The 288358-nt window shown below is 43.1% G+C and overlaps 4 protein-coding genes and 1 long non-coding RNA gene across 10 annotated transcripts in view; 3 read left to right on the top strand and 2 right to left on the bottom strand.

Moving 5' to 3' along the window:
• Nucleotides 1-30172, top strand: part of MFGE8 (milk fat globule EGF and factor V/VIII domain containing) — a 48622-nt gene extending 18450 nt beyond the window's left edge. For 2 of the 4 annotated variants that reach the window (XM_058156015.1, XM_058156018.1), the window contains 9 exons: nucleotides 472-600; nucleotides 1949-2074; nucleotides 5830-5943; nucleotides 8048-8229; nucleotides 11493-11648; nucleotides 18741-18885; nucleotides 20584-20786; nucleotides 25232-25387; nucleotides 28304-29657. In XM_058156015.1, the coding sequence (XP_058011998.1) occupies nucleotides 472-600; nucleotides 1949-2074; nucleotides 5830-5943; nucleotides 8048-8229; nucleotides 11493-11648; nucleotides 18741-18885; nucleotides 20584-20786; nucleotides 25232-25387; nucleotides 28304-28447 (1355 nt within the window). In that variant the 3' untranslated portion in view covers nucleotides 28448-29657. Of the gene's footprint in view, nucleotides 1-471; nucleotides 601-1948; nucleotides 2075-5829; nucleotides 5944-8047; nucleotides 8230-11492; nucleotides 11649-18740; nucleotides 18886-20583; nucleotides 20787-25231; nucleotides 25388-28303; nucleotides 29658-29793 lie in introns of those variants that run through there. The other 2 variants (XM_058156017.1, XM_058156016.1) reach the window with 2 other exon arrangements.
• Nucleotides 30173-55563: 25391 nt separating this feature from the next.
• Nucleotides 55564-84258, top strand: HAPLN3 (hyaluronan and proteoglycan link protein 3). 3 transcript variants are annotated; one of them, XM_058156023.1, is made up of 6 exons: nucleotides 55564-55781; nucleotides 57459-57569; nucleotides 75126-75262; nucleotides 77486-77854; nucleotides 80243-80545; nucleotides 82362-84258. In XM_058156023.1, the coding sequence occupies exons 2-6, from the start codon at nucleotides 57544-57546 to the stop codon at nucleotides 82640-82642; spliced, it is 1116 nt and encodes a 371-aa protein (XP_058012006.1). In that variant the 5' UTR covers nucleotides 55564-55781; nucleotides 57459-57543; the 3' UTR covers nucleotides 82643-84258. The 3 variants fall into 3 exon arrangements, with proteins under 3 accessions (XP_058012006.1, XP_058012004.1, XP_058012005.1); XM_058156021.1 differs by having other exon boundaries at nucleotides 75126-75274; XM_058156022.1 differs by having other exon boundaries at nucleotides 57456-57569; nucleotides 75126-75274.
• A 3692-nt stretch (nucleotides 84259-87950) lies between these two features.
• Nucleotides 87951-177721, bottom strand: ACAN (aggrecan). Its single transcript, XM_058156009.1, has 18 exons — nucleotides 177526-177721; nucleotides 153461-153537; nucleotides 146705-147091; nucleotides 143919-144093; nucleotides 140886-141013; nucleotides 137553-137846; nucleotides 135816-136301; nucleotides 134220-134394; nucleotides 129401-129528; nucleotides 127113-127406; nucleotides 124276-124455; nucleotides 118863-121127; nucleotides 116259-116372; nucleotides 100907-101065; nucleotides 97371-97453; nucleotides 95844-95988; nucleotides 91566-91748; nucleotides 87951-89748 (listed from the first exon to the last, which is right to left on the bottom strand). The coding sequence occupies exons 2-18, from the start codon at nucleotides 153528-153530 to the stop codon at nucleotides 89672-89674; spliced, it is 5343 nt and encodes a 1780-aa protein (XP_058011992.1). The 5' UTR covers nucleotides 153531-153537; nucleotides 177526-177721; the 3' UTR covers nucleotides 87951-89671.
• On the top strand, nucleotides 92519-104406 carry LOC131184570 (uncharacterized). The gene is made up of 3 exons (XR_009152000.1): nucleotides 92519-95403; nucleotides 100931-100992; nucleotides 104130-104406. It is a non-coding gene; the product is annotated as an uncharacterized LOC131184570 (long non-coding RNA).
• Nucleotides 177722-261406: 83685 nt separating the features above from the next.
• Nucleotides 261407-278685, bottom strand: AEN (apoptosis enhancing nuclease). The gene is made up of 4 exons (XM_058156019.1): nucleotides 278326-278685; nucleotides 274485-275217; nucleotides 272792-272992; nucleotides 261407-265273 (listed from the first exon to the last, which is right to left on the bottom strand). Exons 1-4 carry the CDS (start codon nucleotides 278601-278603, stop codon nucleotides 265070-265072), a joined length of 1416 nt encoding a protein of 471 aa, XP_058012002.1. The 5' UTR covers nucleotides 278604-278685; the 3' UTR covers nucleotides 261407-265069.
• Nucleotides 278686-288358: the final 9673 nt, after the last annotated feature.

The following is a 288358-nucleotide window of genomic DNA, read 5'->3' as shown; positions in this document are numbered from 1 at the left end:
GGGACTCAAGCCTGCAGTAATTGCAAGCAGCTGTGTTTAATAACAGGCTGTCTTACAGCCTGAGCCACCCACGGAGTGGGGTGGGAATGGAGGTTTTGCAGTATCCTTCCCCTGGAGTGGAAGGAAATGGAGGTTTTGCAGTATCTTTCCCCTGGAGTGGTGTGGGAATGGAGATTTTGCAGTATCCTTCCCCTGGAGTGGGAGGAAATGGAGGTTTTGCAGTATTCTTCCCCTGGAGTGGGAGGGAATGGAGGTTTTGCAGTATCCTTCCCCTGCCACGCCCACCAAGCCACACCATGCCCACCACGCCACACCCACAGAACCGGTAGTAAAAAAAAATTGAATTCCACCACTGGAGAGAAGGTTAGATAAACGCTCAAAAGGGCAGATAGGAAGAGAGCAACCCCTTTCTTCTCTGTTGTGCTGATAGGTTAAATTGTGTGTGTGTGTGCGTGTTTTTTTTTTAAATAGGTGATTTCTGTGAGGTAAATCAATGCCAGAATGGAGGAACGTGCTTGAAGAGTCTAGAAGATCAGTCTCCTTTCTTCTGCGTCTGTGAAGATGGCTTCACTGGCCCAACCTGCAATGAAACTGAGAAAGGTAAGTACGACAGTCTTAGTCCAGATGTTCTCTCTTCTAAAGGTTCCAGATGTGGTGTGTCCGGTTCCAAACAGTTTTGGCGACAGTGCTGCTGAACTTCAGGGGCCAGAGCAGAGAGGACTCCTAGGGCCATGAAGGAGAGGTCCAGAAGCCACAGATTGTCCTCTATTACAGAACAGGACATATTTGAATGTTGTTTTAAATGCAATAGCAAAAGCACTTAGACTTATATGCTGCTTCACAGTGCTTTTACAGCCCTCTCTAAGCGGTTTACAGACTCAGTCTATGGCCTCCAACAATCTAGGTACTCATTTTACCCACCTCGGAAGGATGGAAGGCTGAGTCAACCTGGAGAATAGAATAGAATAGAATAGAATTTTATTGGCCAAGTGTGATTGGACACACAAGGAATTTGTCTTGGTGCATATGCTCTCAGTGTACATAAAAGAAAAGATATGTTCATCAAGGTACAACATTTACAACACAATTGATGATCAATATATCAATATAAATCATAAGGATTGCCAGCAACAAGTTATAGTCATACAGTCATAAGTGGAAAGAGATTGGTGATGGGAACTATGAAACGATTAATAGTAGTGCAGATTCAGTAAATAGTCTGACAGTGTTGAGGGAATTATTTGTTTAGCAGAGTGATGGCCTTCGGGAAAAAACTGTTCTTGTGTCTAGTTGTTCTGGTGTGCAGTGCTCTATAGCGTCGTTTTGAGGGTAGGAGTTGAAACAGTTTATGTCCAGGATGCGAGGGATCTGCAAATATTTTCATGGCCCTCTTCTTGATTTGTGCAGTATACAGGTCCTCAATGGAAGGCAAGTTGGTAGCAATTATTTTTTCTGCAGTTCTAATTATCCTCTGAAGTCTGCAGGTCAGGAGCAGGTCAGGAATCAAACTCCTGGCAATGTGAGCAGAGTTAGCATGCAATACTGCATTGTAACCACCGAGAAAGAAGGAAGGAAGGAAGAAAAGAAGGAAGGAAGGAAGGAAGGAAGGAAGGAAGGAAGGAAGGAAGGAATAGCACTTATATACCGCTTCATAGTGCTTTTACAGCCCTCTTTAAGAGGCTTACAGAGTCAGACTATTGCCCCTAACAATTTGGGTCCTCATTTTACCCACCTCGGAAGGATGGAAGGCTGAGTCAACCTTGAGCCTGGTGAGAATTGAACTGCCAAACTGCAGCTAGAAGTCAGCAGTCGTAGCCTGCGGTACCGCACTCTTAACCACTGCGCCACCAAGGCTCAATACTACTCTTAAGAGAGATGGATCTTGCAGAGGCTGATTGTGTTCCTTTTCTTCCCAATTTCTTCCTCCTTCTGCCTCTCACGCTTTTAGGTCCCTGCCATCCAAATCCATGCAAGAACGAGGGGGAATGCAGGTTACTTCCCAATCGGGGTGATGCCTTCAGTGAATACATGTGCATATGTCGTCCCGGGTATAACGGCAAACACTGCCAGCACAGTGAGTATGATTTTCTTCTCGAAAGGTATCACACAGGTTACAGAAGATCTGCTCATGCTAGTTTCGAACCAGTCTTCAAGAAGCTCACAAGTGGAGCTTAAAACTACAGGCGTTCCTACCCGAGTCTCTCAGGTCCACTCAGAAAATATCACCATTTGCGCCATTTTTGTCACCTACAAGACTCACTGAGAGCAGGGCTGGGCTGCTGGGGGTTCGCAGGGGTTCGGGAGAACCTCCAGCTAAGATTCTGTGCAGTTCGGAGAACCCCCCCCAAATCCCACTCCTGGTTGGCCCTGCCCAGCCCACCCCTCCCAAGAGTCCTCACATGGCCCGTTTTGGATGCAGGTAAGTGCAGGGCGTGCGCAGAGGCTTGGGGAGGGCAAAAAATGGGCCTACCGGAAGTTCAGGAAGCCGTTTCCAGCCTCCAGAGCCTGGGGAGGCCATTTTCGCCCTCCCGGAGCCCCCCCTCCATGGTGCAGGAGGCCGACTAGGCCACGCCCACCCAGCAACGGAGCAGAGAACCCCTTGCTAAAATTTTTGAAGCCCACCCCTGACTAAGAGCCTCTTCTCTCCTCATGGCATCGGTGAGATGCAAAACCTGACAATGAGCCAGTATTTTGGATTCCCCCATCCTTCATCTTATCTCCCGGGTGTTTCTTTTTGCAGTGATAAAAAGGACGTGTTGCGATAGGAGGTCACTCCTTGGAGACAGGCTAAGTTAAGGAACAGGCACCACAGGAATTGCAGGAATATCTTTTATTGTGGTAGAGTAGATGACAGAATCTTGAAAGCATGTCCAGGTCTCTTTTCTGTTCATCTTCTACCAAACAAAATAAAGGGTAGCATTCATTTTGATGCAAACAACCATACTAATCTCAATAATGTTTCTTATATAAATTAAGCTTATATACTCCTAGTATTAATATGTCTATTTGTATTAAGATTCACACTGCTCATATATTGATGTGGCTGTATGTATAAAAATAAAATAAAAAACAATCCCTAGTTAAATTAGGATATAATAATAATAAAAATAAATAAATAAAGGCCATAATAATAATAATAATAATAATAATAATAATAATAATAATAATAATAATAATAATAATAATAATAATAATAATAATAATTTAATTTCTATACCGCCCTTCTCCCGAAGGACTCAGGGCTGTTTACAGCCAAGTAAAAACAATAAGAAATACAATATACAATTAAAACCAATTTTAAAAAACCTATTCAATTTGGCCCATTAATTAAAATACACAATAAAACCATAAAAAATCCCATTAAAATTAATAATAGATTTCTATTTTATGCCAGTCCTGCACGGAAGAATAAGTACGTCTTCAGCTCGCAGCGAAAGGTCCGGAGGTCAGGAAGTTGTCGAAGTCCTGGGGGAAGCTCATTCCAGAGGGTAGGTGCCCCCACAGAGAAGGCTCTCCCCCTGGGGGTCGCCAGCCGACATTGTTTGGCTGACGGCACCCTGAGGTGGCCCTCCCTATGGGAGCGCACAGGTCGATGGGAGGCAAACGGTGGCAGCAGGCAGTCCCGTAAATACCCCGGTCCTAAGCCATATTATTTTGAGTTCCTTTCTCATGCGGGGTCCTTGCTGTTCTCTGAGCTTGGTTATTTTCTTGCAGATGTTTCATTACCCAAACTAGGTAACTATCATCAGTTCCATTCTTTTCTCATGCTTTCTTCTTTTGAGGACTGAGTAATCTTTTCTGAAGAGGGATGCGGTGGCTCAGGGGCTAAGACGCTGAGCTTGTCGATTGAAAGGTTGGCAGTTCAGTGGTTCGAATCCCTAGGGCCGCGTAACGGGGGTGAGCTCCCACTACTTGTCCCAGCTTCTGCCAACCTAGCAGTTTGAAAGCACGTAAAAAATGCAAGTAGAAAAATAGGGACCACCTTTGGTGGGAAGGTAACAGCGTTCCGTGCGCCTTTGGTGTTGAGTCATGCCGGCCACATGACCCCGGAGACGTCTTCGGACAGTGCTGGCTCTTCGGCTTTGAAACGGAGATGAGCACCGCCCTCTAGAGTCCGGAACGACTAGCACATATGTGCCGCGGGAACCTTTACCTTTACTTAATCTTTTCTGAAAGTCACCTCACTCTTCGTGATTTCTTTAATTCTTTTCCATTCTCAAGGTGAGGTCCATACCTGTTCATTTAGGGGCAGGACTGACAAACGTGTCCCTCAGCCTGATAAACATTCATTGATGAAACGGTGGCGGAAACCATGTTCAGTGAAACATGGTTAACAAAGCCGTAGTGTATTGCAATGCAATGTCTGTTCCCTTGAGAGAGGGAAAGGGAGCGAGAGAGATTGTTGTGTGTGGCAGACCTGAACTTTGCCCTCTTAATAGCTAGTTATACAACTAACAAACAATGGGCATCCTTCCAACCTTGAAGGACCCATTATTATTTATTTTTTTTGCAATCATAAAAACATGCCATTTCAGTTGTCCTTTTGTTATGTTTTTTTTTCTTCTGAACCATCACTTTGGAGAAAGAGCTACGAACGTCATGTTTGTCTTAACCTTTTCTGGGTTTTTCCAGAAAACGACGAAGACACAACACGATGTCTTTCTAAATGAATATCGCATATCGTATGAACCAGTGCTGTGTTTTGAGCCACGGACCGTTAGCGATTTTTCAAACAATGGAAAGCATTGGACTGTAGTCCAGGGCAGGGGTGAAATGTAAAATTTGTTACTACCGGTTCTGTGGGGGTAGCTTGCTGGGGGTGGGTAATGTGACGGTGGGCATGGCCAAGTTTTTTTTTTTTTACTTTTAAAAGCATTTTTTCTACAACCTTTGGCTGAAGAGGTTGTTAAAAAAATATATTTTAAAAGGCTCCTCTGACGATCCCAGCTGAGTTGCCTGATCGTCGGAGGCTTTTCTTTTCTTTTAAAAGCATTTTTTTTCCTTAGGAAAAAAAAAGCCTCTGACGATCAGGCAACTCAGCTGGGATTACCAGAGGAACCTTTTAAAAGTTTTTTTTCTACAACATCTTCCGCCAAAGAGCTTTTAAAAGCCTTTGACGACCCCAGCTGATCCGCGTGATCATCAGAGGCTTTTTTTTTAACTTTTAAAAGCATTTTTTCAGCCGAAGAAAAGATGCTTTTAAAAGTAAAAAAACCCCAAAAACCTCTGATGATCCTGTGGCTCAGCTGGGCATGGGGGTAGCCAGGGATTTTTGCTACCAGTTCTCCGAACCACCCGCTGCCATTGCTACCGGATTGGGCAATCCAGTCCGAACCGGAAGCATTTCACCCCTGGGCCACGGATGTCAAACTGAAGGCCTGGAGGCCAGATCTGGCGCACGGGGTACTTAGATCTGGCCCATGGGGCTGCCCTGGAAAGAGCGAAGGGGTGGCCTGTGGTGCTTTTTCCAGCAAAAACAGGTTCCTGAGCTCTGTTTTCGGCTGCCTCCTGCAACCTTCTGCCGGTGAAAATGGAGCTCGTGAAGGCCACAATGGTTGCAGGAGGCTGCAGCGGTTGAAAATGGAGTTCAGGAGCCCGTTTTCACTGGCAGAAAGCTCGGGCCCCCACAGGCGCCCCCCACATGAGTGGGTGAGTTGCCCCCCCCCCGCTCAGGTCAGACACAACCCTGATGCGGCTCTCAATGACATCGAGTTTGATACCCCTGCTGTAGTCCTATTGTTACTTGGCATGGCTCTGACTTTCTTGGAACGTAGATCTGGTGGAACCTGGGAGTAATCGTGTTGCATCTGTTGTTTCCTTTTGCCGTAGACATGAATGAATGCGTTTCCCAGCCTTGCAAGAATGGAGGGACCTGCCTGGATCTGAAGGGCAACTTCGACTGTAAATGCCCCTCACCCTTCGTGGGGAAGACCTGCCAGATGCGTAAGTCTTTAGTCCTGATAGTGAGTTGGAAGAGAGTTAAGAAACGAAGAAGACTCAGAGCACCATTGCTGGATCTGCCTGCGCTGGGAAGACAGGGGTGTTTTTTCCCCCCCAGACAAAGGTCACCTGCGTTGGCCTGAGAAGGGTAGTTCCTTCAGTTCAAGGAATGCTGAGCCGTGGTTCACAAAACATTAAACCCATAAGTTAAGCTTTCCTTGGATCTCAACGCCTGGTGGATTTTGTGGAGATCTCCAGGCAATTTTCATGGTTGCCGCTGATGCTTCTTCTAGGACTGTGATGGCGAACCTATAAACTCTATACTCTTGATAGCGATCATATTCTAGGTTTGTTCCTGATGGACCTCAAAGCATCCTGGAGATACCAGCAGGCCTGGGGAAATCTTAAGATTTGTGAAAGGAGAACAAAAACGTTACAGTGGAAAGCTACAAATGGACAGATGTTACAGCTAGGGACTGAATAGGATTCCTTCCTTCCTTCTTTCCTTCCTTCCCTTTCCTCCTTCCTTCCTTCCTTCCTTCCTTCCTTCCTTCCTTCCTTCCTTCCCTATTCCTTCCTTCCTTCCTTCTCCTTCCCTTTCCTCCTTCCTTCCTTCTCCTTCCCTTCCCTTCTTCCTTGCTTCTTTCCTTCCTCTTCCCTTTCCTTCTTCCTTCCTTCCTTCCTTCCTTCCTTCCTTCCTTCCTTCCTTCCTTCCTTCCTTTCCCTTCCCTTCCCTTCCCTTCCCTTCCCTTCCTTCCTTCCCTCCTTTCCCCAGCCATTCAAGGTTGCTTGTTTACTTGCTTGCCATTAACAGAGATCTTGAGACAAATCTGTCTGTCCTCGCCAACCCTCCCTATTTCTCAACTTGTTTCTGACCTTGGGAAATCAAAAGTCTGCAAGCATTTGGGGTGGGGGAATCTTGTAGCCTCCTTTCCCTGCAACAAACATTCCCGCTCAAGAACCCTGCGATGGAGGAAATGGAAACGTTTGGGAATTTGTTTGAGCTAGAAAGTAATTCCAGGGGCATTTGGGTATATGCCCCAGCTAGCAATTTTCAGGGCAAAACAATTATCTTCCCAATCAGCGTAGCTCTTCATAGATATCCTCATAATGAGGTTTTTTGTTTTTTTATAATGGATTAGGTAGGTCTTTGGTTAAGACCTGCTTGTTCCTTTTAGTGAGTCCTTGTAGGCAAAAGTGGACTGATTTCACACACACACACACACACACACACACACACACACAGCCCCACTTGAACCTACGGCTCAGTCATAAGGCAGGAGAAGCAGGGACGTTTTCTGCTTTTCTGAACAAATGCAAAAGCTTTCATTGGCAGTGCAGCCGCAGCCCAGCGCAAAACAAAACAAGCCACACAAAAGGGCATTGTGCTTTTTGGTTTTTTTGAAATGCGGTTTTTTTTTTAAAAAAAAGCATAAAAAGAGCTTTCTCTTTTTGTTTGTTTAATCCTACAACTGCCCAGTTAGGTAGGCTTTATTGCAATGGCTAATGGCTTACTCAAGGCTGTCCAGCATATGTGAAATCTCTGTTAAAAGTTTGAATGACGTTTTTCTAACCACCTTGTTCTTTGCTGATTTATTATTGCTTTTAAATCAGGAGGTCACTGGAATTCTCTGCTCGGCACTTTTCTTTCCTTCCTTCCTCCCTCCCTTCCTCCCAGCCTCCCTCCCCTCCCTCCCTCCTTCCTTCTTTCCCTCCTTCCTTCTCTACTTCTTTCCTTCCTTCCTTCCTAATTTGTATGCCATCTACCTCATTAAAGGCCACCTTACAGATATCCCCTCCAAAAAAATTTTTTTTAACACTTCTACTGAGTTCAGGTTCCCTTTGAGTCACTTCTTGAACTACTTGATATGTGAGTGATGTTCCTTTTATTGAAGCTAGATCCGTGTTTGGAGCCCGAGTTCCCTAGGAGTACGTTGGATAATTGGGTCCTAATTTTATAAGAAAGTCTCCTGGTTTGGTTTTTTTTCTTTTTTCTTTTGTATTTTAAAATTCTGATTCTTATGTTCCTCCTCCGCCCTTGTATTCCAGCTTTGTTCCAATGCTCTTGTTTTCTTCTTTCTCCCTCTCCAAAATTCACCCGCTCCAGGCTGCAGAGATGAGCTGGGCATGCAGACAAGAGCTATTGCAGACACCCAGCTTACAGCATCATCAATGTATTACGGCTTCCTGGGCGTGCAACGCTGGAGCCCTGAACTCGCTCGCCTCCACAACGGAGGAGTTGTGAACGCCTGGACAGCCAGCAGCTATGACAAAAAGCCTTGGATTCAGGTATAGATGCCAAAGGAAGCCTCTGTTCCAGGTGGCAAAAGGGTGTCAGGGCGGAAAACGGCTCCAAGACTGACAAAGGGGAATGGAAACGTGTGGCTATTATCCGTCGCGGCGCAGAACATAGCATTGCAGGCTAATTCTGCCCACGGCCTGGAGTTCAATTCTGATTGGCTCAGGTTGACTCAGTCTTCCATTTTTCTGAGGTTGGTAAAATGAGGACCCAGATTGTTAGGGGCAATATCAATGGTGAATTGTAAAATTTGTTACTACCAGTTCTGTGGGCGTGGCTTGGTGGGTGGGTAATGTGACTGAGTAGCCGTGGGCAATTTTTTTTTTACTTCTAAAAGCATTTTTTCTACAACCTTCAGCTGAAGAGGTTGTAGGAAAAATGCTTTTAAACGGTTCTGACGATCCTAGCTGAGTTGCCTGATCACCAGAACCTTTTAAAAGCATTTTTTACAACCTCTTTGGCCGAAAAGGTTGTAGAAAAAGTGCTTTTAAAAGGCTCTGACAATCCCAGCTGAGCTGAGCGATCATCAGAGGCTTTTTTTTTTGCTTTTAAAAGCATTTTTTCAGCTGAAGAAAAATGCTTTTAAAAGTAAAAAAAAAAAAACCTCTGATGATTGCGTGGCTCAGCTGGGAAGCGGGGGTGGGCAGGGATTTTTGCTACCGGTTCTCCGAACCACCTGCCGCCATCACTACCGGATCAGGCGATCTGGTCCGAACCAGGAGCATTTCACCCCTGGGCAATATGATACTCTGTAAACTGCTTAGAGAGGGCTGTCATGCACTGTGAAGCAGTATATAAGTCTAAGTGCTATTGGTGTTGCTGTTACCACTGCAGGAATTGGCTTCAGAGCTGAGTGGCTATTGATTATGAGATGACACAGTGGGTTCTTCACCCAACCTGCAGCTGAGACATGCAACCTCCACGCGGAGACATGCAACAATTTAGCAGAGAGTGTCTATGGAGATTTCCAGTCATCTAGGTTAGGGCTCTCCAACCTTGGCAACTTTAAGACTTGTGGACTTCAACTCCCAGAGTTCCTCAGCCAGCTTTGAAGTCCACAAGTCTTAAAGTTGGCAAGGTTGGACAGCCCTGATCTAGGTCATGGTTGTTCCAAAGGTGCTTTCCCTCCCCGCCCCCTTTCAAGAGGCAACTGGACTTTCTTGTTTTTCTTTGAGGATGTTTCGCTTCTCATCCAAGAAGCTCTGACTGGATTGGTGGGGAATGGAAGGTAGTCACTTGCGTTCTTTTAGTGAGTCCTCGAGGGAAGTTACCTGGAGGTTTATCTGTGACCTCAGGGTCACCTGAGTGATGCAAATGGGTGAGGAGCCTTCTTGGAACTGTTGAAAGGAGCTGTGTTGTAGACTGGAGATACATGACAGATCTCTCCCCCTCTGTTGAGAGAGGGCTGTTCAATTTTGACATAGATGGCCCAGGAGTGAAATCCAGCAGGTTCTGACAGGTTCTGGAGAACCGATAGCAGAAATTTTGAGTAGTTCAGAGAACTGGCAAATACCACCTCTGGCTGGCTCCAGAGTGGAGTGGGAATGGGGATTTTGCAGTATCTTTCCCCTGGAGTGGGGAGGGAATGGGGATTTTGCAGTATCCTTCCCTTGGAGTGGGGACGGAATGGGGATTTTGCAGTATCCTTCCCCTGCCACACCTATCAAGCCATGCCCACTAAGCCACATCATGCCCACCAAGCCACACCCACAGAACCGGTAGTAAAAAAATCTGGACTTCCCCACTGAGATGGCCTCTTTGAACCCCTCTTTCAAACCAGCAGTCTTCTCTGTCCAAAATGTGGCCTTTGTTGCCTTCAGAAGAGTGGCCTTTGTCTTTTAAATGGAGCTGGATTGCTGAATCTTGTCCTGATAGGTTTGTTCTCCTCTGTTTTTCCACATATTTATGAAGTCAACTAGGTGTTGTTAGATGGCAACTCCTTTATCATATTAGTTGGACAAGCCTGCTAAGGCTGATGGAATTAAAGAACATCTGGAGAAGTTACACGCGCCTGCTAAGCTTAAAACTTCTTTTTAATGCTTCCTTTGATATCACAAAAGCTCTCTTTAAAACATAAACACACACCGTCAGGATTTGCTGGTGGTGATGTGGTAGATCTGAGGAAGGAAAGGTAAACTTCTTCTCTCTTGTTAAGCTTTCCTTATAATCCCGCCTCTTTTTATGTTAGCCAATTTTATTAGTTTCAGAAAGAGATAAAACACAAAATGACTGGAAAAGCAGGAAGGGAATCAAAGGGGAATAAGAAGTTAGAAAGGGCAAGGAAAAAAAATGGAAAAAAGAAATACAAAAAGAGTGACTTCCAACATTCTTCAGTACAGATCAGAGGTGGGTTTCAGCAGGTTCTGATCTGTTCTGGAGAACCAGCAGCAGAATTTTTGAGAAGTTCGGAGAACTGGCAAATACCACCTCTGGCTGGCCCCAGAGTGGGGAGGGAATGGGGATTTTACAGTATCCTTCCCCTGGATTGGGGAGGGAATGGAGATTTTGCAGTATCCTTCCCCTGGAGTGAGGTGGGAATGGAGATTTTACGGTATCCTTCCCCTGGAGTGGGGTGGGAATGGAGATTTTACAGTATCATTCCCATGCTACGCCTACCAATCCATGCCCAACAAGCCACCCCCACAGAACCGGCAGTAAAAAAATTTGAAACCCACCACTGGTACAGATCCAAATATATGGTAAAATAACCTCTTAACCTACGTTGAAACAGAAACCCAAAATGATAATATAAAAAGTATACCAATTTAACAAGCCTATCTCTTGTTCACAGTGAGATGGGAAACAAAACTCTGTTACATTTTTAAATATCAACAAAAAGGCTTGCGTTGATCCTTCATTAGATTGAGCTTGGCATGGGAATTCTTCCAGAATTTTTCATTTTCTGGTGATAATAAGTTCGTTCTGTGAGTGTTAGTTTTAATTTCTTGACTTTCTTTAAAAACAAACAAACAAACAAACAGATCCATGCCCTGGGGAGATTACAATTTAACCTTTTCTTATGAAAATTACTGCGTTGAGCGAATTGACTTGAAACCGAATTCACTTATGCAGAACAGACTTCAAGAATAATGTAACTTCAGTGCAGTCTGACTTTTGACACAGGATTAAATACTCGGGTTCGGCTGTTTTCATTTGCTTTTTGATTTGCTGTTTTTATTTAAGTAACCAGTCCATTTGATTCATTCTGCCTCTTTTAAAGCTCCCCCCCACCTTTTTTTTTAATTCCATGCAGGTCAATCTGTTGAAAACAATGTTCCTCTCTGGGATTGTTACTCAAGGGGCAGGCCGTGGAGGATTCTCAGAGTACGTCCAGACTTACAAAGTTTCCTACAGTCTAGATGGACGAGTATTTCAATTCTACAAAGATGAGAACCAGAACCAGGAAAAGGTGGGTAAGAGAGAGAGAACGGCTGAAGGCGGAAGAAGGAAAGAAAAACAAAGGAATTGTTTTAAACCATGCTTATGATACATAGAAGGGATGCGGTGGCTCAGTGGCTAAGACGCTGAGCTTGTCGATCAAAAAGTCGGCAGTTCAATGGTTCGAATCCCTAGTGTCACATCCCTAGCTGGGACAAGTAACGGTGAGCTCCTGTTACTTGTCCCAGCTTCTGCCAACCTAGCAGTTCGAAAGCAGGTAAAAAATGCAAGTAGAAAAATAGGGACCACCTTTGGTGGGATGGTAACAGCGTTCCGTGCGCCTTTGATGTTTAGTCATGCCGGCCAGATGACCATGGAGATGTCTTCGGACAGCGCTGGCTCTTCAGCTTTAAACGGAGATGAGCACTGCCCCCTAGAGTCGGGAATGACTAGCACATATGTGCGAGAGGAAACTTTACTGACGATACATAAGCATTTTGGAATGACCAGATTTGCTTTATTTACATCGCAATGTTATCTTTTCAAGAGCATAAAAGTGGACAACAAAAGCATTTTCAAGTATTCTGCAGAAGGGAGATTTTGGCTTCCTTTAACTCTTCATTCATTCTTCCCTTAATTCTTCTTTCTATTAAAGCAAAAGCCTAAAGCTTTCACATAAAGAGGGATATTTCTTCACTCCTCTCCTCTCCTCTCCTCCCCTCCTTTCCTCTTCTCTTCCTGTTTCCTTCCTTTCTCCCTCCCTCTGTCTCTCCTCCTCTTCTGTTCCCCTCCCTCCCTTCCTTCCTTCCTTCCTTCCTTCCTTCCTTCCTTCCCTCCCTCCCTCCCTCCCTCCCTCCCTCCTTCCTTCTTTCCTCCCTCCCTCCTTCCTTCCTTCTTTCTTCCCTCCCTCCCTCCCTTCCCTTTCTGTCTCTCACACATACGAAAAAGTTTCCCATCAGGAAAATGTATGAGTTACATGTGTAAAGTAGTATGATTTGCATTTAAAAGAAGGGAAAGGCATTGGCAATTTATCTGAGAGATGGTGTAAATTGTTGTAAGATGTATAGAAATTCTTTCTATCTTATGAAATATCATAAACATATATGGGGGCAAAATGTCCTGTGATTTTTTTTTCAAAGCCCCAGAGGGTCAGTTTTTTGGGGAGTGAGCGAGTTAGTGTTAGTTCCTGGCAACAGGCCGGATTACAATAATAGCACGTGCAGTTTTCTCAGCAAGATTTTGGAAGTTGTTCGCCATTGCTTGCTCGCTTCCCGGGCTGAGAGGGAAGGAGTGGCCCAAGGTCACCCCACTGTCTTTGGGTCTAAGGTGGGCCTAGAACTCACGGTCTCCCAGTTTCTAGCCTGGCATCTTAACCACTGCACCAAACTGGCTCTTGTACAGAAAATTATATGTTATGTGATGTTGTAAACATAGAGAACAAAATTTTCCATAATTTTTTTTTACAAAGCCTTGAGGATATGAGGTGTGTGGGGGAATGACTTAGTATCTGCATTATTAGAATTCCATTCCTATAGATTGACGTTTTAGCACCTTGCCCTCCCCTATACTTAACACTAATTATATTTAATTTTCACCCTGCTCCAGATGGGTCGGTAGCACTCAGTTTATAGCTTGAGGGTATTTGAAGAGCTTCAGTTGGTGTTAAATATTTGGAAATCCAGCACCTCTGATTTTTTTTTTTTTTTGCAAGCCCTGGCTAGCAAGATAATCAGAAGCACATTTGTCTTCAAGCATCATTGACTTTGTCAGTTCGTCTTGGGCTTCTTTTCTCTTTCTTGCTGCTCCCTCCCTCCCTCCTCTGCCCCATTGAAGTTCTTCTTACCTTGTGTGTGTGTGTGGGAGGGGGGGAAGACACAAAGCACTTTTGAGTGAGTTAGTTCCAGTATTAACTTGGGGCATGTGGGGTGTAGCCTCTAAAAGCTGAATGCTGACTTGACCTCATTCTAAAAAAAATAAAAAAATAAAAATGGCATTGTCAGCATCATGTTTACTCAGGACCAGAGGTGGGCTGCTGGGGGTTCGCAGAGGTTCAGGAGAATCTCTAGCTAAGATTCTGGGCAGTTCAGAGAACCTCCAAATCCTGCCTGGCCCTGCCCACCCCTCCCCTCCCCTCCCCTCCCAGGAGTCACCATGCAGCCTGTTTTGGATGCAGGTTAAGTGCAGGGCACACGCAGGCTCAGGGAGTGTGAAAAATGGGCCTACTGGAAGTTCGGGAAGTCTCCAGAGGGCCTCGGGAGCCTGGGAAGGCCACTTTCGCCCTCCCGGAGGCTCAAGGAAAGACTCTGGAGCCCGGGGAGGGTAACCCCCCCCTCCCGCTGTGGTGCAGGAGGCTGACTAGGCCACACCCACCATGGCCACGCCCACCCAGCAACCGGGCAGAGAACCCCTTGCTAAAATTTTTGAAGCCCCACCCCTGATCAGGACTAAATTTTACTAAATCAACCAAAGTTCGTTGATCTAGTTAAATTAACCAGGCTGTTGCATCCTTGCTCTCTTTGTTCAAGATTACAAAGAAAAGTCTTTTTTTTCTTGAGCTCAAGGCTAAATACTAAAATCCCACATGCTGTAACTGGGTTTAACTGGTTTTTAATTTTATTTATTAAATTTATATGCCGCCCATCTCACTATCCCACTGGACAGCTTGCCGTGCAATAAAAAACATAAATACAAAAACAATTAAAATCACAAGAGTTTAAATAAGGACTAAAAACCAAGAGCATGAACGATTTTGCTTAGCTTCGTATAAGTTGCTTTTCACCAACATTTCACAAAATATATTAATTTTGACAAAAAGGACAAAAGTAGGATGGGTGCAGAAGCTTCTGTTATTAATGGGTTGAATATATATAAAATGGTGTATTATATCTTTTAATGTGGACTATAACAAATGAATATTGTTTTACCTTGATTCATCTGCCAGTTACAGGAGAAGCACAGTGGCCTAGAGGTGGAGCTCTTGCCTCACAATCAAGAGACTGTGAGTTCAATCCTAGGTAGGAGCAGATATTTTTCTCTTTCTGGGCAGAAAGAGAAAATATATGTTGCAAACTCTGCATAGGCGTCAGGAAGGGCATCCAGCCAGTAAACACTCAGCTCCATTCAGTCACCCCTATTCTACCCTGATGCAAGGGATTACAGGGTCATTAAAATCTGACAGTTACAGGCTTTTATTTCTCTACATTAACCAGTTGCAAATCTTAATGTTCTTTAGTTCATCAATTATAGGGATTATTTTTACTTATTTTTAAACAGTAATATATAATAGTATCACTGTTGAGTTATCCTACGCATGCAGCTTACCTTAGTACAATGCAATCTTTATTTTGCTCAGTGATCCATGCACAATAAGATAGAAAAGCTTATGAGAACAAATAGAGCGATTGGGGATATTAGTATGTGAGGTGTCTTAAATTCTGCCACAGGAAATTTGCCTATGGTGTTGTCATTAGGATCAGAAGGTAAATACTTTGTATACCAAAGATTTGCCCATCCAGAATATTGCTGTAAGATATGCAAAATGAGGGAGTGCTTTGTATTCCTATAAACATTACACAGTATATGAATGACGGTTTGATTTCTCTTGAATTGCATGGATAAGTTTAAGTAAAGGTGGTATCGAGTATCTGTTCTGCAAGAAAAGTAGATAGCAAGATGTTATGCTTTGTCCGAAGGAAATCCTGTTCAATTTAGGGTAAGTGGGAGATGTTAGATATTTGGTTACTATACAGTAGTGGCCAAAATTGTGGAAACCCTTTGGGAAAAGTGTATTTTCTATAACTAGCTAATAACACCACTTTTTTTTTGGAGTAATACCATAAAATTATATATCTATGGAAAGATAATTTAATGAAGAATGTAATGCAATAACTTTTATGAAGGATTTGCTATTAGAAAAGCAGTTACAGTATAAGGAAGAAGAGTGAAACACATAGAAAAGATGAGTATACAAAAATTATCCCATAGAAAAAAGGAGATATACAAAAATTATCACCATAGAAAAAATGAGATATACAAAAATTATCACCATGTCGGTTAATACTTAGTTGGGTAACCTTTAGCATGAATTACAGCCTTACAACGTCTTCCCATGGAGTGAACCAAGTCTTTGAGTTCTGCAGCTGTTCTAATGTGAAACCAAGATTGAAGGACGGCTTCTATTAACTGGGTTTTATTGCTGGGTTGCTTCTGACTAGCAAGTTTCTTTAGTCTGCTGCATAGATGTTCAATTGGGTTAAGGTCTGGGCTATTCCCAGGCCATTCTAGCAGTGGAATAGGATTATCTTGAAACTCCCCCCCCCAAAAAAAAGGTTATTAGCCACCAAACCTCAAAAATACACTTTTCCCAAAAGGTTTCCACAATTTTTGCCATTACTGTACATAGGTTTCCTTGGAGTCCAAGTTTTGTCTTTCTATGGGATCCAATTTATCTGCAATTTATATCCTTCATGCTCTGAAAGAATAGATGTCTGATATTGTAATCCAAAGTAAAGAGCTAAAAGAACATAGGAAGCTAGCTTGGATTCCATAAGATTACTCCAACTTGATTTAACTTTTCTCTGTCAGTACGTAATCATCAGGCAGCAAACCAATATCTCATTTTGGGGCATCCTATCTCAAGACTGAAGATGGTAATGGATACCATACACATCTTTGGAGTGGCCAAAATTTCGCTCCGAAGAACTTTAATTGCAGCACTTGTGTTTTTATGGCATACAGTAGTGGCCAGAATTGTGGAAACCTTTTGGGAAAAGAGTATTTTTGAGGTTTGATGGCTAATAACACCACTTGTTTTTTAGAGTTTCAAGATAATCCTATTTCACTGCTAGAATGGCCTGGGAATAGCCCAGACCTTAACTTGAAATTGAACATCTATGGAGAAGACTAAAGAAACTTGCCAGTCAGAAGCAACCCAGCAATAAAACCCAATTAATAAAAGCAATCCTTCAATTTTGGTTTCACATTAGAACAGCTGCAGAACTAAAAGGCTTGGTTCACTCCATGGGAAGACATTGTAAGCCCATCATTCATGCTAAAAGTTACCCAACTAAGTATTAACTGACATGGTGATAATTTTTGTATATCTCATTTTTTTCTATGTGTTTCACTCTTCTTCTTTATAGTGTAACTGCTATTCTAATAGCAAATCCTTCATAAAAGTTATTGTATTACATTCTTGATTAAATTATCTTTCCATTGATATTTAATTTTATCGTACTACTCCAAAAACAAATAATAATGGTGTTATTAGCTAGTTTTAGAAAATACACTTTTCCCAAAAGGTTTCCACAATTTTGGCCACTATTATAGATGCCAACTTCTGTTGTATACAAAAATCTGAGTTGGTTTTAGCTTTGAAAAGCTAGGTGGGGTAGGAGGAACTAGCTCCCCCTTTTGGTGAAAAAAAGAAGCTTGATGCCAGAAGTGCTACCTAGAAAAGTGTTATTATGATGCCCTTCCAAGAATCCTGGTTATCCAAAAGCACTCCTAGATGTTTCAAAATATGGATCTGCTCAATCTTGTTAGCCTGTATGATCCAGGTTCTTGGTTTAGCTCTTTTTTCAACCCACTCCCTATTTTTTGATATATTATAATTAAATGTTGGTTTTGCTTGCCGTAGAGCAGGGATGTCAGACTTGATTTCATTGAAAGCCGCATCAGGATTATGTTTGATGTCAGGGGCCTGGTGGGCGTGGCCATGGTGGGTGTGGCCAGCTCAACGTCACTCATGTCAGGGGCGCCTGTGGTGGCCTGAGCGCTCAGCCAGTGAAAACGGGCTCCAGAGCTCCGTTTTCACTGGCAGAGGGTTGCAGGAGGCCGTCGTAGCTGAAAACGGCGGCCCTCCCGAGCTCCGTTTTCACTGGCAGAGGCACAGCGGTCTGGTCCTTTGCATACTTCCACCTCTCACAATACTTGACAACACAGTATCAACAGTAGAAACCTTCAAATTTCTGGGTTCTATCATATCGCAAGATCTCAAATGGACAGCTAACATCAAAAACATCATTAAAAAAGGACAACAAAGACTGTTCTTTCTGCGCCAACTCAGTAAGCTCAAACTGCCCAAGGAGCTGCTGATCCAATTCTACAGAGGAATTATTGAGTCTGTCATTTGCACCTCTATAACTGTCTGGTTCGGTTCTGCAACCCAACAAGAAAAACACAGACTTCAGAGGATAATTAGAACTGCAGAAAAAATAATTGCTACCAACCTGCCTTCCATTGAGGACCTGTATACTGCACGAATCAAGAAGAGGGCCGTGAAAATATTTGCAGATCCCTCGCATCCTGGACATAAACTGTTTCAACTCCTACCCTCAAAACGACGCTATAGAGCACTGCACACCAGAACAACTAGACACAAGAACAGTTTTTTCCCGAAGGCCATCACTCTGCTAAACAAATAATTCCCTCAACACTGTCAGACTATTTACTGAATCTGCACTACTATTAATCGTTTCATAGTTCCCATCACCAATCTCTTTCCACTTATGACTGTATGACTATAACTTGTTGCTGGCAATCCTTATGATTTATATTGATATATTGATCATCAATTGTGTTGTAAAGGTTGTACCTTGAGGAACGTATCTTTTCTTTTATGTACACTGAGAGCATATGCACCAAGACAAATTCCTTGTGTGTCCAATCACACTTGGCCAATAAAAATTCTATTCTTTCTATTCTTTCCAGGGCAACCCTGGGGGCCAGATCTAAGCAGCTCATGGGCCGAATCTGGCCCATGGGTCTTTAGTTTGACACCCCTGCTATAGAGGATACTAGCTTCTATGGGGTTTTTTTGAGTCCAATTGGGCTTTAGGAACTTAAATTAGTCTGCATCTACGTAGGTCAACTCACGTTCCTATCAAATGTATTCTTCAGAGTTGACTTAAAATTATAAGTGGTTCGAGACAAATCATCCGTGCAGCCAAAGAGGGATGCACATTCTTGTATCCCTAACCAAAGCTCCGTAACCCAGCCTTTATGCTATTATTATACAAGTATATATGGCAAAGCAGTGTCTCCAGGGCTATGTAGCCCTTGGAAAGGGATTCACATTCCTACTCTTAAGATACTCTTCGTTTTGTATTTTTCCTTCCTGCAGATTTTCTCGGGCAATCAAGACAAACATACCCCAGTGACCAACATGTTTCATTCTCCAATCATCGCCCAGTATTTCCGAATCCATCCAGGGACGTGCTATCGTGGCTGCACGATGCGGTTTGAACTGATTGGCTGTGAAATGAATGGTAAATGCTTCCCATTGGTCTAATGAATTTGGGTGGAGGCACACAATCTTGCATGGATATTTATTTATTTATTTATTTATTTATTTATTTATTTATTTATTTATTTATTTATTTATTTATCAACAAGTATAAGGAAACAAGTAACAGTACAGACATAGAAATGGACACATGAAAAAAAATTGGCACAAAAAAAAAGGATATAAATAGGCAAAACATAGCCATAAACACATAGAATGATTACATATAAATGGGGACAGTAGGACAGGGACGGTAGGCACGCTGATGCACTTATGCACGTCCCCCTTACAGACCTCTTAAGAAACATGAAAAGTCCACAGTAGACAGTTTAAGGTAATGTTGTACCTTGATGAACATATCTTTTCTTTTATGTACACTGAGAGCATATGCACCGACATTCCTTGTGTGTCCAATCACACAGCCAATAAAAAATTCTATTCTATTCTATTCTATTCTATTCTATTCTATTCTATTCTATTCTATTCTATTCTATTCTATTCTATTCTATTCTATTCTAAAAGGTATTTGGGATTAACAACAGGATCAGGTAGAGTGTTCCAGACATTTACTTCTCTATTACAGAAGTCATATTTCCTAGAATAGTAGAATAGAATAGAATAGAATAGAATAGAATAGAATAGAATAGAATAGAATAGAATAGAATAGAATAGAATTCTTTATTGGCCAAGTGTGATTGGACAGGAAAATACAGAAGAATGACAAATGGAAGGCAAAACCGTATGTTCTACAAATGGCAGAGAGTTGTAAATCTGTCAAGTTGATTTCATTAAAAAAAATTGCACCAAAATGCAGTCATCTTTGGTGCGCATTTCCCCAAATCTATGCACTGTTATTGGCAGTTTTACCTAATAACTATTTTTGTAAATACTTTGCATTTCTATGTATTCATGGAAGTATGTCCTTTTGTACAAGCGTTTTCCCAGTTCCCGTCTTTTTAAACAGATGAGGTCCATTGTCACATTCAGAGGACTGGGCCTTTCAAAGGCTAAATAATCTTACAGTTTGGAAATGGGTTTGAAAATGCAAAAAATTAAATACTTTCCCATTCCAGTGTCAGTGACTGTCGATACAAAACTAGTTAAATGCACATCACATCCTTAATCTGGAGGGTAGGATTCTGGCAGGTTGTTGCTGCATATATCTCCCCAATGTCTCAAGGGGTGCCACAAAGAAGAGGGAGTCAAGCTATTCTCCAAAGCACCTGAGGGTAGAACAAGAAGCAACGGGTGGAAACTAATCAAGGAGAGAAGCAAATTAGAACCAAGGAAAAATTTCCTGACAGTTAGAACAATTAATCACTGGAACAACTTGCCTCCAGAAGTTGTGAATGTTCCAACACTGGAACTTTTTAAGAAGAGGTTGTATAACCGTTTGTTTGAAGTGGTGTAGGGTTTCCTGCCTAGGCAGGGGGTTGGACTAGAAGACCTCCAATGTCCCTTCGAACTCTGTTATTCTAAATGCTAACCTGAAAGTATCCTTTATCTGCAATCAGCGATCATCGAGACACATTCTGGTGGCGGTTTCTATCTAAATGTCTGTTGTTGCTTTTAAAATTTTTTTGTGTGTGTGGGTGTTTCTCCGTAAAGGCACATCCTTGGGAGAGTTTTTTTCCTTCCAAACTCTTGCCTTTCACTATGTCTATAAATCGTTGTGTTACAGTGTATTTCAACACGGCAGGTTGCTTGGATCCACTGGGCATGAAGTCCCGTCTCATCTCTGACCGGCAGATCACAGCCTCCAGCGTGTACAAGACCTGGGGCATAAGTAAGATGGCTTGGCACCCTTACTACGCTCGCCTTGATAACACTGGGAAATCCAATGCCTGGACTGCCCTCACTAACAAGGCAGGCGAGTGGCTTCAGGTATGTCTTTGCCAGAGGGGATCAAAGCTGGCATAAAAAGAAACGGTTTTAAGTGGGATCTGCGGGGTAGGGCTGATAAACGTGGTCCTTATTGTAACCATCCAGCTTCCTTGCACTTTTTGTGACCTGTTGGTCTCCATCCCCTCCAGCAGCTGAATCAGAGAAGGAGGAGGTGTGGGAGTCAGGATCTGCATCAAGGCAACTTGAGATTTCCAAGGGGGAAGAGGGAATGGAGCTGTCAGAGAGAGAGAGAGAGAGGCAGAGGCGGAGCTTGGGCCATCCATCAGCCTCAGACGGAGAGTCAACAGCCCTCAGGTCTGGAGGTGGCTGATGAGGAAGACGAGAAACAGCTGGGTCCAGTGCCTGATGCGCAGATGTGCAGAAGGCAGAGGAGAGGAGAGCAGTGGAAATCTGTGGGCTGGTCCTTGATACGGAAGAGCCACCACCCTAGCTTTGGGGATAAAAGACAGGGGGCGGAGATGAATAGATGTGGCAGACAACTACTCATCTCCCTGCCAGGCAGACTTGTTAGCCTGCAGTGAGAGAGAAATTTTTTTGCCAGGGCTGCCGGCACTCCTAATAAAGGAATCATTGGTTTAACTTCAGAGGGTTTGACGTGTTTGGGGAGCTGGGTCAGAAGAACAGCATGATTTATAATAGAAGAACTTATTACAGGCCATCCTCAACTTAGAACCTTGCGTTTAGTTACTATTCAGTTACAACAGCACTGAAAAGAAGTGACTTATGACCATTTTTCACATGACCGTGTAACAGCTCGATGGTCACGTAATCAAAATTTGGCCACTTGGCCAACCGGCTCGTAGTTATGATGGTTGCAGTGCCCTGGGATCAGAGGTGGGTTTCAGCAGGTTTCTATCCATTATTTGACCCTCCTCAAATATTGGAACACTACTATCATGTCTCTCCTAGTCCTTGTTTTCATTAGACTAGCATCCCCATCTTCTCCCTCCACCCAAAATATTTATTTATTTATTTATTTATTTATTTAATTAAACTTTTATACCGCCCTTCTCCCGAAGGACTCAGGGCGGTATACAGCCTGCATTAAAACAATTTATATACACACTAAAATAACAGTTAAAAAACTTATTCCATAAAGGCCGAAATTAAAACCGTCCAAATTGACCATATAAAATACCCAGTAAAATACAATTAAAATTTAAAATTTAAGAATTTAAAAATTTAGCAATTAAAAAATCAGGCCAGTCCCACTTGAATGAATAAATAAGTTTTCAGTTCCCGGCGAAAGGTCCGAAGGTCAGGTAATTGGCGTAAACTGGGGGGAAGTTCGTTCCAGAAAGTAGGTACTCCTACAGAGAAGGCCCTTCCCCTGGGGGCCGCCAGCCGACACTGCCTGGCGGACGGCACCCTGAGAAGACCCTCTCTGTGAGAGCGCACAGGTCGGTGGGAGGCATGTGGTAACAGCAGGCGGTCCCGTAAGTACCCGGGCCCTAAGCCATGGAGCGCTTTGAAGGTGGTAACCAAAACCTTGAAGCGCACCCGGAAGACCACAGGTAGCCAGTGCAGACTGCGCAGGAGTGGTGTTACCCGGGAGCAACGTGGTGCTCCCTCAATCACCCGCGCAGCTGCATTCTGGACTAGCTGAAGTCTCCGAGTGCACTTCAGGGGTAGCCCCATGTAGAGAGCATTGCAATAATCCAGGCGAGAAGTGACGAGAGCATGAGTGACCGTGCATAAGGCATCCCGGTCTAGAAAGGGGCGCAACTGGCGGACCAGGCGAACCTGGTAAAAAGCTCTCCTGGAGACGGCCACCAAATGATCTTTGAACGACAGCCGTCCATCCAGGAGAACGCCCAAGTTGCGCACCCTTTCCATTGGGGCCAGTGACTCGCCCCCAACAGTCAGCTGCGGTTGCAGCTGACTGTACCAAGATGCCGGCATCCACAGCCACTCTGTCTTGCATGGATTGAGTCTGAGTCTGTTTCTCCCCATCCAGACCCGTACGGCCTCCAGACAATAGGACAGCACTTCGACAGCTTCGCTGGGGTGGCCTGGGGTGGAAAAGTACAGCTGAGTATATTAAGTCTCACTTAAGATTAAAATATTAATATTAAATATTTAGTATTACAATATTAACTCTCACAAGAGGATTGCCAGTGTTGTAGTAAGAAAACCACCTTAAAGATATGCCAGTTTGCTTGAACGGGTATATTTTAACTGACCGTCAGTATTTAAGTTGAGTCTTAAAATAAAGATTTGATCTTGGGGGTGAGGACGAATAAGGTCTTTTACATTTGGCAGTTTCTTGATAGATTTAAAATACCTTCCTCATCTTTCCAGCCTCAAATCTTGGTCCAAACCTATTCTATTCATTCAGAGAGTCGGTGAATCAAAGTGGATCCTTCTCAGCAGGTTTCCAATTGTTATTTTGAAGTTTTTCAGGGCCCCTTTTCATTTTGAAGAATATTGAGTTTGCAAAGCCTTTATACCTCAGCACAAAAGGAAAGAGAGATGGGAGAGAAGCGAAGGATGCAAGCTTAGTCTGTTTGCCCCTAGTCTTTAAAGGGCAATATTCCTTCCGATCCTAACAACCACAACAAAAACAACAAAAACAAAACACAACCCACCCCTCTTGAATGCAGTTTAGGGTGCTGAAGATTTCCTGTTGAGAATAGTTTGTTTGAAATTCTGTAGCTCTTATTCCCTTCTAGCACTAGCAATAGCACTTAGACTTATATACCACTTTACAATGCTTTTACAGCCCTCTCTAAGTGGTTTACAAAGTCAGCCTATATTGCCCCCAACAATTTGGCTCCTCATTTTACCCACCTCGGAAGGATGGAAGGCTGAGTCAACCTTGAGATGGTCAGGATCGAAATTCCTGGCTGTGGGCAGAGTTAGCCTGCAATACAGCATTCTAACCACTGGACCAACATTCCTTCCTTCCTTCCTTCCTTCCTTCCTTCCTTCCTTCCTTCCTTCCTTCCTTCCTTCCTTCCTTCCTTCCTTCCTTCCTTCCTTCCTTCCTTCCCAATAGCACTTAGACTTATATACCACTTCACAGTGCTTTACAGCCCTCTCTAAGCGGTTTACAGTCAGCCTATGGCCCCCAACAATCTGACTCCTTGTTTTACCCACCTCGGAAGGATGGAAGACTGAGTCAACCTTGAGCCTGGTGAGATTCGAACTGCCAAAGTGCAGGCAGCTGGCAGAAGTAACCTGCAGTACTGCATTCTAACGACTGCGCCACTGCAGCTCTTATACTCTTCTGTTGCTCCCATCTCACTTTTTATATTTTTGATATGTTATAATCATCCTCTTTATGATTAATAAATTTAATGTATATAGTGCCCAACTGCCAATGATTCTAGGCATATACTTTTTTTAGTTAAAAAGTAACTCCTAGTTAGCTTTTTACTTTTTACACTCTGTATGGATCTAATATAAAAGGTAAAGCTAAAGGTTCCCCTCGCACATATGTGCTAGTCGTTCCTGACTCTAGGGGGCGATGCTCATCTCCGTTTCAAAGCCGAAGAGCCAGCGCTGTCCGAAGACATCTCCGTGGTCATGTGACCGGCATGACTCAATGCCAAAGGCGCACGGAATGCTGTTACCTTCCCACCACGGTGGTCCCTATTTTTCTACTTGCATTTCTTACATGCTTTCGAACTGTTAGGTTATATATATTATATATGGATCTACTATAGAATTCCTTCAAATTATCCCTTTTTATATATTTTATGGTTCACATATAAACGTGTGCACAGATCTCGACTTAGAGCCACAAATTGGGGGGCAAAATTTTTATGGCTAAGTGAGACATTTGTTAAGTGAGTTTTGACCCATTTTGGCACGGTTGTTAAGTGAAACACTGAAGTTAAGTTAGTAAGATGGTTGTTAAGTGAATCTGGCTTCCCCATGGACTTTGCTTGTCAGAAGGCTGCAAAAAGGGATCACGTGATCTCTGGGACACTGCAACGGTCATAAATATGAGTCAGTTGCCAAGTATCTGAATTTTAATCACGTGACCATAGGTATGCCGCAATGGTCGTAAGTTTGAAAAATGGTCATAAGTCGCTTTTCTCAGAGCTGTTGTAACATGATAGCAATATCCCAGTATTTGAGGGCCACAAAGAAAAGGAGGCCAACTTATTTTCCAAAGCACCAGAAGGCAGGACAAGAAACGATGGAAACTAATCAAGGACAGAAGCAACCTAGAATTAAGGATAAACTTCCTAACAGTGAGGACAATTAACCAGTGGAACGGCTTGCTACCAGAAATTGTAGAGGCTCCATCACTGGAGGTTTTTAAGAAGAGACTAGACAGTCACTTGTCTGAGACAGTATAGGGTCTCCTGCTTGAGCAGAGGGTTGGACTAGAAGGCCTCCAAGGTCCCTTCCAGCTCGATTCTGATCGATTGATTTACTTCTACCGATGGAACTGTTTTGCTTGTTTTCTGCAGATTGATCTTCAGAAATTGAAAAAAGTGACTGGGATCGTAACACAGGGAGCACGAGATTTTGGACACATCCAATACGTAGCAGCCTACAAAGTGGCCTACAGCAATGATGGGAAAACCTGGACTTTGTACCATGACAGCAGGACAAACAGCATCAAGGTAGAATTGGGCAAAATCGTTTTGTAGGATTGGGAGTCAGTGCAGGGTCTATCATTCATTCATTCATTCATTCATTCATCATTCATTCATTCATTCATTCATTCATTCATTCATCATTTATTCATTCACCATTCATTCATTCATTCATTCATTCATTCATTGATCATTCATTCATTCAACACAGGTTCAGTTTGCAAAGCAGTTGACAAAACAGTCAGCAAAAACTTCGGTTAAAGTTATAATGTTCCCAACAGATATAAAGAAATGAAAACAACTGATACCTTAAAATGCTACAACACCAGGATATTGTTTATTCATTCATAATCCAGCTGTTCTCCACAGCACTTTTTCTATATGTCATGGAGTAGTTCTTAGACAGTTCCATTAACGCTTGTCCTGAAATGTTTCTTCTAGTTTCTCCAAAATTTTATTTGTCTGTGAAAAAGAGGAATGGAGGGCTGGAGGGACAGAGGGAAGGAGAGAGTGGAGGAAGGAGGGAAGGTAGGGAGAGGAGGAAGGAAACAAAAGTTATGAAATATGACTTCCAGCTTTTTTTTTTCAAGAAATAATTGCAATGTATTAATCCCCACTCAGATACGATACTGAGTCCTCTCCTAAATCCTTAGCATTTTCTCCCCCGTCCCCCGTTGTCTGGTGAACAAGTTTTTATGACTTCTCTCTTACAGCGTATTATGAAATTTTGGAATTTTTCTTCTGCCCTGGCTTGGTTAGTTTGTAAGTTTTTCTTTCGGAAAAAAATAAAATGACGAAATATAATTCTCCAAGGATGTCCCAAAGGTGCTTTTTCAAAAGGCAACTGGCCTTGCTTTGTTTTTCCTTGAAGACGTTTCACTTCTCGTCCAAGAAGCTTCTTTAATCCTGAACTGACAGAACCGAAGAAGCTTCTTGGATTAAAAGCAAAATGTCTTCAAGGAAAAACAAAGTCCAGTGGCCTTTTGAAAAAGCATCTTTGGGACAACCATGACCTGAATGATTGAGAATCTCCACAGACGCCTCCAAGGCTGTGCTCTTGCCCTTTAGCATCAAAATGCCAGTGTTTTTATTGTCACACCAGGTGGCAGCACTTAATCTAAAAAAATAGCTAAACAGGGTCAGATCTACTTAGTATTATTAAGGAAAGTAGACTATCAGGAAATCCAAGGGTGGTAAACTAGATGGGGGGAGTTTTAAAAACATCCCGAAAGAAGCCAGTAACAAATTATTTCTACAGTGTTCCCAAGAAAGCAACAGAGTCACTTGGAGTTAAATATAATTTGAAGAGACTCGCCTTTTATTAACATTCTCAACCCCCCCCCCCTTTTTTTTTTTTACTGGTGTCGCTCGCCTAATTGCCTGTGGTTTCCCTTGCCAAAAATATCTGGAGTTAGTCAATGAATATAAGGCATTATAAGAACAAGGAAGATGTCTCTCTCAGGTAGCAGAAATGTGTTTCTAGCTTGGATTCTGCCCCCCCTCCACTTTCCCAGACGAATTTAAATTGGTTATAGAATAGAATAGAAAAGAACAGAATTTTTTATTGGCCAAGTGTGATTGGACACACAAGGAATTTGTCTGGGTGCATATGCTCTCAGTGTACATAAAAGAAAAGATACGTTCATCAAGGTACAACATTTACAACACAGTTGATGGTCAATATATCAATATAAAATTATCTTAATCTGCATATTCCGGTAGCCCTTGACTTACTACCACAATGATTACTTTATAGAATTCTTTATTGGCCAAGTGTGATTGGACACACAATGAATTTGTCTTTGGTGCATATGCTCTCAGTGTACATACAAAGACAAGATACATTTGTTAAGAATCATAAGGTATAACACTTAATGATAGTCATAGGGTACAAATAAACAATCAAATCATACTAGGAAACAATATAAATCGTAAGGATACAAGCAACAAGGTTACAGTCATACAGTCATAAATGGAAGGAGATGGGTGATAGGAATGATGAGAAGATTAATAGTAATGCAGATTAGTCAATAGTTTGACAGTGTTGAGGGAATTATTTGTTTAGCAGAGTGATGGTGTTCGGGAAGAAACTCTTCTTTTGTCTAGTTGTTCTGGTGTGCAGTGCTCTGTGGCGTCGTTTTGAGGGTAGGAGTTGAAACAGTTTATGTCTAGGATGTGAGGGGTCTGTAAATATTTTCACAGCCCTCTTTTTGACTCATGCAGTATACAGGTCCTCAATGGAAGGCAGGTTGGTAGTAATTGTTTTTTTCTGCAGTTCCAATTATGTGTCTGTGTCTATCTTGTTGAGTTGCAGAACCAAACCAGACAGTTATGGAGGTGCAGATGATAGACTCAATTGTTCCTCTGTAGAACTGGATCAGCAGTTCCTTGGCCAGTTTGAGCTTCCTGAGTTGGCACAGAAAGAACATTCTTTGTTGTGCTTTTTTGATGACATTTCTGATGTTAGTTGTCCATTTTAGGTCTTGAGATATGATAGAACCTAGAAATTGGAAGATCTCTATTTCTTACTTTATTTATTAAATTGGTTTGCCACCCATCTCTCTGCAAGGTAAGCCCAACATTTCTGATGCTAAGCAAGAGAGACAGTGGGTAAGTAAGTTTTGTCTCTTTCTTGCCAAAGTTGTTTAGTGAAGGGTGGTGAGAATTTCACATCTTTGCTAAACGTCTATGGAGATTCTTGGTCATCCAGGTCATGGCTGTCCCAAAGTGCTTTTTTTCAAGAGGCAACTGGACTTTCTCATCCAAGAAGCTTGAGCTGAAGAAGCTTCTTGGATGAGAAGCGAAACGTCTTCAAAGAGACAGCCGAAAGTCCAATTGCCTCTTGAAACAAAAAACAAAAACAAAAAAAGCACCTTTGGGAAACCTTTGCTAACATCTTAAAAATCAACCTCTTCTTTACTCCCCCTTCCCCTCCCCGCATAGATATTCCAAGGCAACCATGACAACAATTCTCACAAGAAGAACGTGTTTGATGCGCCCTTCTACGCCCGCTTTGTCCGCATCTTCCCCGAGGCTTGGCACAACCGCATCACTTTGCGAATGGAACTCCTGGGATGCGACGAGTAGATGGTTGACCATAGGAGAGATGAGGGGGTCAAGAATCGGACTGCTCCACATCTCCCCATGGATGCTCTTTCCCTTTTTTCCCCCCTCAGAGATCCCGTGGGGCTTTCAATCTTTATCATCATCTCCTCCATCTTTTATTTTTTGCACCGTTCGTAAGAATGTCTCGTCTTTCACGGGTTGGGCGTTGCCAAGCTTTTAAAGATGGTATCAGGAGCTGGTGAAAGAAGGAATTTTAGTATGTCCTACCTGGCGCTTTTCTGCCCCTTCTTGCTTTCTCAAATTATGCGGCTGGCTCTTTGAGGCAGGGTTGCCCGGTCTGTATGATTGCGGTACGGCCTTCTCAATGGGTTCCCAACACTGCACTTTAAGGACCCTTTTTCTGTGGCAGGACTCTCTATTTTTAAAGTCCTGCCAAGTTTCGGGTTCTCCTGGAGCATGACCAAACACTGTAGATTTCAGTCAGTTTTTCGCAGTCATTCTTTCTCTCCAAGGCACCCTCAAAACTATAATTTGGGGAAACTTTGAGCTCTCTAGCAGAGGTCCTCCCTTCCTCTAGCAATTACAGTCCCCAGGATTCTGTTTTTAGACAGCTGATGTGCATTTTATGGAACATCCCGGTTTTGAAAATTAAATAGATGCGCCCAGTTTTGTGTGTCAGTCCAGTTGCTGAGGGAGAATAAGTCATCTTCGCTAATCCTTCTCCCGCCTGAGAAACATACGTCACAATGCTCTCAGCTCCAGCCAATTCCCACCTGTTCCCACCTATTTAACTTTGCCACCATGAGGGCTAGAAACTTTATTTCCTTTTTTAGCCATGAGAACTAGATTTTTCACTTGCAGGAATTCTGCTTTTAGACAGCTGGTGTGCATTTTATGGACAAAGGAACAGGTAGTTTTGCCATCTCGGTTTTGGGAATTAAATAGATGCGCCGAGTTGTTGTGTGTGTGTGTGTGTGTGTGTGTGTGTGTGTGTGTGTGTATGTGTGTGTGTGTATTGTTCCACTCCAGCTGCTGAGGGAGAATAAGTCATCTTCGCTAATCCTTCTCCTGCCTGAGGAACCTACATCACAATTCTCTCAGCTCCAGCCAATTCCTACCTGCGCTTCTATTTAACTTTGCTACCATGAGGGCTAGAAAGTTTATTTTCTTTTTTTTTGTTAAGCCACGAGAATGAGATTTTTCACTTGCACGGATCTTGCTGTTTTGTCTTTTTTTTTTTTTTTGCCTCCCACCCAGGCTCTTTTGAAGCCACTCAGTCTCTTTCTCTCCCCAAATACGTACTATGCATTTTGCCGACTGAAATAACCGAAGTGTTTTCTTCTCCCTCCCCTCCGCCCTTGTCGCAGCTGCTACCACGGATTCTACACCGTCATGTCAACTTCGTGCTTGGCAGAGACATTAAGAAGAAACAGAATTTTCTGGAGAGGAAGAAAAACATTTTTTTAAAAAAAGAAAAACGCAATTAGATGGGGACCGTTCGTTTGGCAGGGCTGAGAATGGGGAGGGTTGGGTTGGGTTGGGTTGGGTTGGGTTGGGACATATGTCTTTCTGTAGTCGGTGGCTGGCTTTGGGGTGGAGTGGGGAGAAATGAGGATGTGGGTTCTGGAAGTAATTAACCCCAGAGCAAAAGAATCCAAAGTTGTAAGCAATTCTGATGACGGCTGTGACTTCGCGATGGGATGCCGTGTTAAAGAAGGACGGGCAATATTAAAAACAAGAACTCTGCTTTCTGATGTCTCTTTCCCTGCATGGAACTCAGAATTTTTTTTAGAAAAAGCTTTTTTAAAAAAAGAAAAGAAAGAACCAACAGGTGGGAGGGTGAGGGAGCTGGGGTGATAACAAATGAAAACGCATCTTCCTAGACTGGTTACTTTCGGGAGAAACTCGGAGAAAGCCTTTGAAACTTTTTGTCCAAGTTTTGTATCTCTGGAAATTTAAGCTACGTAAGCGATGCTCAGCGCCATCCCTGTTTAGTATCCTGTCAGGATAAGCTTGGAGAAAACTGCCCAATTTCTCCCCATAATGAGGCAAGAAGCAGATGGAAATGGCTACTTCACCAGTATGGCATATCCAACATTTTGAAAGCAATAGGACTAGCGATAGCACTTAGATTTATATACAGCTTCACAGTGCTTTTACAGCCCTCTCTAAGCGGTTTACAGAGTCAGCCTATTGCTCCCAACAATTTTGGGTCTTCATTTTACCCACCTTGGAAGGATGGAAGGCTGAATCAACCTTGAGACAGTCAGGAATCAAACTCTTGGCAATGTGAACAGAGTTAGCCTGCAATACTGGATTGTAACCACTGAGAAGGAAGGAAGGAAGGAAGGAAGGAGGGAGAAGGGAATAACACTTATATACTGCTTCACAGTGCTTTACAGCCCTCTCTAAATGGTTTACAGAGTCAGCCTCTTGCCCCCAACAATCTGGCTCCTCGTTTTACCCACCTTGGAAAGGATGGAAGGCTGAGTCAACCTTGATTTGAGCTGCCAAATTGCAGGCAGCCGACAGTCAGCAGAAATAGCCTGCAGTACTGCACTCTAACCACTGCGCCACGACGGCTCAAAGCCCAGGATTGTTGAAAGTTGGGTGGCATACATTGGTGGCGGTGGTGATGATGGTGATATCCATTCAGTCACATCTGACTCTTGGTGATTCTATGGGCCAGGTCTTGCCATGTCCTCTGACCTTGCACTATTTCTTTGAGTTTTTCTATGCTCTTGTCAGCTTCAGTGGTGTGGCCCTGCAATATAATCCTGCAATCATGCCTTCAGCAGCATCAAACAACATCTGGCTATCCAGATCCTTGGGAAGGACCCGATAGGTGGATAATAATGCCAAATCCAATCTAAACATCTGGCGGACTGGGCAACCAACCACCACCATAAAAACATGTGCAAACAACAATAAAACTCAAGTTTTCCCCTAATTCAGCCCTGTCCATATATATGGTGCAGCCTCTCTTGATGGCTTTTGACTTTTCCAAAAAATGAGGTGTGTGTTTCTTGGTCATCGGAAAGTTCCCTGTCATTGGTGTAAGTGGTTGTCAGGGAGCCTTATAAAGCAAAGGTTCTCCTGAAACTTGACATTGGAAAATAAGAGAGCTAAAACATTTTTTGATTTGCCCTACGGAGCTGATTCTGAAGCCTGAAACTTCTTTGCTGAACTCTTGCTAGTCAGAGAACAAGGAATTGTGAGTTTTCATTAGGCTCTTAAACGAGTAATGAGGTGGCCTTGAGGTAGAGCTCTCGCCTCGCAATCAGGAGGCTGTGAGTTTGATCCTAGGTAGAGGCAGATATTCCTCTCTCTGGGCACAGAGAGGCTATATCTGCTGAACAGAACTCCGCATTGGCGACAGGAAAAGCATCCGGACAGTAAACCTTCATCTTCATTCAGTTGCCTAGATTCCATCCTGCAAGGGGTTATGGGAGAAGAAGAAGAAGGAGGGCTCTCAAACGTGGATCTTAGGATACCAGGATCAGTCTGCAGGTCCCAAATTTGAAGGGCTGTTGGATGAAGTTGCTATTTAGAGTTTAGGGCTATACTGTTTCTCCAAGAACCTGAACTCTTATTTTCGGAGGGCTGTTTCAATTTATTGGAAGGAAGAAACTTCGGGGAAATGAGATAGAGGAAGGATGAAGCTGCAGACCATTGGACTCTTGGCATGTATTTATGATGTCCTGCTGTCGTGTGATAGCCATTTCTGAGCTTTCTAGCCAATTTCTGACAAGCAAACCCAATGGGAGAAGTTGGGTTTGTTGAACAACCATGTAATTCACTTAACAACTGCAATTAATTTGCTTAACGATCATGGCTTTAAAAAAAAGGTTGTTAAATTGGAGGACAAGCTGAATCCTTGGGCATCCTTCCTGTTGTTGGGGTGCAGTTGTGTCACATGTCTACACGTTCTGATCCGATTGCTTTCCGAGCCCACCTTGACCCTCCACCCCCCCAATGCTTTTGAACTGCTTCCGTTGTGCACTTTCAAGCAGTATACAACATCATTGAATTGTTTCATGAAAACCAAATCAATAAAACCACACCAGCAAACGCTATCTGTAAAGAATGTTATAACATTTGAATAACCCAGCCATGATCACCTCCCACCTTTATACTAAAGGTGTAGGACTTCTCACTCATCTATCCTGGTAAGGATTAAGCTATCAAATGAATAGCAATAGCACTTAGACTTATATGCCTTATATTCACAGGGCTTTACAGCCCTCTCTAAGCCGTTGACAGAGTCAGCCTCTTGCCCTCAACAATCTGGGTCCTCATTTTACCCACTTCGGAAAGATGGAAGGCTGAGTCAACCTGAGTCAACCCCAAGATCGAACCGGTGGTACTTGGCAGAATTTGCCTGCAATATTGCATTCTAACCATTGTGCCACCAGGGATCTATTACCATATTTTTCAGAGTATAAGACACACTTTTTTCCTCCTAAAAGAGGCTGAAAATTTGGGTATGAATGTAGTTTTTTTGAAGCTTTTTTTCAGCCCTAACGAGGTGCTAGCAGTGAAGTGCTTTGCCTGTTCCCTCCAACTCTCAGCTGTGAAGTTTTTTTTCAGCCCTAACGAGGCGCTAGCGAGTGAAGCGATCTCCATGGTTTGCCTGCTTTTCTCATTGCTTCTCTCTCCAAAGATCAGCTGTGCTTTAGAAGCTGTTTTTTATCCCCAAGAAGGGGATAAAAACCAGCAAAATAATGTACTGAAGCTGACCAGACTAAGGACGCTAGCCAGATGAATACCTGGTAGGCAGGTTTTTTTTCCTATTTTCCTCCCCAAAAACTAAGCTGCTCTGACGCACTCTGGTGTGTCTTATACTCCGAAAAATACAATAAAGTAAACCACAATATGGTCGATACATTGGGGTGCAACGTTATGAGAACAAAGCATCAAGAGGTAATGGTCTTCCCATTAGGGCAGACATTTAAGCAGGACATGACCAGCCATTGGTCACTGATCCCCTATAGCTAAGATTCTCCTGTTGAGCAGGTGTGAGATTCAATGCTCCACATTCAATAATTCCCTTGAGTACTGCAGCAAAGGGCAGCACACCTTGTGCCCTTCTCCACACAATGAAGTCACAAAGGTACACCAGGAAATTCTGACAATTCACTGTAGGGCAATTTGCTTTCTTTTTTCCATATTCATTTTTTTAAAAAAATTGGACAATTGAACCCTTGAGGCTTCAAAGCAGCGAAGCAGAGAGTGACAGCACAGGGAACAAATCCAATGTACAAGAAGTAGCAAATAGGGGGCAGATGTAGTTCAGGAGTAAGAAGTGAGTGATTGAATTGTCCTTGGGTGGGGAATGCATAAGGCTAGAGTAGAAGCATCTTCTCCAAATTATCTGCAGGGACTTTTTGGGGTGGTGCAGAGTGGAAGTGAGGCAGTCTTGCTGTGCTGGAAGATGCTGAGGATAGATATTTATGCAATGGAGAAACCTTGTAGCAAGGTAAGCACCGATAGGTACTCGGAGTTAATAACAAACTGCTTATTTGAAGAACAATCCAAACAAATTCACGGATGAGAGACTTTGGAAGAATGCCATGGGAACCAAGAAGCTCCACCCAGCCATCTCTTGCTAATCCCTTTTTACTTTTCCAGTGGTCAAAATATTGAATTTCCCCAACTCCCCCTTCTGTTTATCTTTAGTATGCTTTTTCCTAAGCAAAGGGCACGTCTTCTTTCCAAATGTAACTGAATAGCATCCCCGAAAAATCCTTTTCTTAATATCTCTGCCAGATGCACTGCAGGATTAAACCCTTTGCTGGAGACCATTAAGGGCTTAAGAAAATCGCAGAGTGCTTTGATCTGGACCTCAAAATCTGTAGAAACCAAAGCAACTACTAGCTGAAGTCTACACTTTGCCCTTCAGCCAAGGGACCCTAATGTAACTCAACGTGTTGTCTAAATCCAGCCTTTGTGATGTTGGTAAACCATGGCTAATAGTTGACTAAGGCGTGTGAATCCCCAGCGAACCATGGTTTGGGCGATGTGTGAACTAGACACGGATTCTTGCATTGACTGGTACCTAAACTCTTAAACTAGGTGAAACTTAACAACCTTGACTCTACAAGGAATTGCTGTGATACTGAGCTGTGCTCCTTCCCCATTTCAGTTGTTTGGAACTATGAAGAGAGAAACATTTCGATGGCCGAACGAAATGATATTTCCGATTCTCAGGATGGCTCTTGAGATTCTCCATCGCTTCGTGGGGAATTTTCGCAGGGCCGCAAAGCAACTGCTAAAAGTGTGTGGTTGCAAACGCCGCCAACTACCCTTGGCAATCTAGCATAACCCAAGTTGCGAAATCAGTTTGTGAGTCCAGTGGGTTGGGCAAAATTGGCTCAAAAAGGGCACCCGGTAGATCAGGGGCTAAGACAGCTGAACTTGTCGATCGAAAGGTCGGCAGTTCGAATCCCTAGTGCTGCCGTGTAACTGGGTGAGTTCCTGTTACTAGTCCCAGCTTCTGCCAACCTAGCAGTTTCGAAAGCACGTAAAAATGCAAGTAGAAAAAATAGGGACCACCTTTGGTGGGAAGGGAACAGCATTCCATGTGCCTTTGGTGTTGAGTCATGCCGGCCACATGACCACGGAGACGTCTTCGGACAGTACTGGCTCTTTGGCTTTGAAACGGAGATGAGCACCGCCCCCTAGAGTCGGCAATGACTAGTACGTATGTATGAGAGGAACCTTTACCTTTTTAAGCTGCGAAATCAGTTTGTGAGTCCAGTGGGTTGGGCAAAATTGGCTCGAGAAACCACGATCAACGACATGTAAGCGTGCCGTGCGAATAGACTCACCGAGCTGGAAGAAGCGGGGTGCCTTTCCAAGTTGGCCAAATAAAAACCCGTCTGGTTCTCACGGTTTGCGAGCCATTAGAAAAGGGGCATCTTTCGGCGTATTATTATTATTTTGAATCGTACTTTACTTCAAGGTTTTGTCATCCAGCCATGTTTCGTGGGTGCTCTCATTTAGGTATGGCTCATAGCCCATCCGGGAAGGAGCTGTTTCTCTCCCTGGGAAATTGGGAGGACCTCAAGATCCAGAGAAACTATTCAATTGCAGCTCTTCCAGAATCAAAGGTTTTGAGGTGCTGGTCTCGGAGGGAGGAGGTTCTTAATTGCTCAGCAGCTACTTATAAATACTGGGGCCCTGGATGCCATCCGAGACAGGCACAGCTATCATAAAAATTGGTGCCAAGGTGGGAGAATGGCTCTAGCAGCTGGTTTCGCTCTCCCTGCTCCTTCCATTCTCCCTACCCATTCAGCCGGTCCCTCCCTCGCACCTCTGCTTCACAGTTGTAAATACAACTGTCAGCTCGTTAAACAAAACCCAGGAGCTGGCATTTGGCAGATCAGTTAACTGATTAAAGTTTCATACGCTTGCACATCTAACTCGATGCTTTGGGGAAGTCTGTCGGTCTTTCTTTCCCTCTACCTTCTTCTCACCCAATGATCCAAAATGATACTGGGAGCATGTCTTTCTTTCTGCTACTTTACAAATAATAATACTTTTTAACAGTTTGGTTTTCAACAGAGGCGTTCTTTGATCAAGTTGGGTGCACTGGGGTGAGCTTAGAGCTACTTTTCAAGATCTTTAATCCTCTGTATAAAACAGGCAAGACCTCATGACCGATGGTTGGTTGGAAAACGGAACTGTGAAGTCTACGCTTCAGATCTCCCCCTTACCTTGAATTTACTGGATACAATTTGGTTTTGTCTATTGCAGTTTTGTCTATTGTCGTTTCCAGGTTTCTTGCAAATGTCGCAGATATTTGAGAAGAGTGTCTGTGTGTGAATATGTGTGCGGTGTATGTGTGTCCATCCCACTGCACTAAGCCACAATGCAGTTCATTTGCTTTTGGCTCAGCGTGAGTGCGAACCAAGCTACTTTGAAATATTGGATGAAGCAAATTTAAAGCAAATCATGGCTTAATGTGACTGTGAATCCAGCCAACATAGAATAAAATAGAATTCCTTATTGGCCAAGTGTAATTGGACACACAAGGAATTTGTCTTTGGTGCATACGTTCTCAGTGTACATAAAAAGAAAAGACACATTCGTCAAGAATCATAAGGTACAACACTTAATGATAGTCATCAGGTACAAATAAGCAATCAAATCATACTAGGAAACAATATAAATCATAAGGATACCAGCAATAAGTTACAGTCATGCAGTCATGAGTGGGAGGAGATGGGTGATAGGAACAATGAGAAGACTAATAGTAATAATAATGCAGCCTTAGTGAATAGTTTGACAGTGTTGAGGGAATTATTTCTTTAGCAGAGTTTGTGGGGAGGGGAACTGTCCTTGTGTCTAATTGTTCTGGTGTGCAGTGCTCTGTAGCATCATTTTGAGAGTCGGAATTGAAACAATTTATGTCCAGGATGCGAGGGAATGCAGCATTCTCTGAATAGATAGACAAGGTGCTAAATAAATTCCTGATCCCCTCTTTTTTATTTATTTTATCTATACATTCATTTTTTTTAATAACATCCATCTCCCTTATAAAGTGACTCTGGGGTACTCTTAAGTTTTCTTTGTGCATTGAACCAGAAAGATTTACATTTTTTGTTTTATTCATTCTGAAAGGACTTCGACTTTAGTTTAAAGTCTCCCTCCCTCCCTCCCTGTCTCCCTCCCTCTCTCTCCCTCCCTCTCTCTCTCTCTTTCTCACAATACACTGACACTTTGATGTTTTCCAGACCATGGACCTAACAGGGAATGGCCTGTAACAAACTTTTCCCGGTAACCTCTGTCTTTGGCCACCAGGAACCTCCCAACATTTATTTTTTCCCCCTGTGGAGCAGAAACTGATAAAGTCTCCAGAATATCAAGGCAGGAAATAGATGGGAATCCTGTCTCTCTGTAGATCGTGCCGCAGAGACAGGCATTGTCTCTCACTCTTGCATATCAATCTGCTGGTTCTGCCAGGTGTCTGGAAGACAGCTGCACCGGAAACACAAGGCTCTGGCCATCCTCCCTTGAAACAAGGGAATTCCTGGCCAGAGATATGGTGCTGAGCCAGAGACCGATGCCCTGGAAAGATTCGGTCTGAAGTCCAGCACGAAAGCCGCTTCCTGAAAAGAGTGGAAAAAAGAAACAACCCACCATTTCCAATTTATCCCCACAAAAAAACTTGGCAGGAGGAGAAGAGGTCATGTAACTGTGCCCAGTAAACAAAGTAAGAATGTTCATAAAGAATCAGGAACCAAAGTGCCTTGATCTTGTGGAATTATTGTTGGACATGAATAAAGAAAGTCCTTGCAGATTTCGAGGATGTTGTTGTTATTGTTGTTAGTTGGGAAGTTGTGTCCGACCCATCATGACCCCATGGACAATGTTCCTCCAGGCCTTCCTGTCCTTTACCATCTTCTGGAGTCCATTTAAGCTCACATCTATTGCTTAGTGACTGCATCCAGACACCTCGTTCTCCGCTGTCCCCTTCTTCTTTTGCCCTCAATTTTTCCCAGCATTAGGCTCTTCTCCAGGGAGTAGGTGATCAAAGTATTTGAGTTTCATCTTCCGGATCTGGCCTTCTAAAGAGCAGTCAGGGTTGATCTCCTCTAGGACTGACCGGTTTGATCGCCTTGCAGTCCAAGGGACTCGCAGGAGTCTTCTCCAGCACCAGAGTTCAAAGGTCTCAATTCTTTGACGCTCAGCCTTCCTTATGGTCCAACTTTCACAGCCATACATTGCAACTGGGAAAACCATAGCCTTGACTATATGCACTTTTGTTGGCAGGGTGATGTCTCTGCTTTGGACAATGGGTGCCTCCAAAGAAGACTAAGCTCTACTTTTCCTTCTGTAGGGATCTACCTCCAGCTTTAAATATGATGTATGGGGTCATGGTGACCCAGAAGCTTTTGCCAAACTGTGACAGTTGAATGATTTCCCTGGAATTATTACCAGGAACAATAACCATCCAGGGGTGCACCCCTTCTGAAGGAGTTCTAAATGGTTGCAGGAACTGGCCATGACTGACCAGGGGAGACAGGATAGCAGTCTTCCAATATTTGAGGGGCTGCCACAGAGAGGAGGGGGGGTCAAGCTGTGGCTCAGGCTGCTAGTGCAGTCTGTTATTAACAGCAGCTGCCTGCAACTACTGCAGGTTCTAGTCCCACCAGGCCCAAGGTTGACTCAGCCTTCCATCCTTTATAAGGTAGGTAAAATGAGGACCCAGATTGTTGGGGGCAATAGGTTGACTTTGTATATAAATATACAAATAGAATGAAGACTATTGCTAACATAGTGTAAGCCGCCCTGAAGAGCGGGATATAAATGAAAATAAATAAATAAATAAATAAATAAATAAATAAATAAATAAATAAATAAATAAATAAATAAATAAATAAAAAAGCTATTTTCCAAAGCACCTGAAGGCCAGACAAAGAATAATAATGGATGGAAACTGATCAAGGAGAGATTCAACCTGGAAATAAGGAGGAATTTTCTGACAGTGAGAACAATCAATCCATGGAACAGAAATGGACTTCGGAAGTTGTGGGAACTTCATCACCAGAGGCTTTCAAGAAGAGATTGGACTGCCATTCATTGGAAATGGTGTAGGGTCTCCTGCTTGGGTGGGGGGTTGGACTAGATCATGGGTCTCCAATCTTGGCAACTTTAAGACTTGTGGACTTCAACTCCCAGAGTCCACAAGTCAGAACTCTGGGAGTTGAAGTCCACAAGTCTTAAAGTTGCCAAGGTTGGAGACCCCTGGACTAGATGACCTACAAGGTCCTTTCCAAGTCTGATAATCTGTTAAAGAGTAAGCGATGCTGTACCTACACACACCTGTCTGCTCATGGGTTACCTCGGCTGGCATTTCCAGTCTCTCAGAACTGACTTAATTTTCTAACATGTGCTTTTAAAAGAAAAAAAAAAGGAATGGGAACTGGGTTATTAAACAATGTGTTTTGTCTTTTATTTTTACTTGCTGGAATGCCTCTGAATTCCATAGGCAGCTACAGAGAATATTCAGTGAGACACTATGACTTAGAACAGACAGGTTTATGGTGGGTGTTTACAAGCTTGGTTAACTCAACCCCCCACAACATGGTGACTGATTTTTATTGTCCAAAATAGTCCCTACTAGTTCCTACTAGTAGTATCTGCAGAAGGGGCAAAGGGAGAGGGATAGAGTGTTGAAAGTAGAAAGTTGAAAGTAGTCTCACAATGTAACTCCTGACCTTCTTATACAGTATATGCCTTGTAGTGTCGACATATTCAAATGGACAGAGGTCACACTGCAATGCTACAGCATGATTTTGGTCATTCTGATGAAAGCAGAAAAAGCCTGTGAATGCTTTTTTGTTCACCTAACATGCTAAGTCATCAAAAACCCTAATTAAGAGTCAAACCAAGCTTAGTGATTTCTGCACAACACGGGTGTTTAATTTGTTTGGTGTTTGGTGTAGCACAGAGTATCGCAATGTTTGCAGCATTATAATCAGAAGTCAAAAATTTTAGCAAGGGGTTCTCTGCCCGGTTGCTTGATGGGCATGGCCTAGTCAGCCTCCTGCACCATGACCGGGGTGTGTGTGTGCCTTCCCCGGGCTCTGGAGGCTTTCCTCGAGCCTCCAGGAAGGCGAAAATAGCCTCCCCAGGCTCTGGAGGCCCTCTGCTCCCCGAACTTCCGGTAGGCCCATTTTTCACTCTCCCCAAGCCTCCGTGCATGCCCAGCACTTACCTGCATCCAAAATGGGCTGTGTGGGGACTCCTGGGAGGGGCGGGGTGGGGTGGCCAGGGCCAGCCAAGAGTGGGATTTGGGGGTTCTCCAAACTGCACAGAATCCTAGCTAGAGGTTCTCCCGAACCCTGTGAACCCCCAGCAGCCCACCCCCCTGATCATAATGCATGGACTTTTAAATGCATGCACCCATGTTATGCACCACTGGAGTAGTTTTAATGCCATAAAGAGCCGCGGTGGTGCAGTGGTTAGAGTGCAGTACTGCAGGCTACTTCTACTGATCACTGGCTGCCAGCAATTTGGCAGATCGAATCTCACCAGGCTCAAGATTGACTCATCTTTCCATCCATCCGAGGTGGGTAAAATGAGGACCCAGACTGTTGGGGGCCAATAGGCTGGCTCTGTACACCTCTTAGAGAGGGCTGTAAAAGCATTGTGAAGTGGTATATAAGTCTAAGTGCTATTGCTATTGCTATATTCTAAGATGCCACATGCCTCCAGTGAATATCTTTTAAAGGAAACCCAAAGGAAAATTTGGAAACACAATCCTTCCCCATTTTTGGTTGCCATTTGAAATTATTCCTCTCCAATATCCCTCCCAATATATTTTTTCATATCTTCCTCTTTTCAAAGTTTTCCTCTGTTCAATATCTTCCAAGGTAGCTTTTCAATATTTTCCAATAGACCTTTCCTACCCAAGATCATTAGACTTTGCCTTATCACCCCACTCTCTTGGCTAATAATAATAGTCCACGGCTTGTTTCCACAGAAACTGGATCATGGGTGAAGTGGGCAAGTGTGCACACATGTGTGTGAAACCTACACCATGCAAACAGCCCAAAGGTATTGCTCACATGAGTGGAGCTGCGTGTGTGAGTTTAAAAACCCTCCACTCCAGAGGTGAATTTCAGCAGGTTCTGACCAGTTCTGGAGAACCGGTAGCGGAAATTTTGAGTAGTTTGGAGAACCGGTAAATACCACCTCTGACTGGCCCAGACCCCTGTCTATTCTCTGCCTCTCGAGTCCCAGCTGATCGGGAGGAAATGGGGATTTTACAGTCTCCTTCCTCTGTCACGCCCACCAAGCCATGCCACACCCACCAAGCCATGCCACACCCACCAAGCCATGCTTACAGAAATGATAGTAAAAAAATGTAAATTCCATCACTGTTCCACTCATGTTCAAAGATCAATTTGCACGAGCAGAGAGCGCATGTGCACCCTGTTCACACAAATAGTGAATCTTAGTTCATAATTTACCAAAACATTCTACCTGTAAATGAGTACTTTAATTTCAACCATAATAACACAAGGGCCATCAATAGATTTAAACACAATGTAATTCACTCTAACTTTAATTGTAGGAAATATGACTTCTGCAATAGAGTAGTAAATGTCCGGAACACTCTACCTGATCCTGTTGTTAAGTCTCTCTAATCCCAAATACCTTTTACCTTAAACTGTCTACCGTGGACCTTTCATGTTTCTTAAGAGGACCCTAAGGGGGCGTGCATAAGCGCACCAGCGTGCCTACCGTCCCTGTCCTACTGTCCCCAATTATATGAAATCATTCTCTGTGTTTATGGCTATGGTTTTTTTTGTTGTTTACATTTATACCCCACCCTTCTCCGAAGACTCAGGGCGGCTTACAATGTATAAGGCAATAGTCTCATTCTATTTGTATATTTTTTTTACAAAGTCAACAATCTGGGTCCTCATTTTACCTACCTTATAAAGGGTGGAAGGCTGAGTCAACCTTGGGCCGGGCTCGAACCTGCAGTAATTGCAGGCTCTGTGTTCTAATAACAGGCTTCTCTACTGCCTGAGCTATCCCGGCCCCTATTTTATTTTATTTGCCTATTTATATCCTTTTTTTTTTTGTGCCAAAAAAATTTCATGTGTTCATCTCTGTGTCTGCTCTGTTACTTGTTTTCTTGTATTTGTTGACAAATAAAATAAAATAAATAAATGGAACTGTGAACCTTTGCCTGCCACTCTCTTTCTCACACACACCTGGGGTGGTTCTACTTATTTTATTTATTTATTTATTTATTTATTTATTTATTTATTTATTTATTTATTTATTTATTTATTTATTTTATTTGCATTTATATCCCGCCCTTCTCCAAAGACTCAGGGCGGCTTACACTATGTCAGGCAATAGTTTTCATCCATTTTGTATACTATATACAAAGTCAACTTATTGCCCCCCAACAATCTGGGTCCTCATTTTACCTACCTTATAAAGGATGGAAGGCTGAGTCAACCTTGGGCCTGGTGGGGCTTGAACCTGCAATATTGCAAGCAGTTGCTGTTAATAACAGGTTGCATTAGCCTGTTAAGCCACCAGAGGCCCTTTTACTTACCTTTACTACCTGTTCGCATCGTGCCTGTGCGTGCGCAGATCACTTTTGATGACGTTTGGGTCAGTGGGCGGAGCCTCATCCCGGTTTTACTATCGGTTCTATAGAACCGGTCCTAACCGGGGGCAACCCCACCATTGACACACACACATTTGCCTGAGCTGGGCCGAGCTATTTGGGAATCCCTGATTCAGGTGGTAGCAGCCAATGGCCATTTCCCCCTTCTGTGACGTAAGGAGAGGCCAGCCAATCGCGGCGGCAGAGCGTCGAGCTATCTTGACCCTTTTGAGTCACACCAATTCAGTCGACAGAAGCCGAAGGTTATTTTCTGTAATATTGAAGAAATTCATCCTTGTACCGGTGCGGAGATTTGTGATGCTTGGCAAGGAACTGCTATCAAGACCATGAATCTTCAATTGGTTCTGTTTCCAGGAAGAAAAGGAACAGGCTGTGCACACCTCGGTACATTCCTGAAGCCTCCTGGGAGCCATTTGTGCTCCGTTGCCACACGCGAGACAGCAGGCAGCGTTTTCCTTTACCTGAAACAATGGAGGAGGTGACTCAGCATCTTTGGCTTTGGGAAACCATGTATCCCATGATTGTGGAAGGCAACACTTCCAAAAACAGCAGAGGAACAAGAGCAAACACTAAAAAAAAAAAAAAAAGACCCCCCAATGTTTTTTAGATTTTTAATGCAATGTTTATGCCAACTGTGCCTAAGAGATCTTTTTATGTTTGAGTTTGGTGCTTGCAAACGGGCAACGAGCAGTTGCTGGTGCTGCTCACCCATTTTTTTTGGTTAACAGAACCAGTGGTGAAATCTGAACTGGTTTACTACCGGTTCGCTGGTTCTGACAGGTTCTGGAGAACCAGTAGCGGAAATTTTGAGTAGTTCGGAGAACCAGCAAACACCACCTCTGGTTGGCCCCAGAGTGGGGTGGGAATGGAGATTTTGCAATATCCTTCCCCTGGAGTGGGGTGGGAATGGGGATTTTGCAATATCCTTCCCCCAGGAGTGGGGAGGGAATGGAGATTTTGCAGTATCCTTCCCCTGGAGTGGGAAGGGAATGGAGATTTTGCAGTATCCTTCCCCTGGAGTGGGGAGGGAATGGAGATTTTGCAGTATCCTTCCCCTGCCATGCCCACCAAGCCACGCCCACCCAGCCACACCCACAGAACCGATAGTAAAATAATTTGGATTTCATCACTGCATCATTGGTATTAAATGAGGGAATTCATTCCAAGAAACTGCAAAAAAAAAAAAAAAATAGCTTCATGGAAATTGGGGGTAAACTGCTCAATTGGGGTTCCCCCTGAAGCAATGTTTTTTTCCCGGCACCATCTAGACGCCCAGATTCTGGCACCTCATTAGACAATTCTAATCCAAAATCAACAGTCCTGTGTGACACACGAAACCTTCAATCTCCTTTTTCCTTTTCTGTATCCAGGTTCCCCCTCTCGTACTTCAATCAGATTTTAACCTCTATTAAATGTTTCAGCATTTCTCGTACTCAAATCTCTTGCCAAGCTATTTTTATGAAGCCATATGGGAACAAGAAAGAGAGGAAAGAGAGGTCTATGGAACGGCTCTTGTATGTACAAAATATTTTGCCGTATACCGAGAAGTCTTGTGCTAGGAAATGCCTAGGTTTTTTAGATCTTTCCATTTTATTTTAAGAACAACATATTTTTTTATTATGCTTCTAATAGCGTACCGCTGTCCTCAGCAGATTTAAGTATGAAAAGGTTTACAGATGCAACACAATAACCAAAATTGATAATATTGATGTATGACAGAGAATAATCATCAAGGACTCCAGAGCAGGGGTGAAATGCTCCCGGTTCGGACTAGATCACCTGATTCGGTAGCGATGGTTGCGGGTGGTTCAGAGAACCAGTAGCAAAAATCCCTCCCCCCACCGGCCATGCCCAGCTGAGCTGTGCGATCATCAGAGATATTTTTTTTTTTACTTTTAAAAGCATTTTTTCTTTGGCTGAAAAAATGCTTTTAAAAGTTAAAAAAAAAAGCCTCTGATGATCATGTGGCTCAGCTGGGATCGTCAGAGCCTTTTAAAAGCATTTTTTCTACAACCTCTTCGAGAGGTTGTAGAAAAAATGCTTTTAAAAGTAAAAAAAATAGTTGGCAACGCCCACCCAGTCGCATTAACCCCCCCCCCAATCAAGCCACGCCCACAGAACCGGTAATAACAAATTTTACATTTCACCCCTGGTCCAGAATATATGAAAATAATGACAGACATAGTTGTTTTGAGATTAAAAAAGAAACAACCTAATCCGAACCTGAAGCAAATAAATGTGTTTTTTCCCAGAGCCTCAATAGATGGTAGTGAATCACCTCAACTCCTAAGTTAAGCAGGGTTGGAAAAATGCTCAGATGAGAGACTCCAGTGTCAGATTTCCAGAGTAGTTGGCTGGACTAGAACACTGATAAACATCACCAAATGCAACACAAGGAAATCACATCTGTATTATTACATTTGATTAAAAAGAGATCCTATTTCCACCCCCAGTCCCTCCCCATAGTGTGTAGAAATGGGATTTGCCGGACTTGAGGTAAATTTGTGTCAGGGGTCTGGGAGGGAGCTAATAGCAGTAACGCTTAGTCTTACATACTGCTTCACAGTGCTTTACAGCCCTCTCTAAGCGGTTTACAGAGTCAGCCTCTTGCCCCCAACAATCTGGGTCCTCATTTTACCCACCTCGAAAGGATGGAAGGTTGAGTCAACCTTGAGCCAGTCAGGAATCAAACTCCTGGCAATGTGAACAGAGTTAGCCTGCAATACTGCATTGTAACCACTGGGAAGGAAGGAAGAAAGGAAGGAAGGAAGGAAGGAAGGAAGGAAGGAAGGAAGGAAGGAAGGAAGGATTAACACTTAGACTTATATACTGCTTCATAGTACTTTTACAGCCTTCTCTAAGTGGTTTACAGAGTCAGCCTATTGCCCCCAACAATCTGGGTCCTCATTTTAGCAACCTCGGAAGGATAGAAAGCTGAATCAACCTTGAGCCGGTCAGGATCGAACTGCTGGCAGTCTGCAGAATTAGCCTGCAATATTGCATTCTAACCACTGTGCCACCAGGGCTCTATGAAATAAAACCACAATATGGTCGATACATTGGGGTGTATCATATTATGGGAACCTTGAGCTAGTCAGGAATCAAACTCCTGGCAATGTGAGCAGAGTTAGCCTGCAATACTGCATTGTAACCATGAAAAGGAAGGAAGGGAGGGAGGGAGGGAGGGAGGGATAGCACTTAGACTTATATACCACTTTACAGTGCTTGACAGCCCTCTCTAAGCAGTTTACAGAGTCAGCTTCTTGCCCCCAACAATCTGGGTTCTCATTTTACCAACCTGGGAAGGATGGAAGGGCTGAGTCAACCTTGAGCCTGGTGAGATTCAAACTGCAGCGGGCAATCAGCAGAAGTAGCCTGCAGTATTGCATTTTAACTACTGTGCCACCACGGTAATGCACACAAGGCATTATTCCTTGCATTTAACCATCAAAGAACAGTGGTAAGTCAACATGCATACAAGTATCGCCACGGTGGTCCTTCTATTGGTGTCAGTCTCAAGCAAAGTTTTCCAAACGTTTGGACTACATTGAGTGAAGAGGAATTGTCTCACGCTGCATATAAAATAGTTAATGTATATCAGAAACAAACCCTACCCGTAAGGCGAACCCAAACCCTTATGAAGGGAAGCCCCCAAGGGGTAGTTTAAACCAAATGTGTGCAATTTTTTTCCAGGTCAAAGTTTGACCTTTGACTTGGCGAGCCAAGCCTGCATTCCAAAAAGTAACTTCTGGGGGTGGATAAAAATTGAAAACCCCTTTGAGTTGGGCTTAGCTCACGGGAATTAGATGTGTTAAGCAGGCAAACTCAGGAAATAAGAAACCCCTGAATTTCTGGAAAAGTCTTCCCTGCTAGAAATGTAGTACAACGATGTCTTGAAAGCAATTCTCTAGCTCAATTTATGCCAAGCCTACTTAAGGTGGAGTTAATCAGAGTCTTTTTCTTAAGTTTTCCCCTCTCCTTTGGACTCAGGAATGTTTATTGTAACATCTCCTATAATGACCTTTCTCCCATCTCTACATTCTCAGGATCTGTTGATAACTGTTGATAGATCTCTTGTTGATGGATGACTGTTGGTAGATATGCTCATGTTCTTCCTTTGGCAAAGATATGGAAGTTGTTTGCCATTGACTTTTTCTGGATTTCTTTGCCGAATAAAGGCAGATCCTTGTAGAAGCTACTGAGAATCCTAGAAGAAAGGCAGGAGAAGATATTTAGTAGGATAACAAAGTTGGAAGGGACATTGGAGGTCTTCTAGTCCAATCCCCTGCTCAAGCATGAGTCTGTTTCCCATTTCAGATAAATAGCTGTCCTATCCCTTCTTAAAAATCTCCAGTTCTGCTGGTTAATGACCACAATTAAGTTACTAGATTTGAAAAATCTCCAGTGATGGAGCATTTACAACTTCTGGAAGCAAGCTGTTCCATTGGTTAATTGTACTCACTGTCATCGAATTTCTCTTTAGCTCTAGGTTAGTTCTCTCCTTGATTAGTTTCCACCCATTGTTTCTTGCAACAGGGTTGCAAGAAAGGTCGGCAGTTCAGTGGTTCGAATCCCTAGTGCCATGTGACGGGGTGAGCTCCCGTTACTTGTCCCAGCTTCTGCCAACTTAGCAGTTCGAAAGCACGTAAAAAATGCAAGTAGAAAAATAGGGACCACATTTGGTGGGAAGGGAACAGCGTTCTGTGCGCCTTTGGCATTGAGTCATGCTGGCCACGCGACCACGGAGACATCTTCGGACAGCGCTGGCTCTTCGGTTTTGAAACAGAGATGAGCACTGCCCACTAGAGTCAGGGACGACTAGCACGTATGTGCAAGGGGAACCTTTACCTTTACTTCATTGTTTCTTGCTTTTACTTTTTAATAATTCCGGATTCCCCATGTGCTCAGTCTGTAAATATGAATACAAACAAACATTTACAAACAATGGCAGCTGCTTCTTCTTGAACATAACCCTGTTAAGTGGGACTGCAAACACCAAGGAACAACAGGTCTCGGGTGCAAGAGAGAAGCCTGCCAAAATAAGAAGCATTCGGACATCAAAGTTTGCCTATCCAGTACAGGGTACCTTCTGAAGGTAACCCCAGAAGTGAAGAAATTTTACCCTCATCCTTTCTAGACAAGGCTTCCTTGTTTGGGACCAGGAGACAGGCTGGTTTTGTCTGATAAAGCCACTCGCATGTTTATCAGAGAAGCAGAAAGAGAATAGCGTCACTCCAGCCTTTAGCCAGGATACTTGGGCCCCCAAGATCAAAGGAGGAGTCTGGGAAGGAGCAGCATCTGGGTGAGAGATAGCTAGTTGGCTAGGGCTGCCCCCGTACAGAGCAAGTGAGCTGGGAAGGGAGGTCTGGGGAAGCCACCAGAGACTTGCTAACATGCCCATGTTAATTAAGTAAGCAGAAACAGCTGTCTGGGGGAAGAGAAATACTCCATAGCTGAACACCAGAGCACAGATATTGCTTGCAAAAAATTCCCAGATTTAGGGTGCCATCCACATGCGATGCTCCAAGCTGGGCAGATGTTTTTTTAAAAAATTATTATTATCATTTTTTTAAAAAAATCAAAGGTTGTTTTTATTCTACGTTGAGCAGTTCCTGATTCCAGAGTTTTGCCTGGATCTAAACCCCATTTCCTCATCCCTAGAATAACAAAGATGCCCTTGCTAAGCCGCAGCCCAAAGGGCCGAGAGGTCACAGTGCACACAATTTTCCAATTCCTTTTGGTACAACAGTCCGGCAGCTAGCAGTGACAGGCAGAAGCCAGGAATTCGTGCCCGGAAGGCAGAAGAAACCCCAGCCATCTCCCCCAATCAGGCTCCTTGCAGATGTGTTCCGGCTAAAATTCACACCATCCAAGCTTAACTCATCTTAACTAGCTTGAGATTGGATATTGGTTATCTTCTCATTTTAATTTAAGAGACTAAATTGAACTCTTCTTTCCTTTTTTTTTGGCAGCTTTATCCCGATAAAATCAGCCCTCTAACCAATACATGTGAAATGACAAAGAATTGCCCTTGATCATATCAGGGCCCATGGAATCTAATTGCAACATTTTGCTGCAGATTTGAACATCTGTCTCTTCAATCCGTTTTTATTTATTTATTTATTTATTTATTTATTTATTTATTTATTTATTTATTTATTTATTTATTTAGTCATTGAGTACATATTAGATAATATATTTATGTATAAGCATGAATTGAATACATAAAATGAACACAATTAAATGGAACATTAGGACAGGGATGGTAGGCACGCTGGTGCTCTTATGCACGCTCCCTTACAGACCTCTTAGGAATGGGGTGAGGTCAACAGTAGACAGTCTTAGATTAAAGTTTTGTGGGTTTTGGGATGAGACCACAGAGTCTGGTAGTGCATTCCAGGCATTAACAACTCTATTGCTGAAGTCGTATTTTCTGCAATCGAGTTTGGAGCAGTTCACTTTAAGTTTGTATCTATTGTGTGCTCATGTACTGTTGTGGTTGAAGCTGAAGTAGTCATTGACAGGTAGGACATTGTAACAGATGATTTTATGAGCTATGCTCAGGTCATACTGAAGGCGGCGCAGTTCTAAATTTTCTAAACTCAGAATTTCAAGTCTGGTGGTATAAGGTATTTTGTTGCAAGCAGAGGAGTGGAGGACTCTTCTTGTGAAATATCTCTGGACTCTCTCAATTGCATTAATGTCCGATATGCAGTGTGGGTTCCAGACAGATGAGCTGTATTCGAGAATATCTTCTCGTACTGGCTGGTCAGGATGGCAAATAACATTACCAAAAAATGTCCCAAAGGTGTTTTGTCAAGAGGCAACTGGACTTTCTGGTTTTTCTTTGAAGATGTCTCGCTTCCCTGTCCAAGAAGCTTCTTCAGCTCTGACTTTCCGCACCATCTAGTCAGAGCTGAAGAAGCTTCTTGGATGAGAAGCGGAACTTCTTCAAAGAAAAAACCAGAATGTCCAATTGCCTCTTGAAAAAGCACCTTTGGGTGCTAAATGTGTGCAGAATCAGATAAGTTAACGATGGAACTCAAAGACAGAGAGGAAATGATTTATGACAAAAGATGGAACAGATGGTATAATTGGCTGGAAAAGAAATCTAAAACCAAGGTATAGAAACTGTTAAAAGTTACTGTTATAGTGACTGTTAAAAGAAGATATTATAGTGAAAATGTATTATTTAATGTGTAGTTGGTATGTATATAATGTAGTGATTATATGAATAAGTATGTAACAAACAAAATGTATATGTATATAATTGGCCGAAGGATAAAATGGATATTACTAAAGATGCCAGTATTGGAAAGCAGTAAAAGTGTAACTAAGATTTTAAAGACGTAAATGTTGAATAAAAATAAAGAAAAAAGAAAAAAAGAAAAAGGCACCTTTGGGACAACCATGACCTGGATGACTGAGAATCTCCATAGACAATTACCAAAAATTGTATCAGAGCAGAGTTCGTCAAACTTGGCAACTTTAAAATGTGCGTCTATGAAGATTCTCAGTCATCCAGATCAGGGGTCTCCAACTTGGCAAGTTTAAGCCTGGAGGACTTCAACTCCCAAAGCTGGCTGGGGGATTCTGGGAGTTGAAGTCCTCCAGGCTTAAAGTTGTCAAGGTTAGAGACCCCTAATCCAGGTCATAGCTATATCAGTAGTGGTTTTTTTTATTTTTGAAAAGGCAACTGGACTGATTTTTTTGAGGAGGAAGAAGACAAAGACCTTTCGCTTTCTATCCTTGTATTGGATGGCGTGGGAGATGGAAAGACAGTTATTGGCAGTTGAGATTAGTTGGTGGGAGGGGTGACAGGGTGTGTGTTTATGTGAGCGTGTGTGTGTGTGTGTGTGTGTGTGTGTGTGTGTGTGTGTATGTGTGTGTGTGTGTGCAGTGGAAAGACTGACTTCAATTCCCAAAATTCCCCAGCCAGCATACTGGAGGAGTTGAAGTCCACATATCTTAAAGTTGCCAAGGTTAAAGAAAGAACACGGTATTCAAGTTAATTTAGATCATGTGGGTGATTTGGACTGTGGATGAATTAAACTGACATGTTCTTTGATCAGTTGATGGCCTTATTGACGTGAGGAAAGAATAGGTTACATTCAGTAGTGGAATTCAATTTTTTTTTACTACCAGTTCTGTGGGCGTGGCTTGTTGGGCATTGTGTGGCTTGGTGGGTGTGGCAGGGGAAGAATACTGCAAAATCTCTATTCCCACTCCACTCCAGGGGAAGGATACTGCAAAATCTCCATTTCCACCCTACTCTGGGGCCAGCCAGAGGTGGTATTTGCCGGTCCTCTGAACTACTCAAAATTTCCGCTACTGGTTCTCCAGAACCTGTCAGAATCTGCTGAATAGCACCCCTGATTACATTCAAATTCCATGCTAGATATGGTAAAATGGAAAGCACAGCACTGATGTGAAATAAATGTGCAGAGCCAGACCAAATGACAATGGAATTATGGCTGAGTGATGTGATCACAAGACCTGGAAAAAAACTCATACGCCCTGGAGCACATGAATGGAAAGCTACTGGGGCCACCATCAGATCAGGCATCTAAAGAGATGATTGATGAGGCAGAAGACAACTCCAACATCAAGAGGTCATCTCTCCCAAATGCTTCATTTCAAGAAGCTTTTTTCTCATGCTGTTAACCTAAGATTAACATTCAAAATTTAAGCAGGAAACCCCTTTCGAAAATGAAGGGGTGAAATGAGCAAACTCTTGGTTCCTTATTTTTCTACTTGCTACCTACCAATGGTCTCAAAAGTTGAAGAACATCTAAAGAAAAAACAATGGCTACCAACCTGCCTTCCATTGAGGACCTGTATGCTGCATGAGTCAAAAAGAGGGCTGTGAAAATATTTACAGACCCCTCGCATCCTGGACATAAACTGTTTCAACTCCTACCCTCAAAACGACATTATAGAGCACTGCACAACAGAACAACTAGACACAAGGGCAGTTTTTTCCCCATACGCCATCACTCTGCTAAACATATACCATATTTTTCGGAGTATAAGATGCACCTTTCCCCCCCAAAAAAGAGAGTGAAAATCTGGGTGCTTCTTGTACTCGGAATGTAGCCCCGCCCAGCTTCTCAAAGGGAGGTTTCAGAGGCTGAAAAAAAGTATCAGAAAAGAAGCTTCAGAAAAGAAGCCCCCAAACAGAGCTTCAGAAAAAAGGCCCCCAAACAGAGCTTAGGAGGCTTTTTTTCTGAAGCTCTGTTTCGGAGGCTTTCAGAGGCAGAAAAAAGTTTTTTTCTGAAACAGAGTTTCAGAAGTTTCAGAGACAGGAAAAAAAGCAAAAAAAAGAAGGCACAGAGCTCACAACCAAGGAACCTGTTGCTAAAATTCACCTCTGGGAACAGCTGATTGGGGGTATTCCAGGAGGCCAATCCACCTGCCAATCAGCTTTTTTCTTATTTTCCTCCCCAAAAACTAAGGCGCTTATAGTTGAAAAATACGGTAATTCCCTCCACACTGTCAAACTATTTACTAAATCTGCACTACTATTAATCTTCTCATCGTTCCTATCACCCATCTCCTCCCATTTATGACTGTATGACTGTAACCTTGTTGCTGTATCCTTACAATTTATATTGATTGTTTCCTAGTATGATTTGCTTGCTTATTTGCGCCCCATGACTATCATTAAATGTTGTACCTTATGATTCTTGATGAATGTATCTTGTCTTTTTATGTACACTTGAGAGTGTATGCACCAAAGACAAATTCCTTGTGTGTCCAATCACACTTGGCCAATAAAGAATTCTATTCTATTCTAAAAAGAAAAGAAAAGAAAAGAAAAGAAAAGAAAAAAGAAAGAAAGAAAAAAAGAAAAGAAAAGAAAAGAAAGAAAGAAAGGAAAGAAAGAAAGAAAGAAAGAAAGAAAGGGGGTTTATGCAGTGTAAGCTTCATTCTATCTGCCTAGAATCACTCAAAGGAATTTGCTCTCCCAGAGTTTTTTATCCATCATCCATTCCCCGAGGTCTTAAAGAGTCATAACTCAACAAAACATCCTTCTTGGAAGATGTGCCTTGTATGTGGCCTTCAGACAGCACCTGCAGCTAAGGCCATCATTCTTATTGCTTATTTACATCTCACCTTTTCTTTTTCCTTTTGCTCAAGGGATCAATGCATGATTATCCATCTAGTCATCTTCACTATTCAGGTAAGAAAGGCTGCCTAAGAGAGAATGAGTAATGCCAACACACACCAGAGAAACTTCCTGGGGAAAAAAAGGAGAGTTTGGATCTGGAACTTCCCAATCTTTGCGCAATCCTAAACCCTCCATGATAATTAAGATCAGAATTCCACTGAAAAGGAAGATGTCATGCCTTAAAAAACTGCCTCTTCTGATACTATAAAGGTAGTCCTCAACTTACAACAATTCATTTAGTGACCTTTCAAAGTTACAAGAATGCTGAAAAAGCGACTTTGCAGGATTCAGACCCTTGGCAACAGACTCGTATTTATGACAGTTGCACTGTCCCGGAATCAGTAACAGTAACAGAGTTGGAAGGGACCTTGGAGGTCATCTAGCCCAACCCCATGCTCACGCAAGAGACCTATACTAGGGATTCGAACCAGAGGTGGGTTACAGCAGGTTCTGACCAGTTCTGGAGAACTGGTAGTGGAAATTTTCAGTAGTTCAGAGAACCGATAAATACCACCTCTGACTGGCTCTGCCCCCATCTATTCTCTGCCTCCCGAGTCCCAGCTGATTGGGATGAAATGGGGATTTTGCAGTAACCTTCCCCTGCCACACCCACCAAGCCACACCCACAGAACCAGTAGTAAAAAAAATGTGAAACCCACCACTGATTCGAACCAGAGGTGGGTTACAGCAGGTTCTGACCAGTTCTGGAGAACTGGTAGTGGAAATTTTCAGTAGTTCAGAGAACCGATAAATACCACCTCTGACTGGCTCTGCCCCCATCTATTCTCTGCCTCCCGAGTCCCAGCTGATTGGGAGGAAATGGGGATTTTGCAGTAACCTTCCCCTGCCACACCCACCAAGCCACACCCACAGAACCAGTAGTAAAAAAAATGTGAAACCCACCACTGATTCGAACCGCCAAACTGCCAACCTTTCTGATCGACAAGCTCAGCGTCTTAGGCACTGAGCCACCTAGCCGGGCCGATCAAGGGATCAACTTTTGTGACCTTCTGACAGCAAAGTTTGACCGGGAAGCCAGATTCACTTAATAACCACGTGTTACTAATTTCGCAACCGCAACGAATCACTTAACAACTGTGGCAGGGAAAAGTCCTAAAAACGGGGTCTAAAAACTCATTTAACAAATGTTTCCCTTAGCAACATAAAATTTTGGGCTCAGTTGTGGTCGGAACTCGAGGATTACCTGCACACAAACGTAGAATAAGAATATTGTGGGAAATGGCTTTAAGATAACCTTAGGCAACCCCGATCTAGCAGACTGCAATTTTTATTATCCCGGGTTGGCTGGGGTAACAGGGACTGCGGTCCAACACATGTGGCTTTTAACCGTGGCTAGAACCCAAGAAGCAATTCAATGCAAAACCCAAGCCATCTTTCTTGGCCGTTGCCCAATAATACATTTTTGGTGAAAACTGATTGAGAAAAAAAAAAAAAGGATGGTTTTCCCTGGTAGAAAATTGGATGCCATCTATCCGTTTTTTGGAACGTACATTTCAAGCTTAATGACGAGAACATTAAGTCTCGGAGCAAAGTGATATTTGGGGAAGACGGTCCTTTTTTTATATATATATATAGAATAAGCCTTTGCTCACTTATTTTTCCCCTTTAATTCAGCATGATTCCCTTATGATTATGGAGATGAACAGAATAGAAATAGAATAACAGAGTGGGAAGGGACCTTGGAGGTCTTCTAGTCCAACCCTCTGCTTAGGCAGGAAACCCTACACCACTTCAGACAAATGGTTATCCAGTCTCTTCTTAAAAACAGATTATGTAACAGTAACAGAGTTGGAAGGGACCTTGGAGGTCATCTAGTCCACCCCCCTGCTCACGCCTGTACTAGGGATTCCAGTGTTGGGAACCAGTTTTTACTACTGGTTCTGTGGGTGTGGCTTGGTGGTTGTGGCTTGGTGGGCTTGGCAGGGGAAGGATACTGTAAAGTCTCCATTCCCTCCCCACACCACAGGAAGGTTAGTGCAAAATCCCCATTCCCTCCCGATCGGCTGGGACTTGGGAGGCAGAGAATAGATGGGGGCAGGGCCAGTCAGAATTTTTACTACCGGTTCTCCGAACTACTCAAAATTTCCACTACCGGTTCTCCAGAATTGGTCAGAACCTGCTGAAACCCACCTCTGGCTGGAGCATTTACAATTTCTGGAGGTTCAGATCAGTTCAGATCAGATCTTGTTATGGATCAGGGTTACATAATAACCTCACACACACACACACATGCTTAAAAGATCAAAATATTGTGCCTTTCTTTTTCATCCAAGATTCTCTCCTCCTCCTCCTCCTCCTCCTTTAAACACATTGATTAGATAGATAGGTAGAGAGAGAGAGAGAGATAGCGAAAGGACAACTCCGGCCACAAAGACCAGTTATATTTTGCAGTAACCCTTGCAAAAATTCTTGCAGTAACTGTAACAAAATAATAATACTATAATAAAATAAAACAAATTATTTGGCATGTTTCTAACGGGAAGCAGGCGACAAATATTTGAAAGCACCGAAGCCAAGCCGTAAATAAGACAAGCTCCCTCTGAAGCAAAGGCGTGAATAAGAATTAGGGAAGGCTAACTCTGGCCCTGCCCCGGGGGACTTTTCCCAACTTTCAGACGAGACGGGTGTTGGCGAAAATCACAGCGCGAGGAAAGGGAGGGTGGGGAAACAACAACCAGAAAGCGAGAAGCCAACGGAGACCTTCCCGGGGTCCCCGGCTCTTGAGTGGGGGGTGGGGGGAGCTGGTGGGGAGAACGGGGCGGGGGGAGGGCTCGCGTGTTCCTTTAAGGGGTTGGTCCTGCCGCGGTTTCCTTTTGGATCGCCGCCGCCCCGCCCTGCGGCTCTGCAATCCACTTCGCTAAAGTTGCTGCAAGAGGCTCAGTTGGTTTTTGCCCGCCGCGGAGGGAAGTTTCAACTTTTCGGCGGTGGCCGCTGCTGCAATTTGCTGCTGCTAGAGTCCGTTTCAGGACGCTGCGGGGCTGGTTCTGCTCTCTTGCTCCGTAAGTAAAGAGATTTGGAGAAGTTGGAGAGAGAGAAAGGGAGAGAGAAGGAGGGAGGGAGAGAGAGAGAAACGGAGGGACGGAGGAAGAGAGAGAGAGGAAGGGAGGAAGAGAGAGAGGGAGAGAGAGAGAAAGGGAGGGAGAGAGGGAGGGAGGGAAGAAGAGAGAGGGAGGGAGGAAGAGAGAGAGGGAGGGAGGGAGGAAGAGAGAGAGAGGGAACGGAGAGAAAGAGAGAGAGAGGGAGAGAGAGAAACGGAGGAACGGAGGAAGAGAGAGAGAGAGAGAGAAGAGAGGGAGAGAGAGAAGGAGAGGGAGAGAGAAGGAGAGGGAGAGAGAGGAGAGAGAGAGAGAAGAGAGGGAGAGAGAGAAGGAGAGAGGGAGAGAGAAGGAGAGAGGGAGAGAGAGAGAGGAGGGAGGAAGAGAGAGGAGGGAGGAGAGAAGAGAGAGAGGAGGAGAGAAAGAGGGAGGAGGGAGGAAGAGAGAGAGGGAGGAAGAGAGAGAGAGATCCCTTGCCTCCCTCCAGTTTTCCCCTCTTTTCCTCCGCTCCGGCTCTTGACTTTCATCCCCCGGTTGGCGAACCTGGGAGGAGGCAGGCAGGATCGGAGTGGCGGGAGGCACGAACGCGTCCGTGGCGCAATTTAAAACCTCTTTGCAGTCCAGCTAGGCAACCCGATCCCCGGGTCTGAGGCGGAACGTGAGAAAGCGGAGGAGAAATTTGAGGCATGGGAGAAGCTGGGATCAGTCTGCAGGGGTAACGACTAGGATACCACACACCTAGCAGGATGAGGGGATGATAAACCTAGCGGGTACAGAGCCTTGATTCAGGGTTTGTTTTTTTAAAAAATCTCAGTTAGGGTTTTGTTTCCCTACCCAGCCTTGGTTTTGGTTGGTTGTGTGAACTCAGTTGCTTTGGTCCCAGAATTTTCACGCAGAAAAATGCATGAATTTGGTAATTCTGCACCTTGCTGGAATTGTATAGAATGTGAAGGATGTATGTTTGTGTTTTATTTTTATAGTTATAATGTACACTGAAGATGGCATTTAATTTCGCTGTATGGGGTGCAATGACAATAAACTAAACTAAACTAAACTAAACTAAACTAAACTAAACTAAACTAAACTATGATTAAGTGTTGTACCTTAGAATTCTTGAGGAATGTATCTTTTATGTACACTGAGAGCATAGGCACCAAGACAAATTCCTTGTGTGTCCAATCACACTTTGCCAATAAAAAATTCTATTCTACTCTACTCTACTCTACTCTACTCTACTCTACTCTACTCTACTCTACTCTACTCTACTCTACTCTACTCTACTCTACTCTACTCTACTCTACTCTACTCTACTCTACTCTACTCTAAACTAAACACTAGAGAGGCAAACAAAAGTGTTGAGTATTGCCAAGGTTTGAACCTCTTTTTTAAAGAAGAGATTGGACAGTCATTTGTCAGAAATGGTATAGGAGAAATGGTCTCCTGCATGACCAGGGAGATTGGACTAGAAGACCTCGAAGGTCTGTTCCCACCCTGTTGTTCTGTTAAATCTATCAAGCCAAAGATCCCTAACCGATTAAGACACTTTGTCTGCATCTTATGGGTGTATTGTCGGGTTGCGCAGGGCAATTGCAGTACAAGCTGATTTTATTTTATCGTTTTCACTTTTGTATTGGAAAGCAGGTGGGGAGGCTCCAGCTGCTTTGAAGTTCATCTAAACGGCACCTTGACCTCAAAGAACAAACCAACTGGACCGGTGTCTACAAGCATGGAGGTGCCTCTCATGTTATCAAGGTGGGCTCAGCTGCCAATGAGACCTGAAATGTATGGTCTGATTGTGTGGCATTGTTGGCAAACGTCCCTTTGCACTTAGTAGCCAGTGACATCTTATAAAGGGGGATTAAGACTGAGCCCAACATGTGTGAGGATGAAATTACCTGGGCTACTACTACCTGAGAGTAGGAAAGGAACATGAGGAGGATGGAAACCCATCTGAGCCTAGCAGGCAGAGAACCGCTGATATGGAAGAAAGTTTTAATAGGCATAAACTCAGGGGTGAAATTCACTTACCCTTCCTACTGGTTCGCAAATGTGCGCGTGCTTCTCGCTTCGCTCACGAGCATCATCGTCTGCACATACACAAAGCCTTCTTTGCATGCTTAAAATGTCACAAAAAAGTGAGGTCATGATGCCCGCGCAGGGGGTGGGGCAGAGCCTCCCGCAGGTGCCGCTACCCGTTCGCTTGAGACAGATCGAACCAGCTGAATTTCACCCCTGCATAAACTTGATATCCAATTACGAGATCCTTGAATGGATCCAGGATAAATTTGAAGTGAATAAGGAAAGGGAATGGGGAAAACTTGTCCAAAGTGATTTTATTTTATTTATTGTATTCCATCTTATTTTTTTTATATATAAATAACTCACTTCTTCCTCCTATCTTCCGTACAACAACCACCTTGTGATGTGGGTTGGGCTAAGAGAGAGGGACCGCCCTAAAGTCACCCAGCCAGGTTTCATGGCTAAGGTGGGACTAGAACTTACTGGCTTCTGGTGATCAGCCAAAAGCCACCTAACTGGATTTCATGTCAAGGCAGGACTAGAACTCACTATCTCCTAGTGATTGGCCCAAAGTCACCGAGCCAGCTTTCCTGCCTAAGGTGGAACTAGAACTCACAGTCTCCTGGTTTATAGTCTGGTGCCTTAACCACTCGACCAAACTGATAAACCAGAAACCAGACCAGAGGTGGGTTTCAGCAGTTCTGACCAGTTCTAGAGAACCGGTAGAGGAAATTTTAAGTAGTTCGGAGAACCGGTAGTAAAAATTCTGACTGGCCCTGCCCACATCTATTCTTGGCCTCCCAAGTCCCAGCTGACTGGGAGGAAATGGGGATTGTGCAGTATCCTTCCCCTGCAACGCCCACCAAGCCATGCCCACCAAGCCACACCCACAGAACCGGTAGTAAATTTTTTTGAAACCCACCACTGAACCAGACCAAACCATCATTTTCCTAGAAAGGAATAGCCTGTTGACTGTGGTCTAACTGAACGAAAACCTGAGATTAAGTGTCAGAATTGCCTCCCACGAATTGTGAAATTGCATGATCATTTGAACCATTCACTTTGACCTACTGCTGATGAAGTATTTGCAATAAGCCATGACTTCACTTGGGGAATTCTATGCATTGATGTGATGAACTCTTTCCATCTACTCTATGGGTTGGGATGAACTAACTAAGCAAATACAGAGCTGATGTTTTGCACTCCTTGTCTCTTGATGGAATCTGTGAGAGCAACTCTGCCTTTCTATATATACTTGGAAACCTGCCTCGCTGAGCTAACAGATTTTCTAATTTTTCCACTCTGGTGTAAGCATGGGTTGGATTGCAGCGCCAGTTTCTTCAAGATGAGTTTGGGGATCTGTCATAACATGGATAACGTAGATGTCTTAAAACCTGCTTTACATCAAGAGCCCATTTTCTTTATCTTTGGGAGATGCCCAAGTCTTTTTGTAAAAAAATTAATAAAATAAATCGTATACCTTTCACACAAGAAATTGGAAATCTTCAATCTTCCTATTTAAAACTTAAACCATCCCAGATTACGATGCATCCCAGTATAATCATTTGATCAATCCGATTAAAAAGGTAAAGGTAGATACCTCGCACATATGTGCTAGTCCTTCCCGACTCTAGGGGGCAGTGCTCATCTCCATTTCAAAGCCGAAGAGCCAGCACTGTCTGAAGATGTCTCTGTGGTCATATGGATAGCATGACTCAACGCCAAAGGCGCACGGAACTCTGTTACCTTCCCACCAAAGGTGGTCCCTATTTTTCTACTTGCATTTTTTACCTGCTTTTGAACTGCTAGGTTGGCAGAAGCTGGGACAAGTCACGGGGCGCTCATCCCGTTATGCGGCACTAGGGATTCAAACTGCTGAACTGCTGACCTTTCGATTGATAAGCTCAGCGCCTTAGCCACTGAGCCACCATGTCTGTTTCAATCTGATTAGGATTGATCAAATTATTATACCCTATTAAGTATAGAGTCTCTTTCTCGAGCAGGGGGTTGGACTAGAAGACCTTCAAGGTCCTTTTGAAGTCTATTATTCTGTGTTCTCTATGTTCTGTATTTCACAGGCATTGTAAGAGGAGAGCCCTGTTAATCAATTAGGGGAAAAAACAGGAGTCTGTAGCATTTTTTCAGACTAACGCTATGGCTCCGACGAAGTGATTGCAGCTCGTGAAAACTTGGGCCTTCTAATAAAACTGTTAGTTGGAAGAGATACTACTAGCCTCCACTTGACAAAGAAAGGCAGTAGACAGATACGTTGCAAAATAATGAAGCCATCATCAACCAAGGGACGTGTCTGATTTCTTTCCAAAATTCCATTCTGACTTGGCAGCACCTATCAACGATGCCAAGAAAACTATTTTGAATTCATCAACCTTTGGAAATTCACGATTCATCTTTGACTCAACCGTGTCTTTGGAGCCCAAGTCTTAATGCTGGTGTATTTCTGCTGTTTTGGTGACCCTTTTAATATCAGGCTAGTCCAGGTAGTCCTCGGTTTATGACCACAATTGAGCCCAACATTTCTCTTGTTCAGGGAATTTTTGCCCCATTTTACGATCTATCTTGCCTCCGTTGTTAAATGAAGCCCTGCCATTCATAAGTTAGTAACCCAGTTGTTAAGTGAATCTGGGTTCCCCATTGATGTTGCTTGTCAGGAGGTTGCAAACGGTGATCACGTTACCCTGGAACACAGCAATGGTCATAAATATGAACCGGTTGCCAAGCGTCTGAATTTTGATCACATGATCATGGGGACACTGGAAAGGTTGTAATTGTGAAAAACGGTCATAAGTCCCTTTTTTTCAGTGCCGTTGTTACTTTGAACCGTCATTAAATGAACAGCTGTAAGTCGAGCACTACTAAATCCCAGCTAAAGAGGGATGAAAGAATTCCTCTGATTTTATTGCAAATGAGTCCTGTTCTTGTGATAACTTTGATTGAATTCTGTAATTGATCACTTTTACCCCTTCCCTAGAGGGACGTGGTGGCTCAGCGGCTAAGATGCTGAGCTTGTCAATCGAAAGGTTAGCAGTTCAGCAGTTCGAATCCCTAGTGCCGCATAAGAGGGTGAGAATAACGGGAACCTTTACCTTTATCTTACTAACGGAATGCAAGTTCCTTCGCTAAATTTTGGTTTATAAGCTACATGGGAAGAAAAAAATTCCAGAAGAGTTCCAAAAGAGCTTTTTCAAAAGGCAAATTCAATTTCTTTGTGTTTTTTTTTTCTCTTGAAGATGTTTTGCTTCTCATCCAAGATGCATCTTCAGTTCTTCAGACTTTCTCAGCAAGGTTTGGAAACTAAAACTCGATCTGGATGAGACTAGGGCTTCTTACGATGTGTCTTCACTCTTCACCTGCATTCCAGCGGGTGAAGCTGTCGTGGAAGTGAAGAAACGACTGCTACAAAACAACACACTAGGTGACAGAACTAACCTCAGCCCAGACCACATATGTATGATGCTGAATCTCTGCCTGACCACGACTTATTTTAAATCAGAACTGAAGATGCTTCTTGGATGAGAAGCGAAATGTCTTCAAGCGAAAAAAAAACAAAGTTCAGTTGCCTTTTAAAAAAAACACCTTTTTTACGCAGCGCTAGGGATTTGAACTGCCAAACTGCCGACCTTTCTGATCGACAAGCTCAGTGTCTTAGCCACTGAGCCGCTGCATCCCCGATAACTGCCCTAAAATCCCCCAATTTCTAATATTAAGTATATTTACTTAATTTTCATCCTGATCCTACCACGATGATGCCAACCGTATGTCAGAGTTGTAAAGGAATCGGCAGTTTGAGTCAAGAAATTGAAGAATAGTTTCTGTTCCATTTTTTTCCTCCCTTCTATTCAATTCCTGGAGATGACCCGGACAAGTGTCTGCAATCTTCTTGGCAATGTTTTTCAGAAGTGGCTTGCCATTGCCTCCTTCTTAGGGCTGAGAGAAAGTGACTGGTCCAAGGTCACTCAGCTGGCTTGGTGCCTAAAGTGGGACTAGAATGGGGTGAAATCCAGCAGGTTCTGACAGGTTCTGGAGAACCGGTAGCGCAAATTTTGAGTAGTTCGGAGAACCGGCAAATACCACCTCTGGTTGGCCCCAGAGTGGGGTGGGAATGGAGATTTTGCAGTATCCTTCCGCTGCCACGCCCACCAAGCCATGCCCACCAAGCCACGCCCAGAGAATCGGTAGTAAAAATTTTGGATTTCACTACTGGCCTAGAACTCATAATACCCTGGTTTCGTAATGTGATGCTTTTACCCACTGCATCAAACTAGCTCTCATTGAAATAGGCAGACCTAAAAGGATGCTGTTTGCCTGCTTGATAATAAGGCAGTTAAATCCTAGGCTGCGTTAATAGAGGGATAGAATCATGATCAAGCGAAGTTCTAGTACCACTTTAGTAAGCCTTAGTAAGACACACTTGGAATATTTATTTATTTATTTTTATTTATTTATAATTTAATTTCTATACCGCCCTTCTCCTGAAGGACTCAGGGCGGTTTACAGCCATATTAAAATACAGAAAATAAATAACAAATTTAAAAAGAATTTAAAAACAAATATTTAGTAAGCCAAATCAACTAAAACGGTCTTAGACCAACATAAAGCCCCTTAAAATTACAATTAAAATACACTTAGGCTAGTCCCGCTCAATGAAATAATAAAGTCTTCAGTTCCCGTTTGAAGGTCCGGAGGTCGGGGAGTTGGCATAACCCCGGAGGCAGCTCATTCCAAAGGGCCGGTGCTGCCACAGAGAAGGCTCTCCCCCTGGGGGCCGCCAACCGACATTGTTTGGTCGACGGCACCCTGAGAAGGCCCACTCTGTGGGAGCGCACAGGTCGTTGGGAGGCTATCGGTGGCAGAAGGCGGTCTCGTAGATATCCCGGTCCTAAGCCATACTGAATATGAATATGCATCCAGTATCAAAAAAGATGTTGAGACTCTGGAAAGAGTGCAGAGAAGAGCAACAAAGATGATTAGGTGGCTGGAGGCTAAAACATATGAAGAACCATTGCAGGGTATGTCTAGTCTAATGAAAAGAAGGACTAGGAGTGACATGATAGTACTGTTCCAATATTTGAGGGGCTCCTACAAAGATGTGGCGGGGGTGTCAAACTATTTTCCAAAGCACTAAGAAGGCAAGGCAAGAAATAGTGTGTGAAAACTAACCTAGAGAAGCAGCCTAGAATTAAGGAGAAATTTCCCAACAGTGAGAACAATCAACCAATGGAACAGCTTTCCTTCAGAAGTTGTGGATGCTCCATCACTGGAAGATTTCAGAAAGAGACTGGACAACAATTTGTCTGAAATGGTATAGGGTTTCCTGCTTGAGCAAGGGGTTGGACTAGAAGACCTCGGAGGTCCCTTCCAACTCGATTGTTCTGTGTTCTGATCTGCCTTTTCTGTTATGCTCACTAGCATGAGCAAATCTATGACACAGAACAAAATCGTTTAATATGAGAATTCCACTTTCAGCTTAGTTCTTGCTTTAAGAACATGGCTGCTGTTTCTTGGACAAGATCAGTTGGTCACTCTGTAGAACACGTTGCTTGGAAATTTCTCCCAAATATATCGATTTGCATTTGGTCTCTTGAATTGGTTGTTCCTTTTAAAGACTTGGGTTTGGAGCAGGGGTGTCAAACTTGATTTCATTGAGGACCACATCAGGATTATGGGCCGGGTGGAGGCATGGCCAGGGTGGGTGCGGCCAACTTGACTTCACTCGTATCAGTGCCTGTGGTGGCCCAAGCGCTCTGCCAGTCAAAACGGAGCACAGGGCCCTCCTGAGCTCCGTTCTGCTGGCAGAGGCACTGCGCACCAGTACTTCGCTGTTTCCAGGGCAGTCTCCCGGGCCACATCTAAGCACCCCATGGGCCACACCTGGCTCCCGGGCCTTCAGTTTGACACCCCTGGTTTAGATTATTGGTCCAAGAATGAGGTGGTGCGGAGTCAAAGTGCTAACAAAACTTTTACAGGACATATTCATAATATATATTTACATATATACGGCATACTCTTAGGCTAACCTCGGGTTTTTAAAACTTTGAATCTAATTGATCTGTCAAGATGGTTTTGAGGATAAAATATTACGGGGGTGGAGAGGATACACTCACAACCCTGAATTTCTGGAAGAGAAATTGGGCTGTAAATAGCAATAGCCTTTAGACTTATATACCGCTTCACAGTGCTTTATAGCCTTCTCTAACTATGGTGGGCTTCAAAGTTTTTTACTACCGGTTCTGGGGGTGTGGCTTGGTGGGCGTGGCATGGCATGGCTTGGTGGGCATGGCAGGGGAAGGATACTGTAAAATCTCCATTCCCTCCCCAATCCAGGGGAAGGTTACTGCAAAAACCCCATTTCCTCCCGATCAATCGGGACTCGGGAGGCAGAGAATAGATGGGGGCAGGGCCAATCAGAATTTTTACTACCGGTTCTCCGAACTACTCAAGATTTCTGCTACCGGTTCTCCAGAACTGGTCAGAACCTGCTGAAACCCGCCTCTGCTCTCTAAGCAGTTTACAGAGTCAGCATCTTGCCCCCAACAATCAGGGTCCTCATTTTAGCAACCGCCGAAGGATAGAAAGCTGAGTCAACCTTTAGCCGGTCAGGATCGAACTGCTGGCAGTCTGCAGAATTAGCCTGCAATACTGCACGCTAACCACTGTGCCACTATGGCTCTTAAATGTAATAAATACATTCAATAGATGAGTGGTGTGACTTAAATGTCAAAATAAAGCATATTTTGAACCCATTCTCTAACGCCATAGATGAGGCTATCGCTTCTCCGCTGCATGAGACACTGTTCTGAATTTTAAATTATAAACTGGCAGAGATTTTATTCTTACCCTTCCTTAAAAGCTGGATCTTTGCTTCTACAGCATTGTTAACAGACTCTCTCTCTTTTGCTTACATACCTTATTTTGCGTCTTCCATTCAAGGAACTAAATACACAGAGATTTGGCTGCAATCCTAAATCCCGATACGCTCAATGGATACATCCACATGTGTACAGATGTTCAGTTAGACAGCAGCCTAGGGCTCGACTCCATGTGCTCTTATGGAACTTGGACACTGCTTAACTTGCATAGGTGTGAGCTGCTAGCTCAGAAATATGGGCAGACGGCTGAATGCAGAAACAAGCAATTCTTACCGTGTTTTCGGTTGGAAAGGAAATACTTTTGCTGTCAAAGTGAAATATGTCTCCTTAGTTTAGGCACACGGGGACGGAACGCCAGGCATTTTGCATTTAAACAAATGTGGCTTGCACAAAGCCATGATGTGGTTGGCTTGGTTTGGCCTTCACGTGTAAATGCAGTCGTTGTGGGTTGTTAAACCGTGGCCAAATCTCTGCCTGTGAACTGTGGCTTATTCAAGAACCTGAATTGAACTGAGGCTTATTCAAGAAATAGAACATAAAGCCGGAAGGGACCACAGAGATCTTCTAATCCAACACCTTCCTCAAGCCGGAAATCTTATATCATCCTGGTCAAATGGCTCTCCAGTCTATTTTTGAAAACGTCCAGTGATGGAACACCCTCAACTCTTGGAGGGATGCTGCTCCATTCATTAATTGTTCCCAATGTCACCGTCAGAAAATGTATCTTTCGTTAAACAGATTAAACAGATTAACAGAGTTGGAAGGGACCTTGTAGGTCTTCTAATCCAACCCCACCTCCCACTGCCCAGGCAGGAGACCCTACATCATTTCTGACAAATGGTAGTTCAGTCTCTTCTTGAAAGCCTCTAGTGATGAAACTCCAGCAACTTCTGAAGCTCCATTTGTTGATTGCTTTTACTGGCAGAAAATTTCCCCTTATTTCTAGGCTGAATCTTTCCTTGATTAGTTTCCACCCATTGCTTCTTTTCCTACCTTCAGGTGCTTTGGAGAAGAGCTTGACTCCCTCTTCTTTGTGGCAGCCCCTGAGATATTGGAAGACTGCTATCATGTCTCTCCTAGTCCTTCTTTTCTTTAAACCAGACATACCCAGTTCCTGCAACCGTTCTTCATATCTTTTAGCCTCCAGTCCTTTAATCATCTTGGTTGCTCCTCTCTGCATTTTTCTAGAGTCTCAACATCTTTTTTTATAGTGTGGTGACCAAAATTATTTCTAGGTTGGAGCTCTCTTTAGCAAACTTCCACCTATCACTTCTTGTTCTGCCCTCTGGTGCTTAAACATGGCTTATTCTAGAAATTTAAGCAAATAAGAGGATAGCACAAGGGTATTCTGTCCCTTGATTCCAGAATATGAGGTCTACAGAATACGTCATCTGGAATGCTCCCATTGAAGGCATCAGCCAGCTAGTTATGCTGTTTTCCAACACCTGCCTTTTCATCTTCTCAGTTTTCTGCCACCGAACAGTAAGCATTCTGTGACATTTTATTTATTTATTCGTCAACAAGTACAAGGAAACAAGTAACAGTATAGACATAGACATGGGCACATGAAAAAAATTGGCACACACACAAAAAAAGGATGTAAATAGGCAAAACAGCCATAAACACATAGAATGATTACATATAATTGAGGACAGTAGGACTGGGACGGTAGGCACGCTGGTGCGCTTATGCACGCCTCCTTAGGGACCTCTTAAGAAACGTGAAAGGTCCATGGTAGACAGTTTAAGGTAAAAGGTATTTGGGATTAGAGAGACTATCAACAGGATCAGGTAGAGTGTTCCAGACATTTACTACTCTATTGCAGAAGTCATACTTCCTACAATCAAGATTAGAGCGAGTTACATTGAGTTTGAATCTATTGATAGCCCTTGTGTTATTATGGTTGAAATTAATGTATTCATTTACAGGTAGAACATTTTAGGAAATAATCTTATGAACTAAGCATAGGTCAGAACGTAAACGGCATAGTTCGAAGCTATTCAGACCTAAAATTTCAAGCCTGGTGGAATAGGGAATTTTATTTCGAGCAGAAGATTTGAGTCCTTTTCCAGTAAAATATCTCTGGACCCTCTCTAATGTATTGATGTCTGAAATACAGTGAGGGTTCCAGGCAGGTGAGCAGTATTCAAGTATAGGTCTGGCAAAGATTTTATATGCCCTAGTTTGGAGTATAGTGTTACCAGAGAGAAAACTTAGTAAAGTAAAGATTTACAACTCTTAATGCTTTTTTTTTTGCAATGATTTTACAATGAGCTCTGGGGCTTAGATCTTTTGAAATTTTAGCTCTCTTCTGCTGTAATTTGGCATATCAGCTTGCAGTTACCATAATGGCTGACTCTGACATTTTTTTCCCAGAGTTCACAGGGCTAAGAAAGGCACTCATTATTGGGTTCCATAAAGTAAGAAGCTAAGCAAGTGAATTTCTGAAATATGTGGGTGTGATGAGAAAGGCCATTTACGGCCTTGATAAGAAGAGAGGGGTGTTTGTGTGTGTGTGTGGGGAATCTTCTTTATAAAGCTGCTCCTTTGGTGCAGACAGGGAGTAGCAATTTCAAAAGGAGGTTCAATCTTTGCCTAGCCCGGAGGCCAAAAAGTCAAATCTCTGAGCAAACATAGCTACAGGGAAAAATTAGTGATGGTGCAAAGCGCCCTCTGTGGGCAGAAAGGAGAAATATTTTGAGATTCAATCTATAGTAGTGGCCAAAATTGTGGAAACCTTTTGGGAAAACTGTATTTTCTAAAACTAGTTAATAACACCACTTTTTTTTTAGAGTAGTATCCTAAAATTATATATCAATGGAAAGATAATTTAATCAAGAATGTAATGCAATAACTTTTATGAAGGATTTACTATTAGAATAGCAGTTGCAGTATAAAGAAGAAAAGTGAAACACATAGAAAAAACGAGATATACAAAAATGATCACCGTGTCAGTTAATACTTAGTTGGGTAACCTTTAGCATGAATTATGGCCTTACAACATCTTCCCATGGAGTGAACCAAGTCTTTTAGTTCTGCAGCTGTTATAATATGAAACCAAGATTGAATGATGGCTTCTATTAACTGGGTTTTATTGCTGGGTCGCTTCTGACTAACAAGTTTCTTTAGTCGGTGCCATAGATTTTCCATTGGGTGAAGGTCTGGGCTATTCCCAGGCTATTCCAGCAGTGGAATATGATTATCTTGAAACTCCAAAAAAACAAGTGGTGTTATTAGCTATCAGACCTCAAAAATACACTTTTCCCAAAACATTTCCACAAATTTGGCCACTACTGTATCATGCAAGGCAACTTGCAATAATTTTGCTCTGCAAAAAGGAGAGAAAGAGACATATTCTTGCATTGGAGGAGAAATTAAAGACACAGTCACGTCACTTAATTAGTTGCACCGTCTGTAAGATACAATGAAGTTCTGTTGAAACATTTTTCCATCAAATTAATTATTTTCTGGGGCAGGGGGGAAGAGGAGGGTGAGGCACAGTTAACTGCATAAGTATGAGATTTGTACGTGCTTCACCTGAGTTCATTGGTATTTGAGGGCTCCACACTAAGGGTGTGCAATATTTTTGAGGCCGGCAGAAACAGTTGGATTTTAGATAGCATGCCAAGAGTGGGTGGTCCCTAATATTGGATTTGATTTCTTTTATGTTATTTGATCTAAGTCGCAGCAGGTAGAAACAGCTCTCTGATCTGGAGCAGGCTCAGAAGAAAGCAGGATTAGGGCTAGCTACTAATGAAACACGGTGGCTCAGTGGCTAAGATGCTGAGCTTGTCAATCGAAAGGTCGGCAATTTAGCGGTTCAAAACCCTAGGGCCGCGTAACGGGATGAGCTCCCGTGACTTGTCCCAGCTCCTGCCAACCTAGCAATTCGAAAGCACATAAAAAATGCAAGTTGAAAAATAGGGACCACTTTTGGTGGGAAGGTAACAGTGTTTTATACACCTTTGGCGTTTAGTCATGCCGGCCACATGACCATGGAGACGTCTTCGGACAGTGCTGGCTTTTCGGCTTTGAAACAGAGATGAGCCCCACCCCCTAAAGTCAGGAACGACTAGCACAAATGTGTGACGGGAACCTTTACCTTTACTTTACTAATGGAATGAAGTTCCTTCATTAAATCTTGGCTTATAAACTACATGGGAACAAAAAAATTCCAGAAGAGTTCCAAAAGTGCTTTTTCAAAAGGCAAGTGGACTTTCTTTGTTTTTTTTTCTCTTGAAGATGTTTTGCTTCTCATTCAAGATGCATCTTCAGTTCTTCAGACTTTCTCAGCAAGGTTTGGAAACTAAAACTCAATCTGGATGAGACTATGGCTTCTTACTATGTGTCTTCACTCTTCACCTGCATTCCAGCAGGTGAAGCTGTCGTGGAAGTGAAGAAACGACTGCTACAAGACAACACATTAGGTGACAGAACTAACTGTCTGTTTTGATTCTGTCTGTTTTGGTTCTGCAACCCAACAAGACAGACACAGACTTCCGAGGATAATTAGAATTGCAGAAAAAATAATTGCTACCAACCTGGCTTCCATTGAGGACCTGTATACTGCACGAGTCAAAAAGAGGGCTGTGAAAATATTTACAGACCTCTCACATCCTGGATATAAACTGTTTCAACTCCTACCCTCAAAATGACGCTACAGAGCATTGCACATCAGAACAACTAGACACAAGAACAATTTCTTCCAGAATGTAATCACTCTGCTAAACAAATAATTCCCTCAACACTGTCAAACTAGTTACTAAGTCTGCACTACTATTAATCTTCTCATCATTTTCATCACCAATCTCTTTCCACTTATGACTGTATGACTGTAACTTTTTGTTGCTATCATTAAGGGTTAAATTGCAACCTATGACCATCATTTGTGTTGTAAATGATGTACCTTTGATGAAGGTATTTTTTTTCTTTTTCTTTTATGTACACTGAGAGCATATGCACCAAGACAAATTCCTTGTGTGTCCAATCACACTTGGCCAATAAAAATTCTATTCTATTCTATTCTATTCTATTCTATTCTATTCTATTCTATTCTATTCTATTCTATTCTATTCTATTTCTATTCTAACCTCAGCCCAGACCACATATGTACGATGCTGAATCTCTGCCTGACCACGATTTATTTTAAATCAGAACTGAAGATGTTTCTTGGATGAGAAGCAAAATGACTTCAAGAGAAAAAATAAAGTTCAGTTGCCTTTTAAAAAACCACCTTTGGGTCAACCTCGACCTGTATGACTGAGAATGTAGAAGAAGAAAATCTCAAATTTCTTCCATATTATTGTCCCATTTCTATGGAGGTGCCTATGTCAGTCTGTCTGTTTGTCTATCTCTGTCTATCTGTCTGTCTGTCTGTCTGTCTGTCTGTCTGTCGTTTAAGGGGACACATGATAGTAGTGTTCCGATATCTTAGGGGCTGCCACAAAGAAGAGGGAGTCAAGCATTCTCCAAAGCACCTGAGGGCAAGACAAGAAGCAATGGGTGGAAACTAATCAAGGAGAGAAGCAACTTAGAACTAAGGAGGAATTTCCTGACAGTCAGAACAATAAATCAGTGGAACAACTTGCCTTCAGAGGTTGTGAATGCTCCAACACTGGAAGTTTTTAAGAAGAGATTGGACAAACATTTGCCTGAAGTGGTATATGCCTTCCTGCCTGAGCAGGTGGTTGGACTAGAAGACCTCCAAGGTCCCTTCCAACTCCGTTATTCTGTTATTCTTCTTCAGTCCCCTTAAGAATGAACATTTGAACATCTACTGAATCTGTTCTTCCAACGCTAAGAGTTGAAAAAAAAAGGGTTGCCAACCACTTAGAATTCTCAGCTTTAAGACCTTCACCCAAGTTATATAAAGCCATTCTCCAAAAACACACAGCCACAGTATTTATACTTTTCTAGGCTAAGTGAGCCCAAAACTATGAGTACCAAAAAATGTACTCATCATGAAATGTTTTAGATTCAAAGAATAGAAAAGAACAAAGACGTATTGAGAAGTGGTTTCCCTGGTGTTGTTTTCTTTTTTAAAAAAGAAAAGTTTTAGAAACTTTGGAATTAAAAATATTTTATGGCACTTGGAAAGCCATAAAAGCATTCCGAAATAGTTTTGCCCAGCAAGGTAACATTACTTAGCTGACGTTGGCTGATTATAAAAAGGCTAAGCAGAATCACTTGGTGGAGAGAGACATCACTAGGAAATTCCAGAATTATAGGCTAGATGGAAAAGTTAGTAAAACTTCCTTGAAGAAGGAAATTACAAGCCACTTCAGGACTGCTGCCAAGGAACTGGCCCTCTTTGTGTTGTCATCAGAAATTGAACTCAGGTTGAGAGAACCCTTATCCTTTAACTGTAGACTTTTATTTAGTTACTAAATAGCAGAGCTGGCTGCAGACTCGTACAGTGAGGAGGTTGGGGAAGAACATGGACCAGTCCTGGAGTCTGGGGAAGGCTCTGATGAGGGCTCTGCGTCGGAGGCAGAGAGGGGGCCAGGGCCGTATGCCAGTTATCAGCTGCCTTTGGAATCGGACATCAGTGAGGCAGATGAGCAGATGGAGCCTGTTCCCAGAGTGCACATGCACACTGTTGCCAGATGAAGGGAACAGCTAAAGAACAAGGGTCGACTCGGGAGTAAGGCTACAGGTGGACGGTGAATGGCCCCTCCCAGAGGGAATAAAAGAGCGAAAGGGGAGTGGAGTTTGCAGGAGACAATTAGTTCGCCTAATTGGTTTGTGACTCTCTGAGATACGTTGCCAAGTTTTGAAGATATCAGCCTGGCAGATCCCCAAGCCAGATAAAGTCTGTGACTGTAAATGCTCCCTTGAAAGACTTTGCTGAAGGTGAATGAGAGAAATTCACAGTAATTTAATAAAAAGGGTTTTTTGTCGGGATAAGGAGTCTGCTTCGTGGTTTGGGAACACCGAAGTCAGAACAGTTATTTTCTCGAGGACACTTGCATAATCTAATTTTTTTTAAAAAAGTGATGAAACACAGCAGAGAAAAACCGTGAAAAAGTGGTTTATGGAGGAATCCGTGAATTCCTGGGGGAAGAGGAGCAACCTTCTAAATACGTTAATTTCTTTACTTCATGTATCAAATGTAGAGACCACCCATCTCGCAGGGCGAAATAAAAGAATGATTTCATGAAGTCATGACATTTGGAAACGACTCTGAAATTCCAGCCTTTGAACATTTTTTTTCAGGAGATGCATATCTTTCTCAGCATGCGGACAAATGTTGCTTCCTAAATGCAAAGAAACCCCCAAAATGAAACAAAATCCTCTTTCCAAACAGGATATGAGTTTCTTTTTTTTCCTTTTTTTTCTTTTTATTCAAAAAGTTTTACAAAATTTTTTCCCCCTTTCTCCCCAACCCCCCTCCCTTCACTAATCCCCTCCCCCCTCCCCCCTAACTTCCCGGAACAAGCACAAGGTATAGTTAAAAATAAAACAAACATATGCTAAGAAAATTTCCCCCCAAAACTATTATACCAATTTTCCCTCTCTAGCTCTGACTTCCTCCTAACATAACCAAAATCCTTCAAAAAAAATTAACAATTAACAGTAATAAGATATATAAAGCAATAGAACAAATTAATCCTAAAGTATTTAAAACCAGCTAAAGCATAAAAATCCAATCCCATTCAGAGAATATCTCCCTTATAGCTTCTATAACCATATAATTTCCCCCCCAGGTCTTTCTTACATAAGATCTTTCGAGAATATTCTATTTAAAATTCAGTACAACACATTATAAAATTTCAATACAGAAAATTACAATATCTATTCAACTTTAGTCCTTCCTCATCAAAATCCAGTATAAATCCAAATATCTAGTCTTTTATGATAGATATAAAACATATAATCAACCCATTTCTTCCAGATCTTCCTCACATATTGTCTTTCAGGGACACTAATATTTTTGTCTGTTAATATTTCAAAACAACCTTGTTTCAAGGATAATACTTTTGTCTCTTGCCATTTTTTTTGATGCATTAATCTCTGTCTTTCCTTCATTACTCCTTTTGAAAAGTCAATCACAATATTTCCTAGTAGTTCCTTATGTCCAAGAATCCACAAATTACTGCCGTATATTTCATCAGTCCAAAAAGAGAACTCTTGGAAAGCATTAACCCTGTGAGTTTTTTCAGTTCGGGAGACAGCCTCCTGTAGCACAAATTCAGGCATTTCATCCAAACTATTTAAAGAAAACTTCTTTACATCAACTTGTTTATTCACGATCATATCTTCATATTTATCCACTTTTGTTTGTATCTCCTCCATTCCATTTTCCAAGTCCTGATTACACTGGTTAATTTCCTCCAAGCTCTCATCCAAAACGTCCCCATTTTTTATCAATTCGTATTTTTGAATAATTAAATACATTCTTTCTGTGTAATGATATGAGGATATGAGTTTCTAATCTACTATTTTAAAAAAATGTCCAAGTATCATTTGACGTTTGGAAGCCAGGGAGAAATTTGAAGGCGGGAAGAAAAGGAGCATGGATAAACCCAAACCCGAGTCCTTAAGAAGGAAGTTGACTGACCTTGAAAATTAAGCAGAAAGAAGACACAGAACAAAATCAAACATGGAATCTACTGTATTTTTTGGAGTAGAAGGCACACCTTTTTTCCCAAAAAGGGTGAAAATCTGGGTGCGTCTTATACTCCGAATGTAGCCCTGTCCAGCTTCTCAAACGGAGGTTTCAGAGGCTGAAAAAAGCATCAGAAATGAAGCTTCAGAAAAGAAGCCCCCAAACAGAGGCATTTTTTTCTGAAGCTGTTTCAGAGGCTTTCAGAGGCAGAAAAAAAAGTTTTTTCTGAAACAGAGTTTCAGAAGTTTTAGAGGCAGAAAGAAAAGCAAAAAAAAAAAAAAAAAGCAAGGAAGGCACAGAGCTCACAACCAAGGAACCTGTTGCTAAAATTCACCTCTTGGAACAGCTGATTGGGGGTATTCCGAGAGGCCGATCCACCTGCCAATCAGCTTTTTTCTTATTTTCCTCCCCAAAAACTAAGGTGCGTCTTATACTCCGAAAATTACGGTATTTTACCAGTTGGTTGGGGGGAAAAAAAGTGATGGAGATTAAGAATATAATCAGTATTGTTAAGCAAATTAAATACCCAGACAACACGATGTTTATTAAGAAATGTAATTAATAAAAAAATCAATACAATTTTAAAAAAAGAAGGAAGCAGAAAAACCCTATTTTTACCGAGATATTTCTTTTCCTTTAAATGTCTCAGTACAGTACAAATTCAGTTGGACTGCCAATGCAGTTCCCTTTCCAAAAGTCAGGATCACTAAGAGATACAACACACTGACCTAAGTCAATCTGGTGTAGTGGTTAGAGTACTGGCTGAAAAAGTAGGAGACTGTGAGTTCTAGTCCTGCCTTTGGCATGGAAGGCTGCTAGGGGTGACTGAAGCCAGTCCCATTCTCTCATCTAATTAACAGGTTGTGCTTGTGGGGAAAATAGGAGGACGAAGGAGTATTCTATGTGTTCACTGCCTTGAGTTATTTCTAAAGTAATAAGGGTGGGATATAAATAGCAATAGCACTTAGACTTACATACTGCTTTACAGCCCTCTCCAAGCAGTTTACAGAGTCAGCATATTGCCCCCAACAATTTTGGGTCCTCCTTTTACCAGGGGTGAAATGCTACCAGTTTGCACCGGATTGGGCGAACCAGTAGTAATAAAAACTACCGGTTTGAGCGAACTGGTAGTAAAAAAAAAAGCTACCAGTTCATTTAAACCGGTATTCCCGATGATCAACTGTGCTGCGGGATTTAGCTTTGCTAGAAATCCTGCTTTCTAGTGAATCTAAATCATGCGGCACAGCTGTCTCCCGCCCCCCGTTCTAATGATCTTCAAATGGCTCCTTTTTCCATGCGAAATGCGCGTTTGGTGTGCACTGCACATGCACACATGCAGCGTGTGTTTGACACGCACTGCACATGCATGCACAGCATGCATCTGGCATGCAATGTGCATACGTGCGCACATAGCACACATTTGGCGCACATTATGCATGCACGGGCAGCAAACCAGTGGCAGCCGACGGAGGATTGCACCACTGCCTTTTACCCACCTCGGAAGGATGGAAGGCTGAGTCAACCTTGAGCCTGGTGAGATTCGAACTGCCAAATTGCAAGCAGTCGGCAGTCAGCAAAAGTAGCCTGCAGTACCGCACTCTAACCACTGCACCAACGCGGCTCATATAAGTTCAGAACTAATAAACTATATTTGCCTTCCTGTCCCATGCTATGGATCTATCTTGCTTAGCTTGAGGGGAGGGGGATCCCCTAAGATCAGTTTGATGCTGCCCCCTGGTGAGGCAATATAGTAAGACACTATTAATCTGGCTGGTTTCTTCCTTCACTTGTCAGGTTTCCCTTCCAGTTCCAGAGTCTTCCAGAACTGATGCTCTTCCCCCTGGTGGTGATGTTGCTACAGACCAGGAGTAGTCATGGCAGCCTACCTTTCTACAATGGCTTCTACTATGACGGACCCATGAATGATAAAGGTGATGATCAAGGTGATGGAGAAGATACCGTTTGGATGGGAGAAATGAGTACCTGGGTAGAATAAATAGTTAACAAGTCAATTCACTGAAAATGTATAGAAAAAAACATCAAGGCTCTGGAATGAGAATATTTATTTATTTATTTATTAAATTTATATTGTTGCCTATTCGTCCATGGCGACTCAAGGAGGCTTACAGAATATAAAAACCACATTTCAACCCGTTGTTCCCCATCCAGTGGTGAAATGTAAAATTTGTTACTACTGGTTCTGTGGGCATGGCTTGGTTGTGGGGGTGGGGGGTAATGTGACTGTGTGGGCATGGCCAACTTTTGTTTTTAACTTTTAAAAGCATTTTTTTCTACAACTTCTTCAACCGAAAAATGCTTTTAAAGGGTTCTGACGATCCCAGCTGAGCCACGTGATCATCAGAGGCTTTTTTTTTTAACTTTTAAAAGCATTTTTTCGGCTGAAGAAAAAATGCTTTTAAAAGAAAAAAAACCCCTTTGATGATCACGTGGCTCAGCTGGGGTGGGGAGGGGGGCAGGGATTTTTGCTACCGGTTCCCCGAACCACCCGCCGCCATTGCTACTGGATCAGGTGATCCGGTTTGAACCGGGAGCATTTCACTCCTGTCCCCATCCAACCCCTAACAGCCTCCAGGCACTGAGAGAGGGAGGACATGGCATCACTTAACTTAATATTAGAAAGAAAGAAAAGCTGTAGTTGAGTTTTCGCAATTTTCCATTTCATTTTGATATGATTTTACTGGGTCAGAGAACTGTTTGACCTAATAAGAAATGCACACATGTCATAGCACTGTGGTTGTTTTGCAAATTACATTAAATTGTAAAAATTGCTCTACTGAGTTAATCCAAGGTCCATTTTAGTCCAGCCTTTTGTTTGCCTTTGGGGAAGACTTGGGCATTTTATGGCTCCTGAACCACATCTGGTCCTTTGGTTGACCCTGTCTGGCCCACATGGATTGCTTTTATTTTGAAGGCAACTGCTATTATTTTTCAATTTACCTATGTGAGTGTGTGTGCATGCTATATACCTTCATTTCCCTGTTGGTTCAGTCCTCTGCAACAGTCCAGTTTCTTACGTGGCCCCTTGGGAAAATTAATAGCAAGGCCCTGCTTTAGGGTGCCTGCAAACCAGAGCTGGAGACTGTAATTCACCTGAGATTTACCCTTTCCCATTGTTGTTCACCTGAGATGCACCTTCTCCCATTGAAGTTGTCCTGATATTCACCTTCTCCCACTGTTGTTCACCTGAGATTTACCTTTTCCTACTATTGGTCACCTGAGATGCACTGTTGTGTCTTGCCCGCTCTCACAGCAGCTGGGGCCTTCTTATCTGCTCCCGAACACGGAGGAATGTATGCCTCCCGGCCCCAGTCCTGGCTCCATGCCCAGACAAGCTGCAGAGGAGGGGGCACCTCCCGGTCCCAGCCCTGGCTCCATGCCCAAGCAGGCTGCAGAGGAGGGAGCACCCCCCGGCCCCAGCCCTGGTTCCATGCCCAGGCAAACGGAGCAGCTAGACCCCTCCCCCTCCTCCACAGCATGTGAGCCTGAGGAAGGTTTATTTCCAACAGCGGCTGATTGGAGTGACCCTCGCGTCAGAAGACTGGATAGGCGGAGGCAACAGAAGGAAGGGAGGGGCAGGCCTTAATGAGTGCTGAGTCATGGAGCCACACCCCATGGCCTAGATAAAGGATCTGCTTTCTGGCAGTCTCTGAGTCAGGCAAAGTCTAAACATATCTTGCTGAAGTCACTTACTGGTCTCCTGCCTGCTCTGAGGACTTTGCTAGGACTTTGGGCAGAGCTGCAGAGGCAAGCCTGATTCGGATTTCCCTGACCCGGCCGTCAGCGGAGGAGTGGGACACGACATGCACCTTCTCCCAGTGTGGTTCACCTGAGATGCATCTTCTCCCATTGTAGTTCACCTGAGATTTACCTTTTCCCACTATTGGTCACCTGAGATGCACCTCTCCCATTGTAGCTCACCTGAGATTTACCCTTTCCCATTGTTGTTCACCTGAGATGCATCTTCTCCCATTGAAGTTGTCCTGATATGCACCTTCTCCCACTATTGTTCACCTGAGATTTACCTTTTCCTACTATTGGTCACCTGAGAAGCACCTTCTCCCACTGTTTTCTACCGGACCTGGTATTTTGAGATGTGTTACCTGACATCCAACCTTGGTTCCTTCCTTTCTCAGGTCTGCTCAACGGTGTCCGACTGACGGTTGAGACCTCCGACGATGCCGTCTCCACCCAGCGAGGTGCCAACGTTACACTGCCCTGCCATTATCACTACGTGCCTAAACTGGACGTCCCTCGCAAGATCCGCATCAAATGGTCCAAGCTGCGGGAGGACAACTCTAAAGATCGAGACGTGTTGGTGGCATCTGGGCGAAATCACCGCAGCTTTGGCGAGTTCCGTGGACGGACTCATCTCCAGCAAGAGTCTGCTGATGAAGCCTCGCTGGTGATCAATGACCTGCGCTTGAATGACGCTGGGAAGTACCGCTGTGAAGTCATTGATGGTCTGGAGGATGAAAGTGGGACCGTGGATCTAGAACTGGAAGGTGAGTAGGATGGAGCTGATGTGATCAATATTCTGATTGACACACACACGTGTGTGTGTGTGTGTGTGTGTGTATGTATATATATTCGTAGGTTTTCATGGGTATAGGTATGTGTATGTGTATGTATATATATATATATTCATAGGTTTTCATGGGTATAGGTATGTAGGTCTTGCCGTATTTGGGTCTTTTCCCGTTTAAGGTTGAGAGTATCTTGGCGACATTTCGACGAGGTCTCACTCATCATCTTCAGGCTGGTGCTTACAGCTTCGTGTTTGTGCGAGCAAAGCACGAAGCCGTAAGCACTAGCCTGAAGATGACGAGTGAGATCTCGTCAAAACGTCGCCAAGATACTCTCAACCTTACACGGGAAAAGACCCGAATACGCCAAGACCAACCGACATACATACATACATACATACATACATATATATAAAATACACACACACACACACACACACACACACATATGTCTTTTAATGATCCTGTAATGATTTGACTTGGGGCAACTGAATGGAGCTAAGTATTTACTGGCCGGATGCCCTTCCTGTCGCCAATGCGGAATTCACAGCAGATATATTCTCATTCTGCCCAGAGAAAGAAAAATCAGCCTCTACCTAGGATCGAACTCACTGCCTCCTGATTGTGAGGTGAGAGCGCCACCTCTGGGCCACCGCACTACTTATTCTGAGATATAATGATGTGATTAAGAAGTTGGCCTTGAACTGTAGAGATCCAGTTGGCTCCAGAGCTTCTGGATGATGTTGAGAGACAGATGCTGTCAGGCAGGAAGAATCAGGATTACACATTAAGTTCCAGTTAAGATTATTTATTGATCATGCTTTTTCACAAGAATCAAGGCAACTAATGGTCACTAAATTGGCATTAGGTAAGAGTCAACAGAATTCAAGGGTGGCTGGACTTGGATTGCTTGGGGCAGCATAATGACTCTAGGCTTATTGCTCACTTGACCCCATCCCCAGGTTCTGTCTGCTCTTCTAAAGATACATTTCGCTCACTAGGTTATTGTAGCAATAGAATAGAGGGCAATCTCCATATATGCTCTCTTGAGCTTTCAGGTAGAAGTTGAAATGCAGATGCAAAAATATATTAAAAATATACAACAAAACCACGGAACAAGATGCCCCCAAATCATATTTGTACTTATTGCGATGCACTCAAAAGCCAGATTGGGCTTATTATCAGGGATGTCTTCTTTTAGGGGAAACAGGGTAAATAGATGATAGATAAATAATAGATAGATGATAGATTATATGATAGAATAGATGATAGATAGATAGATAGATAGATAGATAGATAGATAGATAGATAGATAGATAGATAGACAGATAGATAGATAGATATGATGGATGGCTCAATGATATTTATTTTGGTAAAATAACATTAGTGTTTCTTCCTTTTTCTGGCCACCAGATGTCACCAGTAATCTGTCATTTTTTTTATTGGTATCCTTTTATTTATTTATTTATTTATTTATTTATTTATTTATTTATTTATTTATTTATTTATTTATTTATTTATTTTGTCACAACATCATACACAACATCATACAAAAAGATTATATAGTATATAAACATATATATGAGGAAATATTAGGAGGTATAAGCATATATATATATAGGAAGAAGAAAAGAAAAACAATAAGACAGGAACGGTAGGCACGTTTGTGCTCTTATGCACGCCCCTTATGGTCCTCTTAGGAATGAGGTGAGGTCAATAGAAGAAAGTTTTTGGTTAAAGCTTTTAGGATTATAAGAAGAGACCACAGAGTCAGGTAAAGTATTCCAAGCACTGATGATTCTGTTACAGAAGTCATATTTTTTGCAATCTAGATTAAAGCGGTTGACATTAAGTTTAAATCTATTGGTTGCTCTTGTATTATTGCAATTAAAGCTGAAGTAGTCTTTAACAGGAAGGACATTACAATAGATGATTCTATGAGTTAAACTTAGGTCTTGTCGAAAGCGACAGAGTTCCATTTTGATGTAAGCAGCAGCCTATTGTGTGATTGCTTTGACATAATCTAGATCCAAAGCAAAAATATGCGGCCTGTAATCTGAAGATATATTTTAAAAACCAAGCAACCTTTGTTGCTGACTAAAAAAAAAGATCCAGCTTTTACTAACAGTATGGTTAGCGGTGGGGGATGCTATGCGTTCCAGTCGAACCGTGTCAAGATGGCCACGAAGTCGCCCATCTCTGTTTTACACAACCTTCTCCCAAATCAAGGTCATCTAAACTGGGTTTGAGTCAATTCCAGGCATCGATGTGACGCCGTACGTTGTTTTGCACCTTGGATTATTCAGTTACAAAATGCATACATTCAGTAATCTTTCCATTTGTATTTGTTCGCTTTTCCCGACCCAGGAGTGGTTTTTCCGTACCAGCCTCCCCATGGGCGCTATAAGCTTAACTTCCACGAAGCCAAGAAGATCTGTGAAGATCAGGATGCAGTAATAGCCTCCTTTGACCAGCTTTTCAACTCCTGGTTAGACGGCTTAGACTGGTGCAATGCTGGCTGGCTGATTGATGGCACAGTCCAGTATCCTATCACGGTACCCCGGGAACCCTGTGGTGGGCATCACCTGCAGCCGGGTATCAGAAGCTATGGAGAGCGTCACAAGAACCTCCACCACTTTGATGTCTTTTGCTTTTCTTCTGCTCTGAAAGGTGAGTGCGGTTATCTTTGGGGCAGCGACTATTTGTAGAAGTGGACCATTTTTACAAAGGTCCATTCCCCACCATCCAGTCAGAGCTGAAGAAGCTTCCTGGATGAGACGCGAAACATGTTCAAAGAAAAACCAAGGAAGTCCAGTTGCCTCTTGAAAAAGCACCTTTGGGACAACCATAACCTGGAGGACTGAGAATCTCCATAGACATATTAGAGGCAGATGAATTGAGAAAGAGGTAATAGGCTGGGGAACTTTTCTCTTTCTGGTGATGTCCACGTGGTGATATAACTTGTGATCCCCTGATAATGTGTCCTGTACACACGTCCGGCTTTGAAAGAGCTTGGAAAACAGCAATTAATCAAATGAAAAGTATCAAAAGAGTAGATTGTGGACTGGACCAATTGATTATGGACTGGACCGGTTGCAAAGCACTCATTCTCTTTTCTTTTTAGCAATTCTGACTTTTTATTTTATATATATAAAATATTTATTTATTTTTATTTATTTATTTGTTTCAATTTCTATACCGCCCTTCTCCCGAAGGACTCAGGGTGGTTTACAGCCAATTTAAAACAACATGAATATACACAAAGAATTAAAACATAATTAAAAACTAATTTTGAAATTTGGCCCAACAAATTAAAACAATCCCAAAAACTTCATAAAAACCCCACTAAAATTTCATTAGGCTAGCCCCGCACGATGGAATAAAAAAAGTCTTAAGCTCGCGTTTAAAGGTCCGGAGGTCGGGGAGTTGACGCAACCCAGGAGGCAGCTCATTCCAAAGGGCAGGAGCCCCCACAGAGAAGGACCTCCCCCTGGGGGCCGCCAGTCGACATTGTTTGACTGACGGCACCCTAAGGAGGCCCTCCCTGTGGGAGCGCACTGGTCGATGGGAGGCAATTGGTGGCAGTAGGCGGTCTCATAAATAACCCGGTCCTATGCCATATTTTATATATTATATATATATTATATATATAAATATTTGATATTTGTTTTCTGAGGTTTTCGCGGGTGTTTGTATGTAGGTCTTTGGTTATTCGGGTTTTCTCCCGCGTAAAATTAGAAGTGTCTTGGCGACGTTTCGACGAAGTCTCATTCGTCATCTTCAGGCTTCAGCTTCGTGCTTCTTGCTTCGTGCTTCGTGCTTCGTGCTCCCAGAAGCACGAAGCTGAAGCCTGAAGATGACGAATGAGACTTCGTCGAAACGTCGCCAAGACACTTCTAATTTTACGCGGGAGAAAACCCGAATAACCAAAGACCTAAATATTTGATATATTTATATAATATTTGATATATATAAAATAAAAAAGTCAGAATTGCTAAAAAGAAAAGAGAATGAGTGCTTTGCAACCGGTCCAGTCCATAATCAACTGGTCCAGTCCACAATCTACTCTTTATAGGTAAAGGTAAAGGTTCCCCTGGCACATATGTGCTAGTCGTTACCGACTCTAGGGGGTGGTGCTCAGCTCCGTTTCAAAGCCGAAGAGCCAGCGCTTTCCGAAGACGTCTCCGTGGTCATGTGGCTGGCATGACTAAACGCCAAAGGCGCACGGAACGCTGTAACCTTCCTACCAAGGTGGTCCCTATTTTTTCTACTTTCATTTCTAGGTGCTTTCAAAACTGCTACGTTGGCAGAAGCTGGGACAAGTCATGGGAGCTCACCCCGTTACACGGCAGCACTAGGGATTTGAACCGCTGAGCTGCCGACCTTTCGATCGACAAGCTCATCGTCCTAGCCCCTGAGCCACCGTGTCCCCTATTTACTCTTTATTTATATATATATATCAGTAAAATATTCTTTGCCCAAACAGGGACTGTCTACTATCTTGATCACACTAAGAAGTTCACCTTAGAAGAAGCCAAGCAAGCGTGCCAAGATGACAAAGCCGAAATTGCCAAGGTGGGCCAGCTCTACTCAGCATGGAAGTTCTTGGGCTTGGACTGCTGCAATTCTGGCTGGTTGGCGGATGGCAGTGTGCGCTACCCCATCACTTCTCCCCGACCCAACTGCGGCCCACCAGAACCAGGAGTCCGAAGTTTTGGCTTTCCCCAAACTGGGAAATTTGGAGTCTTCTGTTACAAGATGAGCTAAGGAAAAGCTTCCTTCATCAGTGGACGGTGTCCTTTTTATCACCGCCTAGAGTTTATTATTTAAAGGGCAAGTCTCTTTGGGGTGAGTGGGGGGGAGGAGGTCTGTTTTAACTGTATGTTTTCAAGTTTCTGTTTTCTTAAAACAAAACAAAACACTCACACACTTTTGTAATGAAACAGAAAATGCTGTACAAGCTGTGATGTGGAAATTGAGTTGCCTTAGTCCTGACTGGAAGAGCTTCCAGCCTTCGATGCCCATTTAATCATGTGGTCGGACAACCTGAGCTTAGGGATGTGGGGGGCCCCGTGCATGCGAGAAGATGCTCGTCTGATTATGATGGGGTTTTTTTGTTTTTTGCAATTTCATGGTATTTTTTGCTCCTGCCAACATCTGTCAGTGAGATTAGGCATGCCATCTGAAGTACCGGTTAGGCAGCTGTTGTAATAACTCTCTGGAGAAAGGAATACCTGCTCCGGTGTGAAATCCCCAATTCTTAGTAGCATGTGATCTCGTCTTAAGTGGTCCAATATTTACAACTTTCAAAGCGAAATGGCTATTCTCAGGGCAAAAATGGATCCAGAAGGGCCCGTTTCTCTGTATCTTTTCTCCTGTTCTTCAGGCTGTCGATATGAACGGAGTGGGGGGTGGGGAGGGAAATTGCAATTCCTTCTGTTTATTGATGAACTGGACTTAGTTCCGTACTGAGCAGTGCCTGTGATGTCACCCAGTCATCCCCTCCCTCTTTTTATAAAGCGAGGAGAAAGTGGAATGGCTGGGTTTATGCAATAAGCTTTGCTGTCTTGTATTTTGTTTGGTTTGGGCATAGATTGTTGTGCAAACCCAACCTTTTAGTAAACCGTAGTTAAACTACGGCTTGGAGTAATGTATGAATCCAGGTTTCCATCTTTGTAAAACCCTACATTATAAAAAATTAAAAAGGCACGCGGTTCAGTGGCTAAAACGCTGAGCTTGTCGATCGAAAGGTCGGCAGTTCAGCAGTTCGAATCCCGAGTGCCGCCTAACGGGGTGAGCTCCTGTTCCTTGTCCCAGCTTCTGCCAACCTAGCAGTTCGAAAGCAGGTAAAAAATGCAAGTAGAAAAAGAGGGACCACCTTTGGTGGGAAGGTAACACCGTTCTGTGCGCCTTTGGCATTGAGTCATGTTGGCCAAATGACCACGGAGACGTCTTTGGACAGCGCTGGCTCTTCAGCTTTGAAACGGAGATCAGCATCGCCCTCTAGAGTCGGGAACGATTAGCACATATGCGCGAGGGGAACCTGTACCTTTACATAAAAAAAACCTCCTCTAATTTAGAGGTAGACCAGTTTGAGCAGAAAACAAAGTACCATTTACAATCTTGCTGTAAGGGTGGACAAATCTGAACCTGGGTGAACGCATCTCACTAAGCCATATTGTTTTCTCAGTTTTTGCATGCAGAACAAGCAAAACTCTGTTGGGACATTCAACCAAACCGTTATTTTGGAGAACAATTGCCTCCATACCTTTTGTATTGTCAAATGTGACTTGAACACTGTCTTGGGTGTGTGTGTGTGTCTAAAGATGGGGTTTCTGGAATATCTGCTAATAAAACTTGGAAGACACCACACAAAGAAGTAACTTGGATATCAATTGGATGTGATTTTGGTCGCCATGATGTAAAAAAGATATGGAGACTCTAGAAAGAGTGCAGAGAAGAGCAACAAAGAGGATTAGGAAACTGGAGGTTAAAACATACAAAGAACATTTGCAGGAACTGGGTATGTCTAGTCTGATGAAAAGAAGGACTAGGGGTGACATGATAGCAGTCTTCCAATATCTCAGGGGTTGCCACAAAGAAGGGGGAGTCAAGCTATCCTCCAAAGCACCTGAAGGCAGGACAAGAAGCAATGGGTGGAAACTGATCAAGGAGAGAAGCAACTTAGAACTAAGGAGAAATTTCCTGATAGTGAGAACAATTAACCAGTGGAACAACTTGCCTTCAGAAATTGTGAATGCTCCAACAATGCAAGTTTTTAAGAAGAGGTTCGATAACCATTTGTCTGAAGTGATGTAGGGTTTCCTGCCTAAGCAGTGGGTTGGACTAGAAGACCTCCAAGGTCCCTTCCAACTCTATTATTCTATTCCAATCCATCCTGATTACCGAAGCTGCCCTTCAACCAGTGGTGGGATTCAAATAATTTAACAACCGGTTCTCTGCCCTAATAATTTCTTCCAACAACCAGTTCACCAAACTGCTCAGAAAGTTAACAACCGGTTCTCCCGAAGTGGTGCGAACTGGCTGAATCCCACCACTGCCTTCAACCGATCTTAAGTTTCTCCAGAAGTTTTTTTCTTTTTCTTACCCGATTCTACTCAAACAGAAATAGCACTGAAGGTGGGTAGTGGGATACAGTGATGAATCCTGAGCATTTGGGAGCAGAATGGAAAGAACGTGTTGAAAAGTGAGATGCGTTGGGCGGGGTGGGTGGTGGGTGGAAAGGAAACATGGTGGGGGGCGTGGACGGGCCGAAGGAAAAACTGGACAGAGTTTTGAATGAGCTGCATTCATCACGACTCATGAAAGGTCTCTGCTGTTTACAGCACAGATCGAAACGCTCTGCCTAAATATTGAAATCAAATTAAAACACCCTCTTTATGTCAAGAGTCCAAACGGTTTACAGAGGTTGCTTTACTGTTCTTACCACTGAAGGCAGCCTCAGACTGCAGGAGGACGTTATCCTGTTTAATGGCGTTAACCCCCTTGCTGTGTGTAGGACAACACAGGGTCTATTAGAGAATTGTATCTTCATCTCTTTCCTCCTTACTTTTCTAGAAGCCTTGTACCAATAAAGGAGAATATTTGTAGCTCAGGGATGGAATGAGGGGCCCTTGGTGTTCTCCGAGCTACTGGTAGGTGGTTTGCTTGTGGATGTTTCATTAGCCAAATTACTGCAGGTAACATCATCGGTGCAGTTTACATAGACTTCTGTAAAGCTTTTGATTCGGTGGTACATGACAAATTACTTCTAAAACTAAAATCCTATGGCATTTCTGGACTCCTACATAAATGAATAGCTGCCTTCCTGTCCAACAGACAACAAGAGGAAGCGCTCTATCAAATCCTGTACCTGTTAATAGTGGTGTTCCCCAAGGCAGTGTTTTAGGTCCAACACTCTTCATACTTTACATTAATGACCTTTGTGATCATATTAAAAGCAACTGTGTTCTCTTCGCTGACGATGTTAAACTATTCAACATCACAGACAATGAAAACTACCCTTCAAAAAGATCTTGACTACAGGTATGTGGCAGATTGGTCTAACAAGTGGCAACTTCAAATCTCAATCAATAAATGCTCTGTCTTGCACATTGGCAAAAAAATTAATAATAATCAAAACATAAAATGCAAATTAGATGGACATGACCTTGTAGATGACCCTCACTCTGTCAAGGACCTTGGAGTACTCATTTCTAAAGATCTAAGCGCCAGAGCCCACTGTTAACAACATTGCCAAAAAGGTTGTTAACCTAATCTTGCGTAGCTTCTTTTCTGGTAATATTGTACTACTAACTAGAGCGTACAAAACATTTGCTAGACCAATTCTTGAATGCAACTCATCTGTCTGGAACTCACACTGTATAGTGGACATAAATACAATCGAGAGAGTCCAGAGATATTTTACGAGAAGTGTCCTCCACTCCTCTGCTTGCAATAAAATATCTTATGCCACCAGACTCCAAATTTTGGGCTTAGACAACTTAGAACTACGCCGACTTCAGTCTGACCTAAGCCTAGTATATAAAATTATCTGCTACAACGTCCTACCTGTCAATGACTACTTCAGCTTTAACCACAAGAATACATGAATAAATAATAGATACAAACTCAAGGTAAATCTCTGCAAACTCAATTGCAGAAAATATGACTTCAGTAACAGAGTGGCAATGCCTGGAATGCACTACCTGACTCTGTGGTTTCTTCCCCAAACCCCCAAAACTTTAAGGTTAAACTGTCTATTGTTGACCTCACCCCATTCCTAAGCGGTCTAAGGGGCTTGCATAAGTGCACCTGGGTGCCTACCGTCCCTGTCCTAATATTCTTTTTTACTTATTCTTTTCATGTATCCAAATTGTGTTTAGGCTTTTACCTGTTATCTTATATACAAGTGACAAATAAATAAGTTAAAATTTTTTATCTGATGTTATCTGACTAGCACCAATGATGTTATCTAGTTTGGGTAATGAAATGTCTTCAAGAAAAGCACCAAGTTGAAAGAGCACCAAGGACTCCTCCTCCTCCTCCTCCTCCTCCTCCTCCTCCTCCTCCTCCTCCTCCTCCTCCTCCTCCTCCTCCTCCTCCTCTCAAATCTCTCTCCTTACTAGAACTGATGATGCTACCTAGTTTGGGTGATGAAATATCTGCAAGAAAAGCACCAAGTTCAGAGAGCACCAAGGACTCCTAATTACTCTTTGGTCATAAAGGCTGGGCTACCTTCTCCCCACCCAGGCACTTTAAATTTACTCCCCTGGTTTCACTTGGATACTAGCACTGTCATGATTTCAGGACTATGAAATGGGAGTTTTCTACCACCACGCTGTTAAACAGAAGGTAAACAGGCACGACCGGATGAGCATTTTTAAACGTTTACAAACTACCCGCTTATAAAAGGATGTACAAAACAGGAGACTGCTTCAGTGAGCAATGTCAACTCATTAGGACTGCTGTTAGGTGTCTCTTTTGAAGGGCCTCTCATCTCCAGACCTCCATGTGAATCTTGTTGAGCTATGGGGTCTTAGCCGTCCTCTCTTTTGGAGGTGACCAAGCAGGGCATTTGATCTGCCCTACATTTACCCACAAGTGGTGCATCATGATCTTCTTTAACGACCCCACAATCCCTTGCATGGTGGAGTCTGGGCAACTGAATGGAGCTAGCAGAGTGTTTTAATTGGCCGGATGCCTTTCCTGTTGCCAATGCGGAGTTTTGTCCAGCAGATATAGTTGTCAGCCTAGTATGGCTTCCAAAGCTGACAATAGTCTCATTGTGCCCAGAGAGAGAGAAATATCTGCTTCTGTCTAGGATTGAGCTTGCAGCCTCCTGATTGCGAAGCGAGAGCTCCACCACTAGGCCACCGCACCACTCACCCACAAGCGGTGCATGTACCCCGATAACCAAACACATTCATACATCCAGGTGCACCCCCACCCCCCCAGTGCATGCAAATAGCACCTTAGCCAGGTTAAATTTCAACAACTTTTATTTGTACAAGGATTCACCATAGCACTGACAGCAATAGGCTTGGCTCTTTTTTTCATTCCAGAGTTGCTGGTTTTTGTTTTTGTTTTGTTTTGTTTTGTGCACACAGGAGTTTAAAAGAAAAGAAAATATAATTCTGGAGCTTCTTTTCCTGGATGTTTTTTTCTTTTTCTTTTTTCCCTTTTGCAATTTAAAAGGCTCTTCCTGGTCCTGTTCACCGGACCCTCTCTCCGCCCCCACTCCCTCGTCTCCAAACATTTCCCCCTTCCCCCATTGTATACACAGCACATACCCAAAGCTGAATTCCTACCAGCATCTCCAAGACGTTGGACAAGTCCGTTTTAAGTTACTGTAAAAATGACTCTTCTCAGTTTTCCTCTCTGCTTTCAATTCATATAACACATATACGTATTTTTTTAAAAAAAATATATAAATAGGTGCAGGGAATCTCAAGCGCCCTGCACCGTTCCCTGTGAGAGAGAAAACGCCGTCTCAGGATGGGAGTCTGCCAGGTATCCCTTGGGGAAAAAAAACTGCAGCAAGAAGAAACATAGGCATATGAAGTTGCGTTATGTATGCGGCCCAGCCTGCTTCCAAGCCCGTTCCCGCAGAATTAAAAACGGGGAGCGGGAGAAACGAGTCAGAAGAGATGCAGCGTCAAGTTCAGCTAGGATCACCGGAATCTGACCACGAAGGTCTGGAACTGAAAAAAACAGGCGGTAAGGTGGGGAATTTTGTTCTGCCCTGCCCCCACCTTACCTGTTTGCATTTGAGCGCCTCTGATGCTCTGGCTAATTTCAACTTCCACACGTGATTTGACATTTTGCATTTATTTAAAGGAATGAACACATCCAAAAAGAAGCAACCGCCATTGGCCCCCATGATGATGATGATGATGATGATGATGATGTATTCGGGAGAGCTGAAAAAGAGCTTTCCTGACCCCTTCCTCCCCCCTTAACAATACTTTGCCCCGCTTCTGCTCGCTTCCTCTCTGTAGTTCCCACTCAATCCGGTGATATTTCTTGCAATGTGGAAAGATAGCAATAGCACTTGTATACCGCTTCATAGTGCTTTTACAGCCCTCTCTAAGCGGTTTACAGAGTCAGCCAATGGCCCCCAACAATCTGGGTCCTCATTTTACCCACCTCGGAAAGAAGGATGGAAGGCTGAGTCAACCTTGAGCCTGGTGAGATTTGAACTGCCGAACTGCAGCTAGCAGTCAGCTGAAAGCAGCAGTCAGCAGTACTGCACTCTAACCACTGCTGTGCCACCTCGGCTCAGATAGATGGATTGGAAAGGGGGCTTCTAAAAAGTACTTCTCCACTCTGCAGTTTAAAAATCACACTTCTTGTGAGATAAAAATCAGGATTTCCCCCATCCTCCTCCTCCTCCTCCTCCTCCTCCTCCTCCTCCTCCTCCTCCTCCTCCTCCTCCAGATAATCTATTATTTAACTTAACCCTTTGTAAACCTCCCTGCCCCCTCCCCCACAAAGGCACAAAGATAGTTGGCTCTAACAATCATTATTATTATTATTATTAAAAAAAAAAGATGCTGGAATCGTGTTTGCTTCCTAGTTTGCAAAGGGTACCCCCCCTCCCTTCTTTTTTTTTTGTTCTTTTTCTTTATATATACACACATTGTTCCTTATATAATGAGACTTCCCCCCTTAAAAGCAACAACAATGAAAAATATATCAATTTTGTTAATATAACTGTTCCATAAATTCTCTCTCTCTTTCTCTCTGCCTGTCTGTCCGTCTCTGCTCCCCGATTGCTTCTGTGGGAAGGGTGGCTCATGCCGTCATCTTTCCATTGGTCCTTGATCGAGCCCGTGAGCTTCTCTTGTGTAGCCTGCGCTTATAGGTGGAGGCTGTGGGAGGAGAGAGGGAAGAAAGGAGACCTTGTTACTCAGGAACGGTGGCTACACAGAGGCCTGGCTTGTCCCTGGGTTGGATTGAATGAGTTTTTCCCTCCCGTTGGCCCTCTCTCTCTCTCTCCCTCTCTCCCTCTCCCTGTGGAAAAACACCACAGAGGCTGCAGCGTGTTGTTGCGAGTGCCAGATTTTTTCCTCTTGCACAATTGTGCTTCTCCCCCCCTTACTTTTGGACCCCTGGGAATTGATGTATTAGTTGGGTGGGGATTTCTTGATGCATGGGGGGTGGGGGAAGGGGGCAGGAAGGCCCTGTCTTGTCTTCTTCCCTGTCCCTCCATTCCACCTTCCCACAAACAGATTTCAGGCCCTGCCAGAGAGAACTTGGTTCCTGTCCTGTGGATGAGCTGTTTGAAGGGATGGTCGTGCGATGTGCAATATGTGCTTGCATGACCATTCCAGGAAATGTTGAGGATAAAGAGGAAGAGACTAGAGAGCCTGTGCTGGAACCTCATCTTCTTCTACCACTGACCAGTTGGCTGGGCTGAAAGGTTGAATTCTAAACCCTGGAGACTGCCCCTTTTTTTACCCCTCTTTAATTTATACTCATCCTGTCTTTGCGAGTTCCTCTGCTTGCTCTCTGTTCTTGTACAATTCTGAGAAACCCAAGATTTATAGAAGTTTGCTGAGGACCATATGTTGTCCAAGAGGACCTTGCCAGCTATTGGCAATCCTTTAGTTAATTAAAGGACTCTGTGCTCCATTTACCAGACAGCCCCTGCAATCCAGCTTTCCTAGATATTTGAATCCGTAATCTCTGTCATGTTAAAGCTATTGTCGAGAGCATTTCTACACGTAGCCAGAGGTTCAGTGGAGCAGCCTGAATGTTAGAATGAACCATCTGATCGCTTGCTAACAAGGAAAAGAAAAGCTAGAACCGAAACGTGGTACACAAGGGAACGTTTCTGTAGCAGCGCAGGCATCGTCTTAATTGAAAGCAGGTTTCAACCTCGTTTGTGGAAAGTCTTTCAGGGATTTCCCTCCTAATTAAAAGAACATTACAAAGTAATGGTGGTTCATACAAATAGTGTGAACAGGGTAGAGAGAGATGCAAAGAATCTGTTGAAGCTCTAATTCCATCATGAGGAAAGACAGTATCTCTCCTTCTACTTTATTTTCTCCCGAGTTGTCTACTTCACTGAGTCACCCCAAGGCAAATAATACCCAAACTTTACCCTCCCCCTTTTTTCTTGAATCCAGAAATACTTAATATAGATAGTTGCATACTAGTTGGCTTAGCCATAACTACCCAGTTTGGTTTATAAACCAAGGTAATACAAACCCAGACGATTAAATTAATCAATATAACATCATGTGTATATCTATCTATCTATCTATCTATCTATCTATCTATCTATCTATCTATCTATCTATCTATCTATCTATCTATCTATCTAATCCGGTTGAATAAATATTGTTCTAAATTTCCATTTGGGCTGCTATCATCATCATCACCATCTATTAATGACCCCGTAATCCCTTGTGGAGTGGAGCCTGGCCACTGAATGGAGCTAGCAGAGTGTTTTAATGGCTGGATGCCCTTCCTGGTGCCAATGCGGAGTTTTGTTTAGCAGATATATTCAGTGTGCCCAGAGAGAGAAATATCTGCCTCTATGAAGGATTGAACTCACAGTCTCCTGATTGTGAGGCGAGAGCTCCACCGCACCACTCTTTATTTGGGCTGCTATACCCTCCCTCTATTGGTTATAGGGGAAAGGGAACAAATGCTGAAAATTTTATCAAAAAACCTTACGTACGGTCTATACAGGCTATCCGAGGCTCTTCCCACTGCCCATTTGATTGGCATCGGATGATGGGCACATGACGCTGTATGTAATCCTGATTGCACTGGTAGCGCACCATAGCGTTGATCTCATAGCGGTCTTTCTTCTTGCCAAAGTGCCTGGCATTCTCAACTGCAGGAGGCTCTCCACAGGCAACTGGGGGAAGAAAAGGACATTTTTCAAATTGTTTTCTGCTCAAAGCAGCACTCGGCCAACAGGATGCTCCTGTTCTGACCCAGGCTTCCCCAAAAAGCACGAAGCGGAATCCTGGTCCCGACAAAACCCCTTTTATTAAACGAACAATGAATTCCTCTCATTCACCTTCAGCAAAGTCTTTCAAAGGAGAATTTACAGTCACATACCTGATCTGGCTTGAAGAGCTGCCAGGCCGATATCTTCAAAACTTGGCAAAGAGTCTCGGAGGGTCACGAACCAATTAGGCGATCTAATTGTCTCCCGCAAACTCCACTCCCCCTTTGCTCCTCTTTTATTCCCTTTGGAAGGGGCCATTCATCATCCACCTGTGGCCTTACTCCCAAGTCGACCCTTGTTCTTTATCTGTTTCCTTCATCTGGCAACTCTGAGCATGCGCACACTGGGAACAGGCTCCAGCTGCTCGTCTGCCTCACTGATGTCTGACTCTGAAGGCAGCTGATAACTGGCATCTGGCCCTGGCCCCCTCTCTGCCTCCAATGCAGAGCCCTCATTAGAGCCTTCCCCAGACTCCAGGACTGGCCCATGTTCCTCCCCAACCTCCTCACTGTCCGAATCCGCTGCCAGCTTTGCTGACCACTGGTGGGCCACAACAGCTCCTGGCTGCTCCTGTAGTTATAATTTCTGATCATCAGAATGCACCAGACCAGTGATTCCCAAACTGTGAGCCGCGGCTCCCAGGAGCCGCTATCACTGGGGGCGCCATGAATATCTGCGCCCGCTGGGTCCGGCGCTGATGCGCCATTTCTGGGGCGTCTGGTGCGCATGCGCAGTTGCAGGTCGGATTTCCGGGGAGCCGCGGGCGCGTCTGGTGCGCATGCGCAGTTGCAGGTCGGATTTCCGGGGGAGCCGCGGGCGAAAAAGATTGGGAACCTCTGCACCAGACCATATAAACACAGTCAAAGGCTTGAAAATGTATAGTATCAATATGACTTTGCGTCTGGACTCTAAAGCATCTTAATTTCCTGGAATGTCTGACTTTTACTTCTACTGGATAACACCTTGCTGCTTATCACTGAAAATTGTAATTTTTCATGTTTATATTTCAGCCTCTGGACTTGTTTCTGAATTATGGTTTGGCCCACTGACCTTACTACAAGTGCATTGTACTGTTTTTTTTTATCCAATCTTGCTACCGAAAGAGGATAATATTTAGCTGTACACCAAAATATCAGGGCAGCTTTGAAGTGATAAGGCACTCCAGTGAGAATCAAGTCAGTGGTAAGAACAATGTGACTTTGTTATGTATACAAACAATGTATACAAACAATGTATAATGTTGTTATACATTAAGAAGCTCCTTAGATATTAGAGCCCTGGTGAGCAGTGGTTAGAATGCAGTATTGCAAGGCTGCTTCTGCTGACTGTAGGCTGCCAGCAATTCGGCAGTTCGAATCTCACCAAGTTGACACAGCCTTTCATTCTTCTGAGGTGGCAGGGGTGAAATTCAAAAATTTTCTCTACCGGTTCTGTGGGCATGGCTTGGTGGGCGTGGCAGGGGAAGGATACTGCAAAATCTCCATTCCCTCCCCACTCCTGGGGTAAGGATATTGCAAAATCTCCATTCCCTCCCCACTCTGGGGCCAGCCAGAAGAGGTATTTGCTGGTTCTCTGAACTGCTCAAAATTTCTGCTACTGGTTCTACAGAACCTGTTAGAACTTGCTGAATTTCACCCCGTGAGGTGGGTAAAATGAGGACCCAGATTGTTGGGGGGGGGGGCAAGAGGCTGACTTTGTAAACCGCTTAGGGAGGGCTGTAAAGCACTGTGAAGCGGTACATAAGTCTAAGTGCTATTGCTATATTACAAATAATATTTGTATTGCTATAATACAAATAATACTGGTATGTGAAGGAATGGCTTGAGACAGACTTGGGGAAACAACTGCCTGAGGACTAGTAGCACTGCAGAAAGTGGTTATCCTTAAATTTCCTATAGTGTCATAGTCCAATGTGATATGGAAGCATTGTAGGACATTTAAGTAAAGACCAGACCCAATTATAGGGGGCTGATTGAAACGTTGGGCCAGAAACAACAGTTTGGGAGAAGTGCTTTGGCCTTTCTTGATTAACTACAGGACAGGGATCACCAACCTTTTGAACCTCAGGGACCACTAAATTCATAATTTTAAATCCCACGGACCACTAATATGATCTGCCTAATGACCGGCTGGGTGGGCGTGGCAAGGTAGTCATGTGACTGGGTGGGCGCGGCCAACTCGATGTCACTCATGTCGAGGGGTGCCTTTGCAGCCTCTACTCGCTAATCCTCGCCTGCCCACCCGGGTTCCTTAGGGCCCCAACAGGAAGCAGTTGCTGGAGCTAAGCAGCCACCATGAGAAAGAGTTGACAAAACAGCTGGCTCAGTTCAAACTGGATCTGACCGAGAAGGAGGCTCAGCAGAAGCACCTCACTGAGGACTACGAGCATAGGCTTTCCAAGCAGAGGGAAGACCTGTGGGAGTGCAAGGCCAGGTAACGGTGCCTGGAGGCTCAGCGGGCTAAGATGATCAGCCAATTCCAGGCCATGATGCAGTTCCACTGGAACAAGGCCCTCCGGTTCTTTGCCACCAGTGGCTCTTCCCCTTAGCCTTCACCCAAAGCCCCACACCAGGAGGCTGAAGCAGACCTCAAGTTGGAATTTCTGCCCCCCTCTGATTCACACAAAAAGTCCTCAAAGGGAGAGACTCTCTGCAGCAACACAAACATTCATTGCACGTATCTGTCCCAGGGGCTGTAGTTTCAGGACCCCTGATTTTATGGCAATATAACAAATGCAAATAATTTTTCTGGGGACCACCAAAATTTTCTCATGGACCACCAGTGGTCCATGGACCAGCAGTTGGTGACCGCTACTCCAGGACACATGGATTATGATCTTCTCAAACTGTCGTCCCAGAAAGAAGAACAAAAGTCACACCAGGCACTAAGCAGGCTTAAATATGTACCAGAACAATGCATGTACCCTGGAGAAGTTCAAATGAAGACACGTTAAATTACCCGGAAGAGCCTCATGAATGTAGCACTTGTAGCAATATCCTTAGAGTGAATTATGGCTTCCAAGAGGCCTGTTTTCGACAACTGGTTATGATTAGCATGTGTTGCACTTGGAACAGGGCCAGTAGCTTTCAATATTTCATTTTCAGCTGCGGGGACAGCCAGTTCTAGGATCTGCCATGCCTTTCCTTGAGTCTTGCCTCACTGCTTAGCTAAGGTGACCAATCGTCCTCCTTTAGGGAGGACAGTCCTTCTTCTGTAAGTTCTGTCCTCTCTCGAAAAGTGTCCTCCTACATGTCCTGCTTTTCAATATTTGAAGACTAATCTGTAAATCTCCATATTCGATCGATGCCAATCCGATCCGTTGCATGTGATGTGATGCATTTGTATTTGACATGACGATTTGTCAAGACTCGGTACAGTGCAGCGAGACACAATTATGAAACGCATGCGCTCCGCACAAGATAATTGTTTTGAGAGAGTGTGCCACGTGCAAGAGTCCGCCACACGCAAGTGACTTTTTTACTTCTTACCGAAACACGACACGGCACACACGCAGACATTAGACTCCCTTCTTTCTCAGTGAATATTCAATCATACTCTGGTGAGTACAATAATTCACGTTGTATTAATACTTTATCTGTTTAATAATTTCCAAACATGTATAATTTTATTTACAAGTATATTCACTTTTGTTATTGTTTCAGTTTTAAATAATTCATTTTATTTATTCATAATGAATGTGCTGGCATCGTTCGTGTAGCGCTATATTTTATTTTTAATTTTAAATTTCATTTAGGGATGGAAAAATCAAGAAAGAGGAAATTGCCATTTCAACTCTTCAATTTATTTGTGTCCTCCTTCTCATTGGAAAAAAAGCTGGTCACCTTAGCTCAGCACCCTTAATCATTGCTCAATCCTGACAGTGGCTTACTACTCTGTTCTCAGGATCTTGACTGCTGAGATGCAAGCCTTTTGCAGTCACAACCTTAGACTGCTTGACTGGACTGGGTAAGCCCCTTTGCACCGGACGTTGAGCCTCACCTGTTCCTTTCTTGCAAGTGAACGGGAGGTGGTAATTGCATGGCACATCATTCCATTCACCCTTCTCATGCCAGATCATGACCACACAGTCTTCGTCTTTGGCAAAAAAGTTATCCGGCTGGTTAGGTCGCCAGTTCTCATATTGCTAAGGAAAGAGAGAAAAAGATCCGGAGTCAAACAGAGAGCCAGATGAAGAAAGAAGCAACTTAGAACTAAGGAGAAATTTCCTGACAGTTAGAATAATTAATAAGTGGAACGACTTGCCTTCAGAAGTTGTGAATGCTCCAACACTGGAAATTTTTAAGAAAATGTTGGATAACCATCTGACTGAGATGGTGTAGGGTTTCCTGCCTGGGCAGGGGGTTGGACTAGAAGGCCTCCAAGGTCCCTTCCAACTCTGATGTTATGTTATGTTATGTTATGTTAAGTGTGTGTCTGTGTGTGTGTGGGAGCAACGGGAGAAGGGGCAAAGTCATTAGACCTTTCAAAAGTTCTCCATTTTTAAAAAAGTTAGAAGCAGTTGCCGCGTTCCCATAAAGTTGGTTTTGCTCTATGGTGCTGGAATTTGAGGGTCATAACCTGCTTGCTAGGTAGGGCTGTACTTTTCCCATCAAACGTTCATTTTCCATTATGGATCACAAGCACCTTTGAGGAAGGAAGACATTTTAATTAAGGAAGATGCCTAATCCATCCTGCTTTGAGACGCCAAACCTCTTTTTGGACCATGGACTATTTTGGCTTTCTGATGGTTACATTCCAAAGGGGGCATTTCTAAGATTAAAGAGGGAGCCAAGATCAATACTGATTTAATTTGGTCGCCCTCTCAATATTAGTAAAAATGGAATGATGCCATGAGTAACATTAAAGGTAAATGTTCCCCTTGCACATATGTGCTAGTTGTTTCTGGCTCTAGGGGTCAGTGCTCATCTCCGTTTCAAAGCCAAAGAGCCAGTGCTGTCCAAAGAAGTCTCCGTGGTCATGTGGCCGCCATGACTCAATGCCAAAGGTGCAGTGAACGCTGTTACCTTCCCACCAAAGGTGGTCCCTATTTTTCTACTTGCATTTTTTACGTGCTTTTGAACTGCTAGGTTGGGACAAGTAATGGGAGCTCACCCTGTTACGTGGCACTAGGGATTCGAACTGCTGAACTGCCAACCTTTTGATCGACAAGCTCAGTGTCTTAGCTACTGGGCCACCGTGTCCCTATGAATAACATTACTCCCTACATATTTAATCATTCCCGTCCTGTAACATTAAAAATATATTATTTGGTGGGTTCTGGAAGCTGTCTCTAAGACTTTGGGTTGCTCTAGGAAGATCTGGGGAATTGGGCAACATACTTCTAAAGTAAGAAATGTTTGTATCCATGCTACAAACTTAGCTGTTTCTCATACTTCCTCCTGTCCATGTAGTCTTTTTTCAAATTGGCATTCCCCAAATAGATGTCCTGTTGGATTCTTGGAAGCATTAATTTCCCAACAGTCTAGAAACATCTCTATATTTGATATCTTTCAGAGTCTAACTTACAAGAGAATGTCCATCAGACCAGCGAAAGTCATCTTCTACAGCTCGGTCACTTAGCCCAACCCACTGGTAGTTCTGTGCATTGCCTAGATAACACAGAGAGAAAGAGAAATTAGCCATGAATGCTGGTTTATTTGGAGGCTCTCTGGATTTTAAGCCTAGGAAGCAAGATTCAAACTAAACTAAGGAGCGCTTCGAATTCAATGCAAAAAGGTGCTTTGGAACACCCAAATTGCCTATAGTTCTTTAAAGCAGCTGCATCTGTTCCCAGTACTGCACATCTGCCTCTTGGGTTGCACAAGGGTCCTGGAAGAGACATGCAAGGTTTACGGAGTTACCAAGAGATGCTTGCTTTTGACTCTAAAGTGCTGCACAGCTCTAGTTTGAGTAATGATCACATTAAATGAGGACTGAATGTATTTTATACTCCAAAAAATACGGTATTTATTTTTTCAAAACAACAAGCAAGGTGGAATAATTTTGGAAGAAACTTCTTCAAGCTCAGATCATCTCCTTCCTGGAGACATCCATGGAGTTTTGTTGGCAGCCATAAAGAAGCAGTTGGCCTTTTCCTTTCTTCTAGTCTAAACTTGGTTTGATTTTTCTTCTAACCAGATCTGAGCTTACAGTACTTTCCTTGTCTGCCAGCGACTGCAAAATAAACTCCAGTCATTTCAGAAGCTCACAAGCTGAAATTAGTTGCCCTCTCAGAAAAGTCTCTCTCAAGGACTATGGAGAGATTTAAAAAAAATATGGGGATAATTGTGTATTATAATCTGAGCCTCCTTGGATAAATAAGACCACATAAGATTTTGTACTTAAAATAATGACTTCCTCCTCCTCTTATGCCTAAAGAGCAATGACTTGCCCAGCGATAAAAACTGTGGTATACCAATTGTGTCTGACTTCAGTCGTGACTCATTTTCTTAAAATAGTTTCACATTTATTTTTTCTATGAGTATTAAAAAAAATGCTACCATGCATCCATGTAAAAGATTGATTTTCTCCCAGCAAAATCCATGATGGTTAACCCTGGTTTGTTCAAACCAGGTTTTCATTTTACACGTCAGCATTGGCAAGAATGTGAATAGACGAGTAACGAGCACCACAGACTGGGAACAGTGATCAAAAGACTCGATTTTACATGCATACCAAGCAGGGATGGGCTGCTGGGAGGTTTGCAGGGGTTCGGGAGAACTTCTAGCTAAGATTCTGTGCGGTTCGGAAAACCCCCAACTCCCACTCCTGGCTGGCTCTGCCCCGCCCACCCCGCCCCTCCAAGGAGTCCACACGCGGTCTGTTTTGGATGCAGTTAAGTGCAGAGGACACGCAGAGGTTCGGGGAGGGCAAAAAATGGGCCTACTGGAAGTTCGGGAAGCCTCCAGAGGGCCTCCAGAGCCTGGGGTGGCCGTTTTTGCCATCTCGGAGGCTCAAGAAAAACCTCCAGAGCCCAGGGAAGGCAAAAATGCCACCCCTCCACCATAGTGCAGGAGGCCGACTAGGCCATGCCAACCCAGCAACCGGGAAGAGAACCCCTTGCTAAAATTTTTGAAGCCCACCCCTGATACCAAGCTGGCTTTTATGTGATGGGTGGGTGGGTGCTGAACGTCCAGATGGAAGCTTCCAGCTGTTCTTACGAACTGTAAACCATGGGTCCATGCAAACTATCACTTTAGAAAGGCAATTAGTCATTTGGCCTATGAATTGATCTGAAGCTTCAAATTGGATGCCTCTGAATTGATTTGGATCTTAATCGGCAATTCAGGGGATCTTTTGCCTCTGGGGAAAAGCACTTGTTCCAAATTATTTCAGAAGTCTGAATTAGGTCAAGTCAGGTCTCTGAATCCATTTGAAAATCCAAATTACATTGTGAACGATTTACAGACTTCTAGTACACGGTTACATCCATATCATATAGTTTTCTAAAATGGTCCATTTTTCCTTACCAAGAAATGAAAGGTCTCTTTAAATTGTATGGTTTTTTTAATAGAGAAAAAAAAAAACACCCAACATTCTCATACAGTATCATATGGCCCAAAGTTATACTAAAGTACCTAATAACCAGGACCATGTTATCAAACAAATTAGCTGCAAGCAAGATCAAATACAGATATTCTTAACCTTTCTGGCATATTTTATTATAAACTTCTAGTTATTTTCTTTACTTTTCTTTTTTGTAATTGCATATATTTCGGGAACCTTTCTTGTTAGACTTTACTTAGAAATTATTGATTTCTCTAAATCTAATCCACTTGCTAATTGTGAAGTTTTAACTGGACTTCTATGGCTTATATATTTCCTTTTACATAAGAGATTTCGTAGCCTCCCATTTTATTATCAAGTTTGTTTGACATTTTTTAAAAAATAAAATAAAAGTTAAGCTCTCAAATGCATGTTTTGCTGCTTGATCAATATTAGAATGAACACATCCAACTATTTTGGCTGATTTAGTGATCTATCAAATTTCGATGCAGTTTTTATTTCTAAAGTGAAAATATTATGAATTCAATAAGCAACATTCAAACAGACTGAAAAAAAGCAAGGGAAAAAATGATAAAATGAAGGCAACACACTAAAGCCCGAATTCATTAATGATGAATTTATGATTCCCCCTCCAAAGTTGTAGATGCTTCAATTTTCCATAGTAAATAAAATAATTTATATAATTTCAAGTTGCTTGGATATTTAAAGGATATTCAATACTTAGATTAAAAAAATCCCAAACACTTCCCTCCAGAAAAGTAGCAGGGACTGTCAGCAATTTACAAATCACAGTTTGAGAATCTATAGTCTAGTCTAGTCTAGCTTGTCCCATAATCATTAGTGAATATCAACTGAATGATGATATATTTAGCACATTTACAATGCACCCAATTATTTATTGAAATTCTTTGGGTGAATTAGAACATGAATAAAATATTAAACTTCTACTTGAAATAGAATTTGAAAATTTGAACTATAATACACCTGAAAAGATTACTAAAATGGAAATACAAGAGATAAATCAAGAAAAGAACAAGCAGCAGTTATAACAAGGAATCCTGAATAATGCCTCTTTATTGGAAACACAAAGAAGTTTGATAAAACTTCTGAAAATGTTTTGGAATATCAAAGAATGCTGAAAGACCAAGTCCTGCAACACAACTGGAACGAATCAAAGACTAAGGTTGTGAAGCACAAAAGGAAGGAATATAAAGTTGGACCATTTGATCAGGCTAAATTATTTGACATTCCTAGGGATTCGAAAGGTATTTTGAAGGGTGATAGATTAATTTGTGGTTCTGTCTGCTGAAATATTGCCAACTTTGGATTTTACACAACTTTTGTGCACTACAGTTCATGATAATAATATGGTGCAGTCTATTAAAATACACCACTTAAAGGCTGAGCCGTGAAAAGTCAACCTATCTCAACAACCCTCCTCCTGTAAGTGAAATTGAGAATCAGTACTATATTGAGAATCAGTGTTGTAATCCTAGAAGCCCATTGGTTTGGGGCTTTTTTTTTTTTTTAAAGAAATGTCAAGTTGCCATACTTACTGTTCACAAATTCTTGCTCTTCAGGTGTGATGATACTGCTCAGGTGGGATTGATGCTTTCGGCATAGTTTCTCTGCCTCCATCCAGGTGAGTTTCTCTTCAAAATGCTTGTAGCAGTTACCTTGAAATTTAGTCCAGCCTGTTTCACATTCTGCCAGATCTAGACATGAGCATGAAAAGAATCACATGAAGAAGAATCAAAGCAGAGAGTGACATTTAACCCCTTCCAAAACACTCTATAGAAAATTTGATGGTAGTTGACTCAGAAGTTGTGTAAAACTTACCTGTTTCTCCACAAACAAAGAATTATTGATTTCTTGCCAAGGAATGTCATCACTTAAAGTAAAGGGTACTGAAGAGTTTATTAACTGTCAAGATGGATGAAAAAAAAGTATTTTACAGTCATCTAAACCAGGGGTCTCCAACCTTGGCCACTTTTTTGTGGATTTCAACTCCCAGAATTCCTCAGCCAGCTTTGGCTTTGCTGAGGAATTCTGAGTTGTTGAAGTCCACAAGTCTTAAAGTGGCCAAGGTTGGAGACCCCTGATCTAAACTATACAGCTTCTATCTAAGGAAACATTCAGATTATGAGCTAGTAAAAATATAATCCTGCAGGATATTTTTTAGCCATGGATAAATTAATACATGTTATGGAGAAATTAATCCATACAATTTCCTTAAGAGGGAATATGAAATTTTAAAAATCAGTTCCATGTGCTTGTGCAATTTAATTGTTGTGCCCTCCTATGCAGTTTCTCACACACAAAGGGAACCTAAAGTTTTATGCTGGATATGAATGCATTTTATCAGTTTATGTGACTGCCCAACTTCAAAACCATGACTGTGGGATCTGCAATTTGTCCACAACAGATAAACAGATAACAAAGTAATAAAAACATAAAAATAATAGTAAGAACAGCTTGCCTTTCAGAAGTTGTGGGTGCTCCATCACTAGAGGCTAACCTTTTTACCATCACATGCCAGGAGCAAGCGGGGGGAGGGGAGGGCGCGTAATTCTACGCATGTGCACGCAACCCCCCCACCACTCTCCCCGCTCCTAGCACGCGATGGCCCAGTAGGCCTGTTTTTCTCTCTTACCAGGCTCCAGAACCTCTCTAGGAGTCTGGGGAGGGCAAAAGGGGCCTTCCCCACCACCCCTCGAGGCCCTCCGGAGGCAGGAAACAGTCTGTTTCCCTACTTCTGGTGGGCCCAGAAGACCCAAAAATCACACACATATGCGCACCGGAACTGAGCTTGCGTGCCCACCAATAAGGCCATAGGTTCACCATCACGGGTATAGGGTCTCCTGCTTGAGCCGGGGGTTGGAATGGAAGATCTCCAAGGGCCCTTCCAACTCTCTTATTCTGTTATACACATCTAAAATCATTCTCTTCAACTAACATCCTAGCTCTGTGATGGCGAACATATGGCATGTTTACTGGAAGTGGCACACAGAGCCATTTTTCTGGGCACGCGAGCTGTCGCCCAACTCACCTGGAGCTGCGCATGCGTGCATGTCCCAGCTGGCGTTTGGGTCTCCGGTACGCATGATCACAACTCAGGGGACCCAGCTAGTCTTCAGAGCGCCTCTGTGCATGCGTGCACGTTTGCGCATGCGCCTGACAATACTGGTGTGCAGTGCATGCAAAGCACAGACAGTGTTCACTCACCTGCATTGCACACGTGAAAACCAGGCGCGTGCACAGTTGGTGCAATTGCACGCGCAGCGCACGGGCGGAGCTGAACAAAACCTGCGTGCATGCGCAGACGGTGGGACTGCATGTGCAGCGCACGGTGGGGCGCGTGCACAAAAGCTGCGCGCATGGGCAGACGGTGTGGTTGTGCACGCAGCACATGGGGGAGGAGCCACGCATTAGCGTGGATGGCACGTGCATGCGAAGTGTGCGAAACACATATCTGTTTGGCACTCAGTGAGTAAGCCACTGTCCTAGCTCAATGCCAGGGAAGACCCAGATTTTCAAGGCCTTCTGAAGGCCATCAAGGTCAAGTCCATCTGAATATGGGGGGGGGGTTATGCTATGCCATAGGGCAGAGAAAACCTGCTGTCGGATGGCAAAGTTTCATCGAGGGATTGGATGATGCCTACTCTCTAAAACAGACTATTTCATACTTATGTACTTTGCGCTGCATAGCGTTATACAGCGTCATTTTTTTAAATAAACAGAGCTTCTAATGTTGTTCTGAAACCATAAATGGAGCGATCTCAATAGATTTGATTTTTGTCTCCAAGCATCTCAGCATTCAGTAGAGATGAGCCTATATTTTCTGCGAGGGAGACAAATGAATAGGAACCTTTTGTAAAGAGAGATGAAAGACGAACACAATTGTCACATTATTAATGCCAAGTAGAACAGAATAAGTACGTGTTTTCTCTTCTCCTTATTCTCTGCTTCTAAACATAAGTACCCTTTTACAGTAGACCAGAGCAAGGACCTAATATATTCATCTTAAGTACATCTGACACCCAGACAGGTATTTTTTGACTCTTCACAACTTTTCCCCCTTATGAATAATTGTCAGGCAATTTTGTCCCTCTGAATTCCCCATGGTTGCAAATAAAAGCTTGAATACAGGTAAGTCCTCAACTTACAGCAGTTCATTTAGTGACCGCTAAAGTCAAAGGGGAAGCCAGGTTCACTTAACAACCATGTGACTAATTTAACAACGGGAGTGATTTACTTAACAACAGTTAAGAAAGGCCGTAAAATGGGGTAAAACCAGGGGTGAAATGCTCCCGGATCATGCGATCAGGGAGCGATCATGGCCGGGAGTTCGGCGATTCAGTAACGATGGTGGAGCAAAGCTCCGCCTACCTGCCCGGGTGTCATTACTTCCTGGTTTTAACCAGGAAGTAATGTGTTTTGCACATGCGCAGGAGGTCTGCGCACACATGTGCCGTGCGCGGCGCATGCACTTCCAAACCGGTAAGGAAGGTAAGTAGATTTCACCCCTGGGTAAAACTCCCTTAACAACTGTCTTCCTTTGCAACAGAAATTTTGGGCTCCATTGTATTTGTAAGTTGAGGACTACTCATAATTCAAATTTCCTTTTTCAGTACGGAGGCTTCCAAAACCTGTTAGCCAAACACGCATCGAAGCATCCATACATTGTTGTGGCTTGCGTTGGAATACAAACCAGTCTATTTTGCAAGACAAAGTGTAAAGCAATTATCTTTTTGTTTTTTTTCCCCTCACAACTTTCAGGTTCTACCGTACAGCTTTGATCGAGGTATGCATCCGGAAATAGATGCTTAGGGAACGAAGTGTACCAAAGAGAAGAAGCACTTGAATAAAATGCATATTTTTCAGGGAAAATTGCCTGCAACAAAGGATGTGATTTTTTTCAAGTGGCAGTTGTAATTGAGGTTGAGGGAGAGTCGCCTATAGATTTAGCTAAAAGGTTTTCTTTGCTTATGAAAAATGGTAACGCAAATAATCAGGTATCTTAGAGCTTCAGAGAGAGAGACACACACACACAACACTAAAATGGGGACTCCTTTTGGATAACAGTGTGATAACAAATACCTTTGCTGTCTGCCAGGTTCCTTATCCCAGGGGTCTGCAAACTTCGCTCTTTTAAGACTTGTGGACTTCAACTCCCAGAGTTCCTCAGTCAGCTTTGCTTTGCTAAGGAACTCTGGGAGTTGAAGTCCACAAGTCTTAAATGAGTCAAGTTTGCAGACCCCAGCCCTATCCTATTGGCCTTTAAATTTTTTAAACAAACCTTTGAATTAAATAAGAAACGGAAAAGCCAGATTTGTTTTTAACAGTGGTTATTTGCGTCCTAGGGCTCAGTGGCTAAGATGCTGAGCTTGTCGATCGAAAGGTCGGCAGTTCAGCGGTTCGAATCCCTAGTGCCGCGTAATGGGGTGAGCTCCCGTTCCTTTTCCCAGCTTCTGCCAACCTAGCAGTTCAAAAGCAGGTAAAAAATGCAAGTAGAAAAATAGGGACCACCTTTGGTGGGAAGGTAACAGCATTCCGTGAGCCTTTGGTGTTGAGTCATGCTGGCCACATGACCACGGAGACGTCTTCGGACAGCGCTGGCTCTTCGGCTTTGAAACGGAGATCAGCACTGCCCCCTAGAGTCGGGAACGACTAGAACATAGGCGTAAGGGGAACCTTTACCTTTATTTGCATCCTGGGCCACATAGACATTCTTGGAAAACAAATATACTGGATGATGGCACCCCATTGCTATGTTTGAAAATGTGCCTCCCCATTCACAAAAATGGACACAGGCATGCTGGGAACATCCTATATATCAGAGGTATCCAACCTTGGTCCCTTTAAGACTTGTGGACTTCAACTCCCAGAGTCCCTCAGCCAGCTTTGCTGGCTGAGGAACTCTGGGAGTTGAAGTCCACAAGTCTTAAAGGGACCACGGTTGGAGACCCCTGCTATATATCTCGAATGGCCAACCTTGGCAATTTTAAGACCTGTGGACTTCAACTCCCAGAATTCCAGCCTGCATGGTTGGCTATGGAATTCTTGAAGTCCACAAGCTCTTAAAGGTGCCAAGTTGAACACCCCTGATGTATATGCTAGCTATTTTGTAGTTGGGCTTATTTCAACTGTGGCTTTCAGTTCTCAAGTTGGGGAACATCTAGCTCAAAGTGTGCAAGTAGTTCTCACCTACCACCTGCAATTGGGGCTGGGAACTCTGTCACTACGGGATGCACTTGTTAAGTCACATAACTGCAGCTTGGAACTGGCTTCCCCACTGACTTTATTTTAGCCCTGGTAGCACAGTGGTTAGAATGCAGCATTGCAGCTTAACTCTGCCCACAGCCAGGAGCTCGATCCTGACTGGTTCAAGGTTGACTCAGCCTTCCATCTTTCCGAGATCAGTAAAATGAAGACCCAGATTGTTGTGGGCAATAGGCTGACTCTGTAAACCACTTAGAGAGGGCTGGAAAGCACTGTGAAGTGGTATACAAGTCTAAGTGCTAAGTGCTATTGCAGGCTAACTCTGCCTACCGCCAGCAGTTTGATCCTGACCAGCTCAAGGTTAACTCAGCCTTCCATCCTGCTGAGGTTGGTAAAATGAGGAGCCAGATTCTTGGGGGCAAGATGCTGACTCTGTAAACTGCTTAGAGAGGGCTGGAAAACGCTGTGAAGCGGTATATAAGTCTAAGTGCTATTGCTAATGCTATTGCTTGTTGGAAGCCAGCTATGAAGGTAATGGATGGCAATCACGTGACTGAATCATAATCACGTGACAGCGGTGATGCTGCGATATCTACACCTTGAGGGCCAATTGTAAGAATTCTTCTTCAGTGTCCTTTTAACAGCGAAAGATGGTTGGTAAGTGAGGACCGGCTGCATCAAATGGTAAAGATTGTCCTAAGTGAAGCTGTATTCCTCATGATTTCACAAGCACATCCTTGTTATTTATTAACTGGCAATAGTATAGAAATGGTGTATTATTCTGGTGATGATGAAAAGAATGGTGGAACAGGTCTGGGACTCTGTCCATCTGCAGCGGGATAACTTGAAAAACAGAATCCATTAGGGGAGAAGAAGCCGACAGGTTTCTTAGGTTGGTAAAATAGGAACCCAGATTGTTGGGGGGCCCATAGGCTGACATTGTAAACCACCCAGAGTATTGTAAAGCGCTATGGAGCACAGGGATGAAATCTAAAAATTTTCCCTACCGGTTCTGTGGGTGTGGCTTAATTGGTGGGTGTGGCTTGGTGGTCAGGTGACCAAGTGGGCGTGGCCAATAATAATAAATAATAAAAATAATAAAGTATACAAAACTTGGGAGCACACCAGTCTACCTTCTTTAAAAATAGAGGCACCGGTCTACTAATTGCCTTTTTTTAAGGAGCGCACCGGTCTATCTTCTTTAAAAATAGAGGCACCGGTCTAGTAACCACCTATAGCACTGATCAGCTCTGGTGTGGCCCTTTGAAGTGCCCTGGCTGTCATTTAAGGCCGTTTGCAGCTATATCACCACCGAGAGCTTCAGGGACAGAGAAGAGGAACAGCGAGATGTGGGCAGTCGGGGGGTGGGGCAGGGATTTTTGCTACTGGTTCTCCAAACAACCTACCCCCATTGCTACCAGATCGTGCGATCCGGTCCGAACCGGGAGCATTTCACCCCTGATGGAGAAGTATGTAAGTCTTAAGTACTGCTGTAAGAGAAAATAAGTTCACCCCACCCCAGCAACAGATATTTAAGGGGTTAATTGTGATGAGATGAGAAAAGGGTGCAATACAATAGTGCTGGGTGTATGTGTGTTAGATTGTCTTTTTTTCCCCCAACACTCCCCCCTCCAGAAAAAAAAGAAGGGATATACAGTTAGTAGAGTTAGCTGAAGCTGGGTAAGGTAGCAGGCCATACCAATGTCACAGCGGTCCCCTCCGTAGCTGGGAAGGCATAAGCATGTGAAAGTGTGGATGCCATCGACACAGGTAGCTCCATTCAGACAGGGGTTGGAGTGGCACTCATCAATGTCTGGAAGAAATCAAGGGCTGCCATTAGGACTTTGGCTAAGGGCAGAAAGTCCACCGCAGGAGTTTCGGTTTTCTTGATTTTAACCAGAATAGAGAAGGAGGCAGTGAACTGAAGGATTCGTAGAGACCCATTTGGAGATCGGGGCTAAGTGAAGCTGCAGCCACCGAAGTGGAAGAAAATGTGCGAGAAATGGAAGAGAAGAATTTCCCAACCATAAGGGGGAAAAAAAAAGGCTTGGCAAATACCCGGCTACCGGAATGTTTCAATGACTACCAGAATGACAGTCAAGCTCAGATGGAATTCACTCTAAATTATGGGAAGAGTAGGACATCTTCATTTAGCAAATGTAACAAAATATGGAGAATGGCCACTTTCTTATGCTTGGTCGATCGAAGGATCGAAGAAAATTCAATCATCTCATAAAATAAAAAATCAATTAAAAAAATTCATAAGAGCTTATGCACCAGAGACAAATTCCTTGTATATCCAATTATATAAGGCCAATAAACAATATTCTATTCTATTCTATTCTATTCTATTCTATTCTATTCTATTCTATTCTATTCTATTCTATTCTATTCTATTCTATTCTATTCTATTCTATTCCATATTCCATTCCATTCCATTCCATTCCATTCCATTCTATTTTTTATTTCATTTTGTCACAACAGTATACACAAACATTGTCATAAGTAAAAAAACATATCATGAAGAAAATATATATATAAGTAAAGAATATGCATCAGCTATATTAATTTGATATAATAAAGGGAACAATAGGACAGGAACGGTAGGCACTTTTGTGCTCTTATGCACGCCCCTTACTATTCTATTCTATTCTTTTATTATTCTATATAATATAAATATTTTTTTATTATTCTATATAATATAATTCTATTATTCTATTCTATTCTATTCTATTCCGTTCCGTTCCGTTCCGTTCCGTTCCATTCCATTCCATTCCATTCCATTCCATTCCATTCCATTCCATTCCATTCCATTCTATTCTATTCTATTCTATTCTATTCTATTCCCTTCCCTTCCCTTCCCTTCCCTTCCACTTCACTCCACTCCACTCCACTCCATTCCACCCCACTCCACTCCATTCCACTCCTTTCCCTTCCCTTCCCTTCCCTTCCCTTCCACTCCACTCCACTCCACTCCACTCCACTCCATTCCATTCCAAATACATTTAACCCAAAGACTAATGCGTAAATCATCTTCTGCTCAAGCAGCATTAGGACTAATAGTGAAGCTCCCCAACACAGTTCCTGAAAAGACTCAAGTGTTAATTTGTGACGAGCCCAATGACAGGAGAGCTGGGCTGAGTGAATGGTCATTGATGACTGCCCATCTGAGACAGAGAGCTACATTTGCCTCTTAGGCCCCTATGAAACTACTTGTTGACTGAGAATTTCAGACAAGCAAACCAGAATTGCTTTCAAAATACCAAGATAGATTGTGGTCAGATCGGCGTTTCGTGAGTCTGACGGCTTGAGTCCATTAGACGTGTACTTTCCTGCTGCTTTACTGATTGATGAAAACGACAGTCAAAGCTGCCTGACTTTGGTATTTTCTTAGCTCAAGAAAACAAAACCAACATGCACAGAAACAATTTTAATTGTAAAGAAGAAAATATTCAAGGCTATCAAATGGAATTGGCTCTTGTTTATGTTTGTTAATAAATCTATACCTTTATCCTTGAAAGATTTGTCCTTCGGTTTCTGAGGGAGCGAAAAAGCTTTAGAAATGTTGATCCTGAAATACTGATAATCTAGAAATTATCTCTGCAGGAGGGCTAAAAAAATAAATAAATTAACATTTGCTGCAAATGTACAAAGATGGTGACCTAGATAAGAAAAAATGTTTTGCAGCAAAGAATTATATATATATATATATATAAAATATATATATTTTTTCGTAGGTTTTCACGGGTATTTGCTCACATAAGAACAAAGCCAAAAAACTCCAGCCTGAAGATGATGAATGGGATTTCGTCGAAACATCGCCAAGACACTTCCAATTTTACGCGGGAGAACCCGAATAACCAAAGACCTACATACGTACTTACATACATACATACATACATACATATATATAATATTTTCAGATTCATGAATGCTGGCAAGGCACAAGGTAGAGACCATGCTTCCACTAGGGAAAGTCTAGGACAGGAAATAATCAGGACTAGAAGTTCTACAGAAGTTTTGTTGCTGCACTGACACTAGTCATTACCCGTAATGACCTGTCCAGGGTGCTGAACATATTTTCCACTTGATATTCTTGACCACATTTCTGGCCTGTCTTGGAACATTTCTGTTCTGGTATCTAAGGTTTGAATTTTGAATGCAGTACAAGGTCTTGCTTTCTTTGTCATCCGGCTGTGCCATTTCCCTTCCACAAATTCTGCTTCCCTGAGACACATCCCTGGACATTGGAGGCTGCAATTTTGTTTCCTGAGAAAATCATCACCAAATAGGGATGTTTCCAATCTGGCAGCCTCCAGATACGGGATTTATTTCCCAGAATTAACAACAACGGCTATGGAATTCTGAGTGTGTGTATGTGTGATAGCCACACATCGGAAGCCCATCTAAGTTTGGGAATAACATATAATAAGGAAAATTCTAGAAAATGTGCGCCTTTGCCCAAGACTGCAGAGGTGACGGGTTACCAATTAATTTCACATATTTTTATATGTGACTTGGGATTCTGTGCTTTTTTTAAAAAAAAAAATCTGATAATACGTATTTAGCAAACAGTGCAGAACAATGTGCAACAGCATATGGGTGGAAGAGCTCAGGCATCAATTTTTAGTATGGGGACTATGCTGTCAGAAGTAGATCTCTCCCCCCTTTTTTAAATCTGCAAAGCACAATATCTATAATATACCTTCCTAGCCATGGCTCCTGTATTTTCTTCAAATCAACCAAAACAGAAACCGAGAGTAGGAAATCTAAAAAAAAAGTGATCCACCAGAGTGGCATTCAACCAAGCACATTACCAACCAACCAACCAAAAATTTTATTATCTTTATAGTTACCTAAGCAGTGCCCAGCTGGATTGGATCCCTTACTCAACTAGTCTCAGCAGCCCTCAGAGTACCAACCAGCTATACAAGAAAGCCAAGATGGCATTCAGAGTCAGCCATTCTGCCTTCAAAACTAATACCCATTGATCCCCATGACTTCCATAAACTGGCCCATGGGTTTTGTGAAACCTGACCCAGAAACACAAAATGAATCATTTAATTGCAAAACAAGGCTTGAAATTTGCAAATACCTCCCCACTTAGTCTTCCAATCACATCACATCCTAGATTTGCAAGATATCAAGGTTAGATTCGAAATTTTATTCTTCCTACCAACCAGTTATCCTTTACTTGCTATGTTGGTTGCCTGGCTACTTCTGGATCCATCCTTACTCCTTGTACTAGATTAGTACATTCTTGTCCTCAGGGTTTTTGTTTCTGGATCTATGACAATTTGCTGCATCCAAATTGCCACAGCCAACTCACCATGGCCAACTCACTCACAGTCAACTTGCCATGGCCAACTCATCATGGGACAACTTGCTGCAGGTTAGCAATAGCACTTAGATTTATATACCACTTCACAGTGCTTTACAGCCCTCTCTAAGTGCTTTATAGAGTCAGCCTATTGTCCACAACAATCTGAGTTCTCATTTTACATACCTCAGAAGGGATGGAAGGCTGAGTCAACCTTGAGCTGGTGAGATTCGAACCACCAAACTGCTGCAGCTGGCAGTCAGCAGAAGTAGCCTGCGGTGCTGCATTCTAATCACTGCACCACCACCACCCCTCTTACACTAATATCAAAGAAATGGTGGAATAGAATCATTCAAGAAAGGATGCAAAAGGAGGGACAGAATGAAATGTGAATGACAAAAATTAAAAATAATGTTGTATTTATTTTAAATAATTAAATTGAATTGCCCTGCGGCGAGTTGTCCCCCATCAAGTTGGCGAGTGGTCCCATTCTGCTGTTTCTGCCTTCTCCCCAATTCTTTCCTAAAATTTACTATTCTGCTTTCCTCTTACGTTACAACAGCACGAGTGTGGAGGAGCGAAGATAAAAGTTGAAAGTATAGCAGCTGAGATGAAAGTTAATCCTGACCTCCAACCTGCCACCTCATTTTCAAATTCCTACTAGTGACAAGAACTTTCCAATTGTTCAGTAAGAAAGGCTACTATTTTAGAATGGTGGGGAGGTAGGAAAGAGGAGAAGAGGGGTAGAAGAGGGAGAAGAGGAAGGAAGAGGGGTAGAAGAGGGAGAAGGAAGGTGTAGGGTGGAGGGAGGAGAGGATGTAGATAAGAGAAGGGGAGGAAGGTCTGGAAAGTAGAAGAGGGAAGAGAGTTAAAAGGAGGGGGTGGTGACTGGGCAAGCCCGACTAATTGTATATGACTGTACATTGGATGAGCTGTTGGATATGATTGTAAAAATAAAACTTTTTTATAAAAAAAAAAGAAAAAAAGAAAAGAAAGGCAGATCCAGCATTCTGGGGATGTAATTTGGCTGCTATTTACTCTTTCTGACAGACCTCTTCATTGGAAGAGTTCTCGATATAATGGAATTGAGAGCAGTTCAATACCTGAAATTCAGACATGCTTTCAAAAAGCTGACCTGTCCTGATTAATGTTTTTAGCCACTTTGCATCTCAGTGGTTAACAATGAACTTTGAGATAAGAAGAAAAAAACAATGGACTTACAGTAGTGGCCAAAATTGTAGAAACCTTTTAGGAAAAGTGTGTTTTCTAAAACTAACTAAATAACACTACTTTTTTTTGGCATAGTTCCATAAAATTATATATCAATGGAAAGATAATTTAAACAAGAATGTAATGCAATAACTTTTATGAAGGATTTGCTATTAGAAGAGCAGTTATAGTATAAAGAAGAAAAGTGAAACACGTAGAAAAAAATGAGATATACAAAAATGATCACCATAGAAAAAACGAGATATATAAAAATTATCACCATGTCAGTTAATACTTAGTTGAGTAACCTTTAGCATGAATTACGGCCTTATAATGTCTTCCCATGGAGTGAACCAAGTCTTTGAGTTCTACAGCTGTTATAATGTGAAACCAAGATTGAATGATTGCTTCTATTAATTGGGTTTTATTGCTGGGTTGCTTCTGGCTAACAAGTTTCTTAATCGGCTCCATAGATTTTCAATTGGGTGAAGGTCTGGGCTATTCCCAGGCCATTCCAGCAGTGGAATAGGATTATCTTGAAACTCCAAACAAAATTGGTGTTATTAGCCATCAATCCTCAAAAATACACTTTTCCCAAAAGGTTTCCACAATTTTGCCCACTACTGTATTTTATCAGTTTATAGTTTATAACCAAAACATACAATCTCACCATCTCCAAGAAATAAGGTTACTGAAGGAGAGTGCAGTAGAATAAAAGAAAACATAACAAAAGTCAGAAATCACCAGTAGCAGCAGGGGAACCTTGAATTTATCCACTGCAGGATGAAAGTTTCTTCGTTAAAGGTCAAGGACTTTAATCTACCATGTTAATCCAGGTTGCGTAAGTAAACAGATGTTTTCGAACTACCGAGTAGCGACTGCAACTGAGTGAACCTTTTGTTCCATGATTGAAAATGTCAGTGGAGAAATCAGCAAGTAAAATGTAGCTAACTTGAACTCAAAACAGGCAGCCTCGTGGGTAAGGCGTGGGTTATGAGCTCTGCACACCAAGCACAATAGAGAGGAGGATGAAAGCAGAGTTAGAAAAGAACATTTTGCATGGGGGATATGGTTAGAGTCCCCTTTATTAGACTGAGGGTAAAACACTGAACTTTGCTACCCTGTTTCCCCCAAAATAAGACATCCCCTGATAATAAGCCCAATCAGGCTTTTGAGCGCATGGCAATAAGGCCAAGTGCTTATTTCAGGGTTCAAAAAAATATAAGACAGGGTCTTACTTTCAGGAAAACACACTATCATCTCTCTCTCTCACTCTCTCTTCTATATCTATCTATCTGTCTGTCTGTCTATCTATCTATCTATCTATCTATCTATCTATCTATCTATCTATCTATCTACTGTATATATCATCTATCTATCCTGTTTTCCCCAAAATAAGGCATCCCCTGATAATAAGCCCAATTGGCCTTTTGAACACATGGCAATAAGGCCAAGCGCTTATTTCAGGATTCAAAAAAATATATAAGACAGGGCCTTATTTTTGGGGAAATACGGTAATGTGAATGTTCTCTAGCATTAGCCCCATATAAAATATAACCCTAAAATGGACAGGAAATACATAGAACAAAATATTCTATAAATATTTTAAATAAAAAACTATTACATTATTGGAATTCCATTAAATCCTTATTAATATGTCTTCCTCTTCCTTCCCCATGGCTATAGCATTAATAAATTATAAACAATCAATCGATCAATCAATCAAACAAACAACAGCAGAAGCTGAAGTAATCAAAGCAATAGCCACTTTTCCTACATTGCTATTGTGTAATGAAACAAAGCAGCCAAAGAGTTTAGAATGGGTGGGGGGGGGAAATCACTTTACTAGGATCGCAAATTGCTTATAATGGTGAATGCAGCCCAGAAATAAAATGTTGGATTCAGAGGTAGGCTGCTGGGAGTTTGCAGGGGTTCGGGAGAACCTCTAGCTAAGATTCTGTGCAATTTGGAAAACCCCCAAATCCCACTCCTGGCTGGACCCTCCCAGGAATCCCCAAATGGCCCATTTTGGATGCAGGTAAGTGCAGGGCGCGTGCGGAGGCTCAGGGAGGATGAAAAATGCACCTATCGGAAGTTCGGGAAGGCCAGAAACAGGCTTGTTTCCAGTCTCCAGAAGGCCTCCAGAGCCTGGGGAGGCCCTTTTCGCCCTCCTGGAGGCTTGAGAAAAGCCTCTGGAGCCCAGGGAGGGCAAAAATGCCCCCCCACACCATGGTGCAGGAGGCCAACTAGGCTACACCCACCATGGCCATGCCCACCCAGCAACCGGGCAGAGAACCCGTTGCTAAAATTTTTGAAGCCGACCCCTGGTTGGATTGCACTAGCCTGCACAGCAGTGATGAACATGAGCCGAACATGGAAAAGCAAGGACATCAGCCTGCAACCAAAAATAGGTTAGTCCGCTCTGTTGTGTTCCCCGTAGCTACCTATGATTGTGAAAGTTGGACTTTAAAAAAAAAGGAAGACAGGAAGAGAATTGACTCATTTGAGCTGTGGTGCTGGGGAAAGCTCCTCCATGTTCTTTGGACAGCAAAGTACTAGAGCGCATTAACACCAGACATGTCACCGGAAGGCAAAATCATGAAATTGTGTCTCAATTACTTTGTTCATGTCAAGTGAGGGATTTCACTGGAGAAAGCAATTACTGTAGTGGCCAAAATTGTGGTAACCTTGTGGGAAAAGTGTATTTTCTAAAACTAGCTAATAACAGCACTTTTTTTAGAGTAGTACCAGGGGTGAAATGCTCTCGGTTTGGACTAGATCGCCCGATCTGGTAGCGATGGTGGCAGGTGGTTCAGAGAACCAGTAGCAAAAATCCCTGGCCCCCCCCCAGCTGAGCAGCACAATCATCAGAGGGTTTGTTTTTTTTTACTTTTAAAAGCATTTTTTCTTCAGCCAAAAAAATGCTTTTAAAAGTAAAAAAAAAAGCCTCTGTGTTGTGTCTGCGCCCCCGAGCTGGGCCGCCTGCCAGAAAGTGACTTGGACAGTGAGGAGGAAGGGCCGTCAGGACTTACCTCGGGAGCACCAGCTTCCCTGGCTCAGCTCCAGGAGCCAGAGGCAGCCCAGGTGGAGGAGATAACGAGGCCTCCGTCCCCTGACTCTTCCCCCCCAGGCCACACCTGCAGACCCAGCTGACGGCAATCAGGCTTGGTTGAACCCTAAGATTCGTAGGCAGGAGAGGAGGGAACAACAGAAGCAAGGGTGGGGCAGGCCTAGGAAGTACTGAGTAATGGAGCCACACCCCACAGGATATAAAAGGCAACAAGAGCTGCTTTGTCTCTTTGTAACAGGCAAATCCACTGATTAAGAGCTGAAGTTTGTGACTCACCAGCGTCGTGGAAGATAACGGAGCCTCTTGGCAGACACTGGCTATTCTGCTGCCAGAGCTGATAGTGCGGAGGCAAGGGAGGACAGAACACTCTGATTATTGTGCGGCTCAGCTGGGATCATCAGAACCCTTTAAAAGCGCTTTTTCTACAACCTCTTCGGCTGAAAAGGAGGTTAAAAAAAAAGCTTTTAAAAGGCTCCTCTGGCGATCCCAGCTGAGTTGCCTGATCACCAGAACCTTTTAAAAGCATTTTTTACAACCTCATCGGCCAAAGAGGTTGTAAAAAAATGCTTTTAAAAAGTTCTGGCAACCAGGCAACTCAGCTGGGATCGTCCGAACCCTTTAAAAGCTTTTTTTCCTTTGGCGATCCCAGATCCCTGATCATCACAGCAGTGGAATAGGATTATCTTGAAACTCGCCCCTCCCAAAATAAAGTGATATTATTAGCCATCAAACCTCAAAAATACACTTTCCCCAAAAGGTTTCCACAATTTTGGCCACTACTATATTTTATTAGTTTATAGTTTATATAACTATAGTTTGGAAGAGTTAGCAGTAAAAGAAAACAAGGCCCCCAAAGAACAGGGCGGCTGTTCCTTGGAAGATGTGTAGACACCTGGCCCGTAAAATCATCAAGAGTCAGACATAACATGTATGTATGTATTTTGTGTATGTTTTTAGCCTGGCTGTACACCGCCCTGAATCCTTCGGGAGAAGGGTGGTCTAGAAATTCAATAAATAATAATAATAATAATAACAACAACAACAACAACAACAACATCATCATCATTAAGAAGAAATCAAGACTCACCTATCTCACAGTAATCACCCATAAATCCATCTGGGCATAAACAGGTAATGTTTCCTTCTTGTTCATGGCAGGTCCCTCTTCCACATAGTTTCTCCTCACAAGTCTTAGGTGTAGCTGCAATCAAAAACATTTTATCTTTCTTTCTTTCTTTCCTTCCTTCCTTCTTTCTTTCTTTCTTTCTTTCTTTTCTTTTCTTTTCTTTCTCAACAAGTACAAGGAAACAAGTAACAATATAGAGATAGACATGGACACATGAAAAAAATTGGCCCCAAAAAAGGATAAAAATAGGCAAAACATAGCCATAAACACATAGAATGATTACATATAATTGGGAACAGTAGGACAGGGATGGTAGGCATGCTGGTACTCTTCTGCATACCCCCTTAGGGGCCTCTTAAGAAATATGAAAGGTCCACAGTAGACAGTTTACGGTAAAAGGTGTGGGGATTAGAGAGACTTAACAACAGGATCAGGTAGAGTGTTCCAGACATTTACTACTCTATTACAGAAGTCATCTTTCCTACAATTAAGGTTAGAGTGAATTACATTGAGTTTAAATCTATTGATAGCCCTTGTGTTATTCTTCAGAGCCATCAAACTGAAAGTTACTTTTAAAGACAAGCCCCTTTTTGATGAGACTTTCTTGTCCCCAAATAAGGGTTCAGTTCCAGTGTGGATGAAATAAAACCATTGGCAAATTTTAGCACAATCCTGAAAGAAACTTCCTTTCCCTAGTAAGGCAATATTATTTATCCACACCTGTGAACTCTACTTCAGTCACTCTTGTTGCCCCTTTGGGCTTTAAGGATTGTAAAAGTAAATGAAGGATTATATTTGGTCCAAAGCTTTGGGCAGAAAACTCTTTCAATGCCTATGAACTTTGTACGGCTACCACATGTGAGATCATATGGAAATAATAGTTCATGGTTTTTGGTGAGACAAATGTAATTTTATAACTACGTGTTTTTATTAGTCAATGTGCAAGTCCTTTTTGAGCACACGGTATAATAGGGTCCAAAGAACTTTGGGGTTTTTCATCAATGCTTTAGAGAAAACTGAGCATTTTATTTTCTAGATAGGTAAAAACATTTTTTAAAAAACAAATCAACTGGTATAAGGGACAGATATATATATATATACACATACATACACACACACACATACATACATATTTGTTTTCTGAGGTTTTCGCAGGTGTTTATATGTCTTTGGTTATTTGGGTTTTCTCCCGCGTAAAATTGGAGGTGTCTTGGCGACATTTAGACGAAGTCTCATTCGTCATCTTCAGGCTTCAGCTTCGTGCTTCTGGGAGCAAGAAGTGTGCTCCCAGAAGCACGAAGCTGAAGCCTGAAGATGACGAATGAGACTTCATCAAAACGTTGCCAAGACACCTCCAATTTTACGCAGGAGAAAACCTGAATAACCAAAGACAGACAGACAGACAGATCTATCTATCTATCTATCTATCTATCTATCTATCTATCTATCTATCTATCTATCTATCTATCTATCTATCTATCTATCTATCTATCTATCTATCTCCCTCCTATTTGGAAAGTTATAGAATTTATGAGTCTCTCTGACATTACAATGTTCTAACTTCTTTTACCTCCCAGCTGTGGCAAAAGAGGTGAGGTAATAACAAGACATCAAAAGACAGATAACTTTTTAATAAGTGTTAGTACTCAGCCTTACACACTAGTGCTTAAGACTTACATACTACTTCATAGTGCTCTACAGCCTCTCTAAGTGGTTTTATAGAGTCAGCCTATTGCCCTCCCCCCCCCAACGATCTGGGTTCTCATTTTAACAACTTTTGTCAACTTTGAGCTGGTCAGGATTGAACTCCTGGCAGGGGGCAGAATTAGCCTGCAATACTGCATTTTAACCAGTGTGCCACCAGGGCTCCTTAAGTAAAATACTATAAACAAAATGTATAAATCTTTGGGGAGATAACTACTATTACTAATTGAAGAATTGAATGCTGCTCAGGGCTAGGCTTACTGCATTCATTTATGGGACCAAACCATAAGCTTAAAATAAGCAACTTATTATATATTTAATTTTAGCAGCCCGAATGATAATTGTGCAACATTGAAAAACTCTAGAGAATGTGACGATTGAATTCTGAATTAACGAGGCCTCTTCAATTACTACATTAGAAAAAAAAAATCCACAAAGTTAAATGAATGCGATATCAGTGACAGGAACCACAATTTCATCATATTTGGATGGATTTTATGGTTTATCTCAATGGTTTATAATCCATTGGAATACTTCATATATACACGGCAGTACCTGTCTATTCTCATTGTAGTAAATCTCTTTAGTATTTTGTCTATTTTTCCTCCCCTCCCTCTTCGGTACCTTGACTTTATGTAAATGCAGTTACCTGTTGTTGTTCATTAAAAACTGATCAAAATGTGCTTTAAAAATTATTAAACCATAGGAGAGAGGGACAAATTAATGTTCGCAATCTTTAGTTAATTAACCAGATAGATTAATTTTGGGAGTCATTGTGTCATGGGAGAAATAAGAGAAAGATCAGCAAGGATGAAAATTTAGCACAGTGTCTAAATTGCATACATGCAGTTCCAAATTTACCTTGCTTAATAAGTTGTATCCCATCGGTCACCTCTGATGAAACGTTAGGAAGGAGATCAGTAGTTGTTGGTGATGGTAGTGGAATCCCTGGAGCAGCACCCTCTCCTGTTTCCAACTCTGGTGTTGGATATGTACTGGTCTCTGTTTCAGCCTGAGTCTCTGTTAGAAGCCTTGACTGTTCAGTTAATTCAACATCTGGACTGCTGGTACTAAGTAGGACATCTGGCGAAAAGCCTTTCTCTGTTGTATCTGACACTGCCTCAGGTGCTGGACCTGAACTGTCTCCATTAAACTGAGTCCTTTCATCCAAAGTCCCAGAGGGTAAGCCGCTGATGAATGGTGCCCCAGATGTTTCTGAGTAGCTTTCAGATAATGAAGATGTTTCTGAGTAGCTTTCAGATAATGAAGATGTTTCTGAGTAGCTTTCAGATAATGAAGATGTTTCTTCACCTGGTTCATAATGGGTTGAAGTTTCTAGGTGGCTTTTTGATGAGACGGATGTTTCATCACTCGTTTCATTATACAAAGGGGTTTCTACACTAGTTTCATGAAATGTAGACGGCTTACTACTGATTTCATGATATTCTGGGGATGATATGGTACTTTCAGGATATGTAGGAACTTCTGCCCCAGATGTGGAGGCTTCCACACTTGGTTCATGAAAATGGAAAGACTCGGTTCCTCCAATCAGTTGCTGTGAAACTGTTGGTCTTGTCACTGTTTCTATGGAATCAGTTATTAAGATAATTTCTGGGAATCCAGAGACATCACCACTAGCACTGGCTGTGGTTGAAGATGCTCCACTTACATCAGTGAGATCGTCAGTTTCTCTACCAAAATATGGAATGCCTGAGGAAGTCCCGCTGAAGTCAACTTTCTCAGATGATGCTCCGCTAGATGTTGTCACATCATACAATGCTCCAGATGTTTCCTCCTGTCCTGAAGGAAGCCCACTTATTTCTAATATCCCAGATGTGCCTTCTCCTAATTCTTGGGCAACAGATGGCTGTGTTACGGCTTCCACCAAAGTTGTATCCACAAGGGACACTGTAGGAAACCCTGATGTGAGACCACTATAATCATATGTTCCAGATGAAGTGCCACTGACAGGATCAATGCCGGAGCTTTCTCCACTGATCTCTGTTAATCCACTAGGAAGCCCACTGATGTCAGTAACTCCTGAAGCCCACCCACTGATGTCTACTTGTCCAGAAGAAGGCTGGCCACTCACATCTAAAATTCCTGATGTAGTGCCTGATAGATCTTCATCTCCTGAAGGTAATTCACTTACTTCTACAAATCCTTTCCCTTCTTCTTCTTTAGAGGAAGGAGTTGTCACTTCAAATAATTTAGTATCAATGAAGGTAACACCTGAAGGTTCACCACTCCCATCAATACCTGAAGGTTGGCCACTTAAGTCGACATCGCCACTTAGATCAGGTGTCCCAACAGATGTTCCACTGAAGTCAATTCCTGAGGACCACCCACTGATATCTAATGAGCCAGATGACTGTCCACTAACATCAAGTCCTGATGGCAATTCATCGATATCAGGTGTGCTAGACAGTTCCCCGCTGATACCAATTCCTGAGGAAAACCCACTGAGGTCACTGGTCCCATAGACATCAACCCCGGAGGGCAATCCACTGGTTGTGCCACTAACACCCCAGTCGGCAGAGGGAAACCCTGATACGTCTCCATCTCCACTGATTCCAATTGTCCCTTTTCCTTCCATTTCCCTTTCTGTTGCTGTGGTCACAACTTCCGTCAAAGTGGCATTCACCAGGGACACAGTAGGAAATGCAGACGTGAGACCACTATAATCATACTCTCCAGATGGTGAGCCGCTGGGATCAATACCAGAATGGTCCCCACTAAATCCAGAAGGCAACCCACTAAATTCTGGGATCCCTTTGCCTTCCTGGAGCCCAGGTATTTGTTCTTGGGTTTCTGAACTAATCCCTGATATTTCTTCTTCTCCAGAAGGTAAGGTGCTGACTTCAATAACCCCAGAAGATAAGCCACTTATGTCTCCTGATGGTAGCCCACTTTCTCCAGAAGGCAGCCCACTTATTTCAGGGACTCCAGAGGGAGATTCTCCAAATCCTGAAGGTGTTTCACTAGGTTCGACCGTTCCAGTTATCTCTGGGGCTCCGGAAGTCCAACCGGAAGCAGATGACTCAGTGATTGGAGCTTCTGAACTTGTTTCATCAGGCGTTGCATCAATGGGAAGATCGGTTGATTGAGTCACAGCTGATGGACTCGCTTGCATGAAAGAGAAACACAGAGAGCACAAATGCAAGGGTGAATACTCAAGCGATACCAAAAAGAACATCAGCTTTAGACTACATTCAAACCCCTTTTCTTAAAAAAGCAACATTATTCTAATATATATTTTAGCATATAGATACAGGGCTACAGAGCAAGGATGTATACAGACCTTAAGAAAAAGGTTTCTCCATTTTGGTAATCAAAATGGCAGTAATATAAAGATAAACATAAAAGTTCCCCTTGCACATATGTGCTAGTCATTCCTGACTCTAGGGGGCGGTGCTCATCTCCGTTTTAAAACTGAAGAGCCAGCGCTGTCCGAAGACGTCTCTGTGGTCATGTGGTTGGCATGACTCAACACCAAAGGCGCATGGAAAGCTGTTACCTTCCCAGGTGGTCCCTATTTTTCTACTTGCATTTTTGACGTGCTTACGAACTGCTAGGTTGGCAGAAGCTGGGACAAATAACCGGAGCTCACCCCATTACACGGCACTAAGGATTCGAACCGCTGAACTGCCGACCTTTCAATCGACAAGCTCAGTGTCTTAGCCACTGAGCCACCACGTCCCTATGGAGTAATATACCGAGAGTGAAATTTATAATTTTTCTCTAAATGTAATATTCTGAGTAAATTTCGCATTCTTCCATTGAAGTTTTCATCTGTTGCTACATCGATAAGTTCTTCATCCTTTTAATTCTACGGTATAATCTTCAGCTTGTTTCCTGAATCAGATTTTATTGGTTTATAAATAAGGCCACCCAGATATTCTGAGTGATACATCAGAAACTGTTTAAATCCAGTGGAGTCTCTATGTTTCCCACTTTGTTTCTGCTATTTTTGTACTCTTATATTTTATGAAGATAAACTCAGCGAAGTGTACTAGACCATTCTGAAGAGTCTCAAAAGATTTTATCTTTGTCTTGTTAGTAATCAAGTATTGCAATCTAAATAGATTGTTCTCTCTCCACTGAATGAATTTCAGTGTTTTTCTCGTCATGAAAATAAACACTTAATAACAAAACAACAGGGGAACAATCAGGACTTATTACTTTCTTGTTTTATCCCAGACATTTAATATATTACTTATTACCACATAACGTATTCTGCAGTTTGTTTCTATTTGTATCAGACCAGAAATATCTATGAACGCCCTCCTCACTCTCTTTAATCTGTCTCACTCTTTTGAATCCTGTAACAGCTTGAGTGTAATCCTTGATCTTTTATTGAAGCATATGCAATTCATTTCTCATTTGTGCCAGTTGCTTAATATCTTTTCAATAGGTATTGGAATCATACAGAAGAGCAAGTTAAGTCTTGGTAAAATATTCATTTTGATAGCGTCAATTCTTCCTAACCAGAAAAGGTTTAATTTTTCCCATCTGGAAACATCTGCTATATCATTTCTCCAACTCTGTAAATAAGGATTTTAAACCAAGTTCTTATTATTTTTGTCAAATAGATTTCCAAGAGCTTAACTTTTTGGCAGTAGTGTTAATGCCCATTACTTGATGCAGATATAGCTTTTCTTTCTCGGCTAAAGTCTATGTCAACATCGGGGGGATTTTCGTTATTGATCTGATAACCTGAAAAGGAGGCCACATTGCTGTATTTATTCCGTTAACAATCCTCTGTGGGTTTTTGTGGTTTGTTTTGCCAATTTGCATCAACCTAGCATAGAGAGGTTTTTAGGCAAAGAATCTGAACCAGTTTCGGAAAGCTGCATGCTCATTAGAATGAGTTATATGTGTTATTATAATGAGGGAATTTTGTTCAATTCTATGTAATTCTCAGAGACTGCCTAGACCTGTGATGGCGAACCTATGGCACGCATGCCACAGCTGGCACATAGAACTCTCTCTGTGGACACACGAGCCATTGCCCAGCTCAGCTCCACTCCTGCCGACCAGCTGATTTTGTGTGGGAAGCGGGGTGCATGCAGGAGATGCCGGGGTGGGGTGGGGTGGGTTGTGTTCATACATGGAGGTCACGCATGGTCATGCATATGTGGGGGGCAGAGTGTGGGGGGTGCGGCCCGCCTCCCTCACAGCCCAATTTTGTGCCCAGGAGGCCTGCTACGCCAAAAGTGGGGGGCAGGGTGGGTCACCCTTGCATGCGCGGAGGGCGGGGGAGCACGAGGGAGGTCATGCACGCATGCGCAGGACCCCCCATACATTGCATTATGGGTGCCGGCAGATGCGTGCACTATCGGCACATGATGAGAAAAGGGTTAGCCATCACTGGCCTAGACAAATCCCTGCAGTTTTCTTGGGAAGGTTTTTCCTAAAGTGGTTTGCCGTTTAATTTAAATATAAAACTGGTGCCAAAATGATCCTGGGTTCACACCACACACTAAACTCTCAATCTAGACTCACCTAGCATAAATGTGTGTGTCATTTGTAGTATGTAAAGGTAAAGCTAAAGGTTTCCCTCGCATATACGTGCTAGTCATTCCCGACTCTAGGGGGTGGTGCTCATCTCCGTTTCAAAGCCGAAGAGCCAGTGCTGTCCGAAGACGTCTCCGTGGTCATGTGGCCGGCATGACTCAATGCCAAAGGCGCACGGAACGCTGTTACCTTCCCACCAAAGGTGGTCCCTATTTTTTTTACTTGCATTTTTTACGTGCTTTCGAACTGCTAGGTTGGCAGAAGCTGGGACAAGTAACGGGAGCACACCCCGTTGCACGGCAGCACTAGGGATTCGAACCGCTGAACTGCCGACCTTTCGATTGACAAGCTCAGCGTCTTAGCCACTGAGCCACCACGTCCCTATTTGTAGCATGTAGTTACAAGTAAATGAAGTACATGACAAAGGTGGTAGATACGTGCAAACAATGCAATTTTTTTTTTTACATATGGACAAAAACCACTTTTTGAGATTATCTGGACTCTGTGCATTTTGGGGGAGTGGGGAGAATTAGTCTGGACTCTAGATTTCATTCATTAAACTTGAAACCTGTTAAATGGGAATTTATTTCGAGTCTATTAGAATTGAGCTGTCAGTCATTTTAAATATGGAAATATTAAGGTGAGGTTTTACTATGTTCTTAACTGTTAAATATATATATTCACAGTTTCCTATACTCTCAGAAAAATTGCAGCTGCAGCAGTTTATTGAGAAGTTGAGCCAATGGAACTTATTTACCAGATAACAGTGATGTATCAGTTGGGAAGACTGCTGTTCCCCACTCAGTTTGATTGTCAGAATCAGTGGCAAACTCCATCTCCACAGTTGTTTCTTCCCCAGAAGGAACTTCTTCTACACCAGGGATGGTCTGGACTGCAATTAAGTCTTCTTCTAGTTCCCCATGCAGAGATGGCATTGCTGAAAGACAGAAATCACTGTTCAGAATATCCAAAGAGGGACATTCGAGGTAGATGTAGAATGAAGTCTTCATGACGGGTGTTTGTAAGTTCGAACGATCACTAAAGAAACCGTTGTAAGTCAAGGGATAAACTGTAATCAATCCTGGCTGACTGGAGAATTCTTGGAACTTGGGTCTGGGAGTGTTGGAGTTGGTTTGGAGGCCCCTGGTATAGAGTCTTCTGCTCAAGCAAGGAGTTGGACTAGAAGCAGTGGTGAGATTCAGCAGGTTCGGACGGTTTGGGCGAACCGGTAGTTAAATTACTGGCTGGTCCATCCCCGCCCCTTCTAGGAATCCCCACAGGCCCCATTTTGTCTCCCAGGTAAGTGCAGGGAGGCCTACTAGGCCCAAAATATGGCAGAAAATATGACTTCAGTAACAGAGTTGTTAATACTTGGAATACACTACCTGACTCTGTGATCTCTTCCCAAAATCCCCAAAGCTTTAACCAAAGACTGTCTACTATTGACCTCACCCCATTCCTAAGAGGACCATAAGGGGCGTGCATAAGAGCACCAGCGTGTCTACCATTCCTGTCCTATTGTTTCCTTTCATTATATCAAATTAATATAGTTATTGCATACTTTTGCTTATATGATATGTAGTTATTTTATGTTGATGCTTGTGTATACTGTTGTGACAAAATAAAAAAACGGGGTGTGGGGGTGCGGTGTACCCCCCCATGGCCTGTTTTCACTCCCAGGAGGCTTCAGGGAGTCCTCCTAGCACAAAACGGGGCACCGGGGGGGGAGTGGGTGGCGTGTCCCCTCGCGGCCTGTTTTTGCTACTGGGGGGTGGGGGTGGTGGTGCCCATCCAGCCGATCATTAGGGCAAAGAACAGGTTGTTAAATTATTTGAATCCCACCACTGACTAGAGCAGGGGTCTCCAACCTTGCTTCCTTTAAGACTTGTGGACTTCAATTCCCAGAATTCCTCAGCCAGCTTTGCTGGCTGAGGGACTCTGGGAGTTGAAGTCCACCAGTCTTAAAGAGACCAGGGTTGGAGATCCCTGGACTAGAGGACTTCCAAGCAGTTATGAAATCCAATTTTATTTGCTACCGGTTCTGTGGGTGTGGCTTGGTGGGTGTGGTGTGGTTTGGTGAGCATGGCTTGGTGGGCGTGGCAGGGGAAGGATACTACAAAATCTCCATTCCCACTCCACTCCAAGGGAAGGATACTGCAAAATCCCCATTTCCTCTCTACTCCTGGGGGAAGGATACTGCAAAATCTCCATTCCCACCCCAGCCAGAGGTGGTATTTGCCGGTTCTCCGAACTGCTCAAAATTTCTGCTACCGGTTCTCCAGAACCTGTCAGAATTTACTGGATTTCACCTCTGCCTCCAAGGTCCCTTCCAGCGCTATGATGCTATGTTCCAGGGGTAGTCAATCTTTTTATACCTACCGCCCACTTTTGTATCTCTGTTAGTAGTAAAATTTTCTAACCGCCCACCAGTTCCACAGTAATGCGCCATGTATCATCATCTGCGCATGCCTCTCGCGCATCGTGGGTTGGGTTTGGGGGGGCACCGGCTACCAGCTCTGCTTGTCTGTTACAGCTGGGTGGTGTGGGGGGAGATGCGCGAGCTATTCTGGGACAAGGCGCTTTTGTTTGCAGTCGCACTATAGCGCCATTTAGTTTCCCTTACGTAACATGAGCTAAACTTACGCCTGGGCGATACGAATAGTATATTTTCAGAAATTTAAATTGTCACGGGGAATTTTATGAAAACCTAATGAAAATATTTTTAAATAATGCTGTTCTGTCCCCCTTTGCCTCCGTCCGAGCAATGGGTTAATTAGCCGGCACTATCAGCTCTGGCAGCAAAATAGTGAGCATCTGCCAGGTGTCTCTGTTATCTCCCTCGACGCCGATGAGTCACCCAGGAACAAACTTCAGCTCTTAGTTAAGCAGTTAATTTGCCTGCTACAAAGAGGCACAGCAGCTCTTGCTTCCTTTATATCCTGTGGGGTGTGGCTCCATGACACAGCACTTCCTAAGCCTGCCCCACCCCTGCTTCTGTTGTTCCCACCTCTCCTGCCTACGAAACCTAGGGTCCAGCCAGGCCTGATTGCCATCAGCTGGGTCTGGAGGCGTGGCCTGGGGGTGGGGGGAAAGAGTCAGGGGATGGAGGCCTTGTTATCTCTTCCACCTGGCCTGCCTCTGGCTTCTGGAGCTGAGCCAGGGAAGCCGGTGCTCCCGAGGTAAATCCTGACGGCCCTTCCCCCTCACTTTCCAAGTCACTTTCTGGCAGGAGGCCCGACTCAGGGGGCACAGACACAACAAATGCTATGAAATTTTTTTAAAAAGTCAATTAAATTTAAAAAAAAGGAAAGTGCTTCAGTATCGGACAAAACCCCTACCACCCACCATGAAAGCTGGAATGCCCACTAGTGGGTGGTAGGGACCAGTTTGACTACCACTGCTATGTTCTATGATATAAAGTAGGGGTTTTCAAACTCCATGGTGGTTGGGGAATCCTGGGAGTTGAAATCCACAAGACTTAAAGTTGCATTATTTAAAAAAGGTTTGGAGAACCCTTGATATAAAGGAATGAAGGCTGAATTATGGGTGGAAAAGATTGTTTCCCTAGTTCGAGAAAGAGGAGCAGTTCCTTACCTTTGAAGCAAAAGACGTGATGCTTCGATTGCGGGTCAGGGAATCCTGTCTGATTGGAGTACAAGTAAATCGTTCTCACACCGGGCTTCTCTCCACCACAGGTAGGGCGGGGATGAACAATGGGATATCGGAGGCTTCCGTCAGCCAACCAGCCTGCCTGACAGTTATCCTGGCCTAGTCTCCAGGCAGCGTAGAGTTGTCCAGTGGAAGCCATGGTCGCATTTTGACTCTCACAGTATCTTTGGGCTTCCGAGAAGGTGAATTGTGCTGTCTGAGTTGCAAAGAAGACCTCACCTACAGATAATGAATGAAAAGTGGTGAGATCCACTTTCGTTAGAGCTACACAGTACTTGGGATTCCCCAAATTTTATAGAGCATATATCTAGCCCCTATCCATAACACTTCCAAGCATCTGAAAAATCCCATAAATAGATTCAGTTGGTGTTGTAGGGCGGTCCGAATCCATTGCATTGATTCATCAACACTTCCTGACCTACTAATAACAATAGGTCCTCTTTACCTCGCCTTTTGCTTGCTCTTTATCTTAGCGTTTCTCAACATTACCAACTTTTGAAATATGTGGATTTCAACTCTTAGAATTCTGGCTGGAGAATTCTGGGAGTTGAAGTCCATATATCTTAAAGTTGCCAAGGTGCAGAAATACGGGACTAAGTGATTGCTAATCTGAAGTCATTTAGTTTTGTCTTTCTGCCAGGATACATTTATAACAAAGCTCAAACTTTTGACTTTCTTCTTTGTGGGCTGTAGTTAGCTAGGATCTAGGCCAGAGGTTAGCAACCCTTGGCTCTGGAGCTGCATGTGCCTCTTTCACCCCTCTGCTGTGGCTCTGTGTTACTCAAAATATGTGTCACAACTGCCAATGTGTGACACCCGCTGGCATGGGATTTATTGAGCTTTTTGACCCCCGGTAGACCAACCATGGATAAATCCAAGGAAAGAAAAATTTCAGAAGAAAGCAGAAGGTTTAATGGTACATGGGCAGACTCATTTGCTTTCACTACTGATGAGACTGGTTTACCAGGATGCTTAATATGTGGTGAGAAATTGGATATTTTTTTTTTTTTGTTTACATTTATACCCCGCCCTTCTCCGAAGACTCAGGGCGGCTTACAGTGTATAAGGCAATAGTCTCATTCTATTTGTATATTTTTTTTTACAAAGTCAACTTATTGCCCCCCCAACAATCTGGGTCCTCATTTTACCTACCTTATAAAGGATGGAAGGCTGAGTCAACCTTGGGCCGGGCTCGAACCTGCAGTAATTGCAGGCTACTGTGTTCTTAATAACAGGCTTTTACCAGCGTGAGCTAAACCGGATATATGCAGTGTTATCTTCATTTTAGATGTCAAAAGGGTTTTTTGTTTTCTTTTCTATGGGAAATGGGTCCAAATGGCTCTTTGAGTATTTAATGTTGCCAACCCCTGGTCTAGGCTGTGTCTATCTCTACAATGCTTTTTCTGTAAATAATAATTGCTACCAACTTGCCTTCCATTGAGGACCTGTATACTGCACGAATCAAGAAGAGGGCCGTGAAAATATTTGCAGATCCCTCGCATCCTGGACATGAACTGTTTCAACTCCTACCCTCAAAACGACGCTATAGAGCACTGCACACCAGAACAACTAGACACAAGAACAGTTTTTTCCCGAAGGCCATCACTCTACTAAACAAATAATTCCCTCAACACTGTCAGACTATTTACTGAATCTGCACTACTATTAATCGTTTCATAGTTCCCAACACCAATCTCTTTCCACTTATGACTGTATGACTATAACTTGTTGCTGGCAATCCTTATGATTTACATTGATATATTGACCATCAATTGTGTTGTAAATGTTGTACCTTGATGAACGTATCTTTTCTTTTATGTACACTGAGAGCATATGCACCAAGACAAATTCCTTGTGTGTCCAATCACACTTGGCCAATAAAATTCTATTCTATTCTATTCTATTCTATTCTATTCTATTCTATTCTATTCTATTCTATTCTATTCTATTCTATTCTATTCTATTCTAAATGCATATCCTCTCTGCTATGAAACCCACTTAATGAACCTTTCTTCAGGTCATATTCCTGGTCTCCAGAAAGGTCTCTGGCTCATACTTACAGAGCACTTAAGCCTTCAACACCTTAAGATGTTGTTGACTGCTTCTACCTTCCTTCGTCTTTGGAGATTAAAATGTTGTCCATTCCTATTTCCATGACTACATCAGATGTGAATAAAGCACTTCTCCAGAAGGTCCCATAAATGTAAACATACCTTTCAGTCTTTCAATATAACAGTAGACATCAAACTTTTCTGATGCTGGGCGCATACCATATGACCTCACTCCAGGGGAGTTTTCTTTGTCTCCTGAACATTTGCTGCGTGGAACGACAATGGGATACCTGGCCAACAGGGATGAATCTCATCAAAGGTTTCAGAATTGTTCACTAATAGTTGAGAAATGCTTTAGGTGGGCTAGGATCATGTACAGTAGTGGACAAATTGTGGAAACCTTTTGGTGTATTTTTAAGGTTTGATGGCTAATAACACCACTTTTTTTTTGGAGTAGTACCATAAAATTATATATCAATGAAAAGATAATTTAATCAAGAATGTAATGGAATGAAGTTTGTTCAATTATCTATATTCTAGGTCAGATGCGACCCAGCAATAAAACCCAGTTAATAGAAGCAATCCTTCAATCTTGGTTTCACATTAGATCAGCTGCAGAACTCAAAGACTTGGTTCACTCCACGGGAAGACGTTGTAAGGCTGTAATTCATGCTAAAGGTTACCCAACTAAGTATTAACTGACATGGTGATAATTTTTATATATCTCATTTTTCCTACGTGTTTCACTTTTCTTCTTTATGCTGTAACTGCTATTCTAATAGCAAATCCCTCATAAAAGTTATTCCATTACATTCTTGATTAAATTATCTTTTCATTGATACATAATTTTATGGTACTACTAAAAAAAAAGCTGTGTTATTAGCCATCAAACCAGGGGTGAAATCCAGTAGGTTCTAACCGGTTCAGGTGAACCGGTAGCGGAAATTTTGAGTAGTTTGGAGAACCGGCAAATACCACCTCTGGGTGGCTCCAGAGTGGGGTACGAATGGAGATTTTCCAATATCCTTCCCCTGGAGTGGGGTGGAAATGGGGATTTTGCAATATCCTTCCCCCAGGAGTGGGGAGGTAATGGGGATTTTGCAGTATCCTTCCCCTGGAGTGGGGTGGGAATGGAGATTTTGCAATACCCACCAAGTCATGCCCACAGGGAAAAAATTTGCATTTCAACCCTGCATCAAACCTCAAAAATACACTTTTGCCCTCCAAAAGACTTCCACAATTTTGGCCACTACTGTAATTGTTTTCAGTGTAAGGATTGCACTTAGCTTTCTGGGAATGTGTCTGGAGCTACATTCCCAAAGTAAATGGGACTAAAACTATTTCATAATTTTATATTTCAGTAACTCAATAAATTGTATGATTAGTTCATCATGTACTTAATGGATAAAACTTTAAAAGTTGTAGTTTGCTGAAAATCTTTGAAAATGCTTCATAGTCCACCCAAAGGTTTCAGTTCTGGATACCTGGTGAGGTCACAATTCAAGATCTGAACCAAGTTCCTCAGCTGGCACACCATTAAGGTCACAATCTCTTAGTTGAACAAAATTAAAAAGAACGTGACAATAACTTTGCACGATTTCAAAATCATTGTGAACCTGCATCAAGAGATTCAAGTTAATAAACTCTTCCAACCCTATTATGCTGCATTGTTTCTTAGTTTTAAGTTTTGTATTCCTCTAATGCATGCTGTCGTCATTCTTACTGATTTCTGTTTTGTTTGATGATATAACAACAACAACAACAACAACAACAACAGAGTTGGAAAGGGCCTTAGAGGTCTTCTAGTCCAACCCCCTGCCCGGGCAGGAAACCCTACACCACTTCAGACAAATGGTTATCCAACATCTTCCAGTGTTGGAGCATTTATAACTTCTGGAAGCAAGTTGTTCCACTGATTAATTGTTCTAACTGTCAGGAAATTTCTCCTTAGTTCTAAGTTGCTTCTCTCCTTGATTAGTTTGCACCCATTGCTTCTTGTCCTGCCCTCAGGTGCTTTGGAGAATAGCTTCACTCCCTCTTCTTTGTGGAAGCCCCTCAGATATTGAAAGACTGCTGTCATGTCTCCCCTAGTCCTTCTTTTCATTAGACTAGACATACCCAGTTCCTGCAACCGTCCTTCATATGTTTTATCCTCCAGTCCCCTAATCATCTTTGTTGCTTTTCTGTGCACTCTTTCTAGAGTCTCAGCATCTTTTTTACATTGTGGCGACCAAAACTGAATGCAGTATTCCAAGTGTGGCCTTACCAAGGCATTATAAAATGGTATTAATCAATGATCTTGATTCTATATGTCTTTAAACCAATTCTGAACCACTTAAGAGGTTCCTTGCCATCAAACAGCCTTATACGTTTAACAAAATAGAATATTTTATAAAAAATAAAATAGAAGCAGCCTTCCAAATTTGTACGGGAGAGAAAATATACTTAGTAATCAAGAAAATGCTTAAGCCAGAACAACGCATTCCCTTTCAGGTTTGCAAAGTACGTCACTGGCAGCTTCTTCACTGCAGTTTGAAGAATTTGAAACTCTCCTGTGAGCTGACAAGGTGGGTGGTAAATATTTTTCTGGAGAGAAGGAAATGGGTGGGTTGATAACTCTAAGGTAGACAGAGTCCCATACCAGTGCTTCAAAGCCTTGGTTTCGGCTTTAGACGTATTATGTCTTTGAGGGCTCCTTGGTGCTCTCTGAATTTGTTTGTTTTCTTGCAGATGTGGCATTAAGAAAACAAGCAAGCTGAGAGAGCATCAGGAACCCCTCATATCAACCCTGATACTCAATACTCTCCTTTATTGGTATTCTGTCTTTACCTAGAATTTCAAGCATCATTTTCCAGGAAGAACCTCTTGGAATAAGATTGAACCGAATTTATAAACTTGAATCTCAATTGTATTATTTTAATCTGCAGCGGGAACTCTCCTGATGAAATTTCCATTGAAATCCATCTCTGTGCCTGGAAAAACAGCACATCATGTAGAAGGCTAAAGGTAAAGGTCCCCCTCGCACATATGTGCTAGTGGTCGTTCCTGACTCTAGGGGGCGGTGCTCATCTCCATTTCAAAGCTGAAGAGCCAGCACTGCCCAAAGACGTCTCCGTGGTCATGTGGCCGGCATGACTCAACACCAAAGGTGCACAGAACACTGTTATCTTCCCACCAAAGGCGGTACCTATTTTTCTACTTGCATTTTTTACATGCTTTCAAACTGCTAGGTTGGCAGAAGCTGGGACAAGTAATGGGAGCTCACCCCATTATGCAGTACTAGGTATTTGAACCACTGAACTGCCGACCTTTCGATCGACAAGCTCAGCATCTTACCCACTGAGCCACCGCATCCCTGCCCATGTAGAAGGCTAAGCATTTTCATTTTTTAGGATCACAGAAGACTGATCCAGGTGCACAAACCTTTCTAAGCTCAGGGCTAGTCTTGGTCTTTAAGTGACACAAAAGCATCGTATTCAAGAAGGCCAGGAGAAAATTAAATATGATTAATTATATTTGAATTTTTTATTTGAATTTATATCCCGCCCTTCTCCGAAGACTCAGGGCGGCTTACACTGTGTTAAGCAATAGTCTTCATCCATTTGTATATTATATACAAAGTCAACTTTATTGCCCCCAACAATCTGGGTCCTCATTTTACCTACCTTATAAAGGATGGAAGGCTGAGTCAACCTTGGGCCTGGTGGGACTTGAACTTGCAGTAATTGCAAGCAGCTGTGTTAATAACAGACAGACTTAGTCTGCTGAGCCACCAGAACCCCTTTATAATAATTTATAAATTATTTATAATTTATAATTTATATATATATATATATATATATAATTTTATATATAAATATAATTTATATTTATAATTTATACATTTATAAACATTATTTTATAAATAAAATAAATAAATAAAATAAATAAAAAATAAATAAAATATTATTTTATTTAATAATAAAATATAAATTATTTTATTTATTTATTATTATTATTATTATTATTATTAATAATAATAATAATAATAATAATAATAATAATAATAATAATAATAATAATAATAATAATAATAATAATAATAATAATAATAATAATAATAATGGAATAATTAATGGAATATTAATTATTCCAGGAAGTAATCATACCCGAGCGATGAGTGTCACCAGTGGTTCGGCAATTGTTACCAGATTGCCGAACCACCAGCCACAATTGCTACCGGCTCGCAAGATCCGGTCAGAACCAGAAGCATTTCACTCCTGGTCTATGGAGATTCTCAGTCATCCAGATCATGGTTGTGCCAAAGGTGCTTTTTCAAGAGGCAAATGGACTTTCTGTTTTTTTTTTTTTTTTTTGGAAGACATTTCGCTTCTAACCCAAGAAGCTTCTTCAGCTCAGAAGAAGCTTCTTGGATGAGAAGTGAAACGACTTCCAAGAAAAACAAGACAATCCAGTTGCCTCTTGAAAAAAGCACCTCTGGGACAGAATCCCATATATTCCAAGATTTCTGTTCTTGGAACCAGATAGATAATATGGGGAAAATTTTCCTTGGCCTCCCAATAATAGAATCTACTGCATTTCCCCGAAAATAAGACCCTGTCTTATATTTTTTTGAACCCTGAAATAAGCGCTTGGCCTTATTTTCGGGGAGGTCTTATTATTTTGAGGCACGTGGAGCAAGATGGGGGGGCTCCTCTTGCAGTCTAACCTGATTTCCAGCTCTGCATTTAAATATTTTCAGGGAGGGATTATTTTTTTTGGAGGGAGGCTTATTTTAGTGCGTGCGCTCAAAAGCCCAATTGGGCTTCTTATCAGGGAATGTCTTATTTTCGGGGAAACAGGGTATAGAAATTAGTGGTAATCCTGTTTAATGGGAAATCCCCAGAGGCTGATTAAAGTAGACAGCAAAAATCTGATCTGCTGAGAGGAAAATCTCTCTTTGTGGTACTTTCCTCCCTCAGTCACCAGCCCAGAGCCTTACCTGACTGTCTGGTCGTTCAGCCAGCCAGCATCACATTGCTCGTATCCTTCTTCATAGGCAGCCTGTAGTTGTTCTGGAGTAGCAATAACAGCATGATTGCTTAGGCAAGCTTGCTGAGCTTCAACAAAAGTCAGGGAATATCTGTTGGTGGATGGCCGGTAATGAAAAACAACACCTGCAGAGAAATCAGCAGAACAGAAGGAGGGAGTAGGTTGAAAAAGAAATAGGACACACAGGTGGTAATTAAGGAAACAAGATAAAATATTTTGCTGGAAGTTATTCTTGTATTCCGTACAATTCTTGGCATCTGATTCATATGACCCACGGGAGGAGGGTAGAGTTCCTGTGTGGTGCAAATATTCAGAAAAAGTTTGTTTAAAAGGTTTGTTTGGCCGTGTGCTGCAGCTGCCAAAATAAAGCCAACACAGTTCTAGGCTGCGTAAACAGAGGGATAGAATCAAGATCACTTGAAGTGTTAATACCACTTTATAAGGTCTTGGTAAGGCCACATCTAGAGTACTGCATCCAGTTTTAACATAACATAACATAACATAACATCAGAGTTGGAAGGGACCTTGGAGGCCTTCTAGTCCAACCCCCTGCCCAGGCAGGAAACCCTACACCATCTCAGTCAGATGGTTATCCAACATTTTCTTAAAAATTTCCAGTGTTGGAGCATTCACAACTTCTGAAGGCAAGTTGTTCCACTTATTAATTGTTCTAACTGTCAGGAAATTTCTCCTTAGTTCTAAGTTGCTTCTTTCCTTGATCAGTTTCCACCCATTGCTTCTTGTTCTACCCTCAGGTGCTCTGGAGAACAGCCCGACTCCCACTTCTCTGTGGCAGCCCCTGAGATATTGGAACACTGCTATCATGTCTCCCCTGGTCCTTCTTTTTGTTAAACTAGACATACCCAGTTCCTGCAACCGTTCTTCATATGTTTTATCCTCCAGTCCCCTAATCATCTTTGTTGCTCTTCTCTGCACTCTTTCTAGAGTCTCAACATCTTTTTTACATCGTAAAATACATCGTAACGTACTGGTCAGTTTTGGTTGCCATGATGTAAAAAAGATGTGGAGACTCTAGAAAGAGTGCAGAGAAGAGCAACCAAGATGATTAGGGGACTGAAGGCTCAAACATATAAAGAATGGTTGCTGGAATTGGGTATGTCTAGTTTGATAAAAAGAAGGACCAGGGATGATGAATGATCACCATGTCAGTTAATACTTAGTTGGGTAACCTTTAACATGAATTAAGGCCTTACAACGTCTTCCCATGGAGTGAACCAAGCCTTTTAGTTCTGCAGCTGTTATCATGTGAAACCAAGATTGAAGGATTGCGTCTATTAACTGGGTTTTATTGCTGAGTTGCTTCTAACTAACAAGTTTCTTTAGTCGGCTCCATAGATTTTCAATTGGATTAAGGTCTGGGCTATTCCCAGGCCATCCCAGCAGTGGAATAGGATTATTTTGAATCTCCAAAAGTGTTAATAGCCATCAGACCTCAAAAATACACTTTTCCCAAAAAGTTTCCACAATTTTGGCCATTGCTGTAGGAAGGCGAAATATTCATTGCAAAACAGCCTTGGTTGTGTACCTGTGGGAGAAGTGGGTTCCCGAGGGACTTGATCCACAGCAGACGCAGCTGTCCCTGGCACAATTTGCTCTTCTACGGTAAATGGTGAGGCTGCTTCAGATTCTGTTGTGGCAGTAGACCATGAACTATAGTCCTCTGATGTAGTTTCTGGGATATCGGTGGGGAAGACCGTATCCAGGGTTGAGACATTACCATTTTCGAAGTCCTCCCAGATCCCAGACTCAGTCCTGTTCTCTGTCTCATCTGTGAAATCTGTTGGAAAGAGATCTGGGGTTTCTGTGATGGCTTCGTCCACCTCTACGGTGGCCGTAGTAAAGTCTATAGGTTCCAAGGTTGCAATGCTTCCTCGAGCTTCTTCTTCAGTAGTGTTGCGTGGAAGCTCCAGCTCAATATCTGTCTGAGTGAAGGTCTGGATGGTGAAGCCACTGCCCAGGTCATCGACAGAGTCATCTGTGATGTTGTCATGGATGACAGGAATGCCGACATCTAAAGCACAAAGAAGATAACCGTCTAGTTATTCGCTTTGGTAAAGCAAATCACAATAGGGGCCTCACCCTTTTTAGGGATGTTTCCAGGACTATCATTCAGCAATAGGACTTAGACTTATATACTGCTTCACAGTGCTTTCCAGCCCTCTCTAAGCAGTTTACAGAGTCCAACAATCTGGGTCCTCATTTTACCTACCTCGGAAGGATGGAAGGCTGAGTCAACCTTGAGCCTAGTGAGATTCGACTTGCCAAACTGCTGGCGGCCGGCAGTCAGCAGAAGTAGCCGGCAGTACTGCATTCTAATCACTGCCCCACCAGTGGCTCAGTGGTGAAGGCAGGTAACAATGGTAGCAGTGTTCTCATTGGTCCAGAGCAGGGGTGGGATCCTACCAGTTTAGCAACCGATTCGCTGATTGCGCGTGCGCGCCAGATGCAATTTGCAGAAAATTGACTTGAGAGTAAGGAAAACAGCGGCAATCCACTCTGCCACCATGATCAGCTGGGCTTCGGAAGCCGAAATATAGATAAGTATAACTCATGGGCGGGTGGGCCCACTTGAAAGAAACAGACTCCGGCTGAAAATCGGAGCTAACGGTTCGCACAAACTGGTCCGAACCGGTAGAATCCTATCACTGATCGAGAGATCTCATTCCTTTCTCTGGCCCAGTTACTAGGGCTTTGTTTAAGTGACACTTTAAAATGCTAGAATATATGATATCAAATAGTATTGATGAGTGAAACAGCTGATTGGGGAAGATAAGTCAATGGAATGTGGATGCCCAGTGAGCCATTGGGAGTAAGTTCACAGTCAGATTTTTAAAAGGTACCACAAATCAGAACTAAATTCAAATTTGATTTATCTATTTTTAGAGATAGCACTTAGACATACAGTGCTTTGACAGCCCTCTCTAAGTGGTTTACAAAGTCAGCATATTGCCCGCACCTCATTTTACCAATCTTGGAAGGATGGAAGGCTGAGTCAACCTTGAGCCAGTGAGATTTGAACTGCTGAACTGCAGCTAGCAGTCAGCTGAAATAGCCTGCCATGCTGCACTCTAACCACTGCGCCACCGTGGCTCTTATTTTAGAAGGAAGTTGACACACAAATGCACATTTGAGAGGGAGAGAAATGCACATCTGTGTGTTTTTTTTAAAGAGGGTGGGGAGCCGAAATATAGGAAAAAAAGAACTGCCAAAGTGGAAACAGAACGGAAAAAAAGCCTCAATGCCTCTTTCTGTCTCTACTCACCAGTGTAGCAAATGGCATCGTAGCGGGAATGAGGATAAGGATACCCGGTCTGGTTGACGTAAAGATACACCGTACGTACGCCCACCAGGTTGCCACCGCAGATGGGACTTGGTTTGTTGATGGGATACCGGACACTGCGGTCTGCCAGCCAGCCAGCACTGCAGACGTCCATCCCATCCTTCCAGGCCAGATATAACTCTCCTGTTGTTGCCAAACGTGCCCCAAGACTATGGCATTTCTCTGCTGCTTCCGAGAAGGTGAACTTCTCGGCGGAGGTGGCATAGAAGACTTTACCTGCAATCACAACACACAATTATTGCCACCATTTAGCTGCCCAAAGGTCCCCCTCCTATCTACTGAGAAGCTTCATTAGAGTTTTCTATCCATTATCTTTGCTTATATACAGGGACTGAAGAGTCCAGAGGGAAAACACATTGGAGGGGAAAATGGATTAGAAACAGTGGTGGTATTTCAGCCGGTTCCATCCGGTTCTGGTGAACCTATAGTGGCAACTGCGGGAAGTTCCGCCACCCACACGGATGTCATCACGTCCCCTTTTTGACCACTCTGTGCATGTGTGGAGGTGGCGCGTGGGAGCAAAGTGTGCACACGTGTGCGTGCCTTCCCATTTGCAAACCGGCAGCGAAGGTAAGTGAATACCATCCCTGATTAGAAAACGCATTTCTGAGAATGAACAGAAATTGGAACTCCTGGGGTGTGAAGCTAGTTCGCCTCCTCGTGGTGCACCCTGGATAGCACCGAAGTGTGAACCAAACAACTAGCAACAATTGGGAACCAGACTACATTGAAGAAATGACAGTTAATGATAGTTAGCAGTCAGACATCTTTGTAGGACTCCTGGCTCTCTAAATACATGGCAACGGATAAACAAAACGGGCCTGGTCAGGCCGCAAGGACAACAAAGGAGCTTACATCGGCCCAATGCCTGATTTTTTTTTCAACATAGACCACCCTGTCCTTGAATGGCTGGGTGGACTGGACATTAACATTTGAACTGGCTATAGGTCCATGTATTTGCCATATGCTAAATATATAAATAATTTGGAACTCTTGATTTCTTGAGAACTGGACCATGGATAAACGACAGCCCCTATTATTTTAAGACAATCCCAACCACTTTTATCCCTCATGACCACAATGAAAAATGTGGATAACGATTGAGGTTATTCCCTGTTGGATCCATTTGAAAAGAATAACAGGTGCCCTCTATCATTTTCTCTTTAAGTTTTTCCTTCCTCAGCTTGTTCCTTCTTTCACTTATAAGACATTTTCATTAACCACTCAGATGCTACACCGTAGAAGAGAATTATATCTCCCTGGGAATAGTCTGCAAATTGCCCCTTCCTCCCCAAGTTTGCTACCTGCAAATTCAACCTTTTTCATTCAGTCCTAAAGATGAATCCGGAATATTAAACAATAAAGCCCACCAGCCATCTCCTATACAATTTTGACCAATTTTTCTCTCAGCATAATTTATCTCTATGGGTGGCTGAGAGGATTAAATTAGGAGCAGGGTACCAAATCTGCTATTTTCAGATTCTTGAGTACAGGATTTTAAAAAGTAAGAAAAATAAGAATTTTTGATAAATCTAGAAAATGTTCTGAATAGGGTTGGTGTTGACGGTACAGTTATTACAGTACAGATTTACTTGTGAGATCTAGTTGATACCAGCAGATCCCAAACGCTTATTAAAGAACATTTCCTTTAACGTTAGGGGTAGCTCATTTTCCAAAATAAATTCGGAATTCAGAAAAGAGAAGTCAGTTCCTTCAAAAAAAACTCCCCGTCCTCCTCCCCCCACAAAAACAAACAGAACAGAATAACAGAATAACAGAGTTGGAAGGGACCTTGGAGGTCCTCTAATCCAACCCCCTGCTCAGGCAGGAAACCCTCCACCATTTAGGACAAATGGTTGTCCAATCTCTTTGTGAAAACCTCCCGTGTTGGAGCACCCACAATTTCTGGAGGCAAACCATATCGCTCTTTGGAGAAATCATCCAGAAATTAGGCTTGTTATACCATTATTATCTAGATAAGATGTGACTCTAGTTTTGAATTCAAGAGATTCTGTGGAACTCTTGATTCTACGGAACTCTTGAATACAGTAGTGGCCAAAATTGTGGAAACCTTTTGGGAAAAGTGTATTTTTGAGGTTTGGTGGCTAATAACACCACTTTTTTTTTTTTTTGAGTTTCAAGATAATCCTATTCCGCTGCTGGAATGGCCTGAGAATAGCCCAGACCTTCACCCAATTGAAAATCTATGGAGATAACTAAATAAACCTCTTCGTCAGAAGTGACCCAGCAATAAAACCCAGTTAATTGAAGCAATCCTTCAATCTTGGTTTCACATTATAACAGCTGCAGAACTCAAAGACTTGGTTCACTCCATGGAAGACGGTTGTAAGGCCCTAATTCATGCTAAAGGATACCCAGCTAAGTATTAACTGACAGGGTGATAATTTTTGTAAATCTCATTTTTTCTATGGTGGTAATTTTTGTATATCTCGTTTTTTCTATGCGTTTTCTTCTTTATACTGTAACTGCTATTCTAATAGCAAATCTGTCATAAAAGTTATTGCATTACATTCTTGATTAAATTATCTTTCCATTGATATATAATTTTATGGTACTACCCCCGCCCCAAAATGGTGTTATTAGCTAGTTTTAGAAAATACACTTTTCCCAAAAAAGGTTTCCACAATTTTGGAATCCCCTACTGTAGGTATCTGTGGATCAGGGGTGGGTTCCGCTTACCTTTACTATTGGTTTGCAATGGGAGCATGCACTTGCGCTTCTGCGCATATGCAGATCGTCTATGATGACATCCGGATGGGTAGGCGGAGCCTCCCACTGCTTTTACTACCAGTTCGCAAGAACCGGACTGAACTGGGAGCAACCCACCACGGCTGTGGATGGATAAGGAGAATGGACAAAGAAGAACAAGACAAATCTTTGCTTTGTTGGTGGATCAAATTGGTTGATCTTAACAGCTGGTCTGCAGCTGCTTCAAGTGGTCCTCCCATGAATGTTGCCTTTAATTGTGCTGATTAAAATATCCACGTACCCTTCCTGAGTATTGTGGGTATTCCCAATATTTTAGAGGACAAGAACTCCCATTTAATAATCTTTGTACAAGTTGGGTTGAGAGCCTCACAACCCTAAAACGCATCTAAAAGCACATCAAATCAATGTGTTTATTTTGCTGCTCAAATCGCTGAGCACTGTTTAAAACCCTGCACAAGCTATCATTAAGGCCTTCTAGCTGAGGAATAGAATATAAGTGCGTTGAGTATGAAAAGAAACCATTACCTTCCATTTCCTGTGCGTAACAATAGACATCATATGTCTCATCTGTATCTCGAACGCCATATGTTCTCACTCCAGGAAATTCATCTTTGTCACCATAACAACCTTCTCGAGGATGGTGCATTGGGTACCTTAGTTTAATAAAAGAGGGAGAGGAAAATTTATTTTCACGGGGAGAGGACAGAGAAAGGAAATAGTATATTCCGGGGTATAAATAATTTCCAGAAAAATCAAAAAGATGGTTGAGACTGAAGGAGCATTTGGAATGATAGCTTTTATGTTAATCGGAAAACTAACATGGAGAACCTTCACTTTGTGGACAAATGAGTTCCATCACTCAATTCTCTGGCTTCTTCTCACTGTTTTCAAGCTTCATTTTCTTTCTTTAAATTGTGCATCCCATAATTTTTTTGCTCGTAAAAAAAAAAAGAAATTTCTCCCTCAGGGAAACTCTTGTTCCAAGCTCTGATAATAATGTTTCTCTCTTAAAAAACACACACAAAAAAACCATGGAATTGTAAGCTGTGATTGTTTTCTCTGCCTCTGCAGAAAAATAGAAAGAATTGGGATTATGACTCAGAGGGACAAACATACAAATGGGGGATATTTTCACTGCCGGGTGCTGTATATAGCATGTCAAGGTGCCTGGGACCATGATGATTGGGACTTGTAGGTAGGATCAGATTTATTTATTTATTTGAGAGAGAGAAACTTTTAGTTTCGGTTGCCACAATGTAAAAAAGATGTTGAGACTCTAGAAAGAGGGCAGAGAAGAGCAACCAAGATGATTAGGGGACTGGAGGCTCAAACGGTTGGGTATATCTAGTTTAAGGAAAAGAAGGACTAAGGATGACATGATAGCAGTCTTCCAATATCTCAGGGGTTGCCACAAAGGGCATCAAGCTATTCTCCAAAGCACCTGAAGGAAGGAGCAATAGATGGAAACTAATCAAGGAAAGAAGCAACCTAGAATTTAGGAGAAACTTCCTGGCAGAACAATTAATCAGTGGAACAACTTGCCTCCAGAAGTTATGAATCTTCCAACACTGGAAGTTTTTAAGAAGAGAGATTGGATAACCATTTGTCCGAAATGGTATAGTCTTTCCTGCCTGAGCAGGGGGTTGGACTAGAATAAGGGTCCCCAACCTTGGCAACTTTAAGCCTGGTGGACTTCAACTCCCAGAATTCTCGGAGTTGAAGTCCTCCAGGCTTAAGGTTGCCAAGGTTGGAGACCCCTGGACTAGAAGACCTCCAAGGTTCCTTCCAATTCTGTTCCGTTCAGTTGTTTTGGGTTTTTTTCTCCAACTTGGTTAAGCCTCTCCTAGGGCTTTTACTGTAGCTCAATGGGTTTCCTACCTTTAACTGATAGGAAACCATGACAACTGTATTCTGGAGCTGTAAATCTCAGAGATGAGGCCTCGAGTTGCCGATCTCTGCCTTGCAGCAGAGTTATACACAACCTAACCCTCACATCCTGGACATAAACTGTTTCAACTCCTACCCTCAAAACGAAGCTATAGAGCACTGCACACCAGAACAACTAGACACAAGAACAGTTTTTCCCCGAAGGCCATCACTCTGCTAAACAAATAATTCCCTCAACACTGTCAGACTATTTACTGAATCTGCACTACTATTAATCGTTTCATAGTTCCCATCACCAATCTCTTTCCACTTATGACTGTATGACTATAACTTGTTGCTGGCAATCCTTATGATTTATATTGATATATTGATCATCAATTGTGTTGTAAATGTTGTACCTTGATGAACGTATCTTTTCTTTTATGTACACTGAGAGCATATGCACCAAGACAAATTCCTTGTGTGTCCAATCACACTTGGCCAATAAAAATTCTATTCTATTCTATTCTATTCTATTCTATTCTATTCTATTCTATTCTATTCTATTCTATTCTATTCTAGTTCAGTGACACCTGCAGATCTATAGGCAGTTGCACCCATGCTTTTACAAAAAACATTTTTCTTTCCTGAATTTTCACTAATATTATCCAGGCCAGCAGAATTGTGTGGCGAGAAAAACCCGATTCCTCACAGGCTATAAAGCCATGAGTTCTCATCAAATGGACAGGAGGAAGGTAGCCAAGACATGTAAATTCCTACCCCTTCTCTAATTGTTGACCCACAGCACCATTTAACATTTCACCATGATTATTCTCCACCCTGTGTTTGCATATAGCCAGGCTTCTATATGAACCGAGGTGGCACAGTGGTTAAGTGCAGGACTGCAGGCTTACTTTAGCTGGCTGCTAGCTGCAGTTTGGCAGTTCAGATCTCACCGGTTCCAGACTGACTCAGCCTTCCATCTTTCTGAGGTTGGTAAAATGAGGACCCAGATTGTTGGGGGCAATAGGCTGACTCTGTAAAACCACTTAGAGAGGGCTGTAAAAACACTATGATATAAGCCTAGGTGCAATTGTTATTGGTATTCTCCGTACTGATCACTCTGGCTGGGGAACATGGAAATGTATTCTGCAGGAGATGAGCAAGAAGAACCAGGTGGAGGAGTCAAGAATGGAATCAGTCTGGAGTCATTTCGTTCCCACAAATGGTCTAAATCAGGGTGAAATCCAGCAGATTCTGACGGGTTCTGGAGAACCGGTAGCAGAAATTTTGAGCAGTTCGGAGAACCGGTGGCGGAAATTTTGAATAGTTTGGAGAACCAGCAAATACTACCTCTGGTTGGCCCCAGAGTGGGGAGGGAATGGGGATTTTGCAATATCCTTCTCCTGCCATACCCACCAAGCCACACCATGTCCGCCAAGCCATGCCCACAGGTAGTAAAAAAAAAATTGCATTTCACCACTGGTCTAAATCCGACCCCTCTTGAATTCCACTGATTTTATCTTGTGCCAATTTAGTGATGACTGTTTGTTGATTAGATTCTTGGGTATAGACATGAGCAATGCATCATCTTAACTGGAACTCAATGTGTGGTCCCAATTCTTCATGCCTGGTGGATGTGTTGGAGGAAATGGTATACAACCCCCACCCCCACTCTTGGCAATTGCTTACCTGACTGTTTGATCAGACAACCAACCAGCATCGCATTGGTCAAAGCCTTCATCATAGGCAGCCTGGAGCTGCTCGGGAGTTGCAATGACTGCACTGTTCTGGATGCATGCCTGCTTTGCCTTCTCAAAGTTTAACGTGTAGCGGGTAGAGATGGCTCGGTAATGGAACACGATCCCTGGAAAACACATTGGTTCAGTACACACATCAGGCTTCATTTGGCTACTGAATTAACCCATCTTCTGGAGTGGTGCAATAGTTTGATGCCTAGCTTAATATAAAGGTTGAGTATCTACAGGATGCTAGTTTCCCCCCAAAGCAAGCAAACTTTGCATGATGTATGCTTGTAGTTTGAGCCATTCGTATCCATAGAGCTCAATGACAAAATCGAAAACCATTTTCAGGTGAAAATGGTCAGATGGCTGACTTCTTAGCACTGCCATCATCGTATGAGAAAAAAAAAGGTGATCTTCATTTCTCACATCAAGTTTGAGATTTAACACCTCATCCAAAAAAAAAAAAAAAAGGATAAATATTTCTGGCTTTGCTCAATGAAATCATCTCATCCAGAGGTGGGTTTCAGCAGGTTCTGACCAGTTCTGGAGAACCGATAGTGGAAATTTTGAATAGTTCAGAGAACCAGTAGTAAAAATTCTGACCCCATCTATTCTCCGCCTCCCGAGTCCCAGCTGATCGGGAGGAAATGGAGATTAACCTTCCTCTGGAGTGGGGAGGGAATGGAGATTTTACAGTATCCTTCCCCAGCCACACCCACCAAACCACGTCCACCAAGCCATGCCACGCCCACCAAGCCACACCCACAGAACCAGTAGTAAAATTTTTTGAAACCCACCACTGATCTCAACCAAAGAGCTTGATGACCTCAGACGTTAAAGGAAATGAAACCCACTGAAAGTACACGTGATTTATACCTAAAGTAGTCGATTTATCCTTTGTCTGTGCATATGTTCAGTGGTGACATTCAAATTTTTTCCCTACTGGTTCTGTCGGTGTGACTTGGTGAGGGGATCCTTGACTGAGTGGGTGTGGCCAATTCAATGTCACTCTTGCCCATGCCTACTCAGTCATGTAATCACTTCCACCAAGCCACACCCACAGAACCCGGTAGGAAAAAATGTGTGTATGAGCACCAGAAAGCCTCATAGTGAATGCTGTGGCAGACAGAATCTGAATTTTCTCCCTCCATTCACAGCGGAGCTGCTGCTCCCTTTATGGTCCCCCCTGGCCCCCTCCCTCCTGGGGGTCGAAGTACCTTAAAGGGACAGGCTGAAGCAGCTTTGCTGTGAATGGAGGGAGAAAAGTTCGGATTCTCCCTGTTGCAGCATTTAACGTTGAATGGGTCGAGTGGCTGAAAGGGGCAGCGAGTGGCCAGAAGGGGTGAGCAGCGACCGGGAGAGTGGACGTGCATGGGAGGGGCCAACCAGGGGTGGGTTTTACCTGTTTGGCGAACTGATTCAAATAGTCCCTACCTGTCCGAACCAGTCAAATTTCACCCCTGCATATGGTGTAGTTGTGCTAATCCCTTTTGGACTCATTGATGTCATTGTAATAAACTGCACACTTGCAGCAGCAGAGAGGATGGATTTTGCCAAAACAGATCGTTCCCAGATAGAGACCCACATCAAAGGAATGTGCAATCCCAAGATGGAAGTGGGAGGGGAAAGATGTTCAGGCTAACTACACTCTAGCATCTTTCAGGATATATCTAGTAGCTTAGATTATACTTTAATTTGGCAAGATTGACGTCAAGCCTAAGCCAAGAGATGAGACAGCGAATCTAATTGGACCCAATCCTTATATCCAATAGACAGAATCTTGCCAAGCAAAAGCTATAACTTCATCATAAACAATACATTAATAATGCTTTTAGATTTGTATTTGCTTCTTTGTCACACATTCAAACAAATGCATGTTCAGTGTAAACAGACTCAATGCAGATATCCCCCAGATCTTGATCATTCTTAGACCTCTGAATGGCTCGTTGTTCTCTGTACTACCTCATCTCATTCTCACCCATCCATTTGGGCTACTTAGCAGAATATTTTATCATGCTGGATCAGAGAATATCGTACATTTTTTTCCTGACATTTTTTCTAGTTCTTTTATTATCATTAAAGCATAACCCATAACTGCCACCAACTTTTAGATGTTCACTCAGGGCAATCTAAGTGACAACAGTTCATACTTTCTGACATACAATTTAGCCTTCAGATTCATAATTAAACATCTACTCTTTTATCAAAATAAATGAGGACCAGTAAGAATAAAAATGGAGGTATCAATAAAGAAGATTATTTGTAGCCCAGGGTTGAAATGAGGGGTCCTTGGTGCACTGTGAGCTTGTTTTTTTATTTATTTATTTGTCAAACACAACAGTATATATAAGTATAAGCATGAAATAACCATACGAATTGGATATAATCAAAGGGAACATTAGGACAGGAACGGTAGGCACGCTAGTGCTCTTATGCACGCCCCTTACAGACCTCTTAGGAATGGGGTGAGGTCAATAGTAGATAGTCTTTGATTAAAGCTTTGAGGATTTTGGGAAGAGACCACAGAGTCAGGTAGTGCATTCAGGCATTAACAACTCTGTTACTGAAGTCATATTTTCTACAATCAAGATTATAGAAAATATGACAAAATAGATTTTCTTCCAAATATTTCATTACCCAAACGAGGTAACCCCTCATAAAAATGGAGAAGAAATTTGTAGCACACCCCCAATTAAAACTTGGCTCCAAAGCAGTAAAGATTTTGTTTCTCACCTTTAACTTTCACCTCCACCATGTCCTGGCTATCCTCGATACCATGAATGACTTCACAGCGGTAGATCCCAGTGTCATTGGACCGGAGTGTCTTGATTTCCAGGGTAGCATCAGTTGGTATGGAAGGATAATTGGGTAGAGAGATGGACTCCTTGTAGGCAGTGTTGATCCGTACCTGCCCATCCATGGCCACTAGAAGGGTAACTTCTTTGTCTTCTGATAGTTTGCTCCATTTGATTCTTGGGGACACTGGTGGGGTGTTGGGAGCTGTGGTGACGGGCCCCAAAGTGTCGATAAAATAGCAGGGAATGGTCAACGTTCTTCCCAGGGGGACCCGCAGAGGAGAACGTAAAGGTATGCTCACACTGAGTGTGCCGCTGTGATCGACTAATCCCCAAAAGAAAAGGAGAAAAGAAGAGTGAAGTATCAGTACCACAAAATCGTCCTTCTTGTTGGGCAGGCAGAATCATGTCCAAACTAGGCCCCATGGAAGAACTACCTGTGTCCCTTTATTGGCAAACATGGCCAGCCCTTAGACACAACTCTAAAAGGCGGGGGTATAGTTTTGGATCACTTTGATGCAGAAAACAAGTGAAATGTCCATTCTGAATTTATTTGCAGCCCATCTTTCTGTGGGGCTACTCAGCAGAAATATGCAGGTTTCCTCAATTTGTCAAAGATTAACATACATTTAAAGGGGTGGTCTTCAAAAATTTTAGCAAGGGGTTCTCTACCCAGTTGCTGGGTGGGCATGGCCATGGTGAGTGTGGTCTAGTCGGCCTGCACTATAGCAGGGGGGGAGCTTTTTGCCCTCCCCGGGCTCCAGAGGCTTTTCTTGAGCCTCCAGGAGGGCGAAAACAGCCTCCCCAGGCTCCGCAGGCCCTCTGGAGGCTGGAAACGGCCTTCCCAAACTTCTGGTAGGCCTGTTTTCCGCCCTCCCTGAACCTCCGCGCGCGCCCTGCACTTACCTGCATCTAAAATGGGCCATGTAGGGACTCCTGGGAGGGGCAGGGTGGGGTGGGAGGGGCCAGCCAGGAGTGGGATTTGGGGGTTCTCCGAACTGCACAGAATCTTAGCTAGAGGTTCTCCCGAACCCCTGCAGACACCCAGCAGCTCACCCCTGATTTTTTAAAAAAAGGATTAGGTTGTATCAGAACGCTAGTATTATAGTTGCCTACAAAGCTATATTTTTGGTACTTTTGGGCTGATATGATGCCCACTGCCTCGTACTGGTTAAAGGATCTCTGTTTCTTCTCTGTGCTGCTAGCATCCAGATTTAAAGAGACGATACAAAGTGATTGCTGAGACTGGGGTATGTCTAAATCTCCAAATGGTCTCAAAGATGATTTGGTCAAAAGAAGAAATTACCAAATCAATAACCCGACCGATATCAAATTCTTACATCAAGAGTAGGCAAATGGGAGGTAGATGTATCATTAAAACAGGAACCATACTTTTAAGTAGTAATGAAGGGTATCACCTTTCTATTAAATCCAAAATCCAAAATGTTTAACACTCTCTATAATTCATAGTGTTTGGCCTGTCTCATCTTCCTCCATTATTATGATATTATTATCTAAAGATAAGGAATTTGGTTCAAAGGTTGATACAGTTGCTCAGTTTTCAGTACTGTACGTTGGACTTAATAAGTGGTTCCAGAGTTTAAACTGAGGCTGTTCCATGCAACCAGTAGTTGTGTTCGCCTCCTCTTGGCTTTGGTTGGTACACTAGCAATGGCCCTACATAGAATAGAATAGAATAGAATAGAATAGAATAGAATAGAATAGAATAGAATAGAATAGAATAGAATAGAATAGAATAGAATAACAGAGTTGGAAAGGTCCTTGGAGGTCTTCTAGTCCAACCCCCTGCCTAGGCAGGAAACTCTACACCACTTCAGGCAAATGGTTATCCAACATCTTCTTAAAAATGTCCAGTGTTGGAGCATTCACAACTTCTAGAGGCAAGTTGTTCCGCTTATGAATTGTTCTATCAGGACCTTAGTTCTAGGTTGCTTCTCTCCTTGATTAGTTTGCACCCATTGCTTCTTGTCCTGTCCTCAGGTGCTTTGGAGAATAGCTTGACTCCCTCTTCTTTGTGGCAGCCCCTGAGATACTGGAACACTGCTATCATGTCACCCCAAGTCCTTCTTTTCATTAAACTAGACATACCCAGTTCCTGCAACCGTACTTCATATGTTTTAGCCTCCAGTCCCCTAATCATCTTTGTTGCTCTTCTCTGCACTCTTTCTAGAGTCTCCACATCTTTTTTATATCGTGGCAACCAAAACTGAATGCAGCATTCCAAGTGTGGCCTTACCAAGGCATTATAAAGTGGCATTAACACTTCACGTGATCTTGTGATCTACCTGGGGCGAAAGAACTTCCCTACAATGGATCGTGCCTTTCCCATTATTAGCCTACTAGCCTTCTCTTGCATGTTGTACTTGGGACTGTTTAAAAACCTACTTGGAAGCTGCAGAGGGTCCAGATTGAAGCAGCCTGTGTCCTCACTAATTTATGTCATTGGGAGAACATTATGCATGTGCTACAATCCCTACACGAGTTGCCAATAAGTTTCTCAGTTCAATTTAAAGTACTGGTTTCAATCAATAGAACCATCTATGGCTTGGCACTTGGTTCCTTTCAAAGCTGCTTTCTCCAGTTAGAATCGGCTGGAGCTACACAACTATTCCAGAAGAAGCAGCTTGTGGTTCCACACTTCCAGGAGGTGAAAGGGATTGTGGTTCTTCAATTCTGGGAAGTCGCTTCTTTGTGGTAGTGCCGCCCCTTTGGAATGGCCTCCCAGTTGACATTAGTTTGGCTCTCTCTCTCTCTCTCTCTCGCTCTCTCTCTCTCTAATGGTCTTCTGCAAAAAAAAAACTTAAAACAGAGCTCTTTTGTAGATCATTTGGGGACCGAGCCCACTAATTGTTATTTCGCTTGTTGTTTCTCTACTCTATTTTCTCCTTCTTCTTCAGTTTCTACTATGGTCATTTTAACTGTAAATGTGTGCATCTGTAAAAATGCCGTGAGCTCTTAAGACAAGGGCAGAGAAGACGGAGTCTTCTGATGTACAACAATAGCTAAAGCACAACTTCCATAAACTTAACCACTATGCTTAATAGTATAGCAGGGGTGAAATCCAGCAGGTTCTGACAGGTTCTGGAGAACCGGTAGCGAAAATTTTGAGCAGTTCGGCGAACCGGTAGCAGAAATTTTGAGTAGTTCAGAGAACTGGAAAATACCACCTCCGGCTGGCCCCAGAGTGGGGTGGGAAGGGAGATTTTGCAATAGCCTTCCCCCAGGAGTGGGGAGGGAATGGGGATTTTGCAGTATCCTTCTCCTGGAGTGGGGTGCGGATGGAAATTTTGCAGTATCCTTCCCCTGGAGTGCTGTAGGAATGGAGATTTTGTAGTATCCTTCCCCTGGAGTGGGGATTATTATTATTATTATTATTATTATTATTATCATTATCATTATTATCATTATCATCATCATTATTATTATTATTATCATTATTATTATTATTATTATATGATGATGATGATTTTTACGTGGACAGAGCGAGCTTCAGTTTACCAAACTTTGTATCTTTTAATGAAACGTGTTAGTCTGGAAGGGACTGTTTGAACTCACAAAACACTTGCAACTTTTAGTTCCGTGCTGAGGATTTTGGAAAGCAGCCCAGCAATATTTATTTATTGCTCGGACTGCTCTTATTTTCCTCCCCTTTTCTTTTCTTTTCCTTCCTCCTCCTCCTTCTCTGCCTCTCTTTCGTCCCCCACCTCCCGGGATCCTTGCGGGTCGAAGGTTCTGCCCTGCCTTACACCAGCCGCCCACCTATGCCAAGGTCTCCTGGCTCTTTCGCTCTCTGTAAGCAGCGGCTTCTCGGCAGCGTCGCCCCCTCCCTCCATGGATCGGCTCCTTCCCCAGCACTGAAGGCATCCTTAGGAATACACCTCCACCTCCAGGAAAATAAAAGAGGCAGAGAAGGTAAATCGCCCGCCCGTTCGGAAAGGAAGGAGAGGACTCCAATGGAAGAAGGAGAGGAGAATTACCAATAACAAACACAAAGCGCTGGGTTAGAGGTGCCTTGTCATGTACAAGGAGATCAGAGGGCAACCACCATGAAACAATAATCAGACTCAAAGCAGGCTGCTTATTTGCCATTTGCTCTGGGTAGAACGGGTTTTTAAAAAAATTGGATTTCACCACTATAGTATAGTATAGGATGCTGGAGACTGCAGCTACCATCATGTGGGAAGGTCATATGACATTCCTTCTTTGCTTTAGAAGCTGTTCAATATCAAGTTGAAAACTCTGATAAATTCGAATGTAGAACAGGGATGTCAAAATCAAGGCCTGTGGGCCGCATCCGGCCCATGGGGTGTTTAGATCTGGCCCAGGCAGCTGCCCTGGAAATAGTGAAGGACTGGGCCACGGTGCCTCTGCCAGAAAAAATGGAGCTCGGGAGGGCTGCATTTCAGCCACAACAGCCTCCTGCAGCCCTCTGCCAGCGAAAACAGAGCCTGAGAAGACCGCACACAGGCCCCCCTTGCAGCTCTGTTTTTGCTGGCGGAGGGCCGCATGATGTTGAACTGGCCACGCCCACCCTGGCCACACCCACAGAACCAGTAGTAAAAAAAATTGGATTTCACCACTATAGTATAGTATAGGATGCTGGAGACTGCAGCTACCATCATGTGGGAAGGTCATATGACATTCCTTCTTTGCTTTAGAAGCTGTTCAATATCAGAAGTTGAAAACTCTGATAAATTCGAATGTAGAACAGGGATGTCAAAATCAAGGCCTGTGGGCCGCATCCGGCCCATGGGGTGTTTAGATCTAGCCCAGGCAGCTGCCCTGGAAATAGTGAAGGACTGGGCCACGGTGCCTCTGCCAGAAAAAATGGAGCTCGGGAGGGCTGCATTTCAGCCACAACAGCCTCCTGCAGCCCTCTGCCAGCGAAAACAGAGCCTGAGAAGACCGCACACAGGCCCCCCTTGCAGCTCTGTTTTTGCTGGCGGAGGGCCGCATGATGTTGAACTGGCCACGCCCACCCTGGCCATGCCCACCCCAATGTGCCCCCAACCCTGATGCTTTCCTCAATGAAATCGAAGTTGCCACCGCTGATATAGAAGAAGGAACAGCATGATAGTATTTTTACAAACTGCAAGGGCATTGTCCATTACTTCCCGGGAAAGGCACTGAATCGCTTCTGCTTTGTTTTACAATTCATAGTAAAGGTGGAGGCCGTGTGAAAATGGAGCCTCAATGAGTGATGTTGAACTGGCCACGCCCACCCTGGCCATGCCCACCCTGGCCATGCCCACCAAGCCACACCCACCCTGGCCACACCCACCCTGGCCATGCCCACCCTGGCCATGCCCACCCTGGCCATGCCCACCAAGCCACACCCACAGAACCAGTAGTAAAAAAAATTGGATTTCACCACTATAGTATAGTATAGGATGCTGGAGACTGCAGCTACCATCATGTGGGAAGGTCATATGACATTCCTTCTTTGCTTTAGCTCCCCACCCACTGCCGCCGCACTCAATTTCGGCTTTCGAAGAGCGAGTACTCAAGCGAAGAACTCTGTTGTTTGTCACTCTCGCCAGCGGGCGTTTGTCTCGCCCTCCTCTCCGGCCGAAATTGAGTGCGGCGGCAGGAGGCCGCCGTGAAGTGCCGGCTGGGGGCCGGGATTGGCTCCGGGCTCCCCAGCGGCCTCACCTCCCACCACTGCCGCCGCACTCAATTTCGGCTTTCGAAGAGCGAGTACTCAAGCGAAGAACTCTGTTGTTTGTCACTCTCGCCAGCGGAGGCGTTGTCACCCTCGCCCTCCTCTCCAGCCGAAATTGAGTGCGAGCGGCGGGGAGGCCGCCGTGAAGTGCCGGCTGGGGGCCGGGATTGGCTCCGGGCTCCCCAGCCGGCACTTCACGCGGCCTCCCCACCCCACTGCCGCCGCACTCAATTTCGGCACCGAGCGACAACGCCTCCGCCCACCGGGCAAGAGGAGGCGAGTGAGAGGCGAAAATGTGACGCCCCTCCGCCCGCCCCTCCGCCGACCACCGCCGCCGCCGCCATCAAAAGCGGCGGAAGCGCCGAGGCCAGCCGCCGCCCAAAGCGAGCCGGCCGAGCTGGCAAAGCATGCCGGCAGCATTTGGGCTCGTCCTGCCGGCCCAGCTGTTCGAGGGCAAAAACCCTCTCCTGGGTCGGCTCTGCAAGGGTAGACTCGAGTATAAGCCGAGGGGGCGTTTTTCAGCACAAAAAACGTGCCGAAAAACTCGGCTTATACTCGAGTATATACGGTAGGTTGTATCAGAACGCTAGTATTATAGTTGCCTACAAAGCTATATTTTTGGTACTTTTGGGGTGATATGATGCCCACTGCCTCATACTGGTTAAAGGATCTCTGTTTTTGCTGGCGGAGGGCCGCAGAAGGCCGTTGTGGCCGAAAATGGAGCCTCAATGAGTGATGTTGAACTGGCCACGCCCACCCTGGCCATGCCCACCCTGGCCACACCCACCCTGGCCATGCCCACCCCACCTCTGCCCACCCCAATGTGCCCACAACCCTGATGCTTTCCTCAATGAAATCGAAGTTGACACCGCTGATATAGAAGAAGGAACAGCATGATAGTATTTTTACAAACTGCAAGGGCATTGTCCATTACTTCCCGGGAAAGGCACTGAATCGCTTCTGCTTTGTTTTACAATTCATAGTAAAGGTGGAGGCCCGGGTGTGACCTACCTAAAACATCCACAGAGGTGGCTGCAGCGATGACATGCAAACACACACATGCTAGTAGTAAAGTGGTCATGCTTTTCCTGAAATACAAACAGAGGATAATGAATTAGTATTTTTGGTAGGGTGAACAAAACAATTACCAAGAACCGTTTTGCAGTCCATATCAAGCACACAGACAGACAGCAATAGTTTATACAATGACGTGTTTAGGATTTCAACCTTCTCTAGCTGGCAAGGAAGAAAAATACTTTGTATTTCAAGATTTTGGATGCGCTGCCTATAACAGTCAATACGCTCTTTAAATGAAGAGGTGACAATGTCCAGCCTCCCAGATGTTGATGAGCTAGAATTTCCAGATGTTGATGAGCTAGAATACGCTCTTTAAATGAAGAGGTGACAATGTCCAACCTCCCAGATGTTGATGAGCTAGAATTTCCTCATCCCTTACCATTGTTCAGACCAGCTGGAGTTGCTCAAAACTGGTGTTTAGTCACAGTTGGAAACTGGACATTGTCATCTCCTAATTAACAGCTGCCTGTTGCTGCTAAGGTTTATTAAGTCGCAGTTTTCTGATGCACTTGAACAAGGAAATTGGCTTAGGCATGGCACAAACTATACTTACAGCAATTCTTCAATTGAAATGGAAATTTCACTCTAAAAACTAAATACACCGAAATGCAGGAACTCTGCTGGCTTCATATCCAGATATCTAATGAAGCATAAATTGATATTAAAGTAGAATTGGTTTAAGAGCATAAGTAGAATGTGGGTCAAGCTGAGCCAGACAATAAAGTGTACTTAATATACCAAGTCATACATTATTGGATTTCTATGAAGAGCTGATAAAAAGATGCAGAAATTGTCTTTCAAAATTCACCAGTTTAGTTCTGGTCAGATGGGGAATGAAGGAGGGAGAAGGTAGAAGCGATTTCATGGAATCTTTCCAAAGACAAATGAAATTCTCAAACATTTTACCACTGAAGTCCCCCCCACCGTCTAACCTGTTATATCCACCACAATTGGTTTCTTGATAGCAATAGCAATAGCATCTAGACTTATATATCGCTTCAGAGTGCTTTCCAGCCCTTTCTAAGTGGTTTACAGAGTCAGCATATTACACCCCAACAATCTGGCTCCTCATTTTACCCACCTCAGAAGGATGGAAGGCTGAGTCAGCCATGAGCTGGTGAGATTTGAACTGTCAAATTGCAGTCAGCCAGCAGTCAGTCTGCAGTACCGCATTCTAACCACTGCGCCACCACAGCAGGAAAACAAATGGATTATAGAATAAACTAATCCTCAATTTAATCCAGCACAAATGACCAAAACCAAATTGGTCAAAGCAGGATGCACTGTACAAAGATCTAGCTCTCTAGACTCTAATCTATAGTGCTGAGAAAGATGGAATGAAAACAAGGAAGAGGCCAACTAGTCACAAGGTGGATAGGTGCACCATTGGAAGGCTTGAAGTGCCAGGTTTGGGACAACATCCTGGAGAAGATCTATCTATACGTCTGCTAAGTTTCAACATGTAATTGTTGGCACACAATCAAACACTAATCAACATAGGCCCATAGCTGGAATGTCAAACTGAATGTACTGCTCTGTGTGGGTCTAGGAGAGGGGTGTCAAACTCGATTTCATTGAGAGCCACATCAGGGTTGTGTTTGACTTTGGCAGGTGTGTGTGGCCAGGGGGGCATAGCCAGTTCAAGGTCATGTTGGGGGTGCCTCTGGTGGCCTGAGTGCTCTGCTAGCGAAAACTGGCTCCTCAGCTCCATTTCCAACTGCGATGGCTTCCTACAACCCTCTGCCTGTGAAAACAGAGCTCGGGAGGGCCACACGTGCCCCTCACAAGCTTCGTTTTTGGCTGCAGTGGCCTCCTTCAAACTGCTGCTAGAGAAAATGGAGCCTGGGAGGGCCACACACAACTCTCCCAAAGTCTGTTTTCATTGGCAGAGGCACCATGGGCTGGTCCTTCATTGTTTCCAGGGTGGCCCCGCAGCCCAGATTTAGGCATCCTGCAGCCTAAATCCAGCTCACGGGCCTTGAGTTTGACACCCTTTGGTCTAGGACAGTGGTTCTCAACCTTTATAGTGCTGCGACCCCTTTAATACAATTCCCCACGATGTGGCGACCCCAACCGATCTCAGCGTGCCTCAGCAGCCGCAGAAGGGGGAAAAAATCGGCAAACTGTTTTTTTGAATTTATCGCGCCTGAAGCCGTATTGGCTAGCGATCTGAACTGCTTGCGATTGCCTTGAGGACGGAGGCATTAAAGCGGAGACTCCTCCCCTATTAAGTTTATGGCGCCTGAAGCCAGATTAGGCTAGCGATTGGGAGTGATTGCAGCTGGCTTGAGAGGGAGACATCAGAGCAAAGATGTCTCTCTTTTTTAATTCATCGCGCCTGAAGCCGAATTCGGCTAGCGATTTGAAGAGCCTGCAGCTGGCTTGTGGAGTCAACTATTGGAGCGCGATTCTTCGACTCGCAAGTATACTTCCCATATTTCCGATGGTCTTAGGCGACCCCTGGCAAATCGTCATTCGACCCCCAACGGGGTCCCGACCCACAGGTTGAGAACCGCTGGTCTAGGACAACTCACCATGGCTACTCGTAGCAACCAACTTGCTATGACCAACTTGCTGCAGGACAACTTGCCATGGAATAATTCAACACTGTATTAATCGTTTCATTCAGCTACTTTTTTATCGGGGACCACATTTTCATTGAAATGATTGCAACTCTTCTTATTTCTGGGTTGGTTTATCTTTATTTTATGATTATAGGGCACAGTTCTGTGGAAATTAATTTAACGTTTCTCTTTGTTGAATTGCCCCGTGGCGAGTTGGCCCATTTTGGCTATATAGTGTGATAAGATAAATGCACAAAAGCCTTTACATTTTGCAGCACAATGGAGCAAAATAATTTGTTCATTCCTAGTGACATACAGTAGTCGAAAAAATTGTGGAAATGCCTGATTGAGCATAATTCGAGTATAGGATCGATTGTTGGATAAATGATTGTATTGTACACTGGTCAAATTGTGGGAATTATTATGGAAAATAAAAAATTTTGCCCGGGAAAAAATTGTGGAAATCTTTTGGGAAAAGTGTATTTTCTAAAACTAGCTAAGAACACCACTTTTTTTGGAATAGTACCATAAAATTACATATCAATGGAAAAATAATTGAATGAAGAATGTAATGCAATAATTTTTATGAAGGATTTGCTATTAGAATAGCAGTTGAAGTATAAAAAGGAAAAATGAAACAGGAAGAAAAAACGTGATATACAAAAATTATCACCATGTCAGTTAATCCTTAGTTGGGGAACCTTTAGCATGAATTAGGGCCTTACAACGTCTTCCCATGGAGTGAACCAAGCCTTTGAGTTCTGCAGCTGTAATCATGTGAAACCAAGATTGAATGATGGCTTCTATTAACTGGGTTTTATTGCTGAGTCGCTTCTGACTAAAAGGTTTCTTCAGTCAGCTCCATAGTTTTTCAATTGGGTGAAGGTCTGGGCTATTCCCAGGCCATTCCAGCAGTGGAATAGGATTATCTTGACACTCCCCCAAAAAGTGGTGCTATTAGCCATCAAACCTCAAAAATACACTTTTCCCAAAAGGTTTCCACAATTTTGACCACGACTGTAGCATGTCTAGCCATATTTAAACTTGGTTTCTTCACCTCGTTGCTTAGAGCTTTGTACAACGCTTTAGTTCAGTGGGTTAATTTACAGTCTGGTCAGGGGTAAAATCTACTTACCTTCCCTACCATTTCAGAAGTGCACGCCCTGTGCCATCACATGCAGACCCTTCTGCGCATGTGCAGAGGGTAAAAAACAGGTTACTTCTTGGTTAAAACCAGGAAGTAATGACGACCAGGTGAGTAGGCGGAGCCTTGTATCGCTATTGCTATCATTTATCCGAACCACCCGCCGCCATCGCTACCGGTTCAGCCGAATCGGTCCGAACCGGTAGCATTTCACCCCTGAGTCAGGTATATTGTACAAACCCAGAAGAACAGGAGTTATTCAAGAAACAGGTTTACTGTGTCCCCCAAAGGCTGCCTACATATGCCTGATGTGCTGTGTCCCACTTAGCAAGTCAAAATTTATGCAGGTCTGCCGAACTCCGTGTATTCCAGCAAGCCTTGACTCTTTCTATCCATGGACCCAGGAAATAAATAATTACTTTGGATTGAGCCTGTTCTTTCTTTCTTTCTTTCTTTCTTTTTTTTGGGGGAGGGTGTGTGCGTGTGTCTGGGGGGAAGAGAACACCAAAACAACAACAACAAAAAAACACCCTTGTCTTGTTTTGCTGCTATTCTCTCCTGGGCATTTCTGGAATCAATAAAACTGTTAGAGCACACACCAAAAAACGACAAAAGTCAAAACTGAGACACTTTAAAGCTATTTGTTCTGGGTCATGGAGGAACAGAACATCAGGTGCCTCAATTATTTTAGGGAAGCCCTTCCTTACTGGTCTGTCAGCTACTTAAAGAAAACAGGGAGGGAAGGAGATAAAAAAGAAAGGCACAGAATGAAGCATTGCTTTGAAAAGTGCCACCAGCCTTGCCAGGTTCACTTAATAAATTAACTTGGGAAGCCAAAACTGCCTACGGAGTTGTCTCTTGCGTTCTGTCTCTTAAAGGGAAATATGCAAAAGAGAGAGATTTTTCAGAATAATCTTAGCCCCGAGAATTTTTCCCCAGCTGTGAATCTGCTGCTTTCACATTTGAATTGTGTTAATTGCACATTCTTGAGTCTTTTGCAAATGTTCATTAGACCTTCTTTTTTTAAAAAAATAATAATTAAATCACCCCTACTTCCATTCATTTTGTTCCATGTTATTTCAGCTTCTAAACAAGTTAGGCACATGATTACAAGCAAAATAACAATGTCGAAAGCAATAATAATTTAAACACAGCAGCAACCCAGTCATTATAGAAAGCATACAATAAAAACACAGCCGTATCAGTCAACGTGAATATCATTTTTAGTACAATAACACCAATCTTTCCATAACTAATGTTGAATGAGTACTGTTCTTATTCAAGCACAACACAAAAACAAAAGTTTCAAGGTGATGTATGTTTAATCGTTAAAATACATGACATCGTGCCCTTGCTACAAAGGAACCATACAGATAATTATAAATCACTGAACTCTATAACTCTGGTATTTGAATTATTAATTACAATTAATTAATAATTAATTGTAATTAATAATTTCCATAACTAAATTGAATAAAAACATTCTTATAAACACAAAAATCCAAAGCTAATTCAGTTGTTAATTACACAGGTAACCATAAAGCACTGAGCTCTAAAATTCTGATACTTGAAACTCTGTTTTTTGTAACTTGATTAATTTGTTATCTAGACTGAAGTCTGGATCTGGTTCTATTGCCTTGAACTTGGCCGGCATCTTTTTTCCTGAATAGCCAAAGAATTAAGACTTTTGAACTCTGGTGCTGGAGAAGACTCTTGCGAGTCCCTTGGACTGCAAGGTGATCAAACTGGTCACTTAGAGGAGATCAATCCTGACTGCTCTTTAGAACAGGGGTCTCCAACCTTAGTAACTTTAAGTAACTTTAACAAAGCTGGCTGAGAAAGCTGGGAGTTGAAGTCCACAAGCCTTAAGGTTACTAAGTTTTGAGACCCCTACTTTAGAAGGCCAGATCCTGAAGATGAAACTCAAATACTTTGGCCACTTAATGAGAAGGAAGGACTCCCTGGAGAAGGGAGATTGCGGGGAAAGATTGACGGCAAAAGAAGAAGGGGATGGCAGAGAACGAGGTGGCTGGATGGAATCACGGAAGCAGCCGGCGTGAGCTTAAATGGACTCCAGGGGATGGTAGAGGACAGGAAGGCCTGGAGGAACATTGTCCATGGGGTCGCGATGGGTCAGACACAACTTCGCAACTAACAACAACAACTAGGATACCTCTGAATGTGGAGAATTTAATTCCAGAATCTTTAACGCTGCCCAAAATGTCTGAGAATTATGGGAGATGAAGTTTATCTATCTGGGAGTATCCAGGTTGGAGCAGAGTACCTTGGAGAACTTCACCATTTCCAAAAACATGATGGCCGTTGTTATGTCAAATGACTCATAGAGATGCTTAAGAAGAACCATTTTGTACAAGGCTTAAAGTGAATGGAACAACCTTCTCATTTCAGGTTTTTTCCCCCAAAAAGAATAAATTATTTTCCAGTGGGTAAGCTCCTGGGTAAAGAGTGGAATGAGTCACATCTGCATTTAAACAAGACCACAGATGAACGAAATGGCCACACCTAGAATTAAAACTCAACTCAACTTTTTCATAGCTCAACAGGGAGACAAACACGAAGGTTTTCTGCTTCACAAAGACGCTTCTGTCTGCTTCCCCAGTTCGGGCTGCGGTTTGGGTGGATCCCAGAGTGCCCTGCCCCTGGGTGCTCTTTCTAAGACCCCCTTTGTTGTAGAAATTTCACACCTCTCTGCATCTCTCATCTTGCAGACACTTTTCTCACTCCTTGTTTTTTTTATTTGGCAACTTTTAGCTCTTCCACGAGCCTTGAAAGGCATCACATTTATCAGGTTTTAGATAAAATCAGGCCCTTCCCTGGCCATCCTTCACCCAGTCTGAAATCAGAGAGTAGCAATTTGTACAAATTGTTCAGTGAGCATATAATTTATATATATTTAGTATTACTAGAAATATTTCTCTGACCATGTCAGATGCCTCCAGATGTTGTGGGTATTTCAACAGTGGAGGTTTTTTAAAGAAGAGACTGGACAATCATTTGTCTGAGATGGGTTTCCTGCCTGAGCAGTGGGTTGGACTAGAAGACCTCCAAAGTCCCTCCCAACTCTGTTATTCTGTCATACTCTGTGAAAATGTTTTTAGATGTTTTTCCATGGAAGCATACAAGTAGAAAGTGGATTTCTGTGATGTTCAGGCATCAGACTAGTTATGGCCTGCTTACTACAGCCAATAGGATTTCAGCTGTAATATCATATTTCTCTAAGTGTCGTTCCTAAAATTTGCCAAAGGACAACACTTGCTCGGAAAATGTCTCTTCTCCTGGCATTTCTCTCCTTGACTCAGCTGCTCTTCTTCCTTTCATTTTACATTACTGATGTGTGCATGCTTTACTTTCTGTCTCTTCAGAATCTGAAGCTAATCACTTTTCAGCTACTAGAGGAAATATAGCTTGCCCAGTGCCTTAACAGCCATCAAATTATCTTGCCCAATGCTTCTGGTGCCAATCACTGGGCGAAGGGGGAAAATCAGTGGTGGGATTCAGCCAGGTCACACCACTTCAGGAGAATCTGAATCATTTGTCTGAGATGAGTTTCCTCTGTGGCTCAGGCTGGTAAGACAATCTGTCATTAACAGCAGCTGCTTGCAATTACTGCAGGTTCAAGCTCCACCAGGCCCAAGGTTGACTCAGCCTTCCATCCTTTATAAGGTAGGTAAAATGAGGACCCAGATTGTTGGGGGCAATAAGTTGACTTTGTATATAATATACAAATGGATGAAGACTATTGCTTGACATAGTGTAAGCCGCCCTGAGTCTTTGGAGAAGGGTGGGATATAAATGCAAATAAAAAAAATAAAAAATAAAAAATAAAAAAAATAAAAAACTGGTTGTTAACTTTCTGAGCAGTTTTGTGAACTGGTTGTTGGAAGAAATCATTAGGGCAGAGAACCGGTTGTTAACTTATTTGAATCCCACCACTGGGGAAAATGTGCTGTTGCACCTATAGGAAGTGAGTGAAGACAGATCAATGAGCTCATCATTAGTTGAGTACTCAATCAGAAGTCAGACATAGGTCAGAGATAAACTCTAAACAACAGAAGAGAAACTCCAAGGAAATCAATCAGAGCCTTAAATTGAGTCCAACATCAGGAAACTGAAATAAAATCAAGACTAGCAAACATTACATTTAATTATATCTAATATGATTACCTATTTAATATAGATAATATATACGCTCATCAGGGCCGCAACCAGGAAGAGGAGCTATATGCATGCCGGATAAGGTAATTCTGGTTTCCAGCAAGTTTTCTGGTTACTGCTGTGCATACACACATGCTGATCAGCTGGCTGGCACACATGTTCACAGCCGGAAAACGGAAGACCAAACCGGAAGAGCCGGAAACCAGCTCTTCCAGTTTCCGGCACTGTGGCACGCACAAAGGCCAGCTGATTGTCGTGTGTGCATGCACACCAGAAACCTGGAAGAGGAACGGGCGACGCCCCGTGTGCCAGGTGACATGGTTCTGCATGCCACTTCGGGCATGTGTGCCATAAATTCACCATCACGGCCATAGAACATAGAATGATAGGGTTGGAAGGGACCTCGGAGGTCTTCTGGTCCAACCCCCTGCTCAGTCAGGAGGCCTATACCATTCCAGACAAATGGCATCCAATTTTTCTTGAAAACTTCCAGTGATGGAGCATCCACAACTTTGGAGGCAAGCCGTTCCACTGATTGTTCTCACTGTCAGGAAACTTCTCTTTAGTTCTAAGTTGGATGGCTCTTTAATGATCTTCCACCTGTTTCTTCTTAGACCACGGCAAAGTTCCCACAGTGTAATTGAACCCCAAGCAATCCAGTCCCATTGGAGCATAATAGAATAGATTTCTTTATTGGCCAAGTGTGATTGGACACATAAGGAATTTGTCTTTGGTACATATGCTCTCAGTGTACATAAAAGAAAAGATACGTTCATCAAGAATCATAAGGTACAACACTTAAGGATAATCATAGGGTACAAATAAGCAATCAGGAAACAATCAATATCAATATAAATCATAAGGATACAAGCAACAAAGTTACAGTCATGCAGTCATAAGTGGGAGGAGATGGGTGATGGGAATGATGAGAAGATTAATAGTAGTGCAGACTTAGTAAGTAGTTCGACAGTGTTGAGGGAATTATTTGTTTAGCAGAGTGATGGCCTTCGGGGAAAACCTGTTCTTGTGTCTAGTTTTTCTGGTGTGCAGTACTCTATAGCGTCATTTTGAGGGTAGGAGTTGAAACAGTTTATATCCAGATGTGAGGGGTCTGTAAATATTTTCACAGCCCTCTTTTTGACTTGTGCAGTATACAGGTCCTCAGTGGAAGGCTGGTTGGTAGCCATTGTTTTTTCTGCAGTTCTAATTCTAACCTGGTGTTCCAGGTGAAGATAGCTAGCCTACGGCAATCTCATAAGCTACCCCTTGAATTTCTTTAAGAGCCTCTCTTTGAGGCTCACTCACTCTCCTATACAGATGTTGGTGTCTGCGTGCTCAGTTGCTATGAATAGTTTTTTTTTTTTAAAAAAAGCTGGATGATCCCCATTATAGAGTTTTTTAAAAAGGCCCCATCTATTCCATGGCTCAACAAAAAACCTTCTATATGTCTGCACTGTAAGGCTATTGAGGGAAGATGGGCAGAAACAGCTGCTCACGCCCGTTCCCCTTGTACACACAGATGGATGGAGACTGGAGTAGTTCTAGTTATCCACACATAGGGCGAACTTGTTCTGCTCCTCTCCAAGGAGAACAGGGAGTTTTTTCAAAAGCAAAGGCTACGATTTCCACCGTTGCATCTTGCTTGGGTTAATTTAATATGTCATGACTTGCTCGGTTTCTCACCCCACCTCGACACCCTCCCAGCCAGCCAGCCAGCCAGCCAGCCTGCCAACCTTCTCTCTTGCCCTCTTCAAAAAGAGACTGAAACTTTTTAAAGAAGAACTTGGGTTCTTCTTTTTAATAAGAAGGGTCCTTGCTGCGCAACAGCAGCCAAAAGCTGGCAGTGTTAGGACCGTCAGATGAACACAACTTTTGTGACCGTTGCAGAGATGCTGGCTGTGGAAAGGCAACACGAGGGCTCCTTGGTGTTCTCTGAGCTTGCTTTTTTTTTTTTATTTGCATTTATATCCCGCCCTTCTCCAAAGACTCAGGGCGGCTTACACTATGTTAAGCAATAGTCTTCATCCATTTGTATATTATATACAAAGTCAACTTATTGCCCCAACAATCTGGGTCCTCATTTTACCTACCTTATAAAGGATGGAAAGCTGAGTCAACCTTGGGCCTGGTGGGACTTGAACCTGCAGTAATTGCAAGCAGCTGCTGTTAATAACAGACTGTCTTAGCAGTCTGAGCCACCAGAGGCTTGTTTCCTTGCAGATGTTTCCTTACCCAACTAGGTAACAGCATCAGTGCTAGTAAGGAGTGCGATTTGTTCTCAGTTTATATTCCAGTAGTTTGCCCGGTCAGTGCTGGTGGGGTTGGCCTTAGTGGTCCTTTGGTTGGGCTGTTTACTGTTGGCTTTTAAAAAAGTTTCTTGAGGGATGTGTTTTTTACTTGATCGTTGGTCTGATGTTAGCCTTGGAGTTAATCTATGCCTGTGATGGCAAATCTATAGCACATGTGCCAGGGGTGGCACGCAGTGCCCTATCTGTGGGCACATGAGTCATCACCCCAGTTCAGCTCAGCTGAACATGTGCACGTGCCTCCCGCCAACCAGCTGGTCTTTGGGTCTCTGCATACGCGGGGGGAAGTGCGCATGTGGGGGGAGCACACGTATGTGCATGTGGAGTGTATGTGAGGGTCCAAACGCACACGGGGGAACGTGTGCATGGGGTCTGCATGTGCATTGCATCTTAGGGGTTTGGCTGCTTGCGTGCACATTCAGGCGCACACATGCACAGCTTTAGGCACTTGGTCCGGAAAAGGTTAGCCACCACTGATCTATGGTGATCTGGGTGCAGATTGTTGGGGGAGAGGTGCTGGAGTCTTTTTGTTCTCTTTTGGACTGGTTGATTGGTTCTTTTGCATAGTCTGTAGATGTTGTTAAGGTGTATCACCATCATCATCATCATTTTAGCCATTGTCTGTCCACTGCAGGTTGAAGGCCTCTTCCGCATGTTTCCAACCCATACGGTCCTGAGTTTTCTTTTGCTGATTGGACCTGCCATACCTGAGGATGTCGTCGATCTATCTTGTTTTGGGTCTCTTTTGTGGATGCTTTTTATCAAGTGGGATCCATTCTATGACCACCTTGGCCTCCCTGCCATCAGTTCTTTTTGCTATGTGACCAGCCCACTTCCATTTCAATTCTTTTACTCTCTTGATGACAGAGTATACTTTCGTTTGTTCTCTAATCCATGCGCGGATCTTTCTATCTTGAGGTTGTAATGCTGAGCATATATCTTTCCATGGTTCTTTGTGCCACTCATAACCTTGGGATCGATTATGAGGTTAGTGTCCATGTTTCACTGGCGTATGTTAGAGCAGGTAGCAGACACTGATCGAAAACTTTTCTCTTCAAGCATAGGTTTTTTTTGTGAAAATTATGCTTAGCTTTCCTGCCAACCTCATTTAACACACCGTTCAATTTCCCTTACTGTGTCATCTTCCACTGAAATCCATTGGCCAAGGAATATGTAGTGGTCTACCATGTCTAATTCTTCTCCAGATATAACATTTTTTTATTTTCATTAGCGAATTTGTTAAACATTAAACTGGCTCTTTTTCAGGTTTATTTTTGAGCCAAATGATTCTCCTGCTTTGTGCAGCTCTTGAATGTGTTCTTTGTAGCTCTTCTGGGTCTTGTGAGATGAGAATAGCACTAGCAATAGCACTTAGACTTATATACCACTTCACAGTGATTTACAGACCTCTCTAAGCGGTTTACAGAGCCAGCCTATGGCCCCCAACAATCTGGGTCCTCATTTTACCCACCTCGGAAGGATGGAAGGTTGAGTCAACCATGAGCCTGGTGAGATTCGAACTGCCAAATTGCAGTCAGGCAGCAATCAGCAGAAGTAGCCTGCAGTACTGCACTCTAACCACTGCACCACCGCAACTCTTAGAACAACATCACCTGCAAATCTTAAGTGATTTAAAGAGGTGCCATTGATATCTATTCCATCTTTTGCCCAGACTAGTTTGAGAAATACTTCTTCAAGGCAGACTGAGAAAAGGATAGTTGATATTGTATAGTCTTGTTGTACACCTCATTCTATGTTGATTTCCACTTTAAGATTATTAAGGCAAATGGTCGCCATTGTTTTTACGTGTCTATTGACGGCTAATCTGTCAGCCCGCCAGCCTTCTAGAAATTTCTTAGGGTTTTTGGACTTGATCTAGGATGGTTACGTGGTGATGCAGTGGCTAAGACACTGAACTTGTTGATCGAAAGGTTGGCAGTTTAGCGGTTCAAATCCCTAGTGCTGCCGTGTAACGGGGTGAGCTCCCGTTACTTGTTCCAGCTTCTGCCAACCTAGCAGTTCGAAAGCACATAAAAAATGCAAGTAGAAAAAATAGGGACCACTTTTGGTGGGAAGGTAACAGCATTCCGTATGCCTTTGGCATTGAGCCATGCCAGCCACATGACCATGGAGACGTCTTCGGACAGCGCTGGCTCTTCAGCTTTGAAATGGAGATGAGCACTGCCCCCTAGAGTCGGGAACGGCTAGCACATATATGCGAGGGGAACCTTGACCTTTTACCTTTTTAGGATGGTCACATTTTCCCCATTGAAGCTATGTTGTCTACATGTTGTGAAATCAAAGAGTTTTCATCATTTCTCCTGGCCTGATGGGCAACATGGCAGGTGGGGCTTTCTCAGGGCAATGGAAGCTGTAGTGGAGGCCTTTGAGGAGATGACCAAATTGTGGGAAGGGGGAAACTTTGCAACAGCCAAACACTCATCCCCAGTGCAACGCTGGGAAAGAAAAAGAAGAAGCAGCAGCAGACAGATTGGAGAATTGGAAACGTCTTATTTAAAGCCGATGAACCTGCCTGTTGTTCTCTAAAATGAGATGAAGACGCCGAAGACGCTGGGAGAGTTGACTCCAGCTGCATACCAATGCGCCGTCTTGTGCAAAATAAAGGCAGAGCTGTGCCAATATTATTTTTGTTTTAAGCCAAGCACCAGGGAAACTTCTACAGGGCTCCCCAACATAAAGTGAGCAAATAATGGAGGCTGGGATAGATGCAAATCCCCTTGTTGCGTTTGTCTGGCTCTATTTGAATTTCTACTGGATTGGGAAGAAATGAGCACGGGATAGAAATCAAGAAGGCTGGGTTAATAGCAATCCCATTTTTTAAATTACAGGCTATAAACTGGGGAGAAGGAACCATGAACTGAATGATGTTTCTATAAAAGTCCAGGGATGGTGTTACATAAAATCAGACATAAAAGTGCATCCTGTTGTTTTTGGCCCCAGTTTTCTGTTCCTTGGCATAGTATTGTCTCTGCTTGGAGTGTGAGAATTGCAGAAATGATGGATCATTCCGATCTTGAAAACTTTGCTTAAGTGAGCAGGTCTTGAATAATAACCTCAGCAAGCATCTACTGCTATTGTGCCCATGGACATTGGCATTGTCGTAGAGCAGAATTATTGTGTCTGAAATGAGCCAGATTTCGCAGGACTGGCAGTCCTGGAAAGTTAGGAATCAATTAGAAAAGCCAGTCCAAGCTCTCAGGAGCTCGGTTGAAGCAACGTGCTAAATTCTAAATCTGGATTAAAAAAACATGACTCCTCCATTTGCAGAAAAATGGGATAGTTCAATGAAAAAAAGAAGGCATGATGGCCTAGAACAGTAATGGTGAACCTATGGCATGCGTGCCAGTGGTAGCACACAAAGCCCTCTCTGTGAGCATGCGCACTGTTGCCAGCTCCTCTTCTGGTTTCCAGCACTGGCCAGCTGGTCTTTGTGGGTAGCGGAGTGCTGGAAAATGGCCGAAAAATGGCCCCAAAACAGGCTGGTTTCAGGCTGGTTTTGGCTTGAAAAATGGCCTGAAAAACAGCCTGAAAACAGCCAAAAAACAGGCATGGGCGTACCAGCTAGCTAGTCTTTGAGTTTCTGGTGCTCTGGCGCATGCGAAGACCAGTTGGTTGATACACATGCTGGAAACCCAAGGACCAGCTGGCCAGTACGCCCATGCGCACCGGCCAGCTGGTCTTTGGGTTTCCGGTGCTCCACCACAAACATATGGACGCACATTCCGGTTTGAGCACTTAGTGCCAAAAAGGTTCGCCATCACTGGCCTACAACATCCAATATGTTAAAATAATGATCAATTAGTTTAGCGTATTGGATGAAGTAGGCCATCATGCCCATTTCCATAATACATTGATGACTCAGTCCCATTTCATCTGAAAATCCAGCCATTGTAATAGTAGTGTAGACTTGCAGGTTATCTTGGCGTAACATGCAGCACTTGTAAGCAACTCCCTGGGTCTTAAAAATTGATCCCTTCTGTGCAAGTCAGATTGGTATACAGACTGTTTGGGCAGAGGGTTGCACCAGAAATCCTCCAAGGTCCTGTTGTGCCTCGTCCTCCTCAGCCGGGCCCCTCCCATCTCCTCCCGGGCCTGTTATCAGACTCCGAGTCTGATAATGAAGATGAATGGCCTGTCATGCCTCCAGCCCTTGGCCCTGGCCCCATGCTCGGAGAGGATGTCAGGAGTGAACAGAGAATCCCGAGAAACTTCACTCCTACAGCGTGTGAGCAGCAAGCCAGCCACGTGCTCGAATTACTGATAGCAGATCCAGCTGAAGAGAATTCAGAGTGGGAGGATCCTCGCTTCCAGAGATCTGAGAGGCAACGCCAGCAGAAGGAAGGGAGGGGCGGGCCTGGATAAATGCTGAATCATGGAGCCACACCCCACAGCCTATATAAAGGACCTGCTTTTGGCATTCCAACCTTGAGTCAAGCAAAGTCTCATCTAGTTTGATGCTATTGCTGAAGTCATAACTTGGACTCCTGCCTGCCCCGAGAAACCTCGAAGGAATTTGACAAGCTGCAGAGGCTTCGTTGCCACGCTTGATACGGACTTCCTAGACCCGGTCGTCAGAGGGGGAGGGGGACACGACAGGTCCCTTGCAACTCTGTTATTATGTTATTAGAATAACAGTGTTGAAAAGAAGAGAAAAGATGGGCCCCTTCCAATATCAGAAGTTGGAATGGGATGCAAGACATTATGATGTTAAAAGCAGAGGTGGTATTCAGCCGGTACTGTCTGGTTCGGGCGAACTGGTAGCGGCCACCCACCTGCCCACCCGCCCAGAAGTAGCGCTGTCCTATTTAGCCAAACAGGCTGGGCGCATGCACAGAAGGTGCACCTGCGTGCAAAGAGCATGCGCTGAAGGCCGAGCACATGCACGTTGGTGGTGCGTGTGAGCGAAGTGAGTCCATGCACGCGCTCACGTTTGTGAATTGGTAGGATAGGTAAATGAATCCCACCTCTGGAAGGCTTTGTAGATTTTTCATAAGTGCAAAGGAAAAAAATGGGGGACGGTCCCTCCCTAAAGGATATGCAGGAGTTAAGTCTGACAAATGGACTTTTATTTAAAACTTGAGATGAAGGAAATACTGAGCCTTGAGTGGAAGACTAATAAGAGAAGTCAAATTGGGACAAAAAAAAAAAAAAAGAGACGTTAATTCATTAAACATCAATTCATTAAAACTGACAAAATAGACTTGCGGATTATGTCGGTGTAACATACAGTAGTTGTAAGCAGCTCTCTGGGTGTATCTCTTTTGTATGAGTCAGACTGTATATGGTCTCATGTTTGGGCAGAGGGTTGTACCAGAAGACCTCCAAGGCAGGGGTGAAATCCAGCAGGTTCGGACAGGTTCTGGAGAATCGGTAGCGGAAATTTTGAGCAGTTCAGAGAACTGGCAAATACCACCTCTGGCTGGCCCCAGAGTGGCGAGGGAATGGGGATTTTGCAGTATTCTTCCCCTGCTACGCCCACCAAGCCACGCCCACCAAGCCACACGATGCCCATCAAGCCATGCCCACAGAACCGGTAGTAAAATAAATTTGGATTTCACCACTGTAGTATAGGATGCTGGAGACTGCAGCTACCATCCTGTGGGAAGGTCATATGACATTCCTTCTTTGCTTTAGAAGCTGTTCAATATCAGAAGTTGAAAACTCTGATAAATTCGAATGTAGAACAGGGATGTCAAAATCAAGGCCTGCGGGCTGCATCCGGCCCATGGGGTGCTTAGTTCTGGCCAGCAGGTTCTGACAGGTTCTGGAGAACCGGTAGTGGAAATTTTGAGCAGTTCGAAGAACCAGAAAATACCACCTCTGGGTAGCCCAACTGCTCCAAGGTCCCTTCCAACTCTGTTATTTTATTCTGTTATTCTCATCCATTATAACGGTGGCTGAGACAACAGCACTTAGAGCAGTGTCGGTGAAACTTTTCGGCACTGAGTGCCAAAACAGGAGCACGCACATGCGCATGGAGGAACACCAGAACCTGGAAGAGCAGCTCCCCGGCATGCCAGACCGGTGGGGGGGGGGATGATGGGGATGGGTCTGCATGAGTGGCAGGCAAGCACACAGGTGCACACAGCTTTCTTGATGTGAATGGTGGGCACACCCTTGCCCGCTGCTCACACAAGTAGAGATGCACCTGGGCACACTCACCCACTGCTTTGGGTGGCCTGGTTCTGAACAGCTCAGGGCCCAGTAGTGGGGCATGGCCCGAGGGTTGGTGACCCTTGCTTTACAGCATTTTCTGAGTGGTTTACAGTGTCAGCGTGTTGCCCCCTAACAATCTGGGTCCTCATTTTCCCGACCTCGGAAGGTTGGAAGGCTGAGTCAACCTTGAGCTGGTCAGAATCGAACTCATGGCAGCGGGCAGAGCTTAGCCTGCAATACTTCGTACTATCCACCACGCCACCATGGCTCTTGGTGGATGTTATAGCCCTGCAGGATTGTGGCATTTTTTTAAACGTTTATTTAAAAAAAAATTATCGTAGTAGGATGGAATGCTTTACCTGCTATTTTACCCGCTCTTATTTTTCCAGACATAGACTTGAAGAGCAATTCTAGAGCAATCCTGTCTTTATTTCTGTAACGTTATGCAGGAAAGACCTTGAGAGACTGGGCAAAGAGCTGCTGTTAAGGGAACGGTCAGATAAGAGACAACATAGCCTGCAATTATATAGCAGGTGGAAACAGTTTCTCAGGATGTAAAGGAGACAGGGAGGAGGTAGTTTTAAATGTGCAAGGTTGATATTGGCCTTGCAGGGTAAGCCAGATAAGGAGTACCAAGCCGATAAGTTAATCCTATAGTACTTAATTGGAAAGCGACATTGAGTGGGAAACTGCTGGCTTTTCATGTGAAATGGCAGTATAAAACCAACTTATTTATGATAAGTGGGAGGAAGCTTTGTTGCTGTCCCTGCCTTCTCAAGGTTCATATGCAAGAGCAAGATAAGGGTAGAAGAGGAACGTATGAGAGAGGCATGCATATTATGAACAAAGGGAGACATGGATACATGCATGGCAACCAGAGGTGGGCTTCAAAAATTTTAGCAAGGGGTTCTCTGCCCAGGTGCTGGGTGGCATGGCCTACTCGGCCTCCTGCAACATGGCGGTAGGGACATTTTTCCCCTCCCTGGGCTCCAAAGGCTTTCCTTGAGTCTCCAGGAGGGCGAAAATGGCTTCCCCAGGCTCTGAAGGCCCTCTGGAGGCTCTCTGGAGGCCGGAAACAGGCCCATTTCCGGCATTCCCAAATTTCCAGTAGGCCCATTTTCTGCCCTCCCTGAGCATCCGTGTGTGCCCTGCACTTACCTGGCATCCAAAACAAGTTGCGTGGGGACTCCTGGGAGGAGTAGGTGGGGTGGGTGGGGCAGGGCCAGCCAGGAGTGGGATTTGGGGGTTTTCTGAACTGCACAGAATCTTAGCTAGGGGTTATCCCGAACCCCTGCGAACTCCCAGCAGCTCAGCCCTTATGTCAACCCAATCCTGGGCTCACATATGATGCAACTTGCAGGGGCCTTGCAGAATGTAAAACAATATATATATATAAAGTTATTATGTAGGTGAACCTCACGGGCAGTGCTAAATGAGATGAAGCCCAAGAAGAAGGTCACGGATTAGGCTTGGAACCCTGATAAAGGTGGAGCCGCAACAAGATGGTGGTAGAAGCAAACAAAAATAGGAGAATCTGATCGGTGGGCCAGGAAGTTGCTAGAGAAGACTCTAGATTGCAGATTAACAGAGTTGGAAGGGATCTTATAGGTCATCTAGTCCAAGCCCTCGCCCAAGCAGGAGACCCTACACCATTTCTGACAAATGGCAGTCCAATCTCGTCCTGAAAGCCTCCAGTGATGAAACTCACACAACTTCCGAAGGCAACTTCTGTTCCATGGGTTGATTGTTCTCACGGCTCTTATTTCCAGGTTGAATCTCTCCTTGATCAGTTTCCATCCATCATTCCTTGTCTGACCTTCAGGTGCCTTGGAATACAGCTTGACCCCCTCCTCTCTGTGGCAGCCCTTCAAATATTGGAAGACTGCTATCCTATCTATCTCCCCTGGTCCTCCTCTTCACTTCATTCTGTTGGAATGCATTCACAATATGTCTATTGATATTACTTTTTTTCTAGATGCATAGAAAGAGGACATCAGCAGGTGCAGCTTGTCATTTAATTTTCTAGAGAAATAAAGAGCTGGAAGCCTGCCAGTTTGGCTTATCCTTGCTCTATTGGCACAGCCGAGGCCAAGTCTGAGGACGCCACGAATTCTTCTTAAATCAGAGCTTTCCATTCCCTTAAAGCAAAGCTGGGCAAATCAACTATTTCCAGCCCAGGAGTTGTATACTTAGTAGGATTGAAATGGATTTTTCTAAGCCTTGGAGGGTGGGGGTGGGGCCCTCCAATTGTGTTGTCTTTTTGTTCTAGGCCAGATGAAGCGTCAGTAGGCAAGCAAGCGAATGAACTAAAATCACTAGAAAGGGCAGCTTTAATAGGTCATTTTGCTGCTGAGGTTTTGCCACGTCTGGTCTAGGCGCATTCTGGGCACGATGCAAATGAACCTGGGGTCCCCGCTTTAAAGCAAGGATTGCAGATTGCGGAGGAATCCAAGACTGTATGAAGCTCCCCTAAGATGACACTGCAATTTTTTTTTTTAACTGGAATAATCTTCGCTCTTTTGTTTTAGAAATAACAATGGAAGGAAGCCTTCTGCACTCAACACGCTCCATGGAGCCCGGCCAAAATGAACAGAGCATCTCAGCATCTCACCGAGCTCAGCGACACTGAAAAGGCAACAGCTATGGACTCTTCAGCAATTCAACATCATTTCATTAGCAGCACATTGTCACCGTCCACCAGCTAGCTGCAAAGGAGGTAGCCATCGTTGACCGGTAGCCATGAGATATGAATACCAAAATCTAGTTAGGCAGTCATTGGACACAACCTGACAAAAAACCACCACCAACCTGCAGCATCAAAAGAGTTTGCAGATTTGCACAGTGCCTCACCTGTTTAGAATTAATGATTTAAATAACAGAATAACAAAGTTGGAAAGGACCTTGTAGGTCATCTAGTCCAGCTCCTCCCTTCCAAAGCAGGAGACCCTACACCATTTCTGACAGATGGCAGTCCAGTCTCTTCTTGATAGCTTCAATGATGACTTCCGAAGGCAACTTTTGTTCCATGGGTTGATTGTTCTCACTGTCAGAAAATTTCTCCTTATTTCTAGGTTGAATCTCTCCTTAATTGATTTCCATTCTTTATTCCTTGTCTGGCCTTCCCCCATTTTCCAATACTTTTTATCAGTATTGATGAAAGTACTGGTTTATCGCTTTTTATTCAATGCCTACATCCCTAAAGACAATATGCGTCCTTTTCTGATCTCTTAGGAAGCTTTATAATGAAATGGACTAACTAAACAAGATCAAGGCAGCATGATGCAGTGTTTAAGAGGTGGGACTTGGAAAATAGAGATCCTGGTTCAAATCTACTCTCAGCCACCAAAGCTGAGGTTAATTTTGAATCAGTAATTTCAGCCCAACCTGTCTCACAAGATTATTGCTTAGCTCCCTGTGAATTGCTTTGAAGAAAAGGTCTTAAATTCAAAACAGACCATTTCCACTGCTGTTTTGGGTTCAGGATACTTCGGTTTGATGCAGGGGTGAAATCCAGCAGGTTCTGACAGGTTCTGGAGAACCGGTAGCAGAAATTCTGAGTAGTTCGGAGAACCGGAAAATTCCATTTCTGGCTGGCCCCAGAGTGGGGTAGGAATGGAGATTTTGCAGTATCCTTCCCTTGGAGTGGGGTAGGAATGGAGATTTTGCAGTATCTTTTCCTGCCACGCCCACCAAGCCACACCCATCAAGCCACACCATGCCCACCAAGCCACGCCCACAGAACCTGTAGTAAAAAAAAAATTAGATTTCACCACTGGTTTGAGGCCATGCTGTAACTAAAAAGAATGGCCCCTTCCAATATCAGAAATTGGAATGGGATACAAGACTTTATCACGCTACTTTATGCTTTGTAAACTTTTAATAGGTGCAAAGAAAAAAAAAAAACCAGAGGAAGATCCCTAAAGGATAAGCAGGAGATAAGGCTAACAGATGGAGTTTTATTTAAAATTGAGAGGCACAAGATGAAGGACATACTGAGCCTTGAGTGGAATACTAATAGGAGAAGTCAAATTGGGACAAAAAAAAAGGTTAATTCATTGAAACATCAATTCATTAAAATCAACCGACCAACTCTGGATGTGGCAGCGCCTGGCTGATTTTGAGTTTGGAAGATAAGCAGGGCTGTGCCTGGTCAATCTTTGGATGGGAGAAGGCCAGGACAACTATTTCTGTAATTTTTTTTGCCTAGTAAATGGCATGGACGGATCCAGACGTGAAGTCTTTGCTTTCATATACGGTGTAGTGGTTAAGGTACCAGTCTAGAAAGCAGGAGAGTGTGAATTCTAGTCTCAACCACAGGTACAAAGCCATCCGGGTGAGCTTGGGCCAGCCACTTTCTCTCAACCCTAGGAAGGAAGCAATGGCAAACCACTTCTGAATAACCTCGCCAAGAAAACTGCAAAGACAGTTTCGAGGCAGTTGCCAGGAACCGACCGACCGACCGACCGACAGACAGACAGACACAGACAAACGCACAAACACACAGACACACACACACACACAAATGTTCAACAGCAATCTGAGCAATTCCCACCTACCCCCATCCCCCACAATTTTAAATATCCCAAATACAGCAGCAACTTTCAAAAGGGTGTTAGATTATACACCCCTGGGTGAGAGTATTTTTCTTTGTAAAAATCAGATTATGGGAAATCGGCAAACAGTTTAAGCCATTCCGTAAGCAGAGATTCTTTTTTTAAGAAACGTGGAACCGTCTCTGCGGCTTTCGAGCGAGACTTTCACTGTGTGGAAACCGCGGTAGTCTTTTCGTGAGGAGGACGCGCATTTTGAACATCTATGGAACCAAAATGTGATTACATGCTATCGGTGCAAACCTTTGTTGTTCTTGTTTTATTCATATAAACGGCTGATTTCTATGAAAGTGTGCACCGTGGGTGGTTTGGGCTCCTTCTAAAAAGTTTGTCAAACTTTTCCTGACGCTGGCAGTGTGTCTCATCTTTAAACTACTATGGTCAGTGAGGAGGACTGATTTATTCCCAGAGCAAAGAAATCTCTTTGAACCATAGAAAAAAATAATAATGATTATATATATTCTGGGTCTTACCCATTAGCAATTAAAAAAAAAGTTTAAAGAAGACACAAAGAACCAGGCTAATAGAATAAAGGAATAAAAAACATGCATGTTCCCTGTTCTTTCTTTTTTCTCCCCGCCCGCCACTTTTCTTTTAAATGTATGTGGTCACATTTTTCTCTTTGGGCAAAGCGTAGTTCTAATTGGCCAAGGCTAAAGTTTAGGGGTTTGGCATCAGGCAGAAAATACAAGCATTCAGGATTAATGAAGGGTTTTTGAAAACGCCAATTCCATGAAGAAATGACACATTCTCTTTTTAAAACGAAACCACATTGAAAAAAAAAAGAAAAAAAAGAGTTCTATGCATTCATTCAAAAAGAAAGTAGGTCTTTAGCCATTCTAAGCTGATCTGTTGGATTTTTTTTTTTAAAGCCCAAGTCACTCTAGACCTTGTAAGAAATCCCCAGGGACCTAGGATCAACGTTTCACAGCCAGAAACGGTCTTTTTTTTTTTTTTTAAAAAAAGCAGGATTTGAGGCCACTATTCTCCCCCAAGCTCTTAATGCTTTCATTCATCATTTGTATATGGTTTTTTTTACATTTGCCAAATAGCCCATCTTTCCAGACAGCTTACAGCCCGAAGTAAGATCAAAGAACGACATTCTAAGAACAAACCTCCAAATATTGCGGGTTCGTAACATAATGGATAATAGAACTCTTGGCTTGCAGATATAAATCTATAATTTCACAATTTTTTAATGCCCAGCCTTAGTCATTGAGTAACTAATAACCAAGAAAAAATGGAATAATGACCAAGCCCTTTGACACAGAATTGGGAAGATTATTTAGACATAGAATAACAGAGTTGGAAGGGACCTTGGAGGTCTTCTAGTCCAACCCCCTGCTTAGGCAGGAAACCCTACACCACTTCAGACAAATGGTTATCCAATCTCTTCTTAAAAGCTTCCAGTGTTGAAGCATTCACAACTTCTGGAGACAAATTGTTCTAATGAAATCCTCATTTGTTAATAATGGCTTCCCCTAGATGATCGTACATTGCTGCCTATATTCACACAATATTCCTTGACCTAGCTGTTGGATGAACCAGCTATCTTTTAGGTTCCAACGATGTCATAAACCATAAACGAAAAAGATGGTTTGCAGAACATATTAAAACAAAAGCGTACAGAAAAACCAAAATTAACATTATTAAATCTTAATATGATGTCCTAGTTCACCTCCACGGTTCCTACTTGACCTGAATAAGGTTGTTGTGCCAAGGCAGTCATCATTTCTTAGTCTAACATACCTTATAGGGTTGTTGTAATAAAGGAAAAGGGGAAAAATCTCTTTGGGCATTTGTGATCCTTTAAGACAAAAAAGGATGTAGTTGTGTAATTAATAAGCTTAGTCATTAGTGCTACTTTGACCGCTTGGCTCATGAATAATGCAAGTAGCTATCATACTGACGAAGCCATTTTTTTTGAAATGCAGATGTGCCTGCATCCGAGTTGCATATTTGCAAACTTGTTAACTTCTTTACTCCAATAAACCCTTATCTTCTCTTGAGAGATCTCATTCCAAAGCACCCTTGCACTTAGCCACATTCCTCCCTCCTTCTCTGATTCCCCACTTTGTAAAAAATACATTACGCTAAGCTGTAATGTTTGATGGACCGTGAACTCCGCTGCTGCGGTTTGTAAACTAGGGTTTCAGGCATTGTGTGAAGCCGGTGAATTGGTCATTCAGTAAACTGTAGTTAAAGCAATTAGTGCTTAGTGTGATCCTAGTCTAACTCCTAGTAGATTATTTGGGAAAGGACCCATGTATGGTGCTTCTGTAAATTGGCTACATGCCAAGTAGATTAACAGAGCAGGAGAAATGGTGATATAATAACAACAACAAGAATCTGCAATAACCAGCATAACTTTCTAGAGGATTGGTCTTAGACCTGGACCAAATCAGTTTGCTGCTAAAGACAACCCCACCCTGCCCCAAATACTCTCTTAGCTCAATTTAATGGGACTTCACTTCTAACCCCTCCCTCATAAAGCAATATCATTGAATTATCCATTTCTTCCCGTCTACAGATCCATTCCCACTGTCCCCAAAACAAAATCAAAGAAAGAAGTTGGATGTAAGTTTTGTCCCTTTCCTTGGTTGCCTGGCAACAATAAGCATCCATCTACCCAACCATCCATCATGAACAAACTTTTTTCTGTTGCGGCAGCCGAATGCTCATGGATGCCACATAATTGGAACAGTTGGCAAAGAGAATCATTGCCACCCCCGTTCAAGGTAGGCATTAAAAGACAGTCTGGATGATTAGATGGAGGAGGATAAGGTTTCCTCTGTTTAATTCAGCATCCTTTTCGGGGTTTTTTTTTTTTCTTAAGTGGAGCTATTTTACCAGGGAAGCATCCACATGACCTGAGGACAATCACTCCTGCTTGTATGATCCCAACGCTGTCTAGCAGAGAAAAACGATGCACCCAAATTCCCACGATCGCTACAAAAGCTCTTCTCAAGTACACACGCACCTTCAAATGCAAAAAAGCAGAAAGCACAGAGTGACATCTTACCTTTCACAATTCAGTGCTTCGAGAAGTTAAGTCCCATACGCCCAACGGAAGGCTAGAAGTCTTGTAAGTTAGTTGTCTCTGAGGGAGTTCAGGAAGACAGGATAACTTCTGGCCAGCTCTGCTGAGTCTTCTTCACAGCCTCCAGATGTCCTTTGCTTTTCTCCGGGGTCACCTTGTTCTTGATTTATCCCCCTAACACCCACCCCCTCCAAAAAAAACACCCCCCCAAAGTTCCTGGTATCGGTGTATCAAATGTTCAATTGGAAAGCAGCAAAAAAACAGCAGCAGGGTTAATATTAGAATGAAAATCAAAATGAATGAAGAAAGAAGAGAGAGAGAGAGAGAAGTAACAGTCCACGTTGAGCTGCAACCGGCTGCAGAGAGAGTTTGTGACTCCTCCTGTTCTCCTTTAGATACCTCTTGCTATAGTTGGTGGATTACTAAGGGGACTGAACCATCCTATGAAACTTTGAATCAGGTAGGCAAAGAGCCAGGAAAAATAAGACATGGGCTGGAGTGGCAGGGGTGGGGTGGGTGGGGGTGGATAGGAGGGAAGGAGGGAGGGAGGCAGGAATAGGAGAAAAAGTAGGAGCCAAACCTCTGGGAGGAAGGAAGAAACAGGGAAAGGAAGAAAGCTCTTGGGGGGAAAATAAAAGATTCCCCCCACCAAAAAAACCCCTGGGATCCTCCAGAGGAAAAACCAGCCAGATTGTACATCACAAGTGGCTGAAAAGGAAGGTGTGAGCCAAAGAATAAGACTCAAAGGACCACGACTTAATTTAAGAGAAAAGAAAAAAAGCAGCTACATCTAACCTCAATCTCTGAGCTAGAAGGGATGAGTGAAAAAAGAGAGTGTCTGCAATGCAGTCGATATTACTGCAAGCTGGCTATAAGCTTTTGAAATAAATATTCAGCGCATCCTACATAGGAGGTGGCAGGCTCAGATCAGGCAAGCTAATACAATCCTGGGTTGTATCAACAGAGCAATAGGATCAAAATCACGCCAAGTATTAGTACCTCTTTATAAAGACTTAGTAAGGCCACAGCTGGAATAACTGCATCCAGTTTTGGTCGCCACGTTGCAAAAAAAGAGGTTGAGACTTTGGAAAAAAAAGTGCAAAGAAGAGCAACTAGGAGGATTAAAGGCCTGCAGGTTAAAACATATGAAGAACGGTTGCAGGAATTGGGTTTGGCTAGTCCAGAGCAAAGAAGAATTAGGGGTGACATGATAGCAGTATTCCAGTATTTGAGGGGCTGCCCCAAAGAAAAGGGTGGGTGGGTGAGCACCTTATCTTCCAAAGCACCAGAAGGAAAGACAAGAAACAATGGAGAGAAGGAGAGAAGCAACTGGCCAGGTGGCTCAGTGGCTAAGACGCTGAGCTTGTCGATCAGAAAAGTCAGCAGTTCGGCAGTTCGAATCCCTAGTGTAACCTCCTGCCTGAGCAGGGGGCTGGACTAGATGATCTCCAAGGTCCCCCCCAATTCTGTTGTTGTTGTTGTTGTTGTTGTTGTTGTTGTTGTTGTTGTTATTATTATTATTATTAACCTGGAATTAAGGAGAAAGTTCCAGTGGAATAGCTTGCCTTCAGAAGTTGTAGGTTTTTCATCACCGGAGTCTTTTAAGAAAAGACTGGATAGCCACTTGTCTGAAATGGTACAGGATCTCCTGCTTGAGCAAGGGGTTGGACTAGAAGACCTCCAAGATCCCTTCCAAATCTAATTGTGGAAGATAGTCTAAGGGAAAGTGAGCAGAATTTCAGATCTTTTATTTATTTATTTATTTATTGTTTCAATTCATATACCGCCCTTCTCCCAAAGGACTCAGGGCGGTTTACAGCCAAAGTAAAGACAGTTAGTACTGTTTTGGCTGGCTTCAGAGCCTGCTGATGTGGATAAGTGGAATTTCTCCCCCACAAGGAAGCCATGTTGTATCTGATTAGGCATTTAGTAATGTGCACATACGAAAGCATGCAAGCAGAGAAATAATGTTACAAAGGAATGCAACTACAATATATCTCATTAAACTAGGGACGGTTGTGAGTTTGTAACCTGTGCAGTGGCTGTGCATTTAGCCACCGGTATTAATGCTGAACCGTAAGAAAGGCTGAGCGCCAAAGAATGGAGGCCTTTGAACTCTGGTGCTGGAGAAGACTCCTGCGAGTCCCTTGGACTGCAAGGTGATCCAACCGGTCAGTCCTAGAGGAAATCAATCCTGACTGCTCTTTAGAAGACCAGATCCTGAAGAGGAAACTCAAATACTTTGGCCACCTAATGAGAAGGAAGGAATCACTGGAGAAGAGCCTAATGCTGGGAAAGATGGAGGGCAAAAGAAGAAGGGGACAACAGAGAACGAGGTGGCTGGATGGAGTCGCTGAAGCAGTAGGTATGAGTTTAAATGGACTCCGGAGGATGGTAGAGGATAGGAAGGCCTGGAAGAACGTGGTCCATGGGGTCGTGATGGATCAGACACAACTTCGCAAGTAACAACAACAAAATTAATGCTGAAGGCAACTTTAAGACTTTGATCTTTTTCTGGGCTCTTCTTTTAAAAACTTCAGAACTTTGAGTCTGGATCAGACTAAAGGCCTGCCTAGTCTAGCATCTTGTCACACAAGCACACACATATGCTGGCAAACACGCACCACACACAGAGCGGCCAGGGAGGTTATAAGCATTGACAGGAAGATAAGTCTTCACTTCCGCTCTCTCTAAGATGTGATTTAAGGGATGCTATTTGTGATTTAAAAATTGTATGCAGGCGACAAAGCAAGTATCCATGCTTGCGTGAGACACCTTCAGTGTATCCAGTTTCCTTTTAAAACCTTCTGAACTGGTGGCCAATGCCATTTGAGAGTACTATGCTTTAACTTCATGCTATGGTGCTGGATCAACACTTAGATTAGATCCAGTAAAGATACTTCAGAGCATGTGTGTGGTGGGGGGAGGGGGAGAGAGAGAACATGGAATGTAAATATCTTTCTCCAACTCTTTAAAGCAAAGGGACACTGCAGTGGTCAGTTATCACAGCTAGTTCAATGCTGTCATAAATTTGAATGGTTGCTGGACAATCGCTAGTCATTAAATGAGGACCACCTATGAGAAGAGAAGGGAAGGGAAGGGAAGAGAAGAGAGCAGGGGAGGGAAGAGAAGGGAATGGAGGAGAGGGGAACAGGGGAGGGGACAGGAGAAGAGAAGAGAAAAGAAGAGGGAGGGGAAGGGAAGGGAAGGGCAAGGAAAGGAAAGGAGAAGGGGAGGGGAGGGGAGGGGGAGGAGAGGAGAAGAATAGAGAAGGGAACAGGGGAGGAGACGGAAGAAAAGAGAAGAGAAGAGAAAAGAAGAAGGAGGGAGGGGAAGGGAAGGGAAGGAAGGAAGGAAGGAAAGGAAAGGAAAGGAGAAGGGAGGGAGGGAGGAGAGGAGAAGAATAGAGAAGGGAACAGGGGAGGAGAGGGAAGAAAAGAGAAGAGAAGAGAAGAAAAAAGAAGAAGGAGGGAGGGGAAGGGAAGGGAAGGGAGGAGGGGAAAGGAGGGGGAGGAGAGGAGAGGAGAGGAGGAAAGAGAAGGGAAGAGGAGACGAGAAGGGAAGGGAAGGGAAGGGAAGGGAAGAGAAGAGAAGAGAAGAGAAGAGAAGAGAAGAGAAGAGAAGAGAAGAGAAGAGAAGAGAAGAGAAGAGAAGAGTTCTGGGTATTGGTTCCATGTCAGGGCCATCCACACACCATACCAAGCATGTTAAAAGGGGTGGGGCTCTGTACATTTGTAGCCATCATCTTGACTTCTTTTATCATTTCTCGCACACACAATCCTGCCTACCCATCGTTTGCTTCAGCTCACCTGTTGCATCACCCCAACAGTCACCCCTCTCTCAACAGGAAAACGGTAAGCAGATAAATCTGTCCTCCTATCACTCTATAAGAGGAAGTCATCTGATGAGACCCCAAACCATAAAGCAATCAGAAAAAACATGTTCTGAAACAGGATGAGAATGGAGGTTGAAAGAATCCAGAATCCTGTTTTAAATTTGAAAAAGTCTAATAGGTTCATAACAAATCCTTGTAACCTTTATGGAATTTTCCATGTTAGTTTTCCAAAGTGATGCCAACTTGGCTATTTTTTATTTTTTATTTTTTTGAAAAAACAACAACACAACTTTAGGAAGAGTGACAAAGTCTCTAAACGATTCTTAGTTCTGAAGCTTATCTGGAATTTTACAGGAGTCGAGGTTCATTTTTTTTTTTTGAACTGTTAAAACTAACACGGAGATGTTGATGATGCAATGACAACGGGGAGAGCAGAGGCAGAACATTTATCTTCCTTTCTAAGCGGTGAGGTTTTGAGAACGGTGTTTTGTTCTTTTTTTAATTTTGATTTTTTGGGGGTGGATGAATTCCGTATTATTATTATTATTATTTATTAAATTTTTATACCGCCCTTCTCCCGAAGGACTCAGGGCGGTGTACAGCCAAAGATAAAAAACACAAAAATGTACAATTAAAACGACAATTTAAAACCGAACATATTAGAAAAAATGGCCACATTTAAAAGTTTAAAATTTAAAATTATAAACCATATAATGATAAAACCCCAGTTAAAATTTAAAATATTAAAAATATTAAAAATATTATGCCAGTCCCGCTTGAATAAATAAATGCGTTTTCAGCTCACGGCGAAAGGTCCGAAGATCAGGCACTTGACGTAGTCCAGGAGGAAGTTCGTTCCAGAGCGTAGGAGCTCCCACAGAAAAGGCCCTTCCCCTGGGGGCCGCCAGCCGACATTGTTTGGCGGACGGCACCCTGAGAAGACCCTCTCTGTGAGAGCGTACGGGTCGGTGGGAGGCATGCGGTAACAGCAGGCGGTCCCGTAAGTACCCGGGCCCTAAGCCATGGAGCGCTTTGAAGGTGGTGACCAAAATCTTAAAGCGCACCCGAAAGACCACAGGAAGCCAGTGCAAGCCGCGCAGGATTGGTGTTACATGGGAGCAACGAGTTGCTCCCACTATTACCCGCGCAGCTGCATTCTGGACTAGCTGCAGCCTCCGTAGATGTGAATTGTGGAGGGAGTGGGGCAGATATGCTAAAGCAGGGGTCTCCAACCTTGGCAACTTTAAGACTTGTGGACTTCAACTCCCAGAATCCGTTGCCAAGGTTGGAGACCCCTGCGCTAAAGAGTGGCGTGCGGTCTCTTTTTGTATGATGATTGGAAGCTCAGCTCTGCTTGGTTCAGGGTCAATACACTTCCTAAATATTAGAGTCCCTTGGGCAAGAATGGGTAGGAATGAACAACCTGACACCCGTTTTCCTATTTCTTCAGACTCCAGGACCCTCCAGCATGGTGCCACTGAAAATTAGCTCTCGGCAGCACAGTTTTGCTCTTGTTTTCATTCAATGAAAAATTGTATAGCTGCTTTGTTTCATTTTCCTCTCCCTGAAATGGGGGGGGGGGAAGTGTGTGTGTGTGGGGAGAAAATAGTTTATTTTACCTATTCTGACAACCTCCTGAGGTCACCACCGATAGTTTTCGATGCTCACTTATAATAGACCTCATCTTTGTTATTTGTAGTGCACCGAAGAAAAAGGATGGCCCAGGGGAAAACCAGGTTGCTATCGCCATGCATCAGTCATACATAGGCATCCATGTAAAGAACCAAGACCAGCAATCCACCGATCATTTTTTTTTTATTACGGTCACAGACCAGCAAATAAAAGCATTAAAACCATAATGATACTAAAAAAAATAAAAATAAAAGACAGGATAATATATTGCATTGGCTGGTGGATTAACAGTGGGCAGTTAAAGTTTGCCTAATTTTGCACACACAGCGCGGCGGAATAGCAGAACCAGGGGTGACACAGTGGCTCAGTGCTTAAGAGGCTGGAAAGCCGGCAGTCCAGGTTCGAGACCCCAAGCGCCAAATGATGGGGTGAACTCTTGTCCTTACTCCAGCTCCTGCCAACCTAGCAGTTTGAAAACATGCAAATGTGAGTAGATAAATAGGGACCACTTTGGTGGGAAGGTCACAGCCCTCAATGATGTCATAATGGCCACATGACCGCGGAAATGTCTTCGGACAGCGCTGGCTCAATGGCCTTCAAACAGAGATGAGCACCTCCTCCTAGAGTCGGCAACGACTGGCTGAATAACATCTGCAGGGAGTCTTTTTTTACCACAGAATTTGGCCACTTTCAGAGAAACTATTTCATACTGATCTGATCACAGTAATTCCGTGTAAAAAAAGATCAGTGTTTCCCAGATATTTTATTAGGTAAGGTGTTACAGATTAACAGAGTTGGAAGGGACCTTGTAGGTAATCTAGTCCAACCCCCTACCCAAGTAGGAGACCCTACACCATTTCCAACAAATGGCAGTCCAGTCTCTTCTTCTTCCAGTGATGAAGCTCCCACAACTTCTGAAAGCAACTTCTGTTCTATGGGTGGGTTGTTCTCACTGTTGGAAAATTTCTCCTTATTTCCAGGTTGAATCTCTCCTTGTTCAGTTTCCATCCATTATTCCTTGTCTGGCCTTCGGGTGCTTTGGACCCCCTCCTCTCTATGGCAGCCCCTCAAATATTGGAAGATGGCTATCCTGTCTCCCCTGGTCCTTCTCTTGACTAGACTAGCCATGCCCAGTTCCTGCAACCGTTCATTGTATGTTTTAGCCTCCAGTCCCCTAACCATCTTGGTTGCTCTTCTCTGCACTCTTTCTAGATTCTCAACATCTTTTTTTTTATACGGTAGTGACCAAAACTGGATGCAGTATTCCAGGTTTGGGCTTATTAAGGCTTTATAAAGTGGTATTATATATATATTATTATTGGAGGGATGCGGTGGCTCTGGGGCTAGGACGCTGAACTTGTCGATCGAAAGGTCGGCAGTTCGACGGTTCGAATCCCTAGTGCTGCCGTGTAATGGGGTGAGCTCCCGTTACTTGTCCCAGCTTCTGCCAACCTAGCAGTTTCGAAAGCACGTAAAAAATGCAAGTAGAAAAAATAGGGACCACTTTTGGTGGGAAGGTAACAGCGTTCCGTGCGCCTTTGGCATTGAGTCATGCCGGCCACATGACCACGGAGATGTCTTCAGACAGCGCTGGCTCTTCGGCTTTGAATTGGAAATGAGCACCGCCCCACTAGAGTCGGGAACGACTAGCACGTATGTGTGAGGGGAACCTTTACCTTTACTTTAAAGTGGTATTAGTACCTCCCTTGATCTTGATTGCATCCCTCTGTTAATGCAATTTAGGATTGTGTTGGCTCTTATAAATGGAGTCTGTGAATCTGTAGAGAAGACCAGCAGGGGTTTTGATCCGATTTGATTGGGTTCTTTTCAACATCTTGGGTTGCATGGAGTTAAAATTGAAATCTCTGTGTCATGACACTTTACAACAGATTTATGCTCATAGCTAGGACAGATGGATCTGTCTCTATTTGCTACAGGTGGGTTGGGCCTTCAGGTTGTTAGCACCACTTCGTTGTTAGCCAAAAGCTTCTGGGACAATGTGTCTATTTAACCTGCAGCGGTTGGCTGGAAAAGAGACTCCTTCTCATGGCAGGCGGTGTAGACTGGACCACTTTACATAGCCAGGTATAAACACCATAAGCTTTCTTTCCCCTCCTCTACCCCCCTCCCTCTCCCAAATATTGTGGCTTATTCATCAACTGGCAAAAATAGCAGCAGACATGTCCAAAAAGGACGAGACTGCCTTACAAAGTGAGCTCTATTTAAGTGCTATCCCAACCCAGCTGTCTTTATAACCCCTTCTGTATCTTTCCAGTTACTCATCAAACCTGCCAGAAAAAGGATGCATTATTAAAGCCAACAAGGCTAAGAAAATAAGTTAAAAATCAGGAAATCCCCTGTTCGAACTATACTTTTTTTTCCTGTGAATGTATTGGAAGGCTACAGGGGAGCTTTTCCCAGCCTTCCACTTAAGTAATTAGCACCAATTGTTACAGGTAGTTCCTGATTTATGACTATTTTATTGTAAATTCAAAGTTATAATGGATCAGAACAAAAGTGAATTACAACTGGCACAGCATCCCTTTAATCAAATGTTCAAAATATGAGTGCTTGGGAACCGTCATGTAGAATAGAATAGAATAGAATGGGATGGGATGGGATGGGATGGGGTGGGATGGGATGGGGTGGGATGGGGTGGGATGGGGTGGGATGGGGTGGGATGGGATAGAATAGAATAGAATAGAATAGAATAGAATAGAATAGAATTTAATTTAATTTAATTTAATTTAATTTAACATGTTTACTGGACCCGTGCCCCTCCTGGTTGGTGCTGGCCACGCAGGAGGTGACACGAGGCTGGCTCCGGGGGATTACAAATGCTTCCTTGCGGGAGGGGGTCTTTCCCACTGCCTTGAAAGAGGCGGTGGTGAGACCTCTCCTCAAGAAGCCTTCCCTGGACCCAGCTGTTTTAGGAAATTACCGGCCAGTCTCCAACCTTCGTTTTACGGCAAAGGTTGTAGAGAGTGCGGTGGCACGTCAATTACCCCAGTACCTGGATGAAACCGTCTATCTAGACCCGAGTACAGTACGGAGACGGCTTTGGTCGCGTTAGTGGATGATCTCTAGAGGGCCAGGGATAAGGGTTACTCCTCTGCCCTGGTCCGCTCAGCGGCTTTCGATACCATCGACCATGGTATCCTGCTGCGCCGGTTGGAGGGTTTGGGAGTGGGAGGCACCGTTTATCGGTGGTTCTCCTCCTACCTCTCTGACTGGACACAGACGGTGTTGACAGGGGGGCAGAGATCGACCCCGAGGCGCCTCATGTGTGGGGTGCCGCAGGGATCGATTCTCTCACCTCTCCTGTTCAACATCTATATGAAGCCGCTGGGCGAGATCATCAGTGGTTTTGGGGTGAGATACCAACTGTACGCTGATGATACGCAGCTGTACTTTCCACCCCAGGCCACCCCAACAAAGCTATCGAAGTACTGTCCCGGTGTCTGGAAGTCGTACGGGTCTGGATGGGGAGGAACAGGCTCAAGCTTAATCCCTCCAAGACGGAGTGGCTGTGGATGCCGGCACCCCGGTATAGTCAGCTGCAGCTGCGGCTGACTGTTGGGGGCGAGTCATTGGCCCCGATGGAAAGGGTGCGCAACTTGGGCGTTCTCCTGGATGGGCCATTGTCTTTCGAAGACCATTTGACGACCGTCACCAGAAGAGCTTTTTATCAAGATACCATGGTTGATGGTATCAAAAGCCGCTGAGAGGTCTAATAGGACCAGGGCAGAGGAACAACCCCTGTCCCTGGCCCTCCAGAGATCATCCACTAACGCGACCAAAGCCGTCTCCTTACTATATCCGGGCCGGAAGCCGGACTGGAACGGGTCTAGATAGACAGCTTCATCCAGGTATTGGGGTAGCTGACACACCCCCACACTCTCAACCACCTTCGCAACAAAGCAAAGGTTGGAGACCGGATGGTAATTTCCCAAAATACCTGGGTCCAGGGAAGGCTTCTTGAGGAGGGGCCTCACCACTGCCTCTTTCAAGGCGGCAGGGAAAACCCCTTCCAACAGAGAAGCATTGATAATCCCCATATGCTTATATATATGCTTATATATCGTATAGTTATTTCATGCTTATGCTTATATGCTGTTGTGACAAATAAATAAATAAAAATAAATAAATAGAATAGAATAGAATAGAGTAGAGTAGAGTAAAATAGAATAGAATAGAATAGAATAGAATAGAATAGAATAGAATAGAATAGAATAGAATAGAATAACAGAGTTGGAAGGGACCTTGGAGATCTTCTAGTCCAACCCCCTGCTCAGGCGGGAAACCCTATACCATTTCAGACAAATGGTTGTTCAATCACTTCTTAAAAACCTTGAGAGTTGGAGCATTTACAACTTCTGGAGGCAAGTTGTTACACTGATTAATTGTTCCCACTATCAGGAAATTTTTCCTTAGTTCTAGGTCGTTTCCATCCACTGCTTCTTGTCCTGCCCTCAGTTGCAAAGGTAGCCCCATTGCAAGATGCTAAGGAAAGAGGGGGTTTGGGTTTACCAGATTTGAAAGTGTATTTCGATGCTTGTTGTTTGGTCTGGCTAAAAGAGTGGGTGAACTTCCAGAATAAGAGGCTACTTGATTTAGAAGGTCATGAACTAAGGTTTGGATGGCACGGTTATTTATGGTAGGACAAAGTTAAAGTAAATGTTGAATTTTTAACAACCATTTTGTTTGACGTGCCATTCTAAGAGGTTGGAATAAATATAAAACAAGGTTTTCTACAAAGATGACTCTTTGAGTGTCCCCACAGGAAGCCTTTTTGAGAAAAGCAATAGCAATAGCACTTAGACTTATATACCGCTTCACAGTGCTTTTACAGCCCTCTCTAAGCAGTTTACGGAGTCAGCATCTTGCCCCCAAGAATCTGGCTCCTCATTTTACCCACCTCAGAAAAGGATGGAAGGCTGAGTCAATCTTCAGCTGGTCGGCATCGAACTCTTGACTGTAGGCAGAGACAGCCTGCAATATTGCATTCTAGCCAAGGAAGGAAGGAAGGAAGGAAGGAAGGAAGGAAGGAAGGAAGGAAGGGCAATAGCACTTAGACTTATATACTGCTTCACAGTGCTTTACAGCCCTCTCTAAGTGGTTTAGAGAGTCAGCCTATGGCCCCCAACAATTTGGCTCCTCATTTTACCCACCTCGGAAGGATGGAAGGATGAGTCAACCTTGAGCCTGGTGAGATTCGAACGGCCAAACAGTTGGCAGCCAGTGATCGGCAGAAGTAGCCTGCAGTACTGCACTCTAACCAATGCACACATGCTCTTGGTGGCACAAAGGGTGGCGAAACCGGACTGGTGGACTTACAATAAAATATTTTTATTTTGGCGAGCCCTCCCTCAGGTCTAAGGAAGAGTTAGAATCAGAAGGTCATTTCTGCCTTTGGTTTATATATTTACAATTGAAAGAAAGATTTAAAATTACATAAAAAGAGTTATGGGTTTGTTAAAAAACGAATTGGAAAGCCTAATGCCTGGTAGTGATGAACATATTATTGATAATGTCTTTTTTTCCAAATGTTTTCTTCTCCTGTCCACCAAAAAGGTTCTTATTCATAGAATACTTTGGATGTTTTTGAAAAAATCTTTGTTATTGCAAAGAAACGGGTCTCCATCACACAACTCTCCCTTATTTCAATGTAGCAGTAGCAATAGCCCTTAGATTTATATACTGCTTCACGGTGTTTTACAGCCCTCTCTAAGTGGTTTACACGACAATGTCAGCATATTGCCTGCAACAATCTGGGTCCTCGTTTTTCAAATCGACCTCAGAAAGATTGAAGGCTGAGTCAATCTTGATCCAGTCAGGATCGAACTGTTGGCAGTGGGCAGAATTAGCCTGCAGCAGTGCATTCTAACCACTGTGCCACCCATGGGTTCTAACCAGGGGTGGGCTTCAAAAATTTTAGCAAGGGGTTCTCTGCCCAGTTGCTGGGCGGGCGTGGCCATGGTGGGCGGGCGTGGCCATGGTGGGCATGGCCTAGACGGCCTCCTGCACTATGGCGTTTTTGCCCTCCCTGGGCTCTGGGGGCTTTCCTTGAGACTCCAGGAGGGCGAACATGGCCTCCCCAGGCTCTGGAGGCCCTCCCCAAAAACAGGCCTACTGGGAGTTCGGGAAGGCCGGAAATGGGCTGGTAGGCCCATTTTTTGACCTCCCCGAGCCTCCATGCGTGTCCTGCACTCACCTGCATCCAAAACGGGCCGTGTAGGGAATCCTGGGAGGGGCTGGGCTGGGTGGGTGGGGCCAGCCAGGAGTGGGATTTGGTGGTTCTCCGAACTGCACAGAATCTTAGCTAAAGATTCTCTCGAACCCCTACGAACCCCCAGCAGCTCACCCCTGCTTCTAACCACTGCTCCACCACGTATAGCCCACTAGCTAAATACCTAGCCCCAAGGAAGGAGAGGTAACTCTTATATCTCTCTGAATAAAATCCTAATGCAGGAAAATTGTATTTTGTGAAGGATGCTGACCCAGCCTGCTAAACCTTTGAAGGTAAGAATTCTATTTCTAAGCCTTTGGAGAAAATTCCCTCCTGGGGAAGGCGGAAATAATTTGATCTCCATGCCAAATCTCCGCCACAATAATGAAACAAAGGCGACAACATTTTCTTTGGCCAAATGCAGCTTTGAGAGTTTGAAAATGCTACACGAACATTAAATCTGAACGATAATTCTAGCCCTGAAGCTATTACTGGATGGTATTGACGTTTTCATTAGGCATCCCTATTATTTGACTCCGGAAACGCTTGTGTCTTTTTATTTAAACAGAAAGATCTCTCAGGAACCAGAGCAACCTACACACTATAGTGAATGCCAGCTGCCATTTGGGCAGCTTTGATTGAAAGATGGCACGCTCAGATTCCAAATAAACAAATGTCAGAAATTCTTGATTTGATCCACTTCGTTTAAAGGAAGCAACCTCAGAGGAGACTGTTTTGAGCAGAGTTGCTGTAGACTAAAGAAAACTTGCTTAATCTTATTTTTGTTTGCTTGGCTCAGTACTGTTATCTCTATGCCTCCTTCCTGGGTAGCCCAAGCTTTTTAATCTTTCATCTTTATAAATGTATCTGGAAGCCTTATCCGAGAAACGCTTGAGTGGCCAGCTTAACCACTGGCTGCATTCATACAACACATCTCACCTGATTATTGGATTTATCCATTTTCTGGATTTGCGCAATACGTTAAGTCTTAAAAGTATCGTATAGGTTGGGTTCAAAGTGCCCTAAGTCACAAAAAAGCTAAACAGAGTTAATACTCTCTAAGGTTTAATTTTTGGGGGTTTTTTTGGTTTTTTTATTTGCACTTATATCCCATTTATATCCCGCCCTTCTCTGAAGACTCAAGGCGGCTTACACTGTGTCAAGCAATAGTCTTCATCCATTTGTATATTATATACAAAGGTCAACTTATTGCCCCCAACAATCTGGGTCCTCATTTTACCTACCTTATAAAGGATGGAAGGCTGAGTCAACCTTGGGCCTGGTGGGACTTGAACTTGCAGTAATTGCAGACAGCTTATTAATAACAGACTGTCTTTGTCTGTTGAGCCACCAGAGGCCCTCAATTATGCCGTGTAGGTGGATACAGCCATTGTTTCAAAAATGAGAACAAGAGGGTAAAGTTTTATATAAAATGCACACATCCCAATGTTTGCCAACTGGCAATCTTAGAAATAAAGATGTATCTAAAAGATGCATTACTAATTTTACATCATTAATTCCCTTCCAAGTTACAACTGGATAATGTATATATATATTTTTGGAATTTTGCTTTATTCAAAAATTTTCCTCCTCCTCCTCCTCCTCCTCCTCCTCCTCCTCCTCCTCCTCCTCCTCCTCCTCCTCCTCCTCCTCCTCCCTTCTTCCTTCTTCTTGTGTCAAGGAAGATACAAAGTTCTTCCCCCATCTCCCTCTGAAAAGATTCTTATTCATGAAGTGATAGTATTTTGTTTTCTATTGATTCTTTCATTTTCTTTAAAAACTGGGCTGGGATAGATAAGTATCAAAGAAGATACCTTAGACGGATTCAGTCCACTGGCATTACTTTATCTAATGTAAATGCTTCCGTTTCACCTCAGCTCCGACTTCATCACTATTTCTTAGCTGTCCATCCTTTGCATTTTAACTTCTCTGCTAATCGCAGGGCTACAAATGCAGCACAAGTGGAAAAAAAAGTGAAGGTGTTAATATGGACAAACAAATGAAAACTGAATGAATTGTGTGTTCCTTCTGATGCCCGATGAAACTGGGCAATGGAAGACTGTGGCGACTATTGTATGGGTGAATACAGAATGTCTCCTGTGTTGATTTTTCTGCCAGAATTTTGTGAGTTCTCCTCTTTACAAATAACACTCTGTTGACCTTGTAGATGGACACAGGGAATACCTCAGGTGACTGATGGTTGCTGTGCTGGTGGTTCCCACCAATCTTTCATGGCAATACTTGTTCTCACGAAACGTTTCTCTTCTCTGCAACGGTAGCTGGAGAAGGCTTGAATCACAGACCATTGTTCCCATTATTCAGATGTTCCCATCTTACCCCATTCACTCTTAACCAGCATTGGCACAGCAAGGTGAATAGAATAGAATAGAATAGAATAGAATAGAATAGAATAGAATAGAATAGAATAGAATAGGATAGAATAGAATAGACTAATGGAACGGAACAGAACAGAACAAAATGTAATAGGGCTGAGAAAATATTTACAGACTCCTCGCATCCTGGACATAAATTGTTTCAACTCCTACCCTCAAAACGACGCTATAGAGCCCTGCACACCAGAACAACTAGACACAAGAACAGTTTTTTCCCAAATGCCATCACTTTGCTAAACAAATAATTCCCTCAACACTGTCAAGCTATTCACTAAGTTTGCACTACTATTAATCTTCTCATCATTCCCATCACCCATCTCCTCCCACTTATGACTGTATGACAGTAATTTATTGCTGTATCCTTACGATTTATATTGATTGTTTCCTAGTATGATTCGATTGCTTATTTGTACCCTATGACCAGTGGTGGGATTCAGCCAGTTCGCACCACTTCGGGAGAACCAGTTGTTAACTTTCTGAGCAGTTTGGTGAGCTGGCTGTTGGAAGAAATCATTAGGGTAGAGAACCGCTTGTTAAATTACTTGGATCCCACCACTGCCTATGACTATCATTAAGTGTTGTACCTTATGATTCTTGATAAATGTATCTTGTCTTTTTATGTACACTGAGAGCATATGCACCAAAGACAAATTCCTTGTGTGTCCAATCACACTTGGCCAATGAAGAATTCTGTCTATAAAGAATTCTATTTTAAAATAAATGGCAAGGTAAACATTTTCCATCTAATATTCTCTTATATTACCTTGATGAACGTATCTTTTCTTTTATGTACACTGAGAGCATATGCACCAAGACAAATTCCTTGTGTGTCCAATCACACTTGGCCAATAAAAATTCTATTCTATTCTACTCTATTCTTACTCCATAAATGACTGCCCCAGCATATTGGTCCCTGCTTTTAAAGCAATATTTTTTGATCGAAGGGTTTAATCCCAGAGTAAACAGGAATTGAATTCCTCTATTCAAAACCAAGAAGATGAACTGAGGACAAAGAACTGAACATGGAATTAGCAAATAAAATGATGGGTGAACTTTGATTTAAGAATCCACTTGTTGATTTGTTTGTTTTCCAAATAAAGATCCTGTTCAAAATCGCTGCAAACCTCATGCAGTTATTTCTGTTTTTCTGACATGCTATTTGGGAACACTAATGATGTAAGTAATGGGATATACCCTCCCTTCTCCTCAGAACCACAGTTTCCTTTAATATATTTTAAGTATTAAAAAATAGGTACATCGGAAACAAGAAAAAAAGAAAGGAGGGGAAGGAAATATCTTTCATTAGTCTGGAGTTATTTATGTTTACAGGGGCTGGACCTGCAAACTGTTTTTCAAGACTTAGAAGACTTAGAAGAACTTTTTTTTATAAAAAGGTTTTTTTTTGTATTTTTTAGTTACAAGGATATAAGCATTTCATCTTTCCTTATGCAGTGTGTCATCTGGGTACAACTTACAAGCATCTCTGTGCAACTTCTTTCACTATTTGCAACATCATGCATATTCACATTATTTCTCTAAAATTAAAGTTATAGAATAGAATAGAATTTTTTGGCCAAGTGTGATTGGACACACAAGGAATTTGTCTTGGTGCATATGCTCTCAGTGTACATAAAAGAAAAGATACGTTCATCAAGGTACAACATTTACAACACAATTGATGGTCAGTATATCAATATAAATCATAAGGATTGCCAGCAACAAGTTATAGTCATACAGTCATAAGTGGAAAGAGATTGGTGATGGGAACTATGAAACAATTAATAGTAGTGCAGATTCAGTAAATAGTCTGACAGTGTTGAGGGAATTATTTGTTTAGCAGAGTGATGGCCTTCGGGAAAAAACTGTTCTGGTGTCTAGTTGTTCTGGTGTGCAGTGCTCTATAGCGTCGTTTTGAGGGTAAGGAGTTGAAACAGTTTATGTCCAGGATGCGAGGGGTCTATTCTATTCTATTCTATTATAATATATTAAACAATTAAACATTGTAAAGCTCTTCATTTTCTTCTTAATATCTTCTAGTGATAATACCATATTAACATTAAACATCATTTTTCTCACCATACGTGTACTAACAATTTTCATCTTATTTATGTCTCTATCTTAATGTATTTTCTATTATCCTTTAGCCTTCTTCATTTCCAAACTTCTTTTTTATTCTCCAACCATTGATAAAATACTTCCCATATCATATAATATTCAGTTTGTTCTTTCTACTTAATTGCTAATGTTAATCTGTTCATTTCTGCACCTTCTAGTATTTTCCTAATCATCTTCTCATCAATGGGAATCTCTTGTGCAAATACAATACAATTAGTGCACATTCAAAGTGACCATAAAGTTATTCTAAGAAGACTTAGAGAATAGAATACCGTAGATAGAATAAAATTCTTTATTGGCCAAGTGTGATTGGACACACAAGGAATTTGTCTTGGTGCATATGCTCTTGGAGTACATAAAAGAAAAGATACATTTGTCAAGAATCATAAGGTACAACACTTAATGATAGTCATAGGGAAACAGTCAATATAAATTTTAAGGATACCGGAAACAAGGTTACAGTCATATAGTCATAAGTGGGAGGAGATCGATGATAGGAACGATGAGAAGATTTAATAGTATTGCAGCTTTAGTGAATAGTTTGACAGTGTTGAGGGAATTATTTGTTTAGCAGAGTGATGGCATTCAGGAAAAAGCTGTTCTTGTGTCTAGTTGTTCTGGTGTGCAGTGCTCTATAGCGTCATTTTCAGGGAAGGAGTTGAAACAGTCCAGGATGCGAGGGGTCTGTAAATATTTTAACAGCCTAATCGGCATACATTAAAATGAAATTTCATTGCATACAGTGCTCAAAGGTCTCCAACTCTAATATACACTACATAAACATGACAAAATAAATAAATAAATAAATAGAATAGAATAGAATAGAATTTTATTGGCCAAGTGTGATTGGACACACAAGGAATTTGTCTTGGTGCATATGCTCTCAGTGTACATAAAAGAAAAGATACATTCATCAAGGTACAACATTTACAACACAAATGATGGTCAATATATCAATATAAATCATAAGGATAATAGAAAATACATTAAGCATTCCAAGATCATCTCTCTACTGGTCTTCATAGCATCTTCCAACCATTCCTGAAATGGTATGAAGCTTATCCTTATTTATCCTTATGTACTTATTAAATGTATACGCCACCCCACTTCACCTTTTGAGGCAACTCTGAGTTGCTAAATCATTGTTCATTTTATCTCAATGAAGGTCTAACGATTCTTGAAGGTGCTGTCAAGTTGTGAGTGGTAGAAATGAGAAACGACATCATGGAATAAGTTAAATTGGAAGATGAAGAAAAGAATTTGCACAAAATCAGGCTGGGATCAAATGAATTTGAAAACTGGAAGCCTCCCATTGCAGTTTTTATTTTTTTAAAAAGTGCAGAATACCATTGTGGGAATTTATATAGAAACATTGGGCTGCAAGCCCTGACAATACCACATCCATATTATTAATACAGATTAAGTTCTGCCAATACTATGATAGACACTATGACTGTAGCTTTGTTTCTTGTTTCCTTACGATTTATATTGATATTGTTTCCTGATTGCTTATTTGTACCCTATGACTATCATTAATAGAATAGAATAAAATAGATTTTTTTATTGGCCGTGTGATTGGACACACAAGGAATTTGTCTTTTTGTGCATATGCTCTCAATGTACGTAAAAGAAAAGATATATTCGTCAAGAATCATAAGGTACAACACTTAATGATAGTCATAGGGTACAAATTTAACACTTAATGATGCAACACTTGATGATAGTCGTAGGCTACAAATAAGCAATCATGGAACAATCAATATCAATTATACATCGTAAGGATACAAGCAACAAAGTTACAGTTATACAGCCATAAGTGGAAGGAGGTGGGTGATGGGAATGACGAGAAGATTAATAGTAGTGCAGACTTAGTGAATAGCTTGACAGTGTTGAGGAATTATTTGTTTAGCAGAGTGATGACGTTTGGGAAAAAAACTGTTCTTGTGTCTAGTTGTTCTGGTGTGCAGTGCTCTGTAGCGTCGTTTTGAGGGTAGGAGTTAAAACAGTTTATGTCCAGGATGTGAGGGGTCTGTAAATACTTTAAGTGTTGTACCTTATGATTCTTGATGAACATATCTTTTTTTTTAATGTATGCTGAGAGCCTATGCACCAACGACAAATTCCTTGTGTGTCCAATCACACTTGGCCAATAAAGAATTCTATTCTATTCTACTATAACCATATCACTGATACAAATTAAGCTACAGCGTATTTAGCTAAATAAATACTGAATGTCAGTTTACTCATAGACACCAGGTCCTGGGTCTTTTTCCAGGCTTAGTGCAGACCTGGCTATATATTTTCATGAATTTGAGAGATGATTCCATCCCTAGTGTCGTTTGTTAAATTAGCTGACTGAAATGATCTTTAAGGAACTCCTGTGGTCCAGGACATTTCCAGACTATGAGATGATGAGAAGTGGGGGTTAGGTTTATTCTTAGATTTTCCCTTAGTTTTTTTTTTTTATTCACACATTTCTTTTTTTCAAGGGACCTGCGCTCCTCTTTTCCAACCTTTTAAATGTTTTTAAAAAATTATTTCCTATGCTTGGATTGCGCGAACACTTGTTTTTTTCCCCCATAGACGATGGGGGTGGGAGCATATGTAAAACCAGTCAGAAAATTAAACATTAAAAGAACAAGACACAAATGCCTCTAGGTGTATTCTATACTGTTATCTTGTTCTTGTGAGCCAGCTATCATTTGTAAGTCTGCAAACCGATTTATTGGGCACTCTCAAGTGGCTTACAGTCCAAGATAAAATGATAGTAACGACCAGCAATCATAAGCAAAAACAATACAGCAGAACACATATAATAGGGAAAAAAAGATGTAAAATGATTGACATGCTATCAGAGCAAAGGATTTAGGCAGTAGAGAGTCAAAGTCTATGATCTCTATTAAAATACAGATTGGTTCTTTTCCCACAGAGGGATTTTCAGGCAATTTTCTCAATATGGAGGTGCGTATATGTTTCTAGCTATTAAAAGTCATATGATATGCTTCTATATTATAAGTTTCTTGAAGGTCATTTGGCAGAAAATGGGCATCATCTAGTCATTTCTCTACTAGCGACTCACAGGTTTTTTGAGACACATCAAGCATTGTTATGCCCAAAGAACTTATTTATTTGCTTTTCTATTTCCGCCGATAGCTCAGCGGTTAAAGATGCTGAGCTTGTCAGCTGGAAAGCTGACCGTCTGTGTTCGAGACTCGAGCCCTGTACAACAGGGTGAGCTCCTATTCCTGCCTCAGCTCTTGCCCACTTAGCGGTTTGAAAACATGCACATGTGAGTACATAAATAGGTACCACTTCAGTAGGAAGATAGCAGCATTCTGTGCATCTCGGGGTATAGTCATGCTGGCCCCATGACTACAGAAATGTCTTCGGACAATGCTGGCTCCCTTGGTCAAGAAACAGAGGTGAGCACCGCATCCTAGAGACAACTGAAAAGGAAAATCTTTACCTTAATCTTAGTCTACATCAGGGGTGATCAACCTTTTTATACCTACCGCCCACTTTTGTATCTCTGTTAGTAGTAAAATTTTCTAACCGCCCACCAGTTCTACAGTAATGCACCGTGTATCATCGTCTGCGCATGCCTCTCACGCATCCTGGTTTGGGTTGGGATGTGTGTGTGTGTGCCGGGTACCAGCTCTGCTTGTCTGATACAGCTGGGTGGTGTGGGGGGAGATGCGCAAGCTATTCTGGGATGAGGCTCTTGTTTGTGGTCGCACTATAGCACCATTTAGTTTCACTTACGTAACGTGAACTAAATTTATGGGCGGGCGATACAAATAGTATATTTTCAGAAATTTAAATTGTCATGGGGAATTTTATGAAAACCTAATGAAAATGTTTTTAAATAATGCTATGAATTTTTTTTAAAAAGTCAATTAAATTAAAAAAAAGGAAAGTGCTTCAGTATCAGACAAAACCCCTACCACCCACCATGAAAGCTGGAACGCCCACTAGTGGGCGGTAGGGACCAGGTTGACTATCACTGGACTAAATAGTGTGCCAGCAATTTGGAACAGTAAAAACAAATTTAAATGATTGTATCAATTATAAACCTTTATATCAGTGCAGTGACGTTTGGATGATGGTGTGAAGATGCTGTAAGTCACTAGAGGATAAATGGTTTCTACTTGGAATATCCATATTCTAACTTTCTGGCATCACCAGTATTGAACTGGTCGAAGATTAAGCAAACTGTGATCTTTTGGAGATTACTGAATTACCACTCTTAGATAATTAAACCAAACTGGACAAGTATGACTGATATTCAAACTGAACTTCATCAGTATTTGCAGAGTCAAAACTTGCCATGCCCTGGTTTAAAGGACTACAAGCCTTCTTTTGATTGCGATCCTAAAAACATGTCCAGATGACTGATAGCACCAGTTCCCTCCACCTCCTTTTGCTTCTGCAAAGATTGGTCTGATGGAGCTACCCTAGAAATGTTATTCCTAGCACTGGACATGGCGATTGCTTTGTCAATATTTGTGAACAGGGATGGGCTGTCCTAACTGCTGGTGCTTATACAAATGAACTGTTCCAGGAGAATTCTGGAGATGCTGAATCATCAGCTGGGAGCTTAGAAAAGAGTATCTAGTCTCACTCCTCTCAACCCTGCCCTAAAAATGCCACCCTAACCACTACTCCGTGGAGGTCAGCTAAGGTCATCCTAGGTGTCCACTTTTACAAAGCAAACAGATGGACCACGTGGAATTACTGTGTTCTGATTTATAGGGGTAGGTGAACATTCTGAAAGGATTAGTGGGCTTTAAATATAAATACAGTCCCCTTTTTCCCCCTCTGTGGCAGCACCGACTCTATGGAATGAATTACCTCCAGGGCTGCGTCAACTTCCTGACCTCCGAACCTTCAAACGGGAACTGAAGACTCTATTATTTAATCGGGCGGGACTAGCCTAAGTATTTTAATTTAATTTTATCTTAATTTTAATTAAATTTTAATGTATTAATCTATTTATAATTTTAAAATTTTAAAGGTTTATATCGGGTTTGACCGTTTTAGTAAATTTGGCCTGTTAAATATTTCGTTTTAAATGTATTTTAAATCTGGGAGTTTGTATTTATGTGTTTTAAATAAGGCTGTAGACCGCCCTGAGTCCTTCGGGAGAAGGGCGGTATAAAAAAATTTAATAAATAAATAAATAAAGGCATATCCCATTTTTTCTACGTGTTTCACTTTTCTTCTTTATCCTGTAACTGCTATTCTAATAGGAAATCTTTCATAAACGTTACTGCATTACATTCTCGATTAAATTATCTTTCCATTGATATATAATTTCATGACACTACTAAAAAAAGTGGTGTTATTAGCTAGTTTTAGAAAATACACTTTCTCCAAAAGGTTTCCACAATTTTGGCCACTACTGTAGATATCTTGATACCTATGAAGGCAACAGTCGCCTTCTGATGTTTTCCTGCCTGCTTGATATAGTCATTGATATTTTGCTTCTAAACTTATGGGTTTCATCTTTAGCCATTACAGCAAATAATAAGCAACAGAATTATCTCCTCCATGAATTCATTTGACTCCTTTCTTTGTTCTTATCAAACGGCATCATCAATTAAGTCTTGTTTGGGCAAATACTATAAATGAATGATCTACTCAGAGGATTTCCTGTCTTTTCAGCTCTCATTAGCTAGCCATACCCTTCTGGGATTCGAAGCTGGGCTTGCTTGTATATTAGGCAGATGTATTAACCTCTAAGCCACAAGTTCTCCTCGCTTTGTCAGCTATACCAGGGGAAAGATTAAGTGAGTTTTTTTCCTATCGAATCAACCTGGTCTACCCAAATATGGGAGGGAGTATACTGCTTCCCTTTCGCCTTTCAGCCCCAATCCGGGATCCCTCATAGGCAGTCGCTTTCATGACAAACTATTTTGTGTTAAATTTATATTTACTGACAAAGAAATAAAGGGAGATCTAACTAGCTAATAAAACTCACTTAATCTTTCCCCTGGTACAGCTGACAAAGTGAGAAGAATCTGTGGCTTAGAGGTTAATACATCTGCATAATATGCAAGCAAGCCCAGGTTCGAATTCCAGAAGAGTATGGCTAGCTGATGAGAACTAAATAGCTTGAAATAGATCTATACTAGTCTCCCTTTATTTCTTTGTCAGTAAATATAAATTTAACACAAAAGGGTTTAGAACAGTTAGGCATGAAAAGAGGCACATGTTAGGGTCTATGGCAACATCAATACCGATGGTGGTAGCTCCCTACCACAAGTAACTTTTGTGTCTATTTGGATGTCTGTCCATCACTCCTTTCTTGAATCCATGTCTTTCTTGCCTGTTTAGATGCAGGTCAAAGGCAAGAAATTAAGTTGCATTAACAGAGGGATACAGTCAAGATCAAGTGAGGTACTAATACCACTCTATAAAGCCTTAGTAAGACCACACCTAGAGTACTGCATCCAGTTTTGGTCATCACGCTATAAAAAAGATGTTGAGACTTTAGAGAAAATGCAGAGAAGAGCAACCACGATGATTAGGGGACTGGAGACTAAAACACATGAAGAATGGTTGCAGGAACTGGGCATAGCTAGTCTAGTGAAGACAAGGACCAGGGGAGACATGATAGCAGTCTTCCAATATTTGAGTGGCTGCCACAGAGAGGAAGGGGTCAAGATATTTTCCAAAGCACCTGAAGGCCAGACAAGAAATAATGGATGGAAACTGAACAAGGAGAGATTCAACCTAGAAATAAGGAGGAATTTTCCAACAGTGGGAACAATCCACCCATGGAACAGAAGTTGCCTTCGGAAGTTGTGGGAGCTTCATCACTGGAGGCTTTAAAAAAGAGACTGGACTGCCATTTGTCAGAAATAGTGTAGGGTCTCCTGCTTGGGTGGGTGGGGGGTTTGGACCAGATGACCTACAAGGTCCCTTCCAACTCTGTTAACCTGTAATTACCACGTTTCTATGGATCTGTAAAATAATCTTGGAATTTTACAGGTTAATCAGTAAGATATAAAGAGCTACAAAATGAATAAAGGGAATCAATTGACAGAAATTTTTCCAGAACTTCAGCACAGCTCTTTCCTAGCCCTTCCTTAAAAATGGCAAAAGATTGAACTTTGGGTTTATTGGCTAGCAGAACACCAGCTTTGTGCTTATATTTTGCAGAGGACCACAGGAGGCTGGGACACAATGCCTCTTGGCTCTTTCTTTTGGTCACCCATCCCTCAAGATCTGCCAACAGAAGGGACTCCAGTATGTCGATTATTATTATTTTTTTAAAAAAAACTTTCCTTCATTTATAAAGGAAAACTATTTCACACCTAATTATAATACCTGAACATAATATACAAAAAAATAAAAAAATAAAAAATGGCCTTACTGGAAACGTTAAAGAAGAAACAAGGGAAACTCTGTCTTTTAATTTCAGCAATTTGTTGAAAGCCTCCAGACTGCAAGTGATGGAGTAGGACAATGTGAAGGTTCTACACTGTAAGAAAGAGCTCCTTCAGAAGCAAGGCAGGACTTCCAGGTGTTGGGAGAAATTGAGCCAGAATGGACCACAGTATATTTTTTCAGGTTTACTGAACAGCATTTGTCAAGGTGACTCTTCCTTAATATTGATGTGAGAATAACAAAAACTCTGGTTTGGGGGAAATATCAGACCGCAAAACAAGGCATTTCAAATTATTGTAGGCCCTTTTCCTTCATCAGATATAAAGGTAAAGGTTCCCATGGCACATATGTGCCAATCATTCCTGACTCTAGGGGGCTCATCTCAGTTTCTAAACCGAAGAGCCAGCGCTGCCCGAAGACGTCTCTGTGGTCATGTGGCCGGCATGACTCAACGGCAAAGGTGAACTTCTTTTCATTAAACTATGTAGACATGCCCAGTTCCTGCAATCGTTTTTCATATGTTTTAGCCTCCAGTCCCCTAATCACCTTTGTTGCTCTTCTCTGTATTCTTTCGAGAGTCTCCCCATCTTTTTTACATCGTGGCGACCAAAACTGAATGCAGTATTCCAAGTGTGGCCTTACCAAGGCATTATAAAGTGGTATTAACACTTCACGTGATCTTGATTCTTGATTTGGCTTGAAAACATTTCACTTCTCATCCAAGAAGTTTCTTCAGTTCTGACTGAATGGTGGAGAATGGAAGAATTTATATTCCTTGTAGTCATTTGTCATTAGCAGTCTTTCTGAGAGTCGTTGAGGCCGCTTGGAGGTTCAGTGCCCTCAGGGTCACCTGAATCCTGTAGTCTGCAATTGTTTTGGAATCTGTACATGCTTCTGCACCATTCAAAGAGTGTTGAAGAGCATAGCTAACTATCTATCAATAACAGAGAACATTTGTAGCTTAGGGTTGAAATGAAGAGTCCTGGGTGCTCTTTGAGCTTGCTTGTTTTCTTGCAGATGTTTCATTACCCTAACTAGATAATATCATCACTAGCACTGATGATGTTATCTAGTTAGGGTAATGAAGCATCTGCAAGAAAACAAGGAAGCTCAGAGGGCACTCAGGACCCCTAAATATCTATGGAAATTCTCAGTCATCCAGGTCCATGGTTGTCCCAATGGTGCTTTCTTTCAAGAAGAAACTGGACTTTCTTGTTTTGCTTGTCATTTGACAACATAGACAACATTGTTGTTGTTAGCTGTAAAGTTTTATTTATTTATTATTTATTTATTTATTTAGTCAAACACAACAATATATATAAGTATAAGCATGAAATAATCACACAAAACGAATACAACCAAAGGGAACATTAGGACAGGAACGGTAGGCAAGCTGATGCTCTTATGCACGCAAGTTATGTCCGACCCTTGGACAATATTCCTCCAGGCCTTCCTGTCCTCTACTATCCTCTGGAGTCCATTTAAGCTCATGCCAGTGACTCCATCCAGCCACCTCGTTCTCTGCTGTCCCCTTCTTCTTTTGCCCTCAATCGTTCTCAGCATTAGGCTCTTCTCCAGTGAGTCCTTCCTTCTCATTAGGTGGCCAAAGTATTTGAGTTTCATCTTCAGGATCTGGCCTTCTAAAGAGCAATCAGGGTTGATCTCCTCTAGGACTGACTAGTTTGATCGCCTTGCGGTCCAAGTGACTTGCAGGAGTCTTCCCCAGCACCAGAGTTCAAAGGCCTCAATTCTTTGGCGCTCAGCCTTCCTTATGGTCCAACTTTCACAGCCATCCATTGCAACTGGGAAAACAAGAGCCTTGACTATATGCACTTTTGTTGGCAGGTTTCTTTGCCATGAAAACCCCATGGACACTACCAAAAGGGGGAAAAAAATAGACAAAATTACAGGTGGCCATAATAGGAAATATCACCCAGGTCTTGTCCATTGAGAAGACAGCTGGGGAGAGGAGCAGTATTCTTTACAAAGAGAATTCCACCTTCCTGGGGCTTCGATCAGTCTCCACCCTGCCTTAAAATAGAATAGAAAGTATTTGTAATTTTTTGTTGTTGTCAAGCAGTTTAGAAATCTGCTCAAGGCTAATTTCACGCAATGTGCCTTTGTCAAGTCCTTCGATTGAGCACTTCCTTGAACCACAGGTTGGCCTTGAACAAGCTTCAAAGAGGCCTGACAATGGAAGACAAAAAATAACGACATTATGCTTTTTAATTTATTTAAAATGCAGTGTGATTGTTGATAAAGTAAGAGGAGAATATGGTAAGGTATACATCATGGATAAGGTATGCATTTCTTATTCATCTTAGGGGTATCCCATACCTGGATTGAAAAAATTCAGAATATTGGGTGACCCATGCTGTAATTCTTGCATTCCTGTGCTGTACTAAGCAAACAAATAAGCAAAAATCTAATTAAGGCTTCAGTTGACATCCAGGTTCATGCAACTTATTAAGACAATGCAATTGAATTTCATAGTACACTAAATTACAGATTTGAGCCTAGTCTAACATGTGCAAATTCAGTATCTGTTTCTTTCTAAAAAATAAAGGTAAACGTTTCCCCTGTCCAGTTGTGTACAACTCTAGGGGGCTGTGCTCATCTCCATTTTCTAGTCAAGGGAGTCACCATTGTCTGAAGACATTTTCCATGAACATGTGGCCAGCCTGACTGTACACCAAAGCACACGGAACACAGTTTCTTTCCCACCGAAGTAGTACCTATTTATCTGCTCGCATTTGCATGGTTTCAAACTGCTAGGTGGGCAGGAGCTGGAGCAAGGAACGGGAGCTCATCCCATCACACAATGCTCGGGTCTTGAACCTAGGCAGTCCGTTTTCCAGCTGACAAACTCAGCATCTTTAACCGCTGAGCCATCGCGCCCAAATCTAATACGGTACATCTGATCTGTGGCCTTATACAACCATGTTGGGAATAAAATAAAATAGTTTGTCACTGCTTTCTTCATTTGTTCGAATTTCCTTTTCTGTCTAATCAACAGATGTGGCATTTTCCTGGTGGTTTCTCCTCAAAATGCAGGCCACATTCAATTCTGCTTAGTTTTGTGAGATTTGCCAAGTAGAAGACAATTTTGTGACAATTCTGATGAATCAAAGGGGGAAAAAAGTGAAAACAAAACGAACAGCAGCTTTTTTATCATCCAGCTAGGTTGCTAAGTGAGACAGTGTGCTTTGACCCTTGTCTGAATGTCAGGCATTCAAACGGCTGCAATATTGACAAACCCAATTCTGTCTCTAAATTGCATCATTTACTTCCATCTTGAGATACAGCTGGACAAAAAGAAAGCAAAAAAAAGTAAAAAAAGTAAAATGTAATGAAAATAAAAATAAAAATGATCCTTACAGAGATCCTTTGTATATTTATGTCTTTTGGGCAGCTCCGTGCTATTGATCCCCAAGAGTGGACTGCACTGAAATTCATCCACAGACGCACCCTAGACACCACAATGCTATACTGAACAATGTGAGGCTCCCATACAAGTATTATTTGTGCTACTTATGGCTCCCTCTGCTAATCTTTTTCACACACTCTCTTGCTCTGGCAAACTTTTCATTGTGTTTGTTCAGGCTAATTTTGTTCAAGGCTGTGGTGGTGCAGTAATTAGAATGCAAAATTGCAGGCTAACTCTGCCCGCCGCCAGCAGTTCAATTCTCACCAGCTCCAAGTGAACTCAGCCTTCCATCCTTCCAAGGTCAATAAAAGGAGGACTCAGATTGTTGGGGGCAAGAGGCTGACTCTCTAAACTGTTTAGAGAGGGCTGTAAAACACTGTGAAGTCTAAGTGCTATTGCTATTGCAAAATAATTTCTCTCTGGGTCCATATGTGTCTCTGTCACATATTAGCACTTCCATTGTTACAACAGTAGCATCTATTTTCACATTAAGCATTTTCTCCTGGGCTCAAGTCCCAGGCTCACTTTATATGGCAGTTAAGTAGTTTTCCATATGCAGGATGCTCTTATGCGCTAAATTTTGAAGCAGAAAGATCTTAGCCTGTTGGCCCTGACAATTTCCTACTGCGTGGGCGTATGTTGGTGATGGCACAGGAGCTAGTCAACTAGAACTGGCTGCCGTTGGCTTTTGCCATAAAACTTTGCAGAACTGGTATTTTCCAGGACACCATCCAAGAGAGAGAGAAAAAAAATAGAGCTACATCAGGTGAAGACAGACTTATCTTGATTTAAGCTAAATCCACCATCACTCTGATGCTAAGGATTAAGGGCAGTGGAATAAATGATAGAAGTTTCCAATGTGAGCATTTGCCATACTGTTCCTTTAAGGGCATCCTGAAATGCAGAGCACATGTATATAAGATACCTAAATTGCATGAGAAAGGTCGGAAAGGATTAACACGTTGTGCAATCCCAACCAGAAATTAAACTCGTCGTACTGCAAAGCTAGATGAGTTTTTAAGGAAACCCAAAAGAATGATTTTTTTCTGTGGGCCAAAACTTGAGAAATGCTGTCACAGAAGGCTTCATGTCATGTCACAGAAAGCATTACTCTACTTGTGTTTCCATTAAGACCATTTCCGAAAGGCAGTAAAGCAATACACGGCCTCTGTGGCTCAATAGCTCTTCATTTTGAGAGAAGTATTTTGGGACATCTTGTTTTAGGTGCTTCAGCCAGGAAATTGGTGTCCACAAGAATCTGGCAGGCAAGCAGTAAGTAACCCCCGAGGACAACATATTGGAGAAGTACTAGAAGTTCTGGTATGCTCGTTTCACAATTCATGTTTGTTGTAGGACCTTAGAAAGGGTTCTCTGCTGTCTGCCCTTCTTGTTCATCGCCTATTTCTTCCCAATACTCCCCCCCACCAATTGCAATCAATCATTTTGGCTTAAAGAGGAGCTTCCAACGATATGACCTAAAGCATATGAGTTTCCTATAGGAAATATTGCTAACTAGCCTCTTCTGTTTTTTTTTTCTGCCAGCATATGGTTTGTATAGTGATTGATCAAGATCACAAATATTTAGAAATATAGAAAAATAATAGAGTTGGAAGGGAGTTAGGAGGTCTTCTAGTCCAGGGGTCTCCAACCTTGGTCCCTTTAAGACTTGTGGACTTCAACTCCCAGAGTCCCTCAGCCAGCAAAGCTGGCTGAGGGACTCTGGGAGTTGAAGTCCACAAGTCTTAAAGGGACCAAGGTTGGAGACCCCTGTTCTAGTCCAACCCCCTGCTTGAGCAGGTTACCCCAGGGGTGGGCTGCTGGGGGTTCGCAGGGATTCGGGAGAACCTTTAGCTATGATTCTGTGCAGTTCAGAGAACCAAATCCCACTTCTGGCTGGCCCTGGCCACTCTGGCCCACTCCTCCCAGGAATCCCCACACGGCCCATTTTGGATGCAGGTAAGGGCAGGGTGAGTGCGGAGGCTCGGGGCGAGTGAAAAACGGGGCTACCGGAAGTTCAGGAAGGCCGGAAATGGGCCTGTTTCTAGCCTCCAGAGGGCCTCCGGAGCCTGAGGCGGAACCCTCCTGGAGGCTCAACGAAAGTCCCCGGAGCCTGAGGGGGTATTTTGGTGTAGGAGGCTGACTAGGCCACGCCCACAGTGGCCATGCCCACCCAGCAACTGGGAAGAGAACCCCTTGCTAAAAATTTTGAAGCCCACCCCTGGGTTACTCTATACCATTTCAGACAAATGGCTGTCTTTCTTTTTGAAAGCTAGTGATGGAGCATTCACAACTTCTGAAGGCAAACCATTCCATTGGTTGATTGCTCTCACAGTTAGGATTAATATATATATATATATATTGTTCTAATTAGTTCTAAAAGGGACGCAGTGGCTCAGGGGCTAGGACGTTGATCTTGTTGATCGAAAGGTCGGCAGCTAGCAGTTCGAATCCCTAGTGCTGCCGTGTAACGGGGTGAGTTCCCGTTATTTGTCCCAGCTTCTGCCAACCTAGCAGTTTCGAAAGCACGTAAAAATGCAAGTAGAAAAAATAGGGACCACCTTTGGTGGGAAGGGAACAGCGTTCCGTGCGCCTTTGGCATTGAGTCATGCCGGCCACATGACCACGGAGATGTCTTCGGACAGCGCTGGCTCTTCGGCTTTGAAACGGAGATGAGCACCGCCCCCTAGAGTCAGCAACGACTAGCACGTATGTGCGAGGGGAACCTTTACCTTTATCTAATTAGTTCTAAATTAGATAGATTCACTTAAATTAAAAATATATAACTCCTGAGATTATTATATATATATATATATATAATTTCAATGACCAATTTTTTTTAGAGAACTGGAATTCTGATACCCTTGTCCTAAAACAATTGCATGTGGGCTCATCTACTTCTCCTTTCATGTCGATCATGACATTGGAATTATGTTGTTGAGATATAATGTGGTTAAGATGAGGATGTCCAGATAAAAATCAATGATTTTGATAATCAGCAATGATAGTCTTTGGGTCATTTCAGAATACAGAATAACAGAACTAAAACAGACCTTGGACTTTGTCCAACCTTGAAGGTCTTCTAATCCACCTCCCTACTCAGCCATTCTGGCTGTCCAGTCTCTTCTTAAAAGCCTCCAATGTTGGAGCAGTCACAATTTCTGAAGGCAAGTTGTTTCACTGGTTGATCGTTCTAACTATCAGGAAATTTCTCCTAGGCTGCTTCTCTCTCTCTTTTTTTTATTTATTTGCATTTATATCCCGCCCTTCTCCGAAGATTCAGGGCGGCTTACACTATGTTAGCAATAGTCTTCATCCTATTTGTATATTTATATACAAAGTCAACTTATTGCCCCCAACAATCTGGGTCCTCATTTTACCTACCTTATAAAGGATGGAAGGCTGAGTCAACCTTAGGCCTGGTGGGACTAGAACCTGCAGTAATTGCAGGCAGCTGCTGTTAATAACAGACTGCATTAGCAGTCTGAGCCACAAAGGCCCAGACTGTTCAGTTTCCATCCATTGCTTCTTGTCTTGCTTTCTGGTGCTTTGAAAAATAAGTTGTCCTCCCTCTTCTTTAGGGCAGCCCCCCAAATATTGGAACACTGCTATCATGTCACCCCTAGTCCTTCTTTTCACTAGAAAATTTCTCCCTCATTAACCCCCACCTACCAACCTGGGCTTTTATTACAGGAAATAAAACTGGAATAGAGACTACTCTGGAGGAACAGTAGGATAGAAATGTAACGAAATCTAATAAACACAGTAATAAATAAACACATGAGCCCTGGTGTTTGCCTTCCTCACCTTTGTGGAATGCACAAGGGTCTATGTTGGTAGAAGACATCCAGCTAAATCAAAACCCTGTGGCATATTAGTTGTCCTTGTGGCATATTACTTGGCTCCATTGACCAGGTTCAACATTCATGCTCCATTGCTCTGCCTTTTCACTTTATTTTCATTTCCAGCTCCGGGCCAGGGAGAGTCTCTGGAATGCAATCAACGTGTGACTTTACTTCTTTTCTAGAAGTAAAGCTGCCTGTTGCAGACGGGACTGCGGAAAAGAGAAGGAATTTAGCAAGTTAGGAATAGAGTTTATCACCATGGAGGGATTAAGATTTTATCTGTGAAGATACCAAGGATCCAGTGGTGGGATTCAAATAATTTAACAACCGGTTCTCTACCCTAATGACTGGGTGGGTGGGCGTGGCCAGGGGTGTATGACAGGTAGCACTCGGCCTCCTGCACACACACACACACCGGGAGCAAAAACAGGCTACGGGAGGGACGTGCCCCCGCACACACAATTTTGGGCCTAGTATAAAGTGACCAGATTTCAGCGATGGCAAAGCGGGACACCATTGACCCAGGGGGGGAGCTGCGCATGCGCGCTAAGTCTTGCCACCTGCCTGAAGGAGGAGGAGCGGCTGCTGCTTCTCCGCTTTCCAGGCAGGCTCGGCTCTCCTCTTGGCTCTTCCAGGCAGGCTTGGCTCTCCTCGGCTCTCCTCTCAGCTCTTCTTTTCCTCTCGGGTGAAGTCAAGTGGCTTCTCTCCTCCCTCTCGCACTCCCTTCTCCGCCACTCCCCCTTCTCCGCCTCCTCCTCTTGCGTTGCTGCCTCCCATTTTCAGAATGGGAGTGAAACAAAAAAAAATCGGGACATTTTGGAATTGCCGTGGGGTGCGGGACAAATTATTCAAAAGCGGGACTGTCCCGCCAAAAGCGGGACGTCTGGTCACTATAGCCTAGTAGGCTTTTCTGCAGCCTCCTGGGAGCGAAAATGGGCCACGGGGGTGGTGCCACACACCCCTGTGCTCCATTTTGGGCCTAGGAGGCATCCCTGAAGCCTCGTGGGAGCCAAAAGGGGGCGCGTGGGGACTCCTGGAAGGGGTGGGGAGGGGCGGGGCCAGGCAGCAATTTAACTCAATCAATGTTGAACAGAAGCAGGGAGTGCTTCCGCCCTGATTTGGATGGGAAAAATGCAGTCAATCTTTTTAGCTAGAATGAGTGGCCTCTACACCTGAAGCCATTTATAAACAGAAGAACGCCGGCACTGACATCCCCTAAACTCTGCCGAAGATGTTACCTTGCCTAAATATTCAGAAACCAACCCATAAGCTCCGAGAATGAACCTCCATCCTCATCCTACCTGTAGTTCCCTACCTGTGGTATTGTTCAAGCACAAGTAGGGAACAAAATCCATCAGAGCAATTTAGATGGACATCACTATAGGATGTGTCAAGGAGTGGTGTGGTGGCTTAGAGGTGGAGTTCTTGCCTCACAATCAGGAGGCTGTGAGTTCGATCCTAGGTAGAGGCAGATATTTCTCTCTCTGGGCACAATGACAATATATTTGCTTTGAACTCTGCATCGGTGACAGGAAGGGCATCCGGCCAGTAAACACTCTGCTAGCTCCATTCAGTTGCCCAGACTCCACCCCGCAAGGGATTACAGGGTCGCTAAAAGAAGATGACGATAACCGTAGGATGTGTCAGAGACTTTATTCTGACCAAGGCTCTTTGGAGATATGTCTATTACATTGCTTCCACAACATTTCATTCATATTTATTTTTAAAAAGAGGCTCATGTTCAGTTATATTTATAGGTCTCCCATTTTGTTTTCTAGAGTCCAAAATTAGCCATCCTTACTCCTCAGGTAACTCCATTTGATATTTTGAGAGCTGTGTTGGATAAAGGTAAGGTAAAGGTTCTCCTCGCACGTATGTGCTAGTTGTTCCCGACTCTAGGGGGCGGTGCTCATCTCCATTTCAAAGCCAAAGAGCCAGCGCTGTCTGAAGACATCTCTGTAGTCATGTGGCCAGCATGACTCAACACCAAAGGAGTACAGAACACTGTTCCCTTCCCACCAAAGGTGGTCCCTATTTTTCTACTTGCATTTTTTACGTGCTTTTGGAACTGCCAGGTTCGCAGAAGCTGGGACAAGGAACAGGAGCTCACCTGTTATGCGGCGCTAGGGATTCGAACCGCTGAACTGCCAACCTTTCGATGGACAAGCTCAGTGTCTTAGCCACTGAGCAGATGTTGATAAAGACTACTGTAATTGAGAAGGTCATTGGCCCCTTGGCCTCAACTGCGATGAAAGGCCTCCTGTAGCAATGAGATATGGGCATTTTTCTTCTGAACTGTCGATCTAAGCACTAAGAGTGATATCTTTTTTTTTTTTCATGAATCAAGGGATTGAGGAGCTTAAAGCCTGCCTCCCTTCTGTTCTCCTCATGGAACAACTTCTGTGGTATTGGCAACATGCTTCCCAGCTGGAATAGATATCCATGAGAGAAGAAAAAATCCCTTCAAACGCTTTTTGGGAAGAAGAGGTTTATGAAGAGGGACGGAGAGAGAAAAAAGGTGCAGAGGAATGTTTAAAGAGTCCATAAATATGGAGCATGGTGCTGCAGTGATTAGAATGCGGTATTTCAGGTTAATTCAGTTCACTGCCAGGAGTTTGGTCCTCACCAGCTCAAGGTTGACTCAGCCTTCCATCCTTCTGAGGTTGATAAAATGAGGAGCCAGATTGTTGGGGGAAATAGGCTGACTCTATAAACCACTTAGAGAGGGGCTGTAGAACTCTTTGAAGCGGTATATATGTCTAAGCGCCATTGCTATGTAAAGCACTATGAAGTGGTATATAATATAATATAATATAACAACAGAGTTGGAAGGGACCTTGGAGGCTTTCTAGTCCAACCCCCTGCCCAGGCAGGAAACCCTACACCATCTCAGTCAGATGGTTATCCAACATTTTCTTAAAAATTTCCAGTGTTGGAGCATTCACAACTTCTGCAGGCAAGTCGTTCCACTTATTAATTGTTCTAACTGTCAGGAAATTTCTCCTTAGTTCTAAGTTGCTTCTTTCCTTGATTAGTTTCCACCCATTGCTTCTTGTTCTACCCTCAAGTGCTTTGGAGAACAGCCCGACTCCCTCTTCTTTGTGGCAATCCCTGAGATATTGGAACACTGCTATCATGTCTTCCCTAGTCCTTCTTTTTATTAAACTAGACATACCGAGTTCCTGCAACTGTTCTTCATATGTTTTAGCCTCCAGTCCCCTAATCATCTTTGTTGCTCTTCTCTGCACTCTTTCTAGAGTCTCAACATCTTTTTTACATCGTGGCGACCAAAATTGGATGCAATATTCCAAGTGTGGCCTTACCAAGGCATTATAAAGTGGCACTATAAGGCTAAGTGCTATTGTTTTGTTGTTTTTTTGTTGTTTACATTTATACCCCGCCCTTCTCCGAAGACTCAGGGCGGCTTACAATGTATAGGGCAATAGTCTCATTCTATTTGTATATATTTACAAAGTCAACTTATTGTCCAACAATATCCTCATTTTACCCACCTCGGAAGGATGGAAGGCTGAGTCAACCTTGGGCCGGGCTCGAACCTGCAGTAATTGCAGGCTTTGTGTTCTTAATAACAGGCCTTACCAGGCAGAGCTAAACCGGCCTCTTGCAAGCTAACTCTGCCTACTGTGAACAGTTCGATCCTGACCAGCTCAAGGTTGATTCAGCCTTCCATCCTTCTGAGCTTGGTAAAATGAGGAGCCAGATTGTTGGTGGCATGAGGCTGACTCTGTAAACCACTTAGAGAAGGCTGTAAAGCATTGTGAAGCAGTATATAATCTAAGTGCTAATGCTAAATACGATCACTCCTTCCCTCCCTCCCTCCCTCTCTCTCTGTCTCTCTCTCCCCATCTCTCTCCCCGTCTCTTTCCTATGTCTCTCTCTCCTTTTATTGTAGATCTGACTTTTATCTTAGATACCTTCAGCCTTTCTGTTCTTCCTCTGAAAAATTATACACCATGATTTTCTGTCAAGGACAGGGAATGCTCTGGGATAATAGCAATAGCAATAGCACTTAGACTTATATACCGCTTTATGGTGCTTTACAGCCCTCTCTAAGCGGTTTACAGAGCCAGCCTATGACCCCCAACAATCTGGCTCCTCATTTTACCCACCTCGGAAGGATGGAAGGCTGAGTCAACCTTGAGCCTGATGAGATTTGATCTGCCAAACTGCAGGCAGCCGGTGATCAGCAGAAGTAGCCTGCTAGAGTACTGCACTCTAACCACTGCCCCAATGCGGCTCATATAACCAACCCCATTTTGGATAACCAAAATATGAGTAGTACACTGGAATGAGAGAGGACAAGGACTGGGGATATGTATTGCTGCTCAGCTGTATTGCTCACCTCTTCCAAGTGGCCCAGATCTCACTAGCCATTCACTAGCATAGCCATAGTGCCAATCTGCTAGTCAGCAACCTGCTATAAAGAGGCCTTGCTTATACAGATCATTTTAAAACCTCAGTGGCACCTAAGACTTTCAAACTTGTCCAATGCAATGAAGTCTAGAGGTTTAAAAAGCAGAAGAGAAATGCACAGAAAGGAGAGGGTTAGAGCCAGCGGCTTATTACACATTGAAAGATTTATTATTGTTAACCTTCAGCGCTCTGTTTTCCAATAGCTGGAAAAAACTATTGCAATAGTTGGAAAACTACTGGAAAAATTTCCAATATTTTCAGTAGTCATTGGTGGGAACTGAAAAAAAGTGTTTGCAGTCACTTTTCCTAGACTCTGGAATTATCTTCCAAAGGACATCTGGCTTTCTTCCCACCTGTTTTCCTTAAGCCAGTGGGCGAAAACAATTTTATTCAAGGTTAGGTGGAATGCTGAGGTTAGATGGGTGCAGGGGTGGTATTCACTTATCTTCGCTACCGGTTCACAAATGTGAGCGTGCGCGCACGTGCACAGAGCCTTCCGTGCATGCGCAATGTCAAAAACGGGACGTGATGACATCTGGGCGGGTGGGTGGAGCCTCCCGCAGCCGCCACCAGAACCGGATATAACCAGCTGAATACCACCACTGGATGGGTGCCGTCTGAGATCACCAAAGTTACAGAGACCGAGAAAACCTTTTTATAGATACTCTCTCCATCCTATTCTTCATGTTGGGCATACCTCTCAATAATCAGTTATTGGTTTGATTCTTTTCGACATTTTATGCACTGCTTTAAAGTACCAGATTTGGCAAACTGATAGAAGAGTAGAAAATGAATTGGCAGAAAGTAAGGAAGTATCACATAAAAGTTGCATGTATTTAAACTATATTTAGACTGCAAGAGGAGGTTTTATTAGCAGTTGGCCTATTTTTAAAAAAAGCAAATCAAATGTCCCATTAACTTGGTCCAGTCTGGTCAAAATTCCCAGCATTTGACCAACAGGATTTTGGTTAAATATAGAGATTAAATATATAGCGGATTGATTTAATTGGCATATTATGTTAACTATGTTAGCCTTTGAAGTTCAGGAGAGCTCAGTTTCTTAATGTTTTGAATTTTTTTCTTTTCTTTTTAAAAAAAAATCCTTTTAAAGATGCAAATGCGCTAACTTTGCAAGGCATGAATCCTTTGAGTCTCTGGATAAGACTCAGCAAAAATTTTATCTCCTTTGAATCGATCTGTCTTTTGGGATTTCTCGATCCATTGCCAAAGTGAAAACTTTAATCACCGAATGCTGATTCAAGGGGAAAGAAACATGGAATCTTACCCAATCATTATGCTTTTTTGGGTTATGGATCATGCATAATTTTGGCTTCCAGTTGCCAGGCCCTTGTTCCATCAAAGAAAATCTGACAAGACCACAGTTAAAAAGCCTGCAGACTTAAGGCTACTAACAATGAATTCTGAGCATGTGCTTCAAACCACACAACTAGCATGTTTAGTGAAATTTATTGAAATTAACTGGGCCATAAAAATGTGGCCGCTGGATTCTCTCCTTTATTACTAAAACCAGATGTGACATGGTCTGTTGGCAGGCATGGACAAAGGAAGAAAAGAGGGAAGGAAGGAAGGAAGGAAGATTATGTGTTGTTATTTCGTTATTCTTTCTGGCACACATACAAGGTAACCGTATAAATCAGGGAGATGTATTATTTTTATTTTATTAAGGATTTTAAGAAGAAGATAAAAAAACTAACAAGGACTACTATTAAGGGAAGATGGGGAAGGAAAGAGAAAAAGAACAAAGAAAAGGCTAGAAATCTAAAAGAAGAAGAAGAAAGAAATAGTAAGAAAGAGAAGAAAGAGCTTCCAATTTCCTTTACATACAAAATTGTTGTTGTTGTTAGTTGCGAAGTCATGTCCAACCCATCGCGACCTCATGGACAACGTTTGTCCAGGCCTTCCTGTCTTCCACCATCCTCTGGAGTCCATTTAAGCTCATGCCTACTGCTTCAGTGACTCCATCCAGTCACCTCGTTCTCTGTCGTCCCATTCTTCTTTTGCCCTCAATCTTTCCCAGCATTAGGCTCTTCTCCAGTGAGTCCTTTCTTCTCATTAAGTGGCCAAAGTATTTGAGTTTCATCTTCAGGATCTGGCCTTCTAAAGAGCAGTCAGGGTTAATCTCCTCTAGGACTGACCAGTTTGATTGCCACATACAAAATTAACTCCTGCTCTATGTAGCTTCTTCTACAAAAAAACTTCTGTTTTCTACTATCTCTTTTTATAATCATCAAACCCCTAAGCGGTAAGCTCACTTTTTTCAATTTCATGCAAAAAGTCCATAAGTGGCTTCTAGTTAGCAATGAATGTAGATATTGACTTTTCTCTAATCGAAGAAATCAATTTAGCCATCTCTGCAAATCCCTTCCCCTTCACCAACCATTCTTCCATGGTGGATAAAGTTGAGTCTTCCCACTTTTGTGCATATAATAATCTCACTGCGCTTGTTATGTGCAAATACAAAGTCCCACGACTTTTCCTCCCCATCCATTTCCAAAAGAAAAGCCCCTGGTTTCAATTGTATGTCAATCTTGAACATCTTTTGAAGCAGTGTATGTATTTATAGCCAACATTTTCCTGGTTTTCTTTTTTACGTATCCACCAAAGATGATAAAACGTCCCTTCATCTTGTTCACATTTTCAACAGAAATGTGGAGTGCCTTTATACATTCAAGACAATTTTTCTGGTGACATGTACTAATAATACATCATTTTATTTAAAAGAAAAATCTCTTTAGAGTGATAACATAATGTAAATTCCAGTCCTTTCAACCACGTAGTTCAACCATTGTATGTTGTATCCAAAATGTTTTTCCCATTTCCCTACACATTCTTTCACTTTTTCTTCCATTTCATATTTCAGAAGTTTATTCCTTTTAGCAATGACATGTTTTTAGCAATTATATGTCATACATTTAGCAATTACAGCAATTCTCTTTCAAATTCAGTCTCACAGTGTTCAAAAACATACATTTTTAAAATCGTATTTAAACTTTTAGAATAATTATATACAAGAGAACCTCTGCTACTAGACTGTGTTAGTTGTTCCCCTTGAAAAAAATTCTAATGTTCCAAGTTAACCAAGTTTATATTTACATCCTAGAGATGCATTGGGTGATATGATGATCATGATCATGTTTTATTTTTTACTTATTTTATAACTTGTAAGCCACCCAGAATCACTTCATAGGGTGAAACATATTCGACGACCACTGGGAAGAATTGGCATCCTACATACATACATACATACATACATACATACATACCAGTGGTGGGTTGCTACTGGTTCACCCAGGTTCAGGTGAACTGGTAGCGGCGATCGCGGGAGGCTCCGCCCACCTCCCTGGACATCATCAAATACGATCTTCACATGCGCAGAAGCTTCTGCGCATACGCAGATGTGGTTCACGCACGATTGAAGCGGTAGCAAAAGTAAGTGAAACCCACCCCGATACACACACACACACACACACACACACACACACACACACACACACACTTAGCATGCCATACCTCCTATTCACACACACACACACACAATGCTGTGCTTTTCCTAATCCTGTTGCTACTTCCCACAAATGACCTTATTTTGGCTTCAATCCCTTTGGCCCTTACCGAGCGAGTCACTTGCCAAGCTCGGTTGATTAAATGATTTAAAGCAGGTACTTAGTAATTAATGGAGCATTTCTCAGCACGTTCAGCAACATTCGCTTTGCTAGATATTGGGGCCTTTAAAAAAAAAATGACAACTACCACCACCACCCCTCAATCCCCAGAAAGAACTCTTCATCAATCTCCAGAGAGTGCAAAGGAACCAGCTTCAGCTGGACGTTTTGCAGTTTTAGTGGTGCTGCAATTGAGAAATCAGAACCAGGAATTCAGATACTGGCCAAAGAATTTCAGTTTGGGCTTGGCGTGTTCAACATGTAGGCCAAGACCTTCTGTCGAAAGATGAGGAAATAAAAGAGCCCCCCTCCCTGGTCTCTTTTTCTTATTCTGCCTGCATTGCAGGATTTATGCTGCCTTTCCTAGCAGAAACATGAGCGATGAATCATGTTGCATTGGGGTTTGGACATCCTTCTCTGCACAGGGCAGAGCTGCTTATTCTCTTCAGCGTTTTGCTTCCTGATTCATACGTGGCAGTGATTATGGAATATTCTCAGGCTGAGGAGCTGTGGAAACAGGCCGAGCTGGAAAGCGTACGTTTCCCTGTATTTCAACCAGCCCTTGCAATAGGCTCCCTTTTGTTCCAAGTGGCTGCAAAAGTATGGCTTTGAGTGAAAGGTAGAATGAAAAGAACGCTGAGGGAAGCTGGAAGAGGTTTGAACGAAGCAGACGGTGTTTTTTTTCAGGGCAGTTCTAATGTTTCCCCTCAGAAGACATTTTGGGTTTTTTTTTTTTTTTTTTTACCCGTACTAAACTGTCAATGTGTTCATCCATCACACCACCTGGAAAGCTCCCTTATGGGCAAGAGGGAAAAAAAAAATCCAATAAATAATAGTAGCAAGAACAGTTAGAAAAATATGGCGGTCTTTCAAAGATAATTCTGTAACAGGATAGGTGGATGTTGTCCCAGAGAGCAGATGTGTCAGATAATCTGTTCCGTTTTGTTTCTGAGCTTGGATGGCTAATGCAGGCAGTCTAACCCAGTCATGCACAGAGAGTTGTGGGGTGCATGTGTCTTGGTGCTCTCTGAGCTTAGTCGTTTTCTTGCAGATGTTTCATTACCCAAACTAGGTAATTCCATCCTCGTTTGGGTGGTACGATGGATGATGTTACCTAGTTTGGCTAGTGAAACATCTGCAAGAAAACAACCAAGCTCAGAGAACACCGAAGACTCTATTTCAACCTCGAGCTACAAGTATATTCCTTCATCGGTACAAGAAAGTTGTATTAGATTTTTTTTTTAGTTTTATGTTTTTATTCACGCTCCACTTTTATTATTCTTATGTTTGCTGCCTTCAGTTGTTTACATCTAATACAGCTTCATCCTCCTATTTCCCCCACAACAACCCTGGTGAATAGAATAGAATAGAACAGAACAGAACAGAACAGAACAGAACAGAATAGAATAGAATAGAATAGAATTCTTTATTGGCCAAGTGTGAATTGGACATACAAGGAATTTGTCTTGGTGCATATGTTCTTGGAGTACATAAAAGAAAAGATACATTTGTCAAGAATCATAAGGTACAACACTTAATGATAGTCATAGGGAAACAGTCAATATAAATCTTAAGGATACCAGCAACAAGGTTACAGTCATACAGTCATAAGCGGGAGAAGATGGGTGATAGGAACGATGAGAAGATTAATAATAATGCAGACTTAGTATATAGTTTGACTGTGTTGAGGAAATTATTTGTTTAGCAAAGTGATGGCGTTTGGGAAAAAACTGTCCTTGTGTCTAGTTTTTCTGATGTACAGTGCTCTATAGCGTCGTTTTGAGGGTAGGAGTTGAAACAGTTTATGTCCAGGATGTGAGGGGTCTGTAAATATTTTCACAGCCCTCTTTTTGACTCGTGCAGTATACAGGTCCTCAATGGAAAGCAGATTGGTAGCCATTGTTTTTTCTGCACTTCTAATGATCCTCTGAAGTCTGTCTCTGTCTTGTTGGGTTGCAGAATCAAATCGGACAGTTATAGAGGTGCAGATGACAGACTCAACAATTCCTCTGTAGAACTGTATCATTGGGTTAAGAGAGAATGACTGGCCCAAGTTCATCCAGCTGGCTTTCATGCCTAAGGCGGAACTACAATTTACTGTCTCCTGGTGATTGGCTCAAAGTCACCCAGCCAGCTTTCATGCCTAAGGCAGGACTAGACTTTCCAGTTTCTAGTCATTAGTCCAAACTGGCTTTCATTGACCATTAAAATAAGGGGAAGATCCTCAATACTTTATTAATACAGGCCACTATTAGGGTAATACAGAGCCCAATGTGTGTAGGTCATAGTTTGAGACTTCAGATACTCCACCGTATACAATTATTTACTTGCCCTAAAGTGGGAGCAGTTTAGAATGGTTTCATTTCCTCCATCTTCCCAGCACCCTGAATTCTATGCCTCCTGAGCATGTTTGGTCATTCCTAATCTGTGGGGCAGTGGATTGATGGGATATGAAAAGATGCTGAAAGAGAGCAATCAGTCATTAGTCTTGAATGTAACATTGGTACCTGCATCAAGAGTGCTTAGCCATTATACAGTCATTTCTAACCCATGCTGGTGAATCCAAAGAATTATTGTTAGTTGTGAAGTTGTGTCAGAGCCATTGCAACCCCATGGACAGTGTTCCTCCAGGCTTTCCTGTCCTCTACCATCCCCAGGAGAACATTTAAGCTCATGCCGACTACTTCAGTGACTCCATCCAGCTACCTTGTTCTTTGTCGTCCCCTTCTTCTTTTGCCCTTAATTGTTCCCAGCATGAGGCTCTTCTCCAGGGAGTCCTTCCTTCTCATTAGGTGGCCAAAGTACTTGAGTTTCCTCTTCAGGATCTGGCCTTCTAAAGAGCAGTCAGGGTTGATCTCCTCTAGGACTGACTGGGTTTGATCGCCTTGCAGTCCAAGGGACTCGCAAGAGTCTTCTCCAGCACCAAAGTTTAAAGGCCTCAATTCTTTGGCACTCAGCCTTCCTTATGGTCCAATCTGAAGAATATTCAATTGCAAAATCGAATCTGGGACAATCACTGGGACCTGAGGTTTACTCTTCCGAACTTTTGGATTCCTGCTGGACACCATCTTCAGGAATTTCTCCCTACCGGAATAGGTGCTTTGGGCTATTCTATGAGTCGTATTTATGTGGTGCCTTCCTATTGGCTAATTGGTGTGTTGATTGCTGGTGATTGGCTCCTAAGTATCTGATTAGCTGGTGGTAAATCAGCACTCCAGTTGATTGACAAGGGGCCCGTTTCCCAGGCTTCAATCATTTCCCTGGCTATTTTTGTATCTGCTCAGCCAACAATCTTAGTAGCTGTGACATTGAATGTATTTGCCTTCAATACATTATAGAACTTCCTTCAAATCCCCACTCTCCGCCGGTCAGTATCAGGAAGAACAAGTGATTAAAAACACTCTAAATATTTCATTTACTTATTTTAATTTGGACCCCGCCTGACTTCAACTGACTCTGAACAATTATGTATGAGGGAATAAAAGAGGTCAGTTCCTTGAGTTGGGAATAAAAATCAAGTTGTTTATCAGAATTTATTGGCTTTAGTATGTTTATAGGATTTCTGATGTTTACCAAAAAACAAACAAAAAAAACACCAACCTTTCCTATTTATAAACAAAACACTATGAAAAGAGGAAGCTTAGACCACTCCTTCTCGTACCCCCAAAATGGAAAAAACATGAGGCTTTTATGACTGTTGAAATAGATTTAGCAGTGGATTGTTTTTAATCTCTTTGGGTTGTACATACACTTCCAGGTCAGCCTGGAAGAAAACCTCTTCCAAGGCAGTGGGAGAGACAGAGATACATAGATTTACAAATATACATTCAGCAATTCACGAAGTGTAACATCATATGCTACTCGCACTGACCTTGCAAGAGGAGGCTGGCATAGATGAAGCTTCTTTAACATTAAGGGTACATGCCTCATCTCACAGAGGGCATGACATAATCACACATTTGCGGGAAAAAGCCTGAGAGACTGGCGCTGGAGGAACACTGTTTCATTTCTTCACCGAACAAGACACTCTTTGGAAGACTTTTGAGAAGTTACAGAGTCTTACTATTCAAACTGCGTGGCTCTGTTCTTGGAGTGCCAAAAAAGGCCAGGAGCAGCACTCTGGATGCACCCGAGGTATCCATGGATAGCTTCCAAAGGAAGGTGGTCAGAGGCTCTGCCATCCGTATAGAACTCAGAGTTGCGGCCCGCCAGCAGCCAGCGGAGCTGGTAGCAGATTCGGACAGTGAGGAGGTTGGGGAGGAACATGGGCCAATCCTGGAGTCTGGGGAAGGCTCTGATGAGGGCTCTGCGTCAGAGGCACAGAGGGGGCCAGGGCCGGATGCCAGTTATCAGCTGCCTTTGGAATCGGACATCAGTGAGGCAGATGAACAGCTGGAACCTGTTCCCAGTGTGGGCATGCACAGAGTTGCCAGACGAAGGGAACAGCTAAAGAACAAGGGTCAACTTGGGAGTAAGGCCACAGGTGGATGATGAATGGCCCCTCCTATAGGAAATAAAACAGGAACGAAAGGGGAGTAGACTTTTGCAGGAAACAATTCATCCGTTCAGTCATTCGATACAGGAGTGTGAAGATCTGTCCGTGAATCTCCGAGACTCTGTGCCAAGCCTTTCCTTGCACAGCACTTGTGTTTGGAAAATATTTACATGGCAGCTTTCCAAGCTAGATAAGGTCTGTGGTCATAAATTCACCTTTGCAAGACTGGTTGCCAGGCCTTTGCTGAAGGTGAATGAGAGGAATTCATTCACCTTCCTTTAATAAAAGGGGTTTTGTCGGGACCAGGATTCTGCTTCGTGCTTTTTGGGGAAGCCTAGGTCAGAACACACAGGAGGAATATTCTCTAGAACACTGATGGCTAACCTTTTTGCCATCGCGTGCCAAAAGCGGGGTGAGCGCAGGGGGTCATGCGCGTGCCCACACCCATCATTCAATGCGCCCTCCCCCCGTGTGACCCCCCCTCTGCTTTTGGCACGCAATGGCCCAGTGGGCCCAGTAGGCCCATTTTTCGCCCTTCCCAGGCTCAAGAGCCTTTTTTGGAGGGCAAAAACAGCCTTCCCTACCCCCAGAGGCCCCTCCAGAGGCCCGTTTCCCAACTTCCGGTGGGCCTTGAAGGCCCGAAAATCAGGCAGTCGGTACATATATGCATGCTGGAATTGAGCTAGGGCAATGTTTGCGTGCCCACAGATATGGTTTATAAGGCCATAGGTTCGCCATCATGGCTCTAGGAGTTCTTCTCTGATTGCTTTTCTCTTGAAGACCCAAGAAACCTTCTCTTGGATACAGGTTTAATCCCTTTCACTATGAACCCAACCTGGTTTATTGCCTCCCCTCAAATTTCAGAGCTTTAGGCAGAGATAGTTCACTAAAGGCACTGCACCACTCCAACTGAAACTCGCTTTAAGGCAGTGGGCACCCATGGTGGGAGGTGAGGACAAAAGGTCAAGACAAGAACCTGCAACTACACAGCTGTAGTTGCAGCCCCATCTCATTAAGACAGGGGTCTCCAACCTTGGTCCCTTTAAGACTTGTGGACTTCAATTCCCAGAGTTCCTCAGTCAGCTCTGCTGGCTGAGGGACTCTGGGAGTTGAAGTCCACAAGTCTTAAAGGGACCAAGGTTGGAGACCCCTGCTTTAAGACATGAGATATTTGTGAAAAAAGGAACGTGGTCCATTGTGGCTGCCATCTTGACTTTTTTTTTTTTTTACTCTCCCTTGCAGATCTCCTTGGTTGCAATTTTGTAGAAACAACCAACATTTAATATTAAGAGTTTGCTGGCATTTTCTTTCAGGTTTCAAAGAGCCTGGGCAGAATGATTCCTGGTTAAGTCCAGCCCAAAACATAATTTTCTGATGGTAGCAGAAAGAAGTTCTCAACAAGTTGTAGTGTCTCAGTTGCCATGGAGGTAGATAAGGTTAGACCACTTCTTCATCATCCTGCCTACTCATCCTTGAACTGTTCCAGGTGAAATTACTGAATGTCCACAGCGAAATGTCAGATTTGAACAGAATGCTTTTTCACGTCTCCCTACAATAAGAAGCTAAACACACATGTGCACTCACACACACACACACACACACACACACACACACACATGTATGTAGGTCTTTGGTTATTCGGGTTTTCTCCCACGTAGAATTGGAAGTGTCTTGGCGACGTTTCAGGCTGGTGTTTACTGCTTCGTGCTTCTAGGAGCAATGTTTCTAGGAGCATGAAGCAGTAAACACCAGCCTGAAGATGACGAATGAGACTTCATCGAAACGTCACCAAGATACTTCCAATTTTACGTGGGAGAATACCCGAATAACCAAAGACCTACATACAAACACCCACAAAAACCTCCGAAAACATATATATATACATTAACCATTAGATAGTACTTCCCAGTTCAATGAAAGGCCATGCCTACCCCAGTTCCTCTGATAATTCTGTGCATCTCTCAATTGCCCCTTTGTTGAAGAAGGTGCACCCTTCCTTCTTCCCATCATCTAAAAAAGAGTTGTCTTCACCACACCCTTATAAATATATTTGATAAAATGGTTTTCTTTCCATTCAGTTTGGTCTGGTAAAACAGTTCTCTTCTCCAAGGAAGCAGTTTCTGCTTCGTAAGCCTCTCTACATTCAAGGATGGTCTCCCAAGGCTCCATTTCCTTCAGCAGAGAGGGTGTCTCCACGGGAAGCCAAGATCTCTTTAAAGCCTGCAAATCCAAACTTCAAAAATAACTATTTAACAACCCAATATAGAACAAATATCTATTAGTGATGCAATCCATAGGAGAATGCTTTGGCCAACTGTAACAGCTGGGATGTTATATCTATCTGTCCGTCCATCCATCCATCCATCCATCCATCCATCCATCCATCCATCCATCCATCCATCTATCTATCTATCTATCTATCTATCTATCTACCTACCTACCTACCTACCTACCTACCTACCTACCTACCTACCTACCTATTCGAACCGCTGAACTTCCAACCTTTCGATCGACAAGCTCAGCGTCTTAGCCCCTGAGCCATCCCGTCCCTTCCATTTTGTGTATGCCTCTGCTGAAATATCCATTTCCTCCGCTAACAGACTTATTCTGGGTTGATGAAACAATTTCCTTCTCCTGACTTCCCTCACTGTGCTATTGGATGCAACAGATGTGCTTTTCATTACAGCCGAAAAAAGCCCCATCTATAATTGCAAGTTTTTAACAGATATTGACAGGGAAAATTTCTCTGCTGATCCGCTTCCAGAATCAACATCAGGACCCGTCACCTTAACAGTGTCCATCAGTGCTGCTTGTTTTCCCTTTCTTTGTCCGAGACATCACATAGTATCAGTTGAGTTGAATCTCGACATGGCTTTGCATTCTCTTTGACATCATTCATTCTGTAGGCACTATGGGAAACTGTAGCTAAACTATATTTTTCTGGCCACAGTTTGTATTCCTGTTGCTTGTCCACAAAATCTGGAATTCATGATCAAGGGCCTGAGATAGATGATTGCCGATAAAGGAGAATATTTCTAGCTCAGGGTTGAAATGAGGTGTCCTTGGAACTCTCTGAACTTGGTTATTTTCTTGCAGATGTTTCTCCCAAAGGTGCTTTTTCAAAAGGCAACTGGACTTTTGCTGTTTTTCATTGAAGACATCCAAAGCGGTGAATGAATGGTGGAGGACAGTGGTAAAATCTGAACTGGGTTACCACTGGTTCGCTGGTTGCGCATGCACGATGCGCGCTAAACACGCGCTGCAGGAGCACATGCACAGTGCACACCATGCACCAAATGCACGCCACGCCAAAAGGAGGTATGGAGTAAGTAAACAGCGCGCGGGGTGTGTGTCTGATCAGCTGTGGCGCACGATCTTTTTTTAAACTTTTAAAAGCATTTTTTTACAACCTATTCTGGTGAATAGGTTATAAAAAATGCTTTTAAAAGTAAAAAAAAAAGGCTCTGACAATCGCACACCACATGTGATCGTCGGAACTTTTTTTTTTATTTTTTACATTTTTTTACTACCAGTTCAGCGAACCAGTAGCCTTTTTTAATACTGTTTTGGGCAAACTGGACCGAACCAGGAGCATTTCACCCCTGGTGGAAGATTTACATTCCTTGCAATCATCCGGTCATTAGCACTCCTTCTGCAGAGTGACCAGATGACTGCAAGGAATACAAATCCTTCCACCCTCCATCATTGTTCTGTCCTCCCTTGCCTCCGTCCGAATGATGGCTTAATTAGCCGGCACTATCAGCTCTGGCAGCAGAATAGCCAGCGTCTGCCAAGAGCCTCCATTATCTTCCACGACGCTGGTGAGTCACCCAGAAACAAATTTCAGCTCTTAATCAGTGGATTTGCCTGTTACAAAGAGACACAGCAGCTCTCGTTGCCTTTTATATCCTTTGGGGTTTGGCTTCATGACTCAGCACTTCCTAGGCCTGCCCCACCCTTGCTTCTGTTGTTCCCTCCTCTCCTGCCTGCAAAACCAAGCCTGATTGCCGTCATCTGGGTCTGCAGGCGTGGCCTGGGTGGGGGAGAGTCAGGGGATGGAGGCCTCGTTATCTCTTCCACCTGGCCTGTTTCTGGCTCCTGGAGCTGAGCCAGGCAAGCCGGTGCTCCTGAGGTAAGTCCTGACGGCCCTTCCCCCTCACTGTCCAAGTCACTTTCTGGCAGCAGGCCCGGCTCGGGGGGCGCAGACACAACAATCATTCAGTCACAACTGAAGAAGCTACTTGGATGAGAAATGAAACGTCTTCAACGAAAAGCAATAAAAGTCCAGTTGTCTCTTGAAAAACACCTTTGGGACAACCGTGACCTGGATGACTGAGAATCTCCATAGACATTTTGCAGAGATTTTATTACCCAAACTTGACAGAGACGGAACATTTTCAGGAATCTGGAAGACAGATTTTGGTGCAAGGTCATCACAATTCATGATGCTTCGTCTTTTCCATCTGCATATTTCTAGCAACCCAGAGAAATTCTTGTAACTTAAAGGAGCAGGCAGGAGTAATCTATAGGGGGCAGAAGCTTAATTATAATGACCTTTTAAACCCAAGCTGGTATATAAAGAACTATTTCACTGCTCTGTCATGGAGTTGGTATAATTTTTTTTTTAAAAAAAAACCAAGCTATGAATAGATGCTTTGTAGGAATGCATTCAGTGGTCAATTCACAGGGCTTCTTTCTGTGGGCCCTTTGAGAACTGTAGGAACTGGAAACGGGAGGTGAGAAGTATAGTATCGGCTACCAAAGGTATGAATGGATGGTCACATCTGGGACCTGGGAAAGGAAGGGGTGATGGAAAAAAGAAAAGAAAAAGAAGTTTGTTCAACAGATATCAAAGATAAGCCAAGGACACAAAGTATCTTTTAACCGGGAACATACCTCCTTTGGATTTTATTTTATTTAAGACATGATATTTTTCTTCCATCATGGAATTCTGGATGAGCTCCATAGCAGAACCATGGAAAACAACAACAACAACAACAACATTTCTGAAGTTTATGCCACCAATTCTCATTCAACTTCCTAACTGACCTCAGCCTTCACCAGGTAGACCAAACCAAGAAATCAACTTCACAAGAAAACTAGAACTGCTTTTATTACTATGGGCTGGGTTAACAGGGTATTGCAAGTGTGATTTATTCCTCCCCTCCCCTACACACCATGTGAATTAGGGTGGTGGTCTGCTGGAGTCTTTTGTGCCTACCTTCTTCTTGTTTTGGATTTAAGCCAAGAAAATTCCCCTTGTTCCTCTGGTAGCAGACCTGGTTTATCTCAATCAAGGTCAATTCTCTGTAACTGTAAATTGTAAACTGTAAAATATATATGTTGATAGATAGATAGATTTAGATAGATAGATAGATAGATGATAGATAGAAAGATAGATAGATCTATATTTATATCTATATCTATAGATAGATAGAGAGAGAGTGGGGGGGTGTTTGTGTGTATGTGTGTTCATGGAAGAATAGCATGTTCTTCGATTTATCCTCCCTGGCTTCCCACAATTCAATTGAATCCCAAGATAAGATCCGTTCGTGCTAAAATATCTGAAATTGAATTGGATTTATAGATCCAGAATTCCGAATCATCCACACAACCAATGTTGTGCCATGTGTAAGGATAATGTAAAATGTTAGAGTGTCAACCCCACTAGACCCTAGCTAGACCCAGACCAGGCAATCATGTCTACAGGAAGATTAAAACTATTTTTATCGAGATTATAACAATAGTATTTTGCAAGTCTCATTTTGCTACACCTTTCCACCCCCCTTCTGTGAATCAGGAAGGGATCTGCTTGATCCATGTCTGAATCTTATCTTGTTCTGGACTTAAATGCTTCAGCCCCTTTTGGCCAAGCAACAGATCCTTTAAATTTGCATCAGGATAATCTTTCTTCAGAGATTAGAGAAGCAGAGGTGATTGTAGCTAGGTAAAAAAACCTCTTGTGTAAATACATGCCCAACATTTAGAAACTTCATCAGTTTTGCTATAGTCTACGCCAGGGGTCTCCAACCTTGGCAACTTTAAGACTTGTGGACTTCAACTCCCAGAATTCCCCAGCCAGCTTTGCTTTATTTTATTTTCTTTTAATACAAACATTTCATCTTTCATTAAAAAGTGTGTTGTCTGGGTACAAATTTTTTGTGTCATAACAGTTAAAACTTACCACCATATTCATTATTTATATCTATTCTAATATTATTTATTTATTTTTATTTATTTATTTTGTCAAACACAACAGTACATATAAGTATAAGCATGATATAACCATATCGAATTGGATACAATCAAAGGGAACATTAGGACAGGAATGGTAGGCACCCTGGTGCTCTTATGCATGCCCCTTACAGACATCTTAGAAATGGGGTGAGGTCAATAGTAGATAGTTTTTGGTTAAAGCTTTAAGGATTTTGGGAAGAGACCACAGAGTCAGGTAGTGACTTTGATCATCTAACCGCTTGGTCTAAAACTTGGCAGCTCTAAATCTCAACCAGCAAATGCTCAGTCTTACATATAGGAAAAAAGAACCCAAACACTAAGTATATACTAGATGGACATTACCTTACAGACGACCCCCATCCCGTTAAACATTGGTCTAGCAAATGTTTTGTATGCTCTGGTTAGTAGTGTAATCTTTTGGAGAAGAAGCTACGCAAGATTAAGTTTACAACTCTTAAAGCCTTTTTGGCAATGTAGTTGCAGTGGGCTTTGACACTTAATTGTTTGATATGAAAACTCCCAGGTCTTTGACAGGGTGAGGGTCATCTACAAGGTAATGTCCATTATTACTACTAATTATTATTACTACTAATTATTATTACTACTAATTATTACTACTAATTATTACTACTAATACTTCACATACCTCTTATGTTATAACGTTTCTCTTCTTAACTTATTTAACTTTATAATACATTGCTTTCTTATTTATTCTCTAACCATTGATAAAATAACTTCCATATATTATAATAATCAGATTCTTCCTTTCCTTTAATTGCAAGTGTTAATCTATTCATTTCTGCACATTCTAATATTTTCTTAATCACATTTTCATCTGTAAGAATCTCTTCACTTTTCCAATTTTGTGCAAATACAATTCTAGCTGCAGTAATAATAATAATAATAATAATAATAATAATAATAATAATAATAATAATAATAATAATAATAATAATAGTAATAATAATAGTAATAATAATAATAATGTTTTAATTTGTATACCGCCCTTCTCCCGAAGGACTCAGGGCAGTGAACAGGAAAATAAAATACAAACAAACATACACAATAATTAAAACAACCCTTAAAAAACTGATTCAAATTTGCCAGAAAATTTAAAATGACATTACACCCCATAAAATTACAGACATTTAAAACCCATCACAATTCAATTAAAATTTAAAATTAAAATCAGGCCAGTCCAGCCATATGAAATAAATAGGTTTTAAGTTTGCGGCGAAAGGTCCTAAGGTCAGGTAGTTGTCGAAGCCCGAGGGGAAGTTCGTTCCACAGGATAGGAGCCCCCACAGAGAAGGCCCTCCCCCTGGGGGCCACCAGTCGACACTGTTTGGCTGACGGCACCCTGAGGAGTCCCTCTCTGTGGGAGCATACCGGACGATGGGAGATAGAGGCCGGCAGTAGACGGTCCCGTAGGTAGCCTGGTCCTAAGCCATGGAGCGCTTTAAAGGTGGTAACCAATACCTTGAAGCGCACCCGGAAAACAACAGGTAGCCAGTGCAGTCTGCGCAGGATAGGTGTTACGTGAGAGCTCCGAACCGCTCCCTCAATAACCCGTGCAGCCGCATTCTGGACTAGCTGAAGTCTCACCTATTTATTCAAGCGGGACTGGCCTAAAATTTTATTGGGGTTATTTATATTTTAATGTTTTAAATGGTTTTAAAGTTGGCCACCTTATAATATGTTTGTTTTAATTTAATATTTTAATATTTATACTGTGATTTTTTACTTGGCTGTACACCGCCCTGAGTCCTTCGGGAGAGGGGCAGTATAAAAATTGAATAAAATAAATAAATAAATAAAAATTCAAGGGGAGCCCCATGTAGAGAGCATTGCAGTAGTCCAGGCGAGAGGTAACGAGAGCATGAATAATCAAACATGAATAATCAAATATACATTTTTTTAGGGGTATTATTAAGGATAAAGATTTTCCTGTCAGACATGCCCAATTCTAGGGCACGGTGCTCATCTGTGTTTCTTGGCCAAGGAAGCCAACATTATCTGAAGACAATTTCTGTGCTCATGTGGACAGCATGGCTATATGCCAAAAGCACTCAAAATGCCGTTAACATCCTACTGAAGTGGTACTTATTTATCCACTCTTATTGGCATGCTTTTGAACTGCTGGGTGTGCAGGAGCTGAGGCCAATAACGGGAGACTCACTCCATTGTGCAGAGCTCGAGTCTTGAACCCAGGCTGTTAGCACGCCATCTGACAAGCTTAGTTTCTTTAATCCCTGAACCATTGTGCCCCCTGGACTATTATTATTACACCCCCTTTCATTCTTTTGCATCATCACCATCATCATCATCATCATCATCATCATCATCATCATCATCATCATCATCAAGATTACGTGAAGTGTTAATACCACTTTATAATGCCTTGGTAAGGCCACATTTGGAATACTGCATTCAGTTTTGGTTGCCACAATGTAAAAAAGATGTGGAGACCCTAGAAAGAGTTCAGAGAAGAGCAACAAAGATGATTAGGGGACTGGAGGCTAAAACATAGGAAGAACGGTTGCAGGAACTGGGTATGTCTAGTCTAATGAAAAGAAGGACTAGGGGTGACATGATAGCAGTCTTCCAATATCTCAGGGGCTGCCACAAAGAAGAGGGAGTCAAGCTATTCTCCAAAGCACCTGAGAAGCACACAAGAAGCAATGGGTGGAAACTAATCAAGGAAAGAAGCAATTTAGGACTAAGGAGAAATTTCCTGACAGTGAGAACAATTTATCAGTGGGACAACTTGCCTCCAGAAGTTGTAAATGCTCCAACATTGAAAGTTTTTAAGAAGATGTTGGATAACCATTTGTCTGAAGTGGTATAGGGTTTCCTGCCTAAGCAGGGGGTTGGACTAGAAGACCTCCAAGGTCCCTTTCAACTCTTCTATTCTATTCTATTCTATTCTATTCTATTCTATTCTATTCTATTCTATTCTATTCTATTCTATTCTATCACCACCACCACCACCATCTTGTGGCCTTTTATACAATGACCTAAGCAATACCTAAGGTTTTGTGACAGATTTATCAAATTCAAGTTCATAGTTTAACATAGATTAAAGGATATTTACCGAATCTTCAGGTGCTTCAGTTCAGATAAATGGACGGAATTATAATGTCACCTTGCAATCTAATTTCCCCATTTACTGCAAATTATCTTCATCATCATATACTGCAGAACGAATGTGAGCATTTCCTTTCATTGCTAATAAGACTCTTAAACTTGATAAGAGTACATAAAGCGCTTCAACCCGATAGTTGAAATCCTGTCCCGAAATTATTTTCCCATTCCCCTATTTGAAAATTAAATTTCCCATTTGAAATAGAAATTATTCTGAACCCCTTCTGCTATATTTGATAGTTTTTCAATGGGGAGAAATCAAGCATCTTGGGGAAAAAAAGATTAATCCCATTAGAGCCATTGTTTAATTCCTACCCTCAGGAATAAATCTCCCATTATTTTGTGTTGTTAAAAATGGGTTTTAAATGAATACTATTGTATGGCTTCTTTATAACATAAAAGATGATTAAGTATCTATTTTGCTAGGTGACCATAAGAGGATAATGTTGAAATCCTGCTATATCTTTCCTTTAGAATATCTTGGCTTACATATATATCACGATTAAAATTTTGTTTTACATTTGTCTTTTGTTTTTTGTTTTAAAAAAACCTGGCATTGGGAAATCACAGAGGCTGTAACTAGACTGAGAAGTTTTAAGCAACTCTCAAAAGGCAGTAGTAACAGAGTTGTCAATGCCTGGAATGTACTACCTGACTCTGTGGTTTCTTCCCCAAATCCCCAAAACTTTAACCTTAGACTGTCTACTGCAGACCTCACCCCATTCCTAACAGGGGCGTGCATAAGCACACCAGTGTGCCTACCATCCCTGTCCTAATATTTTCTTTTATTCATATCCATCGAGGACCTATATACTGCATGAGTCAAAAAGAGAGCTGTGAAAATATTTACAGACCCCTCACATCCTGGACATAAACTGTTTCAACTCCTACCCTCAAAACGACACTATAGAGCACTGGACACCAGAACAACAAGACACAAGAACAGTTTTTCCCCAAACGCTATCACTCTGCTAAACAAATAATTCCTACAACACCATCAAACTATTTACTAAATCTGCACTACTATTAATCTTCTCATCGTTCCCATCACCCATCTCCTCCCACTTATGACTGTATGACTATAACTTCGTTGGTTGTATCCTTACAATTTATATTGATATATTGATCATCAATTGTGTTGTAAATGTTGTACCTTGATGAACGTATCTTTTCTTTTATGTACACTGAGAGCATATGCACCAAGACAAATTCCTTGTGTGTCCAATCACACTTGGCCAATAAAATTCTATTCTATTCTATATTGTTTCCTGATTGCTTATTTGTACCCTAAGACTATCATTAAGTGTTGTACCTAGAATTCTTGATGAACGTATCTTTTCTTTTATGTACACTGAGAGCGTATGCACCAAGAAAAATTCCTTGTGTGTCTAATCACACTTGGCCAATAAAAAAATCTATTCTGTTCTATTCTATTCTATTCTATTCTATTCTATTCTATTCTATTCTATTCTATTCTATTCTATTCTATTCTATTCTATTCCTATTCCTATTCCTATTCCTATTCTATTCCTGTTCTGTTCTGTTCTGTTCTGTTCTGTTCTATTCCTATTCTATTCTATTCTATTCTATTCTATTCTATTCTATTCTATTCTATTCTATTCTATTCTATTCTTCATTCCAATATTCTATTCTATTCTATTCTATTCTATTCTATTCTATTCTTCATTCCAATATTCTATTCTATTCTATTCTATTCTATTCTATTCTATTCTATTCTATTCTATTCTACTCTATTCTACTCTATTCTATTCTTTACATGTATTTATAATTATGTTTACACTTGTGTGTCATAAAATACATGCTTGACGAAATAAAATAAAATAAATAAATAAAATAAAATAAAAATAGTGGTGAACCATTTCCAAATTGCTACCATGAAAATTACATGGATGTGCCCGTTTAATCACCAGGAGTCAAACTGAACCAGAAGGGAAATGCAAAATGTTCCCTTTTATAAAGTAGGATTATTCATGCTTTCAACGCTCTTCGGCAAATTGTAGGAAATAAAGGTTTGGGATACATCTTTCAGCAAGTTGGAAGCTGGTGAATTGCCAGTTCTCCACGGTGGGTGGGAAGAATCAAAGCAGAAGGAAACATAAGGAGGAGGAGGGTTCCCCCTTCCTCCTCCCCCCCCCTCCACTCCCAATGTGGAAATATGCACAGGTTGCATCTCAGTGCAAAAACACCTTATAAGGTACAAAATGTTATGCAAAGTGTGAGTTTTGGCAGATGCCGCCTTGTTTCTCAGGGTAACCCATCAAGAGAGGAGTCAGAATGTCTAGGGATTGGGAAGGAAGACAGAGGCAATATATTCTGAAGCTGATGTGACTTACTCTGAACAAGAAAAAAAACAAACAACGACAACACCATCATCTGACTCAGCATACTGGGGTTTCCAGGACATCTTCTCCAGCCCTGTGAGTCAGAGCAAACTTGTGAGGTTTCATGCAGGCTGCATTCATAAATGGACGAAGAGGGCCTTTTGCTGATGACGTTTTGTGCGATTCCAATCAGTGGACGTAATGGAAGAATTAGCAGAAGAGCAGAGTTGGAAGGGACCTTGGGGGGGGGGGGTTTCTTCTATCTAGTCCAAGCTCCTGCTTGAGCAGGAGGCCTAACAGTAACAGTAACAGGTCATCTAGTCCAACCCCCTGCTCACGCAGGAGACCGGTACTAGGGATTCGAACCGCCGAACTGCCAGCCTTTCTGATCGACAAGCTCAGTGTCTTAGCTACTGAGCCACCTAGATAGGCTAGGCTCTATTGTCAGGCTTTGTTTTGAATCTTCCAAATCTCTTTGGAAGAGGAACAATGACCTTTTTGGGGTAGATAACCTTCCTTCCTTCTTTCCTCCCTCCCTCCCTCCCTCCCTTCCTTTGTTCCTCCCTTCCTCCCTTCCTTTGTTCCTTTGTTCCTTCTTTCCTTCTTTCCGTCCTTCTCACCTATGGTAATTGCACAGTTTTCAGGTACTTTCCTTCTCAAAATTGACAATTCTGGGTCTTTACAGCAGGGAAATTTGGCAACATCTCTGAAAAAGGTTCAAAGAGTACGAGAAGGTTGTTTGTCTACCACTTAGGACCTGCCTGTCCAATTCAAACATACTGACCACACCAATTTAATAGTGCAGCAACTGCTTTAAAGTGATGTAACAATTCAGAACAAAAATCTGAGCTAAAAAAGAAGAAGAAGAAGAAAAGCTGATAGAATAATCCTTAGACGTTTACTAAGCTGGCAGGAATAGCCAACACTCCAGAAGACAGGTTCAAGATACAGAAGGATCTTGACAGATTTGAACATTGGATGCTATCTAACAAAATGGAACTCAATGGTGAAAAAAATAAGGTTCTACATTTAGGCAAGAAAAACAAAATGCACAGGTATCGTATATGTGGTACCTTGCTCAATAGTAGTAATTGTGAGAGGGATCTTAGAGTCTTAGTGGACAACCATTTAGATATGAGCCAGCATTGTGTGCAGCAGCTACCAAAAAAGCCAACAGAATTCTTGGCTGCATAAACAGAGGGATAGAATCAAGATCACATGAAGTGTTAATACCACTTTATAATGCCTTGGTAAGGCCACACTTGTAATACTGCATCCAGTTTTGGTCGCCACAATGTAAAAAAGATGTGGAAACTCTAGAAAGAGTGCAGAAAAGAGCAACAAAGATGATTAGGGGACTGGAAGCTAAAACATATGAAGAACAGTTGCTGGAACTGGGTAATTCTAGTCTGGTGAAAAGAAAGACTAGGGGAGACATGATAGCAGTGTTCCAATATCTCAGGGGCTGCCCCAAAGAAGAGGGAGTCAAACTATTCTCCAAAGCACCTGAGGGTAGAACAAGAAGCAATGGGTGGAAACTAATCAAGAGAAAAGCAACTTAGAACTAAGGAGAAATTTCCTGACAGTTAGAACAATTAATCAGTGAGAAAACTTGCCTCCAGAAGTTGTGAATGCTCCAACACTGGACATTTTTAAGAAGATGTTGGATAACCATTGCCTGAAATGGTGTAAGGTTTCCGGCATAAGCAAGTGATTGGACTAGAAAACCTCCAAGGTCCCTTCCAACTCTGTTGTTTTATTCTATTCTAGATTTTGGTGAAGATGATAGAACTAGCAGAGATGGCAAAATTAATTTGTTTGCTTAGAGAAAGATCAGTGACTACATTTATTAGTGACTGGAAACCACTTATAGACTTTTTTTTGCTAAAAAAAAAAATGAACTGGTGATTTATGAGTGTGATGATTATAAAGGGCAGATTATGGAAAGAAGAAAATTAAAATGTAACCTTAAAACAGAGACAGTAACAGATAAATGTACTTAAAACTGCTGTTAACAAGATTAGTAGCCATCCATCCCATCTTATTCCTTTTTCTTTCTTCTCTATTTCTTTCATTTTCTTTCTTTTACTTCCTTATTACTTTCCCCTATTCTTTTTTTTCTATAGTTCAAGCTTTATAGTGTTTTTATTCTGTTGAAAACCTTTTTAATAATAAAATATCTATGCAAGAAAAGAAAGTTACGAGATGCTATACCGATTTCTGTAGGGATAATTTCTAATTCCTGCAGTGTAAGCTATAAATGTAACTTGGAATAGTAATTTTAAGTAATTTATACAGTGTTTTTCTTTTTCATTTACATTAGGGATAGTTTATGTTCTTGAGAAAAGTGCATTTCAGGATATTTCCATGGCTTACTCCTCCATTAGGAGCTAAATCTGTCTTTCCACATTGGGAATAAGCAGGTAGAATTCAAAAAGAGTTATTATATTTGGAAAACTGGGAGGGCAGGATGTGAGTTTAGAATGTCTACATAATTGTTTTTCTGTCACATGGCCAAATATTTCTCTAAAAGGATCACCTTGGTGTTGCCCCGTTTAACACCAATTTGGATGAGAGCTTGTTCTCTGTAGCAACAGGTAAGCTGTTTGCATTAGAAACAACCCCTTTTAGTAATTTTTCCTTTGCAAGACATGGAAATCTTGAGCAACAGTTTGGATCATAAAAGCTTTTCCATTCCAACCAATCCGGGGGTGGGGGAGAAGAAGGAGGAGGAGGAGGAGGAGGAGGAGGAGGAGGAGGAGGAGGAGGAGGAGGAGGAGGAGGAGGAGGAGGAATCCACTTGATGCTGCCCACCTATAAACCACGGGGGGGGGGGGGCCTCACAAAACACCAAACAATTAAAAAGCTATGTAAGAGAAGCAAACAGACAACGCAACCAGATTGGGGCAAGAAAAAGAAGAAAGATGGTGAATCTGGGAAACCTCAAAAACTACACCAACAACTAGCATATAGCAAGGTGGGCATCAACCACAGAGAAGTTGCAGAGAAGAGCAAAAAAGATGATTAGGTACTGGAGGCTAAAACATGATGAACAGTTGCAAGAATTGGATGTGTCTAGTCTAGTGAACGTCTAGGGACGTGGTGGCTCTGGGGCTAGGATGCTGAACTTGTCGATCGAAAGGTCGGCAGTTCGATGGTTCGAATCCCTAGTGCTGCCGTGTAATGGGGTGAGCTCCCGTTACTTGTCCCAGCTTCTGCCAACCTAGCAGTTTCGAAAGCACGTAAAAATGCAAGTAGAAAAAATAGGGACTACCTTTGGTGGGAAGGTAACAGCGTTCCATGCGCCTTTGGCATTGAGTCATGCCAGCCACATGACCACGGAGATGTCTTCGGACAGCGCTAGCTCTTCGGCTTTGAAACGGAGATGAGCACCGCCTCCTAGAGTTGGCAACGACTAGCACATATGTGCGAGGGGAACCTTTACCTTTAGTCTAGTGAAAAGAAGGACTAGGAAAGACATGATAGCAGTGTTCCAGTATTTGAGGGTCTGCCATGAGGAAGAGGGGAGGCAATATATTTTCCAAAACACTAGAAGGCAGGACAAGAAGCAATGGATGGCAACAAATTAAGGAGAGAAGCAATCTAGAACTAAGGAGAGTTTCCCTAAAAGTGAGAACAATCAACCAATGGAGCAGTTTTCCTTCAGAAGTTGTGGATGCTCCAATGCTGGATATTTTTCAGAAGAGATTGGAGAGCCATTTGTCTGAAATGGTTCCTTCCAACTCTAGTATTCTGTAACCCCTTAACACAAAGTCTGGACAACAACCAGGGCTTTTATGTTCCTTGAGAATGCCAATGGGGTAAGGGCCATCTGGATCTCAATGGGAACCCAGAGAGCTGGCACCATGACAGGTCTCTTTGATTTCCCTTCTCTTTTAGTTATTCTGTGTCAGGTTCATACCATCTTCCCCACTTTCCTCTGGAAAAATGAACAATATTTCAAGAGGAGAAGGACAGTCCTATATTCCAAATGGTTTTTCAATTTGGAGCAGTTTTAATAAAGAACATATTGAGCAGACCGTAAGCAGCCCAATAGTTCCACCCAGTGGTTTTTTTGGAAAAAAAAAAAGAGAGAGAGAGAGAGAGAAGGAGAATTTAACAGGTTAGCCCAAGAATTAGTGCTGGGGATAAATGGCCTTTGGACATTTTACAAGAAAATTGTGGGCAGAGAAATGAGCCGGAGGATTTTTTTTTTTCATTTCTTCAGCAGAAGGAGGAATTTTCCAACATTTCTCAAGGGCAGGTCATTTCCTTAGTGGAAACAGCCACACTGTATTGCAAAACCCAAGGGGAGATGTTCCCTCCTGTTAGCTTTCCATGGATTGAATGGAAGGTTGGGAAACCAAGAAGGCTTAGTAGACAAACCGCTGGAGAAATTATTGCATAAAAGAAGGCAAGGCAGCTATGTAGTGGCACCTTGCCTATTGTTTTGGCATTATTTTAATTCTGCTTTTTGTCAGGCCTGGAAGCCATCTTTTTCGTTGGGCCTTCAGGACTGCCACATTTACTACTGTGGGAAACTGGGAGGGGGGATTGTATGGAGCCAGGTGATATACAGTCAAAATAACATTCCTTTCTCAGAAAGTCAAGGACATTTTGTCCTGCACTTGGATGGTTGGAACTGGGAGGCATCTCCAGTTGGGATGGTGCTTTGATTGGATCATGTGATGGACATGTGGGTGTTGGGCAGGGACTTGAACTTTCATTTAGGTGGGGGAAACCTTGAAAAGTTCAGATTCAGGTTTTCCCAGATGTGCCAGTATGACATCTCTAATAAAATGGAATTTTGAGGAACATCTAGAATCTGAGTTTTCTTTCATTGGGGGTGTTACTTGGAACCCTGGCATTCACCCGAATCTCCTTCAAAATTGAACCAGCTCCCCGGATACCAGGGTGCTGTCCAGGGTCCTGAACCCTGAACATCGACCTGAAACTGGGCGTCGTGAAGACTCAAGGAAGATGACACCTTGGTCTTGATTTGTAGAGGTTTTATTATATTATATTTGTGGTTAGTGTTCCAGAATTCATAGATAAGATGGGAGGAGGGAGTATTTGTAAAAGTCCTTTTTATTATAAATAAAAGTCTTTTTTATTAAATAAAAGTCTTCTAGGATTTAAGGAGTTGTTCATAGAGAGGAGGGGATTATCTCCAAAGCACCAGAGGGCAAGGCCAGAAGTAACAGGTGGAGAGATTGAACCTAGAAGTAAGATGTTTTCTGACAATGGAAACAATTAATCAATGAAATAGCTTGCCTCCTGGAACTGTGGGTACTCCATCACTGGAGGCTTTCAAAAACAGACTGGATAACCGTCTGCCTGGGTTGGTTTCCATTGTTGCCTTGAGTAAAAATAATAAAGGCAGGATACAAATAAATGAAAATAAATTTTAAATAAAATAAAATAAAAGTAGTCTCCTGCCTTGAGCAAGGGGTTGGGCTAAAAGACCCCTGAGGTCCCTTCCAGCCCTATGATGCTATGTTCTAAAATAAAATTAAAAGGTTGGCCACTTTACAACTATGTAGGTTGTTGTTGTTAGTTGCAAAGTCATGTCCGACCCGTTGCAACCCCATGGACAATGTTCCTCCAGGCCTTCCTGTCCTTTACCATCCCCCAGAGTCCATTTAAACTCATGCTACTGCTTCAGTGACTCCATCCAGCCACCTCGTTCTCTGCCGTCCCCTTCTTCTTTTGCCCTCAGTCGTTCCCAGCATTAGGCTCTTCTCCAGTGAGTCCTTCCTTTCTCATTAGGTGGCCAAAGTATTTGAGTTTCATCTTCAGGATCTGGCCTTCTAAAGAGCAGTCAGGGTTGATCTCCTCTAGGACTGACCGGTTTGATCGCCTTGCAGTCCAAGGGACTCGCAGGAGTCTTCTCCAGCACCAGAGTTCAAAGGCCTCAATTCTTTGGCGCTCATCCTTCCTTATGGTCCAACTTTCACAGCCATCCATTGCAACTGGGAAAACCATAGCCTTGACTATATGCACTTTTGTTGGCAGGGTGATGTCTCTGCTTTTTAGTAAGCTATCTATATTTGCCATAGCTTTCCTACCCACGTAGGTACAAAACCCTAATACTTTGCCATGGGAAGGTCAGCCAAATTCTATTCTTTAAAGACCTGCTTGAAAATTCCAAAAGTCGTTTTCTCTTTCATCAAATTCTAATGAAAAACAGTAGGAGAAAAAAAAAATATGCCGGGAGAATTTTCCACATCGGGCAAGTTAAGTTTGAGTTGCAAACATGACCACAGCTACTCCTACAACTCCAAGTGACACCTGGTAACTCAAGAGAGAACACTGTTGAATTCAGTCGGATTTACTCCTCGACAAATGTTGAAATGTTTTTGTAGCCTTAATAGACCTAGCTTTTTCCTCTTTCTCTTCTTACTTTCTCTTGATCCACTTTATTCTGAAATACAGCCTGAAGAACACTTAAAAACGGAGTATATGGATTAGAAATAAAATAAAAACTTCCCCCACGGTAACATTTACTCTTCAGATAGTTTTTAAAGATGGAAGACTGGGTTTTGGAAAAGAATGTCAAAGCTACATGAGAGTACTAAGAAAAAAAAATCAAGAGGAACTGTATTGATGGGGCAAAAGGTGTTTTACATTTCCCTTGTGGAATATTATGTTGAATGGCTCAGAGGCTAGGACGTTGAGCTTGTCGATCGAAAGGTCGGCTGCAGCTCAGCGGTTCGAATCCCTAGTGCTGCCGTGTAATGGGGTGAGCTCCCGTTACTTGTCCCAGCTTCTGCCAACCTAGCAGTTTCGAAAGCACGTAAAAATGTAAGTAGAAAAAATAGGGACCACCTTTGGTGGGAAGGGAACAGCGTTCCGTGCGCCTTTGGTGTTGAGTCATGCCGGCCACATGACCAAGGAGACGTCTTCGGACAGTGCTGGCTCTTCGGCTTTGAAACGGAGATGAGCACCGCCCCCTAGAGTCGGCAACAACTAGCACGTATGTGCGAGGGGAACCTTTACCTTTACCTGTGGAATATTAGTGAAGCAAAAGTAATCATATATTCGCTTCCAAGAGTAGATAAAGGGAAGGGTACTGGGCATTAAAATATTTGCAGGTAGTTCTTGACTTACAACAGTCCGTTTAGGGGAACGATGACCGTTTTTCACATTTATGACCGTTGCAGCATCTACATGGTCGCATGATCAAAATTCAGAAACCTGGCAACTGGTTCATATTTGTGACGGTTGCAGTATCCCGGGGTCATGTGTTCCCCTTTTGTGACCTTCTGACAAGCAAAGTCAATGGAGAAGCCAGGTTGACTTAACAACTAACTTACTCTCTTAACAAAGGCAATGATTCGCTTAACAACCGTGGGAAGAAAAAGTCGTAAAATGAGAGAAAACTCACTTAAGAAATGTCTCACTTAGCAACATAAAATTTGGGCTCAGTTGTGGTCATAAGTCGAGGACTTACCTGTATTGGGAGTACTTACCTCTCCCAAGCTAACACTGAATGAAATTGGCATAAAAAATAACAAGAGTACAAAATCAAGAATGTTGTCAATTACCGTATGGGGAAAGGTAATGCAATCCTGCTTGCAAGATCATTCGTGGGTGAAGGGATCCAAAACTGAAGATGGTGCCCACAACTTCAGGAGGTAATGGACATAAGAAAGGGGTTAGGGCTTTGACTGCATGTTCACAGCTGCTATTTTGGTCTGTGCCTGCTACTGAGATTTTAATAACAAAAACACCCAGTTTATTTTATTTTATTTTGCTTGCTAGGCGCTAATATTAAAGAATTCAAACCAGTGATTTTTTTTTTCAGAAAAAAACCCTTTGCAATCTTAATAATAAGAAATTGCCTTAAAGGAAGGAAGGAAGGAAGGAGGGAAGGAAGGAAGGAAGAAAGGAAGGAAGGAAGGAAGGAAGGAAGGAAGGGGGAGAGAGAGAGAGGGAGGGATAGATGGAGGGAGGAAGAAAGAAAGAGAGAGAGAGAGAATCAGAGACAGAGACAGAGATGGAGATGGAGATGGAGGGAGGGAGGGAGGGAGGGAAGGAAGAGACAGACAGAGAGAGAGAGAAAGATGAAGGGAGGGAGGAAGGGAAGGAGGAAGGAAGGGAGAGAGATGGAGGGAGGAAAGGAGGAAGGAAGGAAGGAAGGAAGGAAGGAAAGAAGAAAGAAAGAAGAAAGAAAGAGAGAGAAAGAGAGAAAGAGAGAGAGAGATGGAGGGAGGGAGGTTGGGAGATGGAGAAGAAGGAAGGGAGGGAAGGAGGGAAAAAAGGAAGAGAAAGAAAGAAGAAAGAAAGAGGGAGGGAGGGAGGAAGGAAGGAAGGAAGGAAGGAAGGAAGAAAGGAAGGAAGGAAGGAAATCGCCCTCTCTTCTCCCTTCTCTTTCTTTCATAAATGCTCTGATTTTTTTTACTACAGGATCGAGTCTTTACTCTGAGGATCCAGACAGACTCATCCTGCCTTGGGTGCTCATTAGTGAAATGGTGTTGCTAAGACGCCGACCGGCCCTGTTCATTGGTTCCCAGGATACATTTGAAACCAACCAGACCCCAGACGGTCTTGCTGGCTTTTACGCACACAGCAACAAGGTAGTGGTTCATTTTGAGCTTATAATAAGGCATTGATGATGACTCTCCCCGCTTCCCTTCCTCCGATTCCCCTTCTTTTATTTCTATTTTTAACTGGATAAACTAATTTGGTTGGCACACAGCCACATGTGCAGGCGCATGTGAAGGATGCTTGTTTGTGCATTCAGGCTTGCTCTCATCGGGCGGAGGGAAGTTGTTGTACGTTCCTAGGAAGGTGACAACTTTATTTGGGGGAGGGGGGGTTGGAAACTATTTGGGGGAGGGGGGTTTGGAAACTTTATTTGGGGGAGGGGGGGTTGGAAACTATTTGGGGGAGGAGGATTTGGAAACTTTATTTGGGGGAGGGGGGTTTGGAATATTTAGGAAGAATGGTTCATTTGGAGGGTTCCCACAAGGCGACTCTTTGAAGCTGCTCTGCCAAGGAAGCAGAGACCCCACTTCTAAAAGGAAGTGGCTATGTTATATTGAGGGATGCGGTGGCTCAATGGCTAAGACGCTGAGCTTGTTGACCGAAAGGTTGGCAGTTCAGCAGTTCGAATCCCTAGTGCTGCATAACTGGGTGAGCTCCCGTTACTGGTCCCAGCTTCTGCCAACCTAGCAGTTCGAAAGCACGTAAAAAAAATGCAAGTAGAACAATAGGGACCACCTTTGGTGGGAAGGTAACGGCGTTCTGCGCACCTTTGGCATTTAGTCATGCCGGCCACGTGACCATGGAGACATCTTCGGACAGCGCTGGCTCTTCGGCTTTGAAACGGAGATGAGCACTGCCCCCTAGAGTTGGGAACGACTAGCACATATGTGCAAGGGGAACCTTTACCTTCACCTTTACATTATTTTGAGGGTCACGGCTAGCAGTTCCATGAGCCTGAAGTGTTTTGACATTGGGCTGCTGCCTACACAACCCTCTTCGTGCTAATGAATGAAGGCTCGAAGCAAAAGAAGGAAACTTCCAGGCAACTACAATCTCCTCTGTACTGCAAAACATTTGCAACGGGTGAGCATGTGCTCGCCCAAGCTGAATGGTGTTTTTTTCCCCCTCCAAGTAATTTCTCTTGAAAGCAGGAGGGTGATCTTGCGTTAGCTAAGAATATAAGAACAGAAGCCAGGAGGCTTTTGAGTCATGTGTCTGTCTGGGGACTACATCTTAAATTCAGTGTTTCTTCCCTTTTCTTCCCTTACGTTATCGTATTTTCCCTTTAGGCAAATGTCTGCCAGGCATTTTCAACCCATCAGAAAAACAATCAGCAGAACTGAAGTCTGCTACGTGCTTCCATACCTGAGCTTGGTTAGAAAGGGGGGGGAAGCAATTTGGGCGCTTTTGAATTTAGGGGAACTGCTTGAATGGGTGGGGGGAATATTTATTAAAAGGATTTGGAACGAGTGGCTCACAAGCTTTACTCAATAAGCCATGCTTGCAAAAGGATAATCAAACTGCCAAGAAGAGTGAGGAGGAAGAGGGGATAATAAACACTGCAGAAGGAAATCTTGCTTCAGGTAAATTGGGGTGTTTTCATTTTATACATACATTTCGGCACATCTGTTTCATTTTTTTTTTTTTTAAATCATTTTAATAGCAATAGCACTTAGATTTATATACCGCTTCACAGTACTTTTACAGCCCTCTTTAAGCAGTTTACAGGCAATTACCCCCAATAATCTGGGTCCTCATTTTACCCGCTTCAGAAGGATGGGAGGCTGAGTCAACCTAGAGCTAATCAGGATCAAACTGCTGGCAGTGGACAGAGGGAGGGAAGAGAAGGAAGGAAGAAGGAAGGAAGGAAGGAAGGAAGGAAGGAAGGAAGGAAGGAAGGAAGGAAGGAAGGAAGGAAGGAAGGAAGGACAATAGCACTTACCACTTAGACTTATATACCACTTCACAGTGCTTTTACAGCCCTCTCTAAGCAGTTTACTGAGTCAGCCTATTGTTCCCAACCCACCTCCAAAGGATGGAAGGCCGAGTCAACCTTGAGCCAGTGAGATTCGAACTGCTGAAATGCATCCAGCAGTCAGCAAGTAGCCAGCAGTCCTGCATTCTAACCACTGCGCCACCATGGTTCATAATTGTGTCCCGCTTTCCTCTGCGAAGCAGCTCTGACTTGAAAATCATTATGCATAAAGTTCGGGGTGTGTGGGGTGATGGCTCCATGGTTAAAGATGCTGAGCTTGTCAGTTTGGAAGATGACAACCTGGGTTAAAGACCCAAGCGCCGTGCAATGGGGGCTGAGCTCCCATTACCTGTCACAGCTCCTGCCCACCTAGCGGTTCGACGGCATGCAAATGCGAGTAGATAAATAGGTAACACTTTGATGGGAAGGTAACAGCATTCATTGTGCTTCAGTGTATCGTTGTGCTAACCACATGACCAGGGAAATGTCTTCGGACAATGCTGGCTCCCCTGACTAAGAGATGAGCCCTGCCCTTCTGACTGGAGAGAAGAAACTTTTCCCTTTTCCTTTACACTCCCTTTTTTAGGACCCTGTAATCCTTTAATTAGTGGGACGTGGTGGCTCAGTGGCTAAGACACTGAGCTTCTTGACTGAAAGATCGGCAGTTCAGCGGTTTGAATCCCTAGTGCCACGTAATGGGGTGAGCTCCCGTTACTTGTCCCAGCTTCTGCCAACCTAGCAGTTCGAAAGCACGTAAAAAAATGCAAGTAGAAAAATAGGGACCACCTTTGGTGGGAAGGTAACAGGGTTCCATTCACCTTCTGCGTTTAGTCATGCCGGCCACATGACCACAGAGATGTCTTCGGACAGTGCTGGCTCTTCAGCTTTAAACGGAGATGAGCACTGCCCCCTAGAGTCAGGAATGACTAGCACATATGTGTGAGGGGAACCTTTACCTTTACCTTTAATCCCTTAATTTTGGGGTAAAGTCATTGGATTGGATGGAGCTGAGCATTTATTGGACGGATGCCCTTCCTTGTCCCACATGGAAGTCAGGAAGAGCATCTTACCTTTACCTTTATACATAAAAGTAAAATTATTCTAAAGTCAAAAATTAACTCTTGGTTAATTTTAAAAGTCTGAAACGGTTTTTCAGCTTCCCAGACTATCCTGAAGCACTGAAATGTCCTGTTGGTTTCCAATTTAAATCCTATCAAGTCTGATTCTACTTAGCTCTTTTGACATCAAGCAAAGTTACTCACTTGCTGTGGTCATAGTTGAAGTTCCTGTAAATGGAAGGAAGAACATTATTATGTTGGCGTTGATTAGAAATCTATGCTGGCAAAACAATCCTTCCACCATAACTAGGTTTTGGTTCTTGCTGTTGGTTTTTATTTTCTGATCCAATTACATTTCATGGAGCGATTCTAAGTCCAAGGAATCAGCCTCAAGGTTGAAATCTATTTTGTGAGCCTTTGCCTCTTACTGGAAATTGCTGCTATGAGATAAGAAGAGGTGAAGTTTGGATACAGAATGGAGGTAGGTGGATTATCAGGTTGCTGGTAAACAGAACAGCAATTCAGACGATGCCAGTCTTCTTTTATTGCTTGTGGGGGTGGGGAGGCAGGGAGGGAGGGAGGGAAGGAAAAGGGTAACTTCCATGACATCACCATCACTTATCAGCTCCAGCAGCTGTGATAATATATCTCAATGATAAAAGCTCTCTTTCCCCTTTTGTTCCAATTCATTAGGAGTAAGGTAGTCACTTTGCCCATGCAAAACCAAAGCGTATCAATATTTGCATAAAATCAAGGCACAAACATGCAAATTACTCTCCTGGACTTGATGTAAGTGATGTCCTAGGATTATAAATGCAGAACTTTGCAGAGAGTTGAGATTGATGTCGCATCTCACTTGGTCAACAGTTGGAGGGACTGGAGGCTAAAACATGTGAAGAACAGTTGCAGGAATTGGGTATGTCTAGTCTAGTCAATAGGGACGTGGTGGCTCAGTGGCTAAGACACTGAGCTTGTCGATCAGAAGGTCAGCAGTTCAGCAGTTTGAATCCCTAGCACCGCGTAACAGGGTGAGCTCCCGTTACTTGTCCCAGCTTCTGCCAACCTAGCAGTTCGAAAGCACATAAAAAAATGCAAGTAGAAAAATAGGGACCACCTTTGGTGGGAAGGTAAAAGCGTTCCATGCGCCTGTGGCATTGAGTCATGCCGGCCACATGACCACGGAGATGTCTTTGGACAGCGCTGGTGTGGGAGTAAAACGGCTTTTGCTAGTACGTGCAGGAATGCATGTAAAGTCGGTTAGACCTTCTGCCCACATGGCAGAAAAGATAGCTTTGTGTAAAACAACTTCTTGATAAAGCCTGCGGTTTAGGTTAAAACACGCAGCATATAATGAATGTTTCAAAAATAGAATGTACTGTTCCGTGACTTCCTTGTTCTGTATCATGAGCTGCCACCTGGCAGGAAATGTTGGAATGCCATTGTTCCTTGTATTTCCTTGTGCTATACTATCTCAATAAAAGAGTGACTGGAGCTTCGGCTCGGGGCACTCATCCCGAGGAAACCATGAGTGTCGGGTCTTAATGAACACCTACAGCTGGTTCTTCGGCTTTGAAACGGAGATGAGCACCAGCCCTAGAGCCAGAAACGACTAGCACGCATATGCGGGAGAACCTTTACCTTTACCTTCGTCTAGTGAAAAGAAGGACTAGTATTGACATGATAGCAATGTTCCAATGTCTGAGGGACTACCACAAAGAAGAGAGGGTCAACCTATTTTCCAAAGAACCAGAAGGGAAGACAAGAAACAATGGATGGAGGCTAACCAAGGAGAGAACCAATCCAGAACTAAGAAGGAACTTCCTAACAATAAGAGAAATCAACCAATGGAATAGCTTGCCTACAAAAGTTGTGGGTGCTCCAACACTGAAGGCTTTTAAGAACAGACTGGACAACCATTTTGTTGTGGCTCCAGCCCCACCCCCGGGCCTGGCCCCCTGCCAGAGAGTGACTCAGAGAGTGAGGGGGAAGGGCTGTCAGGGCTCCCTTCTGCAGGGCCGGCCTCTGTGGCTCAGCTCCAGGAGCCAGAGACAGGCCATGTGGAAGAAATAACAAGGCCTCGGTCTCCTGTGTTTCCCCCCACCCAGGCAATGCTCCCAGACCCAGCTGAGGACAATCAGTCCTGGTTGGATCCTAGGTTTCGTAGACAGGAGAGGCGGGAACAACAGTAGCAGGGTTGGAGCAGGCCTAGGAAGTGCTGAGTAATGGAGCCACACCCCAAAGGTTATAAAAGCAGCAGGGGCTGCTATATTACTCCATGGCGAACAAATCAACTGTTTAGAGAGAACTTGAGCTGAAGTACTGTTTTCCTGGTTTCCTGGTTGACTCGCCAGCATCAAGAAAATATAACAGAGAAACTTGGCAGATGCTCCCAGAGCTGATAGCTGCCATGGACTGAATTGCCAGCTAATTAAGTCATCGCTCGTGCCTCCCGGACTGAGGTGGAGTGGGACAGAACACATTTGTCTGAAATGGTATAGGGCAGTGATGATGAACCTTTTCGGCACTGAGTGCCAAAAAGGGAGTGCGTGCATGTGTGCGCTTTGCATGTGCGCATCTGGGCCGCAACCCAGAAGAGGAGCTGCCTAGGGTGCCTGAGCCCCCCTGAAAATGAACTTCTGGTTTCAGCTACTGAACGTCCGGTTTCTGCCAGCTACTCTTCCGAGTTTCTGGTCATCGCGTGCACATGCACGCAAGAAACTCAGAAGAAGAATGGGTGATGACACGCGTTCCAGGCAACATGGCTCCCCATGCCACTTCGGGCACGCATGCCATAGGTTCGCCATCACAGGTATAGGGTCTCCTGCTTGAGTAGAGGTTTGGACTAGAAGACCACCAAAGTTCCTTCCAACTCTGTTATTCTGTAACCACCTTAACACAAAGTCTGGAGAACAGCCAGGTCTTTATGCTCCTTGAGAATGCCTCCAAGATCTCCAAGATTCCTTCTAATACTGTTATTCTTTTATTCTGTTAAGTAGTTGAAATCATCCAGCATCCCTGCCTGTCCTTCGGTCTCATATTTTTTTCTGCCATGGACCATTGCGCTAAGCAATGTACAGACCTACCGGCACTTTCTGTTTGTCGTGTCCCACTCCTCCTCCGACAGCCGGGTCTGGGAAGTCTGTATCAAGCGTGGCCACGAAGCCTCTGCAGCTTTGCCAAATTCCTGTCAGAGTTCTCAGGGCAGGCAGGAATCCATGGTGTGACTTCAGCAACCAGATAAGACTTTGCTTGACTCAAGGAATGCCAAAAAGCAGATCCTTTATATAGGCCATGGGGTGTGGCTCAATGACACAGCACTTATCCAGGCCTGCCCCTCCCTTCCTTTTGCTGACGTCGCCTCTCCATTCTCCGGAAGCGGGGATCCGTCCACTGTGTCTTTCCGTCCTCCTGCTCTGCTGCCGGCAATTCTAGCACGTGGCTGGCTTCGTGCTCACACGCTGTAGGAGGGAGGTTTGTTTGTTCATTCTGTCCGGGCATGGTGCCAGGGCTGGGGGCTGGAGGCATGCCAGGCTATTCTTCTTCACTATCAGTCTCTGGCTCAGATAGCAGGAGATGGGAGGGGCCCGGCTGAGGAGAGGAGGGCGGGTGAGGCACAACGCTGTTTTACATAAATGTTCCTACTGGTAGATTCAAGGAAACTAAAATGGCAGATAGACTCAAAGGATAACAATCAAGCTATGGTCAGAGAACTCTATAGGGACTTCTTGACAGAAGAAACTGGGCCATCTAGACCAGGGGTGTCAAAATCAAGGCCTGGGGGCCAGATCCAGCCTGCGGGGTGCTTAGATCTGGCCCGCAGGGCTGCCCTGGAAACAGCGAAGGACCTGCCCGTGATGCCTCTGCCAGAAAAAACAGAGGGTTGCAGGAGGCCAACTCAGCCAAAAACAGAACTCATGAGGGCCACGTGTGCCCTCCTGAACTCGATTTTCACTGGCAGAGGGTTGCAGGAGGCCATTCCAGCCAAAAATTGAGCTCAGGAACTTGTTTTCACTGGCAGAGCACTCAGGTCACCACAGATGCCCCCAACACGAGTGACATCATGCTGGCCACCACTCACCCGCCCCCCCCCCCCCGCTCACCCCCCCCCATCTTAGGTCAGTCAAACACAACCCTGATGCGGCCTTCAGTGAAATCGAGTTTTACAGCCCTGATCTAGACTGCTTTGTGGTGATTCTTCCCAAGGGTTATACTACCAATTTTTCTTTTTGAAAAGAGAAAAACGATGAGTTGTGGAAGAGAAAAAGTGAAAGCGATGAGTGTGGAAGAGGAAAGAAAGGTCCCTCATGGAGTCTCTTGAATGAAGACATTTGCATCCACTAAAATACACATCTCTGACGCTGCTAAAGATAGAAGATTCTTAACAACACCAACCCAAAGTACTTTGCTGCCAACTGTGAACTTTCTTTGGGGTGAAGATTACTTAATATTTACAGATAACTTGGCAAAGTGGATTATTACTCTACAGTAGGAATGGGCAACTATGGCCCTTTTACTACCTATAACAGTTTCTGCTAATTTACCCGCGGCCGCGCAGGTGATAGAGGGAGCACCGCGTTGCTCCCATATAACACCTATCCTGCGCGGCCTACACTGGCTGCCGGTAGCCTTCCGGGTGGAATTCAAGGTTCTGGTCACCATCTTTAAAGTGCTCCATGGCTTAGGACCGGGGTATCTACGAGACCGCCTTCTGCCGCCGATAGCCTCCCAATGACCAGTGCGCTCCCACAGAGTGGGCCTCCTCCGGGTGCCATCGACCACGCAATGTAGGTTGGCGACCCCCAGGGGGAGGGCCTTCTCTGTGGCAGCACCGGCCCTGTGGAACGAGCTTCCTCCTGGGTTACGGCAACTCCCTGACCTCCGGACCTTAGGCGTGAACTGAAGACTTTATTATTTCAACGAGCTGGACTAGCCTAAGAATAAAATATTTTAGTCAATTTTAATGGGTTTTAACCGGTTTTTTACCGTTTTAGTGATATGGCGATTATAATATTTTGTTTTAATTGGGTTTTAAATGGCTTATTTATTATTGTTGTATTTTTAATATGCCTGTGAACTGCCCTGAGTCCTACGGGAGATGGTGCGGTATAAAAGTATAAAAAAAAATAAATAAAAAAATAAAAATATTGTGTAGGTGGGTTCAACAAAATACTTTATGCCACCAGACTCGAAATTTTGGGCTTAGACAACTTAGAACTTCGCGGTCTTCGGTCTGACCTAAGCATAGTATACAAAATCATCTGCTACAATGTCCTACCAGCCAATGAATACTTCAGCTTCAACCAAAACAATACAAGAGCACACAATAGATACAAATGCACTACCTGGCTGTGGTTTCTTCCCCAAATCCCCAAAACTTTAACCTTAGACTGTCTACTGTAGACCTCACCCCATTCCTAAGAGGTCTGTAAGGGGCGTGAATAAGCGCACCAGCGTGCCTATCATCCCTGTCCTAGTGTTTTCTATTATTCATACCCTTTACATGTGTTTATGATTATGTTTACACTTATATCCGTCATAAAATACATGCTTGGCAAAAATAAATAAATAAAATAAATATTTAAAAAATGAAAATCAATTCTGGGAGTTGAAGTCCACCGGTTGTAAAGGGGCCATAGTGGCCCATCCCTGCCCTACGTTTATTTTTTATTTTTTTATTTAATTTTGTCATAACAATATACACAAGCATCACACAAAAAGATTATATAATATGTAAACATATATATGATGAGAAACAAGGAAGTATAAGCATATATATATATATATAGGGAAAGAAACAATAGGACAGGAACGGTAGGCACGTTTGTGCTCTTATGCACGCCCCTTAAAGTCCTCTTAGGAATGGGTGAGGTCAACAGTGGATAGATTTTGGTTAGAGCTTTTGGGGTTATGAGAAGAGACCACAGAGTCGGGTAATGCATTCCAAGCACAGACAATTCTGTTACAGAAATCATATTTTCTGCAATCCAAATTGGAGCGGTTGACATTAAGTTTAAATCTATTGGTAGCTCTTGTATTATTGCAGTTGAAACTGAACTAGTCATTAACAGGAAGGACATTACAATGGATGATTCTATGAGCTAAACCCAGGTCCTGTCGAAGGCGACGGAGTTCCAAGTTTTCTAAACCCAGGATTTCAAGTCTGGTGGGATAAGGTATTTTGTTGGTTACAGAGGAGTGGAGAACTCTTGCCAAGAACATTGTCACTCCACAATCTTTGCTCCTCTTCCTTCTATTTTTCAATGGTCCCCAACCATGTCAAGTGATTTTGCAAAATTAGGAGGAATGGGGGATTGGAGTCATTTTATGATTAAAAGAAGAAAGGAATAGCCACCCACCGATAAGGAAAGATTACCTTCCAAGCCATTTGATCTGGTTCACTTTGCCCTTGGTCATGGTGATTTCCTTTGTCTTCTCACAGAAGGAAGGTCACCAGACTAGAAGTGGAATCTGATTTTAATATCGATGGTGGGGGAAAAAAATCTTAATCAACAGAGCGATTTAAAATGTTCAGGGCGAGCCACAAGATATTCACACCTTTGCTTTCCAACAATTTAACTGCTCTGAATCCATCAACATCTTCTGCTTAGCAGCTGCCTCAGTTTGCCTAAAGACAGAGCTGTCCCTGGTCACTTTCTTAAATCAAGTTCCGGAGAGAAACGCCAGAAGAAGGAAATGCCGAGTTAAAACAAAGAGTGGAACTAAAAATATGCTCCAAATAATTAAACAATTTCTTTTCATTCATTTCAATGGATGTGGTCTTCTCTACATCCATAGGATGGACAGCAGGGGTAAAATTCAAAATTTTTCCCTACCGGTTCTGTGGGCATGGCTGGGTGGGCGTGGTAGGGGAAGGATACTGCAAAATCTCCCTTTCCTCCCCACACGTGAGGGAAGGATACTGCAAAATCCCCATTCCCTCCCCACTCCAGGGGAAGGATATTGCAAAATCTCCATTCCCTCCCCACTCCAGGGGAAGGATACTGCAAAATCCCCATTCCCTCCCCACTCTGAGGCCAGCCAGAGGTGGTATTTGCCAGTTCTCTGGACTACTCAAAATTTCCGCTACCAGTTCTCCAGAACCTGTCAGAACCTGCTGGATTTCACCCTGATGGACAGTTCTGAACATACATTTTGGCATGTTCTCTAGGAATTTTGGGAGTTAGGTATCTTCCAAGCCCACCTACAGAATATAATTTAGCAGAAACTGTTACAGTAGTACTTAAAGGAAATACATTTTGGAGATGCCTTGCGTCAGAGGAAAATGCTGTCTTCCAATTGTTTCCTTTTCAACAGCTGCTACTCAGAGGTTGATTTAATAGCAGTTCTCCCCCCCCCCAGCAATGAGTTCTAATGATGAATAAAATGTTCAATTCAATTTGGTCACTATGCTGGATGTTTGCTCTTAAAGAATATTCTTTCCAATAGACTTTCAAAGAACCTTGAGGCAAGTTAAGCAATAGAGTTTGAAGAGGTCTCTCCAAAGAATAGGTCATAATCTCAGATTTTTTAATTTCATTTCCAAGGTCTTTTGCCCACGCAAAGTTCTCACTGGAAAGCGGGTAGCTCCAAGGCTGAAAGAACTGGTTGGTTCCCTTCAATAATTCAGGAGGGCTTCTTTGAAAATAGAAGGTCAACATAGTAGAGGTTCACCAAACAACCACTAACTGGGCAAATTTAGGAAACTGCCTTAAACCAAGTCTGTGAAATCCCGGTCCAGGGTCTGCCAAACCTGGGGGGAGATGCATGGTGGAGTGAGCATTGTTGATGGCGGCAGCCGCAGCGACAAGAGGCGAGGCCGAATTGCTACAGGCTGCCACACAGCTGATTGGGGCCGCCACACAGCTGACCGGGGACTGCACACTGGAAGCCAAGCTGAGAGCCGCTGCACAGTCAATTGAGGCCACCATGCAGCTGATTGGGGCCTGCACACTAAGAGCTGAGCAGCTGAGCAGCTGAACCAATTGGGTGCCTCGATGTCCCAGAGATCAGCTGACTGATGGCTTAGGACCGGGGTATTTGCGAGACCGCCTTCTGCCACTGATTGCCCCCCAATGACCTGTGCGCTAACACAGAGCGAGCCTCCTCAGGGTGCCGTCGACCAAACAATGTAGGTTGGCGGCCCCCAGGGGGAGGGCCTTCTCTGTGGCGGCACCAGCCCTGTGGAACGAGCTACCTCCGGGGTTATGCCAGCTCCCCGACCTCCGGGTCTTCAAACGTGCACTGAAGACTTTACTATTTCACCAAGCGGGACTAGCCTAAGACATATTTTAGCAAAATTTTAAGGGGTTTTAATCGGTCTTTGATCGTTTTAGTGATTCGGCCAGTAAATATTTGTTCTTAATTGTTTTTAAATATTGTTATTTATTATATTTATATTGTATTGGTGTGGGTATTTTAACATTGGCTGTAAACCGCCCTGAGTCCTCCGGGAGATAGTGTTGTATAGAAATGTAATTATAAATAAATAAATAAATAAATAAATAGACCAGGACCGATAGCGATTGCTGGATGGAGGCTGGCTCCAGCATGCGGAAGGGTGCGGTTCCCAGCCTACAAAGAGGCGGATGCTCCCCGCACTGACTTAATCAGACACTTTTTGTTAAAGGACTCATTTTGTGCTGAGAATCTGGCCCAAATAAATCATTTTCTGTTTCCAGAGTGAGCACCTTCTGTTTTTGTTTAGGTCCGGGGCTCGGACATTTGAGAAAGTCACTCTGTCCATCAAGCTTAAGACTGACTACATCAATCGTGTGTGTGTGTGTGTGTGTGTGTGTGTGTGTGTGTGTGTGTCTATATCTCACACATCTTATGATTGTGGTTACAAAATGATTGCCCCAGTGGGATTACTCATTTATAAAATGATTCTCATGTTGGGGCATGCTCAGCCACAGAAAACACATTTGGATGTTGAAGCTAAAACAAGTTCAAATATACACCCTCCTTTTTAAAATAAATGATAGTATTATTAAAAGAATATGTAAAAAACCTTGTAAGATACGTAGGGTAAAGAGGTCAATGAATACTCTGGTATTCACAAAGGCACCAAATTTGGAATTCTAGGTATATGTCAAGCTTCCTTAGGACAACCTGGTTTTATTTTATTTTATTTTTTTGCAAAAATCCAGACAGAAAATTCTTTGTTGCTATGTAATGATTATCCAAAATTTTGCTAGTGTCAGAATATTCATGACTGGGAAGACATGGTAACAAGGTCAGCCAATGAATTGGCATAGCAACTAAATCAGCCAATGAGGGCTGTTTTGGAAACTGAAACTTCAGGAAGGAGTCTGGGCATGGCTTAGTTCTGTGCTCAGCTCTAAAACTAAAACTAGTCTGTCTGATTTACTCTGCTTGTGTTTTGCCTGTAACTGCTACCACATTGGAAGAGTCAGTTATTGGTATTGTACATTTATCTTCATGTGTTATTATGTATATAAAGAAGTTAATGAATCCTGCTGAATCAGTTATCTGTGTGTGCTTTCTGGATTTGATTTTGCAAGAAACTCTGACAGCTAGCTTGGATCCTGTTACTCTAGGTTCCCTAGGCTGGGTGCTCTTAGATGGATTAGGATGATCTTCAGAATTCCATGTCTACATGACCAGAGTTTTTCCCCCAAAAAACATTTTTGCTTATTGCTATCAAAACATGAACATGAAAGGGCAATCAAATTATTTTTGTCAGTCTCCCACAACATACCATCAATGGGGCTCTAATTCTCTAGAGACTAAGACGAACACTGCTGGGGTTTGAAAGCATGCAGATGTGAGTAGATAAATAGGTACCACTTCAGTGGAAAAGTAACAGCATTCCATGTGCTTCGGCGTATAGTCATGCTGGCCACATGACCACAGAAGGATCTTTGGATAATGCTGACTCCCTCGGGTAGGAAATAGAGATGAGCACTGCCACCTGGAATCGGACTCAACTTCACCATTTAATTCTGAAGCAGCAGTCATAACATACGTGAGTGTATTGCAGTATTTGTAACCAATCCTACCTCCAACCTTTGTACATATTTCCAAGTTTCAGAACATGATACACTTAACCAAGAGGAGAAAACTGCCAGACGGGTTTCATTGTAGTAGCTTGGGGGAAGGGGAGAAGCTTTTGATATTTCGTCTTGTCAAATCTATTTTGTGCTTAGGAAAAAAACATCTCGATCCGCACCCAAGACAACCTTCGTGCTAACGGGAGCTCTGATCTCAAATTTGAGCACTCCTGAGCCGTTGCTACATCCTATCTCCGACATGGCTGTTTTGAAATGTTCAAAAAGCTTTGTATACATTCTCCTCACGCTTTCCTTTAAAAACATAGTATAGTAGGCTGGTAATCTGATTCAATTGGGTTGCCAGTTACCAAAAGCCTAACGTGGAGCTTTAAAAGAGAAATTAGAATGATTTCTAATTTTGTACTTGGGGTTTGCACAGGAACCCTATGGATTGTACAAGCACCAGGGATTGAGCTCCTCCTTCTTGTCTCCTTGATGTCCTCTTATTGACGTGAGCCCTTAGGGCAGCGGTTCTCAACCTGTGGGTCAGGACCCCATTAGGGGTCGAATGACGATTTGCCAGGAGTCGCCTAAGACCATCGGAAATATGGGAAGTATACTTGCGAGTCGAAGAATCGCGCTCCAATGGTTGACTCCACAAGCCAGCTGCAGGCTCTTCAAATCGCTAGCCGAATTCGGCTTCAGGCGCGATGAATTAAAAAAGAGAGAAATCTTTGCTCTGATGTCTCCCTCTCAAGCCAGCTGCAATCACTCCCAATCGCTAGCCTAATCTGGCTTCAGGCGCGATAAACTTAATAGGGGAGGAGTCTCCACTTTAATGCCTCCGTCCTCAAGGCAATCGCAAGCAGTTCAGATCACTAGCCAATACGGCTTCAGGCGCAATAAATTCAAAACGAAAATAATTTTATGGTCGGGGTCGCCACATCATGGGGAATTGTATTAAAGGGGTTGCCACATTGTGGGGAATTGTATTAAAGGGGTCGCAGCACTATAAAGGTTGAGAACCACTGCCTTAGGGCATGACATAGCATAACGAGCTAAAAATCCTCAGTACCACGGACAGGTCCTAGTTGATTCCAGAAGCCCCTGTGAAAGATGGAATACACTGTATACGGGGTGGGCTTCAAAAATTTTAGCAAGGGATTCTTTGCCCGGTTGCTGGGTGGACATGGCCATGGTGAGCGTGGCCTAGTTGGCCTCCTGCACCACAGAGGGGCATTTTTGCCCTCCCCCAGACTCCAGAGGCTTTCTTTGAGCCTCCGGGAGAGCAAAAACGGCCTCCACAGGTTCCAGAGGCCCTCTAGAGGTGCGTCTTATACTCTGGTGCATCTTATAGTCCGAAAAATACGGTAATGGGATTTACAATATAATGAATCATAAATCAAACAAAAGGGCTGGGTTCATACAGAAAGCCAAACTCCAAACAAACAAACCAGGCTTAAAACTAATCAAACTTCACATGCTGCTCAAATTACAAAAGGGTATATCAAGAGGGGGTCAAGCTATTTTCCAAAGCACTCGAAGGCCAGACAAGGAATAATGGATGGAAACTGATCAAGGAGAGATTCAACCTGGAAATAAGGAGTAATTGACAGTGAGAGCAATCAACCAATGGAACAGAAGCTGCCTTCGGAAGTTGTGGGGGCTTCATCACCGGAGGCTTTCAAGAAGAGACTGGACTGCCATCTGCCAGAAATGGTGTAGGGTCTCTTGCTTGGGCAGTGGGTTGGACCAGGTGACCTACAAGGTCTCTTCCAACTCTGTTAATTTGTTAAATCTCTGACTAGATTATTTCTGTACCCGTACAATAGGCTTTGGCAGCAAGGTCTCCCAGTAACCCCAAAGCCTCACCACCAGAGGTGAAATCCAGCAGGTTCTGACAGGTTCTGGAGAACCGGTAGCGGAAATTTTGAGTAGTATGGAGAACTGGCAAATACCACCTCCGGCTGGCTCCAGAGTGGGGTGGGAATGGAGATTTTGCAATATCCTTTCCCTGGAGTGGGGAGGGAATGGAGATTTTGCAGTATCCTTCCCCTGCCATGCCCACCAAGCCACGCCCACAGAACTGTAGTAAAATAATTTGGATTTCACCACTGCCCACCAGTATAATTATTGTGGATTCCCATCGTTGGTTAGGCAATCCTCACTTAAACCACCTCCTCAAATCCTGATACTGTGGTATTGGTATAGAAGAATATACAATAACGTATTTATTAAAATGTGAGTTTGCAAACTGAGGGGAAATCATAGTAAAAACCAGCAGAGTTTTCCATCTGCTTGGCTCAACCTTTAAAAGAGAGAGGGGGGGGGGGAAAGAGGCCAACTTGTTATGGTTCTATATATAAAAGAAAATACGAGTTGTTAGAAAATAACACCAGGAGTGTGAGAGAGGAGGAGAGACATAATGAAAGAATCCGTCACTTGACATGCCAATTTTGTTTGTATAGACACAGCAGATGGCGCACCAGTCTCAGTCAGGGTCTTACAAGACAATATGGGAGATGTGAGGAGGAGGAAGTTTGGGGTTCTTTATGTTGTTGTTGAAGAACAGATTTTCTCCTGGAAGAACTCCAGGGTTGGGGTTTTTTGCATTTCATTGGGTAAGAAAGCTGGAGGTGACGGAGAAAATCAGGACCCTTCCTTCCGAGTTAGGCTTATTATTTACTAGCTGGATACCTGTGCTTCGCTACTTATGACCATTTTTCACACTTACGACCATTGTAGCACCCCCATGGTCTTGACAGACTCTCATTGTCATCATCACCAAGAAAGTATATCTGGAGGAATGAAGGCTGTTGCTGAGGGCCCCCCTCCATGATACTCCCTATCCTGTGGTAGACCTTCCCCTGCACTTTGAATGTTGGCATAAAATTTCCCTCCTTCACCTCTCTGGCTCCAAAAGATGTCCTTTGGAAGCATCCGTTGTTCTTCCGGGCGACAGAAAGACAGTCTTTTCCCTTTAACTGGTGTTACAGTAGAAGGAAGAGATTCGTCTGAACTGAGGAGGTCAGGGTAAGAAGTGAGTTGGGGCTGGGACACTATGCAGGGGAAATTCGGTTCACAATCCGTTGGCTCAGTGGTGGTCAGTGATTGAAACACATAAGGGAATATCTCTCCCGCCACCTTGAGTCCGGAAGCAGTTCCATAGGTGGAAGGGAGGTAATGACATTTAATATTGTAAGGACCCCCAGACCGCGCCTGAGTAAAGGAGTGGAACGTCTGCCAGTTTGAACCGAGGTAACGGAATGTGAGGCAACTGGCAGTTGGGACAGAGTTCTTTTTAGGTGGGGATGGGGAGTAGAATGTCTAACTCCTTAGCATCAGAGCTTGTTAATATACTGTATATGAATATACTGTATATGAAATACTAATGATCTGATGGTCATTTTGAAAAATCCTTTCTTAGCAAGCACCTAGAAGCCAAGAGAAATGTACCTGCCCAATTTCAAGGTTGTAGACTTTAAAGTTCTGGAGATTTTGTGATGAATGAGTGGATTTTGCTTATATATATATTTGCTCACATAAGAACAAAGCCAAAGCCTGAATATAATGAGTGAGATCTCATTGAAATGTTGCCTAAATATTTCCAATCTTACACGGGAAAAGACCCGAACATACCAAAACCTGTATATATATATATGTAGGTCTTTGGTTGTTTGGGAGATTTTACACGGGAGAAAACCTGAACAACCAAAGACCTACATACAAACACCCGTGAAAACCTCAGAAACATATATATATATGAAAATGGCTACAGAGGCACTTTTCCAGCCTTCCCAAACTTCCGGTAATCCCATTTTTCATCCTCCCTGAGCTTCTACACGTGCCCTGACTTACCTGCATCCAAAACAGGCCATGTGGGAGGGGACTGGCTGGGTGGGTGGGGCCAACTAGGAGTGGGATTTGGGGGTTCTGCGAACTGCATGGAATCTTAGCTAGAGGTTCTCCTGAACCCCTGTGAATCCCCAGCAGCCCAGCCCTGGGCTCCTCATGCAATGCCATATTTTAACCCTTTTTTGGAATTACAGGAGAGTAGGGGACGGCTTCACCTCTGTAGGGAGGGGGGAATATTCCATAAAACAGGGGCAACAGCAGAATAGGCTCTCTTCCTGGACCCCATCAGTCAAGAGTTCTGCAACATACCTTCTCCGCCTGGCCGGCTGGAACAGACTGATGTCCTTGAATGAAAAAGGACATTTTCTTCCCAGCACACATGCAAAATCCTTAGTATTAGACAAGAGTGAAGTGGCCACTTCAAACCGCAAATGCCAGATGAGCCTCCAGAATATTTGCTTCTCTGCTTCCGTCATTTTCCTGGGTTGGAAGACAGCGGCATATGTGCTCTGCCTGACTGCCAAGTGCCACCTAAGTTTCCCTGCTGTCGTCATGTTGACAGAGAATCAAAATGCTTTGAAGCAAGTATTAGATTCTGTAATGCAACGAGGACCTAAAAATTACCATCTCAAAGATACAAATAGCTGTATTTGACAGGGAAGTGGGACAAACGATTGCAAGTTATATGCAAATGAAGGCAAATTAGGTATTTAGGTATTATGGTGGCGCAGTGGTTAGAATATAGTATTGCAGACTAACTCTGCCGACTGCCAGCAGTTCGATTCTGACCGGCTCAAGATTGATTCAGCCTTCCATCCTTCCGAGGTGGGTAAAATGAGGACCCAGATTATCGGGGGCAGGATGCTGATTCTAAACTGCTTAGAGTGGGATGTAAAGCACTATGAAGTGGTATATAAGCAGTGGTGGGATTCAGCCAGTTCACACCTATTAGGAATAACCGGTTGTTAACTTTTCAAGCAGTTCGGAGAACCAGTTGTTGGAAGAAATTTAATTTTGTTTTTTTCCACTTTACAGGGCTAATCCTATAAGGAAGGCAGGAAGGAAACGTTCTGGTGTTGTTTCTAGCCTAATCGTTATTGTCCTGTTTACAGAAACTGCCTCTCTGGCTAACCCTTATTGCATTGTAACAGCTAAGGCGTTACAAGGTGAGTGACATTGAGTTGGCCATGACCACGTGGTCACATGGCCACCGAGCCACGCCTACCCAGCTGGTCATTAGGGCAGAGAACCGGTTGTTAAATTATTTGAATCCCACCACTGTATATAAGTCTAAGTGCTATTGCTGTTTTAGTAACATGCTCACTAAAGGTGAGAAATAAAGTGAGCTTCTATTCTTCTTGCAATAAAGAAGTGAAAGTTGGGTATGTGGGAAGAAGCATAAAAATTGATTCTAGTAGGAACTGAATATTAAAAATAGGTGAAGTTTAAAGTAATATATAAAGCAAGGAGGAATATAATAGAAACAAGAACGGTTTGCAAGGACTGGAAGGCAGTCCAGTGACTGATGCAGAGTGATTGCTGTTGATGTCAATTAGGCTTTTTTTTTTTTTTTGCATTTTAAGCAAGGGGGAAAATGTAATAAAAGCAAGAATGGTTTGCAAGGGCTGGATGTGATGAGTGAATGGTGTTGGTGTAAATTAGACTTGCTGCATTTTCTGTTTCTGTATCACTTCTCGATTTCTTCTGGCTACTTTTCTGCATTTTGCAGAATGATGTCCGGAGAATATAATTATCTATTTAATAATTTCCAAATATGTACAATTTTATTTACAAGTTTATTCGCTTATATTATTGTTTCAGTTTTAATAATTAATTTAATGATTTTTGGAAAAGTGAGAAATCGAGATTGAATGTTGACTCTAGCTGCAGCGCTTGCCGAAAAATTCAATATGAAGGATATTCCTTGCTCAGATATTTCCAATATATTGTTAGAAGATGATACATTGACCAAAAATATTCATTCAATGGAAATGTACTCATTTAAATCATAATTAATAATTACAATATAAAATGTTATTGTTACAAATGTTTTTTATTATGCATTTATATCATATTATGGTGTATTCTGTATTATTGTTGCAGTGAATAAAATGTTTCTTTTATTTACGATATTTTTTTTCTTCAATTTATTTGTGTCCTCCTCCTCATTGTAAAAAAGTTGGTCACCTTACATTTAGCAAACCATAAATTGAGATTTGGCTTGGTTATGCCACATGGAGTCAGTCTTTCGTGTTACAGCAGTGCAACAGTAGGAAAAAATGCAGTTGCCGAAACGAAGGAAACTTTTCTTCATACCTACAGAACAGCTGCAAGAGCTGGAATGAATAGGCCTCCCAACTTCAAATTTTCATGGCAAATCTTTCTCTAAAACTAGCAGGTCTTTAGAGCTCTGAGTGGCGCAATGGTTAGAACGCAGCATTGCAGCCTGACTCTGCCCACTGCCAGGAGTTTGATCCTGATTGACTCAAGGTTGACTCAGCCTTCTATCCTTTCCAGGTCAGTTAACATGAGGACCCAGACTGTTGGGGTGCAATATGCTGACTGTAAACCACTTAAGAGAGGGCTGTAAAGCACCATGAAGTGCTATGTATGTCTCAGTGCCATCTCTAAAAATAGATAAATCAAATTTGAATTTAGTTCTGATTTATCGTACCTTTTAAAAATCTGGCAGTGAACTTACTCCCAATGGCTGAGATGGAAAGATCCATTGTAGCTTTCAGAACTGGGCATCCAAATTCCATTGACTTATTTTCCCCAATCAACTGTTTCACTTATCAATACTATTTGATAGCATATATTCTAGCATTTTTAAGTGCCATTTAAACAAAGCCCTAGTAACTGGATCAGAGAAAGGAATGAGATCTCTGGACCAATGAGAACACTGTTATCATTGTTACCTGCCTTCACCACTGAGCCACGGTGGCACAGTGGTTAGAGTGCAGTACTGCAGGCTACTTCTGCTGACTGCCGGCTGCCAGCCATTTGGCAGTTCGAATCTCACCAGGCTCAAGTTTGACTCAACTTCCAACCTTCTGAGGTTGGTAAAACGAGGACCCAGATCAATGGGGGCAATATGTTGAATCTGTAAACCGCTTAGGGCTGTAAAACATTACAAAGTAGTATAGAAGTCTAAATGCTGTTGCCATTCTGTACCAGCATTTGACATTCACGGATTCTCTCCCCCCCCACCTGCTCCCTCCATCAAAGTCAGTACACCGATAGGAATGAGGATTCGGGAGACAACTGGATGCAAAACATTATTTATTACTGGTATGTTCAAGGTCATCCTTTGACACAAAGCTGGTGGGGCAGTCATATACTGTATGTGCTTGCAGCCTTGAACCATTACCGGACCGGTTGGAATACATATAATACCCTGCCAAGCAATAATAGTGACAAAAATGCGGAGGCTCCTTTGCAGCTTCGAGAATGCTCTGTATTGCACAAATCCATCTTATTATTCAAAAGCTAACACTGCAGGACTCTCCCTATTTGTTTCATAAAAGACATCATTAACCTTCCCTTAAACAGATGAAAAAAACAGCAACACACGAAGATCAAAATCACCCCAGTATTCAAAATATATTGATTGCAACTTTGCAGCAATGACAGGTTCAGATCACGTCCACGCCCAGTCTTTATACTACTCCTGAATTAAAGGCCTCGGCAATCTTTGCAGCAATGACAGGTTCAGATCACGTCCACGCCCAGTCTTTATACTACTCCTGAATTAAAGGCCTCGGCAATCTTATACTATTCCGAATCTTCAGCCCATTTTGGGCAATTGGGATATAAAGGCCTCTAGAACCAATGAATCACATTTGTAATTCAAATCACCCGAGTCCTGCAACATTGAGATGAAGAGAAGCCATTTTCCTACCCAAAGATGCTTTTTCGAACGTCAACGGGACTTTCTTCCGTTTTTCCTCGATGACGTTTCGCGTCTCGTCCAAGACGCTTCTTCAGTTCTGAAGAATGGAGAGGGAATTCAGTCAGATCTGAAGAAGCTTCTGAGGTGAGAAGCGAAACCTCCTCATGGAAAAACAAAGGAAGTCCAGTTGCTGTTTGAAAAGCATATTTGGGACAAACCAGGATGACTGAGAATCTCCAAAGAGTAGTGGTGAAATCCTTTCCCCCCCCCCCCCGGTTCAATCCAGCTCGTTGAACCCGTAGCACCAGCAGCAGGAGGTCCGCCCATGTGCAGGTTCTGTGCATGTGCAGAAGAGGCGCCCACTCGCATTGCACGCTCCCATTCCCAAACTGCTAGCGAAGGTGATTTCACCACTGCCACAGAGATACCCATTGCATCCTTGCTTATAGACAGTATCCTCTCTTCACAGAATTTAAGTCATAATTTCCCAGGCACTTTTAAGTACAGGGATACTATCTTTTCAACTAATGACCCCTCATCCTGAATTAAGATAGTTGAAGGGCAGGAGAACACTGGTCTTAATTTTTGTGTGTGTGTGCACACCTTTGATCAGGAGGGAGAACCTGCAAAACGTAGTACCATTCTGTGTCGAGGTTGGTAATAATGAAGGTGATATAGTTCAACTTGGAACTGGGCTTGAGATTGGAGAACAGAATCCCATTATGGTCTTGAGCTACCAATTTATTATGACTAGCACAGACTTATATAGATAAAAATATGAATAAGATGTGCAATGTTTAGTATTAGTAAAGTATTCATGTGAGCAGTTGGTATTTTTGAACCATAGTTCTAGATATCTCAAGAAGACCTCTGAACCTTCCACTCCATGACTTAAGGCTTTAGTTTACACAAGCGTAAGCAAAGGAGGTAAGCTTGTTTATGGGCTCCAAAATTTCAGAATCCAGCTGGGAGAAGCTTATGGGTGAATACTTCATGCATAAAAAGATACCAAAGAAGACATTCAAAGTTCAAAGACAACCAAGATGAAGCTTTAAAAATAATAATAAGGGCATTAAAGCCCTGTCAATCCTCATACCAACATATAAAGAGTGGGAAATTTGGGACAGAATTCAAATAAATATTTCCAATGGAGTACTTTGCAAAACAATGGCACTCTTTCAAGAAATTTTGTATCCTCCCCGCCATGCAGTACAAAGTGGCCAGTGGTTTAGCTCCGACAACTTTTGATGTGCACACAGTGTTATGTGGAAACAGTGATTATAGTGCAGTTTATTTAAAGGCGTATGGGCACATGAAAGAAATTTAATTATTAGCCACCAATCCAGTTTCAGGTAAAGAAATCACACTAAGACAGAGCACACACACACAAACATCCCCCTCTCAAATAAACGATCAACCTCAGAACTCTTATGCAATATCTGCCAAATGTTTGGAATGCTGGGGACTGTAATTCTAAAGTAGGGGTCGGCAACCCGGGGCTCCAGAGCCACATGTGGCTTTTTCATCCCTCTGCTGCAGCTCCCTGTTGCTGGTCGGCGCCACAATTCTGAGAGGAACTTCTGGTTGGGGGAGGGGGGAAACACTGCACGCCAGGAGGACACTATGGCAAGGTGTGAGTTTTCCAGTCAGTTCCAGAATTGACGAGCGCTTTCGATTAGGTCAGGTAGAGGACAAAGGACGCCGCGCTAGGAGAAGACTCTATGGTGGGGGAACTGGACTTCGGCTTGGCTCCAGAATTGAACGGGGGGCTTCCGGTTAGGACCTTTTGGCTCTTTTGAGTGTTTAAGGTTGCTGACCCCTGTCCTAAAGCATAGATTTCCCATTTCTATTTGAGTAACAAAGAGAGCTTTGAACCAATCAGATGTCAGCACCAGAGACTTCTGGGAAAGCGTTTCCATTTGAACACCAAGTCACGAGCAACCATCAAAGCAGTGAAGCGGACTGTTCGTTCTAGCTTTAGATTTCAGTGGAAGAACAGCATGATGGAACAAGAGAGGCACTTTCTCCTTAACTCATACTTGTCTTTAGAGGTGGCTAATTCCTGCTTCTGTTTAATATTCTGGACAGCCTAGTTTAGCTTTGAACATCTGTGGGGTTCCCTCCCCCCATCTTCGTATATGTATATGTGTGTGTGTGTGTTTAGCATCTAATCCTTCAACTGGAATTCGCAACAACTCAAGCTGGGCACAGTTCTACTATTCCAAGCAGTCCTTATTTGCTGCAGAAAGATATCAAATGTTTTGCCCTAAGTGGTCCAAAACTCCCTTTGGATGTACTCATAAACAGGGAAACTTTCCAAAGATGCAAATCGGCCCATCGCTAACACAATTAGAGATAAGGACCCAACCTTTTTGCAGCTATTATCCCTGCAGGAAGGTTCTGGTTACATTTCAGGATGTGAAATCATTCCTATATATATAGGATTCATATTTATACACACACACACACACAGAGTAGACATCTGCACAGCTCCTCAGCATTAAGATTGTATATGCATACACACACACACACACACACAGAGAGAGAGAGAGAGAGAGTAGACATCTGCACAACTCCACAGCATTAAGATTGGATATGCATCGCCTTAAAGTTTTCACTAAGCATTACAATCAGATAAAATTAGGCCTGGAGTAAAATTCGATCAGGTTGAAAAGGATCCCTCCCTCCTTCCCTCCCCTCCAGGTCTAAGCTGATTCAGCCATTTTCTCATACATCATTCATTCAGCAAGAAAAGAATGGAGAAGGGTGCTTTCTAAAAAGGAAACCGCTTTTCTGGATAAACTGGATCCTACACAGCTCCAGGCTTCTTTAGCTCAAACTTCAAAGGCTTAAAAGACTGGCACCACTCTCCAAGGTTCAAAACTGAAAAAGTTAACTTTGGGCTCGCAGTTTTCTTTGGCATGTACCCTTTGAGGAACACAGGTGTAAATAACATCGTTTCACTGATGCTGAAGACACGAATCCTTGCTCTCTTCAGAATTAGCGGCGTAATGTCTTTACCAACTTTCTAAAACCTTCCGAACCTTCATTTGCAGTCTACGTCAAGGTCCTTGGGCCAATATTGATCATCCAGGTAGCAACTTTGATCGCTATCACCGTCCGGGGTGCCGTCTGAAGGGCCGGTGGGGTGACCTGGCGTCAGGAGTTCCTCCCATTGAAACTCTACCAATCTGTAAAGCTCCATAGACGCTTGAGCATCTTCAACAGATGAATGGCCGCGTTTGCCAACCTGGGAGGCAAAACACAAACAAACCACAAAACCAGTAAAATCCTCCATTTAGAACCATCCGTTTACCAACCATTATATCGAGAGAGAGAGAGAGAGAGAGAGAGAGAGAGAGAGAGAGAGAGAGAGAGAGATACATAGGTAGATATATACATATACATATGCATATACATACATACATACATATATATGTTTTCTGAGGTTTTCACGGGTGTTTGTATGTAGGTCTTTGGTTGTTCGGGTTTTCTCCCGTGTAAAATTGGAAGTGTCTTGGCGACATTTCAACGAAGTCTCATTCGTCATCTTCAGGCTTCAGCTTCGTGCTTCTGGGAGCACTTTGCTCACATAAGGGGATCTGGTGGCTCAACAGGCTAATGCAGCCTATTATTAACAGCAACTGCTTGCAATATTGCAGGTTCAAGTCCCACCAGGCCCAAGGTTGACTCAGCCTTCCATCCTTTATAAGGTAGGTAAAATGAGGACCCAGATTGTTGGGGGGCAATAAGTTGACTTTGTATATAATATACAAATGGATGAAGACTATTGCCTGACATAGTGTAAGCCGCCCTGAGTCTTTGGAGAAGGGCGGGATATAAATGCAAATAAAAAAATAAAATAAAATAAGAACAAAGCCAAAGCCTGAAGATGATGAGTGAGATCTCATCGAAACGTTGCCTAAATACTTCCAATCTTACATGGGAAAAGACCCGAACATACCAAAACCTGCATACATATACCCGTGAAAACCTACGAAAACATATATGTTATATATATATATATATATTTGAATATAAACAGATAGATAATAGATAGATAGATAGATAGATAGATAGATAGATAGTGTTGTGACCCAGGTTCCTGGACCCGGACTCCTGGACTCGGATGATTCAGAAAGTGAGGGAGAAGACCTGGCCAGCCCTGCTTCTCTTGAGCCCTTTCCCTCCCTGGCACCCACTCAAAGGGATGGGGAGGGGCCGGCACAGCCTGATTCCATGGAGCCTCCTTCTGATTTGGCAACGCCCCAAGAACAGTTTTGGAGCGATGCAAGGTCACGTAGACGTAATCGCCGTGCGCAGCAGCGGAAGAGTTGGGACAAAGCCAAGTCATAATTGTCATGCAGTGACATCTGCAGAGACTATAAATAGGAGGCGGGACTTCCTGGTTTTTTGTCTTGGACAAAGTAATGAGTTGGCGCGAGCTAATGAATTGGCGAGCTAACTATTTCAATGGAGGAAGAATATATTCGTGAGTAATTCTGGCCTTATCTATAATTTCCTCGTTATCTCCAGAAACTTGGCAGGCCCGTGGGTAGACGTGGCCAGGACATGTATCTATGTAAATAAAAGGGAAAAAAAAAGGAAGGCCTCTGACGGACTCTTTGCTGGGAGTATTGGGGAAGGAAACAGAACATTTTGTCCAAGACCTGACTAAAACATCTTCCACCAAAGATGGATCAGCAGCAGGTACAGCAGCAGTTAGAGCAGCTACAAGCAGCTAATCAACAGCTCCAGCAGCAAGTGGCTCACTTGGCAGGCCAACTTGCTGCCAGGAATGTGCCTGCAGCCCCCCCCCATCCTCCCACTCCTCCTCCTCGTCGCAAGTGCCCGATAACCGTGCCGGATAAGTTTTCTGGGCAGCCTGAGATGTTCCCGACCTTCTTGGGACAGTGCCAGCTCTACATGGCTATGAGGCCAGAGGATTTCCCAGGCGACCGGGCTAAGGTGGCCTTCGTGATTAACCTTCTTTCCGGCTCGGCTGCTCGATGGGCCACGCCCTCTTGCTCCAGGACAGCCCCTGCTGGCGGACCAACAGCGTTTTGGCAGCACCTCGCACCATGTATGAGGACCCCGTTCGAATGCTGACGGCAACCAGGCGCCTTAAGGAACTCCGTCAAGGGAAACGCCCCCTGCAGGAGTACATCGCCGAATTTCGTCTTTTGTGCCAGGACTCTGACTGGAATGATGCAGCGCTGGTGGACGCGTTCCAGGAGGGACTCTCAGAGGAATTGCAAGACGAGCTGGCCCGCGTGGAGGCGCCGCGGACCCTCGACAACTTGGTGCCCCTTTGTCTCCGCCTCGATGCCCGTCTGCAACGGCGACCGTCCCGTCGCACCCCCCGGGACCCTCCGTCGACATCTGCACCCCCACTTCCTGCACCACCAGCACCCAGGGTCGCCCCACGTTTTGTAACCGCTGCGGAAGAGCCCATGGAGTTGGGAGCGGCCAGACCTCGCCTAACAGCCCAGGAGCGGAACCGGAGGCGCCAAGGGGGATTGTGCCTGTACTGTGGGGAGCCCGGCCACTTCGCCGCTTCTTGCCCCAGAAAGCGGCGGGCACGCACGCCGGTCCCCGAACCACAGCGTGACCAATCGGGAAACGGAGCAGGCCCGACCCCGGGGAAACCCTAGGTCGGGCACGTACTAAGCCCCCACTGGACGTTGCGGAAGTAGACTCTGGGCCCCCTCGGCATCTGATTCTGGACACACGGATATGGTTGGGGAACCAGTCGGACGGGCTCCAGGCGCATGCGCTGGTGGACTCAGGGGCCACAACAAACTTTATGGACCAGGCCTTTGTGACCCAGTTTGCGGTCCCGTGGTTCCGTGGACCCTCCGATGCGGTAGAGACAATTGATGGGCGAGAACTGGTGTCCGCCCCATTAAATTCGCCACCCAGCCTTTGCGCCTGGCTATTGGGGACCATGAGGAGGCGATCCAGTTTTATGTCACGGCGGACCTTCATTTTCCTTGGTCCTTGGGTTGGCCTGGCCGGACCCACGATCCTCAGGTGGCCTGGTCGCGAACACCATCTCTTTCCCGAGTCTGCAGTGCGTCGATCACATCCGCCACACCTGTGCCGCCAGAACGTCCCCACCGCTGCCATCACCTTGCCTCCTGAGCTGACGGACTTCGCCGACGTGTTCAGCGAGAAGGAGGCGGACCGACTACCCCGCATCGGCCCCACGATTGCCCGTGGACCTTCTGCCCAACGCACCACTGCCTGTGGGACGCCTGTATTCCATGTCGGAGCCCGAGTTGGCCGCCTCAGGGACTTCCTGGACAAAAACCTGGCCCGAGGGTTCATCCGCCTTCAAAGTCCCTCTCGGCCCCGGTCCTCTTTGTGAAGAAGAAGACAGGGACTTGCGCCTATGCTGTGATTACCGCCGGCTAAACGCCATTACGGTGCGGAATCGCTACCCCTGCCGCTCATCCCGGAGCTACTGGAAAGGTTGCGGAGGCCACGATCTTCACCAAGCTCGATCTCCGGGGCCTACAACCTGGTGCGGATACGAGAAGGAGACGAATGGAAGACGGCATTCGCACCCGATACGGACACTACGAATACACTGTCATGCCATTTGGGTTGACCAATGCTCCGCCGTTTTCAGCACTTCATGAACGACGTGTTCCGAGACATGTTGGATCGGTTCGTGGTTATCTACCTGACGACATCCTGATTTACTCCCGGTCCAGGAAAGCCACCTTCGACACGCCAGTCTGGTTCTGCAACGCTATGGAGCAACAACTCAATGCGAAGCTGGAGAAATGCGTCTTCTTCCGGACTTCCATAGAATTCCTCGGGCATATCATCTCGCCCGAGGGCATAGCCATGGACCCATGTAAAGTAGAAGCTTTGTGTAGCTGGGAAGCCCCTCGTCGGGTGAAGGATGTTCAGCGCCTACTGGGCTTCGCCAACTACTACCGGACCTTCATCCCGGCTTCGCCACACTGACAGCTCCACTTACCCAGCTCCTCAGGAAGAAGGTTGCATTCGGTGGGGTCCCCGCAGCAAGAAGCATTCACAGCCCTCAAGAAAGCCTTCACACGGAACCCGTCCTGAGGCATCCCGACCCGCCCGGCCTTTTGTGGTGGAAACGACGCGTCCAATGTGGCTCTGGGAGCGGTGCTGCTACAGGCTCCGACGAATGGTGGCACACTTTTTCCCTGCGCTTACTACTCCCGGAAACTCAACCCTTCCGAGCGCAACTACACTATCTGGGAAAAAGAGTTGCTGGCTATCAAGGCTGCATTCGGGGCTTGGCGACACCATCTGGAGGGGGCCCGACATCAGGTGGAGGTCCGAACGGACCATCGGAATCTCGAGCACCTCACCACAGCTCGGAAGTTGAACCAGCGGCAGATCCGTGGTCGTTGTTTTTGCCCGGTTCAACTTCCGCGTGACCTACATTCCCAGCGGTCACAACCGGAGGGCGGATGCCCTGTCCCGCAAGCCAGAGTACCTCTGCGCCAAGGACCCCTTCCTCCACGGACAGTGCTGCGGCAGAAGCCTTGGCCGCAGCACGGGAGCCAGTGGACTTGCGGGCCCAGGTGCGAGGCGCAGCGCCAGGACGCCTGGTCGCAGCAAAGGAGAGCGGAGGTGGGCCCCACGTCTCCTTGGACCTTGGAGGAGGACTTACTCAAGTTTCGGGCGATTATATGTACCCACAGGACCACTCCGAGCCCTCGTCATGACCCAGTGCCACGACAACCCTGCAGCAGGACATTTTGGGTTCTTCAAGACCCTCCACCTGGTGACACGGACCTTTTGGTGGCCCAGTGCGGCATGATATACATGCCTACGTGACATCCTGCGTACCGTGCCGGCAAGCCAAGACCGCCACGGGGCCCCTCCCGGCTCCTCCAGCCCTTGCCGACACCCGACAGACCCTGGGGCGATCTCTATGGATTTCCTGACAGACCTGCCGCCGTCCTCTGGGTTCACCACGGTGCTGGTGGTGGTGGACATGCTCACCAAGATGGCACACTTCATCCCATGCCGCGGACTGCCCACAGCCGCAAAAACGGCCCGTCTCTTTCTGCAGCACATCTTCCGCCTCCATGGTCTACCGGACAGGGTGGTTTCGGACCGCGGAGTTCAGTTCACAGCCCGCTTCTGGAAGAGCCTGATGGCCGCGTTGGAGGTGCAGGTATGTCTGTCGTCATCGCACCATCCGGAGACCGACGGGGGTACAGAGAAGGTCATCGGTATACTGGAACAGTATCTCCGTTGCTTCATCAACCAGCAACAGGACAACTGGGCCGACTACCTGTCCCTGGCGGAGTTTGCTTTTAACAACTCTCAGCACACCTCTACTCAGATGACCCCGTTCTTTGCCAATGTGGGGTACCATCCGCGGCTCTTCCCTCTGGCACCACCGGACTCTCCTGTTCCCGAAACGCAGACCTTCCTGACGGAATTGCATGCGGTCCAACAGTTGGTACGTCAGCAGCTGAATCGGGCAAAGGAGGATTACAAACGGTCCGCCGACCGCTCCCGACGGGCAACGCCCCCGCTGGCAGTTGGAAACCGGGTGTGGCTCTCCACCAAACACCTCCCATCCGACCGCCGGGTAAAGAAGTTGGACCACCGATTCATTGGCCCATTCCCTGTCGAGGCAGTCATCAAACCAGTAGCCTACCGACTGACCCTGCCACGATCCATGCGGATCCACCCCTGAGGCCACACCGAGTCCCCTTCGGTGCCCAACAGCACCCGTCACTGTCGCCGAGGACGGATCGGAGGAATACGAAGTCCACAGCGTACGAGACTCCCGCTGGCTGAAGGGTCGTTTCCAATATTTGATCGCGTGGAAGGGATACGGGACTGATTTCTCCTGGGTAGATGCCTCCGGCGTTCATGCCCCTGACCTGGTGCACGCCTTCCATGAGCAGAACCCAGCCCGACCGCATCCCGATCGTCAGCCCGGGGAAGGGCCCTGCGGTGAGGATAGTGTTGTGACCCAGGTTCCTGGACCCGGACTCCTGGACTCGGATGATTCAGAAAGTGAGGAGAAGACCTGGCCAGCCCTGCTTCTCTTGAGCCCTTTCCTCCCTGGCACCCACTCAAAGGGATGGGGAGGCCGGCACAGCCTGATTCCATGGAGCCTTCTTCTGATTTGGCAACGCCCCAAGAACAGTTTTGGAGCGATGCAAGGTCACGAGCGTAATCGCCGCGCAGCAGCGGAAGAGTTGGGACAAAGCCAAGTCATAATTGTCATGCAGTGACATCTGCAGAGACTATAAATAGGAGGCGGGACTTCCTGGTTTTTTGTCTTGGACAAAGTAATGAGTTGGCGCGAGCTAATGAATTGGCGCGAGCTAACTATTTCAATGGAGGAAAGAATATATTCGTGAGTAATTCTGGCCTTATCTATAATTTCCTCGTTATCTCCAGAAACTTGGCAGGCCCGTGGGTAGACGTGGCCAGGACATGTATCTATGTAAATAAAAGGGAAAAAAAAAGGAAGGCCTCTGACGGACTCTTTGCTGGGAGTATTGGGGGAAGGGAAACAGAACAGATAGATAGATAGATAGATAGATCAATCAGGGGTGTCAAACTCAAGGCCCGGGGTCCAGATCCGGCCCATGGGGTGCTTAGATCTGGCCCGCGGTGCCTCTGCCAGCAAAAACCGAGCTCAGGAGGGCTGCACGAGGATTCTCAGTTTTCACTGGCAGAGAGTTCCAAGAGGCCGTTGCAGTTGAAAACGGAGCTCAGGAGCCCGTTTTCTCTGATAGAGCGCCCTTGTCATGAGTTACATTGAGCTGGCCATGCCCACTCCGCCCCCCTCCGGGGTCAAACACAACACTGATATGGCCCTCAATGAAATCAAGTTTGACACCCCGATATAGATATTAGATATCTATGAAGATCTCTCTCTCTCTCCATCCATCTATAGCCAGCCATCCATCCATATCTATCCAGCGTCTATCCATATCCATCTATCCGTCTATCTTATACCAAATAATCTCTTATCACCCAGCAGATGGGTTTGGGCAGATATACACCCACACCCATTTGCTAAACCCCGAGAGGTGATTGGGCAATCGCGGCACGTAATTACGTTCATTAGGAACCAAGAGGCACTACAGGATATTCAAGGATCTCAAGGAATATCCCTTGAACTGCAGAAACAACCTCGCATCAAAATAACCCAAGATAAGGTACACTTAACAACTTTCAGATGCAAGGCAACCGAATGATAGTAGGGTTGGGTTTTTTGGTTTTTGCAGGATTATTATTATTATTATTATTATTTAAATTTTTATACCGCCCTTCTCCCGAAGGACTCAGGGCGGTTCACAGCCAGGTAAAAAATACACAATAATACAATATAAATATGATTAAAATACAATTAAAAAACTTATTAAATTGGCCAAGATTAAAAATTTAGGATAAAAACCCATTAAAAACCCATAAATTTAAAACTAACCCAGTCCAGCGCAGATGAATAAGTGAGTTTTGAGCTCGCGATGAAAGGTTCGGAGGTCCGGAAGTTGACGGAGTCCTGGGGGGAGTTCGTTCCAGAGGGCGGGAGCCCCCACAGAGAAGGCCCTTCCCCTGGGCGTCGCCAGACGACACTGTCGCGCCGATGGCACCCTGAGGAGTCCCTCTCTGTGAGAGCGCACGGGTCGGTGAGAGGTATTCGGTAGCAGCAGGCGGTCCCGTAAATAGCCCGGCCCTATGCCATGGAGGATAATTCTGCTTTTCAGTGCTCTTGAGGAAATGAAAGATGGCCAGTTACCTGAATGTTTTTGTGTAGCAGCTGATGAGCGAGGCTCTTGAGAGACATGCTTGGTTTCAGAGTTGATGCAATCTTTTTCTTCAGCAGAGGACACTGGCTTGTATCACGCCTCCAGGCTCGGGAGGGAAAGTATTTTAAGGCTCGGAAATCATTGTGGAGAGCATGGCCCACAACTATTTTATCCTTCAAGATCTGTATGATCTAGAAAGACGAAAAAGGTTAATTTGCCAATGTTCAGTATAGGACAACTGTAGGCTACTCAAACAAGCAGACCAATATCTATTTATCTGTTTGTCTGTCTGTCTATCTATATCAATATCAATATATTTTTCATTGTATCTATCGTCTTCTATCAGTATCTTCCTTTCATTGTATTTATCTATCATCTATCAGTATCTTCCTTTCATTGTATTTATCTATCATCTATCAGTATCTTCCTTTCATTGTATTATCTATCATCTATCAATATCTTCCTTTCATCGTATTTATCTATCATCTCCTATCAGTATCTTCCTTTCATCATATTTATCTATCTTCTATCATCTATCATTATCTATCAATATCTGTTTTCATCATTGTTTGTCTATCATCATCTATCAACATCATCTATCATCATATGCATGTATGTATATATGTATCCATCCATCGACCCATCCTTTGATTTTTTTCCCAATTAATCTACATTTTTTATTTTCAAAAAAAGAAGAAAGAAAACTTGTAGCGACACTTAAGGAAAAAAATTTACACCATGTCTAATTTCCTGCAACTCAACTGCTGAGTGTCCACGAAAATGGAACCAAAAACAGAACAAATGAGAACAAGAAGAAATCAATAAAGTAATTGGGACCCTCAAGATATACAGCGGTGCGTAGTCTTTAAGGAGGAGAGCTGTAAAAAAGGTTAAAAAAAGGAAAAACACGAAGTAAACGAAATTGGTCAACGAGGACTTAAAGCACCCTAGCTTCTGAATTTTAACTGCTTCCTTGGAGACATATTAAAACCGGACAAAAGGAAAATGAAATGATGGGTGGATAAATGTGACGTGGAATTGATCAAGCAGAAATGATGGGATCACCTTCACTCATAATCAAGTGAAGCTGATCAGGTATCAATCAAGGATGTACTAATTTAGATGCCTGTACTAGCCAGAAAAGGGACACAGTGGCTCAGTGGCTAAGAATCTGAGCTTGTCAATCAGAAGGTCGGGAGTTCAGCGGTTCGAATCCCAAGCGCCGCGTAATAGAGTGAGCTCCCGTTACTTGTCCCAGCTTCTGCCAACCTAGCAGTTTGAAAGCATGTAAAAATGCAAGTAGAAAAATAGGGACCACCTTTGGTGGGAAGGTAACAGCACTCCATGCGCTTTTGGCGTTGAGTCATGCCTGTCACATGACCATGGAGATGTCTTTGGACAGCGCTGGCTCTTCGGCTTTGAAACAGAGATGAGCACCGCCCTAGAGCCGGAAATGACTAGCACATATGTGCGGGGGAACCTTTATCTTTACTAGCCAGACAGCCAACTGGAATTCAGGATTTAACTAGCGCCTTCCAACTTTACAGTGCTATGACTGTGGATACAGGTATTGTTGCTTGCCTATCATTCTGCATTTTCTTGCAGATTCTGGTTGAATTATTATTATGCATCTCTCAACACTGACATTATATGGATACTCCTAAATTAATCTCTTGTGCTTACCTCACCCTGCGCAATCCTGAAAGAAATTGCTTTTCTCATGTGCTTCCAGGTGATGCCACTCCAGCGCGTCCTATAATCTACGATTGGACTTTCTGGAAGAATGTATTTGTCATAGATCACATCACCATCATAGCTCACCACCGTACAGCGGGCCAACTCGCTTATCTTTCCAGAAGGACCCGTGCCTACCATTTCGCAGTCAATGGCCACACGCGTCACAGATTTCTGCGGTGTCTGATGCAGGAAAGGACTAGTCCTTCTTCTGGGGGAGGCTAGCAGGTTCTGAACATCTTGGGAAGATGATGGCTGCTTGGCTAGTTCCTCAGAGGAAATGGAGACAGCTTCACCATATCTGGAAGACGTCTCCTGAGTTGTCATCTCATCCTTCTGCAGAACCTGGCTACTTCCGTTTTCCCAGGACGATGAGTCCTGCAACCCATCCATTTCAGAGACATCTGTGGTCCCCATGAGATTTCTCTCCTGTGTTCTGGCGGCCAGGTGTCCATTCTGCTCCAGTGCTCTGCGCATCATGTAGCGCTGGTGCTTCCGGCTTTTCTTTTTGTCCTGAGTGCCAGCTTTGTCATCCCAACAAAGTTGATCGAGATTATGACTTAGATCCCTTCCGGTATAGGGACATTTGACAATTGGAACATTCATCATCTCCTGGCTACCTACCTGGTTGAACTTTTGGGGGCTAATTGCTCCCGGCACAAATTTGATGTTAGAGGACATCCTACCAAAAAAAAAAGATGCAACCTAGTTAATAATGTGAATTGAGGAAAGCCCCTGGTCTGAAAATAAGAAAGTCGTCGGATTTTTTTAAAAAAGGTGTTTTTTTTTCTGCAAATGGGACAGGGTGGATAAAAATCAATGATTTAAAAAAATAATAATAATCAAAAAATAGATTTTAAAAAATTTATTTTAATAAGATGCTTTTGGAGTAAATATCTATCTAAAGATAGTTTTCTATTTAAGATAGATTAATAATTTAGTTTATTCAGCATGAAACTGAGCTTAGTTATGCAGCATGAGGCTATATATTCTGCAATATTGGGACTGTTGGTGAGTCAACAGTGGGTCAGAGGAGGAGCTGCTACGGGACAGAGATAACAGTTCCTCTTTAAAAATTATGATTTAAATCAACTTGATTTAAATCAAATCCACTCTGAAATGGGAAGACATTATTCAACTTTTCTATTGGGTATGAAGCATTATTCAATATTAGGAAATCATGACTATTCATACAACTTATTTAACCATTTCAATTAATGAAATGGTTAAAGCCACAGTATCATAAGCTGTTAATGCTAGTTTGGATTTTTTTGTGGTTTATGCAGAACAAACCTACTCTGTTTAATTAGCTTATAATTCACTGCAGTATGAGACTCCGGAAAATTGGTTTATTGAAGTGCTAGGTAGCCTTAAATAAGTAAAAATCTCCATAGTGACAAGAATAGTAATAATTTTCCAGCTTTCCGAGAGACCAGAAAAGAACATAAATACACCTCCCGAGAGAAACACTCCATAAGTCTGAAAACTCCATAAGTAAAGACCAGTTTGTTGGCACTAACAACTGCCACCTCCTAAGGCCTCTAATGCACGATAAACACTGCATTTAAAATATTAGAAAGGAAAAAAGAAGCAACGGTTAGCACTCAAGGTCTGCATCTTGTATGGGTTCAAAATAAGTTCTATCCAAAGCTTTTTAAGATTTATCACCAAGAATTTGGCTACAACGTGCAAAGTAAGTTACAAACCAACATAATTAGAGCCCTGATGGTGCAGTGATTAGAATGCAGTACTGCAGGCTAACTCACTGCTCACTCCAGGAGTTTGATCCCAACCGGCTCAAAGTTGACTCAGCCTTTTATCCTTCTGAGGTCGGTAAAATGTGGAGTTTGTTGTGGGCAATAGGCTGACTCTGTATACCGCTTAGAGAGGGCTGTAAAGCACTGTGAAGCGGTATATAAGTCTAAGTGCTAAGTGATATTGCTATGGTAGGCTAACTCTGCCTACTGCCAGCAGTTTGATCCTGACCAGCTCAAAGTTGACTCAGCCTTTTATCCTTCTGAGGTGGGTAAAATGAGGACACAGCTTGTTGGGGGCAAGATGCTGTCTCCGTAAACCACTTAGAGAGGGCTGGAAAGCACTATAAAGTGGTATATAAGTCTAAGTGCTATTCCTAAGTGCTATAACATTCTAAGTCCCAAAACTTTCAGAGCAATTTTGGACCTCTTTCCATTTCATGGCGGGGTTTAGCAAACAACAAAGAAACATTCCTATCCATTCTGGTTTTTTTTTTAAGGGACAGGAGAAATAACTTGTAGATATCCGATGCTTCAGTTTACATCTGGAGGTGCTGCAAACCCATGTATATAGTACTTTCATATAATTTTAAGCCAAACATTAATTATGGTTTGCGATGCCTCATTTACATCCGGAGCTGCCGTACAACCTTGTGTAAGTACTTTCATACGATTTAAGCCGAACATTAATTTATGGTTTGCCAAGCAAAGACAACTGACTAAGATTTAAACATGATAAAGCTGCTCTCAAATTTTACATCGATACCAGGTGTCTGCATGATTTTCCAACTTCTGCAAATTTTGGACTTTTTAGTCTAGTCAAGTATTTCTCACCCTTGCCATCTTTTAAGATGTGTTGGGGTTCAGTTCCCAGATATAATTCCTCCAATTGGGGAATTCTGAGAACTGAAGTCCACACATCTTAAAAGAGAAACATTCCACCAGTCTTCAGCCCTTTGGCATCCGAGTAACAAGCCAGATCTCATTTTTCATCTCTTCTTTCATTTTTTCCTATCCTCCTATGACCAGGATCCTAGGCCACCACCCACCAATGGAATAGGAATAGGAATAGGATAGGGATAGGGATAGAATAAAAGAGTTGGAAGGGACCTCTGAGGTCTTCTAGTCCAACCCCCTACTATACCATTTCATTATCCAATCTCTTCTTTTAAAAAATTCCAGCATTGGAGCATTTACAACTTTTTTTTGAATATTTTTTTTGATTTTACACACAAACAACCATTTAATACATCCTTCGTTCCTTCCATGCGACATCTCAGTGTTTTCTCCTTGACTTCATCTTTTTGTTTTTCTATCTTCATTTTCATTTGATCTGTTCCATTTCCCCCCCCCACAAGTACAATATTCTAAATTATACCATTTTCTCACCTAACAATTAGTTTGCTTACCCATTATCTTTTTTTCTAACCGATGGTAAAATTGATCCCCTATCTTAAAAATATTCCGAATCCTCTCTTTTCTTTTAATCATCCAGAGCATTTACAACTTCTGGAACAAGGCAAAGTTGGTCCACTGATTTTACAGTGGAATTTACAGACCCCGACTGATGATGGGCTCTCAGCAGTGAAGCCCAAGTCAACCCAAACCACGTGATTCTGACTTAACTTTGAGAAACAGAACAAAGGGGCTTTCCCCCCATCCTGCTCTATAACAGGGGTCTCCAACTTTGGCAACTTTAAGACTTGTGGACTTCAACTCCCAGAGTTCCTCAGCCAGCTTTGCTTTGCTAAGGAACTCTGGGAGTTGAAGTCCACAAGTTTTAAAGTTGCCAAGGTTGGAGACCCTTGCTCTAGAGAGCTAATTGAAATCTCAGCCTTTCCTGCAGGAAATCTCAGCCTTTCCTCCTCCTCCCATATTCCAGGGCTGCCCCTTTCCTACCCAACAGTCCCAGGGCAACTTCTCCAGGGTGTCCAAAACCCCAGCAAAGTCTGATTCTCGAAATTTCTTCCCCCCACCCCCCAAAGTCCCGCAAATCAGACCCCCATCCCATCCCCCACCCCCCCACTTAGCCTTACCTAGCTAAAGCCAGCTTCGCACGTGTCTTTCCCGGAAGCGGGGGGGGAAAAAACCTACTACTCGTATCCGGACCGGGCCGGCGTTGGCGGCCACGCCTCCTCCGACTTGATTGGCTGCTTTGGCAAAGAGAAGGCGGAGTTGATTTGCATCCTAACTCGCCCCCACTCCCGCGGACATTTTTTTTTTTTAAACATAGGAGTCTTGCCTGCGCATGCTCACACGCGACTCGCTGGTGCCTGGAATCATCGGTTGGGCGAAGCGAGGTTGTGCGTTGCATCTTACAACTTTCTCTCTTTTGTGTGGCTTGACTGCATCGTCTCTCTCTCTCTCTTGTTTTTCTCTTTCTCTCTCTCTTTTCCTCTCTTTCCCTCTCTCTCTCTTTTTATTTCTCTCTCTCCCTCCCCCCCTTTCTCTTCATCCCTTTCTTTCTCTCGTTCTCTCTCTCTCTCCCCCTCCCCCTCTCTCTTTCTCTCTCTTTCTCTCCCTCTTTCTCTCGTTCTCCCTCCCTCTCTCTCTCTTTCTCTCCTCTCTCTCTCTCTCTCTCGTTCTCTCTCTCTCTCTCCTCCTCCTCTCTTTCTCTCTCTTTCCTCTTTCTCTCGTTCTCTCTCGTTCTCTCTCTCTCTTTCTCTCCCTCTCTCTCTCTCGTTCTCTCTCTCTCCCTCCCCCTCTCTCTTTCTCTCCCTCTTTCTCTCGTTCTCTTTCTTTCCCTCCCTCCCTCCCTCTTTCTCTCTCTTTCTCTCGTTCTCTTTCTCTCCCTCCCTCCCTCTCTCTTTCTCTCCCTCTTTCTCTCGTTCTCTTTCTCTCCCTCCCTCCCTCTCTCTCTCTTTCTCTCCCTCTCTCTCTCTCTTTCTCTCGTTCTCTTTCTCTCCCTCCCTCCCTCTCTCTTTCTCTCCCTCTCCCTCTCTTGTTCTCTCTCTCTCCCTCCCTCTCTCTCTCTCTCTGTGACTCTTTTTCTCTGTGACTCCTTTTTTCTCTCTCTCTCCCCCTCCCTCCTTCTCTCTCTCTTCCTCCCTCCCTCCCTCCCTTTCTTTTTCTCACTCTCTCTCTCTCTCTCTCTCTCTCTCACACACACACACACACACACACACACACAGAGAGAGAGAGAGAGCCTTGCAATGCCTGATAGGGCTGTAGGACTGCAAAAACAAAAGGATAATCATCATCATCATCATCATTTTGGTGGCATGTGTCGTGCAGTTAACGACATCAATTTGTGACGTGCTAAACTAAAGAAACTACAAGGAAATGGTGGGGGGGGGATGGAATAAGCAGGCGTTTATAGGAGAGCATCGATGCCTCCGGATCACCATTTACGCACACACCCATGCATGCATACGCAAACTCACCCTTTAATAGGATTACTGTACCAGACGCCTCGGAAAAAAAAGGATGTGTCAGTCTTTCCTTTTATGTCCTCTGGCAAGCAGAGCCTTGAATGTCGTCCAGCTATTTTAAGCGTCTGGGGGATTTATTTATTTTTTATGGCTTGTTTTCACTCACTCCCAAGTTTTCATGGACAGCATATCAAAGCTACATAAGAGTACTAAGAAAAGAATCAAGAGAGGACATGGGTTGGAAATGTAACCAGACACCCGGGGACGTATTATCATGTGGTGGACATGTGTGAAAGCAAATATTGGAGAAAAATACATTCATGGCTGGAGAAAATGTTAAAACAGCACAATAGACTTTAAGCCCGAAATACTTTTGCTAGGCATAATACCTGAAAAATATGACAAAGGGAACCTATACTTAATACGATATGTCTTGGCAGCAGCAAGAATTGTATTTGCAAGTACTGAAAGAAATGAAATACAAACAGAGGATGATATAATTTTTAAAAATTTAGATTGTGCAGAAATAGATAGACTGACACTAAAAATTAAAAAAAAAAGATACAGAATACTTTCGAAGATGGGACTTGTTTTATAAATGGTTGAATAGCAGAGGTAGAAATTAGGAATGGGAAAAGTATTATTGTATAAAAACAAAATCGAGACAGCACACTGTTCACTAAGCACTTATGTATGTAATATGAAAATATATAAATAAACTGTTTAAAAAGAGACATATATTGATGGGGCAAAATATGTTTTACATTTCCCTTATGTAATATTGAAGCAAAAGTAATCATATTAATACATTACATTAGTACATTAATGGAAGGGTATTGGGGATCAAAATATTTGCAGGTAGTTCTTGATTTACAACAGTCAGTTTAGTGACCAAAGTTACAACACTGAGAAAAGTGACATATGACCGTTTTTCACACTTTACGACCGTTGCACTATCCCCACAGTTGCGTGATCAGAATTCAGACGCTTGGCAACTGACTCACAGTTATGGCCATTGAGGTTTCCTGGGGTCATGTGATTCCCCTTTTGTGACCACCTGACGAGAAAAGTTCATGGGGAAACCAGATTCACTTAACAACTGTGTGATACTACTGTAAACAACCGCAGTGATTCACTTAACAAATGTGGCAAAAAAGTCGCAAAATGGGACATAATTCACTTAACACATGTCTCACTTAGCAACAAAAATTTTGGGCTCAGTTGTCACAAGTTGAGGACTATTGTGGTCTTGTAAGTTGCCGCCTCCTTTTTTCCTCTGGCTGTCCCAACTAGATCTACATTAGTTAATTTGTTTTCTGATTCCAGCAATCAGCTTCAACCTGGCTCTTTCAAATCTCGGATTGCTATAATCTGCAGATTCCAACACTCATTGTAGCTTTCTATGGTGAAATCTGAAAAGTGTGCCGATGTGGATTCTCTATTATTATTGACTTATGTTCTTGAAAGTAAAGATATGTTGGAAAAATATTGCGATTGAAAAACCAGTCTTTCTGATGCTGGAAAAAAGGTAATTTCATATACGTACATGTATGCGGTGGCTCAGTGGGTAGGACACTGAGCTTGTCGATCGAAAGGTCAGCAGTTCAGCGGTTCGAATCCCTAGTGCTGCGAAATGGGGTGAGCTCCTGTTACTTATCCCAGGTTCTGCCAACCTAGCAGTTCGAAAGCACATAAAAAATGCAAGTAGAAAAATAGGGACCACCTTTGGTGGGAAGGTAACAGCGTTCTGTGCGCCTTTGGCGTTTAGTTGTGCCGGCCACGTGACCACAGAGACATCTTCGGAGAGCGCTGGCTCTTCGGCTTAGAAACAGAGATGAGCACCGCTCTCCTAGAGTCGGGAACGACTAGCACATACGTGTTACCTTTACGTCTAACTACATTTCCTTGCAGCTTTTTGCTGTCATTTTTGTAATAGGTGCCAAGAAAGGTGTGTCTTTTCCTTCCCTTCCCCTCTCCCCTTTGTTCTTTGTTTTTTTAATTGTCTCCTTTGTCTGGTCACCTTACCTTCCCAGCTCTTTGTGTTTTTGCCCAGACAACTGCCTGTGTGGACAACAGCACATAGCAGGCTATCTCTTGCGAGAGCGAGTTTCATTAGCAGCTTTCCCCGTGTCACATGGAGTGGAAATTGGCTGCAGTTGCATGCATGAAGTCTTCCCAACTGTCTTCTCGGCTTCTCATCCCTTTCCTGAGGTCCATTTGTAGGTTTCCAATCAGTGCGTGGCTCGCCTAAAGCCTCGCCTGCTTGCCAGCGTTTGAATGGCAGGCAACTGAGAAAGGGTTTGTGGCTGCCACTGTCTGCTGAAAAGGGGGGGGGGGACACAAAAACACAAGACAAGGAAACAAACCAAAAGAAAAGAAAGATCTTTCAGCCTCCCTTGCAAAAGAGAAGCTGATCTGATGACCAAAAGAGAAGCTGCCTCCTTCACGGTTGACTGGATCAACTTCCAATTTAGACCGACAGGAAACTGGATCAACTTCCAGTTTAGACCAACAGGAGTCTGTCTGCCTTCTTCCCTGCCAATTTCCCCACTCCCCCCCACCCCCACCTCCATCAAACTAAGGCACAGCGGTCTTCAGATCCTGGCTCAGAAAATCTTAGTTTTGGACCAAAATCTTGGTCTTGTCCTCTCTGGGAGAAGCAATAAGGAGACATTAGAAATCCCATGACATCTTCTCCATTTACTTTGTAGAACCACGGCAAGCTACAGTAATGGCCAAAATTGGGGAAACCTTTTGGGAAAAGTGTATTTTTTAAAACTAGCTAATAACACCACTTTTTTGGGGGGGGAGTAGTACCATAAAATTATATCTCAATGGAGAGATAATTTAATCAAGAATGTAATGCAATAACTTTTATGAAGGATTTGCTATTAGAATAGCAGTTGCAGTATAAAGAAGAAAAGTGAAACACAGAGAAAAAATGAGATATACAAAAATTATCACCATGTCGGTAAATACTTAGCTGGGTAACCTTTAGCATGAATTATGGCCTTACAACATCTTCCCATGGAGTGAACCAAGTTTTTTAGTTCTGCAGCTGTTATAATGTGAAACCAAGATTGAAGGATTGCTTCAATTAACTGGGTTTTATTGCTTCTGACTAACCAGTTTCTTTAGTCGTCTCCATAGATTTTCCATTGGGTGAAGGTCTGGGCTATTCCCTGGCCATTCCAGCAGTGGAATAGGATTATCTTGAAACTCCCTCCAAAAAAGTGGTCTTATTAGCCACCAAACCTCAAAAATACACTTTTCCCAAAAGGTTTCCACAATTGTGGCCGCTACTGTATCCTATATAGGTAGTTCTCGATTAACAATCACAACTGAGCCTAAAAATTTCTGTTGCTAAGCAAGCAAGACAGCCGTGGAGTAAATTTTACAACTGTTTTACAATTCTTTCTTGCCACGGTTGTTAAGTGAATCTGAATTGCAGAGGTTAGTAACTCAGTGGTAAAGTGAACTCGGCTTCCCCTTTGTTTGTCAAAAACGTCACAAAAAGGTGATTGCATGACCCCGGGACACTACAACCGTCATAAATGTGAGTCAATGGCCAACTCTCCAAATTTTGACCATGTGAACATGGAGATGCTGCAGGGGTCTTCAATGTGAAGGGTGATCATAAGTCACTTTATTCAGTGTCGTTGTAACTTTGAACAGTCACTAAATGATTTGTTCTAAGTAGAGGTATACCTACAGTCTACATTCACACAACACGTTAATCGAGTCTGATAATTTGCAGAAAATTTGGTGAATGAATATCTTGGTTTGGGATGGAGAGCTTTGCAAACCTACTTTTTTTGGGTGGGTGTGTTAAGTTTACGATTCCATCCTCTGGAAAACAAATGAAATGGTTTTAGAGGGTCTGTTGTGCAGCCAAAGATTCAGATCAGGGTTTCTTTTAGATTTATCATTTACATTGACCAATAACAGCATTCACGGAAATTTGAAAAAACCAGCTTTTTTTCAGCCTTGTAAGTGGGACCACGGCTTCCAAATATTCAACGACATTTTTGTTTCTCCATTTACTGCATTTATGCAAGAAAACAAGCGCCTGGAATTTGTCTTTTCTTCATGCCGGCCCCTTTTCTATTCGTTTTCCTGGTCACGTCTCATTAATCTTGGAAGAATCCCAGCATGGCAGCATTTTTAACTTGCATCTTTCCTTCTTGTCCTTCAACCCCCTGGAAGTCCAGGGCTGAAGAGAGAGATGATAATTTGCACTCTCCTCTTGTGCAAATAAGATTTCTAACAAGGACAGGCTCCTGCTGGTTTCGTTGGTGATGGGCTGACAGGAAGACTGGCGGTTGCAAAGGGCTGTGAGGAGAATGGTGCCACCTGACCTGCTTCCTTTTCCTCTCCACTCAGATACTCTACTCTAAGAGAGGAGTTTGCTGATGCACTGAACAAGGTAGCAGAGCTTTGGATAAAGTTTGTGACACCTTCACACAAAGCACGCATCGGGTTTAACTGGTACGTAGTAACAGAATAGAATAGAATAGAATAGAATAGAATAGAATAGAATAGAATAGAATAGAATAGAATAGAATAGAATAGAATAGAATAGAATAGAATAGAATTTTTTATTGGCCAAGTGTGATTGGACACACAAGGAATTTGTCTTGGTGCATATGCTCTCAGTGTACATAAAACAAAAGATACCTTCTTTGGTATCTTGGATGGAGTGAACTGTCCATATCCCGATTCCAGAAAAATTCTGGGGGTTAGTTTTAGTCTAAAACAGCCCCAAGACTGTTAACGCCAAGTTAACATTCTGACCAGCTCTGACACTTGAAAGCTTTACTGAAGCAGAAACAGAAATACTTTTGAACGTGGGACTTTTGTTTTTACCAATGGTTAACTAACAGAAACAGAGGTGAGAATCTAAAAAGATAATAAAAGTATTTGTATTGAAAATTGTGTAAGAGGGCTAAACTAATTCTATTATTATTACTTTGCGATTAATATTGATAAGTTTATTATGATTACTATTATGATTAATGTTGTATCTCTACAGTACTTAAAACTAACTGTGCCCAGACAACACACTGTTCAGATATGGAACTTTTTATGTGTATTAAAAATGTATTAATAAAACATATATTTTTAAAAAAATAAATAAAAAGTTTTACTGAAGCGAAGGGGTAACCCTAATTCTCTCCATCTGAGGCAAAGTCCTCACAAGACATTTTTAAAATGGACTCTTTCTAATCTCTATCGCTCCTTCTCCCTCTCTCTCTCCCTCTCCCTCCCCTTCCCCCTCTCCCTCTCTCCCTCCCTCTCTTTCCCCTTCCTTCCCTCCTTTTTAAGTGTCCCCTCTGCAGATGAAAAGAAAATAGTGTAGAAGAGAGTGAGCTGCGCAGTTATTTGTGGATTTATTTATTGCTCTGGTAGAAAAGAAATGAGAACCTGAGGAAGGAAGTGTGCACTGCTCATATTCCTTTCAAGAAGGTGAGAGGACATTAAAACAGTGATCCCAGATTGTGTGATGCTAGTGCGTAGTGATGTATGATTTCATCAGGGGAGAGAACAGCTTGATCAACCATGTCCTGCAAACACGGCTAGCCTTAATGTGCGCCATGCCTTAATTAGACCTCATTTGACATTCTTAGTCTGTTTTGAGTTAATCCACCTTCCGGGTGTCCAATTTATCGAACCATACAGTAAGGTATCTAATTAGGACACCAAAAGAAAATTAAACCAATCTTAACAAAGCTATCAAGATGTATGAATTCATCTGCTACATCTTACCTGTGCTAGTTAAGTGTTGTATAAACTCAGCCTGTATGTGTGTGTGTATTTCCAATTCTATTCTTGTTTGAAAAATCTCTTTAGCAATAGCACCTAGACTTATATACCATCCATAGTGCTTTACAGCCCTCTCTGAGTGGTTTACTAAGTCAGTATCTTGCCCCCAACAATCCAGGTCCTCATTTTATTGTCCTCAGAAGGATGGAAGGATGAGTCAACTTGAGCCGGTTAGATTCGAACTCCCAGCAGTGGGCAGAGTTAGCTTGCAATACTGCATGCTAACCACTGCGCCACCACAGCTAAAGATACTTACTGACGTATGTCTAAGCAACCTTTGAGATTCAGCTGTGTTCATAGCTTGAGATGTTTACCAATGTAAAACTCTTCCTGGAAGACCAGATGACTCTTACTAGAAAAGCATTTGCACAATTTTGTCTGGTGCTCCAATGGCACAATTTCTCAGAAAAGGAAATGTTGGCTTCAGCGAATGAGGAGCATCATTCATTTCTCATATAGGCTACTGCCATGCCCAGTTTATGAGGTAGCCCTTGAAGATGGCAAGAGGATACTGAAGCAGATTGAGTCGTTTTTTACAAAGTTTATCGTCTCAGTCTTGCATTCACCGTACAGACTTCCAATTTCTTTTCAGATCCAGTGCAAAATAGGGGCACACAGGCATGTCTTATGGTCAGGGCAGTCTTGGGAGTCCCTATTGAACTGATGTTAGCTGGAAGATATTCCAATGTCTTCTGTAGCCAGCAGAGAAAAGGCATTTCAAACCTGCCCTCCTATTGCTTTCCTTTCAAACAGCCACAAAAGCAACAGTGGAGGCGATTGGAAACAGCAAAATTCTTCAGCACCCTCAAATACTCCATCCATCTTCTCAGGCAGGTGGAAAACTAGGAGGAAGGGAACCACGAGAGTTGATCCTTTTCCATTCATCACTGAGGCAGGGACCAGACCCCATAAGGCAGACTGCGACTTGTTGTCATGAGATGAGCTACAGAAACAACAAAATCACTAGTCTTCCATAAGGAGACTGGCAGAGATACGCAATGGATCTGCAAGCATGAATTCACTCCCTCTGACATCTATATTCCCAAACTGTTAGCAGTGTTCCAATATCTCAGGGTTACCACAAAGAAAAGGGAGTCAAGCTGTTCTCCAAAGCACCTGAAGCAATGGATGGAAACTAATCAAGGAGAGAAACAACTTAGAACTAAGGAGAAATTTCCTGACAGTTAGAACAATTAATCAGTGGAACAACTTGCCTCCAGAAGTTGTGAATGCTCCAACACTGGAGGTTTTTAAGAAGCGATTCAGTTCAATTCAATTCAATACAAACCTTTATTGTCAATGCACAACATGTGTACAATGAGTTTGGATGAGCCTCCCTTAGTGCAGCCCCTCCCCCAACACAAAATACATCTCAATAACCCATAAGTGAAAGAAATATAAAAAAAACCATAACCCAATTACTCATACTAACAGACATATAATCCTATATACATATATGTGCATTACATCACATTATATTATATTGCACCAGGGTAGACATGTTAGATGTTGTGCTGGCCTTGCAAGTCTATCACACTAAAAAGTTATGGTGTTATGTTGCATTCAGAAGTCTGAAATTTTGGACTTTTTTTTTTTTATTATTTACATTTATATCCCGCCCTTCTCCGAAGACTCAGGGCGGCTTACAGTGTATAAGGCAATAGTCTCATTCTATTTGTATATTTACAAAGTCAACTTATTGCCCCCCCAACAATCTGGGTCCTCATTTTACCTACCTTATAAAGGATGGAAGGCTGAGTCAACCTCGGGCCGGGCTTGAACCTGCAGTAATTGCAGTCTGCTGTGTTCTAATAACAGGCTTCTAACAGCCTGAGCTATCACGGCCCCTAGCTCACTAGTTTTCAGCGGTTTTTACATATCCAACTTCTGAAATTCTTACAATATTTCAAATATACCGGTAGTCCCCAACTTACAAGAGTTCATTTAGTGACCGTTCAAAGTTACGATGGCACTGAAAAAGTGATTTATGACCATTTTCCACAGTTATAACCTTTGCAGCAGCCCCGTGATCATGCAATCAAAATTCAGATGCTTGACAACTGACCCACATTTCTGATGGTGGTGTGATTCCCCTTTGGTGACCTTCCGACAAGCAAAATCAATGGGGAGACCAGATTCGTTTAACAACCAGGTAATTAACTCATCACCTGCAGTGATTCACTTAACAACTATGGCGAGATAGGTCATAAAATGGGGTTAAAAAACTCACTTAGCAAATGTTTCATTTAACAAAGGAAAGTTTGGGCGCAAATGTAGTCATAGGTTGAGAACTTCCTGCACTGACTTTGGTCCAGTGGTGAAATCCATTTATTTTTTTACTACTGGTTCTGTGGGTGTGGCTTGGTGGGTGTGGCAGGGGAAAGATACTGCAAAATCCCCATTCCCTCCCCATTCCAGGGGAATAATACTGCAAAATCTCCATTCTCTCCCCACTCCAGGGGAAGGATACTGCAAAATCTCCATTCCAACCCCACTCTGGGGCCAACCAGAGATGGCATTTGCCGGTTCTCCAAGCTACTCAAAATTTCCGCTACCAGTTCTCCAGAACCTGTCAGAACCTGCTGGATTTCACTCCTGCTTTGGTCCCAAATTTTGTTATGATCTCTCCAAATAGAAATGGACTTTTTGGGTTGCCTTTTCTTACAAACTCAGCATTTCCAGTCTTTCTTTTGATCTAGTTTTGAATGTTTTTTTTCCCATCCTCCCACATATTATTCTACATTCTTTTCCATCTTTAAAAAAACACACACCACTAGTGGCTAGTCATTATGGCTTTTCCACCACCAAGGAGCATTTTATGCTCTGAAGAAACAAGAAAGGTAATAATTGTCTTAAGAGCAATATCTCACTCCCT

This window comes from Ahaetulla prasina, chromosome 13 (genome assembly GCF_028640845.1).
Source record: "Ahaetulla prasina isolate Xishuangbanna chromosome 13, ASM2864084v1, whole genome shotgun sequence".
NCBI classification, from domain to species: Eukaryota; Metazoa; Chordata; class Lepidosauria; order Squamata; family Colubridae; genus Ahaetulla; species Ahaetulla prasina.
This window is presented reverse-complemented; position numbering and strand designations above follow the sequence as displayed.

Excerpts from the sequence above, each read along its gene's own strand:
- ACAN (XM_058156009.1), bottom strand. The coding sequence starts at position 153,530 with ATGACCACTTTACTACTAGCATGTGTGTGTTTGCATGTCATCGCTGCA. Across the intron at positions 144,094-146,704 it reads GGTGGAGGTGAAAGTTAAAG|GGATCGTGTTCCATTACCGA; the intron begins GTGAGAAACAAA and ends TGTGTTTTCCAG. Across the intron at positions 127,407-129,400 it reads TTATATTGAAAGACTGAAAG|GTGAGGTCTTCTTTGCAACT; the intron begins GTATGTTTACAT and ends CATTATCTGTAG.
- HAPLN3 (XM_058156021.1), top strand. The coding sequence starts at position 57,544 with ATGGAGGTGCCTCTCATGTTATCAAG. Across the intron at positions 75,275-77,485 it reads TGATAAAGGTGATGATCAAG|GTCTGCTCAACGGTGTCCGA; the intron begins GTGATGGAGAAG and ends TTCCTTTCTCAG. Across the intron at positions 80,546-82,361 it reads CTTTTCTTCTGCTCTGAAAG|GGACTGTCTACTATCTTGAT; the intron begins GTGAGTGCGGTT and ends TTGCCCAAACAG.
- AEN (XM_058156019.1), bottom strand. The coding sequence starts at position 278,603 with ATGCAACGCACAACCTCGCTTCGCCCAACCGATGATTCCAGGCACCAG. Across the intron at positions 275,218-278,325 it reads GCGAAGCTGGCTTTAGCTAG|GATGTCCTCTAACATCAAAT; the intron begins GTAAGGCTAAGT and ends TTTTTTTGGTAG. Across the intron at positions 272,993-274,484 it reads TCAGGATTGCGCAGGGTGAG|ATCATACAGATCTTGAAGGA; the intron begins GTAAGCACAAGA and ends TCGTCTTTCTAG.